Below are 256,896 nucleotides of genomic sequence, written 5' to 3' on the forward strand. Positions count from 1 at the left end.
CAGGGTGAGAGGGAAAGTTACGGTTTTTGGCCTGCGCCCTGTTTCGTAGGAGGAACGGACCTCCAAGCTGGTTGTGAGCAGAGCTGCAGCGGTGGATCAAAGTGAGTTAAGAAATCAATGCAGTGAGGTGTGCTGACCACTGATTTTTTAAATTGAACGGCACATCATGGCTCAGAGAAGAATAGAAAGTAACAGCATGATCACGCCCATATAAGAGTGATTATCATCTTGAGAAGTGTTTATTTTAGCACGTGGGTATGCGTGTGTGTCGGCGTGGAGGCTCATGATGTAGAGGACAGATCTTACGGCAAGTCATTAATTATTAAAACACACCTAAAAAGCTTACCTAAAACCCATATTCCCAGACCCTAGATTAGAGACGATTCGTGTCCGCCTTGGGAACTTGGACCCTGTATTTTTAATAGATGCCCTGGCGGCTGTGACGATCAGCCAGGTATGAGAACCACGCAGGTGGGCGTTCCTCACCTGCCCTCTCCCTCCTCTGCCCCTCCTCCTCCCTCTCTCCCCCTCCCCCCCTCCCTCCTCTCTCCTGGACAGCTTCATGTTCCAGTTGAGCCCTAACAAAAGAGAAATCACAGAGACCTGCTTCAAGCAGCACCCAACCCCCCCCCCCCCCCCCCCCCCCCCCCCCCCCCCCCCCCCCCCGGGCAGCCCTGAGCTCTTGAGAACTGGGAAATGAGGGTTGGGTTTCCAGCACCAGTAGTCAAAACAACAAAAGCGAAAACCCCTTCCTCCACCCTCCTACTCCACCCCTGACACACACACACCAGAAAAACAAAACCACTTTAGCGACAGCCAGGCCCGGGTTCAAACCCTGATTCTTCAACTTACTGCCTATGTGACCACGGTTACAGGGCAGGTTATGGGATTTCTCTAAGCCTCAGTTTCCTCGCCATTTAGGTGAGAATAAATGCCCTTCCCAAGGGTGTGGTAGGATTTAATGTAAGAATGTATCCTTATGCGATAATGTCAGCCCCCCAACAGGTGCTCCACGATAGCAGCTCCCTTTCTGCCCCCCCCCCACCCCTCCCTGCAAGCTTTGGGACTCTCTGTCCTCTTTGGGAACCTTAGGTGAAGTTAAGTAACCATCTCAGGGGCGGGGTTGGGCCAAGGCTGTTAGTAACTTACTAAGGGAGATTACCTCCTCCAGCCCAGCCGGAGCACTAGGTACTCACAGGCGCCCTGCCACCACCTCCCCTCCCTCCCCCTCCCTGTTCCTCAGCCGCTCCCCCGTGCCTCCTGCCTGGGGCACCAAGTGAACTCCTCTGTAGAGTGACTGTTGGGCCAGCCTGGGGGAGAGCCACTAGCTATGAAGGGCCAGTTGGTGGGTCTTTGGACAGGGAGGACCCCTTCCCTGCGGCAGGTGCGGGGTGCCCTGCAAAGTTCGGCGGCGGATGGAGGCGGGTCTGCGCCCAGCCTGGGGCCGGAAAGCTCCAACCCCTGGAGAGGGAGGAGCTGCTGCCCTGGTGGGGCAGGTGGGGGGAGCCTGGGCCCAGGTGTGTCCGGGGCTCTGGGAAGTGATTGCTCCCTGGCGGACGCAGGCAAATTAAAGCAGTCTTGGCCCCAGGATACCGCTCTGGGAAGCCGCGTTCGTCTCCCAAAGGATCCGTCGGTTCTTCGGAGGAAGGCCATGGAAGGGGTAAGGCTTGCCGGCTTTCTCTGTGTTCTTTCTAGTGCCCGCCAACAGACAGCGGTGGGAAAGGGCTGTTTCTGCCTCCCGGGGAGAAGTAAACGTGTGGTGCTAGTGCGGTTCCAGAAGACTCACAGGGGCCCTGCCTCCGGGGCAGGGGGGACAAAAGGAGGGCGTGTACTGGGTGCTCTGCGTCGCCTCCCCGACTCTCCGAGGGTGAGGGGACCAGAGGCTCTCCGGATGGTGGCACAAGGGGTCCTAGCTCACACCCTGCCAGCTGGGTTTCTCACCTCTTCCCCCAGCCTGGGTGTACCTGCCTGTTGGCCTTTCTCTGTTTGTTTGCCCTTGTGGACCCGGCCGGTCCCCTGATGATTAGTGGGCTTCCTGGTCAGAGGGCAGGACTGCCCGGTGCGCTGCTGTGGCTTGTGGCTTCATTGTGGGCTCTGCTCCTTATTAGCTCTGTGGTCTGGGGCAAGTGAGTTCATCCTCCTGAGCCCCCCGGGTTCCTCGCTCATAAAATAGGATTACTAGGAGAATCACTGGATTGTGAGATGGTTGGAGGTATTTATTAAACTAGAGACGACCTGTGGGCGAGAGCCGAGCCCACAGCCCAGGTGGACTTCCTCTCCTCGCAGGTGCTGTTTGCAGGCTTGCAGAATCGCTCAGCTCACTGACCTCTCTTTCCTTCTCCCGTTCTCGACTCCCTTCTTTCCCCCTCTTCAAAGTCAGCTTCTTTCCAAGGGGGACAGGGAGCTGTTTTGCTATAGATGTTCCTTAATATACATTTGGAGTCAAGTCGTTTTCTCCTGTGAATCCTGTGGCTTCCCTCCCACGGGTTTGGTTTTAAATGGGGAGAGAGGACCCTTTTCAAAGCTGTCACCTGTCAGAAAAAGCTCCCTTTTGTCCCGCCCCGGCATGAGACTGTGTCTCTGGCTGAGCAGTCCAGCTAGCTGAGTTTGGAACGGAGTGAGCAAGGGCACGCTAGTACTCCATTTCCCTTCTGAATTCTCTCTCCCTCTAACTTGTGGCCCAGCAACTTTCCAGAAGCTCTTCCTCGATGGAAGAAAGTCAGGCTGAATACATGTACCGTGGTCGTAAGAAAAAGAAACGCTCGGCTCTTTTGCCCTCCCTCATCTACGAAGACGTTGCATGGCACCCACTGTTTGAATTTATCTACATGGACAACACCGTGAGGTCGATGCCTTTTACCCCTTTGTTTATACATATACATGTTTATATCCATACATGTATATATATGGAGAGAGAGAGAGGGGGGATGAAACTGATGGTCAGAATGTCATTTGCTCAGTATCCTACATCTGGTCAGTAGCAGAGCTGGAGCACGGATACAAATACTAAGTGCCAGCTGTAAGCCAGGTATCGCTAGCAAGGATAACAAGAAAACAAGCAGAACGTTAGGCAATTTAGGAAAAAAAAAAAAAAAGCAAACACAAGGGGCACTTTAGCTAATGTGGTTATGCAACTTTTTCTGTTCACGTAAGGGGGAAAAATCAGAGAAATATGGGTCCCTTCTCCTCTTAGAAAGAGGATTTTGGGGGCGCCTGGGTGGCTCAGTCGGTTAGGCCTCCGACTTCAGCTCAGGTCATCGGCTCAAGTCATGATCTCGTGGTCCGTGAGTTCGGGCCCTGCGTCGGGCTCTGTGCTGCCAGCTGAGAGCCTGGAGCCTGTTTCAGATTCTGTGTCTCCCTCTCTATCTGACCCTCCCTTGTTCTTACTCTGTCTCTCTCTGTCTCAAAAATAAATAAACATTTAAAAAAAAAGAAAGGATTTTGTTTTATTTTTAACAAGTCAACACAATATTCGTCACTTCAGTCTGTTTGTCCTGGGCACCTGTGCTGTGTTTCCAGGGCCCATTTAAGCTGTTGCAGGTGCAGCAATGAGCCAGCCAAAAATGCTGCCTTTATAAAACCTACTCTAGTGGAGAAAACATATACTGTACATTTATGACATTATACAATATATATTATATATAATACTATACCTTATATAGAATGTATAATAAATACCATGTAATAACAATTATAATATACATAGATATGTTATACGCATATATTAGGTTGGATCACAGTGGTTCCAATGTAGAAACACAAAGCGGGGAAGAGTGTAGGGATGTCGAGGCAGCAGGTGAGCCTATTTTAAATGGGATAGTTTCAAGAGCAGCTTGCACAGGTGATACTTGAACAGAAACTTGAAGGAAGTGAGGAAGTTGGCCATGTGGATATCTTAGGGGAAAATATTCCAGAGAGAGAGAATAGTGAATGCAAAGGCCCTGCGGCAGAAGCTTTTCTGGTGTGTTCAGGAGTAGCAAACTGTCCAGAATGGCTGGTGTCGAGAAAGCCGAGCGTGGTCAGATCATTGCAGGGCCCTGGGACTTCAGATTTTCCTCTCAGAGGGAGGGAGATCTGAGTGGCATAATAGAATGATCCAGCTTAAGTTTTGTTTTGTTTTTTTTTAAATGTTTGTTTATGTTGAGAGAGAGAGAGAGAGAGAGAGAGAGAGAGAGAGGGAGGGAGAGAGAGAGAATCCCAAGCAGGCTCCAACATGGGGTTCAGTCCTATGGCCCTGGGATTATAACTGAGCCTTGAACAAGAGTAGGAGGCTCAACCGACTGAGCCACCCAGGTGCCCCCAGCCTACATTTTAAAAGGATCACCTGGCTACTGTTTTGAAAATAGATGATGGATCGAGAGTGCAAGCATAGACTCTGGCTCACCAAGCAAGAGGGCATGGTGGCTCAGGCCAGGGTGTTAGTAATGGTGGCTAGAAATGGTCAGATTCTGGATACATCATAAGAGTCGAGTCAGAAGGATTTGCTGATGGATTGGATTAAAATGTGTGTGGGGGGTGGAGGGTGGGAATGAATCATCTGTGACTCCAAGGTGTGAAGCCTGAGCACCTGGGAGAATGTGAATGAGGTGATTTAGGATTAATCAGGTTTTCAAGGAGATCAGGCATCAGTTTTAATCTTTCAGAAGATTGTAGGATACAGAGAAATAATTTATTGTTTTAGGGCACTCAGTTTTGGAGTGGTTTCTTCTGCATCAATAGATACCTGAACAAGTAGAGGTGCCTGAGTGGCTCACTTGGTTAAGCGTCTGACTCTGGATCTCAGGTTATCCCACAGTTTGTGGGGTTGAGCCCGCAATGGACATCATGCTGACAGCAGGGAACCTGCTTGGGATTCTCTCTCTCCCCCTCTCTCTGCCCCTCCCCTGCTCCTGCACTCTCTCTCAAAATAAGTAAATAAACATTTTTAAAAAATAGATACCTGAACAATTAGATATCCTTCACTGTTTTGGCTGTACTAAATGTACCCCCCCCCAAAAGAAGGCTCAAGGGAATTCTATAAGAATATATTTTGTTACATAGTTTAGGCACCCAGACAGAAAGGTTGAGGAGTCTTTTTCCAAACCTATAGTGAGGTTATACCTCAGTGTACTCCTTCAACCAGGTAAGTTTGCATTTAGTCACACAGTTTTGGCAAAAGAGAATCCTAGCATTTTTGAGCTGGGAATGCTTTTCAGTCGGGATGCTTACAAAATAGTATTTGAGTTTTGATGAATGAGCATTGGAGTTGTAATTGACAGACCAGTATTGATGTTTACTTCTGCTTCTTAATAGTCAAGTGATTTGAGCAAGTTCTTGAAACAAAATGTAGGAGTTGGGAGATTGCTCAAAGACCAAGAGGTCAAACAACTCCCATTTTATTTTTTTTTTAATTTTTTTTCAAGGTTTTTTATTTATTTTTGGGACAGAGAGAGACAGAGCATGAACGGGGGAGGGGCAGAGAGAGAGGGAGACACAGAATCAGAAACGTGCTCCAGGCTCTGAGCCATCAGCCCAGAGCCTGACGCGGGGCTCGAACTCACGGACCGCGAGATCATGACCTGGCTGAAGTCGGACGCTTAACCGACTGCGCCACCCAGGCGCCCCATACAACTCCCATTTTAAAGATGGGGAAACTTGGGGCCCACTGGGGAAAGGTGGCAAGACATTTTTAATTCTCAAGTTAGCTAACATACAGTGTAGTCTTGGCTTCAGGACTAGATTCCTGTGATTCACCACTAACCGATAACATCCAGTGCTCATCCCAACAAGTGCCTTCTTCAGTGCCGGTCACCCATTCTCTGTGTTTAAGAGTTTCTTATGGTTTGCCTCCCTCTCTGTTTTTATCTTATTTTTCCTTCCCTTCCCCTATGATCATCCGTTAAGTTTCTCAAACTATACATATGAGTGAAGTCATATGGTATTTGTCTTTCTCTGACTGACGTATCTTGTTTAACATAATCCCTTCCAGTTCTATCCACGTTGTTGCAAATGGCAAGATTTCATTCTTTTTCATCGCGGGGTAGTATTTGTGTGTGTGTGTGTGTGTGTGTGTGTGTGTGTGTGTGTGTATACACACACATCTTCTTTATCCATTCATCGGTTGACATTTGGGCTCTTTCCGTAATTTGGCTAACAATTTGAAAGGGTTTTTACTTATAGTGCTATAAGCATTGGGGTGCATGTGCCCCTTGGAATCAGCATTTTTGTATCCTTTGAATAAATTGCTAGTGGTGTTATTGCTGGATCATAGGGCAGTTCTATTTTTAATTTTTTTGAGGAACCTCCATACTGTTTTCCAGAGTGGCTGCACCAGTTTGCATTCTTACCAACAGTGCAAAAGGGTTCCCCTTTCTCCGCATCCTCGCCGACATCTGTTGTTTGCTGAGTTGTTAATTTTAGCCACTCTGATAGGTGTGATGTGGTATCTCATCGTGGTTTTGATTTGTGTTTCCCTGATGATGAGTGGTGTTGAGCATCCTTTCATGGGTCTGTTTGGCAACGCGTTTTGTAGCGACTTCCTTACGGTGCCACACATACAGTGGATGCTCCGTGACTGTTCTTGTTAATTTTGATAGTAAACCTGGAGACAGCAGATCACTAGGCCCTACTCTTTGATTATCTGATAGGTAGTTACCAAACATCTTCTGTGAGCCAGGTCCTCTCATAGAATTTCTCGCCTGTCTCTTCTTGATGCCATCTGGTTACTCGGTCTTGCAGGGGAGAATGTCAAGAAAACAATTTGGGTATTAAATGAAAAACAGAGGGATGAAGAAAGCTCTAAGTTTTGATGGGAAGCACTGAGAATGGGTCCCTAACCCAGGTTGGGGTTCATCCCTGGCTCCTTAGAAGAACTAGTGGGAGAGGGGTGGGGTGGAGAAGGGGAGGGAGGAAGAGACAGGGAGGCAGAGAAAGAACATGGCCAGAATCAAATTCCAAGAGGGTCAGATACTGAAGGACTGACTAGCATATGCACTTGATCCTGTTAAGCCAAGAGCACTGCATAGGACTTCACCTCCAAAATGGGGAAAGTGAACTAAATGTCCCCCAAAGTCTTGTCATGCTTTGATACTCTTAGACTGCAGGACTTTCCCAAAGTCACAGGTGGCTTATTTTTTTTTTAATTTTTTTAATGTTTATTGATTTTTGAGAGCCATAGAGAGAGAAACTGCGTGCACGAGTGGGAGAGGGTGAGAGAGAGAGGGACACACAGAATCCAAAGCAGGCTCCGGGCTCTGAGCTGCCAGTGCAGAGCCTGATGTGGGGCTCTAACTCGTGAATCCTGAGATCATGATCTGAGCTGAAGTTGGATGCTTCAGCAACTGAGCCACCCAGGTGCCCCTACCAGTGGCTTATTTTTTTTTTTTTAATTTTTAATTTTTTTTTAAATTTTTTTTTCAACGTTTATTTATTTTTGGGACAGAGAGAGACAGAGCATGAGCGGGCGAGGGGCAGAGAGAGAGGGAGACACAGAATCGGAAACAGGCTCCAGGCTCTGAGCCATCAGCCCAGAGCCCGACGCGGGGCTCGAACTCACGGACCGCGAGATCGTGACCTGGCTGAAGTCGGACGCTTAACCGACTGCGCCACCCAGGCGCCCCACCAGTGGCTTATTTTTGACCGAACTGAGTCTGGAACCCAGGTTCTGAATGCCTTTACAACCACTTAGCAAGCCCTCAAGGACAATTCCAAAGGGTTTTTATTTTTTTGATTTTTTTTCCTGAACGATACGATTTTTTAATGAGTAGTAACTCAACAAGACAGGGTACACGTTTAAAAAAAAAAAAAAAAAAAGTGGACCAGCCAGTGGAGGAGGATGGTGTTGGAAAGGACCGGCTGTTGAGAGCTTGTTCCTGGGAGAGCAGTGTGAGCTGAGGATTAAGATCTGACTGGTGGGGTGAGGTTTCTTACGAGTCCCAGAAGAATTTCTGAGGAGGGGAAAAGGGAAGATGACTCAGGTATTGACAGTTCTGAAAGACTGGCCACATCTCTCCTGTTCTTGCAAAGAACTAGTTGCCTTGAACTGTGTTGTCGAGTCCTCGATGGTAAGGAGCTGAGTGACCGGCTCACCTGCAGGGCTGACCTTGTACCGGCCGGTGTGATCCCATGTCCCAGACCCCAGGAGTTCGTGACCTTCACATCGAGTCCAGTCCTCCCTGCTCCACAGTGTGTACCCTCAGTTCTCCGCTGGAGATGGTTCTAACAGGCGAATCCGATCACATCCCTCCCCTGCTGAGTCCTCCTCCGGGCTTCCCCACTCTCTGTGAAGTAGAGCCCGAGACCTTGAGCCTGGCTGACAAAGCTGGGGTGTTCCGGTACCTGCCCTGTGAGCTCCATTCCAGCCTCCTGGTGCTCTAGTCTGGTGTTTTCCACGTGCACACTCTTCCTTCCAGAATGCTCATGGCCACTTCCTCTAAGACTCAGCTCAGGGGTGCCTGGGTGGCGTGGTCTGTTGAGCGCCCGACTCTTGATTTTGGTTCAGGTCATGATTTCTTTCACGTTGGGCTCTGTGCTGACAGCATGGCGTCTGCTCGTGCTTTTCTCTCTCTCCCTTTCTCTCTGCCCCTCCCCCTCCCTCAAAAGAAATAAAATTAAAAACAAAACAAACCAAAAGACTCAGCTCAGCTGCCACCTCCCCGAGAAGCCTTCCTAGCCCCTTAGTCACAAATGGTCTCTCCTCACCTTGCAAGACCTCAGCCCTTTGAACAGACCCAGGCCCGGACTGGGAGATCCCGGAGAGCGGGGACTAGGTGCTGCTCACAGGGGTGACACAGCCTGGTGCCTGAAAGCAGGGACTCTGAGGCAGCCTGACTGGTTGCACTCCGCTCTCTATCATTTCCTAACTGTTCAGCCTTGAACCAGTGACTTAATCTCTTTGTGCCCCAGTTACCTCATTTGTAAAGGGACATCATGGTCCCACTGACTTCTCGGCCTCCAGGCGGGGTTTAAATAAGTGAATACACATAAAGAGCTTGAACAGCTCAAAGGCAGGTAATTCTACACACTAAAGTAGCAACAAGCTGTAATAATACACGAACTGCTCTGCCTTGAATTGTGTGCGATCCTCTCAAAGCCGTATGTGGAAGGCCTAACGCCTACTACCTCAGAAGGTGACCTTATTTTGGAGGTAGGGTCTTTACAGAGGTCAGGTTGTTAGGGCGAGGCCTCATCCAATACAGCCGGTGTCCTGATACATAGGAGGAGTGGAGACAGAGACCCGGAGTGGAGGCAGAGTGAAGGGAAGCCATGGAGAGAGGCCTGGGATGGGCCCTTCCCTCAGCCCTTACAAGGAACCCTTACAAGGACCCCTGGATCTCAGCCTTCAGTCTCCCAACACTGTGAAGCAATCAGTTTCTGTTGTTCCAGCCGCGTGGTCTGGTGTGCCTTGTATGGCAGCCCCACCAAGCTCCTACATGGACCTTACCAATAAATTAAGAGAATTAATGTGGGTACTGGGTGACCCGCCCCCATCGCTCTGGGCGGTGTCTTTCACCGTGTTGTTATTCTGACCCCTCTAAACACAGCTGTGCCTAGCTCTTCTGAGAAGCATTCTGAGAAGCCCTTTTTACCACCGGGCATGGGAAATGGACGGAAGTGACCCGGGGACCACGGTCCCTGTTCCTCCCTGACCCCTGACTTTGTGGATTTGGTTTTTCTCACCTGTAGAAATCTCAAAGAGCAGTCTCTTGGGGTGATTTATAAAGACGGATCCTAACATTCTTTTGGCACACACCAAATACAAAGAAGTGACAAAGTAAGGTGCTTCAGAAACGATAATTAAGCAATTTTGGACCCTGATACTGGAAAAAGTCAGTTTTATTGCCTGTGCTTCACTATCACTATTTTCATCTTCTCTGTGTCACAGAAAAGGCAGAATCAGAAATCAAACTCCTATTTGACCATTCTTAACCTGGTTCTCCAGTTTGTCGTGATCACAGTGAGTGGCGTATCAGAGGTTTTTTAAAGATTTTTTGACGAGAAGACTTGAATTGAAGTCTGGTCCTTCCGTCCCCTTGTTAGGTGGCCTTGAACAAGTCCCTGATCTTCTCTAGGGTTCAGCGTTCCTGTTTCTAAATGTGTCCAGTAATATTTATTTGATATTTTGTCCATGAGAATGACATAGAATAAAATATTTGCTAGTACCATTGAAAATAAAATCCTGTACAGATATTCATAGCTGTTGATTCCAGCAAAATTTCCCAACCCAAAATTCGAGCAGAGAGGACCTGAGAATTCAGACCACCTTTGGAGTCCTGCCTCCCCCACCTTTTGTGAACCAGCCATTAGCTTGTCTCAAAGATCAGCATGTGATCTTAAGAAAATCCTAGTTGAGGGGCACCTGGGTGGCGCAGTCGGTTAAGCGTCCGACTTCAGCCAGGTCACGATCTCGCGGTCCGGGAGTTCGAGCCCCGCGTCGGGCTCTGGGCTGATGGCTCGGAGCCTGGAGCCTGTTTCCGATTCTGTGTCTCCCTCTCTCTCTGCCCCTCCCCCGTTCATGCTCTGTCTCTCTCTGTCCCAAAAATAAATAAACGTTCAAAAAAAGAAAATTAAAAAAAAAAAATAAAATAAAAATAAAAAAAAGAAAATCCTAGTTGAGAGGTTTTTTTTTTTTTTTTAACAATTCGAAGTCCATATGTAAAAACAGAGCAGCATTACTTAAACGTTTAAAGGATCAACACAGAAGTGCCGTCTTCCACGCCCCAAAAAAGGTGCCCATGGGTCTCCTGTCTTTCTCACCGTGCTGTTTCCGAACACACGCACAGGAGCCTTGTCTCCAGGTTATGGTATGCAGGAGAGAGCACTGCATCGGGAGTCTGCAGACCTCCGCCTACATTTAGTCCCTGCCACTCATGCCTGTGTGCCCTTCGGCAAATATTCCATCTCTGAGACTGGGCCTCTATCTCACTTGGCAATTAGGAAGTAATGAATGAGGTGACCTATTGGGAAAAACACCTAGCATCAAACGTGTCCATGCAACCTTGCTCTCGTGTGCCAGGTAGTCGCTTGTGAGCTCAGCAGTGGAGACCTTGAAAGCATTTGGGATGTTTCTGCCTCATTCTGACTCTGTGTCATGAGCAAAGGACTTTAATCCCTGGCTCTGTAATTCTCCAAAACAAAGAGAACACACAGGGTTGCTGGAGGGGTGTTGGGTTGGGTGGGGGTGGGGAGAGGGTAGATGGGCTAAATGGGTAATAGGCATGAAGGAGGGCACTTGGTGGGATGAGCACTGGGGGTTATATGGAAATGATGAATCACTGGGTTCTCCTGAAACCATTATTACGCTCTATGTTAACTAACTTGGATTTCATTAAAATGAAAAAAACAAAAATAAATAAATAAATAAATTGCTCGTAGACATGTTCACCAACTCTGTGCTCTTAATTCCCCTTGATGCCCACCGCAGTGTCATGCTGAGTGACTGCTTTGTTGAACTAAGGTCCCTAAAGGGAAGAAAGTATCCGTGAAGGACCCACTCTGCCAGTCCCTGCACCTAGATGTGTTGTTTCATTTAAACCTCACAAGTGACCTGCAAGAGAAATTATCCCCGTTTTAGACAAAGAAAGAAGTTCTTTAAGGTTGCATGCTTTCCTCATTGTTATTAACAGCAAACACTGAGCACCTATGTATGTTAGGCATGATTCTAAGTTTTTTATATGTATCAACTTCACAGCTGCTCTAGAGAAAGCACTGCCTTTGAGAGAGACAGAGAGGTTGTGTAACTTGCTGAAGGACACACAGCCGGTTGGTGGTGATGTTAGGAGTCAAACCCAGAGCTGGAGTGTTCAAGGGCACTCTCTGCAAGAGTTTGTCTTCCCCTAGAAACTCCTGGATAGTGGTATCCTCCTACAGAAAGTACAGAGTTAGCATAAAAAGGAGATGCCTTCTTACACACCAAAGCCATGAAATGCAAGGACACCATTTCCCTGAGTTTCTACTTGGGAAAACTATGAAAGCACACACAGGTGGAGTGACATAGAACGTTCGTACTGTCCCTCAAGCCTCTCCTTCAGAAAAGACCTCCCTTCAAGGCGTGCATTCACGATGAAAACCAGTGATAACTCTCCCAGCAGAAAAGCAGAGCCTGGTAACATCCTTCATCTAAAAGGTTGTTCCAGAGTATAGCTACAACTGTTAGAATACTTCCCAGTTAACTCCTTAAACTACCTACAGGTCAAGGTGTTTCTCCTTACCTCAGGGGGGGGTATAAACCTCCCATAGCTTTAGTAGTGCTGAAGACCTTTCTGTTGACTTCTAACTTTGCAAGACTGGCGTGGGAAAGCATATTCAAATTCTAGACTCCCTGTTGGGAAGGTTTACCGGTAAAACCCTGTGATCCACTGCAACCCAGGAATGCAGTGTGGACCTGGGGGCTGTGAGGGCTGAGAAGGAATCTCAGTTACTGCCTTTCTTGGCCACCAGCATGGGGTGAGAGAGAGCCATATCCACACAGGAAGCTGCGTAGTATAGGTTAGGTGCGTGGATGAGGCTTCCAGAAATTCAAGTTCAAACTCCACCCCCTTCAGGGCATTAACTCTAAACATCAAGTCTCTGGTCTGAAATCGTAGAGTAATAGCATGTGGGGATAACTTATCAAGGTCGTCCAAAGATTTGCATGAAATGCCTTTTTCTCATTCACTTCTTCCTCTGAGGCAGGTGGAAGAAGTTCTGTTTCGAGAACCAGTCTTGGCCTTGGCAGTATGTCTGTGTGACTTGGGGCAAGTCTTCAGAATCTTCACCTATAAGACGGTGTGTTGAGTCAAAGGTTATCCGTTAATTACCACTCTGAGTGCGTGCACTGAAAAACTTTATCCCTGACAGCAAAGGAGATGTCTGGCTCACAAGGAAGTCAATAAGATGAGTGATGTTTGTTTTATTTATTGGTAAACCCACGGCTTTACTCCAAGTGGAATTTGAAACCACTCATGGCTTGTCTCCATGTTTCTTGATGCTTCTCTGGCTCAAACTGTGGTAGGATAGTACTGCATGACTAACACCCTCAAGTCAAACGTTTGGTTCACATTCTGACTCCATGACTTGCGGGTTACGTGTTGAGTCACTGGGTGCAGAGCTCCTCCCACTCCTGTCGGGCATGTAGCGTGTGTATGCGCGTGAGAGACCGTTACGTGAAATCACTGAGATTCTGGTATATCTAGCCACTATGTATCCCAGAGTGTTTTTTTGCAGAGCACGTATGTTCATTTCCTATTGTTGCTGTAGGAAATTACCACAAAGTTGGCAGCCCAAAGCACCGCAATGTCATTCTCCCACGGGTCTGGAGGTCAGGAGTCTCACGTCAGTCTGCAGGGTTGCATTCTTCTAGAGGCTGTAGGGAAGAATGGGTTTCCTCAACTTTGTCAGTTCAGAAGCCATCCACAGTCATCGGGCTATGGCTCCTTCCTCCAGCTTCAAAGCCAACAGCATAGCACCTTCCTTTCTCTCTGACTTCTGCTTCTGTCCTTATTTCTTCTAAGACTCTGACTTTCCTCCCTTCCTCCTATAAGGACCCTTAGAGTTATATTGCGCCCACCTACACGCTCCAGGAGAATCTCTTCATGTCAAGAGCTTTAACTCCATCATATTCCTAGATCCCCTTTGACCACGTAAGGTAACCTGTCCCCAAGTTCTGAGGATTGGGGCAGGGACAACTTTGGAAGGGGGCATTGTTTAGCCTCCCACAGTCCTAGACTATCATGACCATTATTCGCCCCAGTGCTGTCTTGTTTTTCAGAGCATGTGTCCTAGTTGTTTAAAAAAGAAAAGGAAAAGTGTGTAAGTAGCTATTTAATTTCTCCCACTCTGGATCATAAATTCCACAGAAGAGAAAGTGCCTATTTCTTACTCACTGTTCTCTCTCCTGATGGCTTAAATGGTTAAACACAATGATGACAATAGATGATGTTTTTGGGGCTAGGCAATATGCTTAGCCCTTCCTGTGAATAATATACTTTAATCTGTACAACAGCCTGGCAAGAATATGTAACATTACTGTTCCTGTTTTCAGGCAGAGAGACTAAACCTAGTTGGGTGGGTGGGGCCACCCAACTAAGTGATGGGTCCAGTAGCTCTACCCAAGCCTATCTGACCCCAGAGATCTCTTAGTTAACAGACGTTGTACCAAGAGCCTATGAAATAAAACCTAATTTAGACCTCCCTCAAACTGCTCAGAGTTTAATAGGAAAGATGTACAAAAGTACTATAATAAATGCCATGTGACAATTATTATGTAATATGGACAGTACCGTATGTTCAACTGACCGAGGGAGCAGACAGGAAGAATGTTTTAAGAATGTCTTCACCTGGGACACCCGGGTGGCTCAGTCGGTTGAGCGTCCGACTTCGGCTCAGGTCATGATCTCGCAGTTTGTGAGTTTGAGCCCCCGCGTCGGACTCTGTGCTGACAGCTCGGAGCCTGGAGTCTGCTTCAGATTCTGTGTGTGTGTGTGTGTGTGTGTGTGTCTCGCTCTCTCTCTCTCTCTCTGCCTCTCCCCCACTCACTCTCTCTCTCTCCTTCAAAAATAAATATTAAATTTTTTTAAGAATGTCTTCACTCAAGTTGGGTGAATCAGAGAAGGCTTTCCCAAGGGAGATAATTTTTTATTCTAGTTTTAAAAGATGAAAAGTGTTCACCAGACAACAAGGGGTAGAGTGGGAAAGGCATTCCAGGCATACAGAACAGTGTATGCAAAGGAACCGAGGCAGGAAACAGCATGGCATGTCTGCGGATAAAGGGACAGTGGCAGAAGAGGAACGTGGAGACCCTCGTGTCCCTGCTGAGGACTGTGTCCTCCACACAGCACTGGAGAAGTACAAGGGTGAAGAGTGCATGGTGGCTGGTAGGAAAGATTCCCTGGGGGCTGAGTTAACTAAGCCCTTCTCCTCATGTTGCTTATGAGCCAGAGGGTATGTAGTTAGAGAATTGCTTCATTTCAACGTTTGAGATAGAGGGTCATAGAATCATTACAAAGTCTTGCTTTAAGCCATCCCCCTCCATCCCCCACACACTCCCCATGAGGTTTATTCATCCACTCATTAATTTAGTGTATGTTTTTTGAGTACTCTCCATGTGGTAGGTGCTGTGTGAGACACTGAAATCCCAACTCCTTCTCTTTGGTAAGCCAGTTCCAAGGGTTAACTGAGCTTTTCCATCTGGAAAATTCTTCCCTGTCAGCTCCACAGCATTTATACATACTCAAAGATAATATCTTGAGTCTTTGTTGGATTCCGGTGGGGTTTTTTTTTTCATTTTTTCTAAAAATTAGACTTAATGTTGAATATTCCAACTGCCTCAAACAGTGTCTTATCCCAAGACACTATTCTTTTTAAAATTTATTTATTTAAATTCAAGTTAGTTACCATACGGTGTAGACTGGGTCTCAGGAGTAGAATCCAGTAATTCATCACTTCCATATAACAGCCAGTGCTCATCCCAAGAAGTGTCCTCCTTAATGCCCATCACCCATTTAGCCCATCCCCCCACCAAACACCCTCCAGCAGCCCTCAGTTTGTTCTCTGTATTTAAGAGCCTCTATTTTTTTTATTTGTATTCAGAGTATTGTCATATTTCATTTTATTTGATACTCATAAGGAGAACCTCATGAAGTAGACAGGACAAATACAATTATTAGTATTTCAAGTATTACCAAAAATGGGATTTTATATCTTCAGTTGGTCAAGAATTTTAGTTTTCTCGGGTCATGACAAGTTCTCCAAGAAATAATTTCTATATGGTTGTATAAGATTGTGGTTAACAAATTTCATGTATGCATGTTAATTTGGTCAACGTGATTTTGTTGACTGTTTGCTCTGACCAGTACCAAGCCAGACTCGGGGATTTCTAATCCTTACCACAAACTTGCAAAACCATAAGGGATCCTATTTTATAGATGAGCAAATTGAGGCTCTACGAAGCTGAGTGACTTCTTCAAGATCAGGGTGACATAACAAGTACTCCAACCCTGGATTGGTTCCAGTATTATTTCTATTTTCATTTTAGCCTCAATGAGTCAGAAGCTTATTCTTCTTGAGTACCCAAGGTTATACATCGTAAAAATCAGAAAGCAAGAGTACCTCCTCCTTTTCATCTTTCTGCTCTCAAAGCTAAGTAATTGCCTATGATTGTTTTCTTTCTCCCAGCATCATCTGATATTAAAGCCTTATTATTTCTTCTTGTCAGTTCGCACACACAAAAAAATCTCATTTAATGTTCCATGCAGCCATGCATTCTAGTCAGCAGAGCCTGACTGAATCTGCCCTTCAACTATTTTGGCTGTTTACCACAAGCTGGTATCTTTGAGCTGAGTAAAAAAAGTCTGACCCGGCACCCATAAGATCAATTCAAGACCATATCCATGTAGTTGCTGTCTCAGGTTTTTTTTTTTTTCCTTGCTAGGTACCCCAATGTGTTTTCCGTATTTAGCTGACCGCAAGCTAAGAGAAACCTCAGCCTCCAGGAGTGAGTAAAAATGGGCTCATGGATGGAGTTCAAGGAAACCAGCGCTAAATGCTTGAAGGGAAGGGCCTGTGTTGCTGTCCATTGTTCTGAACTAGTATTGTTGGCTTGGCTGGGTACAAGGTGGGAGAATGGAGAGAGCAATGAGAGAGAGAGGGCAATTTCATAGGGTCATTTCACAAAGTGAGTAGGACCAAGCAGTAGACTAGAATGAAAGCTCCAAGAAAACCCATGGATACTGCACCTCAGAAGAAGAGGGAGGCCAACATGGAAGCATTTCTATTATTGGCAACTCAAATGGCCACCTGTCAGAACAGGTGGAATTTTTTCTATCTGAGACCATCAGGCCAATTCTGTGCATGTTTCCTAAGTGTGTACTCATTGTCACGGATAATCATTTCATCATATTCAAAATCACTGTGATCCTCATCAACATCATTATCCCTCTCCTCCTCCTCATCTGTCTCATTATCAATATGCCAACTGTCCTTATCAAAATATCATTGCTGGGGGCCTCCTTTGTGCTAGGCACCGGCCGGCGTTGATGTCTATGGCAGTTCTATGATAGGAATAGTTGTATGCCCATTTTATTTATCAGGAAATAGGGGACAGTGAACTGAAATAGCTTTGTAGAGACAGAGCCTGAATTCATAGAGCTAGGATTCTAATCTAAAATCTTTCAACCCCAAAGCCCACATTCTTTATTGCTGCCGGTGAAGTAGCTCTTAGCATAGGGAAGAAGCGGAAAAATGTGAAAGACAGTAACATTGTTACAAACACTCCAGTTGAGAGAGCACCCGGGCTCCTGGAACACATGGAAATCACCACCTCTTGCTGCATACCTGATGGAAGGCTTCCACAGGGACTTGCAACGGAGCTGAGTGAAGCAAGACAAATATTTTTTAGTCCATAAAAAGGAATAAGAGCATTTGAGGCAGAGAGTGAAATGTGTGCAAAGGCATGGAGGCATGCAGTCCTCCAACAAATACGTAGTGTCTTCCCTGATCCAGGCACTATGTTAGGAAACCCAAAGGTGAATAGGAGACATTCATAGGTGAAGAGTGCATTCGGTGCAGTAGATGAACCTAGGGGAGATAAGAAGGAAAGCTTCTAGAACCATTAGTATTTAGAGGGGAAGGTGAGAGGAAAATAAACTGTTAGTAATATACCTGTATTGTACTTTACAATGTATCTTCACATGCCTGGATCGTGACCTAGTACCTAATAGGCGCTCGATTAATGAATGACTGACTGAACAATCTGTTGACCTTTAAAACAACCCATTTGCTGGTAAGCTCCATGAGGGCAGAGAATACTTGGTCACCACTCTCCCTGCCTGTATCTGCAGTGGGGCCCCTGAGTCACACAAATCCTGGGGGAGCAGTTCACGTGGCAATCTGTGAGAGTGATCTGTGTGATCACACACTGTGTGACTCGTGTCCCTCCAGATGTGCAACATGGTGGGGTGGGTTCGTGTCTGATTTAGGGGATTAACATTTGTTGACCGAATAAGGTAATGAATGAAGAAGAAAGGGAGGAAGGCTAGACAGAGATGATGGTTACTCCTGCAGGAAGCATCTGTTAAGTCTGGGATCCGTTATCCCTTCCACAGGGAAGATATCTATAGTGCCTGCCTGCCTCAACACCCATCTATTGAGTGGAAGAGCCGAAAGTGGATCCCGGTACCCTCCTGGTCAATGCTTTTCTACCACAGCACACAGTTTCTCTGTAATTTCCATCAGTTCAAGGTTCCCCCCCCCCCCCCCCGCCGAGAGGCCAAGGGTGCTTCTTTCCTAGGAGACAGTCGGGCTGCCGAATGCGGCACTAGCCCCGCACGGCTGCTGCCCTCCCAAGGTAAGGAAACTGGGAGCTGGTGCGATGCCTTTCCCAGGGATGGCTTGCAAGTAATTGCTGCTGTAAGTGTCCCTCATGAGTGGCTCTGGCTTCTCTAGCTCTTTGAGTGAAGAAGATTCCGAGCTTTGGTGAGGGGATTAGCAGAATGCACATATAGAAAGCGCAGACTGTCAGGCATCAATTTTGGCTGAAGAAATTTCGCCTCAGATAAAAGGACTTGGGAAGGCTCTTCCTTTGCATTCTTGGACTGTTTGCAGGCACCAGTTGAGGCTGTGGTGGTGTGTTGGAGCTGGGGGAGGGAGGGCAGAAGGCCTCGTTGGAAGTTTATCGGCTCTCCAGTTGTGGACCAGTGACTTGGCCCCTGCAGCTCTAGTGTCTTCATCCGTAAGACAAAGCCCATCACTTCTCCGTTGCCCATAGTGAAAGAGGAAGCAAGACGATGTATGAAAAGGGACTAACCCAACGTGGGAGAATGGGAAGAGCTTGAGTTTTGCAGTCAGACCTCATTTTTTATTTTTTTTTAAAGTTTATTTTTATTTATTAGAGAGAGTGTGCCAGCCGGGGAGGGACAGAGAGAGAGAGAGAGAGAGAGAGAGAGAGAGAATCCCAAGCAGATTCTGCACTATCCATGCAGAGCCCCGTGTGGAGCCCAAACTTACGAACTGTGAGATCATGACCTGAGCTGAAACCGAGAGTTGGATGATGAACCGACTGAGACACCCCGGCGCCCCAGGCTTCATTTTTAAATCCAGATTTACCACTTCATAATGAGGCAACTTCGACTAGCAACTAATGATAATAGTTATCTAGCATTTGTATAAAATCTGTGTAGCAAACGCTGTGGTTTGCCCAAATTAACAGGCAACAACAGTGTAACATGTTAGTGTTTGTTAGTGTTGCCATGTTATTGACAAGAGCCAGGGAATGGAAGTAAGGTTCAGCCCCCCTGGCTGACAGTGAAAAGGCCAGGGTCCGAACGCTGACCCTGAAGTCTACGGCATGGTTTTTAATCTCTAAACTATACTGCTTGCTCTCCAAGCCTGTTTTCTTAGCTATACAATGAGGATAATAACACCTGCCCTGCCGGGTTGTCAGGAGAATCTGTGCTTCGATGTGCAAAGCACCCGTTGCAGTGGTACAAGCTCAGTGAATGGGGTGGCAGATGGGGGGGTGGGGGAGGATGGCACCACGTGACAAGAGTGACAGTGGCACGCCAGGTCTTAGAGATGATGCCCATTTCCGTGACTGGAGAAGGAAGGTACTGACCAGACAGAAGACCAGACGGAAGCTCCTTTCTCTTATTTAAAAAACAAAGTGAAACAAAAACATCTATCGCCTGTAAAATCTGTCCCAGTTGCCTTTGGAGTGGTGTCTTTGAGTTCTTTGATGGTTTCTTCCTGCAACTGGGACTCAAACGTGAAGAGTGAACCTAAGAAATGAACATGGCCGTGCTGGCTCAGGAGTTTACATCATAAGCTGGAGGGTGAAGGCAGTGAGGTGCTGAAAGGAGTTATTCAGCCCTTTGCTTTTCAAATGTCAGTAAATCACACTTGAAATAAAACTGTCATGAACCCAAAGGACACTGAGTGACTGCTCTGTTTAGGGCTCAAGAGGGCAGCAGGGAGGGCAGGAAGCCTCTTCAAATAAGGACGCCCTGATGTTTCCAACTTGCTGGTAACAAGTTTCTAGGGAAGCCTCCCTGTTCCTGCCCCAAATTGCAGTGCTGAACGAGCAGGGGGAGTGTAATGGGGAGGCTGGATTGGGGGGTAGTTTGGAGACTTTCCTGTGCATACAGATCGTCGGTGCTGACTCTGGGACCTTCTCAGGCTGCTATGTCCACCTGGCGCCCCTTTGAACTTGGCATCTGAGAATGTGTAACCTAATTTGCCCTCTGACACCCTCACCTGCACCACATTTCAGTATCTTGGAGCAATATCTGGAATCCAAGTGTTCTTTTGTTTTTGAGGGAGGTTTTGTTTTGTGATTTCCTAAAAGGCATTATGAACCTTGTTGGTTTCAAACGAGTAATTATCCACCACCCCCCACCCTCCCGTGCCTGAGGGTTTCATGTCTTGATTGAGGGGATTTCGAGACTGCAAAATACCAATTTCTAATTCACCCTGTGCCTGTACGGTCTGCAAAAGTATTTTGAACCATAAAAGGCAAATGTGTGTTAAGTTTGTTTTTAATGGCTTGCAGGGCCTTTCAGCAGACTCAGGCTGGTTTTTCTCCTTCCCCATCTCAGGTTTCAACCAACTGTGCACCCCACACTTGGCAGGCTCTCTCAGGCCTCCGGTCCCACAAATGTCTCCTCTGTCCCAAGTGCCCCCCAGCCTGTTCTCCACCTGTGACTTTCTCCAGGAAGGTCTTTGTGCTCCCCAAACCCAGTTAGGTGTCCCTCTTCCCACACCTGGTGCTGCCTTGTCACAGCTGTGGCTGTGGGGACCCGTTGTCTGCTTCCTTGTCCGTCTTTTCCGTGAGACTGTGGGCTCCATGACGGCAAGACCTGTGTCTGTCTTCTTCACTTATGTGACCCATCGTAGGCATGCAACAGAGAATTGTTGGGTAAATTTGGGAGCAGACCAGTGAAAACCTGTCACTGCAGAAAAGGTGTGCTAGAGCAGAGTTTATTTTAACATCACTGACCCCCGTCCTCGGAGCCACACCGAGCAGCTTGTGCATCATGCTAGCTACCAGGATGAGGCCGTGCACGCTCCTCTCTGCCACTTTTCTATAAATGTAAATTCACTCCAAAGTAAAAAGTCTATTCTCTCTCTCTGTCTCTGTCTCTCTCTCTCTCTCTCTCTCTCTCTCTCACACACACACACACACACACACACACACACACACCCCACAGCCTTGGCATCAGGGCTGAGTTCCTTATGCTTGCTCACACACTCATTAGCCACAGGAAACGTGGATGCAAAATGAACAGATCTTTTTCAAGATGTTAACAAGAGGGGCACCTGGGTGGCTCAGTCGCTTAAGCGTCCAACTTTGGCTCAGGTCACGATCTCGTGGTTTGTGGGTACGATCCCCGTGTCGGGCTCTGTGCTGACAGCTCAGAGCCTGGAGCCTGCTTCCGATTCTGTGTCTCCCTCTCGCTCTGACCCTCCCCTGCTTGTGCTTGCGCCCTCTCAAAAATAAACATCTAAAATTTTTTTTTTAAAAATGTTAAAGGTAAAAAAGTTTGAGCCCAAATTAAGATAGCCTGGGATACACAATCCTCACACACAAGAGAGTGCTCAGAAAAAGGAACATTTGGTGCAGGGTTATATATATGTGTTTCTTTTTACATAAAGAGTTACAAATCATCCTGAACAAAGACATTCCAGAAAGTTATGGACTTTATCTTATGCTTTTAGCTTGTGCAAGCCTGTATGACTTTAATCTTCTGGGTTTTTTCTTATGTTTATGTTTGGAATGCTCCTTTTTGGTTATCTTTTTTTTAACAGAGTAGATGTACAATGTGTGTTCAGGGCAGAAATAGAGTCCATGCTTTGAGGTTTTGCTGGGTCATTTTGACCTAGGTAAACGTATAGCTTCCCTAGGAGCCCTTGGAGCAGGGCCCATAAACATGAAAAGTTAAAAATTTCCTCTACTTTATCAGACCTAACCAAGGTTCAGAAACTCTGATCCTTGGTTTTTCCTCCTCTGGGGCACAGCTTGGAAGCCCGTTGTAAGGATTACAGTAATTGAGACAAAATGCACATATTGCTATGCTCAGTGCTTAGAACCATACTAACATAATAAGATGTAACATACACAGAATTCAATGCACTTTTCATATTCTCTTATCCAGAATTCCTCCTAATTTTTCCACAGTCCCTCTGTCCATAAATGCTTCCTAATCAGTTCAGTTAAAAAATATTGTCATCTGGGGCACCTGGGTGGCTCAGTCGGTTAAGCGTCCAACTTCAGCTCAGGTCATGATCTCACGGACTGAGTTCGAGCCCCGCGTTGGGCTCTGGGCTGATGGCTCAGAGCCTGGAGCCTGTTTCAGATTCTGTGTCTCCCTCTCTCTGACCCTCCCCCTTTCATGCTCTGTCTCTCTCTGTCTCAAAAATAAATAAACGTTAAAAAAAAATTTTTTTTTAAATATTGTCATCTACACTCTGTGGACCTAGGTGTAGTGACAGAAATGAGTGGAAGAGAGTACAGTCTGGTCCATGCCCCGAGGACATCAGTATGAGTGGGGTTCAGGTAAATCAGACACATAGATGGATGCTTTTTAATAAAATTAAATAAATGGAAAGACAGAGGTAAACAGAGAGTGCTATAAAGCAGGGAGCAGGTATTAGCCCAGCCTAAGCGCTGGAAAAGGCTTCTGGGATGGGTTGATTGCTCATCTGAATCTCAGAAGATGAATAGTTTACCTGGGCGCTTAAGTGTGGAAATGCCATTCCAGGCCGAGGGAACAGCATGAGCAAATGCACGGGAGGCAAGTCCAGTTTTACTGACGGGGTGAGTTAGAGGCAGGAAGTAGTGGAAAATGAAGCTGGGGTTGGAGACAGGAGAAGATCAGGGGGCCTGTGTGTATGGATGGAATGTGTAATTTATCATCAGGAAAATGCGGGCCATTGAAAGATTTTAACAGAGGAGGATGTGATTCAAGCTGCAGTGAAGATGCATCGTTAGCATGGATTTAATTTGTAGGTCTCTAAGAGAGCCCTTTTAAATAACATTTCCTCTAGGTCATTACCCCAGAAATCCATTCATTTTTTTTTTAAATTCAATACTAGTTTGGCAAATCCTGTGGACTTATTAAGAGTAAAGCATCATACTCAAGCCTGTCAGCTCTACCAAGATAAGTTTGTTTTTCTGTCTTCTTTCAGAGAGTTCACAGACTCTTTGGGAAGGTGGGGCATCTACTTGGGTAATTGCAGTAGGACATGGAAAGTAGTGAGAGGCATGAGACTGTAAGAGATATGCAGATGAGATGCTACAAGACATGTTTCCCAATCTACTCCTTGGCCCAGTTGCTGAGCTGACTATACAGTAAACACTCCAAGTGATTCATAAAATATGGGCACCCCTCCCCCCCCCATAGAGTCTGTGTCAGTGGGGCAGGTTCAGAAGTCCTCAGGACATCCCCATGCATGGCCAGATCTAAAAACATTGCCAACCAAGGTCTGAGGAAGGAGACATTTTGGGCTACAGGGGAGAGTAGACAGGGAAGAAGTACTGGGGCCCAGGGACTCATATGGTGGAACCAGCAATCTGCTAGAGCTGGGGTACCAGAACAGACAAATGGGTGAGAGAAGAGATGGTGATCTAAGAGGAAGATCCTTGAAACTAATGTGCTGGAGATAGTCCAGCTATTGGTAAAGACGAAGTCTAGAGTGTATCCATCCATGGAGAGTGGTGGCTGAGATAGGGTGGAAGAGATCATTGGGAATGATGTTGGAAGGGCTATCGATAGGGATTCTAAATTTTTTTTTATTAAGAAATTTATTGTCAAATTGGTTTCCATACAACACCCAGTGCTCATCCCAACAGGTGCCCTCCTCAATGCTCATCACCCACCCTCCCCTCCCTCCAATCCCCCATCAACCCTCAGTTTATTCTCAGTTTTAAGAGTCTCTTATGGTTTGGCTCCCTCCCTCTCTTTCTTTTTTTTCCCTTTCCCTCCCCCATGGTCTTCTGTTAAGATTCTCAGGCTCCACACAAGAGTGAAAACATATGGTATCTATCTTTCTCTGTATGACTTATTTCACTTAGCATAACAGTCTCCAGTTCCACCCACGTTGCTACAAAAGGCCATATTTCATTCTTTCTCATAGCCAAGTAATATTCCATTGTATATGTAAACCACAACTTATTTATCCATTCATCAGTTGATGGACATTTAGGCTCTTTCCATAATTTGGCTATTGTTGAAAGTGCTGCTATAAACATTCGGGTACAAGTGCCCCTATGCCTCAGCACTCCTGTATCCCTTGGGTCAATTCCTAGCAGTGCTATTGCTGGGTCATAGGGTAGGTCTATTTTTAATTTTTTGAGGAAACTTCACACTGTTTTCCAGAGTGGCTGCACCAGTTTGCATTCCCACCAACAGTGCAAGAGGGTTCCCGTTTCTCCACATCCTCTCCAGCATCTGTAGTCTCCTGATTTGTTCATTTTAAGCACTCTGGCGTGAGGTGATATCTCAGTGTGGTTTTGATTTGTATTTCCATGATGAGGAGTGACATTGAGCATCGTTTCATGTGCCTGTTGGCCATCTGGATGTCTTCTTTAGAGAAGTGTCTATTCATGTCTTCTGCCCATTTCTTCACTGGATTTTGTTTTTCAGGTATGGAGTTTGGTGAGTTCTTTATAGATTTTGGATACTAGCCCTTTGTCTGATACGTCGTTTGCAAATATCTTTTCCCATTTCGTTGGTTGCCTTTTAGTTTTTGTTGATTGTTTCCTTTGCAGTGCAGAAGCTTTTTATCTTCATGAGATCCCAATAGTTCATTTTTGCTTTTAATTCCCTTGCCTTTGGAGATGTGTCAAGTAAGAAATTGTTGCGGCTGAGGTCAGAGAGGTTTTTTCCTGCTTTCTCCTCTAGGGTTTTGGTTTCCTGTCTCACATTCAGGTCCTTTATCCATTTTGAGTTTATTTTTGTGAGTGCTGTAAGAAAGTGGTCTAGTTTCATTCTTCTGCATGTTGCTGTCCAGTTCTCCCAGCACCATTTGTTAAAGAGACTGTCTTTTTTCCATTGGAATTAATCACTGGTACCAGAACATAGGGCACTTTGCCATCGTTACAGTTCTTGTAGTAGTGAAGGTTGGATCGAAGCTCTTTTATTCGTGAAGGATGACTCAGATGCTATTTTTAATTGACTTTTCTTTCTTTCCATCTTTGGAAGGGTTTGACAGCTATTACTGCCTCTTTTTCTGGGCTCATAATTTCTTAGCTTCTGCTGCCTTCCTCTGTGCATTGGATTTTGAGTTTGCATTTTCCTTAAGGCTCTCACATTTGCTTATCGGGGAAGAATGTGAAATGTGTGATAAACCGTTGCCGTTGATGTTGCCATTGTCCCTCCCTCCCGGAAGGCAGTAGTCAGCAATTTGTAGAGATTCAGAAATGCGTTACCTTTTTTCCCTTAAATCAAGAAAATAGGCATCAACACAGTGTCTTCTCCTTGTGGAATTTATTTTATGTCTATTTTTATGATGGCTTTCACTTCTGAGTCACTACTAATTTATGATCCCTGGCAGGGATCCTCGTTCACTGCAGCTTACAGTGTGGTGTGAACCTTGCCGTCATAGATGGGAGCCCAGGCAGCTGTGACCTGGGAGAGGGTTCCCGAGCAGACCGGGAGACAGGGAGAACTCCGGCAAGGGTGCAGCAGCTCTCTATATCATATTTTATAAACCAGGAATCCGCGCATGTGATTTGACGCAGGACTGATTCTCACTTGCAGAAGGGATACACTGAATTGTATTTTGTGGTCTGGTTCTGCATTTTCATATCACCTTTAAATTACATCAAGTCAGAGATCAGAACTACCTTGAAAATCCAAGAGGCACAGTCCCAAAAGCCATGTAATTTATTAAGGCATTTTTAAAAACCCAATTACATTAGATCCAATAGTTTGCTCATCTGTTTAAATAACAGAAAGTCTGAGAGAGTGTTTTAAAGGCAAATGCAAATTGGTTCCTGGAATTATTATTTGTTAAGAAATATGATTAGAGATTGATTTGTCACATAATTTCTAAAGTAAGTGTGACATATGCAAAACTGATGATGAAATGTCTAAGAGATAACAGAAGAATTGTAAATTAGAGCTAAATTTATAAGGAAGGCATTTTAGCAGAATAGGTAAAATCAATCCTAAAGTTATAAACAGACTTGGATTCAAATTCCTAATTTCTAACTGTGGAAACTGGGGAAAGTTACTCAGTATCTGTGTGTTCACCTACCTATAAAATGTTACACCTACCTGTAACAATACAAAAACATAGTTATCAATTCTCTGAAACTAGCAAAGTATACAAAGACTCCCCAGGAAGCTAATAGTACAGTATTCATGTTGTTTTGGTCAAGTATTAGCTTGTTTCTTTTTTTTTTTTTAATGTCTGTTTTTTTTAGAGACAGAGCACGAGCAGGGGAGGGGCAGAGAGAGAGGGAGACACAGGCTCCAAAGCAGGCTCGAGGCTCTGAGCTGTCAGCACAGAGCCTGACATGGGGCTCGTACCCACAAACCATGGTATCATAACCTGAGTTGAAGTCCGACACTTTATCGACTAAGCCACCCAGGTGCCCCAAATGTTAACTCGTTCCTAAAAAAATTTTAGCAAAACTAAAAAATTCTAAACCCACCAGTAAATTCTTGGGTTTAAGGAGGGCAGGATAGAGCGCTCCAGATTGTGTGAGTTTGAATCCTGGTTTTGACCATTCCTTGCTGTGACCTTGAATTAGGCTTAGACTCTCAATGCCTCAGTATTCTGGTCTATATCTTGGGAAAACACCGGGTTAGGCACAAGGCTTAAATGAGTTAAGTGCTTAGAATAGAGCCTGGCACATAGTCATGTCATGTAAAGGTGTGTGTGTGTGTGTGTGTGTGTGTGCGTGCGCGCGCACACGCGCAAATCAGCATGTAATGCCTACTTTTGTTGTCATTATCATTTTTAGATTCCTGTAAAATTTTGAATGAGAGATGTGTATCTGATGGAGTCTTGTTCCCTAGTTGGGCTGAATATATTCATGTAAATATAATAATACTGCATTTATAGAACTGACGTTGGGGCTTATAACTGAGTCACTCACGCTGGTCTCCCTGAGCTCTAAAACAGCAAAGTCTTTGTTTCTCTTCGCTGGTTGCTGCCCCCTTGGTCAATTTCCATATCAAAGAGATACACCGTTAGTGTTTAGAGGACACCACTTTCTTTTATCTTAGGTTGTTCCCACAACATCTCTGAAATTGTTTTGGCCTTTGCTTCCCAGCTGAAGCATCTGAAGCACCCAGTCCACATCAGAAGTGCCAAGGCCCTCTCCCAGGGCTATTTTCAGGGTTATCTTCTGACACGACAGAAATTAGATAATTTGTTTCTATGTGCATTCTAAGATGCCCTTAGGAAAAAACAAAAAACAAAATTCTGTACAGTTACAGTTCATGAATTATGTGAACCTGCTAATTTTTCTAACTGTTCCTTCACCAAGTCATCCTCCAAACACTTTGGAAGCCCCAGCTGTTAATGAGGGTACCAAGATAAATAAGACACTGTCCCTATCTTTTTCTTTTTAAAAATTTTTTTAAGTTCATTTATTGTGAGAGAGACCGAGATGGCATGAGTGGGGCAGGGGCAGAGAGAGAGAGAGAGAGAGAGAGAAAGAAAGAGAGAATCCCAAGTAGCCTCCAGCATGCTCCAGCACAGGGCTCAAACACACAAAGCTGTGAGATCATGACCTGAGCTGAAACCAACAGTCAGACGCTTATCCGACTGAGCCCCCGAGGAGTCCCTGTGCTGTCCCTATCTTGAAGGGATGCTGAAAGACTTCTAAGTCAAGGGTTCATTCACCCTCCAAATTTTTATTGAGCATCTACTCTGGGCCGAATATGCTTCCAGGTGCTGAGGTTAAGGCAGTGACCAATCCTGACAGAGCACCTGTCCTCAGGGAGTTTATATCCTGATGGAGGGAGAGAGGTACCGGGGGGGGGGGGTGCTCATGGGTGAGAGGAAGAAAAGGAAACCAGAATATATTGTGTCTTTGTCTGTGGTTGTGGACCACCAGATCTCTTGTTGCCAGTTCGAGCAGGAAGGGACTTACAACATTATTTGAGGAATTTCCAGAGGGGCTGGAGTTGAGCTTGTATGCTACAGATTAGGGAGAAATCCTGCATCCACACGGGATTGTTGCAGTGGGAAGGCATTCATGCTGCTGGCCTCTGCACAGCGCGGGAGCATCTACTACAGCTGCTCCCCAGAGCTCTGTTCCCCACTGAGCAGTGACACCCTCCTGTGCTCATTCCCCATGCCTCCCTGGTTGCCTCTGCTTGGCAGATTTCGAGCTGAAAGAGTTCCTGGGAAGTGTAGTTCTGAGCTTTCCAGGATCTGGGGTAAGGGAAGATTCACTAGACAGAAAAAATAATTAAAGTCTTCTGTTGCCCCTAAATCCCATTCTAATGGCCCTTCCTCCTTCCTTTGTCATGGCCAGCTTCCTCAAACAAACAAAACAAACAGAAACAAAAAGCGAGTCCTTTCTTTCTCTCTCCCCTAGCATTCACTCTGGGGCCCACCACAGTTTTGCTTCTCTGATGACATTTTTTGCCCTCTGCTCTTGTCCCATGGGCTCTGATGCCAACACACCCTCTCCTAAGTGATCCCATCCAGCCCTATGGTCTCGACAACCAACCAGTAATCGCGAGAGCTCCAATTTAGTGGGCATCTCTCATTGCCTTCTAAATGCTTTACATGTACTTATTGATTGAATCCTCATAACAACTGTTCATTTTCGTGTTCTGTTGCACCAGATGACCACAATTTGAGGAGCTTAAAACAGCACACAGTTATTATCTTACAGTCAAGGAGGTTAGATGTCTAAAACCAAGCTGTTGATAGGACAGCATTCCTTCTGGAGGCTCTAGGGAAGAATCCATTTCCCTGCCTCTTCCAGCTTCTGGAGGCTACCTTCCTTCCTTGGCTCTGGACCCTTTTTCCATCTTCAAAACCAGCATGTAGCATCTTGAGCCCCCATATCCGTCATCTTTGTTACATGATTGCATCCCCTTTTCTCTTGCATCCCATTTATAAGGACCCTTGTGATTACATTGGGCCCACCAAGCTAATCCAGGATGATCTCCCCATCTGAAGATCCTTAACTTGATTACACCACAGAGTCCCTTTTGGCATGCAAGCTGCTATGAACAGATTTCAGGGATGAAGATGTAGACATTTTGAGGAGCCATTATTGTACCCACCACAACAACCCTATGAGGTACAGTACAATTATTACCCAGACCAGGCGACAAATACAGAGAAGTTAAGTGATTTGCTCAGGGTCATAAAGCCAAGAATGGAGGGGCTGGAATGTGAATGTAGGCAGCTACACTCCAGGGTTCGTATTCTTAAGCTCTGTGCTCACCAAGAAACTAATAACTCCCTAATTAAATGTATAACCCCCCAAAGGTTCCCATACCTAACGGCCTATTTGATGGCTCCCCTAAGAAGGTAAAGCATCACATCCAAAACCAGGCCCATGATCTTTCCTCAGTACTTTTATTTCCTGTCCTCAGTCATAGTTGCAAGGACCAATGTCCATCCTCTCGCCCAATTTAGAAACCCAGATATCATCCTGGAGCCCTTCTCCCCTCTCTAGATCTGGTCCATACCACCCCCTGCACTTTTCTCTCTTCCGTTCCCGTAACACTGCCCGATCCTGCCTTTCGTCCTTTTTACTTGGCCAATTCTAGTAGCCTCCTAATTGGTTCCTGGTAGAAATCTCAGCCTGTTCTAGCCGTGTGTAAAACTCATCAGTAACTCCCCATTTACTCTGAAGATTAAGCCCACTTACTTTAAGGAGACTTGCCCTCCACTCTCTTCTGCAGACTCCATACTGACACACTGGGGCTTCAGTAACATGGAATTGCTTATTCCTGTCTACACCATGCAGCTCCCCCCTGCCATGCCTTCTTTGTTCCTGCTCTTGTCGGAGCCACCTGTCCTGCCACCTTCATGTGCCTGCCTCTCCCAGCTGAGTCATCTTTAGGGAGCCCTCTTTGCACCCCGGCTGTCATCACGACCCTTTCTCTATGTTCTGATAGACATCATGCCATGTATCTAGAAATTGTCTCTCTTATACTAAAATGATCAGTTTGTGTCTGTTCCCTCATTCCACCACCTCTGAAAGGTCAGGAATTTTTTTTTTTTTAACTAACATCCAAGTTAGTTAGCATATGGTGCAATAATGATTTCAGGAGTAGACTCCTTAATGCCCATTACCCATTTAAGCCATCCCCCCACCCAAAACCCTTCCAGCAACTCTCAGTTAGTTCTCTGTATTTAAGAGTCTCTTAGATTTTGTCCCCCTCTCTGTTTTTATATTATTTGAAAGGTCAGGAATTTTTTTTAACTTACATCCAAGTTAGTTAGCATATGGTGCAATAATGATTTCAGGATAGACTCCTTAATACCCATTACCCATTTAAGCCATCCCCCCACCCAAAACACTTCCAGCAACCCTCAGTTAGTTCTCTGTATTTAAGAGTCTCTTAGATTTTGTCCCTCTCTCTGTTTTTATATTATTTTTACTTTCCTTCCCTTACGTTCACCTGTTTTGTTTCTTAAATTCCACCTGTGAGGGAAGTCATACGATACTTGTCTTTCTCTGACTAATTTTGCTTCGCATAATACACTCTCACTCCATTCATGTTGTTACAAATGGCAGGATTTTATTCTTTTTGATTGCCAAGCAATACTCCATTGTGTATATACATATGAAAGGTCAGGAATTCTCATTCATCATTGCAACCCTCATGCCTAGCACATGGCAAGAAACCAATGACTATTTTGAGGTGACGTGAGTTGAATTGTGAGCAAACAGGAATTTGCTAGTTCAGGAAATTGGGAGAAACGTGGGTGTTGCAGAGGAAAAAGCACACTCAAAGGCGCAGAAGCATGAAAAAGCAAAACAGGTTTGGGAAGACGTCAGTAATTTAGCGAGGCCAGAGGGAAGAAGGCATGTTGGGGGAAGGGCCCGCTATCAGGTCGAAAGATGAACAGAGTTGGAATTGGGGAGGGCCTTTTGTGCTAACAAAAGAGTTCGAGCTTATTTGCAAGCTTTGGGGAAGCCACGTTGAAGAATTCCAAACAGGGGACATACGTGATCACATGTGTGTTTGTCATCAGATTGGTCAAACAGCCGGGTAAGTGGTGGATTAGAGGGGCCTGGAGTAGAAGCAGACAGAGGAAGTCATGGCCACGCGTGAGGAAGACTCAGAGGCAGTGGCCGTGGCTCGAAGAAGGGACAGGCTTGTGGGCTTCTTAAGACTTGACATTGACAGGATGTGGACACTGACCTGCTGTGGGCCCAGGAAAATGAGGCATGGCATGGCCCCTTGGGCACCTCCCCTCCCATCTTCATGCACCTTGCCTCATGCCCTCTGCCCTGACGCCCCCTCTATGGGTGATGAATAATCAGCAACGGAATGTGTCACATCTCTTTCCCATAACAAGGAAAGTGAAGTCCAAATGTTAGTGCTGGAAGGGACCTTGGAGATCACTAGGGTCAACTGCTACATGTGATAGATGACTGAGCCCAGAGAAGGGAATGACTTCCCTATGGTGGCTCGGGAAGTCGCTGGTGGGAACCGAGCCACTCTTCACTAAACCAGCTATTTAATTCTCCACATGGCATTGGTCTCTAATATTTTCACGTGTATCTACTTATTTTCTGCCCCTCCCTGACATTAGAATGTAATATTTAAGAGCTGAGCCGTGTCTAACACAGTGTTTTGCCCACATCGTAGACCTTGAATGAGCATTTGTTTACAAAGGAGTGAACCAGGTTTAAGAAGGCTTGCTTCCTCCTGAACCAACGATCTTTACACAGGACTCTGGTCTGGAGGTTATCGGTCCATAATTTTATTTCCTGCTAGGGTTTATCCTAATCGTTCCTGAGGAAACTAAAATCTACCAAGCAGTGTACTGTAGTTCATGTGGCTTCAGATAGTAAAGAGCCAAAAATAGTCATCATGACATTCGGTTGAAAATATCAACCACTGACTGCCTCACCCCTATTGTGATAGCTACTATAAAAATAATATGCATTACAAGAATGTGGAGAAACTGGAACCCTACATACTGTTAGGAGGAATATAAAATGCTATCGCTGTGATGGAAAACAGCATGGTGGTTGCTCAAAAAATCAAAACCCGAGGGCACCCGGGTGGCTCAGTCTGTTAAATGTCCGACTTCGGCTCAGGTCATAATCTCACAGTCGTGAGTTCGAGCCCCACATCAGGCTCTGGGCTGACAGCACAGAGCCTGCTTGGGATTCTCTCCCTCCCTCTCTGTCTCTGCTCCTTCCCCACTTACACACACACACTCTCTCTCTCTCTCTCTCAAAATAAAGAAATAAACTTAAAATTTTTTTTAATATAAAAAAATGAAAAATAGAATTACTCTCTGATTCAGCAATTCCACTTGGGGTCAAACACCCAAAAGAATTGGAAGCACAGTTTCAGATATTTGCATATCCATCTTCTTAGGAGAGTTATTTAAAATATCTAAAAGGTGGAAGGAACCCAGGTGTCCACCCGATAGATGAATGGATAGACAATAAGTGGTACATAAATACAATGATATACTATTCAGCCTTAAAAAGGAGAACGTTTTGTCACATGCTACAGCACGAATGAACTTGGAGGACAGTGTGCTAAGTGCAATGAGCTGGTCACAAAAAGATAAATACTATGGTTCCACTTACGTGAGGTACGTGGAGTTGTCAGAACCAGAGACCAAGTAGCGTGGTGGTTGCCGGGGGCCCGGGGTAGGGAGAGTGGAGAATTATTGTGTAATGGCTACGGATTTCCACTTCTGCACGATTCAAGGGGTTCTGGACATTCACAGCAATGCGAGTGCCCTTAATACCACTGAATTGTACACTTGAAAATGTTTAAGATGGTAAATTTTAAGTTATGTGTATTTTACCATAATTTAAAAAAATCTTAACCACTGAGGGGCGCCTGGGTGGCTCAGTCGGTTAAGCCTCTGACTTCGGCTCAGGTCACGATCTTGTGGTTGGTGGGTTCGAGCCCTGCATCGGGCTCTGTGCTGACAGCTCAGAGCCTGGAGCCTGCTTCCGATTCTGTGTCTCCCTGTCTCTGCCCCTCGCCTGCTCACACTCTGTCTCTCTCTCAAAAATAAACATAAAAAATTTTTTTAAATTTCTTTAAACATTAACCACTGAGGTATGTGAAGCTATCTCCTTTGAGCCTTACAATAACCTTGAACTGTTAGTAGAACCGTCCCATTTTATAGTGAGGAAAATAGGGCTCAAGGAAGTGGAGTGGATTGCCCAAGGCACATAACTAGAAAATGATGAAGCGGAGCCTCATACTCAGATCTCCTGGTTCCATGCCCAGTGCTGACTGCTCCTACATCAGGGAGAGGAAGTGTAGTCGAATTAATTTCAGTGCTGGTTGAAATAGAGATAGGAAATCAACAGTTAGCAGTTTGTGGAGAAAGCTTTGTGTGTGTGTGTGTGTGTGTGTGTGTGTGTGTGTGTGTGTGTGCGCGCGCGCGCGCGCGCGCGCGCACACACACAAGGGGGGGGAAGGGGGGAGAGGGAGGGACGGACAGGTGGGGGAGGGGAGAGAATAGGAGGGAGGGAAGGCTCAAGGGGAGAGCATGCAAGCAAGCTCCCAGACACCTGCTTTACACTTCCTCAACTTCCTTCCCTCCCTGAATCTTTGGAAAGCAGGTGTGAGTCAACTGTAAACATAGAGAAAAAGGTCAGCCGGCATTCCCTCAGATGGCAAAATCAAAAGTGGCTGGCGATGGGATTGTCTGTGTCTGTGCGGCTCCGCCCTTTAAAATGATCAGGAGAAGACAGTGGCTCTTTTTGAAATGGCTCCATTAGCTGTCCTGGAACTCCATCTCCACCCCTTACTACCTCCTGGGAAGACGAAGGATAACAATACGCCCTTACAAAAGTAAATTAGATCCAGTGAGAGGAAGGGGGGACCGCTGGGAACAGCACTGAGCGGGAGTCCAGCCCAATCCTACCTGCCTAGACCAGCTCCCTGTGTAATGCTGGGCACAGCCTTCCTCAGCCCCAAGGGTCGGGCTGCTATTAATACCATCATTTTCATATACTGAATTTAAACTGAATTCAGAAGGTAGAGCACACTGTCCCAGGGGGAGTCAAAAATACAAAAGGATCAGCTAGCCTCTTCGAAGTAGCTTTTATTTGTCACGGACTTACGAGAATTGTGGGGGACGCTTTACATACAGCAGCCCTAACCTGTCTCGCACTTGACAACTTGTTTTTCTGATGAGACTACACCGATAGGTAATATCCCACTTCCCAGAGTATTTGCCTATATGATAAAGAACAGAGAATTTGTGTGTTTTTTGTCTGATATCGTTTCCAATATGATTTTTATTTTATTTTTTTATTATTTTTTTAATATATGAAATTTATTGTCAAATGGGTTTCCATACAACACCCAGTGCTCATCTCAAAAGGTGCCCTCCATCAACCCTCAGTTTGTTCTCAGGTTTTAAGAGTCTCTTATGCTTTGGCTCTCTCCCGCTCTAACCTCTTTTTTTTTTCTTCCCCTCCCCCATGGGTTTCTGTTAAGTTTCTCAGGATCCACATAAGAGTGAAAACATATGGTATCTGTCTTTCTCAAGAGCAGAGAATTTGAACATAACCTGTGTAGTTCCAAAGTTAAGTTCAACAGCCAAGTTGTACAGAGTCTGCAAGCACTAGGAGACAGGGAAGAAGTTAGCTCTTGCTGTCAGCCCCAGGGAGAATTGTAATGGAGAAAGGTAGGCATTGGAGTTGCAAAAAAAAAAAAAAAAACAAAAAATTGGACAGATAGAGGGTGCATTTTGTGGAGCAAGAACACACAAGCATAGTCGGGGGTGATGGACATTACAGATTCTAGAAAATTATAAATATCCCTGTTTGGTTTAAGGGCAGTTGTGTTGGGTTGTGGCTGGAGACCATAATTCCACCACATCATGAAGAACTTTGAATGCTATACTAAAGAGTTTAGAACTTAACATGTATAGGCAGCAAGGAGCCCCCCCAAAATTTGTATCAAGGGACTTATCAGCAACTGTTAGTATTCTCCTTTATAAGTATGCTTTACGTGTTGTGAAGAAATTAAACATATCTGAAGTGTTTCAAAGAGGAGACATTTGTTTTCATCGCGTCTTACATAGACAATCACATTACCAGCCGACACGGCCCCCTAGGTAAGGAGTGGTGTTGTATCAGCACTTAGAACGCTTTGCATGCACAGTGAAATCAGCTAATCACACTGTTTTTTTCCTGGAATGATAAGACATCGTTTTCTTTTGTGCTTTAGGAAGGGTTAAGAAACTTCAAGGAACTTCGAGCCAAATTTCAAAAGTTTGATGTGCCCTCTCTTCCAAGACCTATATTCCCAGCAAGAATTTGTCAAAAGAGCGATATTGGAAACACACAGTCAACAGGTGTTTTGGCCAATGAGAAACCCCTCTCCTCCAACCACAGTCAGCTCCCACTGTATTGTTCTAGCAGTGAACCCCAGCCTCTTCAACCCCAGGAAACGAAGTCCTCCCAGAGGAGCAAGATTCAGAGATGTTCTGATTCCTCAGAACCTCCAGAAGGGTCTACTGATTCTGCAGTAAAGTCACAGAAGACGTCTCTGCTGTTAGACGTGAATCAGTCAAATGCTGACATAACCCATGAGAGGAATGTCATGGTGACTGACAGCTTCAAAGACAAGCTCTGGAATTGGGAGAAGGTTTCATCTCAGAAAAGTGGGATGTCTTCAGCCTTTGTCCTTGCCAGTCGTGGAAGAAGGGCCTTCCATCTGGAGGAGGAGAAAAGCATAGGGCTTGCTCCTGAGGAGCCCAGGGGGAAGCTAGAAACAGGAGGAGCCCAGACCCTTCCTTCCCAGAAGCACTTGATGACCCCCCAAAATTCACTTGCCTCCTTTCAAGATCCTACTTCTCTACTTGTTCAATGTGGCAGGAAGAGCCTAGAAAGCCCCTATCCTGAGAGGAGCCCCGTGGGGAACACCTGCCAGCCTGTCTATGAGAGTGAACTTGCCATCCAGGTCCCCGGTGAGAAAGTAATGCCTGAGGGAGGGGCCACTGTGTCTTTCTAATTTAGAGCCTCCTAGTGGTCATATGTGACCTGGGTGAGGTTTGCTCCGAACTCTAGAGCAGGTATGCGAGGCCCATCTGCTAACTTGTAATTTCAGGTTTGGGTAAAGTGCCTAATCTCCGGGAATCCTGTTTAGCGATGATTTGGTCAAGTTTGGATTTGCCCTCCTAGCTCTACTTCTTACAAGATGCATGAACTTGGACAGTCGACTCAACCTCTTAGAGCCCGGTCTGCTCTCCTGTAAATCAGATCCATCACCAATCTGCCCCAGCTTGGTAAACAGCACAACCATCCTCGTAGTTGCTCAGGCCAAAAACCTAGGAACTGTGCTCTAGTCCTCTCTCTCTCATTCTCTGCATCCACTCCATCAGCAAACTCTTGGTTCCACCATGAAAATATGTTCTGAATCCCTCCACTTCTATCCATTTCTGCCTTCTTTTCTTATTCACACCATCATCATCTCTCACCTGGACCACCACAGTTTTCCAGCTGGGTTCCCTGCTTCCGTACTCTTGCCTCCTTTTATCCTATTCTCCTAGCGGGCACAGTGAACTTCTAACACATCAATTAGATCACATCACTCCCCTGCTCAAATTCAGTTCCAGCAGTCTTAAAGTGGCTGATGTGATTTGGCCCTTCCTACCTCTCTTACCCTCTCCTTTTACCACATTGGCCTTCTTGCTTTTCCTTAGATATACTAAGCTAGCTCCACCCCAGGGCCTTTGCACTTGCTGAGCACTCTGCCTGGAACATGCTTCCCCCAGGTCTTTGATGTCTCACTCCCTCCCCTCCACCATGGTCTCTGCTCAGGGTCACCTGTTGTGAGTAGAATTTGTGAATCACCATCTAAAATAACTACCCTACCCCCATAAGTCTCTGTCTTCTTACCTTGATTTGGTTTTCCTCCTATCCCATCCTTACATGGTATATTGTTGTATACCTGTTTGCTTACCTCAATAAAATGTGAGTTACATGAGGGTAAAAACTGTCTTCTTTACCACCATATCCCCAGCACCTAAAAGAGCAAGGCCAGGTTTGGTAGGTCCTTAAAAAGTATTTATTGGATGCTTGGATGGGTGGATGGGTAGACGGGTGGGTGGAGGGATCTCCTGCATACGACTCTATATGGTGGATACACACTGTCCAAGTTCATGCATCTTGTACGAAGTAGAGCTACGAGGGCAAATCCAAGCTTGCCCAAATCATCTCTCAATCGTGGTCTCTGATTTCATGGCTCTGCACCTTCTGGGTCCTGCTGATGAATCTGACGTACTCCTGTTTCTCTCCCCCTGGCTCATAATAGACACTGGATTTCTTGCTGTTCCTTGAAGAGACTTTATTATGCTCAGGACATTGACATTAGCTCTTCCTCTTCCTTCTTGTTAGATAGAGCCTTCCATAGCTGCATTTAGGTCTGAGTTCACATGACACTTTCACAGCTAATCCTTCTCTTTATCTGAAGAAGTTAGTTCAGTTTCCACTCTTGCCTATCAGCCTGGTGGATCTCTTTCATAGAACCCGCAGGTCTCTGTGATTACCTTTATTTGTTTGCGTGTTTATCATCCGTCTCCTCCTGTTAGAATGAAAATTCCTGAGGGCAAGGCTTGATCTGTTCTTGTTCTTAACTCCATACCCAGCTGTTAGAACAGTGCCTGGAATATAGTAGATAATTAATTATTGGTGAAGGGATGGGGCAGGAGGATGGTTCGTCTACCTGACTGAGCTGTTGAGGGGATTAAATGAGAGAACCCATGCCCTTGGCTTAGCACAGCGCCTGGTAAAACTTAGGAACCCAGTTGGTAAGTGATCATTCATTTTCACCACATCTCCTTAATTTGATAAAGACTGAAATTTCTGATGTTGCAACTTATCATTACAATTTAATTATAATTATAATCCATAGGTGCCTACGAAGGGGTATCTGGGTGGCTCAGTCCGTTGAGTGTCCGACTTCACCTCAGGTCATGATCTCGCGGTTCATGAGTTCAGGCCCCATATCGGGCTCGTTACTGTCAGCCTGTCAGTGCAGAGCCCGCTTTGGATCCTCTGTCCCCCCCCTGTCTCTGCCCCTCCCCCACTCGCACTCTCCCAAAATAAATTTTTTTTTTTTTTTTAAAAGCCTAGGAAGAGAGGAGCTTGGTCCTAACTGATATAACGCCTCCTGGTGGGGCACGAGGGGGCTGTCCTCCCCTCCCCTCCCAGCTCCCAGAGTGGGCAGCAGGGCTCTGAGGCAGTTGCAATGAGGGATTTGTACACTGGCCCCCATATTTAGTTTTAGCATGGCTAGTCCATGTACTCAACCACTGTATTATGTGAAGCAAAAACAAGGCTCTTGGATCATACAAGATGTTGTGCTGTGAAGCGTTAGAGGCAGATATGGTTTTCACATATAATATTGGGATTTCTGTTGGAGTTTGGCCTCTGAGTACAGAAGGACAAAATGTAGGCATTCGACACTGTCTCAGAAAATTCCAGGACGCAAAACCATAAAATCCACAGGTGCCCACATACCATAAACTTAGCCTTGAAGCTTGTCCCAGACTGTGAGCCCTGGAAATCAGAGATCAATTCTTACTCCTCTTTATAGCCCCCGTGTTATTTGCATGTCATAAGTGCTTGATGGAACCTTTCAGGGAGTAGTCACCATGCATTTTCTTGGAAGTAGGTTCTCTGCCTGATGCTGGCAGGAGAGCAATATGGCCTTGTCCCTGTGCATGAGGAGCCGACCCTCGATAGTAAGATAGACTGGCGGCCCCTCTAATATGCCACCACACTGGCGGAGAGGTGTTAATGATACGTTGTGGAGATACAAAACAGAGTGGTTAATTCTCACCTCGATTTTGAAATCGATGAAACCTTCCCAGAGGAGGTGTCATTGGAGCAGGGCCTTAAACGAGTCAGAGCTTGCCAAGAAGGAAGTGAGGGAACAGCATTCCAGAACCAGGAATGGCATGAACAAAGTCTTGGATACAGGATGACTTTGTAAATCAAATTCAGACAACTGAGAAGCCATTGATTGGTATGAGTGAAAGATAATTGGGCTGAGGTCAGAAAAGGATGCTAAAGTGTAATAAAAGAATCTGGAAATGTGGATGGGGGGCCATGTCGTAGGAACATGCCCGAGGATGGAGTACATAAATGAATGTCATGCTGATGAAGCCAGGCTTCGTCCTGTGGGCAGCAGGCTAGTGACATGATCAGGTTTGCATTTTGATCAGGGCACCCTGGCCAGTAGGACAGATCTAGACAAGAAGGGAGAGAGACGGGCCAGTTTCACCCAAGAAGCCATGAAATGGAAAATAGTAATAAAATAACTTTTTTTTTTTAATCGCTGCTCAGAGAAACAGCCAGATGACAAGCATCACCAACTTCTCAAAACAAAGCCACTGCCTTCCATCAAGTCCCTGGGTCCTCCTCCCCCAAAGCCTCCGAAGCCCCCAGTCGTGAACCTCCAGGCCTTCCAGAGGCAGGCAGCTGTAATTGCTAAGACCCACACGGAAGGTAAGAAAATGCACAGGTCCCCTGCAGGCAGCCAGCCAGGGGCCAGCGGGAGTCATGGCTCCAAGGCCCGCATCCCTCCCCACCCCCAGCCCCCCACCAGCCTCCATTGCCTCCCTCTTCCTGTCAGCTCCCAGGTGATAATGCCGAACTGCTTTTCCATGGGGCCGGACGTCCATCACTGCTTGTTTTCACGTGGAGGCTGTGGCAGCTTGCCCGTGAAATACGTGAAATACGACAGATCTGCAGGAATTGGCCCCTTATCGCTCCTGGGCCAGCCCGCTTCCCCTGAGAGCGTTGCATTTGATCACCGGGAAGCTGTCCAAGAGGAAGAAAACGAAAAGTGGTCAAGCAGGGAGCAGGGAGCTTTTGTGATTCCCACAAAGCCTGTGTTGTCAACACAATCAGGGCGGTAGGAGGGAGGAGGGAATGAAAAGGGAAGAAAATCAGCGTGAACTTGACGGGTGATCCTAATGTGGGTCCCTCAGGCCTGTGTGATCGGCCTCCTGTAACTAGTCCAAGGGCCCCACCCCTGCCCCCCACCGCTGGCCCTTTGCAGGAACTGAGGAGTCTTCGGAAGCCATTTTTCTGTACTGTTCTGAGTCTTCCTCCTCTGCTTAGAGGAATACCTTCTCATCCCCTCGCGGCCGCCCCATGGTCTGACCCTGTTGACACTTTAAAGGCCTTTGTTTATGTTTGCTCTAATGAAACACGAGATGTACGCCCTCTTTGGGGTGACACCTAGTGCTGTGCTAACTTTGGTTTTACCGTGGCCGCGAGTGCCAGCAGACCTTGCGCCTTGTTCACATGACGGCTCGGAACATCCTTGGTTAAATTTCTTGAACGCATTGGTTCTCAAACTTCAGCCTCTGCCGGAATCAGCTAGGGGACTTGTCAAAACACCGATCACAGGGCCCCACTCCCAGAGTGTCTGATTTATTTGGTGTGCATTGGGTACCCGAGAATTGGCCTTTGTGACGAGGTCCCCAGGAGATGCTGATGCTTCGGGTCCAGTGACCACATTTTGAGAATCCCTGCTGCAATCCTCTTCCGTCTGATCCTGAGAGGAAACTCTCTATGAGGATGTAGAGCCCTGGTGCGCGGACCTGATCTCAGCTGGTCGGCCCGAGACACCCCCACCCACCCCACCCCCTGCCCCACCAAGCGTGGACCCCAGCCCCCCAGCCCCCGGTCCCATTTCTGCTCCACCAAGATGAAAGAAAGCATCACAAACCAGGAGGAACGCGCACTGGCAAGCACAGGTGCACATTGGTGGGAAAGGAACTGCGCCCCGAAAGAAGATGGTTCATAGAACAGCTACAGGAGATGATAAAAAAATGTCAGTTCTCCTTAAAGAAGTGAGGGGTAAACAGTAGCTCTGGTGAGTCGAAGAAGTGAATGTGTTCGCAAACCGAGGAAGGGTGATCCGCTTTGGCGACCCTAGAGTTCGGGCGTCCGGGGCAGCAAGCACTTTCACCATCAAGGGCCAAGTGGAGGTAAAGCAGCTGACAGAAAGCCTACCCAGCGGCTTAAACCAGCTTGGTGCAGCAGCTCCTGCCCACGGTCTACCACCCACTACTGGAGAGGAGGAGGAGGAGGAAGAGGAGGAGGAGGAGGAGGAGGAAGTTGCAGGTCGCGTGGAGCGTTTCAATGAAACTTCCAAGAAGGAAGCAAACTGAATGGAGTCAACTTCTGAAGGAGATAGGACTTGAAGAAGTTACCAGGAGTTGCTCTTTTTTAGGTTACGAGTGCTTTTTAAAATTTTGTTCATGGGGGCGCCTGGGTGGCTCAGTCGGTTAAGCGTCCGACTTGGGCTCAGGTCACGATCTCACGGGTCCGTGAGTTCGAGCCCCATGTCGGGCTCTGTGCCGACAGCTCAGAGCCTGGAGCCTGCTTCGGACTCTGTGTCTCCCTCTCTCTCTGCCCCTCCCCCACTTTCTCTTTCTGTCTCTCAAAAAAAATGAATAAACATTAAAAAAATTAACATTCTGTTCATGGATCTGATAAAATCTGGATCTCTAATGTTTTTAAGCCCCAGCCCCTTGGACAGTGCAACTCTGTTCAGTATTTGCTTAGACACAATATATTCTTGGCAACTAATGAAGCTGAAGAAGCCCGGGAATGAAGTTTGAAACAAAGTTAATAAAGACCTTTGCCTAGTGAAAAAAAAAAAAAAAAAAAAAAAAGAAGAAGAACAAAGAAACAGAGCTTTTATAAGTAGACGTTAATAACAGTTTGGCCACCTCCATAACAGAGAAAGCTAAGTATGATTTTTTAAAGCACAGAATCATTCAGACCTCAAACACTCCCAAAGCGAAGAAGTCTGTCAGAGAACACAGAACAAAGCACCAAGTGTTTTGTAATAAAATGGGCTTTGTGAACCCCAGCTCCTCCAGTCGCTAGCTATTTAGGCCTGGGCATGTTATTCACTGAGCCTCATTGTCCTTATCTATAAAATGGGGATGACAGTAACACTCCTCGCCTGATGTCTGTGAGGATAAGTGAGATGAGTCATGGGAAGAGTGGAAACAATGTTTGGCACACCAGTATGTGCTCAATAAATGCAATGTTATCATTGTTTCAAGTTTGTGTTGAGCAGCTGCACTCTCCTTGCCCTGGGCCCTGTGATAGACCAAGAGATAGAGAACCCCACACACAAGTTCTGGTACTCCAGAAGGTCAAAGTCTAATACAGAAGACCAAGAGTAGACTCCTAAAGAAGCACCATAGGTGTGCCCGGGGGGCTCAGTTAAGCATCCAACTTCAGCTCAGGTCATGATCTCGCGGTTCCTGAGTTCCAGCCCCTTGTCAGGCTCTGTGCTGACAGCTTGGAGCCTGGAGCCTGCTTTGGATTCTGTGTCTCCCTTCCTTTCTGCCCCTCCCCTGCTCATATCTCTGTCTCTCTGTCTCTCTCTCTCTCTCTCTCTCTCACACACACACACACACACACACACACACAGTACCATGAAGTGTATGTGGATGCTGGACTGCAGGACCCAGGGTGCTGGGGATGGGGGAGGCGGTTTGGGGCACCCGTGAGTTGCGGCTCCTCACTTTGTCTCTGGGGTGAGGGCCTTGCACAAAGTTCGCTTTAATCAGGCTGCCACCTATGCGCCTTCTCACTCTACGTCTTGCTCTTACAGCAGCTGTGGAAGAGGGCTGCCTGCCTCCAGAGAGGTGAGTACCTGCTTCTTAATTGGGCAGGAGCACAGCGCATGTCGCCATTGACAAGGCTGCTTAACCTGCCTGAGAGCAGGCAGTAGGTCCACGCCAGGTGTCTCTATTTCTCCGAAGGGTTGCAGGAAGAACAGATTTATAAGCAACAAGCTGCAGCTTTTGTTTTAGAGGAGAGATTAAATAAACTGCATTTAACTGCTGTGCTGACAAGAAGTTGCAAAGATGGTCCTCTGAGGGACTTTTATTTATGATACAGTTGGGTTCAGTAAATTGAAACATCAGCTTCCATAGTAATAAATTGAATTAGAGGCTACAGAATGCTGTGGGCAGCTGGCGTGATGTTAGGAATCGGTAATGGGACAAAGGACCTTCTGTTTTTGTTGTACTTGTTCTGAGAACTTTGCCATGGAAGTGTCAGTTCATTAATTCGCTCGACCAAATGCTATCTGTGCAGCCCTTTGAGGTGTCGTGCGTTGAGCTGGCTACTTTATGCAGATTTTCTCACTTCCTTTTCTCAAGGCTGCAAAATGGCTGCTGCTATCCTCATTGTCTAGCTGAAGACACTTGGGCTCAGAAAGTTTGGCCATTTGCAGAACCATGATTCCAACCCATAGATGCCCAAACTATTTTCTCTATCGAATATAATGGAAATAGAAGAGGGTGTAAGTCTGAGGTGTGCAAGATGTTAGTATGACACATTTGTAAATTGCAGTATGACTGCTTCAGTAGTTAGCTGGTGCCTTTTTCACCTCGCGTAATTCTCGTTTCTCTTTTGTGTTGAAAACAGTTACGATCTCATCTCTTGGCAACTTTAAAATTTACAATAAAACACTCTTTGCTGTAGTCACTATTTGCACATTAGATCTCTGGAACTTCCTTATCTACTAGTTATAAGTTTGTACCTTAAATAGCATCTCCCCACCTCACCCACCCCTCAGCCTCTGGTAACCACTCTTTACTCTCTGTTTTTACAAGTTTCGTTTTGTTTTTCTTAGATTTCCCATCTAAGTAATACCATACGATAATTGTTTTTTCTCTGATTTATCTCACTTTTCCTACTGCCATCAAGGTCCGTCCATGTTGTCACTGATGGCAGGATTGTCTCCTTTCTTGTGGCTGAATAACATCCTGCCGTACATAGAGGGCACATCTTTATCCATTCATCTTTTGATGGACGCTTAGGTTGTTTCCACATCTTGCCTATTGCGATATTAACAGGAGTGTAGAGGCATCTCTTCAAGATGCTAATGTCATTTCCTTCAGATACATACCCAGGAGTGGGAGTGCTGGATCATATGACAGGTCAATTCTTTTTTAAATTTTTTTTTCAACGTTTTTATTTATTTTTGGGACAGAGAGAGACAGAGCATGAACGGGGGAGGGGCAGAGAGAGAGGGAGACACAGAATCAGAAACAGGCTCCAGGCTCCGAGCCATCAGCCCAGAGCCCGACGCGGGGCTCGAACTCACGGACCGCGAGATCGTGGACAGGTGAATTCTTAATTGAACCCCTATATTCTTTTCCATAATGGCTGTACGAACAGGTGTGCCCAAACTCTTTTGATTGTATCAACCTCACCTCCCTCACAAATAGGTTCCTTTTCTCAAGAAGGTCAGCCTTGGAAGAAGCAGCGAACATAAAAACCAATCCCCACATTATTTACCAAACGTTTATAAGACTAGAATGTGTTAATTTTCCTAATAGAGGAATGTACAAGATTTAGAGGTTGCACAAATACGGGAGTGCTCACTTGTCCTTGGGAGGGGTCAGTGAAGCCTTTATAGAAAATGTATCAGTGATATGGGGCGCCTGGGTGGCGCAGTCGGTTAAGCGTCCGACTTCAGCCAGGTCACGATCTCGCAGTCTGGGAGTTCGAGCCCCGCGTCAGGCTCTGGGCTGATGGCTCAGAGCCTGGAGCCTGTTTCCGATTCTGTGTCTCCCTCTCTCTCTGCTCCTCCCCCGTTCATGCTCTGTCTCTCTCTGTCCCAAAAATAAATAAACGTTGAAAAAAAAATTAAAAAAAAAAAAGAAAATGTATCAGTGATCTATTGCTACAGTCATACTCCATAATACACAACAAAGTAGCAACAGCATACAGCAAAAGTGTGGGTGGTGCTGATCTGGGCTGGGCTCAGCTGGTGGTGTTAGTATGTTGCAGATTCCCTAGGCAGTTTCCCTGATATTGACTGGGGTTGCTACCCTTGTCTGGGGGTCAGCCTGCAGCTGGCGGATGTAGGATGTAGGATGCCAGCCTTGGCTGGCATGAGTGGGGCAACCTGACTTCACACCGTCTGCCTCACCCTCCAGCAAACTGGCTGAGGAACAACCTACAGTCACAGCAGACAAGCAAGACCATCCCAGTTGCACACACACTTTTCAGACTCTGCTGTATCACATTTGCTCACATCCTATTGGTCAAAGCAAGTCATGTGGCCCAGCTTCAGCGTGGGAGGACACCACAACTTTACCTAAAAAAAAAGGGGGGGGGGCAGGGATCCAAGAAGGAGTGAAGAATAGGGGTGTACATCCAATCAGCCTGTCACTGAAGAGGAAACATTCACCGGGAGTACTGAGGATACACATTGGCTGGATGATGTGGGGAAGGGCACTATAGGCAGAGGCAGGAGGTGTGAGGAAACGGGTATTATCTGTGAAAACTAGAAATAGGTTAGTAGAATTGGTGTGGGAAGGGTAGTTTGGAATGAAAAGAAATGGTATTGTGGAGGTAAACAGGAGCCAAATCTTGGTAAGATGAGACCGTCTTGTTCCCCAAGGAATTGACCATCTGGTGTTTGGCATATGGTCCACCTGCTCCAGGAACTCCTGGTTTAGCTGCCCAGTTAAAAGAGTTAAATGACGGCACAGGGAAGGTGAGTGGAGCCACATTCTATGTACGTTTTTGTGAACGAGAAAAAGCAATTTAGACAGCTGAGGCAATGAGTTGTACTGTTTACTCAATGAACATGAGCCCCAGGGTGACCGTGTGAGGGGACAATATAACTTTGCTGTGCACTGAGTCAATCTTGGTTCCCTCGTGATCACCTTCTCTGAGCATCTCAATGTGATGGTACGTGTGCTGTGATTGAGGTATGTAACCAGATACGCATTCTTCCTACGGTCTGCCTCCGACCTCAGCTGAGTTCTTCTCTGGCACTTTCATCAAAGGCAGCGGTCTGTTTCAATATGGAGGCTAAACTTGCTAGCTGGCCACATGTTGGGAAGCAGTGGGGAGTCTCTAATGTGACACCTCCTTCCTGAGGGACTCGGAAGGGCAGTTGGACCATTGGGTCCTTTCACACTGACTTTAGAACCCGACCATCATCAGAAACGAGGTTCACTGTACTGCAGTTACAGTAGGGGCCATGGTGATGTACGAGTACCAAGCAAAAGGGGCAACGAGGAACCAGCATACTTAGGGGCGGCTTCATGGAGGATGAGAGCTCTTGAGGTGGCTACTGCATGGTGGGTCAGGATTAAACAGGTACGCTTATTCCCTCTTGTGAGACTGTACAGTGAGTGAGGGCAGGGTACTGTTCCCAGAAATCACCACATTCCTGACTGGATGGATGGATGGACCCAGGGATGCTCAGGAAAGAGACAGAATGTGACTGAAAACAAGGCAGTAGTACAAAAGTAGGGGATAAACAGACAGAGTATTCTGATGTGGAAGAGTTAGAGCTGAGATTGGATCCTAAAGTTAATTAGGTGCCGTGCTGAGAAGTTGGGACTTTAGCTGGTCAGTGATGTGTTAGTTTATTTAAAAAAAATTTTTAATGTTTATTTTTGAGAGAGAGACAGAGTGCAAGCAGGGGAGGGGCAGAGAGAGAGAGGGAGACACAGAATCGGAAGCGGGCTCCAGGCTCTGAGCTGTCAGCGCAGTGCCCGACACGGGGCATGAACAGTGAACCGTGAGATCATGACCTGAGCCAAATTCAGACGCTTAGCCGACTGAGCCACGCAGGCGCCCCAGTGATGTGTTAGCTCAAACACGTAAATGCAATGATGCTGAACAGCGTTAGATACAACTTCCATGGAAACTGGCACTTGTTTGGAAAGAACGTCTTCCACGTTCATGGTATTGATCTTCAGTACAAATAATAGATTCGAAGCAATACATGGGGTCTCATTACTGGGAGTGGACCTGGCAATTGTTGGATGTAGCAGGCCACATAGCGTAATATTAACAAGTCTGGGGGTTTTAGTCCGGGGCCTACCACTTAACATCTGCATAACCTTGGACAAATGCCTTGACCTCTGCAGACCTTAGTTTCTACTCACGTAAAGTGGGAGGCTGATAGGATCTAACTCATACAGATATGGCAAATGTTAAATAATGATTGTAGGGTGTTGAGTGCAATGCCAAGCATCTAGAGAGTGTTCAATAAAGCTTGCTTGGCTATTGTTGACCCCCCTCCAAAGGCAAGAATCCATGCTCAGAAACTTAGTCTCTTAAAAAATCCTTTGATGGTGAGCTCATTACCAGAAGAGTCCCATATTTTTCTTGCTGAGGCACATTTTATTCATTCATCCTATGTTTATTGATTTATATGCCAAACCCTCTTACATACATTGAGAATATGGAATTGTATAGACAAAGGTTTCCTACATGCAGGTACATATACATACACACATGTGACACATTTGTCTTCTGTATTCAAAAGTCCGAGTTGGGCTGGGGCCAAAAATGACCTCCCTACCCCTAGCCATCTGTCCAAGATCTACTCATTGGTACTGTAAACAGGGTCTTGACCCCTTCCTTACGTGACTGCTCTTGAGACCTCCAAGGGATACATTGTGTTAAATAAAACTTTCATCGTTTTCAACCATTACTCACAAAACAGGAGTCCGTAGCTGTACTTTTATGGATATATGTTTTAATCATCTTGTTAGAAACTCGGCGCATTTACAGTAGCCACTGACTTTTGAACCTCTTTATGTTGTGTGTTAAAGATGAGAAGCAGCATTGTGTAATGCAACGTGGTCAAGTCTGGAGTCACATTCCCATAGAGTCAAATGCTTCCTCTCCACCTGTGAGAGCTCAGAGCTTTGCTATATGCGTCTGTAAGGTGGACACAATAATACTTCTTCACTGACTATCACGGAGACTAAATGCAATAACATGTATGAAGCATGGAGTGCACAGAGGATGCTTAGTGAGTCTTGCTTTTTCAACCCTTGGCCTCTGCATTCCTTGTTATCTCTGGAATAACTATCTCGTTAGTTCCCAACAGCGGAATGACTCGTTGGAGGTTGTTCTTTGTCATCACTCTTTCAGAAGAGACAAGACAAGCTGGCTGGCATCCCTCTTGACTAAGCAGCCCCTATTTGTGTGAGCAAAGCAGGTTAGTCCCAGGGCAGCAATTAGCACTGGGTCTCTGTCAGTACTTAGCAGAGTTGGCTAATATTTTATTCATTAGCTATAAATATGGCTTTGCTCCCATTAAGAAGTGTCAGGGGGTAGTCCTGACTCAGGAAATCTCTGACTCAAACACTAAAAAAGAGAGAGCCTGCTTATTTCAGGAGAGAAGATTCATACAGTATGGTGTTTCGCAGGTGAGGGTCTGTGGGTGGGTCCCAGGAGTCCACCATTTTCTCTCCTGAACTTTTTGATTTTGTGTCTTCATTTTAAGGATAGTCTTTAAAAGATAACATAAGCTTGTTTTGAATATTCCTGATGATCTCTTTCATCCTAATATTTTGGAACATGCTTTTGTATTTGCGTTCTGGTATTTCTACCCCATGTAGAGTGAGAAACACAGATGTCTTGTAGGGCTGAGCGGATTATGTCGCTACATCTAGGACATGCATTACATGATGGGGAGGGATAGATCCTGTGGAAATGGGAATAAATGCCTTACCTAAGGCGTTCACGTAAAATACTGATAATACCAGAACAAGCCCACGGTGGTCAAGCAAAATGCGTCTGTAGTCTTTATTTGAATAGTGGTAAGTGCCATAAAGCAAATTAACGAGAGCATTCGAATAGTAACTAGGATATAGGAAGTGTAGGATGATCAGGAGAGGTCAGACGTGGTGACATTCAGGATGAGACCTGCATGATGAGGGACGCAGTCATGAAAGGTCTAGGAGATGGATGTGCCAGGAGAGGGAATGGGGTCTCAAGGGAGAACTCCATCTGCACATTGAGAGAACCAGCAAGGAGGGAGCACAGTGGGCTGGTGCAGTGATGGTCTTGAGAGCCATGGAGTGAATTTGGATTTTGCTCTAAATATGCTGGGAAGCCACGGGAGTTTTATGCCAGGGAGTGACATGGGCTGACATTTATTTTGTAAAGATCCCTTGGGATGCTGTATAAATAATAAACTTAGTATGGAGACCGGTAGAAACAGAACGACAGCTTCAGAAGCCATTGCAACAACAAAAAAGTGACGATAACAACAAATGCAAGCAATCAGCATTCATATTTTACGTGTTCTAAGTTCTTCACACGTATGGTTCCATTTATGACCGTCTGAAGAGGTAGATGATATCCAGTTTTATAGATGAGGAAACTGAGAAGGAGATTAAATCGCTTGATATGGACAAGGTGGTAGAAATGGAGATTTAACAAAATGAAGGGACTCCAGATGTGTTGTGGAGGAAATGCAGTGACTGCAGAATCAGCTGTAGGGAAGGAGATAGGAGGGCAAAAGAGGGATGTGAGAGAGTTTCTAGGTGCTTTGCTGTTTCCATCATTGTTGGCATTAACACGTGTGGAGTGCTTGGCACATCCTCAGTGTTCAGTACAAGACTGACCCTTCCTGAAAGCTATTTGGGATTGTTTTTTTACTTAAAACAACATGTCCTTGTGCCTTTGTGCATGTAAGACCAGAACTTCTTAGGACTAGTTTTTATGTTGTTTGCAACTACAGTGCTCTTTCTCGAATGGCTGCGTTTCAGGTAGTCCAGACTGGTATAGACCTGCTCTGATTGACCAACAGCAAAACGGGCTCCTCCTGATGGTATCTGGGAGGTGAAGGTGGGCCCTGACATCCCAGCGTGCTTAATTCAATCACCATGGGGCAAGAATGAGGAGAGGGAATTTGTTGAAGCCTGTGCCTTATGAAGTCATAGACCTATAATGTTCAGGTGGCTTCAGCTCAAGCCACTTCAGGAACTTCTTCTTATCCCTTTTTAATTGGATTTCAGGGACACAGCAAGGCCACTGTTTTGGCCTGTCTTTCCAAGGGCATTGGTGGCAAGAACACGTGTTTGGGGGTTTTCTCTATCATAGTTTGAAGTGTTCCTCCTTTAAAGAGAAGTTCACCTGTAGGTTCTGTTTATTGAGCACTTGTCACGGACGGAGGTTTGTGCCCTGTACTTAATGTCCACTCTCTCATTTTAAAGCTTCCAACCATAACTACCCCGTGAAATTGGTGGTTAGTGGGCTCCCTGACCATAGAATCAGGTTAAGGATTTCGCGATGACACAGCTGGGTCATCAGTACCAGGATTTGACCTTGTCTGCATGTTTCAGAGTACCACCTATGAACCAGCCCTCCAGGCTGCCTTACAGAGGATTCACATAGACCTTCACCTATGACCAAAGAGGGAAACTTTTAAGACTCGTGGTCTGCTCTACACATTAAGCCTTGACATTGTCCACACAGGTATTCTCGAATACCTTTCCTGCCTTAAGATTTCTTTTTCTGTCTGTAGAAAGATCCATGTGAGGGAGGCTGGCCAGGGTAGAGCTAAAGTATCGAAGTGTTAACAAGTCTCATCTCTCTTGAGTGGCATTCAAATGATAAGCTGGAAAAATTCATGATTTAGGAAGAAATTAGACACTAAAGTTGCAGACTTAGAGCCTATTTTTGTACATAGGTTTATTCGAAAAGGTTGAATGGAAACTATGGCCACGTGCTGGGCATTCCTTAGCCCTTTGTATCTTTTAGACTCAGTCCCATGATCATCTTAGGAGGGCAAAATTCATATTCTCATTTTGTAGATGAGAAACCAAGGGCTCAGAGACATTTCATGACTTGCTCTAAAGTGTAAGATAATACAGGGGCACCTGGGTGGCTTAGTCGGTTAAGCAGCCGACTTCAGCTCCGGTCATGATCTTGCACCTTGTGAGTTCGAGCCCCGCATCGGGCTCTGTGCTGACAGCTTGGAGCCTGGAGCCTGCTTTGGATTCTGTGACTCCGTCTCTGTCTTCCCCTACCCCGCTTGTGCTGGCTCTGTCTCTCTCTCTCCCTCTCTCTCAAAAATAAATGAACATTAAAAAAAAAAACTTTAAGTATAAGATAATACAGAGCTTATCTGGGATGCAAACTGAAGACTAGATATTTATAAGGATTTTCAACTACACCACCCTGTCTCAGAATTTTTGTAACATGAGAGATTTTTGGAGATATCTGTTAGATTCTAAATTCCACGATTGTCTGTCTTTCTCGCTTTTGTTTCCCCAGGAAGTAGACATGCAAGTAATAATTACTTAATAACTGAGTAAGTGATGGGCTAATTGAATGACAGGTTGATAAGGAGAAGGATAGACAGATGAACTTTCACCGTCCATGAACTTTTATATAAACAAAGCATTCTCAGGTTCTGTCATCTGTATATTTTGCATTGATCTGCATGTCCAATATCATGTGCTGCTAATATTAAAGCTAAATAATTTAAGACAATCTGGGCTCTTTGTTTGCCCTTGTATTTCATGGGCGGGCTCCTGCCATGTGAAGATATGGACTCACATGTAATAATCTCTGTCCTCTGCTCCTTCTCACTCTAGCCATCAGCTTCAAGTGACACTACCAAGAAGCTTGTCGTTATTTTTAGCCCTTCCGGAAGGCAGTCCTTTCTTCTTTACCTTCTGTGGGCCTGTTACACTTTGCATTCCATAGTTATTTAACCAAACTAATCACTGAGCACTTTCCCTCCAGTTGACATTTTGGATGAAATTCAAACTCCTTACCAAGGCCAAGAAAGTCGTACGTGTTCTAGCTGCTCTGTACTCTGGAGACTCCCCTCCTAACTCCCTCTCTCCCTTGTTCACTGTCTTCAGCCCACTGACTGGCCTTCTGGCCTCTCCCCAAACACAGCAAGCATGTTCTCACTGAGCACTCATGTTTGCTTCTTCCTGCGTTAAGGAGTGATCTCCAAGATCTTTAGATGGCTCCTTTTCATCGTCTAGGATTCCTTCCGTCCATCAGTCAGTCAGTGAACGTTTTTTGAGCCCCAAGTATGTGCCAGACATGGTTCTAGATGCTGATAATGTCACAGAAAACAAAACAAAGTCTCTGCTCTCAGACGTATACGTTTTACTTGGGAAGAAAGTCAGATAAGCGAATGATGATGAAATGTAAGACAAAATGATAAATACACGCCCACTTCCCGGACCAGACCTTGTGTCTCCTCTCCCAATGTGCCATCTGTTCCATACAGAGGCCTGCTAAATTCTTCTGTTATTATTTATTAATGCCTCAAATAATAATTATTCTGGTTTATTTTCTTTGTTATTCTAGACGATGAGAGTCTTGAGTTCAAGGACCTTGTCTATCGTTGGCTTTTGTATTATAGAACAGTGCTTGGCACGGAGGGGGAGCTAAGTGAACATATTCATGATGTGACATCATCTGTCTGTCTTTGTAGGAGTTTTCAGTATTTCTGTGAGCATCGGAGGAGGATCCAGATCATTGGGAGCCTATAACGTGCCAGGCATTGTGGGGCACCCGGGCGGCTCAGTTGGTTACGTTGGCCAACTCTTGATGTAGGCTCAGGTCATGAAGTTATGGTCGTGAGATCGTGCACCATATTCGGCTCCGTTTCACAGTCCTGGGATTGAGACCCGAGTCATGGTGAGCATGGAGCCTGCTTGGGATTCTCTGTGTCCCTCTCTCTCTTCCCCGCCCCTGCTCATACTCTCTCTTTCTATAAACAAACAAACATTTTTCCAAAAAAATGTGCCAGGCATTGTCTTTGTAACTAGGGACCCAGCAGTGAGTGATACATACAATCACAGAGCAAAAGAGAAAAAAATTAAACTTACAAAAGTAATGAAATGACTTAAAGATTAGGACAACTACTGAGAATTGTATACAGCCGAAGGTTGTGTAGACAGAAATGGGGGGAAGAGGGTTATTTGGAAAAGGAAGGAGAAGGACTTTGTTGAAGGCAATGTGTAAGGGGAGACCTGACACTTGAGAAAGAGCTGGCCGTACAGAGGCATTCCAGGTGGCAGGAACGGCATTTGCAAAGCCCTTGAGTTGGGGGAGAGCGTGACGTCCTTGGACAACAAAAAGGAGGCCAGCGTGCTTAAGAGTGTCATGGGAGAGCAGGAGAGTGGTTGAACAGGAGGTTGGAGAAGTTGCTGGAAGTGAGATCATAAAGGGGAGGCGGCTGATGGTTTGTCGTTGTCGCTGTTTTTCATTAAGAGTCACAGGAAGCCTCAGAAGTCTTAAGCAGGTCTGTGATAAGGTTCCAATCCTCTTTTTAGAAGATCATACCAACCACTTTGTGGAGAATAGGTGGCAGAAGGAACAGAGACATGACAATTCATATTTTAATCATTTTTTTAACATTTATTTATTTTTGAGACAGAGAGAGACAGAGCATGAACGGGGGAGGGTCAGAGAGAGGGAGACACAGAATCCGCAACAGGCTCCAGGCTCTGAGCGGTCAGCACAGAGCCTGATGCGGGGCTTGAACTCACAGACCGTGAGATCGTGACCTGAGCCGAAGTCGGACGCTCAACCAACTGAGCCACCCAGGCACCCCGACAATTCATATTTTAAAGAATAAGTCAGAGTTTGTGAAGCGGCCATTGGGGGTAAGGATATGGCAAGCAGAAGGACCACATATGCAGAAACACTGAGGCAGGAAGTGTCCTTGTGTGTGCAGGAACCACAGGTAATCCGACATTTTAGAACGTATGGTGGCTGGGTGTGTGTGGCACAGTGCGGCACGCAATAGTTGGGCAGATGTTGGCTCAATCGTAGAATGGACTTAGAGGGTGTTCGTTTTGAGACTCATCATATACAGTCTACTTTTGTTGTTTTCCAGACTCCTGGGCGTTTTTCACCTTCCTGTCTAAATTATAAATTATTTGAAAGCAGGAAGAAGATCTGCTACTTCTCATCAGCCGCGTAATTGAAGTCTGTTTAAATTGAGTGCTTTTGCAGTACTTGAAAATCAGAAGATCCAGGGAGTATGCTGTGAAGGGTTACGAGCACAGACTTTGGGTCGGATAACCTCAGATTCCTATTTTGAGCCCCACGCACAAGCTGTGTGATCTTGGAAAAGTAATTTAATATCTCTGGGCCTCCCATTTCCTCACATGGGAGATGGTGAAATCAATAAATCCTCCCTCTTAGGGTGGCTGCGAAGATTGAGATGAATATCTGTAATTCTGCAGAGTGCCCGGCAATGTTGTAAACACTTGATAAATCGCAGCTATTTGTTGTTTGTTGGTAGGAGGGGGCTCTGTAACAGGGTCTAGTGCCGCCGACGGGCTGGAGTCGGGAAACTGGGTTGCTACCGAAAGCCTGCCTCTAGCTCTGGGGATGGCCCACTCTCGCTTTTTGTAAAACAGCTGGGGTTGGAAGTTCCGGCCACCTGAAAGGGACACCCTGAAATTTGAAATGCAGATACCTTAAAAGTTGCCCTTGCTGATGAAAATGAGGGCTTCAGGTCATTTTGTTTCACGCTACAGAAGTTGCTGCTGGTTACGGAAGAACCTGCTTTAGCGGTGGCATTGGAAGGCAACGTGCTTTCAGAAAGCCATGCCCAAGTTCGCAATGGTTTCATCGATTGCACCGTCACCTCAAAGCATAGGTTAAGTAATAGAATACTGTTCTTATTTTATGGGTGATAATGTCAGGCATGGAAAAGTACAGTGATACTCCAACACATTTTCCCCCATAGAAATGACGCGGAGAAGAATTAATCTGTGAAACTGTTGGATCGGCCTACAAAGTTTTGAAAAATATTCTCCAAACCCACTCATAAGCTCCTTGACCTTCACCATCGTGCTATGCTTCATTATTCTCATTTTTCAATTTCTCCTTGATTCTAGAGTGACCTGTAGTCCAGAGGAAAAGAGCAGTGAACTAGGGACTATGCCTGGCTCCCATGGCATATTGTATGAGGTTATACAGCACTTCAATAGCATTTACTTGGTCATTGTATCAGGGTTCTCCGAAGAAACAGGACCAGCGGGAGTTACAGAATATTTGTGTATTCTATATTAGAATTATGCACATTGGGGCACCTGGGTGGCTCAGTCAGTTAAGTGTCTGACTCTTGATTTTGGCTTAGATCATGATCTCACGGTTCATGTGTTCAAGCCCCACATCAGGCTCTGCGCTGACAGCACGGAACCTGCTTGGGGGCCTCTCTCTCCCTCTCTCTGCCCCTCTCCCTCTCGTGCTGTCTCTGCCTCTCTCAAATAAACTTAAAAGAATGAGGCACATAATATCTGGCACATAGGTACATTATGTGCATAAATATCAATGTGTACATAATATTTAGTGATTGGTAATGAGCAACTTGTTCGCACACTGGTAATGGAAGCTGAGAAGTCCCGTGATGTGCCATCTGTGGGCTAGAGACCCAGGACTCCTGGCCAGTGTTGTGGTTGCGACTACAGTGTTGTGGTTGAGAGCCAGGAGAGCTGGTAGTAAAAATCCCAGTCCAAGGGCAGGAAAAGATGAAATGAGATGTCCCAGCTCAATCAACACAGCAGGAGAAAAAAAGGTGGTGAATTCCTCCTTGCTCCACCTTTTGTCCTATTCAGACCCTCAGTGCATTAAATGATGTCTCCTCACAGGAGGGAGGGTAATCTGTGGTACCGACTCCATGGATTCAAATGGTGATCTCATCCAGAAATAGCCTCACGGACGCTCCCAGAAAGAACGCTTCATTTGCCCAACTGGTGGCCAATCCAGTTAACGCAGAGAATTAACCATCAGTCATCATAGTTTGGTGGCCCTTTATAGGAAGAATTGGGTTATACACCCGTTGGTGGAAAACACAGAAATATCTAGTGCCCAGCGCTGAGTGATGTTAGGGACGTTGTATTTGCTAGAGTTGTTGTTGAGATCAAAGGCGAATTAGTAAGGTTATGAAATGTGCTGGTAAGGTTGGGCTTACACACCTCCCCATGCACGTGTGTGTGTGTGTGTATGAACATATGTATATAGACACACATACCTATGCAGACATTTAAACCATATGTATCGCATCTAGAGATATATATGCACAAACCTGTGTGTTAAAATGGAAGAAGTGAGGGGCACCTGGGTGGCGCAGTCGGTTAAGCGTCCGACTTCAGCCAGGTCACGATCTCGCGGTCCGTGAGTTCGAGCCCCGCGTCAGGCTCTGGGCTGATGGCTCGGAGCCTGGAGCCTGTTTCCGATTCTGTGTCTCCCTCTCTCTCTGCCCCTCCCCCGTTCATGCTCTGTCTCTTTCTGTCCCAAAAATAAATAAACGTTGAAAGAAAAAATAAATAAAACGGAAGAAGTGGAAGAACTAGTGGCCGAGGTGGTAGAAGTTGAAGTGCGGGTGGCGAGAACGTGGGCTCGTGGAAGAAGTAGAAGGGGCAGGAAAAGTGGAGGTGGCAGTAGCAGGGGTAGCAAACCCTCTGTGCCGAGCGCCACCCCAGACAGAGGAATTGACATCCTCTCGTTCTCCTGAAAAACAGGACTACAGGAAGAAGACACTCAGGCCCAAATACCCGCTCAGGGTCACAGCCAGGGAAAGCTCGCGTTTCACCCCATATCTGTGTTTCCAAAGCCTGTGTCGTCTTCAAACCATGATGCTCAGCGGCTTGGTTGGTGGTTCCTCTTCAGCAGTAATAGGTAGAAGACAGAAATTTAATAGCTTGTGGAAGAAATCATCCTTGAAAATGTATCGTGTATTTTTGTGAACCTGGCATAAATGCTTTTTGAGATCCATGGTAAATAGCATTTAAGTCCTAGTCTTTTTTTAATGTCTCCTCACCAATCCCTTCACTCAAGAGGATTGATCGATTGATTTCTATTTTAGAGAGAGAGAGAAAGAGCAGGAGAGGAACAGAGAGAGAATCTTAAGCAGGCTCCACACTCAGCGTGGAGCCCGATGCAGAGCTCAGTCTCACAACCATGAGATCGTGACCTGAGCTGAAATCAAGAGTCAGATGCTTAACCGACTGCGCCACCCGGGTGCCCCTCGAGAGGGGGATTTCTTAAGGTGAAGCCCTATGGGGAGAGTAGTCTTACAAAAAGTATTTGTTGGAAATGGAATTTGCCCAGTTTGGGACTTTGGATAATTGAGAGATCAGATGGCCTGGGCTCCCTTGTCACCAGGAACCTGTGCAATGTCACACAGAGTGACTCCTGGCTAAGCTACTCCTGTTCTCTCCAAAACGGGTGTCCCACTGAGATAAGAAGTGAAAGGTTGGCTTTCAACTTAGACCTACCTCCCTAATTAAATACCGAAGTAGAGCTAACAGGTTTTGCTGTTCAAGTCTCAGTCTTTCTACCTAATGGAAGCTCCGCTTTAGATTTTCCAAAGCCACCTTACTGTAAAAATTTTCAACTTCCCCTCGTGTAGCCTTCCTCAGTGAGCCTCTGAAGGAATTAAAGCTCTGAGGTCGTAAGTGACTGCTCGCATCCACACAGCCAGCGAGAGATGAATATGACGAACCTAAGCACAGTGCCTACCACATGGCAAACCTCAACAAACTGTAGCTAATACCATGGACAGTGTCACTGTTGGACCAAGTGAGCAGGTCGAATGAGCTCTGTGAGCCAATTCTCTAGAATGTACAGCCTCATACAGAGGTTGACTACATTATTGTCCAAAAGAGAGGTGTCATCGAGGGGTAGACACGGCAAGTAGAAACAACCATTACAGGAGGTCCCAAGTCCGTGACTCAAACTATTCAAACTTGATTTTGAAGACAGAATTCCAAAGGTCCAAGGACAGTTAGAAAATTTCTTTTTGGCTCAGTTGGTTGAGCATCTGACTTCAGCTCAGGTCATGATCTTGCGGTTTGTGAGTTTGAGCTCCACTATGGGCTCACTGCTGTCAGCACAGAGCCCGCTTCAGATCCTCTGTCCCCCTCTCTCTATGCCCCTCCCCTGCTCACACTCTCTTTCTCTCAAATATAAAAAGAAAACACTAAAAGAAAAAAAAAGAAAAGAAAGAACATTTCCTTTGTAAATCATCTGTAACACTAGCCCTGCATTTACAGGACTTGCTTCTTCTTGAACTTACATAATGTTGAAGATCTCATTTAGAAACAATGTTTTATTATATATTTAAATTACTAGAGGTTTTCTGTAAAAAAGAAAAGATAGAAAGTTGATGCTATGCCAGCAATAAAAAGAACTTTCAATAAAAAGAAAATGCCAACCTCAAGAAAACTTTTTTAGTTGGGTATAATCGACATATAACATTCTATCAGTTTCAGGTGTACATCTTAAGGATTTGATATTTGTATATGTTATAAAGTGATCACAGTAAGTCTCATTAACATCTGTCACCACAGATAGTTAACATAATGAGGACTTCTGTGGAACCTCCGTTTTTCAACCCTTCAATCTGTGTTTCCTTAAATCTGAAGATGAGTCTCTTGTAGGTAGCATATAGGTGGGTCTTGTTTTGTTTTTTTATTTTCATTCATTTACTCTGTGTCTTTTAATTGGAAAAATTAGCTGATTTACATTTAAGTAATTTTTTATAAGTATGTATTTATTGCCATTTTGTTAATTGTTTTCTGAGTGTTTTATAGTCTCTCTGTGTCCCTTTATTCTCCTCTTTGTCTCTCCCTTTGTGGTTTGATGACTTTCTTTAGTAGCACGCTTAGATTTCTTCCTCATTATCTTTTGTGTATATACTATAGGTTTTTGCTTTGTGGTTACCATGAAGCTTACAAATAACAATTTATACTTATAGCAGTCTATCTGAAGTTGATAACTTAAATTTTTTTTTTCAACGTTTATTTATTTTTGGGACAGAGAGAGACAGAGCATGAACGGGCGAGGGGCAGAGAGAGAGGGAGACACAGAATCAGAAACAGGCTCCAGGCTCTGAGCCATCAGCCCAGAGCCCGACGCGGGGCTCAAACCCACGGACCGCGAGATCGTGACCTGGCTGAAGTCGGACGCTTAACCAACTGCACCACCCAGGCGCCCCTGAAGTTGATAACTTAAATTCAAACACGAATCTATCCCCGTGTTTTATTATCTTTGATGTCACATTTTGCATCTTTTTTTTTTAATTTTTTTAACATTTTATTTATTTTTGAGACAGGGAGAGACAGAGCATGAACGGGGGAGGGTCAGAGAGAGAGGGAGACACAGACTGAAACAGGCTCCAGGCTCTGAGCTGTCAGCACAGAGCCTGACGCGGGGCTTGAACTCACGGACCGTGAGATCATGACCTGAGCCGAAGTCGGACGCTTAACCGACTGAGCCACCCAGGCGCCCTGCATTTTACATCTTTTTATGTTGTGTATTTCTTAACTGATTATTGTAGTTATAGTTATTACTACTACTGTTGTTTTTAACATTCATACTAGTTTTATAAATGATAGAAATATAGATATAAATCCACTACCTCATTATATATTTACCTTTACCATATACTTAACCTTTGCCGATATTTTCATACATTTTCTTGTTACTAATTAGTGCCCTTTGTTTTCAGCATAATGAAATTCCTTTAACATTTTTTGTAAGGTTGGTTAGGTAGTGATGAACTCCTTAACTTTTGCTTGTTTGGAAAACTCTGTCTTTCAGTTCTAAACATTAGTTTGGCCAGGTGGAATATTCTTGTTAAAGTTGTTTTTCTTCCAGCACTTTGAATAAATCATGCCATTCCCTTCTGGCCTGCAAAGTTTCTACTGATAAAATCTGTTAGTTTTATCTGTGTTCTCTTGTATGTAACAAGTTTTTTTTTTTTCTTGCTGCTTTCAACATTATCTTTAATTTTGATATATTGATTATAATGTGTCTTGGTGTGAGTCTTTTTGGGTTTATTTCATTTGGAACTCTTTGGTCTTCTTAGGTCTACATGTGTTATTGTGTTTTTTTTGTGTTTTTTTTGTTTTTTGGTTTTTTTCTTCCAGGTTAGGGAAATTTTCAGTAATTATTTCTTATCCTTTCTCTCTCTTCTCCTTCTGGGAACCCTATAATGTGAATGTTACTCTGCTTGATGTTGTCCTAGAAGTCCTTTGAACTATCTTCATTTTTTTTTTCATTCTGTTTTCTTTTTTTTTTTTTTTTTTAATTTTTTTTTTCAACGTTTTTATTTATTTTTGGGACAGAGAGAGACAGAGCATGAACGGGGGAGGGGCAGAGAGAGAGGGAGACACAGAATCGGAAACAGGCTCCAGGCTCCGAGCCATCAGCCCAGAGCCCGACGCGGGGCTCGAACTCACGGACCGCGAGATCGTGACCTGGCTGAAGTCGGACGCTTAACCGACTGCGCCACCCAGGCGCCCCCATTCTGTTTTCTTCTTACTGCTCTGATTGATGAGTTCCACTGCCCATTCTTGGAATTCGCGGATCCTTTCCCCTGCTTCATCTATTCTGCTGTTGAATGACTTTACTGTATTTTTCAGCTCAGTTATTGTATTCTTCAGCTTTGTAACTTTGATTTGGTACTTCTTATATTTTCTCTTCATTGAAATTCTTACTGCGTTCATGCATTCTTCTACCATGTTCGGTAAGCATCTTTATGACCATTACTTTGAATTCTTTATCAGGTAAATTGCTTATCTCCATTTCGTTAATGTGTGTGTGTGTGTGTTTATCTTGTGGGGTTTTTTGTTTGTTTGTTTGTAACATATTCCTCTGTTTCTTCATTTTGTTTGTCTCTCTTTTTTGGTTTCTTTACAATAGATGAAATAGCCACCCGTCCACTCTTGAAGGAGTGGTCTCATGTAGGAGGTAAAGCTTATCATTCAGTCTTTCCCTAGCTCTTGGTGTTATCTCAAACCTTTTTGATCATCTAAGCAGCCTATTATATTTTTTTTTTTAATTTTTTTTTTTTAATTTTTTTTTTTTATTTCTTTTTGGGACAGAGAGACAGAGCATGAACGGGGGAGGGGCAGAGAGAGAGGGAGACACAGAATCGGAAACAGGCTCCAGGCTCCGAGCCATCAGCCCAGAGCCTGACGCGGGGCTCGAACTCACGGACCGCGAGATCGTGACCTGGCTGAAGTCGGACGCTTAACCGACTGCGCCACCCAGGCGCCCCAGCCTATTATATTTGTAATAGCTCCCAGGAGTTGAGGGTATGCTAAGACCTGCCAGTGTGCCAAAGAGAGGACTTCAGTCAGCACCCAGCTTCACACTGATTAGGAGCCAGACCCTCTGACAGCAGCTTTTAGAGTCCTCAAATATACACTGTCTTGTGTGTCTACAAACATAAGCCTCACTGGCTACCAGAGCTGGGCAATCTGAAGGCGTCCCTTGGGTAACAGAACAATCAGGCTTGCAGACAAATGTATAAGCTCCTTTCCAGGAGTTGCCTGGGAGTTGTAGTGAGGCAGAAGTAGACTTGTATAAAGATCGTGGCCACTGGTTTATATTCCCTGAGAGCCCCTCCATAGGCCTCTAGATGTGTACTACACCTGAAGCCTGGCCCTCAGGCCAAAACCCCAGGATAAGCAAATGGGCCTCTTTCACAGAATGACTGCTCTTGTGTTTCAGCCTGATATTTATGCATTGACCTAGGGGTGGCAGCCTGCCAAGGACTGTCTCTTTATTATTACAGACTTATGGAACACAGGAACACAGGCCCCCTGGCCATCAGAATCAGGTGGTCGAGGGGCATCTTCTGCATAGCAGCCACAAAAACCATGGCAGTAGACTAAAAACCAGGGCACCAGATAAGTGTAAGAGCTCCCCTCTGAGAGCTGGAGCACAGCAGAGGGAGAGTGTGAAGATAGCACCTACTCCCCCAAGGTCTCTGGAAGGGATCACAGTCGCCCCTTAGATGTATGTCAAACTTTTTTTTTTTAATATTATAACTTCTGTCCTCCAATACAGTAATATTACTAGCACACTTGAGTGGAATGCTTATGTACAGAGAGCAAATATTTCATTCAATATCCACAATACACCTTTAAATTAGATTTTGTTATTACTATTTTAAGGAGTAGGAAACTGAGACTAAGGTATTTATTCAGTACTTTATAATTAGAAAGTAGAAGAGTTAGGATTCGAGTTTATATCTGTCTGACCCCAAGCTCCAAGTTTGTCTATAAATCTGTGTTTGTCTCCCAATGATGTCTACAGTCCTGGAGACAGACTATAGACAGTTATTTTAATAAATGTGGAAACAAAAAACTTGACGCGTAGATTTTTTTAAATCATACACTTATTTCTTCCCTGCTATCCTTTATATTGACCCACACTATATTAAATCAAGGCAGATTTCAGATCTCGTTTTAATGGACCAGGAAAAGGATAAAAAGATATTCTCAGGTAGCAAAAAAAAGAGGTTTAAATACATCTACAATATCTTTTTTCATTTTTAACATTAATACTGAGACTGCCTCTCTGTAAAGACAATTTATCTGAAAGACACTTTTTAAAAAATATTCAGTTGAAATTCTTTTTGATCATCTAAAGTCAGATATTTATTCATTTCTGACAAAAGTAGTCCAAGAAATTGATTAGAACTCTTCTTTCAATTTTTCCACAAATTGTTTCTTATTAATAAAGTTAATTTACCATAGACCTGATGAGATTGTTAGGTCATTGGAGCATGAGATACATGGCATAGTCTATAATTTAAGAAAGTTTCTCTCAATTACTTTATGATAGGGGAGGGGAACAAAATAGGGGAGAAATTACTGATGCATTAGAGTTCATAATTTTTCCTTTTCAGCAAAGTGAACTGTTCATACATCTTTAGAGAATATGACTTAAAAAAAAACCCTGAAAATACTCAAGCTGGTCAAATGAGGGAAAACAATTGGGTGGAATGTGCTTGCAATACAAATAATAGGGAAGGCTGGGGCGCCTGGGTGGCGCAGTCGGTTAAACGTCCGACTTCAGCCAGGTCACGATCTCGCGGTCCGTGAGTTCGAGCCCCGCGTCGGGCTCTGGGCTGATGGCTCAGAGCCTGGAGCCTGTTTCCGACTCTGTGTCTCCCTCTCTCTCTGCCCCTCCCCCGTTCATGCTCTGTCTCTCTCTGTCCCAAAAATAAATAAACGTTGAAAAAAAAATTCAAATAATAGGGAAGGAGGAACAAGAAAAGAGAGAATTCCAACCTCTTCATTGTCTGTAGCAACAGGTATACTAATACACCTATAAATGGAAAAAATTAGGAAGAATACCAAAATACTAAGACCTCACTTGTGTTAAGGTGGGAATATCATGGGTGATTCTTTCTCCTCCCTCTCCTGTCCACATTTAGTGAAATAGTGGTTTTCCATTTGTTACAGATACAGCACAAGTCCCCTTCATTTCACTCCTCGGTCTCCTTTTTCTCCCTCCCAGAGGCAGGGATACTGTGGATACAGGAGTGTATCCATTTAGTGTATGTCTTTTTTTTCTTTTTTAACTTTGACTCAGGGTAAGGAATATTGCACTTTTTAAATTGTTTTTGAGAGAGACAGAGCATGAGTGGGGGAGGGACAGAGAGATTGGGTGACACAGAATCTGAAACAGGCTCCAGGCTCTGAGCTGTCAGCACAGAGCCCAGTGTAGGTCTCAAACTCACTAACCTCAAGATCGTGACCTGAGCCGAAGTCAGGGCTTAACCAACTGAGCCACCCAGACGCCCCATTTAGTGTATGTCTTACACTTGAACAAATTCGTATTTGTTGAAGATACAGTATTTTACATTTTTGTACGGATGGCATCTTACCATTCTGCAACATGATTTTTTTTTTGAAGCTGTATTTTCCTATTCTACCTATGTTGATGCATATGAGTCTAGTTTATTCAGTATCATTTGCACATTATAGCTACTCCATCATATGAACATATCACAGTTTGTTCATGTGTTCCCTTATGGAGGGACATTCCAATTGTTTCGAATGTTCACCCTTTCAAATGATGCTGCAGTAATCATGTCATATATTTCCAGGTGAATATAACCAGGTTTCCCTAAGTTACTTAGAAATAAAATTTCTAAACAAAAGTAAACAACTTCAGTTTTATATTCCAAAATGGTCGTGCCACTTTATACTCTCACACTAATATAAAATTCCAGTTTCTCCATATTCTTGCCAAATGAGATATTATTCTCAAACTTTGGGATTCTTGCTTAAAATGGTGGGTGTTAACTAATCTTCATTGCCTTCCTTCCATTTCCCTGTTTACTATGTGGCTGTGCATTTATTGTTATAAGCTGTTCAGTATTTCTCTTCTGTGATGTCTGCAATGTCCTTTTGTCTAGTTTTCTATGAGTTTCTCTTTTTTTCTATTGCAGGAGTTTCCAGTAGAATTGATCTCAACTGTTACACTTCACCATTTAGTATATTTGTTGGAGATTAATCTAGTTAAGAGAGTTTGTGTGGAATTTTTTTTCTTGCACCTATTAAAATACTCTGGTTTCTTTTATTTCTTCAAGGTAATTAATTGCAGTGGTAGATTTTCTGATGTTGATCCATCTTTGACATCTTGGAATAAATTTTAGTTGTTCTTGAGTTAATTTTAATACTGATTAACTCATTTTTCCTGGTATTTTATTTAGTGAGTTTGGGCTAAAATCTCTTAAGTGAGATGGGGGCTATATTTGTTATTTTGATCATAGTCTGGTTTTCATATCAAAATCATGGTGCCCTCTTCAAATGAGTAGGGTAACTTTTCTCTTTCTCTTAAAAAATTTTTTTTAACATTTATTTATTATTGAGAGACAGACACAGAGTGCGAGCAGGGGACGGGTAGAGTGAGGGGGAGACGCAGAATCGGGAGCAGGCTCCAGGCTCTGAACTGTCAGCACAGAGCCCGACGCAGGAACCAAACCCACAAACTGCCAGATCATGACCTGAGCCGAAGTCAGTCGCCTAATCAACTGAGCCACCCGGGCGCCCCCCACTTTTCTCTTTTTCTATGCCCTGAAACTATTCATTCAAACTTGCCCATGAAACTATTTGGTGGAGGAAAAAGAGAGGAGTGGATTGAGTGTGAAGATAAATAAGAGAGAGTGAGTGTGTATACTTTTGGTTCAAGCTCATTGATGTTTTATTGGCCTGTCAGCCTTTGTACTTCTTCAGTCGCTGTGGTAATTTTATATTTAAAAGTCTGCCAATTTTCTGTGAATTTCCAAGTTTATTAGTGAGCTTATGATAACATTTTCTTAGATTTCTGAAAACCTAAAATCTCTAGATTTGTTGTCTGTCTTATCCAGGGTGTGTGTGTGTGTGTGTGTGTGTGTGTGTGTGTGTGTGCGCGCGCGCGCACATGTGTGTACCTTCTCTTGTTTTCTTGATCAGTCGTGCTAAAGTATGGTCTAATATTAATAAACCTACCTAAGCTTTCTTTTGGTTGGTATTTGGTTTGCATCTCTTTATTCCATTTGTTTCTATAGGAACTTTGGCTTGCCTGGTGCTTTTGGCAACATTAGCTAGATTTTAACATCTAGATACTTTTTTACTTAAGTAAATTAATTTATCTCTATTGTGATTCTTGATCTATTTGGACTTTTCCTCATGTTTTACATTTTAAATATAGTATGACATTTTTTACATGTATGTTTTTTTCCTTTTCTGCCTTCTTTAATATTTAAGTTTTCTCTTTGCATAGTCTCCTTCTAGCAGAGAAGAAGTCGTTAAATCTTGATATCTGATTAAGTCTAACATTAATCAAAACCTCTCTTTTGCTCCTAAAGGGTACAAAGATGTGAGGAGGATTCTCATAGCCCTCACCCACTCTCTTTCATATTATTATTTAATATTTTTTAATTCCATATTACCTTAAGTTTCTACAAACTAGTTGCTTTTACATTCCATTTGTATTTAGATTTACCAATAGCTTTATTAATTTATTTGATCACCATTTCTTTTTAAAATTGAAATATAATTAACATACAGTGTCTTACTAGTTTCAGATACACAACATAGTGATTCAACAATTCTATACATTACTCAGTACTCATCACAGTAAGTGTAGTCACCATCTGTTACCATACAGTGTTGTTACAAATTACTATTTTCCCAGTGCTGTACTTGTCATCTCTGTGACTTATTTATTTATAACTGGAAGTTTGTATCTCTTAATCCCCTTTACCTATTTACCCATTCCCCCCCCCCACCAACCTCCCCTCTGGAGAACAAGTTTGTTCTTTATATTTAAGAGTCTATTTTCTGTTTGTACATTTATTTGTAGATTTGTTTTTTAGATTCCACATGTAAGTGATATTATATGGATTTTATCTTTGTCTTTGACTTACTTCGTTCAGCATTATACTTTCTGGGTCCATCCATGTTGTCACAAATGGCAAGATTGCATTCCTTTTTATGGATAAGTAATATTCCATTGTGTATATATATCACATCTTCCTTATCCATTCATCTATTGATGGACACTTGGGTTACTTCCATACCTTGGTTATTGTTAATCATGCTGCAATAAATATAAGGGTGCATATACCTTTTCAAATTAGTGTTTTCATTTTCCTTGAGTAAGTACCTAGTAGAAGAATTATTTGATTGAATGGTAATTCTTTTTTTAATTTTTTGAGGGACTTCTATACTGTTTTCCACAGTTGTACCCATTTACATTTCCACCAATAGTGCATAAGGGCTCCTTTTACTCTACATCCTTGCAAACACTCATTTCTTCTTGGATTTTTGGCTCTAGCCATTCTGACATGTGTAAAGTAATATCTCTTTGTGGTTTTAACTTGCATTTCCCTGAAGGTTAGTGATGTTGAGCATCTTTTCATGTGTCTGTTGGCCATATGTATGTCTTCTTTGGAAAAATACCTTTTCAGGTCCTCTGCTCATTTTTAATTAGATTATTTGCTTTTTCAGTGTTGAGGCGTGTAAGCTTTCTACATACTTTGGGTATTAGCCCTTTATCAGATACATCATTTGCAAATATCTTTTCCCAGTCAGTAGATTGCCTTTTGTTTTGTTGATGGTTTCCTTTGTTGTGTGAAAGCATTTTATTCTGATGCAGTACCAATGGTTTATTTTTGCTTTTGTTTCTCTTGCCCAAGGATACATACCCATAAATATGTTGCTAAGGCCAATGTCAAAGGTATTACTGCCCATGTTTTCTTCTAAGAGTTTTATGGTTTCAGGTCTCATATTTAGGTCTTTAATCCATTTGAGTTTATTTTTGTGTATGTCTTGAGACCGTTGTCCAGTTTCATTATTTTGTACGTAACTGTCCAGTTTTCCTAGCACCATTTGCTAAATAGATTGTCTCTTCCCCATTTTATAGTCTTGCCTCCTTTGTCATAAATTAACTTACCATATAAGCATGGGTTTGTTTATGGGCTTTCTATCCTGTTCTATTGATCTATGTGTCTATTTTTGTGCCAGTACCATATTGTTTTGCTTAAAAGTTGGTAGTATATCTTGAAATTGGGGATTGTGATCCCTCCAACTTGGATCTTTTTTTTTCTCAAGATTTCTTTAGCTATTTGAGGTCTTTTGTTATTCCATGCAAATTTTATAATTTGTATATTTTACATACAATAAATATTTGACATGCATACACTATGCATACATACTATTATTTGTTCTAGTTCCATGAAAAATGCTGTTGGTATTTTGTTAGGGATTGCATTGAATCTGTAGATTGCCTTGGGTATTACAGACATTTTAACAATATTAATTCTGCCAGTTCGTGAACATGGTATATCTATTTATGTAGCTTTCAGTCTCTTTCACCAGTGTTTTAATAGTTTTCAGAGTACAAGTTCACCTCCTTGGTTGAGTTTATTCCTAGGTATTTTATTCTTTTGGGTGCAGTTGTAAATGGAATTGTTAATTCTTTTTCTGCTACTTCACTTGTTAGTGTATAGAAATGCAACAGATATCTGTATACTAATTTTGTATCTTGCAACTCTCTTGAATCATTTGTCAGTTTGAATAGTTTTTTGGTGGAGTATTTAGGGTTTTCTGTCTGTGGTATCTTGTCATCTGAAAATAGTCACATTTTTACTTCTTACTTACCAATTTGGATTGCCTTTTATTTCTTTTACCTGTCTGCTTTTACAGCTTTTCACCTTTGAGTATAATGTTAACTGTGAATTTGTCTTATGTGACTTTTATATGTTCAGGTGTATTTCCTCTAAACCCACTTTGTTGAACTTTTGTATCATAAATAGATTGATAGATTTTTTTCAAGTGTCTTTTTTTTTTTTTGCATCTATTGAAATGATCATAAGGTTTTTATCCTTTCTCTTATTAAGGTGATCTATCACACTGATTGATTTGCAAATCTTGAACCACACTTTCATCCCTGGAACAAATCCTATATGATTTTTATTTTTTTTAATGTTTGTTTATTTTTTGAGAGAGAGGGAGACAGAGCGTGAGCTTGGGGGAGGGGCAGAGAGAGAGGGAGGCATAGAATCTGAAGCAGGCTCCAGGCTCCAAGTTGTCAGCACAGACCCCAAAGCAGGGCTCAAACTCAGACTGTGAGATCATGACCTCAGCCAAAGTTGGACGCCCCACCGACCAAACCACCCAGGAGCCCCTGATCTTGACTTTTTAAATGTATTGTTGAATTTGGTTTGCTAGTATTTTGTTGGAGATTTTGGCATCTGTGTTTATCAAGAATATTGGCCTGTAGTTTCCTTTTTTTTATATAGTGTCTTTGTTTTGTTTTGGTATCAGGGTCATGCTGACCTCATAGAAATAACTTGGAAGTTTCACTTCCTCTTCTATTTTTTGGAACAACTTGAGAAGAAAAGATATTAATTCTTAATTTTTATTTATTTTTGAGAGACAGCGTGTGAGCAGGGGAGGAGCAGAGAGAGAGGGAGACACAGAATCGGAAGCAGGCTCCAGGCTCTGAGCTGTCAGCACAGAGCCCATCGTGGGGCTCGAACTCACAAACTGTGAGATCGTGACCCGAGCTGAAGTCGGACACTCAGCCCCTGAGCCACCCAGGCACCCCCAAAGAAGAATAGATATTAATTCTAAGTGTTTGGTAGAATTCACCCTGAAACTATTTGATCTTGGAGTTTTGCTTGTTGGGAGTTGTTTTTTTTTTTTTTTTATTACTGATTTAATTTAGATTACTGATTACTAGCAATCAATCTATACAAATTTTGTGTTTCTTCCTGATTTAGTATTGGAAGATGGTGTATCTATAGGAATTTGTCCATTTCTTCTGGGTTGTCCAATTTTTTTGGCATATAATTGTTCATAATATTATAATCCTTTGTATTTCATTACTGTCAGTTCTTTCTCTTCCACTTCCGCTTGTATTTATTTAAGTCCTCTCTCTTGTTTTTTTGATGAATTTGGCTTATGGTTTATCACTTTTGTTCATCATTTTGAAGAACTGACTCCTGGTTTCATTGATCTTTTCTAATTTTTTCGTCTCAATTTTGTTCATTTCTGCTCTCATCTTTATTATTTCCTTCCTTCTACTAGCTTTGTGCTTTGTTTTTTTTCCTAGCTCTTTCGGGTATAAAGTTAGGTTGTTTATTTGAGATTGTTCTTGTTTCTTGAGGTAGGTCTGTACTGCTGCGTCCCAAAGATTTTGTACTATGGTGTCTTATTTTTATTTGTCTCCGTGTATTTACTTTGTCTTTGATGTGTTGTTTGACTCATTCGTTGTTTAGTAGCATGTTGTATAGCCTCCAGGTAGTTGTGTTCCTCCCACATTTTTTCTTGTAACTGATTTCTAGTTTCATATTGTGGTTGGAAAAGATCCTTGGTATAATTTCAGCTTTTTTAAATTTACTGAGACTTCTTTTGTGGCCTTAACTGATCTATCCTGGGGAATTTTGCACTTGCACTTGAAGAAAATGTGTATTCTGCTGTTTCAGAAGGAATGGTCTGTATGCATCTTTTAGGTCCATCTGGTCGAAGGTATGCTTCAAACCTACTGTTTCCTCGTTCGTCTTCTGTCTGGATGATCTATCCATTGATGTGAGTGGGTAATAAAGTCCCCTATATTACTGTATTACTGTCAATTCCTACCTTTAAGTCTGTTAATATTTGCTTTATTTATTTAGTTGCTCCAATGTTGGGTGCATAGATACTTAGAATTTTTATATCTTCTTGTTGGGTTGATTGATCCCTTTACCATTATGCGGTGCCCTTCTTTGTCTTTTGCTACAGTCTTGGTTTTAAGGTCTGTTTTGTCTGGTAAAAGTGATAGCTGCCCTGAATTTTGTTTTGTTTACTTTCATTTAAATAGTATATGTTTTTCCCAACTTTCACTTTCAGTCTGTGTGTATCTTTAGGTCTGAAGTGGGTCTCTTATAGGCAGCACGTATATGAATTGTTGTGGATTTGTATGTGGATGTGGGTGTATGTGGATTTGTTTCTATATCCATTCAGTCAGCCTGTGTCTTTTGATTGGAGCGTTTAGTCTATTTAAGGTCGATAGGTATTTACTTACTGTCATTTTGTTAATTACTTTTTGTATGATTTTGTGTAATTCTTTGTTCCTTTTTTCTTCTCTTGCTCTTTTCCCTTGTGGTTTGATGTCTCCTTTAGTATTACACTTGTCTTCCTTTCTTTTTATTTTTTTGTCTTTATTAGAGGTTTTTTATTTGTGGTTCCCATTAGGTTCATATGTAACATCTTATGTGTATAGCAGTCTTTTTAATTTGATGGTCACTTAAGTTTGAACACATTCTAAAAGCAGTAAATTTTTACTTCCCTCTACGTGTTTTTTGATATCTTACTTTACAGCTTTTTATTTAGTGTATTTCTCAACTGATATTTGTAGATATAAGTGATTTTACTACTTTTGTGTTTTAACCTCCATATTAGCTTCATCAGTGATTAATCTATCTTTACTAAATGTTGGCTTTTACCTGTGAAATTTTTTCTTTAATGATTTTCTTCTAGTTTTGGCCTTTTCTTTGCACTCAAAATAATCCCTTTAGTATTTCATATAAATCTGGTTTAGTGGTGATGGACTCCCTTTAACTTCTGTTTGAGAAATATTTTCTTTTTTCTATTCTGAATAGTAGTCTTTCTAAGTAGACTGTTCTTGGTTGCAGGTTGTTTTCTCCTCAATACTTTGATATATCATGCCATTCCCTTTGACCTGCAAAATTTCTGCTAGAAAATCAGCAGATAGCCATTTGGGGTTTTTCTTGTATGTAACTCTTTTCTCTTGCTGCCCTTAAAATTCTTTCTTTTTATCAGTATGTTTTGCCACTTTAATTATGTATCTTGGTGTGAACCTCCTTGGGTTAATTTCACTAGAGGTTCTCTTTGCCTTCTGGATCTGGATTTCTGTTTCCTTCTCCAGATTCAGGAAGTTTTCAGCTATAAGTTCTTCAAATAAGTTTTCTGCCTCCTTTTCTCTCTCTTCTCCTAGGATCCCTATAATGTGAATGTTACTGTGTTAGATTATGTCCCTGAATTCCCTTAACCTTTATTTAACTATTTGTTTACTTTTTGCTGTTCAGCTTGGGTAGTTTCTATCGCTCTGCCTTCCAGATGGCTGGTCTGTTCTTCTGCATCTTCTAATCTGTTGATTCCCTCTTTTGTATTTTTTTTTTAGCTATTGAATTCTTCATCTCTGACTGATTCTTTTTTAATATTTATTCTATCTTTGTTGAACTTCTCATTGAGATTATCCTCTCTTAAGTCTAGTGAGTGTCTTTATGACCATTACTTTGAATTCTTTATCAGACATATTGTTTATTTCAGTTTCATTTAGCTCTTGCTGTAATTTTGTTCTATTCTTTTATTTGGGACATAGTCCTCTGTCTCTTCATTGTGTCTAACTCTCTGTGTTTGTTTCTCTGCATTAGGGAGTTCAGCTACCTTTCCTGGTCTTAAAAGTAACGGCCTTGTATAGAAGAGGTCCTATTGTGTGCTATAGCACAATTCCTCCTAATTACCAGAATCAGGCACTCCAGGGATGTCTCCTTTGTGGGCTTACTATGTGCACCTTACTGCTGTGTCTGCGTTGTGATTGCCTTCAGACCAGCTGGCTTCAATGACCTGTTTTCTCTGTTGTGAGCACACTGGGCAGTGTTGGTCCTGAGCTATTGTGAGACCTGAGGCTGGGGTGGGGGGGGGGCTCCTAGGTGGGCAGGGTCAGCCTTCAGACTATATGTCTGCAATTAGCCTCTCTGCCACAGTTGTAGGCTCACCCAAAAGCAGGGCCCACTTCCTCAACAGCCAGTGCTTGAACTATGGGTGTGCTAGTGTTGAAGATTATCTCCCCTTTTCCCTAGGGCAGGAGTCACTTTGGAGTGATACTAGGTTCTGCTGGGGCCACATGCAGGGTATGGCCAGGCAGGAGCTGTTTTGAAGGGACACCTGCTGAAGTGGGTGGGCTGGGTGGGGGGGGTGTCTGCAGGTGAACACGGAGGTGGGGCATGTGTTGCTAGTAAGTTGGAGAGTTTTAGAGCTGGTTCCCGCAAGTATCTGGCCATCTGGAGTGTTTGGGGGAAGAGAAGTGGTGCCCACCACTGCTTTTGTTCCTGGAGAAATCTCCTGAAGATTCCTGCCCTGACAGCACATGTTCTGAGATTAGTAAATAAAACTTAATGTACACCCCAGACACCTTTCATACTGCTGCCTTTGTGTTGTGTCTCAGCCAAGTTGTTTAGTATGCTGGCTCTTTGAGAGGACTCAGTTTCCTTTTACTGCCTTGTTTTCCCACAGTTAAGTCTGCTGGTTTTAAAAGCTCCTGTGGGTTATTAAGCCCCGTTGGTTTTCAAAGCCAGATGTTTAAGAGAACTTTTCTTCCAATGCAGACCCCTAGTGCCTGGGGTGCCTGGGGTCAGGTCTGATCCTACTTCTCTGTGCTTGTGGTGTCTCTCTCATTTTTGGTTAGTTTTGCTTGGCATTTTCTTCCCAACTATGTCTCTACCCCCTTATCGTTTTCCATGTGGTTTCTGTACAATTAACCACGGAAGGTGTGTTCTTCCAGTCTTGAGATCATTTTCAGAGTTAGTCCCATAGATGTAGTTGTTATATCACTGTGTCTGTGGGACAAGGTGAGCTAAGGATAATCCTACTGTGCCATCTTTTCTAAATACTCCCCCACCATTGTTTCCTATATCCTACTTCATTACTAGTTCAGTTTCTTTGAATGTGTTGATGTATTTCAGCAAGGATCTACGAGCAGTAAACGTGTGTACTGGTATTCTGAAAAGATCTTTGTTACTCCCTCACTTTTAATGACAATTTAGCTAGAAGATAATTTGATACTGATAGCTTTCCTCAGTATACTTATTATCCACAGTCTCCACCACTTAATGTTGCTAGAAAGAAGTCCATCGTAAGTCTGCTGCTCCTTGGTAATCTATATTTTCTCTCCCCCAGATTTTACATTTTTCTTTTTTTCTTTGACTTACGCTAACTTATTACAAACTGTGTAAGTGTGGATTTATCATTATTTCTTATTGTTGAAGCTGTTTCAATAGAAGGATTTGTGTCCATTATTAATTTTAGAAGTCTTAGCTATTATCATGGGAATACTGATTCCTTTTCTTCATCCTTTTTCTTTTTCCTTTTTAGAATTCCTAGTCTTTATATTTTGAACCTTCTCATTCTGTCTTCCCCACTGTTAACTTCTCTTAATATTTTCCATCTCTTCATTCTCTCAGTGCTATATTCTGAATGACTTCCTGAGTCTCATTCTCCAGTTCTCTCTTCTGCTGTGTCTGGTCTACTTTTCAACATCTACATTATTTATTTCAACAACTGTATTTATGATTTCTATAACTCCTGTCTCCTGTCCCTAAATCTACGTGGTTTTTTCCCCCACACTCTTGTTTTTTGTTTTTATCTTTGTTTTTTTGTTCTCTTTTGTTTTGTTTTTGCCTAATGGCTTTTATTTCTTTATTTCTTTGAGCATTTAAAACACTTATTTTTAAATCACTTGCATGTCATTCTGTTATTTCTGTCGTTCTGTTATATCTGACTATCTGTGGTACCTCATCTCTTTGTGTGGTTTGCATTTTTTTTTTAAACTATAAGCTTGTTTTATGTGGGAATTATTTCCTTTGGAGACCATAGGTGCCTTGGGTTGTGGAAACATCTTTACAAAACGATTTCAGATTGGCCTTACAAGAGAGGGTTGGATTTCTAGCACTATTGTGTCTCTGTGTCTCTCTGAAATACACACCATGCATTCAGAACCCCACTTGTACTTAGTGCTAGGTTTTCAAGTTTTCGGTTTCTCATGGGGGACTCTTTTGGCTCCTGTGATCAGAGCCAGATACCAAGCTTCCCTGCTGTTCCCTGGAAACCAGCACGCATATTTTTTACAATTTGTTTTACCGATGAAATGGCATCTTGTGACTCTGAACTTTATGCTGATAGCTTGGATCTAACATCCCGTTCAGTGGAAGCCTGTGTCTGAGACTTAACTTCTGACTCAGAAAGTAAATCCTCGGCCACCCAGTCATTAAGATCTTTCCTTATCTGTCTCAGTTTCCCTTTGCATATAATTCTCTTTGCATATAATACATCTTTAGTTGTGACTTTCTTTCTCTATATCTGGCCCCTGGAAGACTTTATTGATGTCTAGATGAGTTATGTGTTCTTCATATAATTCTCTGTATTGTTACGTTTTTTCAGAATTCCTGTAGGTTGAGAGTAGGGGTGGTGTGCCTTCCGTATCTGTTTAAATCACCGTATTTGTCAGGCATATTACTTCTCTAATGAAGAAAAAAAAAATAGAAAAAGTTTTAAAATGTTTAAAGCAATGTTTTATTTTAAGTAACCTTTTTGTTTCCTCCATGCTTCTCAGTGCTGAATTTGAAGAACCACATAATTATGAGGCGACAATTTCATATCTGAAACACTCTGGCAACTCCATTAACCTGTGCACCGCAAAAGAAATTGCTGATCGTAAGTCTGCTAAGCCAATTAATACTGTAACCCTGTGTGGAATGAAAATGCAGCAAAAGTGGTATTTTCCCTCTAGCTAACTATGAGTTTAAAAATTCACAGCCATGCTGGTCCACCATCTCATTTCTCCCCCCCCACCCCTTGTCTGGTCTCTTAAAAATAAAAATAAATCCATTTGGGCATCACTGCTATCTCACAACTCCTAGTGCTGCCTCCTCTCTACCCTTTCTATTCTCTCCTTCACCAATCTACTTAGATGCCTTGCCTTCTATAGATATGTGGGAGGGAAAATCAAGATAGGGCAATTCATTTTTCTTCCTTCCCCCTCCTATAGAAACTTCCTCTCTCTTCTTCTGGTGTCTTTCTTGAACTCCCCTGGTAACTCTGTGTGTGGAGAGGGAGATAACAGACTATGAGAATTAGGTCCCTGTGTTTAGTCTGAATAGCAGCAGAGAATTCATTTAATGGATCTGACCACTGGTTCAGAGCTAAGTCTTCCAGCCTCTGGTGTTGCCGACAAAGCTCAGACGTCTCTAGGAAGAAAGAGACCCTGTCAGGTAAGAAAATGAACAAGCAGGAACTCGTAACATTTCTACCAAGTTTCTGTGTCTTTGTTCTGCCTATAGGATCAGCCGATTCTCTATAAAAGGCACAAATATTTGTGTCAGAATGAACACTAATATTAGCGAACCTATACTGTGGGCCACAGTTCTGTGGTCCTGTGTGTTCTCTGGGCTCTCTGTGTACATCCTTGCTGATACAGCAGTTTTATTCGCCCACTTTTTGAGACCGGAAACTGAGTACTAGAGAGATTGAGTTGTACAGGGTCACACAAGGAATATATGGTAAGCTCTACTGTGAAACAGGCTCAGGCTGCCTCTCAGATGCCTGCTCTTTGCAGTGTTTTTCTGCTTCTCACTCAAGAATGTTTTTGCTTCCCTGGAGAGAGGGTTAAAGAGAGATCATGTGATTCAGCTTCTTTATTGTATGGAGAAAAGACCCAAGGCTCTGGGAGAAGTCATTTGCCTGAGGATACAGACAGAAGAGGTTTGTGGAGTAGGAGTTGGGATCCCATTGAAATTTCGCTTCCCTCCCCCAGGAAATAAAGGGTTGAAGAACCTCTTTCTGACTCTTCGACTGGGCAACGTTTCGACTCTTCCCTATGGCTTGTAAAATACTAGCCTCAAGAAAAGCAACTCCTTTCCCCTCTCACCTCCATAAGGCAGGATTGTTCCATTCTTGCGGTGTCTGGGCACCAACATCAGAATATGGCTTCTCAAATTCTAACACTTAAAATGTGAATCACCTGAGGATCTTGCTTAACATATTCTGGTTTGGTACCTCTGGGGTTGGACCTGAAAGTCTTCATTTCTAACAAGTTCCCTGGTGGTGCTGATGCTGCTGGTCTACAAACCATGCTTTGAATAGAAAGGTTGTGGGCTCCATTTGGACTAAATTCCAACTGCACGCCTTTCTACAAGGGCTCACAGGGCCATTTAGATGCGGCAGTCAGAGCCTATACGTTCTGTCTCTGGATACATAAGACCTTCAGAATGTCCCCCTCCCAAGTGGTTGTCTGAGGTCCTGCTTGGGTCTCGTCCCTAAGTCCCAGGACAGACTGGGCTGCAGAGAGAGCAGCTCATGGGGGGTGGTATAGGTGTGGTTTGGACACCTTGTCATGAAGGGTGAAGGTGCATATTGAAAATGAGAAGCTGGGGCGCCTGGGTGGCACAGTCGGTTAAGCGTCCGACTTCAGCCAGGTCACGATCTCACGGTCCGTGAGTTCGAGCCCCGCATCAGGCTCTGGGCTGATGGCTCAGAGCCTGGAGCCTGTTTCCGATTCTGTGTCTCCCTCTCTCTCTGCCCCTCCTCTGTTCATGCTCTGTCTCTCTCTGTCCCAAAAAAAATAAATGTTGAAAAAAAAATTAAAAAAAAAAAGAAAATGAGAAGCTGGAGGCCTGCATTTGATCTCCTCAGGCGACACATGTTCAAGGTGAACCTGCCAGGGGACATCACCTGAGGTACCCACAGAAGGAACCACTAACTCAAGCCTCTATACAGTCTTCCCCTGAGGGTTCTTTGTGTACTTCCCAAAGAGGCAGGTGTTTATGACTGAAAGATAAAGGGCTCAGAAAATAAGTCACTGATTCAATGGAGAGTAACAGAGCATAGGATAGCCCAAAAGGAGGAAGGTGGGAGACAGGTGAGGGTGGTGAGGGTGTCCCTTGCCAGAGAGAATATCCTTCTGGGAGGTAGGGTTGACATACCAGGGCTGAAGAAGCTGAGGAACTATAGCCCGGGGTCAAAAGGATCTTGTTACATGTCCCCACCCCTTTCCTTGTTCCTCTTTAAAGAGCCAACCAAGGTGAAGTTACCCTATGGGGGGGGGCAGGGAAGGAGGAGGGGAGGGGAGGAGATGAGCTCTTTTACTTCCACTTGTACTTACTCATTTGACTCTTCCCCCATTTATTTTCCGTTATCTTTATACCACTTAGTGAATGATATTTGAACCTCAGTGTCTTCACCTGTAAAATGGGCATAATATTTCCTTTGTGGAGTTGTTCTGAGACTTGGGTAAAGCAAGACATTTGAGGTCAAGTGGAATTGTGCTTCTGGAAAGATGGAGCATATATACTTTTCCTTATTCCCCCTGCTAAGTACAGCTAGAACAGTCAGACAGTATATGTAAAACAACCATAAGAAAACTGGAAGACTCTGAAGGTAGAAACAAGAAGGTGGACCCGCTAGAGACCTGAAGACCCAAGGACGAGTAGGTGGTGAGTTCCTTGTGTTTTCTTCTTGCCTCATTTATCTCAGAGTTGGAGGTGAAGAAGTTGGCAGTCTGGAAACACCAGTGAGCACAAACAGAAAGAGGTCCAGCAAAAGCCTGTTCTGTCTAGCCAAAGGACCAGAAAAGGGCCAGCCTAGAAAAAACAGAACGCCTGGAGACAATAACTTTCCTCTCCCGCCAAACGTCACAGAAAAAACTGTGGCTCCGTCCTACCAGCCAGTGCTGAATGTGGAGCCTAAGACCCCCTCATGAGGCTGCAGTACACATCCCAACAGCTCTGCTGAGGTGGTATCAGAGAAAGTCAGGTCAGAAGCTGGGACTTCCATCCCTGCCAGGAGTAAAAAACACTTCACCTACAGTGGACGTCCGTGAAGACCGCGTGGGGAGCTTGTATTCCAGTCTCCCGCCCATCAAGCAATAACAAGGTGCCCTTTCTTTTCCCTCTTGGGATGGTGTTAGAGAAAACCTAGCGGAGAGTCAGGACTTGGACAACTACCCAGCAGTAAGGATGCCAAATGGGGAATAATAGCAAGCACTCCTACCACTCCCAGCCTTATCAGCAGAAGCTGAGTGCGGAACTGGAGTGCCCAGTCCTGCCCAGCAGTGGTGAAGAACGTTTCCCTCATCTGCGTTATCAGGAGGCCAGGAAGTGGGGAACCTGGATGTGTTCCCTCACCCGATAGAAAAGAGTCACCCCCATTTCTGCCACCAGGAAAAAACCAACTAAAATAGAAGCTTCCAATAATATCCAGAGTCTCCTAACATAATACTTAAAATGCCCATGGTGTCAATAGAAAAGTACTCATCATACCAAGAGCCAGGAGAGTGTAAACTTGAATGAAAAGAGGTGATCAGTAGATGCCAACATTGAGATGACTGAAGTAGTAGAATATTCTGACAGAGACTTTAAACCAGTTGTTAACAAAAATAGTTCAGTGTTGGGGGCGCCTGGCTGGCTCAGTCTGTTGAGTGACTCAGTCCTGATTTTGGCTTGGGTCATGATCTCATGGTTTGTGGGATCAAGCCCCACTCCAGGCTCTGTGCTGACAGTGTGGAGCCTGCTTGGGATTCTCTGTCTCTCCCTCTTCCTCTGCACCCCCCCTTCTCTCTCTCTCTCTCTCAAGATAAAAAACATTTAAAAAATGCTTGAGTAATTATGAACATGACTGAAACACACACAAAAAATAGTTTTATTTTATTTTTGGAAGAAATGGAACGTCTCTGCAAAGAAATGGAAGATGTACAAAAAAAAAAAAAAGAAACAGAAACGTTAGAAGAATACAATAAAAAATAAAAAGCTGACTGGATGGGCTTAGCAGCAGAATGAGGAGAATAGAAGAATCCATGAACTTGAAAGAAATGATAGAAAGTACCCAATCTGAACAGCATGGAGAAAAGCGATTGGGGGAGGGGTGATGAACAGAGATTCAAGGACCTGTGGGACTATGACTTAAATTGTAGTACTGGAAAGATTGGGGAAAGGATGCTACTGAAGAAGTACTTGAAGAAATGATAACTGAAAACTTCCCAAATTTGGTAAAAGGCTTAAAAGATTGAAGAAGCCAAGAAAACCCCAAAGAAGATAAACCTAATCTACACAAAAACATAATCAAACTTCTAAAAATAAAAAGTAAACCTCTTGAAAGTAGCAAAGAAATGATATATTACCCATAGGTGGAAAACAATTTGAATGACTGAATTTCTCCTCAGAAACCTTGAAAGCTAGAAGGAAGTGGCACAACATTTTTCAAGTGCAAGAAGAAAAGAACTATCAATCCAGAATCCTATTACCAGTGAAAATATCCTTGAAGATTGAAGGGGAAATCAAGACATTCTCAAATGAAGGAAAACTAAGAAAATTTGTTAGAGCAGACCTATCCTGAAAGAATAGCTAAAGGAAGCTTTCTAAACAGAAAAGAAATGATAAAAGGAAGGATCTTGGACCATCAGTTCAGGAGAAAAAACAATGGAAAAGAATACAAATGTGAGTAAATGTGACACACTTTTCTTCTTTTGAATTTTCTAAATTATGTTTGCTGGTTGAAGCAAAAACTGTTAACATTGTCTGATGTAGTTCTAAATGTATATAAAAGAAATATGTAAGACCATTATAAGGAAAGGGTTAAGGGATGTAAAAGAAAGTAAGGTTTCTATACTTCACATTAACTGATAAAATGTCCACACCAGTAGACTGTGATAAGTTATGTGTACATATAGTGTAATCCATAGAACAACCACTACAACAGGTATACAGTAAGATATAATTTAAAAAACACTACAGATAAAAAATAATTCAAAAAAAAATGCTCAAGTAACCCATAAGAAAACAGGAAATCTCAGAAGAGCAAATAACAGAATAAACAAAAAATAAAAAATAAAAGGCTGACTTAAGCCCTAACATATCAATGATTGCCTTAATTACATTAAATGTAAATTGTCTAAATATGCCAATGAAAAGAAAGGGATTGGCAGATGTAAATTTAATCCAAAGAATGTAGGTATGGCTATATTAATAACAGATAAAGTAAACTTCAGAGCACAGAAAATTATGAGAGATTCAGAAGGACATTATGTAATAAGAAAAGGGTCAATCCATCAAGAAGACAGAACAATCCTAAATGTGTGTTCACCGAGCTCCAGAGCTGTAATATATGTGAAGCAGAAACCGAAAGAAGAAATAGACAAATAGGCTCATAGTTTGAGACTTTAACACCCCTCTCTCCACATTGACAGAACACCTACTCAGAAAATCATTAAGGATACAGAAGAATTCAGCCACACCATCAAGCAACAAGATCTAACTGATATCTATAGAATGCACAACAGGAGCAGAATACATATACTTTCAAGCACCCATAAACATATACAAAGATAGACTATATTCTGGCCATAAAACAAATCTCAACACATTTTGAAAACTTGAAATCATAGTGTATTTTCACAATGTAATCAAACTGGAAATCAGTAGCCAAAAGATAACAGAAAACTCTCTAAACACTTAGAACCAAAATCACACCTTTCTAAGTAATCCATGGGTCAGAAAGTCTCAAGGGTAACCAAAATATATATTGAACTTAATGAAAATGAAAATATATAAAAATCTGTGGGACATAGCCTAAGGAATGCAGAGGAGAAATTACAAGCACTAAATGTTTACACTAAAAAATAGGAAAATCTTTAAATCTAAGACCTTACCTCAACACAGAAAAAGAGAAAAATAAATCTAAAACAAGGGGAATGAACAAAAGAAAGATCAAGAACAGAAATAAATGAAATTGAAAACAGAAAAGCAATAGAGAAAATCAATGAAAGCAAAAGCTTGTTCCTTGAAAAGATCAATAAAATTGACAAATGTCTAGCAAGAGTAACAAAGAAAGAGAAAGAAGACACAAATGAACGTTATCAAGAATGAAACAGAGATACCATTACAAACCCTGCAGACATCAAAAGGGCAGTAAGGATATTATGAACAATTCTACACGTCTAAAGTTGACAACTTGAAGAAGGAACAGTTCTACAAAAAGCTCACAGTACCTCAAGTTACCTAGTATAAATCATTTGAATATCCCTGTGACTGCTAAGGACATTGAATCCATGATTTTAAAACTCCCCCCAAAAAGCTATAACACTGTGTCAACAATACTTGAATTAAAATTTTTAAGTAAAAAAAAAACTAAATTCCCAAAAAAGGCTATCTCAAATTCTAGGGACTTTTCACTGGAAAATTCTGTCAAATGTTTAAAAATGAATTAACACCAATTCTACACAGTGTTTCCAAGAAAAATGGAAGAGGAGGAAACACTTGCTGATTCATTTTAAGAAGCTGATGTTACCGATACCAGACCTAGACAGAGACCACAAGAATAATACTACAGATTAACATCTTTTGTGAGTATAGTCAGAAAAATCCTTAGCAAAATATTAGAAAATAGAATTCAGCAAGATATAAAATAGAATTATACCATAATCAAATGTTGTTTATTTCAGGGATAAAGCTGGTTCAATATTCAAAAATTAATCAATGAAATCCTTAATGACAGCCTAAAGAAGAAAAATCACAATCATCTCAATCTGTGCAAAAAAAGCATTTGACTGATTCAACACCCATTATGATAACTTTTTCCTCAGAAAAACAGGAATAGAGAGGAACTTCCTCAACTTGAAAAAAAGCATTTGCAAAAAAGCCTACAGCTAACATGATGCTTAATGGAGAGGTACTGAATACTTTCCCCCTGAGATTGGCAACAAGGCAAGGATGTCCACTCTTAACCGCACCTATTCAACATTTGCTAGAAGTTCTAGCCAATGCAATAAGTCAAGAAAAGGAAATGAATGGTATACAAATCAAAGAATTAAACTGTCCTTATTTGCAGATCACAGGATTGTCTAGGTAGAAAATCCCAAGGAATTTCCCCCCCCCCAAAAAAAAAATTCTTAGAACTGGTAAATGAATTCAATAAGGTTACGGGATACAAAATGGACATTTAAAAAATCCTATTTCTATATCCTAGCAATGGACACAATAAAATCAGAAAATTTCATAACATTTACAATTTCTCAAGGAAGATAAATACTTAGACTTAAATCTAACAAGATGTTACAAGACCATCCCCTCTGGGGTGCATAGCTCAACATAAAGCTCCAAGCCTTTCTGAGGCTTTGCACTTTTGTATACAACTGGGGTAAGCAGGGTTTAAGATTTTCTAGAAGCTCTGCAGAATTGTCCTCAGAGGTCATTTAGACCAGCCATTCAGACTGTGCTTCCTGAGGAGTACTAGAAACCCTTGAGGATAACATTAATAAGAGTTCTACCCATCATTGTGGGTGCTATTCGATTTAAATGAATGAATCATGGCTGGAAGGAAGTTTGAAGGCCATTTGCTAACTGAATGACCTTGGGAAAGTAATGTCACTCTCTGGGCATCTGCTTCCTCATTAGTGAAATGTATCACTGGTGATCACTGTACGAATTAAGTGAAATCACGCATTTACACATTTAGCTTAGTGCCTGCTCTCTGTAAGTGTAAAAAAATATTAGCCACTGCTGCTTCTTGTTTCTGTATATTACTAGTAATAGTGCTCTCACCTCCTGGTTTTCCAAGGCCACACAGAGAGTTAGCACGTGGAGAAAAAGCCAAAGGCTGTGGTCATTTTATGGTACGGGCCGTTGGAGGGTGCCAAAGACCATCTTCTGATAGGTTCCTTTTTCCCCAGCTGGGATAAGGATCTTCAGTGGAGAGAGAGGGTTCCAGTGCTGTGGGCTGCATCTTCCTGTTATGTCCTAGTCCCTTCCTAACCCCTCGGGGTACAGTCCTTTGTCCTTTATATTCCTACCTTAGGAGCAAGTTGTGATGGCAAAACTTATCATTGGGGCACCTCCACTTTGTTAAAGAGCATCGTCAGATTATGAATCCATCATTTACTCCGTGTGTACTTTTGTGTCCTAGCCTTGGCAAGTAAGATTCCTCTGAGCCTTGGTTTCCCCATCTCTAAGACAGAATAATAATATCTCCCCTCTCCCCAGGTGGCAACGAGAAGCAAGAAGATCATGATTTATTAATTCTTTGAAAAGCAAAAAATAGTAAATAAGTTAGGGGAGGGAAATTAATCATTTTTAAAGTTGGAAAAGCCATACTTGGAATGGGCATGGAGTAAATTGCATCATAAGCAAATATGATTGTAATGTATTAATGGCTAAACAAAGGTTTTAAAGCAAGCAATAGCAAGGTGTAATACCTTTTGATTCACAAATCAGTAAAAAGTAAAAGTGTACAGTTACTCATGTTGAAGCACATAGTATTAATCATACGTAGAGAATCTTAGGTCTTTGTTCAGTAGTCACTTGTAGGCAATCCCTAAAGAAAGCCTAGGATTTCATTTCTTTTATCAATGGACTACCTGTGTAGAATGATGATGGCTGAGAAATGCAACATATTGTTTGGTCAGTTTTTTAAACAAAACCTTCAGGACCCTAGCAGCAAGAAAGAAAAAAAAAAAAAAACAGGGAAAGCCCTACCTATTATGCCCGTATATTCATTAGCAGTAGGGAAAACACTTTTATAGATGACATTTCAAGAAAGAACATTCAAATAAGCAAATTTATCAAAAAAACCCATCACTTTTTATACAATGTCTGGTGCTCTGCTAAGTATGTTCCATTTCTTACATCATCTCCTTTAACCTCCCCATTAACTGTGTAAGGAGGTTTCCCATTGACTACCTTTCTCAAATGAGCACACTGAGACTCAAGAAAATGAAGGAATTTGTCTGCAATCCCATAGATGGGAAGTGGCAGGACTGGGCTCTGAACCCACATTCTTGCCACTCCTTGGCGTTTGCTAATCATTAAGGTTGGGATCACATCACTCAATACGTTCCACAGAACTCTCAGAAACAATCGAAAGGAATTCCAACCTTAGCTGGTGGCCAGTCTCCTCTTTTCAAGAGGTGCTAAGGAAGGTTGCCTGGGTGGCGCAATCAGTTAAGTGTCCTACTTCAGCTCAGGTCATGATCTCATCGTTAGTGAGATGGAGCCCTGCATGGGGCTCTGCTCTGACTGGAGCCTGCTTCAGATTCTGTGTCTCCCTCTCTCTCTGCCCCTACCCTGCCTGTGTCCGTCCATCCTCCCTCCCCTCCCCCTTTCTCTCTCAAAAGTAAACAATAAAAAAAAAGATACTAAGGAAACAAAACAGTCATAGAGTAAAACACTTATAACTGTGCTATGGAGTTCATTTTGTTGAAGTTAGATTTAGGCTTTTTTTTTTTTTTTTTTTTGGAGGGGGGTCCTTTTTTCCCTTCCCTTCCAAGTTCCCCTTCTTATGGCTACCACGAAATTTCAGTGCTCTCTCCTAAGCTTTGGGTGCACATCTGTTTACCAAAACAGGACACTGAAAGTTGTTTCAAGTGTTTTCACTGACTCTATATTCCATCCTGGAAATCCACACATGGATTAAAGCCCTGATCAGTGACCCGAGAGTTTCCCAAACCGTGTAGACAAAGCCTACGTTCTGAAGGCTGAGAAAACTGAGCTCTGCAGTCTTGCGTAATCGCTTGAATCCTGGGTGCTGTACGGAATGGGTGAATACACTGCCTTTGATATAATTTTTTTCGTATTTATTTTAGCAACTTACGAAGTCGAAATTGAAGAACTGCGAAAGGTATTGTTTGCTCTTTTTACCAACTTTATAACTACAACAGGTATACAGAATTGATTGTAAAGTAATTTGTTTTTATGAGCAAGGAGAAAAGCCTTTGCTTTTGGTTTTCCCCTGATTCCTGAGGGTTTTCCAAGACTCCAGCTGTTAAGATTCTGTAGCCTAAGGCCTGTAATAACAGAGATAGAAAATGTGGAAGGGGGAGAGAATCTGGTCCCAATCCATTCTAAGCCCCTTATCTATGGCGGCCAGCATCAACCGGCCTTTAATAACTGTCCCTTCAGAGAGAGGACTGCTGTGGCACAAGCCAAATGCGCATATCTGTGTTTTCACGAGAATGACCAGCCCTTTGAAGGCACATTTTCTGGCTCCTTGTGGGCACAGTGTAGGTGCCACCTTGGAACAGCTTGATTAGGGTTCAGGCAGAATCACTGCTGGCCTCAATCCCAGCCCCTGGCTGTGTGATCTTGAACCTCCATTTCCTCACCTGTAAAATAGAGATAATAGAAGTACCCATGGGTGCCTGGGTGGCTCAGTGGGTGAAGCATCCGACTTTGGCTCAGGTCATGATCTCACAGTTTGTGAGTTCGAGCCCCACATAGGGCTCTGTGCTGACAGTTCAGAGCCTGGAGCCGGCTGCGGATTGGGTGTCTCCCTCTCTCTCTCTGCCCCTCCCCTGCTCATACTCTGTCTCTCTCTCTCTCTCAAAAATAAATAATCATTTTATGGGGCGCCTGGGTGGCTCGGTTGGTTAAGCATCCGACTTCGGCTCAGGTCATGATCTCACAGTCTTTGAGTTCGAGTCCTGCATCGGGCTCTGTGCTGACAGGTCAGAGCCTGGAGCCTCTTCAGATTCTGTGTCTTTCTCTCTCTCTCTCTCTGCCCCTCCCCCGCTCACACTCTGTTTCTGTCTCTCAAAAATAAATAAACATTAAAAAAATTTTAAAAAAATCATTTTAAAAAATTTTTTAAAAATAAAAAGAAGTACCAGCATCTGGGGTCATTGTAGGAATGAGAATAAGGTAAATTCAGGTGAACAGTTTAATAGTAAGTGCTGGCTTCTGTTGCAGTCATGAGCCCCAGTTATGTCTGTGTAAAATGTGTAGTCTCTGTAAGGACAGGAAGCATATGCCTTGTGGTTACCATATCTTCTGTAGTAGATGCTCAGTAAATAAGGGGGTTCATCATCGCTGGGAGAACTCAGAGTAGGTAAGTGCCTGGCACACAGTAGGTGCTAACTTCATGTTGTGGGTCAGTTAAAGTTTACTCTTTTTTCATTGGTTTCATTTAGTCAAATCTTACATCTTTCTGCTTGCTTTCTTACACTTGCTGCAAAGGACTGTTCATTAGTGGGTACGCTTTATAGCTAGAAAACTATAAATGATTGTTGTTCTTATTAACAAGGGTAGAACCATTCTGATTTTAAAAAGCTTCCAGAAACAAACCAAAAAAAAAACTGGCTTCAGTTATCTGGCAGCATCACCAAATGATAAACTTTTCTGCACAGGTGAAATCCATAAATAGCTAAATCGATTCAAAATTTAAAAAGCTTGAAAGTATTTTTAACTTTTAAGTCTTAACTTAGAGACATGAATTGTGTTCACTCAGTATCCGTTTTTATTTATTTTGAGGGGGAGAGGGAGAGAAAGCACAAGCAGGAGAGGCCCAGAGAGAAGGAGAGACAGAATCTCAGGCAGGCTCCACACCATCAGTGCAGAGCCCGATGTGGGGCTCGAACTCATGAACCGTGAGATCGTGCCGTGAGCCAAGATCAAGAGTCGGATGCTTAACCCACTGCGCCACCCAGGCGCCCCTGTTGATCTCGGTATTCTTAACTGGGTGGGTAGAATCTGACTTCACCTTTTCTTGATGACGTGGAATCCTCTGGAACATAATGGACTGAGTGGGCATAGTTCACGCTCTTCTTGGTGAAATGCTTTTGGGCCCTTGTTAGGTGTTCGGAGCTAGATCCCTTCACATCCGACCACCACAAGGGCGTTTGCTGTCTCCTGTCGGACAGTTAGGATTTCTTTGTCAATACCTTTGTGTCTGGAAGGGAGTCTTTCACGTGGAAAAGCACGTGCCAAGTCCTTATTGTGTGTCAGGCACTGGTGCAAACGTGGGAGCACTTAATCCTCAGTGTTCCCCGCCGAGGTAGTATCTCTGCTTCATTTCCCAGGTGAGAACTCAAGGCTCAGAGAGAAAACAACCTGTGAGTAACGCAGCAGAGGTCCGTCTGACGTGTTATTTTACCTGTGCTGCCATCCAGTTTGTTAGAATTCTATGGAAAATTGGGGCGCCTGGGTGGCACAGTTGGTTAAGCGTCCGACTTCAGCCAGGTCACGATCTCGCGGTCCGTGGGTTTGAGCCCCGCGTCGGGCTCTGGGCTGATGGCTCAGAGCCTGGAGCCTGCTTCCGATTCTGTGTCTCCCTCTCTCTCTGCCCCTCCCCCGTTCATGCTCTGTCTCTCTCTGTCCCAAAAATAAATAAAAAACGTTGAAAAAAAATTAAAAAAAAAAAAAAGAAAAGAAAAACCAGTAGTCCCCGAATGAAGGCTTGTGGGGTTACCCTCAAAGGAGGGTAAATGAGCTATGAGGCTGGTCTTGGTGGCAGCATTTTCGAGGCTTAGATATTTTCTGTTTGCTTCAGTATTCTTGTCTAGATTCAGAATAATGAATGAATCAGATCTGTGCGACGACTGAATAAACGAGGAGCTCTGTTGTGGTCACTGGGACGTAATTTTAACAGAGCCAAATCTAGATCATATGAGAGCTGACTTTGGATCAAGGTGGGGCACGACCAGCAAGGGAGAGTCCCCAGCATGGCTTACATACTCATTTACCACTTCTGCCCACTGAAACATTGCCCCAATATCCCAAGCACATATTTCCTCAAGTGACCAGAAAGTCGTTCCTCTACAGAGGCCTTCCTAGAAAAGCATGCAGAGGACAATGAGTTCTCCTAAGCAAATTACACATTTCTTCTGGCGTGTGCCGTAGCTTTGGGGGTGCTTGTTTTCCTCTCATGGTTCCTGGAAATTTCTGTTGTCCATGTCTGCCTTTGCTCTGTCCTCGGGCCTCACCTCATCTTTTGTTCAAGTCTCTAATGGGCTGTAGCCAAACAACAAAGGCATGGTTTGGATTGATTTATGAAAATGACCAGTTTCCTCTTTACTTTCAGCCTTGGAAGAGTGGTCTCCGTGGAGAATTTAGGTGAGTTTTACCTTCAAATGGAAAAACATTTATCCAACCACTGACCCTCTGATGACTGAACTAGTTTTCCTCAGTGGGCCAGCTGTGCTTTCCTCAGTGGGCCAGCTGGGCAAACTGGCCTGGTTCAGCCTCCCTCATGCCCGGCAAGGTGCCTGGTACAGAGAAGGTGCTCAGGGCTCCTGCCCGGCCTTTGCTTCCTGCCTTGTTCTAGCCCATGCCAAACTCACCAGCAAACACTTAACTGAGACCCCCACGTCACTAGCCAGTCACTTTCTAACTGCGGGGACTGCAGCAGTGGTGCGATATGACCACTACCCTCAGGGGCTCCTGGGTTGTGGGAGTCACACGAATAGGCATAAAACCATCACATGACTCCCCAAGACCTTAGTTTCCCAAATCCAGCGTGCTGTTTCGAGTCTCTGTGCCTTTACTCCCCAACTTGATGATCTGGCAAACATCGACCATCAGACACCCCCTCCTGTAAGAAGCCTTCCCAATTCCCCTCCTTCAGAGAGAAGTACCCAGCCCCTTCCCTGTAAGGTCACAAGTTGGCGCTGACATCGCTGTATGTCGTTTATTTGCTAACATGCCGGTTCATCCTCACTCTCCTCTACCTCCTTCCCGTCGGAGCTCCTTGTGAGGAGGGCCCATGTTGTCTTGTTCTTGGTATTGCTAAAACCTCTTTTACCGGTGGGTTCAGAGCACGGTCTTGGCAAAGGCATTACCGGCCTCTTACCCGCCTCTTGAGTCTGTCACTCTTCCTCTGGAGTTATTTTTAATACATTAGGGTAAACACGGTCAGTGAACTCTGGAGAAGTATCAAAATTTTCTGACCGAGGATACGAACGCAAGCAATGGATCATAGGGGAAGCCCGTTTCATGTTTCTCCTTGAGTTCTGGCCTGCCTGCCTCAATTCATGGTCCCCATAATTACCCTCTAGCAGGGTGCTGGGCACTTGGTAAGCACATGTCGAGTGATTCGTTCACTGTTTATTGAGCTTTACCTCTGTTCAGATGCCGCTAGATTCTGAAGTCCAAAAATGAATAGAATATATTCTCTGCCTTTGGTTCAAGAGGGGAGTGGAGGGGCGCCTGGGTGGCGCAGTCGGTTAAGCGTCCGACTTCAGCCAGGTCACGATCTCGCGGTCCGTGAGTTCGAGCCCCGCGTCGGGCTCTGGGCTGATGGCTCAGAGCCTGGAGCCTGTTTCCGATTCTGTGTCTCCCTCTCTCTCTGCCCCTCCCCCGTTCATGCTCTGTCTCTCTCTGTCCCAAAAATAAATAAACGTTGAAAAAAAAAATTAAAAAAAAAAAAAAAAAAGAGGGGAGTGGAGGCCAGAATGGCTGGGGGTCAGGAGCTATTTGGAGGCAGATGACCACATAAGTAGGACTTTGCAATATAATATAATCACTGCTAAGAGGTTATAGAAGCCCAGAGATGAGGCTCTGGGCCCCCTTTCTTGAAGAGTTGACAGTTGAGTTTATTCTTGAAAGACCTGTAGGAATCGGCCAGGTGAAAATGTCGGAATGTATGTTCCAGGCCCAAGGAAAAGTAGGAGCAAAGACATACTGTTCAACAGTGAGGCTGGTCCAGGAATCCACAAACAAAGATCAGGCCCGAGCATAAGGTGCAGTGTGGGAGCAGCAGGAACGAAGCCAGGGGCGCGTACAGAGCGGGATCCAGGAGGGCCCACGCTGTCTATTTGCCATTTAGACCAGCCCCATCCGATGGAACTATAAGGCAAACCACAGATGTCATTTAAGAGTTTTCTAGTAGCTGTATGTTAAAAAGTAAAAAGAAACAGGTGAAATTACTGTATTTCATTGATCCCAGTATACCAAAATATTCTTTCAACATGTAATCAATACTGAGGTATTTTATAGTATTGTATTCATGCCAAGTCTTCAAGATCCAGATATGTTTTATACTTCCAGCTCATTTTGAACCTGATACATTTCAAGTGCTCAAGAGCCACACCTGGATAGTAGTCACTATTGGATGGCACAGATTTAGACTTTATACTATAGATCGGGGGGAATTACAAGTTTCAAAGCAGGGATAATGTACCCCATTTCCTTATAGTCTCCCTAGAAGTCACAATATCGAATTGGATTTGATAACCATTTACGGAGGTCCAGTTGTGTAGAAAGTACCAGACAAGGGCCTGAGGGACAGGAAGATAGGTTACAAAGGACATAATGTCAACAAGGCAGGTAATGCTTCAGGAGAAATACCAGCAGCGTGCGGTGAGAACATGAGAATCGGGTACTTCTGACATAGCAAATGCTTCCATGAAGAAAAGTACACCGACAATTATTGAGGGCCCATTATGTGCTCTGAACAGTGCTAGGCTTTCAACATTTTTATCACATTTCATTCTCATGGTAACCGTGGAGATTGGCACCGTGACCATTCATTTATAAATGATACAATTTGATTTTTTAGACAGGTAAGTCTTAGACTTTCAGAAAGGGGGATGGTGGGGATTAGAACCCAGCCCTCCTTCACAGCCCCTGATCATCACAGAACTAGCATATGGCCTTAAAGGTGGGCGTGTGTGCTCAGTTATGAGATGCATGAAGGAAACTCCTTAAAACTCTTGCCGTTGTCGTTCAGAACAGCGCTCTCTCTGGTGCTTTTCCTCCCTTGGTGGCCCCTCTCTGATTTTCTTTGAGGGCTCCTCTCCTTCTGCCTTCCATATAATTGTGGCTGTAAATCTAGTTCACTATGCCAGAAGCAGAAGTTCTCATATGGGTGTTGATGTTCTCCAGCATTCTGTCCCTTGGTCCTCTGTCCCGGTTCTTCATGACACCGTCCACCCTACCTCTCTTACACTCCCTCCGGTGCAGCTGCCATCTGTATTCTCGTGCACGGCGGTCATTCGTTTCCTTCGGGAGTACTAAGTACCACTCTGTGCCAGGACTGTGCTATTGCCGCCATGGATTACACGGCACTAGTGCTGGGATACAGAAATCACAGAGCTCTGCCTCCTTGTAACTTGTTAGTTTACCAGGCAAAGTGAACGAACTGGAGGCAGATCCATAGACAATGGGTTAAGGTACAAGATGGAAGGATACGTTATTGGGGCAGCAGATAAGAAGGTAGGACTGGGAGAATCAGGAAAGGATTCTTGGAGGTAAGATTCGGAGAAATTCAGACACATTGAGAACAAATTGCCGTCATGTTTTCCAGCAATAGAAGATGTGGAAGGCATGTCTGATCAGGGAAATAGTAAATAAAAAGGGAGATTTGCAGGGCACCTGGGTGACTGTCGGTTAAGCATCGGACTCTAGACTTCAGTTCGGGTCATGATCTCATGGTTGTGAGATCGAGCCCCGCGTCAGGGTCTGCGTTGACTTCACGGAGCCTGCTTGGGGTCCCTGCCCCCCGCCCCCCGCCAAAAAAAAAGAAAAAAACTTAAAAAGATAAAAGGAAGAACTGCTTCAACTAGGCTGGTAGGTTTGGGGAATGTGAGAGTCTAGAGCAAAAGTGGAGGGAAGGAGCAGAGGGAGACGAGGTTGGAAAGAAAGGTTGCGGTAAGATCACAATGGGCTTATATTTTATCCTATAGTCAATGGCGAGTTCCTAGGGAGATTTTAAGCAGGGATTCGTTCTGGCATTGACTGGAGCAGATAGAAACTCAACGAGATGATCTAATGGGTGACCTGATCCTCATCTTAGAAGAAGGTGGGGAGAGAAGAGGGATTATTGATGTCTGTTTAAATTCATTTTTCCATTCATTTCCTTGAAGTGGGGGGGGGGAGCACACTGTGATCTAAACACTCTAAACCTGACTTTTTCCCTGCTATTTCTTCACCTCTAAGCCCTACACATGAAGATGAAGGTAAAAAAGAGAAGGAAAAGGAGCTGTGTGAATTGGGACCTCGAAAACCAGAAAGGGATCTACATTCAAGCCATCTTTTCGAGGTATCCGTGTTCTAGGGTTCCGGGCCAACAGAACAGTCCAGCCATAGGAGCAGTTCATGGAGGGACCTTTCCGAGGCTGTGACAGTAGCTGTCCAGAGTCAGAAGACGCAGCAGGTGGTGGGTGTTTTACCAAAGAAATGAACGTGACCGTAACACAGAGCTCTAGCCTTGGATTTTCCACTTAGTAGTCCTGAAGCAGGCCTTAGGAGACGGGCTGGGACTAGTGTGGATTCAGCCAAGTGCCCTGGGGGCAAGACATAAAGGGACAGCCATTTGGGTGCTCTGCCCTGCAAAAGAAGGAGCCTGGAGGAGGGGCCTCCTTCAGGCCCGTACTCCGGCTTAAAACAACTTCCTTTCTCAACTAGGCCATCTCATGTGGAAAAGAAAAAGAAATAATCTGTACCCAGTTATCTTCAGCCCCATCCTGATTCTGTCTCGTTAGTGATGATAAAAAGAAGTAATGTACGTAAAAATGCTTGGTAAACCCTAAGCTACCATAAAAATGAAAGGTGTTGTTAGTTATTACCTGTCCGCAAATATCACCTATATGCATATCTCTGTATCCATTTGACACTGTCCCCTTCAGAACAGCTGGAGTGGTCAGAGGCCTCGACAATTGCTACCACCTCGGCAGTTGTACCGCTCAGAACATTCTAAGGACCTATTTGAGATGTGCCTACCTTATGACCTCAGATCGTTTCAGTTCCATCTGCAGGGCTTGGGTGAATCCAACAGGTTGTCGGTGTCGTGGGCCTGGAGACCCAGGCTGGCCGGGTTGTGTGTTTATAGGGTGTCACAAAGCAGCGTAATTCAAGGAAGAAATAAGTCACGAATTATGAAAGGCAGGGACCAGAGTTAGGGGGGCGGCGTTGCACGTGAGGCCGGAGAGAGGGCAAGCCCGTAAGTGGGCGAGGAGGCCGAGGTCAGGAAGGGGTTAATCAGGAGCATGCAAAAGGCAATAGGGGAGCAAGGTTAGGGATACCGACTGCGAAAGAGCAAAAGCAGGGATTTGTTCTTCATCCGTGCTGGCTGTTTGACGAGAGCCAGGTATGGGGTCAGGCCATCACTAAAGGGACATATTCCTGCTTTCCGAGAGTGGATTTGAGTTTGGGAATAAAAAGTATTTGGATTCTGTTACATAAACGTGGTGGGTGGAGTAGCAGTGGTGTTCGGGGTCAGATGTAAATGGTAAATCAGTAAAAACATAATCTGTGGTTCAGACTGAACCTCCTCGGAAGCATTCCCAAGGACAGCCCGAGGGGAGCCCTGCCCCACTTTATTAGGGGCCACAGCGAAGGAAGGCAGTTCCACGAAGTTCCACGAAGGAAGACACGTGTGTGAAACTGACTTTCTTCCCTGTCATTTTCCCCCATTAAAAACTTCATTCTTGGCTGTGTGACTTAAAAGAATGCCCCTCCTTGTACTGGCCTTTGAGTTTGCCCACATCCCACCAAGACCTGGGGAGACCCCATCCTTTATATCTGTTAAATACGTCAGCTTTTTCCCAGTTACTCTCAGAGGTTATTGTCCTGGTCAAGCCTCCCGCCCACTTGGAGCCTGAAGGACCGTAATCTCCTCTCCCGGTGTCATCTGACAGATGGCCAGAAATGCTGTAATTCCCCTTGGTCCTTCCAGGGCCTCTTCCTGGTAATCCATCCAGATCTTTCTGAAATGCACATCCGCTCGGGTTGCTGCCCAAGGCTCAGTGGAGCCCACAGGCGGCCTCGCCCACAAGACCCTGCATCACTCAGCCTCATTCTGTCCCCATCTTTCACATCTCTTTTTTCCCCTCTTCCTTCCACTCCGCCCTCAGCGTCAGCCTCCATACTCTGATCTTGACCAGACCCCCGTGGCTTTGCTCATGCTGATTTGCGCATCGGGTCTTCTTTTATCCCCTCAGTCGATCTCTTACTTACATTTTAAAATACCCTTTAGTAAGACCTGCTTTGGAAGTCTTCCCCCACCCTGTCTCCCAGCCTAGAGAACTGACCTCCCCTCCTCTGCTTCCGTCTCAGTGAACAATACAACTGTAAATAGCGCTGGCCCCATGGTACCTTAATTGTTCCTGTGCATCGTCTCCGTGATCGCTGTAGAGGCCACCCTGCCCGTTGTATCAATCACCAGAACTCAGCGTTGGTGTCTGACAAACCCTGGAGGGAGGAGGGGTGAAAGGAAGTGAGGAGGAACAGAAAAATGGCAGGTGGGAAGATGAAATGTCAGGCCGAAGGAACACAGCATCCCTCGGTGGTCAAGAGAACGGGGCTGTGAGCTCAAGCCCTGCCCTGGTTGACTATTAGCTGTGAGACCAGAGGCCAGTTATTTAACCTTTCTAAACTCTTTATCGCATGGACTAATATTTTCCTAATGGGGTGTCATGGGGATGAGGTGAGATTAAATATAGGAAGAGCCTGCTTTGTCAGTGCTGTGTTTCATGCTGGTTGCCTCCAGGCGGGGGTGGGGGCTGCCTCCGTGCCGGGCCTTTGGTGACCATTCAGAGGCGAGCCAAAGACATCGTATGCATCCTTGTGAAACTTAGTCTAGGGAGACTGCGTTCAGTACCATAAGAGATCATTGCCGTCCGTGAGAAGTGAATGAATGAACAGCACAAGTCAGTGAAACACAGAGCAGGTAAATCCGAATTCATCAGCACTCTCCCTGTTGCGTGCATTTAGGGGGCTGCCTCTGGAGGGATGCTGGGAAGAAACAAGGTGATGAAGGTCCACGGAGGCAGCAGGAGCCCGCTGCCCGGGAAACAGGACACTGGGAGCATCATCGCTGTCCAGACAAAGCCCCGCCCCCATGACCCAAAGCTGGCCAGACACTCCTTAAGCCACGGTAAGTTGTGTTCTTCCTGGTTCTCTTCACCGTCACCACAGGATTCTAAAGTTGTGCGTGTCCACGATTGTAGATTAGTTTATAAATACTGAACATCTGTTATGTACCGGGTAACTCGCCCTAGTGACACGGGTATGCAGATCATGGAAAGAGCACTGGATGTAGAAGGAGACCAGAGTTCAAATCTTACTGGCTATGTAAGAAATAACTTCATATTCCTGCAGTGTTGCTTCATGCATAAAAAGGGCTCATACTGTGGACCTCACAGGGGTTTTGTCAGGGCCAGATCTGACCGTATGTCACATGATAGGTGCTCGGCAAATACTTTCTTTGTGTGTCTGCCAGCTCCTGTTGTTTTTTGTGGGCCAAAATAATTGACACAGTATGATATCATTAGCTGACTTTATTTAGGTTGTGTTTTACTTCATGTTAGTCAAGACTCTTGACTATAGGTAACAATGATCACATCATATTGTGTTAAGCAAAAAAAAAAAAAAAAAAGAGGAGGCTCACTTTGAGGAAAGTCTGGCCATGGCGGGATCCGCGTCCGCAGATAGAATACAAAGACTCAATATTACTTCTTCTCCTCTTGGCTTTTCCCCCTCTGGCATGGCTCCATTTTCAGACAAATCCTACCCTTCCGGAGGCGAGATGGCTTCTAGCATTAACGGGCTTATACCCTATCCTCTTGGGAACCCCAGGGGAACACTAGAAATTGTAACCTTCTCAGCCATTAGGAGAAAAGGCCCAGATCTGGGTTTACTGGCTCCGATTGGGTCACATGTCATCACTGATCCAGCCATCATGAATGGGAGCTATGATGCTGTGGTTGGCCCAGCCTGTGCCATAAACTCACCCCTGGAGCTGGGGGCAGAGTCACTTCTACCAAAACTGAGTAACTCAGATTGAAGGATTTCCCAAACAAAAGGAAAGGGCTATTATCGGGGAGAAAAAGAAGATAGCAGGTAGACAAAACAGATGTCCGCTCCAGCCCAATAAACCATGGCAAACCACTGATATTTCACATGTTACAAATCAGTTATGAGAAGAATAAAAACACAGTGATCACGAGATGGACTCAGGGCCCTTAAAATCTGCCTTTGGACTAGTTGGCCACATCCCTGCATACTCTGCTATATTCTGTATTTCCCAAGTCACGTGTTTAAATGCCCCTGTAATTTTGCCCAATCTCTGTCTGGAATTCTCTACCTAATTCTCTACCTCCTGATGTCCTAGGCATCCTTCAAGATCTGTCTTAAAAGTCACTTCTTGGGACGCCTGGGTGGCTCAGTCGGTTAGGCGGCTGACTTCAGCTCAGGTCGTGATCTCGCGGTCTGTGGGTTCGAGCCCCGTGTCGGGCTCTGTGCTGACAGCTCAGAGCCTGGAGCCTGCTTCGGATTCTGTGTCTCCCTCTCTCTCTGCCCCTCCCCTGCATGCTCTCTTTCTCAAATAATAAACATTAAAGTAAAAAAATTTTTTTAAAAAGTCACTTCTTCTGAGGTCTCCCTTCAGTCCATCCTCCTCTTCCCTGCTCTCCAGGGACATAATTCCTCACTCCTTTCTGATTCCATCACATGAAAACAGCAACCGAATGACCACATTTCCACATTAGGCTTTAGAGTGAAGCAGTTCTAGGACCCAGGACCACTGTATGCTAATCCCATAACCTTGGGAAGTTTATGGACTTTCATATGCAAATGGGAATAATACGCCTTATTTTCCAAGGCCCATTTGTCAATGCACATAAAGTATCTAGTTAGCGTGCTCAATTAGTGTTAGTTCTCTTCGTTTATTTCCTCATCTAAAAAAAGCAGAGCATCCCTTACGTTACAATTCATGGGCTATGTGTCTGTCTCCCATGGTACACGGTGGGCACCACGGGATCAGAGACCATGTGGTATTTTTCTCTGTATTTCTGCAACCTGGTACACTGTCTTGCACAGTGGAGAACCCCCGACAAAATGTTGTGAAAGGAAGGAATAAAAGAAGAAATCCAACTTCAGTGCGACTGCAGTAGATTGGACAACCTGAATAATTCTCTCGACTAAGACAAGTAAAGGTTACATTTTTGGAAGATGTATTAAAGTATCACAGAACTGATATAAAAAGAAAGCATCCGCATATTTGCAGGAACCGGGAGCCCTGGAAGGTGAATGCCAGAGCTACACTTGGCCTGAGGGTTTTTATTGAGCTCTGAATCCCTTGAGCCCCTGTTTTGACTGAGTGTTATGCAGAGGACAGGAGCTATATCCCGGGGCCTGCCCCGAGTGAGCTTATAATAGGAGACTCCTGTATAACGTCAGGACCTCAAAGGATTATGTCCACATAGAATGAATGAGACTCTGCCCATAGTTTAAAATGCTGTGTTGTGTTCTTATAAATGTGTTATAAAAGGCTAGATCTCAAATGTTACGAACATCATAATTTTTTTTTTCAAAAATAAATGTGACAACGGGGGGAAAAAGACATTTCTGGTGATATTAATGACACATGAGAAAGCACAGAGTTGGCATAAAATCAAAACCATGCCTTGAGAAGTGGGTAGACTGAATTTGGAGTATAGCAAAAAAAAAAAAAAAAAAAAAAAAAAAAAAAAGAAAGAAAGAAAGAAAAAGAAAAAAAAGGAGAGGAAGACAAGTTGAAGTTAATAAAAGAGTTAAAGGAGAGCCCTGAATAGGGGGCTGAAAGCTGTTTTCACGCAATTATGGACTGCCCACGAGGAGTCACTATAGATTTGAGGATTATGCCATGAAGAAAACAGTGCAAAGAAGATTATTCTGAGTAATCTGTACATAACGTGCAGGCCGCGAAAGCACAAAGGGAGTCGCTGGGTCCATTAATGGCTCTTTGCAGCACTTGTTTCAATAGCATAAAATGCTTAGTCAAGGAGAGTGGGCAGGAAAACAGAAAATTTTGAGAAGAAAAAAGACAATGGTGTGTCTTTCTATACTCCTATGCAAATAGGCCTCTTGTAAAAACGAACAAACTAAAAAAAAGTATTGCTTCTTGGGGATGAAAACAAAATTAACAAAGCCTAAACCCCAGGGAGACGAAATGTGTCCGTTTTGACCCTGGTGCTGGCTGAAGGGGAAAAAAAAAAAAAAAAAAAAGAAGATTCCCATGAGCTGATCGTCTTGCCCACCTGCAGTTCAAATCCCCACTACTATGTGTGTGGTCCAGAGGAAACCCAATTTAGTCTAATGTGTATCAACTTGTGAGCCCTCCCAGATCACTGCTAGAAGCACACAAAATCCTCTTTGATGCAGCCTCCTTCCATGCTAGGTTGCAAGTAATTCCCCAATGTATCCTTTTAAAAATTAACAGTTCATAGGCCACAATTACTAAACACACAAGCAAACAAGTCTCGGTGATTGGAGACCGGCAGAACAGCAGACAACAGGAACCAACCTGAAAGATAGTTACAGATATGAGAGTTGTTAAATACAAAACATCATAGTAGATTTTAAAAAGTAAAAAGAATAGGAACAGGGAACAAACAGAATTGATAGAGATAAACAGTAATTTGATAAAGTGATATAGAAAGGGAGTGATATCAGATTAGACACCGGTGAAAAGGAAATTAAGGAACTAGGAGATACATTCAGAGAAATTATCCCAACATAGTCCGTAGGGAATGATAGGAAAGAATGAGACAGAGGATAAGAATCCTCAAGGATAAAAGAAAAAATCTTAAAAGTAACATCAAGTCAGAGTTCTACAAAGGGGCCCTAGAAAGAGTTGGAAGAGGAAAAAGTAAAAATAATGTCTCATCATTTTCTAGAATTGTGGAAAGATAATCAGTTTGTAGATGAAGAAGCCCCAAAGTTCTCAAGCAGGATAAATAAAAGAACACACCTAGTTAGATCTTAAAGAAACTGAAGAATAAGAAAATATCTTCAAATATCTTCAAAGCAAACAAAGAAAAAGGTCAGTCACCCAGAAAGAAACAAGCAGGCTGACTGCTGAGTTCTCAACAAGAGTGTGTAACTTGAATACAGTGCAGCCGAAGGATCCTGAGTGTGTGTCTAGAATTGTGCAGCCCGTGCAAATGCAGGTCAACAGTGAAAGAAAAATTAAGGTATTTTCAGACAAAAAGAGACTTTTATCACCAAATGAAATCTCTAAAGGAGATTCTAAAGCATATACTTCAGGCAGAAGGAAGATAATCCTGGATAGAGAATTCTGGATGCAAGAAAAAAGCTGACCAAAAATATCAACTGAAAAAAAAAACAAAAAACACCAAGAATATAAAACTGGGGAGAGGGGAAAAAATACTGAATATTAATAGCACATACTTCGAGAAGGTAACTCACAATTAAAGCAGTCTAAGGTTTTTAATTGTAGTATTAATTTACGTTAGCCTTAGAAGAGCATAGTTAGGATATATTCATCAAAAGATACCAGAGTGAAAAGGCAAGACGCAGAGTGGAAGAGGTTATTTGATATACAGGTATCTAGAGAGAGAGAGAGATCTGTACATATAGATATATGACAAAGGACTCAGATGGAATATATAAAGCTTCTGTGAACATCACTATACCCAGAAAATATAAAAAAGAAATCAGGGGCACCTGGGTGACTCAGTCGGTTAAGCATCCAACTCTTGATTTGGCTCAGGTCGTGATTTCACAGTTCGTGAGTTTCAGCCCCATGCTGACAGCGCACAGCCCACTTGGGATTCTTTCTTTCCCTCTTTCTCTGCCCCTTCCCCCATTTGCACATGCGTTCATGGCCCCCTCTCTCTCAAAATAAATAAATAAACTTAAGAAGAATAGAAATCAGAAAAATGAAATTAGGAAAATGCTTGAACAGGTACTTCACTCGAAGATATTCAAAAAGTAAATACATAATAAAGAGCTCTTCATTAAGTCGTGGGGAAATGGAAATGAAACCTACAATGCGGTATCACTACCTGCCCACCCAAAATGGTTAAAGTAAAAAAGACTAAAAATACCAAGTGTTAGTGAAGCTGTGGAGCTGCTAGAACTCTCCTACACTTGCTGGGACTGTGAACTGGGGTACTCACCTTGGAAAACCGTCTGGCAGTATCTATTAAAGTCCGGCGTATGCCTATGACTGGCAATGCCGTGCCTGTTCTTGTACCAATAGAAATGCATCCTTCAGTCTTCCAAGACAGATACAAGACGTTCATAGCAGAACTTTTTATAACAGCCTCACACTGGAAACTGTCCACGTGTCCATCTAAAGTACAATGAATAAATGTAGTGTATTCACACAATGGAATAGTTCCGGGAAGGAACAAATTACAACTATATGCAACAACACAGATGAATGTCACGGAGTATTGAAGTAGGTGACACCAAAGAAAACATTCTGAATGATTCCATTAATAAAAGTTCAGAAACAAGCAGAATTTACTTCATGTGTTAGGTGTTAACGATGGTGGCTACCCTTGTGAGAAGGAATGACGACCAGAACAGAGCATGGGAGGGGCTTGGAGGGGCACTGGCAGTGTTAGGTTTTTGAAATACGTGCTCCATGCATGACTATGTTCATCTTGGGAAAAACCATTGAGCTGTACTCTTAGGATGTGTGCTTTTTCCTGGGTGTTAGAAGTAAAATTGAAAACATACTCGGGTAACTTCTAAGCAAATGGAAACTTCCAAACAAATAGAAAAGAAAAAAGAATAAAGAGAAGAAATCTCAGTCAAGAAAGAGGAGGATGAAGGGGAAGAAAAAAGAACAAATAACAAGTATGTAATGAGATACTGGATAGAAAATTTAAAATATCAGTACACTATAACTAAAAATTCAGTACAGAAAACACTTCTGTTAGAAGACCTATCTATTCAAATCATTTAATATTAAAAAATATTGGAGTGCCTTTTATGTGCCCGGCACTGGTCCAGGGGCTGGGGGTATAGTAGTAGGCAAAACTGATAAAAATTCCTATCCTCACAGAGGTTGCATTCTAATCAGAGGAGACAGATCATAAATATATAAACAATAAAATATCCACTATATGGAATGGCAGTAAATGTTACAGGGAAAAAGATAAGGCAAGGAAAGAGAATCAGGAAAGCCAAGGAGAGGTAGAAGTGGGATTTTTCAAGTAGTCATAGGTGACTTCAAAGCTGTAACGTAGATGAGGAGAGCCATGTGTATCTAGGATAAGAATGTTCCGGGGGAGAGGGGAGAAGGAGTGCCAGTATCCTGGGGCAGGAGCCTACCGGGTGTGGGGGCAGAGCAGCCAGGAGGTGTGTGGCTGGAGCAGAGTGTAGTAGGAGATGAGGTCAGAGACATGACAAGGGGCCGGATAGCGTGGGGGCTTCTATAGACCATTGCAAGAACTTTGACATTTACGTTGACAGGTTTTTAAGAATAAATGACAGGCTGTGAGCACAAGAACAGAGTGATCTGATTGCATTTAAAGAATTATCCTGGCTGCTGTCGTGAAAGAAGAAATGCGAAGGGATCAATCAGGGGCCTGTTAGGAGCATGTGGTACTAATGTGAGAGAGAAAGGACGGGAGCTTGGAGGAGCGTGCGGGGTAGACTTGTTGAGCTGTGCTTGGATTCAGGATAGAATTTGCAAGTAGAGAAGAGAATCAAGGACGTCTTCCTGTTTGGGACCCGAACGACAGAAAGGACGAGCTGCCACTGTTTACTTAGCTGGGACCGACCTCAGGAAATGCAGATTTGCAGAGAAGAAACCTTGAGTTTGGTTTGGAACATAATGTATTTAGACAACCAAATGGGAGTGACGTGAAGGGTGAGGGAGAATCTAGAATTTGTGAAAGATGTCTAAGTGAGAGATGTAAATTTGGGAGCTGTCTGTGTTTTTAAGAGGAAGCCATAAACTTTAACATTTGCTGCAGCCAAAAGGAAGGATTAAAAAAGAAAAAAAGCGGTCTTGAACTAGGAGTTAGGCACCTGTGTGTGCAGCATCTTTGTTTTGTGCTGGGAGAAACTTGCTGATAACCTCTTATGGAAAAGCAGCACATGACGGCTCAAGGAGCTGACGTGCCTGAGACAGTTTGGGGTTCGAACGTGCTGACTTCTTACCAGGGGTTAAAATTTTGTTACTTGGTTCGTTTAATTGACACAAGTCCGTTTGCTTCTTGCTTATTTCTCAGATGTATCACTTCTTCTTTCTGATTAACAGTTCATGTATGAAAATGGTTCTGAATCACCCGTACTCGAAATATCAAACTATGCCAACTGATAAAAATACGACAGTTTTATGATTATGACAAGTGTATAGCTCTGTGAAATAAACCAGCACCTGCAGTTAACAGGGCTCGCTACTTGCGCCCACAATCCCTGTACATTTTTCAACCTGGCACCCCATCTTCTGGCTAATTCCATCACTAAGGAGTAAGGAAATGCTAATGTGCTCGCTCAGTCAACTGGTCTAAGAAATTTGAAGAGAAAAGTGCCACACAACTGGATAAGATCGTCTAAATTTCAAGAGAGAGTGGGGCACCTGGGTGGCTCAGTCGGTTAAACATCCCACTTCAGCTCAGGTCATGATCTCATAGTTGGTGAGTTTGAGACCCACGTCAGGCTCAGTGCTGACAGCTCAGAGCTTGGAGCCTGCTTCGGATTCTATGTCTGTCTCTCTGTCTATTTCTCTCTCTTTCTCTCTCTTTCTCTCTCTTTCTCTCTCTTTCTCGCTCTTTCTCGCTCTTTCTCTCTCTCTCTCTCTCTCCCTCCCTCCCTCCCTCCCTCCCTCTTTCTCCCTCTCTCCCTCCCTCCCTCCCTCTTTCTCCCTCTCTCTCTCTCTCTCTCCCTCTCTCTCTCTCTCTCCCTCTCTCTCTGCCCTTCCCCCACTCGCTCTCATGCTCTCCCTCTCAAAAATAAACATTAAAGGGGTGCCTGGGTGGCTCAGTTGGTTAAGCGTCCGACTTCGGCTCAGGTCATGATCTCGCGGTTTGTGAGTTCGAGCCCCGCGTCGGGCTTGTGCCGACAGTTCAGAGCCTGGAGCCTGCTTCGGATTCTGTGTCTCCCTCTCCCTCTGCCCCTCCCCTGCTCACGCTCTGACTCTCTCTGTCTTTCAATAATAAATAAACGTTTAAAAAAAATTAAAAAAAAATAAAATTAAAAAAAAATAAACATTAAAAAAAAAATTTATAAAGAGAGAGAAGCCCCAGGGCTGTATCCTGGAGGATATCACCATCTGAGGTCTGAGATTAGAGAAGAGCCATCAGAGAAGAGGGAGGAGTTACTGGTCACTAGGTAACGAGCACTTTTCATGAATACGTATTCATCCTTGCCACACTCACTTAAGAGTCCGTGTTTTTATTATCCCAACTTCAGAGAACCATAACTGAGTCTCTGCAAGGCAAAATGGTTTGCCAAAGAAACGCACACATCAAAATTATAATCCGGTTTTAGTTGATGAAATCTGCCTTTCCTGTTCTTGCCTCCACTGCCACGACATGTGCGAATGCATTTATGCTAGTAGCACTTGATGAGCTATTCTTCCAGGACTTTCTCTGTTTTCTTTATAGGTGGGTATGTGGAGGCCTTGGAGGTCACTGAAGAAATGCCAGGCCAGGGGGCCTGGAAGCCTCGCTCCATCTCAGAGGAGACATACGACGATGTTGAGTGCCCCAGCAGAGGGAGGTAAGTGCATCTCAGCCCTTCAGCAGTGTGGTAAGACTTTAAAGGTACAACACAACAGGTTAATGGTCTCTGCGTTACTTCTCCCCACAGGCCAAGGTCAGATTTCTCTAGCTCATTTGCTTTAGATGATGGTAAGTATAAGAAGACGTTTGCTAATGTGGGTAGGGGGGGCGCCTGGGTGGCTCAGTCGGTTGAGAGCCTGACTTCGGCTCAGGTCATGATCTCACGGTGTGTGGGTTCAAGCCCCACATGGGGCTCTGTGCTGACAGCTCAGAGCCTGGAGCCTGCCTTGGATTCTCTGTCTCCCTCTTCCTCTGCCCCTCCCCCATTCACGCACTGTCTCTCTGTCTCTCTCAAAAATAAACATTAAAAAAAATTAAACTTGAAAATTCTCCTATACAGGGTAGCCTTAAATTGTATCTGTGTATCTTAAGCTGATGTATTAGGCTAGGCTAAAGCCATGCTAAGAAGGGGAAGATTATTCAGGATGCTTTGGTTCCCCTTTATTGCCCCAACATCCAACACAGCATGTGATGTTTATAGACTCTGAATGTTATATACAAAATATGCAAAGGAAGAGGGTAGAAGGATGGAATCTGTTGATAAACCTGCTTTCTTTGACTATACCAGATCAGACTTAGGATCGGGGAGAAGCAAATATGAATTTTCATTTTGTACCTACTTTTATAGGGGTTTAATTATTTTTACCATGTGCCTGAGGGACCTGGGTGGCTCAGTTGATTAAGCGTCTGACACATGGTTTTGGCTCAGGTCATGATCTCATGGTTCATGAGATCAAGCCCTATGTTGGGCTCTGTGCTAACAGCACGGAGTCTGCTTGGGGTTCTCTGTCCCTTTCTCTCCAAATAAATAAACTTTAAAAGAAAGTGTGGCTCAGTCTGTTGAGCATCCAACATAAGCTCAGGTCATGATCTCCCTTCAAGCCCCCCATCAGGCTCTGTGCTGACAGCTCAGAGCCTAGAGCCTGCTTAGATTTCTGTCTCCCTCTCTGCCCCTCTCCTGCTTGCTCTCTCTCTCTCTCTCTCTCTCTCTCTCAAAAATAAATAAACATTAAAAAATATTTTTAAAAACGTGCCTGACATGAAAGTGTACCTAGCACATGATAGGTATCCAATAATTTTTGGTGAAATATGAATTTGAGCTATTGTCATTGTAATACATGAAAACAGTTCTTTTAATTCCAGAAGAAAATAGTGAAGAAGTGTATGAAGAGGTCTACAAAACAAAAGGCAACTACCCAAAAATAGAGTGAGTTCCTCTCTTTCTTAGCATTGTAGCTAATAGTATTGATGCTGTAGGAAAATCAGACTTTAAGAAGTAGTCGTCTTCCTTTGACTGTGTCATCCTTAGGATTTGCGTCATGAGTAGAGAGAAGCTACTTTAATCTACAATTGTGATGAATAAGAGACTTGGGATTGTGTACAGTCATATGCTAGAATCTTTAATCATATTGCTTTTCTCTCTCAAGAAAATGCCCATCTCTCCAAGTAGGGAACTTTAATATCATGTTAGGAATTAAGTCAAAAGGGAGAAGTAAATAGTAATAAAACTCGCTTCCGCCCTATCATAGCATTTCTGGAAAGAAATCACTGGTCATGACTTAATTTGTGTCTTTGCAAGTTAAGAAGACTGTCTCTGGGATTTAGACTTAATTTAATATCTAAGAATTCAGTGTTATCGGGAATATTTGTTCAAATGGGCCTTATTCGTCAACTTTAGTTACTGAGGGCACATTGTGGAAATGAAAACAGCAACGGTCAAAAGCAAGAAGTTCAAGGGTTGGAGGGAGGAGTAGTGTTCCATGCTGGGTGGGATGGTGTGGATGTATCATTCCCTCTCCAGCTCCCCTAAAAAAACCCAAGAGCATATTTGGAAGAATTTTAATCATTAACTGGGCAATAAATGTACCACCGTTGTTGTAATATCAGTCAGTCAATTAAAAGTTGGTGACATGGATTTCAGGAGCCAGAATTGCTGTATTTCCAGTATAGTTTGTAAACTATTCTTTCCCTAAGTCATCTTCTCTGAAAGGAAGCTCTTGCTTCACATGTACGAAATAGAGACCATTCGCGGTGGATGAAGCTTGTACTGAAGTATAATTCCCTTCGTAGCTGACTGGTGTGTGTTACTTCATATTGGCATCTAAACAAATAAGACTAGCACAGAGGTTGATGAGGCATTTGCTCTCGCTTCCTGGAGTGGGACGTGTTCTGGAATGAGCCTCTTCCTTCTCTAGTACTCTCTCAAATGCCGTGTTGTTTATATCCTCTGATTCCTCTTAGCTTAGATGGAAAAGAAGCCCTTAAAAGACTGCAGAAATTCTTGAAGAAAGAAAAGAACAGATTTAAAATGAAGAAAAACAAGTTGAAAGAAAATGTAAGGTAAAAAGTCTTTGGCGGTTGTTTTTGGTTCTCACCCCCCTCCCCCATGGGGGAACTCGCAGTGTCAGCCTTGTGGCTCTGTGTCCTAGTCTCAGAAACGGTGCAGGGGGTATCAGAAACCAAAGCCAAAGGCCTGCTTATCACCTGCCTCTTCTTTCCAATTTGTGAATGAACCACACCCACAGCTAGTAATAAGAAGGTGACAACATCCGTTTGGGAAAAAAAAAAATTGATGAAACAGGGTTGTAAACAGTGGTAAAGAGGAAAGCCTAAGCAAAGTCCAGAAAGTAATTTTGTTGCCATATATCCCTGTTATCACCGGCCATTGTGTCATATATCCCTGTTATCACCAGCCATTGTGTTATTAATTACGTCCTTGTATGTTTTCTTGGCCCTGCGAGTTTCAGTGTTTTACCTGTCTACACTTCTGTATTCTAATTTGCATCTCTAGAGAGAAGTAATGTGTAGACAGGGGAGATGAACTTTGCAGCTGACTGGTTCATATATCTCAAGGTGTTAGACCTGGAAAGGGCCCTCCAAGATCTCCGCGCTAATTACCAGTGGTTGAGAAGGTTACACGTTCGCCAGCAGTACGGGAGGCCTGGATTCTGGATTCTAGTTACAGCATTGTCGTTTACTCAGTGTGCAGTTGTGGGCAAATCATGCCCCAGCCCATGTTTCCTCTTGCCTACAAGAGAGGCTGGGCAGTTTCTGCAGGCACTTCTCAAATATGTAGAAATGGATATAGACAGAGATCTGTGTTTTAGAAGAGCAGGGGACAATAAGATAATTTCCCTAAGGTCACCAGATACATTGGCATGGAATTACTACTCTACCTTGACGTTCTCATCCTTCGTAGAAGCTGAAAGTTACATGATTTTTAGTCCAGCTGTCTGCTGGATCTAGATCTACCAAGAGATCCAACAGACTGTCGTGTTCACAGATTGTACTCCTGACCATGGAAGTAGAGCTCCTGTGGTCAGTTAGACCTAGCTTGAAGGCATACTCGGGCCCTGGCAGGTTAGATGCTTCTGACAAAAAACGATTAGCATGATGCCTGTGGTCCCTTAAAAAATTGATCCAGCCGGGGCACCTGGGTGGCTCAGTCGGTTAAGCGTCCGACTTCAGCTCAGGTCATGATCTCACAGTTCGTGGGTTCAAACCCCGCATCAGGCTCTGTGCTGACGGCTCAGAGCCTGGAGCCTGCTTCACATTCTGTGTCTCCATCTCTCTCTGCCCCTTCCCTGCTCATGCTCTGTCTCTCTCTGTCTCAAAAATAAATAAACATTAACAAAAAAATTGATCCAGGTGAAAATGCTGATATTTTTTAATGCAAATCTCATTTCCTTTTTCTTAGAACTATTCAGTGACTCCTTAATGACTTTTAGAATACCCAGGCTTTTTCTATGGCAAGTGAATATTTTATGGAAGCTCCCTTTTTGTCCAGTTCCATCTCTCACTCAGATTTCCTTTACCATCCCACATAAATACCCGACAGATGTAATTCTGCCATGGTATTGGTGCCTCCTTGCTTTAACCATGACATTCCCTTGGTCTGGAATGCACCCGTCCTCCTCCAACCTCCTTTGATTATCAGAGTTCTGGTCTTCCCTTAAATTTGGTCAAACAGTATCCCTTCTGGGACACCTTTCCTGAACCTCTCTACCCAGACCTGGATTACCTGTGTCTCCTCTGTGTCTCCCTAACATCCTGTGCATGTCTTCTAACATCTATTAATACTCCTGAGAAACCTTTTTTTCTTAAAGTTAGAGAATCACAGGGTTATAAGAGAAATCCATATTATCTAGTCTAATGCAGTACAAAAGCTTTTCTGGAAACTTCCTAACAAGCTAAATATCTGTGCTTGCACACCTCTATAAAAGAGAAATTTACTACCTGCAGAGAAAGATGTTTCATCTTTAGGAAGGTCTAATAAGATTTTTCCCTTGGCCACCTGCATGGCTCAGTCAGTTGAGTGACCGGCCCTGGGTTTCAGCTCAGATCATGATCCCAGGGTCATGGGATGGAACCCTGCATCCGGCTTCCCACTGCATGGAGCCTGCTTGGGATTCTCTCTCTCTCGCTCTCCCTCTCTCTCGCTCTATCTCCCCCTCTCCCTCCCTCCCTCTGCCCCTCTTCCCAACTCACTCTCTATCTCTCTCAAATAAAAATAAGATATATTTTTCTCATAAATTTTGGCAAAATCTGCCCCTCAGCCTTAATTTTTCAATTAATAACGTGTAGATATAACAGGACAAGATAGAATTTATTACTGTGTTTATTGAGCTTTTTGATTGAACACCAACTCCTACTTGATTACCTTACCTTCAGAGAGAGGTTTTGCAACACTGGGAATGTGACATGGAAAAAGAGTAAGGCTCTCCACCCTCTCTTTCTCTCGGATACACACACTGTCTATTAGGACGGTCATTAAATGGTCTGATTTAGGTAGAAATAAGCCAAGAATTAAATGCCAACTGGTCTCAGCTCTGCTATGAGTTTTACATGGGAACTAGATGTTAAGCCTGTTCTCACACCCTCTGTTCCAGATGCACCGACTTCCTTGTTTTTCTTTAAAGAGACCTAGCACACCTCTGCCTGTCGGTCTCTGCATTGGCCGTTCCCTTTCCCAGAACGCTTTCATTCAGATAACAGTGTGGCTCACCCCCTCCCTTCCTTCAGATTCTACTCAAGTTGCCTCATCAGCGAACCCTTCCCTGACCATCTTCCGAAAAATGGCAGACCAGCCCTCACCTGCAGCCCTCCTGGCCCCTCATCTTGCTCTCTTTTGTTCAGTTGCACTTCTCTCCTTAGTTGACAGAACATAAAAATCCTTGTTGCATCTGCTTCACCCTGCTAGAATCCATGAGGGCACTCATGGTTTTGTCCCCTGCTGTATCTCCAGTATAAAGAACAGTGCGTGAGACATGATAGGTACTCCGTAAATAGCTGATGAATGAGTTAAATGACCTAGAGGAAGGCAATATTGTTCTAGACTTTTTGTAGCCTCCGTTTCTATGTTTAAATAGGAGCTACCATCACCCTGACCCAAAAAAATAGAGGAACGGAGTTGGCATTAAGAAAGGCTTTGCTGAGCTAGGAACCCTTGAGTGGAGAAGCCAAGGAAGTACGCTAACTAGGCATTGAGGACAGGGAGGTGAAGGACTTCACGTGTGTTCTCTCTCCAGTTCTCACAATACTCACGATGCGATAGAAACTCTTCTCCATTTCACGGATGAAAAATTAGGGCTTTGAAAAGTTATGTGACTTGCACAGGTAAGTGGACAAGTGGCAGAACTCAGAGTCAGATGCAGCTCCCTCTGACCTCAGGGACTGCTGCTCCTCTGTTCTGATGGCAACAGGTCTGGTTGTACAGTCACTGACAGCAGGGACCATTGAATGTCCTCAGCTCTTTCCCAGGCACATCTACTTAGGTACGCCCATGCAGCTCTAATACTCCCCCGTGTGATAGAGCTGGTGTTCGCTCTAGAAATGAAGAACCTAAGGCTTGCATAAAGGTTAGCTGATTTTCCCAGAAGTGTTGTTTCTTTGGACATTCCTTTCTTAGGTTCTTATCACACAGTGTTGTACTTTGGGTCTCCCTCACTAAACGCCCGGCTACTTCAGGGTAGAAACTGTGTCTGATCATTTTATACACCCAGCAGAGGGGTCTGGCCCGTGGTGAGTGTACCCGTCGGACTGCACTGAAACTCATTGCTTAAAATACGTGGATTTTTTTTTCTACCACACCCTGCTTCCTTCCATCTCCTTAACTGTGTAACCGAACAATCTACTCGGGCCAAATGTCCCTCTCCCACTTAGCAATTTGCTATCTCCCATCCTCCCCGGCCTGCAATTCTGCCCTCAAGATATCCTTTTGGCTTAACCATACATGTAGGCGGGGTCCCATGTCTGCAGAGGGTGGTTCTCTTTCACCACAGTGGATGTCCAGGTGCAGCTCAGAGATATTGTGCGTTGGGTTCCAGACCATCGCAACAAAGCAAATGTTAGCAATAAAGTGAGCCCAGTTTTTTGGTTTCCCAGTTCATATAAAAGTTGTGTTTATACTGTGGTCTACTAAGTGTGAAACATGTCTAAAAAAACGTACGTACCTTAATTTAAAAATCTGTTGCTAAAAATGCTAACCATCTTCTGAGCTTTAGTGAGTCCTAATCACTGATCACGGATCACCATAATGAATAATAATGAAAAAACTTGAAATGCTTCGAGAATTACCAAAATATGATCCAGAGACATTAAGAAAATGTTCTTAGAAAAACAGTGTTGGGGCGCCTGGGTGGCGCAGTCGGTTAAGCGTCCAACTTCAGCCAGGTCACGATCTTGCGGTCCGTGAGTTCGAGCCCCGCGTCGGGCTCTGGGCTGATGGCTCGGAGCCTGGAGCCTGTTTCTGATTCTGTGTCTCCCTCTCTCTCTGCCCCTCCCCCGTTCATGCTCGGTCTCTCTCTGTCCCAAAAATAAATAAACGTTGAAAAAAAAAAAAAAAGAAAAACAGTGTTGATAGGCTTGCTGATGGCAAGTTGTCACAAACCTATTTGTCAAAAACTCAGTGTCTGTGAATTGCAATGAAACAAGGTAGGCCTGTATTTGATGGGCATCTTGGAAGGTTTGAAGGTGGAAACAGGATCTTGTGAATGGACAGGGCAGAGCCTGAAGTTGCCTAGTTAGGGGAGGGAACTACGGGTGGTCCCAGGGGTACACCAGCTCATTTTTAAATGGTGGTGTGGAAGCAGGGGGACAGTTGATCAGAACAAAGCTACAGGAGAGGTTTGCTTCACATCTTTGCCTAGATGCACTTGCAGCAAGAAACCTAGTCATCAATATGTTATTTGAGATGGATCAGCTAATCTTTCTGAACCTGGCTTTTTTCCTTAACCCTTTTGTGTCTCCTGTCAATCAACAGTGCATTTTCCATTTCGCTGCCTGATTTAGGTAAGTGACATTCACTTACTACTGGCACAAAACTACTCAGTACTGGCATATTCAGAGGCAGGGAAAGAGAAGTAGTAATCCTTCCTTCATTCCATAGTTAATGAAAGTTTGAGACATAAAGATCAAAGACAACATTTTATCCAACAGTATAACTTACGTTGGGGAAGATGGATAACGTTTCTCAAGTGCCTACTATATACCAGGCCTCTTAAAATCCCAGAAAAATAGTATCTTTTTAGGAAGCTCTAGGACCCATATCCATACCTTAGTGATCTGGGATTTGTACTCAAGTTTCTCTGATTACAAAGCTCGTGCATTTTACATTATACCACACAGCTCTTGTAGGATTTGACAGCCAAATCACCCTAATTAAGACCTAATGAGGGGCGCCTGGGTGGCGCAGTCGGTTAAGCGTCCGACTTCAGCCAGGTCACGATCTCGCGGTCCGTGGGTTCGAGCCCCGCGTCAGGCTCTGGGCTGATGGCTCAGAGCCTGGAGCCTGTTTCCGATTCTGTGTCTCCCTCTCTCTCTGCCCCTCCCCGGTTCATGCTCTGTCTCTCTCTGTCCCAAAAATAAATAAACGTTGAAAAAAAAAATTAAAAAAAAAGACCTAATGAGTTGGACATGATCAAGTTGCACTACACTGACTAGCTGAATCAAGGATGGGTCACTGGAATATTCTTTGCTATAAAAACAATAATGCACAGATTAGTACATTGTCTGATCCATAGTATAATCTCAACACATGTACAGTGAGTTGAATCTGCCAGTAAGAAGGCCATGTGTTGTTTGTTGGTTTTTGTTTGTAAGCCTTAGCCATGGTGGTACTTTGATTTCACTCTGATTAGGCAATTCAAATGTATATTATATTTCAGAAATATGAGTTTGCTGTACTAAATAACAAGTGAAGGTTATATAAATAAGCCTGGTAAAATCATAGGTCCCCCCCAAGTTTCCTTGGTCCACGTAAAAATCCAAAAAGCGAACATAGAATAGACATGCATTGTACTCGCAGCCAAATTTATGAATAATCAAATATGAATTATGAAATTATTATACTAGAAAGTCTCAAACTCATTCAAGTGGTGAATCACTTAAACATGGGATTCTATGTAAAGCACCAAGGAATGTGAATATCCCAAACTGAAAATGTCCAATTATGCACTAAGGTTCAATTTTATGCAAGATTATTATAGAAGAGCAGTTACCAATGGTTTGAAATCAAAATTAAGGAGGAAAAAAACATGAATATTTTACTTAAACTGTCTTTTTCCAGGATTTTGGAAAAGCCCTCTTACTGTTCTAGAAGTAAAACATCTTTGCCTAGTTCCAGGATGATGGGGAGCTATTCTAAAGATGACCCTTTCAGTAACTCATATTTTCTGAAAACATGCATGAAATTAAATAGACATAAATATGTATGTGTGTATTTGAGATACTAGGGCATGCCACTATTTTTTTAATCTCTTAATTGAATTTCTCCCCAAATGGAGATTCTTTTTGCTCTTTGATCCTTCCAGCCTGTGTTCTATGATCAGATTTTGATAAAACAGACATGGGGAGACACCTGGATAATTGGGTATTAAGGATAATGGTGGACATTGTGGATAATTCGGAAAGCCCAGAAATTTGTATGAGCCATACCTAATAATGGACTATTTTGTTCGTGTCTTGACCCTAGAACTTAGGTCTCAGGAAGTTATTATCTATGATAACGTCGATATAAATGAAAAAGAATCCAGGTAAGTCATTTTACCTCATTGGTCATCCCTACTGATACCTAATCCATTTCCTGATGGTTTGTTAAATATGGTCAGAGGGCCACCTCTTCAGAGCCTTAGAAACTGGATAAAAAGTCAGATTCTGATGTCCCTCCCCTCACTAAGAAGGGAAAACAGTGAATAATGTAGGTGATCTAATGGTAGTAGGTGATTCAGAAGTCACTGGAGCTTTGGAATATATTTCTTGCCTTGAATCTAGAGACTTGAAACTCATTTTAATGCAACATACCCTGATTTAATAACCTCCTATGTACAAGGCAACACGGAGGATAGCGAGCAGTGTTTGACGGAGCCTCTATCCTCAAAGACAGAATAACCATCTAACCAGAAAGAAACCATCCTGGAACTCGATGCCCCCTCTCTAGCTACTTGTTTTCTGTCCTCTCCCCCTCAACTAAATGACTGAAAAGAAAGGTCTCCTCTGCTTATCCTTGATTCATTTAGGGTTCTAATTTTTTTTTTGTACTTAAAAACACTATTGCTATAAATAGTCTTATGTCTTCTGTGAATATGTCCTAGAATTTTCCTAGCAGATACTCAGAAGGGAAGAGAAATGCCGAAGGGAATGCAAATTTATAAGAAAATGCCAACTTATTTTCCAAAGTGGTTGTACCAATTTACATTCTTCCCAGCTGTTTGTAAGGGGAATGTTGATCCACATTCTCACCAACACTTAGCACAGAGAGAATTCTTAACTTTGCCAATTTTGTGGGTATAAAATACTAAGTGTTGAACCCCTTTTAATATTCACCATTCATATCTTCTATCGAAGGTCAGTTCATATCTTTTTATTCTGTTTTCTTATTGCATTGATGGTCTTTTTCTTATTTATTTATAGATTTTTTAATGCATTCTAGATATCATCCCTTTGTCAGTTATATATGTTGCAGAGACCTTCTCCCCCATTGTAGCTTGACTTTGCAACATTCTTCCTAGTCTTCTAATGAATAGAAATTTTTAATTTTAATGTACTTGAATTTAGCAATTGAGTGTTGCCTTTGGCATCTTTAGAAGAAATCTTTATCCCAAGATCATATGATATCCTCCTATATTTTCTTCTAAAACTGCTGAATTTTTTGCCTTTTACATTTAAACCTTAGACGTATCTGGAACTGAGTTTTGTGTGTTGGTACTATAATGAAGTATCAATCTAATTAAATTTTCTTACATGTGGATAAATGTCCTCCATGATTAATTGAATAGTTATACCTTTCCCCATGGATATACAATGCCATCTTTGTCATATCAAGTTTCCATGTCTGAAGGTCTGTGCCCATGCTCTCTATTCCAGTGTCCTTTCCATCTTAATAGCCTGGTGCTCTGAAAAAGTAGTTAGTAAGATATTAGTACACAGAGGGGCACCTGTGTGGCTCAGTTAAGCATCCAACTTTGGCTCAGGTCATGATCTCATGGTTCATGAGTTCCAGCCCTGCATCAGGCTCTGTGCTGACAGCTTGGAGCCTGCTTGGGAATCTCTGTCTTTGTCTATCCTTCCCCCACTCGTATTCTCTCTCCTCTCTCTCTCTGTCTCTACCCCCCTCCCCCTCTCCCTCTCTCTCCTTCCCTCCCCCTCCCTCCCCCTCTCAAAACTAAACATTAAAAAAAGATATTAGTACCCTGAGAAAGTAATTGCTGTCAGTGCCTTGACATGTTTTAAGACATGATTCATGCCTAATGTACAGTTAAGTTCTATAAATGTCCCATGTGCACTTTAGAAAAATATGCCTTCTCTAATTGTTTGGTACAACAATCCACTTAGGTTCTTCAAATCATTCTCTTGTTAAAATCTGTAGATTTATGAATTTTTAGATGTTGGAGCCATCAATATTTGAAAGAAAGAGCTTCAAATCTCACACAAACATGGCAGACTTGTCAATCTCTTCCTAAAGTTCTGTCATGTTTTGTTTGATGTGTCCTGAGGCTCTTTTGTTAGTTGCTTACAAAATTAAAAATATAGTGAACCTAATGTTTCTTCCTCATATGGTAGATGTCTCTATCCCTAATACTATTAATAACAAAAATAATACGTAGTTCTTATTGGGGTCAGTAACTGTCATATACATTTAATATGTATTAGTTCATTCAGTCTTCACCACCATCCCATGAGGTAGATACTATTATTATACAAACATTTCAGAAGAGAGACTCAGGCATAGAGGTTGTTACTTGCCCAAGTTTACAGAGGTAGTAAAGTGTAGAAACAGGATTCAAACCCAATCCAGTAGTAAAGAGTTACTACTACACAATGTTGTATCTCCTAGTGATGCTCTGTCTTAATGTCTAATTTGCCTGATATATATCTACTGGAACTTTCTTTTAGTTAGGATTTCCCTACTATATTTTTAATCCTTTAATTTTCTGTTTTCCATATTCTCATTCGTTGGGTCTTGAATAAATAGCCATAGAGCTACATTTGGCTTTTTAAAATGCCAATATAACAATCTGTCTTAACTCCTACCTTGACCTTGACCTTGGCCTAAGGTTCAATCTCCTGAAATACTGTGGTGCTGATGCTAGCATTTTCCACGGGACAAACTGGCCATTTGTGCTTGCATACTGCTTGCTGCTGTCTGGTTTCAGCTTAGTTGGCGGGGGCTACTAAGGTACTGTGCACAGTACTTACTCTAAGGGTAAAGTGTAGCAATTTTTTAAGACACTTGAGTCTAGTAGTTTTGTACTGGGAGCGCCCTTTCAGGATACTCTTCTGCCCTACAGCCAAATGAGGAAGTCCAAACTCTGAGCAAAAGGACAATGTAATCAGAGCTACACTTCAGGAAGAGTAAAGGGATCCTTCTCCAGAATGCTTTGGAGAGAAAGTATGAAGTAATACATATGTTAGAATGTCATTATGATCGCTCAGGTGAAAGATGATCAAATGTTCTCAGGTGGTGAAAGAAATGAAGGAGAGGAGATTTCAGGGGAGAACTTACGTGGATTTTGTTAAACTGTGAAATCCTCTGGTAGAAACCACATCCTCCTCATCTCTATTATCCAGGTCCTAATATAGCACTTAGATGATGGTAGGTACCCAAGGAATATTTTGTGCATGAACGATGTTTACCACATCAGCCCTGTCAAATTCTGAACAAGACCTTCTTCATGTGATAGAGTAAATCTGTAGTTTGGCTTCACATAAACTAATTATTAAAGGCATTTGTAGCAGATAGAACACTGGTGGAAAGAAAGTAGCAGAAGGGAGAGGGAAGATGATACCTCAATTCCTTTTTTCTTTTCTTTTTTAATGTTTATTTTTGAGAGAGAAAGAGAGAGCATGAGCTGGGGAGGAGCATAGAGAGGGAGACACAGAATCTGAAGCAGGCTCCAGGCTCTGAGCGGTCAGCACAGAGCCCGACGTGGGGCTTGAACCACAAACCGGAAGATCATGACCTGAGCCGAGGTCGGACACTTAACTGACTGAGCCACACAGTGCCCCGATACCTGAATTCTTATAAACTTGGCTAGTTTGCTTGTCATACCTTGGTAGGTAGGTATTAGATTGAGGAGAAGCCTAAACAGCTCTAGATTAAGTTGTCACTAGGTATTCCAGACCTCTGCTTTTTATTTCCTTTTGTTCAGTAGAAGGTCTCTTAGGGGATTAGCAAGGGAAAGAAGAAGAGGGGGATTTTGAAAAGGACACTGGTACTGGAACATGGCACCAGTGAGACCTGTGGCACATCCTCTTACTTCCCTGAGCCTTTGTTTCTTACCCATGATATGGTAATAAAAAATCCTCATCCTGCCAGATTCTTTAAGCTCTCTAACTAGATCCCTAGGAAAGCTAAAATAAGTTGACAAAGGGGCAGAGTGGACCATAGTATTCACATGGCTAGCATGGATAGAAATTGGTATGACCTCTCTGAAAGAATATTTGGCCATATGTATCCAAAATGCCCACACCCTTTACTTTACCCAGTAATTTGACTTCAAGCAATAAGCTCTGGTGAAAAAGGAAACATAAAAAAATTTAATGCATAAAAATGTGTATCTCAGAGTATTTATAAAAAGTTGTTTAAAACCACCCACCCAAATACTGAAATATATAGTAATCTGCCAAGTATATGACAGTTACATATATGCTAAATATATACTAAAGAATTTCTAATGACATGGAGAAGTGTTACTCTATAATAACAATTAAAAAATAGAATGCAAAACTGTATGTATAGTATGATCTCAATTCAATTTTTAAAAGTGCTAGGAAGGATGTTTTAAAGGAAACTTAGAGGTCTTTGAGAGGTCAGATTATGCTTATTTTGTCTCTTTTCTACATCTTCCAATTTTTTTTTTAATTTTTTTTTTCAACGTTTATTTATTTTTGGGACAGAGAGAGAGCATGAACGGGGGAGGGGCAGAGAGAGAGGGAGACACAGAATCGGAAACAGGCTCCAGGCTCCGAGCCATCAGCCCAGAGCCTGACGCGGGGCTTGAACTCACGGACCGCGAGATCGTGACCTGGCTGAAGTCGGACGCTTAACCGACTGCGCCACCCAGGCGCCCCCATCTTCCAATTTTTTAAATACTCAGAATTGTCACTGTGAAAACTAAATTGGTTAACAGCATAAAACTTGACACATAGGTGCTCAGAAAGTTTTTTTTAATTTTTTTTAACATTTATTTATTTTTGAGAGACAGAGACAGCATGAGCAGGGGAGGGGCAGAGAGACAGGGAGACATAGAATCTGAAGCGGGCTCCAGGCTCCGAGCTGTCACACAGAGTCCAACGTGGGGCCTGAACCCACAAACCACGAGACCATGACCTGAGCCAAAGTCGGACCCTTAACCGACTGAGCCACCCAGGCACACCAGTGCTCAGAAAGTTTTAGTTCCTTCTATGATACCCTCCCCTCCCTGCATCCTTTTATATTTTCTTTGAATGGTCTTCGTTAAAAAGAATTTCTTACTGAAAATTCCAAATGTAGAAAAATAGAATGTTATAATGAACCCTCATGTACCCATTACCCAGCTTTAAGAATTACCAATTTATGGGCAACCTTGTTTACACTGTCACCTACCTCCCAATCTCCAGTATTTTTTTTAATTAACATACAGTATTATATCATTTTCATGTGTGTAATATAGGGATTCAACCATTCTATACATTACTCAGTGCTTATCATGATAAGTCTACTCTTAACCTCTTTCACCCACCCCACCACCCACCCACCTCTCCTCTGGTAACCATCAGTTCTCTGTAGTTAAGAGTCTGTTTTTTGCTTTGTCCTTTTTTGTTCATTTATTTTGTTTCTTAAATTCCACATCTGAGTAAAATCATAGGGTGTTTGTCTTTCTCTGGCTTATTTCACTTAGCATTATATTCTCTAAATCCATCCATGCTGTTGCAAATGGAAAAATTTTATTCTTTTTTATGGCTGAGAAATATACCTGTGTGTGTGTGTGCGTGCATGCATACATGTTTTTTATACCACTTCTTGTTGTGGTTGTTACATACCACTTCTTGATCCATTCATCTATTGACGGACACTTGGGCTGCTTCTATATCTTGGCTGTTGTAAATAATGCTGCAATAAACATAGGGGTGATCTGTCTTTTTTCAATCAGTGTTTTTAATTTCTTTGGGTAAATACCCAGTAGTGGAATTACTGGATCATGTGGTAATTATATTTTCAATTTTTTGAGGAATCTCTATAACGTTTGCCACAGTGGCTATACCAGTTTGCATTCCCGACAACAGTGCATGAGGGTTCCTTTTTTCCACATCCTCACAAACACTTGTTGTTTCTTGTGTTTTTTATTTTAGCTATTCCAACAGGTGTGAGGTGGTATTTCATTGTGGTTTTGGTTTGCATTTCCCGTATGGTGAGTAAGGTTGAGCATCTTTTCATGTGTCGGTATGTCTTCTTTGGAAAAATGTTCTTCTCATTTTTATTTGGATTGTTTGGGTTCTTTTGTTTGTTTTTTGGTGTTGGGATGTAGGAGTTCTTTATATATTTTGGATACTAACCCATTATCAGATATGTCATTTGCAAATAGCTTCTCCCGTTCAGTAGGTTGCCTTTTAGTTTTGTTGTTTCCTTGGCTGTGCATAAAGAAGCTTTTTATTTTGATGTAGTCCCAATAGTTTATTTTTGCTTTTATTTCCTCTGCCTCAGGAGACAGATGCAGAAAACTGTTGATACAGCTTATGTCTGAGAAATTACTGCCTGTGCTTTCTTCTAGAATTTTTATAGTTTCAGGTCTCACACTTAGGTCTTTAATCCACTTTGAGTTTATTTTTGTGTGCAGTATAAGAAAGTGGTCCAGTTTCATTGTTTTGCATATAGCTGTCTAGTTTTCCCATCGCTATTTGTTGAAGACACTTTTTCCAATTGAATATTCTTCCTTCTGTATCAAAGATTAATTGACCATATAATTGTGATTTTACTTCTGGTTTTTCTGTTCCACTGATGTGTCTGTTTTGTGTCTCCACCGTATTGTTTTGATTCCTATACCTTTGTAGTATATTTTGGAATGTGAGATTGTGATACCTCTAGTTTTATTAATCTTTTCAAGATTGCTCTGGCTATTTGGGGTCCTTTGTGGTTCCATACAAATTTTAGGATTATTCTAGTTCTTTGAAAAATTGCTGTTAGTATTTTGATAGGGATTGCATTAAATTTCTAAACCAACAATATTGGTTATGTCAATCATTGAGCATGGAATAGCTTTCCATTTGTGTCAGAGATTACAGGTCTTTCATCTCCTTGGTTAAGTTTATTCCTGTTTTATTTTTTGTGCAGTTATACATGGGATTGCTCAATCTCTCTGCTGCTTCATTATTAGTGCATAGCAATGTAACAGACTTCTGTATATTGATTTTGTATTCTGTGATCTTAATTCATTTATCAGTTCTAGCCGTTTTTTGGTGGAGTCTTTTGGGTTTTCTATATATAGCATCATGTCATCTACAAATAGTGAAAGTTTTACTTTTTCCTTACCAATCTGAGTACTTTTTATTCCTTTTTCTTCTCTGATTGCTGTGGCTAAGATTTCCAGTACTCTGTTAAATAAAAGTAGTGAGGGTAGATATGTTTGTCTTGGTCCTAATCTTAGGGGTAGAGTTCTCAGTTTTTTACCATTGAGGATGATGTCAGTTGTGGGTTTTTCATTTATGGCCTTAATTACGTTGAGGTATGTTCTTTCTTTTTTTTTTTTAATTTTTTTTTCTACGTTTTTATTTATTTTTGGGACAGAGAGAGACAGAGCATGAACGGGGGAGGGGCAGAGAGGGAGGGAGACACAGAATCGGAAACAGGCTCCAGGCTCTGAGCCATCAGCCCAGAGCCTGACGCGGGGCTCAAACTCACGGACCGCGAGATCGTGACCTGGCTGAAGTCGGACGCTTAACCGACTGCGCCACCCAGGCGCCCCCTTTTTTTTTTTAATTTTTTTTTCTACGTTTTTATTTATTTTTGGGACAGAGAGAGACAGAGCATGAACGGGGGAGGGGCAGAGAGAGAGGGGTATGTTCTTTCTAAACCTACTTTGTTCATGCATCGATGTTGTACTTTGTCAGATTTTTTTTCTGCATCTATTGGAATGATCATGTGGTTTTTATCCTTTCTTTTGTTGATGTGACATATCATGTTGATTGATTTGTGAATACTGAATCACCCTTGCATCCCAGAAGTAAATCTCACTTGATTGTGATGGATTTTAGTGTATTGTTGGATTCAGTTTGCTAATATTTCGTTGAGAATTTTTACATCTATGTTCATCGAAGATACTGACCTATAGTTCTCTTTTTTTGTAGTGTCTTTATTTGATTTTGGAATAAGGGTAATGCTGGCCTCATAGAATGAATTTGGAAGCTTTCCTTACTCTTCTGTTTTTGTTTTTTGGTTTTTTTTTAATAATTTCAGAAGAATGGATATTAACTCTTCTTTGAAAGTTTGGTAGAATTCACCTGTGAAGCTCTCTGGTCCTGGGCTTCTGTTTTTTGATTATGGATTCAGTTTCTTTGCTGGTAATCATTTTGTTCAAATTTTCTATTTCTTCTTGATTCAGTTTTGGTAGGTTATATGTTTCTGGGAATTTTTCCATTTCTTCTAGGTTTTCCAATTTGTTGGCATATAATTTTTCATAATATTCTCTTACAATTCTTGTATTTCTGCAGTGTCTGTTGTTTCTGCTCTTTCATTTCTGATTTTGAGTCTTCTCTCCTTTTTTTAGGAGTCTAAAGATTTTTATCAATTTCATTTATCTTTTCAAAGAAGCAGCTCCTGGTTTCATCGATCCTTTCTATTATTTTTATTTTCTATATTGTTTATTTATGGTCTAATGTTTTTATTGCCTTCCTTCTACTGGTTTGGGGGTTTTGTTCTTTTCCTAACTCCTTTGGGTGTAAAATGAGGTTATTTTTTGATATTTTTCTTGATGCTTGGGTAGGCCTGTGTTGCTATAAGCTTCCCTCTTAGAACAGCTTTTGCTGCATCCCAAAGATTTTGGACCATTATGTTTTTATGTTCATTTCTCTCCATGTATTTTTCATTTCCTCTTTGATTTCTTGTTTGACCCATTCATTGTTTACTAGCATGTTATTTAACCTCCCTGTATTTGAGTTCTTTCCAGATGTTTTCTTGTGGTTGATTTCTAGTTTCATCGTGTCTTGATCAGAAAAGGTGCATTGTATGACTTTGATCTTCTTGAATTTGTTGAGACTTGTTTTGTGGCCTAATATGTGATAGTGCTGGAGAATGTTCCATGTGCACTTGAAAAGAATGTGTATTCTGTTCTAGGATGGAATGTTCTGAATGTATCTGTTAGATATATCTGACCCAATGTGTCATTCAAAGCCACTGTGTCCTTGTTGATCTTCTGTTAAGATGATCTGTCCATTGATATAAATGGGGTGTTAAAATCCCCTACTGTTGTATTACTGTCAATTGTTATTATCTGCTCTATGTATTTGAGTGCTTCCATGCTGGGTGCATAAATATTTACAATTATTATATCTTCTTGTTGGATTGTTCCCTTTATGATTATACAGCATCCTTTGTCTCTTGTTACAGTCTTTATTTTAAAGTCTATTTTGTCTGATATAAGCATTGCTACCCTGGCTTTCTTTTCACTTCCATTTGCATGATAAATGCTTTTCTATCACTTCACTATCAATCTGCAGGTGTCTTTAGGTCTAACATGAGTCTCTTGCTGGCAGCATATAGATGGGTCTTGCTTTTTTTTTTTTTAATCCATTCTGTCACCCTGTGTCTTTTGATTGAAGTGCTTAGTCCATTTACATTCAAAGTGATTTTTGATAAGTATGTATTCATTGCCATGGTATTATTTGTTCTGTGGTTGTTTTACTCTGTTCCTTTCTTCTCTTGCTCTCTTCTCCCACAGTTTGCTGGCTTTATTTAGAGATATAGTTGGATTCCTTTCCTTTATTCTTTGCATATCTACTACTGGTTTTTTACTTGTGGCTACCATTAGGTTTATATATAACATCTTTTGCATATAGCAATCTATACTTCATTTATGGTTGCTTAAGTTTGAACCCATTCTTTACTCCCCTCCTCCCATTTTATGTAGATGTGTCATATTTTACATCCTTTTATTTTGTGAATCTCTTGACTGATTTGTTTTTTAATTTTTTTTTAACGTTTATTTATTTTTGAGACAGAGACAGAGCATGAATGGGGGAGGGGCAGAGAGAGAGGGAGACACAGAATCGGAAGCAGGCTCCAGGCTCTGAGCCATCAGCCCAGAGCCCGACACGGGGCTCGAACTCACGGACCGTAAGATCGTGACCTAAGCTGAAGTCGGATGCTTAACCGACTGAGCCACCCAGGCGCCCCTTGACTGATTTTTATAGATATACTTATTTTTACTACTTTTGTGCTTCCTACTTTACTCCTATTTATGGTCTTTCCTTTCCATTCAAAGAGTCCCCTTTAATATATCTTACAGGGTTGGTTTAGTGATCATGAATTCCTTTACCTTTTATTTGGGAAATCCCTTATTTCTTCTTCTGTTCTGAATGATAGCCTTGCTGGATATAGTAGTATTCTTGGCTGCAGGGGTTTTTTTCTTTCAGCACTTTGAATGTATCATCTCACTCCTTTCTGGCCTGCAGTTTCTGCTAAAAAAAATCAGCTGATAGCTTAATGGAGTTTCCCTTGCATGTAACTGTTTTCTTTTGCTGCTTTTAAAATTCTCTCCTTATCACTCTTTTTTTGCCATTTTAATCACTATGTGTCTTGGTGTGGACCTCCTTGGTTTGATTTGGTTGGGAACTTTCTGTGCTTCCTGGATCTGAATGTGTTTCTTTCCCTACCTTCTGGAAACTTTCAGCTATTATTTCATCAAATAAATTTCTGCCCCCTCTTCTTTGTCTTCTCCTTCTGGGATCCTGATAAAATGAATGTTAATGCACTTGATGCTGTTGCTAAGTTCACTAAGTCTCTTTGTTCTCCCCCCCCCACCCCCCACCATTCATCTTGCTTCACATTACTTTGTCCTCCAGGTCTCTGATCAGTTATTCTGCTTCCTCTAACCTACCCTTTATTCCATCTAATATATTTTTAATTTCAGTTTTTGAGTTCTTCATCTCTGACTGGTTCATTTTTATGTTTTGTCTCTTTGTTGAGGGTCTCACTGGGGTTCTCCACTCTTTTCTCAAGTCAGTATCCTTATGACCATTACTTTAAATTCTCTATCAAGCATATTACTTATTACCATTTTTCTTATATCTGCTACTGGTTTTGTCGTGTTTTTTTCATTTGGGACACATTCTTGTCTCCTCCTTTTGTCTAACTCTTCATGTCTGTTTCTGTGTGTTAAAAAGTCACGTACACCTCCTGCTTTTGAAAGTAGTGGGTTTATTAAGAAAAGGTCCTACAGTGCCCTGCAAGGTATTGTCCCCTGTTCACCAGAACCTGGTGCAGCTGGGGTCTCTCCTTTGTGTGTTGCATGAGCCTTGCTGCTATGGCTGAGGTGCCTTTGGCTCAAGTCCAGTCATCTGCAAAGGCTCTCTACCTGTTGTAGGCAAGATTTGGTCCCTGTGTTTTTAGGCTAGACTCGGGCTTCCTTGGGTTTGAGTTGACTCAGACCAGGCATTTGCTAGAGATGCAATAGCACTGAACTGCAGGACAGCTCCCCTGTGTTGTCCTGAGAAGCTTGTTGGTGGGCAGGGCCTGTAATCATACCAGATGTCTGCCCCCAGCCTGCTGCTGGGGCCACAGTCTGACTGGTATGTATGATTATCTTCCCCTCTCCTGGAGCAGTTTGCAGTGTGCTGGCCCCTGTTGGGTCTGCTTGCACACTGCCAGGCTTGTGGCACTGCTTTGGACAAGCTCCAGTCAAGTGCTCAAGAAGTCAACAGGAGGAGGCAGGGGTGGGTGTGGTGCCAACAAGGTCTACCCTCTGAGAGGGGACCTGCAACTTCGCAGGCTGGGTTGGAAGGGGCAGATCCACAGAAGTGCATGGGGGCGAGGCGATTGGTGTTAGCAAGCTAGGTGGAGAGTGTTCACTGCATTAGTTCCCATAGGTGTCAAGCTTGGGGGTAGGAGAGGAAATGGTGCCCACCTACTCCTTTCTTCCTGGAGAAGATCCCTGTCCTTCCAGCACATGTTCTGAGATTAGTAAACAACTATCCTTCCCTTATGCCCCAGGTGTTTTTTAAACTGTTGCTTCTAGGGGCGCCTGGGTGGCGCAGTTGGTTAAGCGTCCGACTTCAGCCAGGTCACGATCTCGCGGTCCGTGAGTTCAAGCCCCGCGTCAGGCTCTGGGCTGATGGCTCGGAGCCTGGAGCCTGTTTCCGATTCTGTGTCTCCCTCTCTCTCTGCCCCTCCCCCGTTCATGCTCTGTCTCTCTCTGTCCCAAAAATAAATAAACGTTGAAAACAAAAATTAAAAAAAAAATAAACTGTTGCTTCTATGGTGTATCCCTTGGAACTATTTGTTGTGCTGTCTCTTTAAAGAAAAGGACACTGCTTTTTCTAGCCCTCTTTGCTGTCCCAGAGTTGATGGCACTTTTTTTTTTTTTTTTGATCGCACTGATTTTTAAACTTACAGGTGTTAAGCCCAACTGAATGTAAGAACTCATGAAATTTGGCCCCTCTAGTTTTCAAAGCTAAATGTCATTGGGGGGTGGGGTTCATCTTCCCCATGCCTGGGGTGTCTGTTTCTTTCCTTTCTCCTTGCCCACAGCATCCCTCCCTCCTTCCTCTGTACAGTTTTGAGGGTGGGTCTCTTTAGCTTCCTACAGTGACTCTGCCCTTCTGAGCCTCTTCCATATGGCCTCTTCTCTACATTTAGCTGTACAGAATCTGTTCTGCCAGTCTCCAAATTATTTTCTGGATTTTTTACACTGATGTGGGTGTTACCTAGTTGTATCCATGGGACCAGGTAAGCTTAGGGTCTTCTTACTCCACCATCTTCCCCGGCTCTTCCCCGCAACCTTTGCTACTAATGTTAAACACTAGTTAGATTTGTCTCATCTCACGGTAATGATTAATATTATTCATGTTTTAGAGGCAAGGAAACTGAGGCTCAGGAAGGGAAATGTGATTATAAGCAGGTTGATCTCTTGCTTCTGGTTTCAAATTTGGATCACCACACATCAGAGGTCAGCAAACTATGGCCTGTGGGCCAAAATAGTTGGCCACTTGTTTTTGTAAATACAGTTACAACAGCAGAGTTTAGTAGTTACCATAGAGATGATATGGCTTTCAAAGCTTAAGATATTCACAATCTGGCCTTGACACAGATTATCCAAATATACTTCTAGATGATATTTTAATTTTTTTGTAAAACATAATTGTCCAGAAAATGCTGACATTTCCATAAGTGTTTTAGTTCAATCTTTATCTACTTGCTCAAAATATTTTTCTCCTCAGAAATGAAGATAAACTAAAAACTTGGAAGCCCAAGTTTTTGATGGCAAAGGAAAAGAAAGAGAAAAAAGGTGTTGAAGAATCTGAAAGGTAGGTACACAGGTGCATTTACATTATAGCTTATCTGCTGAAATTTACACCTCTTACTAGTTGTGTGACCTTAGGCAAGTCATTAAATTTGATTTTCACATTCCACATCGGTCATGTGAGAATAATAGCACCTACATCATAGTATAGTTGAGAGGATTAAAAGAGACAAAGAATATAAAAACGTAAAGTGCCACACACATTTATCTTCATCATCGTTGTCCATACTTTTGGTGGATAGGGAGTAAGGAAAACTTTCAAGCTAGCCTTTATCAAATGAGGAAAAACCTTCATCTTCTTTTAGGCTGTAAGAACTTTTCCTCTATAGATGGAACTTAAATTAATAATACACCAATTAGAACTTTGAGAAACTGTGATCACATAACCAGATTAATTTCCCTGGAACACAATTCTAGCTATGACTACATTAGTGTTATAATTTAAAAAGTATAATGCAACTCAAGATCTAACCTTCATTCATGTGATTCGAGTTCCCAGAGTTGGCTATGGAGGAGGTGATGTTTTTACTGTCCCAGATGGTTACTATATGATCTGTGCTCTGGTCTTCTCAATTGTTAGGGTAGGGCACTTTCCCCAAGACATCTATTAAACAGTCATTGAGCTGGGAACACTGTGTGATTTGTCTGCTCTAGGAAACCTGTCTAGAAAAGTACTATAAGGGAACCCCAAAAGGAAGCAGACATCTGTCTATATCAAATTTAAACTCAGAGGATGGCATAAAATGGCCATCTTTGGGTTTAGGCTGATGTAACTTTTCCCAAGTTCAAAAGATGTATTCAGAGACTAGAAAAGCATCTCTCCACCTAAACTTCATACTTTTACTTAGCATAGTAAAATAGAATTCCACGAGAGAAAGTATCAGTGAAATTGTTGACATCTCCCGCCCCCTCCCCCCCTCCCGCAAAAGTTTAGTATTTTAATGTACACATAAGTCTTTTCGGAAAACAATTTTCTAGTGCTTATTAAGTTCTTACAACAAGCTGATATTATAGTTTACTTTTATTTTCAACTGAGTAAATTTTACATTGCAGTTATTAGGGCTACCATATTCCTATTGATGTATCAATTTCTATGTCCTTTTTGTTCCTTTTAAAGTGATTTCTGTCGCAACTTACTCTACCAACAAGAAATGTTTTCTATATTAGTTCAACCCTTTTATTATTCTCTATTTCATTATCTCTTTCTGAATCGATGATGACAAGTTTTCAGAGAAGTTGGGGAAGGATATAAAGCCATGCTATAAAGGCATAGAAATAGCCCAAGTTTAAGATGTTCCAAGATGTAGAGTTTGTGTATGGGTGTGTGTGTGTGTGTATGGAAAAGGTAGATTGGGGCCAGATTAGAAGATGCCCTGTGTACCACCCTAAGGAATTTGCCTTTATCTTATGGGCAGTAGAGACAGATGAAAGATTTTAAGCAAAAGATGACATGATCAATTACATTTTAGAAAGATGACTCAAGAGATCAGTATGCAGATGGATTTGAGAAAGGAAAGGCAAAAAGAAGATGGTATCTCAGGCAAGAAATGAAATGTGTCAGTGGCTGTAGTCTTGGGACAGAATGAAACAGATGCAGGAGACACTCCTGAATAAAACTAATATGACCTGCCTTTTTTCCTTCCGTCAATATATTAAACTGCTAAAAAAGCACCAATCCCCACATGAAGAACAGGAAGGAGGAAATGGGAGGAGTTAAGAGGGTATTCAGTCTGCTGTATCTATCCCCTTTTATGTGCTGACAATTTTGCACCTATTTTGTGGCAACTTGCTTTATTAATTCAGTTCTTCTCCAGAACCATTCTGCAAACAGGACAGTTCTCTGATTGAAACACATAGATTTATGATTTTTGTAAACAAGTTAATTATACTTTGAAGTCTGATTTAGAAAAGTTTCTTGTTTAACCAATTTTATTTTATTCCAAATTATCTTGGTATCCAAAAAGAAACCACAACTTTTTAATTACAGGAAAAAGCAACTGGTATTACTTACCCTGCTCAGTTGTTCTGACACCCTGCTCTAAGTGGAAACATATATGTATATATATTTCTATACACACCTAGATATATAGGATTATATGATTTTATATAAAAGTATACATATACACACAAAATTATACCTGAATTTATCCTGAAGTAGAATGAGTTTATAGATTTGGAAACTTAAGTGTTTTATTATGGTACCTTCAACTCTATCTGCGTATTTCTTGCCCCTTAATCTCCTAGAAATTTCTTTAGAACCAAGAAGCAAAACTTAGAAAAGATCAGAATGGAAAAAGAAGAAAAACGTTTTAGAGAACAATTTGAGGTATGTTCTCCTCTGAAGGTAAATATTAATTTAAAGTAGAAATTTCGAGCCTTTAATATTGTTAAAGATTCTACAAGAGAGTTTTGCCCCTTTGCCCCTGGGGTAGATACGATCCACTACTGATACTGCTATTTCCTGATGCATTTCTGTACGATCATGCCTTTGTACATGCTAGCCTTCCGGAAAAACTCCTGAGTTATTCTTTAAGGCTCTGTTCACATGTGACCCCCTCTGCCTAACAGCCTGTGTATGTGTGTGTATTCTGAACTAAACTCGAGTCCTCACTGAAGGAGAGATTTTGTCTCATTCCTTGCTTCCCAGGTCCTCACATACCTGGATACAGCATTCACTGAATGATTAGATAAACAAATGAATAGCTGAATGAGTGAATGAAAGAAGCAATATCTAAGGCTCCTTGCCTTTTTCTGTCATTAAGAATCCATGGAGGATTTCCTGAATTCCAAGGTTCAAATGGTTCTCCCTTCTGATTTCATATACTGTCACCAGGAGATTTTTTTAATTTAAGAAATATGAATAGCATCCCAGATCCTGGATTGAGAATGTGTGCATCCTGCTCATAAAACTTGTCCAAGTCACTACTAATCCCCATTACCAAATGGATAAAGGTGAGGCTTCTTAACATGACATGGAAAGCTCTTCATGTCATACCTTTGCTTGTCTTTCTGGTTTTATTTCCTGCCATTCTTTTTACCTTGTACTTCATGCTTTGGCAACAAACTATGCATAGTTCTGTCCTCAATCACCTGTCCTACTGTTCCCTTCCTCTAGGCATTTGCTTGTTCCATTCCAACTGTCTGGTACATTCTTGTTACTTTTCGCCATCTGACTAGCTCTTACTCATTTATCAACCTCCAGTTAACTCATCTTCTCCAGGAAGACCGACCCACACTTGCTCATTAAGGAAATTACTCTTCTCTATATACCTCTGTATTTGAGCTTATTACATTATTGCAATTATGTGTTCACCAATTAACCGATGAGCTCTTAGAGGACAGAGTTATCTTTATATCCATGTGTGGAACAGAATAAAATTACCTTTATAAATGTCCAAAAATGTTTTTGGACTGGATAAAAAAGGGAATATACATGAGTCCCTCGTAATCATTCATAACTCCTGCTTTTTTAATAGAGTGTGCGCAAGTGGGAAAGAGGGGCAGAGTGGGGAAGAGAGAGTCTTGAGCAGACTTCACCCTCAGTGTGGAGCCTGACCCAGGGCTCAATCCCATGAGGTGAAGCAAAATCAAGAGTTGGGATGCTCAACTGACTGAGCCACCCAGGTGCCCCAGTAACTCCTGCTGTGTACCAAAGCTGATTAGAGTTATTATATCTAGAAACTGCTATGAAATTATTTACTGCAACTGTGATGTTAGTAGTTTAGGTGAAAAACGATTGTTTCTAGCAAGTAACAATTTTTGGAAAGACCCTACATTCCGTCTAGTACTTTTCTAACTATATTTGTGACTGTCTCATATGGGACAGAAATTCCCATTGTCCCGTGTGTATGATTCTATTCCTTATTACCTGTGGTGGGTTTTCTTATATCATTAGAAAAACTATGCCATTTCAGTAATTTGTATTCAGCTAAAATCATGTAAGATTAGTGCCTCATTGGTACTATAGACTGAGGGTACAAAGGATGAATAAAACTGTCTTCCATTTTATAAGACAATATGTTTATTAAATGCTGTAACAGGAGTACATACAAAGTGGTGCAATTAAACAAAATTACACATGGCAGTCGTGAAAGTCTTCATGTTAAGAGAAAAAGATACTGCAGGTATGAAAACCCCATGAGCAACGGCCTGGAAATATAAAAGGTACATGGTATATTCAGGATCATCCTATAGCTTGATGTGGCTTCATTAACAGGGCAGAAATGGAAGCATGAGAAATGACAGTCTGCAAAGGACCCTGAATATCAAGCTGAGAAATGTGGATATGTGTGCAAGTAATGAAGAATCTTTAGCACTTGACAGAAAGGAAAGTGACCTGATCAGATTTTCATGTTAAGAAATCACTGTATTCATAGTGAACAATGGCCTAGAAACCAGGGAGGAAACTATTACTTTGTTGGACAAAAGCAGAATCTATCTTGTGAATCAGATCCCATCATTTATCATCCAAATTTACATTTCTGAGAGTGGGAGGGAAGTATGTGTAGAGATATTAGGTATAAACAGACTGTCCTGAGCAGAGGGAGGTGTCCGGCCACTCTAATTTGGTGAAGCAGAGGCCTGAGTCACCAGATTTCAATACATTACAAGGTGATGCACCTATAAATGCATAGGCTGGCTAGTTTATCACACACCTTAAGGTCAGACATTGAATTCCTCCTCAGTTTGTTTCACAAACGCCTGTCTTTTGACGACAGAAGGAGAGTGGGAATTAGCCCCCATTCCTACTACTTTATACATAAGCCCAGAGAGGAAAGGTAGAAAGAGTGCCACCTAGCAAAGCTAGGTATGTAAGAACATTATAAACTCTAAAGCGCTACACAGATTTTCCCTCTTTCCCTCTTATTTTTTAAACTTCTCCATTCCTGAGTTTGGGGGTAACTTTATTACTGGAATGGTTAACGTATATACCTATTTCTTTACACCCATGTTAGAGACCTCTCATCCACCAAAATTTATTCTAGTACAATTAGATAACAGGGATGAAAATACTTTGAAAATATGATTATACCAAATTAAATGTAAGATTGTGGCATTTTACTATTATTTTATGTCCTCCATCAATTTTGTTAGAATAAAAACTATGCACACATAGTCTGACTAGTAATTTCTTGTTTCAGTATGATAAAGAGATTACTGTCATCAACACAGCAGTGGCATGTTCCAGGAATTCAAGAAATGGAATGTTTGATTTGCCAATAACCCCTGGAGAAGAACTGCAAGTCATTGACACCACTGAAGAAAATCTAGTGATTTGTCGCAATTCTAAAGGCAAATGTAAGTTACTGGCTTATCACCCATAAAATTTCAGTCACTGTTTAAGAAAAATCTGAAAGCATTCTATACCTTTGAGACGAGTAATAGTGATTTTTGTTTCTATAGATGGATATGTACTACTTGAACATCTAGATTTCAAGTAAGTGGTTTGATTTTATACTACAAATCATGAATCCTAAATATAAGACACTGTTGTGTGTGTCAGTCTCAAGGAAAGACTACCCAATTTATTTAAATTCCGGAAAAGTTGTAAGGATTACTTTGGTATTTTTATGTTCTGTATAGAAGTCTGATAACAAGAAATGCAATAATAGTCTCTTGCAAACTGGGTAAGAAATCTACCACTCACTACTCCACGGGCCTCTACCTTTCTGTTTTCTCAGGCATCAAGGTTGGTCGCCTTAGGAAGATGAAGCTCCAGGGGCAGGGGCTCCACTAGGAAGGACTAATCTGAGACCTTAGTTCTGCCTCACCTGTTTCAGTTCACAGGTCAATTGGGATGGTGGGATCTGTGGAACTGGAGAAGAGAAAAACAAATCCTCCATATTTAGATGTTGGTTTTACTCCTAAATGGTTATCTTTCAATGTCTATTTCAGTATCTATTTCACTGCTGGCTCAAGAGAATGTGAAACTGTGTGCGTTAGCATTTGAGCACTTATTTAATGAGCCATAGCCAAAGTTAGAAATCATGCCTTATGGCACCTAGGCAGTTGTGCAGATGGTTAGTTTGCTTCTAATATTAGTATACGAGTGTTTATAATTTCTAGAAGATGTTGTGCATTTAAATTGCATGTAATTTAATTCTGAAAAATAAATAATGTAACCAAGGTCTTTTAAATACTCAGATTTAAGGTATAATCTTGAATGTAATTATGGCTCAGGCTTTAGAAAAAAAAAAAATCAAGGTAAAAGTAAGTGTCCTTCTGCTTTATCAGAAAACCAAAATCAGACAAATGCTATTCAATATTGGCTTCCTTTGGGAACAGAATGCTAAAAAGCAATTTATTCCTAAAGGAAGAGCCTAAATTAACACAATTTTATATATATATATATATATATATATGCTGTCAGTTTAAAACATCCTGTCATCCAAGTAAGAAAAATAATTCTATGCCTAAATACCTATTCAAATAGAATTAATGTTATTTACAGTTCCACTTTGTTTTTACATGATGTGCACTGCCTGTCCATGAGATAAATTGTACATAGGCATACAGCTGTTTTAAGCAGCTTCTTCAGCCCTGAACAACTGAACAATTCTGCTCGATTGTTTAGACAGGCTGAATCTAGTCTTCAAGGGTGTAATGGAATTTGTCTCATGACCTAAGCTTCTAGGTTCTTTTATCTTCTTTCTCATGTTCCAAATGGCACTCACCAATAAAGGCCAAGCATAAAAAGTATCCATTAGAGGAAAGGGGAATGTGGCAGCAGGGTAGGAATACTCTAGGCTTACCTCCTCCCGTGAATGCAACTGGGTAACTATCAAATCATCCTAAATACCCCAGAAATCAATCTGAAGACTGGCAGAACAAACTCCCCAACTAAAGGTGGAGAAAAGGCCACGTCAAAGAAGGTGGGTAGGGCCACCTGCAGGAATTAGCACAGTGCCACACTCACTACCTCACTTGCTGTCGACACCGAGCCCCACCTCCCCATGTTCTAGAAGAACTACTTTCCCAGTCAGCTTGCTTCAGGCCGTGCGGCCGGCTCCCTCCCCCAGGAGACGGGCCCAAACCCCTGGCGACACCATGTCTCCAGCCCATTCCAACCTGGGAGTTTTGTGTGGCCTCGGTTCCAGTGGCAGAAGACTTAGTTAAAACGCACCACATTCTGGCCTGGGACACTGCCCGCAACAGGCAAAGAGCCTCTGCAGACTACTGGCCTGAAGGATAAAGCAGCCTGGGCACACACAGTACACAGCAGTGACCCTCCTGGAAGGGCACGAGAGGCCCCCTTCTTCACAAAGCTATTAGGCTGAAGACCAGGAGACATCGCAAGAATTTTTCCCAAATGAAAGAACCAAGATGAGCCACAGCTGGAAACCTAACCAAAATAGATACAAGTCACATGCCTGATGAAGCAATGATCATAAGCATACTCACGGGACTTGAGAGAGGACTGGAAGGTATCAGTGAGACCCTTAACACAGAGATAAGGAATAACACAGCAGAAATGAAGGGCTCAATCCATAGACTGGGAATACATTGCTGCTCGGACCCCCCTGAATTACAGCTACTCCATGAGAGGCCAGCACAGCCCTCTCACACGCTCCAGGGAAAAGACCTATTGCCGTGGGCACTGTAGAAGATGAGGCTACGTAGGGCCTGTGGACAAGGAGGTGAGTGAGTGAGAGAGAGGCTGAGCAGAGACCTCTCCTCCAACAATCCTGTGCAGAAGAGTCAGAAATCATGTACCCATCTTGCCACCTCATCACACAGTCACTTGTTCTGATTCAGTAGCTCAGCTCTGAGCCTCACTTTCCTCAGTAAAACAGGGCTACTCTGTCTCCCTCTCTGCCCCTCCCTGGCTCACACGCTCTCAGAAATAAATTTTAAAAAGGCTGATAACACTCAACCTGTCTACTTCACAGTGTTATCAGGCTGTCATATTAATACAGTAATATAAATGTGTCCTAAAATCCTTAATGTGCAATACTGTGTACATATTATTTTGATACCTGGTGTTTTCTGTAGGTGGCAGATGTTAGAAACAAAAATATGGTTTTGACATTCAAATCTTAAGACTTGAAAGAATGGCTGGGATGTTCTAGGTAAATTGAGTATTTTCTGTTTTTAAAAAATAAACTACTACCTAATTACTATTTACTGATATGGAATATGTTTTTAGGAAGAATAACTGCTTCTATCCATAATTAATGTTATGTATCTATTTCACTAATTTCAGCCACATTTCTCCCATTCTTTAAATCACAGCATTCAAACCAAGTATCTCATTATTTATCTATGAGGTTTATTAAGGTCAACACTGTAACTAATACTTCAGTGCTATCAAAGCAGATGCCATCTGTCTCCTACAAACCCTAACCTAGCATAAAACTTCAATAGAAAGATGGGCTTTTTAATTTTATATAAACAGATAAAGACAACAGCATCCAAAGGTACTTGATCTTAAAGGAGGCTAACATTGGCACACTCAACTTCACATAGGGGCCAGGCCTCCAGCAACCTGTATGCCTGCCCCAACAAGACCTTCCCTTCCTCCTTTTGAGAACCTCTGAAACGCTTGCCCTTCCAAGAGGACAGAGCTTTCTCTTGACCAGGCCCTCTCCTGTACATCTTCAAAACTTTTGAAAGAATAGGAAGAGAAAGAAATGAATATATAATAACAAATTCCTAAGAAGTGCTGCTTTGGGGACAAAAGAGTAGGGATTATTTTTTTTCACCTTCTTCAAACTTCCTACAATAAGTATCCATACCCATGCAATTGAAGAAACAAAAGAAAAACATTTTAACTAATAAAAGCAAATCTCTTGTAGAAGGCAAATTGAAATCTTACATGTTTTTCAAGCAGATTACCATACAGTATTTTTCAGATAGTTGCATTTAGAGAAGTATGAGTGGCGACCATTTTAAGTACATAGGCTCACATCTACATTGTTCGTTTTCTACCCTACAAAGCCTTTAGTGTAAAATTCTGTTGTTTTTACACTGAGGTCCTTTCCCTTCCTATCCTATGGTTGGGGTAAGCAGATTTTTTTCCTCTGTGATTTGTATGCACTGGTGTTACTCCTGTAAAATTAAGGTCCCTAGCCAGTTGACTTTTCATCACAGGGGCCCTTAAAAATAAGAAGAGGAAGGCAGGAGAGATTCAAGCATGAACCACCACCCCCCACCCCGCCGTGGCGGGCCTTGAAGCTAAAGGGAGCCACAGGCTAGGGAATGATGGGGGCCTCTAGAAGCTGCGAATGATCCCTAGCCAATAGCCACACAAGAAATGGGATTTCAATCCCATAGCAGCATGCACCGAAATTCTGCCAACAATGTGAAGCAGCCTTGAAACAGACGATTCCCCAGAGCCCAACCCTACCAGTGCTTTTGTGACCTTGTGTCACAGCCTGTGTGACCTGAAGAAGCAACACCAAACTTCTGACGTACAGAACTGTAAGATATTAAACTGATGTTAAGTCACTGGTTTATAATAATTTGTTATGGCATCAATAGAAAATACAGTGGCTAAAGTTAGAAACTACAATGTACAACAAAAAGTAGTACGAAATCTTCAAGGAATCACAGGCAATCTTTTCCTTCAACAGCTTTCTAAGTATTAACTGATGTGTAGAATATTAGCTTAATGACTGAGCAGAAACAAAAATAGCTTTCACATTAACCAGAGACTTTAATTTGATCTTGTGAAAAAAGCTTATAAGCAATCGGGCTGCTTTTCTCTTTTGTGTTTGTTACCTGTGAATACGCACAGTGCAAATATGAATCAGGGAGAACCTAGAAGTATGAAGTGCCATGTAGTTCAAGATGACAGCTTCACCGCGTGGTTACTGGAAGACAGAGCCTTCTCACTGATCATTCGACACCCACAAAAAATACCTAACAAACAAAACTGAAATTTGAATCTCTGGTTATTAAAACACAAAAGCACTCAAAGTCAGGGCTTTTTTTCTTTTTCTTCCTGAAATCGTAAAAAATGATCCCAATTTCAACAGTTTTAAAAAGATTTTTTAATAGGTTACCAAGTGCTTCAACAGGTCAATGTGTCAGTCAATGGGATTTTTTTTTTTTTTTGTCTTTTTCAAAGATAGGCTAGGCAAGAATGAACACAGGATATTCTTAAAATTTTTTGGAATAATAGCCAATCTTGTATTTTCTTGATTGTCATGGTCATAACCTAATGGCTATCAACTTTCAGTTTTATTTGTTGCACTTAAAACCCACTGTATGATATTTCAGCATATATGACAAAGTACACAGGAGTTCTTCTTAAAATATTTTTTAGATTACTATGCTTAGAGGTCACAGTTCTCTAACAATTTTACATTAAACACACAAAACATTATACAGCCATACATATTTGTGAACAGTCTTGAAAGAAAGCTGTGTTTTGGTACATTAAGGCAGATTCAGCCAACATTTTAAGAAGTTCTGAATACATGTTGCCACAAAAGACAAATTCGACACTTGAATATTTGATATTTTCAGGAAATTTTAAGTCACTTAAAATACCATAATTTGGTATGTTGGTGTAACTGTGGTCTTAAACATTTTTTCTTACCACATAAGACTTAGCTAAAATCAAGATACTCATCCCATCAGTATCAAAGATACCTATTTAAAAAAAAAAAAAAAAAAAAAAAAAAGGAAGGGATCCTACCTTAAATAGGATGATAAACCCTGTATTTAAGTGAGGGCCTTCAGTTTCTCACACATCTGTGAGGTAGGTTATTGTCCACATTTTGTAGATGAGAAAACACAACCAAACTGAGAATCAGATTCCAAATTAGATTTTTGTTCTTTGCTCTGCACTATTTCTTGCCTTCACAAACATGTTAAAGGGCTGAAATACAAAGATTGCTATTAATTTTAAAAACATGAGAAAGCAGCCAACGTTTTGCCAAAGTGACTTAAAAAGTGAAGCAATGTAAAAGGAATAGAAAAATACATCCAGTGAACAGCTTCTGACAGGGGAAGGCCTGGCCACAGGAGCCTGAAAACAAACAGGCAAAAAAGCAAAGTAACCATCTGTGAAGGGCAGATGGAAGGAAAAAGGAGAGGAATTAGAAAAAAGTTCAAATTTTTGACTCGTTATGACTATTCCTCGAATTTGAGAAGGCACAATTAAGGTGTATTTGTTTACAACAATGGATCTCGTTCTTTTTCCATCCCGGAAAACGTCATCGATCTTGAAGAATGGCCTTTCTTTTTAACAAAACTAACTGAAAAGGCATTTTTTGGCCATGAAAAATAAATGCTTACATTAGCAGCAAAAAATTAACTATGCAGTTCTCCTTGAAGAGAACATTTCTATTCCTTCTTGAAATTTTAAATCAACACACAGTAGTTAACCTTCAAAAAGTCACATGTATGAACCTCCTCAAAATTCTATCTACGTTCAGAAAAATTTCCATGCTAGGATATTCTACAAATACTGAAGTTTTTGTCCTGGAAAAAGCACACTACTGTAGGGTTTCCTTAATTGCACTTTAAATGTAACTGAAATTTACCTACCTTGCTTGTCCGAATCATCATAAGCTACTTCCCTAAGAGCTAAACTGCTTTAGATATAAACGGTAATTACTGAAAGTCACATCACAGTCATGGCCACAAGCTGGCACTGCTGTACAAGGCTGGCGGTAAACACGGACACTGGCTCCCACCGATACTAAAAGCCCACAGTCTGCTTGCTAACTTTGAGACCTGGCCCGATTCTTAACAGGTCGTGGCTGAAAAAGTTCAATTCAAACGCAAGCCAGTCTAGACTGTGAGTGCTATTATTCGTGCTATTTCTGTTCAGTGGCATCAAATGTATCACGATTATATGTGGAAGAGCTAGTAAGGATGCCAGCAACTTGTTTAAGGAACATATCTTTTTGAAAGCTCATCAAACAAATCACATTTTAAAGTTTTGTAAGATCTGGGAGACTATCAAGCCCATAATTAGGTAGTCTGTGAATAGAAATATACTCTATGAAAATAGTGTTAATCATCTAAATACACATACAAAATGAAAAATTATCAATCTGTATATGAAATTTAGGGAAGCCCAATTCAGATATCAGTCAAAAACTATGATGAGTTAAGTTAGGGGCTGGGGCCAGTCTTCCTTTTTATAAAAGATTGTGCTACTTAGAATTATCTAAGTAAAATGATTCATGCCTAAAAGTTTTTCTAGTATTTTGTAAGCACCTCAATAACTCAGAAGTACTTTTAAATATCAATATGCTAATCATAAATACTTCAGATAATTTAGTTAGTACAATCAACCAGTTCAAATAATTAAACTAAGAAATATTCAATTAAGACTATTTTATGTCACTCTAAGACTCGAAAGCAATCTGATTTATCTTTATTACTCAGCTACTCAGATGTTTCAGGGAGTCACCGGGTCTCCCCTGGAGGCAGGTGGCATACACAGAGCCATGATCATCGCTGAATACATGTATGGCATTAAAGCTTTCTGAAGGGCTCTGTGGTCCTGCTTCCTCATCTGGAAAATGGTTACCTCGCAAGGTTACTGTAATGTACTGAATAAGTTAATAGATACGGCCTGGGGATCTAAAAGTCACTATAAAAATGTTTGGAACACTTCCAACACTTCAAATTAGTCATATTTTGCTTATGCTAAGTGCATGTGATGTTTTAGCATGTTTGGTTTTCTGTATGATTTTTGCCATTTGTATTCCAGAGGGCAGTTACGTTAATTTTTTTTTTCAAGTATTTACCTTTAAAATGATTCACGGAACAAATACAGAACATTCACACTATAAAACCCCTAAATATATACAAAGTGAACACTAACACAAATCACATAAAAAAAAAGGCAAGACAGAACTTTAAAGCTCAAAGGTACCTCAGAGGCCTTTTAGTCTTTTCCTCCCACTTTAGAGGTTACAAACTGAGGTCAACATAGGTGTGACTTACTAACATTGCACATATCCCTCATCCAGAGTTTCTAATAGAGCCTCTGAGAATTATTAAAATAAATTACATTCCCCATTTAAAAAGTCACAGAGTGACAGAATGACCAGGTAAAGAAATGCCAGAATGAAAAGGTGGAGTTCTTTAAAAACGAAAACGGACAAAACTGTGAAGATGTTCAGCATTTAGATATTGAGATTTCACAGCCATTACCAGGATTTAAATTCTTAACCAGTGAATAGACAAAGATACAGTGTCCATGGTAGGCACATTCTAAGCTTTTCTACTTTATAAATGGAAGATACAGTGCTTATATTAACTGAGCATACTGCACATTAGAAGCAACAAATTCAAACAGTCAAAAAACCTGTAACTTTTTTTTATGATTATTTTCTCAATTATGTCTCATCTACTATAAAAAACCAGTTTATGTTCCCTGAGTACAAACTGGCTAGAGAATAAGAAAAAGCAAGCCCACAATTATGTGACTATTACGGGAACCCTATTTGCAGAAAATGGAGAATTGTCTGTACTACATACAGCCAATTCCCTGACACAGAAATACCATTACTTCTGATTAATTTAGGCTCCTATATTCTTCTTATATTTGGCTAATATCAAGGAACGCAAACACTTGAGGTTACAAAACTGTCTCAAAAGTCGTTCAAAACAAAAACCCAACTTCAAATAGTTTGCCTACCTCCCTATTCAATCCAAGATGTTATCTGGTTCCTACATTAAAAGATAACAGCAATCAGATCCAAATATGATGTCCTATATAAAAGTATTTACAAAATGTTCACTGACTATACATTTGGAAAATGAGAATCAATGTCTTGAACTCACCGCCCACAGAGCCATAAGCTCTAGTCTCTTAGGCCTTTTCTTTTACAAGTAATCTTGTTTAAGGTTTTTTAGTTATCAGCTCAACACAACACAGAATAAATTCTGCTCCCAAACAGTTACCACAACCTGATTGAAGAAGATCAAGGTGCTATGAAACACATCCCACACACACACACACAATTCTGTGTAGTCTTTTATCCACAGGTTAAAATGAAATTTTTCTGATTTTGAACCATATTCGCTCCAACAACTGATGAGAAAAGAGATCTTAATTCTATTCTTAACTACTCTAATTATAGCAACCTGGGACAAAGTATTTTCCCAAGTTGCCTTTTCCCAAAGGATATTAAGTTTAAAATATAGTTAATTTGGGCAAAGCAGGGTTAAAGTTAAATGGTTTTCTTTTTTTTTTCACTGAAGGACGTTTCAGAGTCTTTAATGTTCGTAATCTCTTGTCATCCTCAAGCAGGAGAGGAACATGTAACATTTTCCAAATTTGCTCAATGGACTCGTTTTTTAGCAGACCACCTCAAGGGAATCAGTTTGGGAGTGCTATTGTAGAACTTATGGAGTCCATTTCCATGATGTGACTAAGTCTTTATGACCTAATAATAGAAGCTCTCCTCCAGAATCTTTTTTTTTTTACTGTTTATTTTTGAGAGCGCGCGCGCGCGCGCGCGCGCGCGCGCGCACACTTGGGGGAGGGGCAGAGAGAGAGGGAGACACAGAATCCAAAGCAGGCTCCAGGCTCTGAGCTGTCAGCATAGAGCCTGATGAGGGCTTGAACCCATGAAATGTGAGATCATGACCTGCGCTGAAGTCAGATGCTTAACTGACTGAGCCACCCAGGCGTCCCTCTCCTCCAGAATCTTAACTGGAAATTCCTCCTATCCCAGATCTAACTACCACATACCACAGCTACAGTTAACCAGCTTACAAGACTGAAATGTGGGAATTTAGCAACTGATTCTTTCCCTCTTCTAATTAGCAACAAAAGCTTCCTAGGACAATGTTCTAGCCCCTTTTATAGAAGCTGGACTGAGCCCCCTGCAATCTTCTCTATACAAAGCAATTTACTACACCTTCTAGATTCACAGAGTAGCTGTACTTTAAAATTTAAGCGTACAACAACCCAAACTGCAACCCTGGTTCTCCTAAAATTCAACAGGTAACCATCAGAGTGTGAAAATAGTAAATATTTTTAATTCTCAATAAACATGATAAACATCCATATAAAATAATTTTGATGTAAGTTTTTAATATCTGACTTACAGAGCTAAAATGCCACTGTAGTCCTTGCTGCTGCTTTTCCACCTTCAAAATTATTAGGGATTTTGTCCCTGGGGATAGGACTCCTCAGATTAACTCCTTATTTCTAAGGTCACCCATTCATAGTCAAGCAAATATTATGAGGCGGTCCTGTTTTTCCCAAAAGAGGTATTTACACATTTAGAGAGGCCAAAATTATGCCCTAAGCAAAATACACAGCCTGCTTTCCCTGTAAAAACAACTACAGAAAGTACCCTTTGATGCCACTAGATGGCAGTCTTTCAAAGGCTTAAACTTAAAACAGTTTAATGTAAACCCACCCCTCTTTCCTAAACTGGTGAACAGATTCCTTTCAATATTAAGTCAGATTTAAAAGTTCTTAACACCATTTTAAAAAAGTCCTATAAACCAATATGATGTGACACACTACAAACTCCTGACTCAAAACTACTTAAAGACAGACATGCTGATCTTCCATAAACACAAGAGGAACTTATCCTAACATTTTCATTTGCTTCTTGGTAGAAAACATCATTTTTGGCAAAGAGAAACTTGGTTTTCAAGAGCTTAATCTGTTCTGGGGTAAGTCAGGTGAATGAGAGTGTTAATTACAACACATTAAACAAATGAATAGATAAATACAAATTAGATAAATTACACATAATTTAAAAATTAAATACTTTCACTAAAACAATATAAGCAATGAGCTATTATCTACTGTGCTGTATATAGATAGGTTTCTTTTTAAACTTTAAAAAATAAAAACTGCACAAGGCAAAACAAACTGTTTGGTTTTCCTTTAAAAGCACTGGTGTGTGAATACATATTTGTATATATGTAAACAACACACATTTATTCGAGAGTTTTTTTTTTTTTTTAAATGTTTAAGGCTTCCCCACCCAAACAGCCTTAACAGTCAAGGTCAGAGACTATTAAGCTTTGGAAGTACACAAAAGCCCTTAGGGCCAGAACAGTGTTTTCAAACTGGATGGCTAGAACCAAGATAGAGAACAAAGAAAGGGAACCAGAAAAAAGCTAAGTCAATCAGCCACTAAGGATCAAACAACGAAGACAATGGTGGTGGGAAGGTTAGGGAGGGGAACAGCTGCTATGACAAATTTGAACTTCAAATGAAGAATGAGCATTGTGGGATACAACAGGACAGACACAAAACTCTCCACCACATACATTAAATCAAAGATAAGAGTTCTCTTTTAAGGGACTGTTGATATTTTGCTTTGTTTCATTTAACTGTTTACTTTATCATGCTTAGTGAAATACAAAAATAAATAGAGCCAAAAATAATTTGAGAAAGGTACTTTTGAAGGCATGTTTTAAAATGATGTTAAGGTTTTTCTAAAAATGATATAACATTTATGAAAAACACAAAAGTTGCTGCCACTCTGGATGTTCCAATACTGAGTAGAACACTGAAGGCTCTTAAGATAATTATTCAAGGAAATCTCCCAGCCAGTAGCTGATTATAGCTGTTTTTAAGGAACCTGGAAAAACCAGTTACCTGTTTCAGGACCACAGCCCTTCTGTTAAACAATAGGCAGTATCTGCAAACACTAAAGCTACTAGAAGAACTTGGCTTCTGAAATTTGGGGGACAAGCCTTTAAGATTTCAACATTTAAATACTAACTTACTAATGGCCGTATTATTTTTTTTAATCTTCTTGTGCAAGAGAACGGGATGCATCAACACAACTTAAAACCTGCTTCACTTTTTAGGAAGTAAACTGGATTTACCTACATTAAATAGTAGAGCAAAGAGGTGTTGCCAAACTATCCTTTGATGAGACGGTTCACCGGTGAAGGTGCATTAATCATCTGTAGTGAACTCACAATTTTAAATTAACAATCTTCACCGACATTCACCTACTAAAGATACTGCCTATGAATTCATCATAGGCAAAACAGAATTACAGATGTCTACAGGTAAATAAAATGTCAGACGTTTTTTGTTTTCAGTAATGTCAATGGCATTGAGTGTCCCCTGGAAATATTCATGACTCTCGATCAGTATTCCAGAGGATGTGATACCCATAAGTAAAATAATGATTTTAAGAATATATCTGATTTTCACAGTGCAATAACAAAGACAAACTAGAGAAACATCATCAACGGGCCAAAGTAGTGATCAGACTAGCACACATTTCAAAAAAATCCATGGTGTGACTGCCTAGGCGAGGTGAAACAGAAGACAGTGTGCTTCCTGTCAAGGAGCCAGTAAGAGAGCCAGAGAGTGAATGACTCTCTGCTGTTACAGAATCAAAACTTGATCTGGGTCTGTGTAAGCCAGCAGCGGAACAGGAACGCTGAGGTGTTGACGAACCAGACCTCTGCTCCACCACCTCATCTGAAATGAACCAAAGAAGAGCAAATTACATGAAAGGTGTACTTGTCTGAGACCTTCCCCTGAAGATGCTACATTCAGAACATTGAGTAAACACATCTGAACAAGCGCAACTTAATGGATGTCATGTTTCAGAGTTCGGGGAGCAGGGGTGGCAATACCCCTTTCCTCCCACCGTCACAAGACATCACTAACCAATCACAACAGTGACACGGTCAAAATGTCACCCCTAAATCCTTCTCACTATAGTATTTGGCATCAGCCTTGAAATCAAATTGATAACCAATAGGAAGGAAGCACATCCTTGGAGGATTATTTTCTTGCAACATACCAACAAAAGATATCACTAAAAAAAAAAAAAAAAAAAAAGTTGCCATTCTGCACATTCAGTGCACACTGCAATTGACTGCCTGGAGGAGGGGCAAGGAAAATCTTGTTAAAAGTGAAGACTTCCAATTTCCCAGGACTCACCTCTAGAGATTCTGATTTGGTAGATACGGGGGTAGTTCCCAAGTATTTGCATTGTAGTAAGAATGCTGGGTAATTCTGATAATGGTGGTCAGGGACCAAATAAATACTGCTATTGTTGGTGGTAGTTCAAGAACGAAATTTAACTATTCTGTTGAAAACAACCTCCCCAACTCTGAACTCAGTTCTACTCTTATCCATTCGGCACCTAACCCATGGCTTACTGTTTTTATCCCACTTGGCCCTCTGAACTCAACAACCCCATTCGGTTAGTGAAGGTTTGACTTCTGTCACAACCTTAGACACAACCCAGACCACCTCCCAATTCCTTCATCTCCTGGACATCTGGGGCAGACCAAATGGGCTGACTCCAAGCAAAGGCCCATTTGGCCAACCAGGATGAGGGAAGTTGATAAATAGGCAAGTTTAGCTATTACAACCCTAATGGTAATAACATATGAATGGAGAAATGTGACAAAGGACCTGACAACATCAGCCAAGTTTAGGTAAAAATTACTTCCCTGTAATTCCTTACTTTGCTCCCACAGCCAGCACTTTAAGTGACTTTTTTACGCTAAGGAGGCACTTCTTTTGAAGAGGTGCTGGATTAGAGATATTCCACATGTCTTCAATCCTTTTCATTTCACTTACATTTTTAGTTAACTCTAGATTACTAAAATACCAGTACAGAAGACCTACCCACCATGTCTTTGAGATGATTTTAACATCTTGTCAACTAGCGCCAAGTTTTATCTTCTCAGAGCTCATGCCTGCATAGCTTCCTTACCATCAATGCTTTTAAAGTCCAAAAGATAGCTTCTGTTGTCAACCAGGTAAAGTTGTAAGCTCATTTTCACATAATTGCCAGTCACTGGATTTTTCCTTCTTACACGAAGATGGTATGCATTCACTACCTAAAATGGGAAATCTTTTTTTAAGGAAAAATGTTAAAAATAACAAACTACAAAATATCTTCCTATTCTTGTTGCAAATAGCCACGACTGATAGAGGTGGGGTAGAAAAGGAATTCCTGAATGACCTTTTTTTTTAAATATATATTACATAACAGCTTCATATTTACTTAATCTCTACTGATAGTACTGTGTGTGCAGAGCAACTGAAACCTAAAGGGAACACAGGGATTATAGTGTCTTAGCCCTCATTCTAGATATGCCTCCACTCTAACACATCAACAGTAATTCTGGTTACCCAGCCTCAATTTGAATACTTCTCCCTATTAATATGGAGTAGAAAGAATAAAAAAGAACCAATATGTTAATGGTTTGCATTCAGCAGTATAAACAGGTACTGTCACAGAATTTAAGTATTGCAATAATCCTGTGAAGAAGTATTATTTGCCTTTGGAAGATAAGACAACTGCAGGTCAGAAAAAAGATGATCCTGGGTTTTCAAAACATCTGTCAAGTTAGTTCAAACTTTTTTTCAGTATGGAATTTTAAAGACATGAATGTCTCTCTTTTCACTGAATTGCTTCAGAAATGTTTTTAAATGATTTTAAGGAAATATTATTTTGTTTATTCATTTCATGTACCAATAAAATGAAAAGGACTGATTTTTCAAACATGTCAAATGAATATATGCATGGTGTATTTGAATGTTTTTCTTCTTCCTTTAAAAATACATTCACAGCTTTCAAGAAAGGAACAAGAGTGAAAAAGGATATCTGAGATGGGGGAAAAAAGGCTTTTCCTTCCACATATACTCAAATAGAATTATAATGAATTTGAGCACTAATTTGAAAAATGGAAAACTGGGGGCTGAGAGTAAGAAAAACATACCATAACTAAGGATTAAAAGCACTATACAAATAAAAGAGATCTTCTCAACCTAGAGAAAAATATTTGTTGACTGAAGAAATTTATCCTGATGGTATCATCTGTATTGACCACTAGCTGCTATAGTTAGTGGGAAAAAGAAGAAATGAGAACAAAAAGTTAAACATAGCATCGTTGAAGACACATGACTTTTTATTGCTATGATGCAGGCGAAAACAGATGGACAATTTTCTCAGGCGATTTCAGGTTGATGACGTTCTCTTTCTTGGCCAAGAATGCTAGTCGCTAATTCAAAAATATCACAGGTCCCCAGCATCGACAACTCTTCATCCTTAAACTTTAGTTTTGAATGTACATGGTATATCAATGAGGAAAATGGGGTTTATCATCCAGAAGCAAGATGACCACAAAATTTGTATCTAAATCAAAATTTCTATTGACCCTAAGAACTCAGTAGTTCAGAACAGCTTACTATACAAAAACACAAACATAAAAAGCAAACAAAACCAAAAAAAACAAACCTTTTACAAATGATCTTAATATACTGCCATCTCCTACCTTCCATTCAAAATCCAGCTGCTTCATAGCTCGGTAGACTTCGGCCATAATGTCATATGGTTTGCTTTGACTTCTGATTCCAAGATGCCACTTGGCTTTTTTCACAGCTAAAGATTTGGGCTTAGTTGTATTCAGCGCATCCAATGGACATCTTGCTTTAGGGCTGTCTGCTATAAGAGGTGGCATCCTTTCTGGATGAGGCTTCAGGCCTGGGGGAATATGCATGGCACTATCATCCATAAAAGAACCAGTTGGGGGACTAGAGGCGAGGTAGAACTCACTGGCTTGGTTCATTATTCTCCGATTGTCAATGATAAGATGATAAGCCACTGCAAGCTGGTCTTGAGGGTCACCACTATATAAACTGTTCATTACTTCTGATTCTGTACACTCAAATTTTTCACACACTTCTTTCACAGCCTCATCATCAATGACGTTAGCATCATAGGAGGGGTCTTCAGGAAATAAGTAACTGGGCAAATCTTGTTTAAACCATTCATGCTCTCTAGGAAAAATACCACAATACACTATTGTAAGAACATGCTTTGGCAAGTCCCAAGTAATTTATACACGGGGCAATACAATATAACAGAATCAGGAAGACCTGTTCTCTGTGTGACCCTGGCTAAGTTAATTAACCCCCACCCTTGAATAGCTATGGCTATTCAGGCTTAGGTATTTGGCTGAAATTTTCTCAGAGCCTGTCACTTCAAAGGAAACTGGCAGTGTTTGTTGCCAATGATAAAGTTCAAGCTTTAAAGCAAAATTTTAGAATTTTATACAATTTGTATCTGCCTCTACTGGTTTGACAGCTTCCTACGAAAGACTTTGCTGGTAACTTTATAGTGGTAACAATGAAAATGATTTCTAATATTGTATAATGAACATGTCACCATTTGGAAAATCTTTCTAACTCAATAACCCAGTATTTTCAAAATGACCAACACATGAGGTTACAAAATCATACAAGGATAAAACATCCACAGAACACAAAAGCAACCTGTTAATTTTAATGTAATATAGGACAAAAGTAGGCTGATACCTTTTCTCATTTGATATTGTAACTAACACGTTAAGCTTTGGCTTAATACCAAGAAGAATATCACAACCGTCTAAAAGACTATTAAAAATGTGCTTCCCCTTCCAACCACTTACTTGATGTCAGATTTTCTTCATAGACTGCAACTAACATACAACACATTGCAACAGACTGAATGAAGACAGAGACAGAAGAACCTAGCCACTGTTTCTGATTAAGCCCAACACTTAAGAGAATCTGAAAATGTAAAATAATGCCACTCTTGTTACCATTTTCTTTTTGGTTATTTTTCAGAAAAGATATTTATTTAGATTAACATGTACTAGCTTTAGTGTTATTTTTAAGTCAATTAAATGTTTTTTTAAGTTTCTCAGATATTGACATAACCTGCATTAAAAACACAACTCTTTAGAATTCTCAATTTTAAGACTGTAAAGGAATACTAAAACCAAAAAATTTGATAATCACTCTCCTAAATTTTATTTTCTCACACTTCTGGGCCTTTGTACATAATGTTACTGTAACCATCCTAGAATATCCCATCCCTTTTCATCCAACTAACATGTACTATTCCTTCGAGACTGCACAAGCATTACTATTGGTAGAACTGGGCACCCCCTAAGCTAAATTCAGATCAATACATATTTTACTTGAATGCCTTCTATTGACTGATTGTTTCATTTATGAATATTAACTAAGGGTATACAATGATGGGGCACCTGGGTGGATCAGCTGGTCAAGCATCTGACTCTTGATTTCGGCTTAGGTCATGGTCTCACAGTTTGTGGGTTTGAGCTCCATGCTAACCGAACAGAGCTTACTGGGGATTCTCTGTCCCCCTCTCTTTCTCTGCCCCTCCCCTGCTAACACACTCTCTCTCTCTCTCTAAATAAGTAAACATTTAAAAAAAATTTTAGGGGTGCTTGGGTGGCTTAGTTGGTTGGTCAGCTTAGACCACAATCTCACGGCTTGTGAGCTTGAGCCCGGCGTCGGGCTCTGGGCTGACAGCTCAGAGCCTGGAGCCTGCTTCAGTTTCTGTGTCTCCCTCTCTGCCCCTCCCCGACTCGTTCTCATTCTAAGATAAACATTAAAAATTTTTTTTAATAAATAAATAAAAATAAAGTTTTAAGGTTATCCTATGGCAAAAGGACTCTCATCCGCACAGAGATTATATTCTAGCTGAATACAGATAAAATATTCACAAAAATAAATATACAGTTACAAATACACAAACAGAAAATCCTGTGATAGAGATTCTAGGTGGAAAGCACAGTGTAAAATAAGAATGTAAAAATCACAACGGGATGCGTGTAATTAGGGAAGCTACTCTGAGTGGTATTTAAGCAGATAACAGAATGATTAGAAATCAGCTAAGCAAAGAGCTACGAACAGGTATTCCCAGGAAAAGAAACAATACATGTAAAGACCGAGACAAGAAACAGCTGTGCCATGTTCAAGGAGCAGGAGGACTGAGGCCACTGCCATGAAAACATGAGTTGCAGGTTAGAGGGTCAAAACATACCAGATATTTCTGACAGCTGTAGGCTGTAAGAAAGATTTTGGGCCGAGAACTTATGCCTGATGAAAATCACTGAAAGAATTTAGAGAGACAGGGATGACAGTGACATGATCTAATTTGCATTCTATAAAGATCATTCTGCTTGTGATATAGAAATTGAATTGAAAAGACAAAAATAATGATGATGTTGATGATGGTGTGCCAGGCCCCGAGGGTGATCCAAAGATGAATCTTCTATAGCCTCTAGTAGATCTTTGTATTTAACACTCACACTTTCTTATAGGTGTTGATTTTTTTTCTGAATCTTACCCACTAAACTCAGAGCTCCTTGAAACAGGGATCATGCCTTATTTAGCTATATTCCATTACCCAATACAGTGTAAACAAATGCTCAGTAAATGCAAAATAAATAAATGATGAATACATTAAGTATGAAAACCGAAATGAATTCATTAATGTGTTTGTTTCCTGTATCAGACTAGGTACCCAAGGCTTAATAATAAAAATGTGAGATGTTAATTTTTTTCAAAAGAAAGAGAACATAAGAAATTATATGTCTAACATTTTTAAAACATCAATGACAAATAGGGAAGATGAGCACTTTTGAATGAACTCCAAAAATTCACTCTTCCATACAGGCATTAAGATTACTAGCAAAAATTATCAAAGTCGACTTTTCCAGTACTCTGGAAATTAACCAAAAGCCTGCAAAAACCTTAGAAGTATTTACTCAGGAAAACAGCTGAGTAAAAACAGTGAGATGTGGGACATTTTAAACTGCCCTATATCCATCTTCCTTTCCCCCATTTTCCATGGTAGCCTTGAAAACCAACAGCGTCACAATCATGGTAGCCCAGAAAACTGGCAGCCTAGCAACCACTAAGGGGAAAAAGGTTTGGAATTAGAGCAGAATAGGTTTAGAATTCTCCAAAGTCCTAGCCCCCCAGAACTGTCACTATTTGACATGTCTTGCAGTTCCCTGAAAATCTCCACTTTGCAAGCCTTGTCTTGATCCGACCTGATTCAGAGCTCCCTCACTGCAAACAGCCTTCTCCCCAGGACACTTGTCAAAAACAACCAATGGCAACTGTCTCACATCCCTGCTGCCTAAAGAGGCAATAAGAGTTGGAGCAAGTAAGAAGCTAACCAAAAACCTTAAAATGAAAACTTCAGGAATAAGGGTTCCACTGGGATCTTTGAAATACTCTAATACATTCCTGGGACTAAAGAAGGCCACGTACATATGCAGGGCTGTACGCATGCCCAAGAAAGACCCTAATTTCTAATTAGTGGCTCACTTGGAGCCTCGATGCTGACAGAGAGTAAAGCCTAAAGCCGGGTTAACAAGCTTCTTGTTGGAGCAATGAAGACATGCACACGGAGTCTCTCAGCAAAGGCTGGGAGACTTATTAGATCAAGACATTCAACAGAAGCTCTAATAATTAGCTGACCATTAAGCTAACCAAGCAGAGATTTCAGGGGCCAACCAGGACAAAGAATAAAAAGTTTATGGAATTAGTTCAATAAAATCACTCAACAAGAAGAGCAGCAACAACATACAAGAATTACAAACTCTAGGCATACACCCACAAGAAATGGAAACATGTGACCATAAAACACTTGTACACAGATGTGCATGGCAACGTTATTCTTAAGAGCCAAAAAGTGGAAACAATTCAAATATCCACTAACTGATGGATGGATAAACAAAATGTAGTATATCTATACAATGGAGTATTGTTCAAGGAAAAAAAGGAATGAAGAACTGATAGATGCTACATCATGAATGAACCTTGAAAACATTATGCTATGTGAATGTAGCAAGACTCAAAAGGCTACACGCTCTATGATTCTATGTATATGAAACTTCCAAAATAGGCAAATAGGTAAAGGCAGAAAGTAGATTACTGGCTTCCAAGGGATAAAAGGAGGGGAAAACATGTAATGACTGTTAAAGGGTATAGAGTTTCTTTTAGGGAATTAGAAAATGGTGATGACTCTACAACATGGCGAAAACACTGAGAACCACTGAATTACAGAATTTAAAGGAGCAAACTTATGCTATATGAATTACACTAATAAAATAAATAAATGCTTAAAAATAATAACTAGAGAAATAATGTACATTTTTAATTTTTTTGACATTTATTTTTGAGAGACAGATCATGGGTCAGGGAGGGGCAGAGGGAGGGAGGGAGACACAGAATCCAAAGCAGGCTCCAGGCTCTGAGTGGTCAGCACAGAGCCTGACATGGGGCTCAAACCCACGGACCACAACATCATGACCTGAGCTAAAGTCAGACGCTTAACTGACTGAGCCACCCAGGTGCCCCCACATTTTTTTTTAATTCATTCATTTAGACAAAGGACCATAATTCTTTACCATAAGAAAACTGCCAATTAAAAAGTCATACTCCCAGTTTTTGATTTTCAGGAGTCAATTCCTGAATTAACTCTATCAATGGAACCAGTAACCAGAATGTTTATGAGGGTTCGCCCGAGACAAAATCAATTCATTTCCCATGGGTTACTACTGCACAGCCATCAGAAATTAAGTCTTTCTATCACTACTATCTGATACCCAATTTTGATACATGACTTAACACTAAATGAGTTATGGAGACACATGAAAATGAAAACACAACCATCTATGGGGCGCCCGGGTGGCGCAGTCGGTTGAGCGTCCGACTTCGGCCGGGTCACGATCTCGCGGTCCGTGAGTTCGAGCCCCGCGTCGGGCTCTGGGCTGATAGCTCGGAGCCTGGAGCCTGTTTCCGATTCTGTGTCTCCCTCTCTCTCTGCCCCTCCCCCGTTCATGCTCTGTCTCTCTCTGTCGCAAAAATAAAATAAACGTTGAAAACACAACCATCTAAAATCTCTGAGATGCAGTGAAAGCAATTCTAAGAGGGAAATATATAGCAACACAGGCCTACCTCAGTAACTAAGAAAATAAATAAATACATACATACACACTCAGATAAACAATCTAACATTCCTCCTAAAGGAACCAGAAAAAGAAGAACAAAGTCTAAGGTGAGTTAGAGCATATAATAAAGATAAGATTAGGGGCGCCTGAGTGGCGCAGTCGGTTAAGCGTCCGACTTCAGCCAGGTCACGATCTCGCGGTCCGGGAGTTCGAGCCCCGCGTCAGGCTCTGGGCTGATGGCTTGGAGCCTGGAGCCTGTTTCCGATTCTGTGTCTCCCTCTCTCTCTGCCCCTCCCCCGTTCATGCTCTGTCTCTCTCTGTCCCAAAAATAAATAAAAACGTTGGAAAAAAAATTAAAAAAAAAAAAAAAAGATAAGATTAGAAATAAATGACATAAAGACTACAAAACAATAGAAAAAAATAAATGAAATCAAGAGCTGGTTCTTTGAAATGATAAATAAAATTGATAAACCCTTAGCCAGACTCATAAGGAAAAAAAAAGAAAAGGCCCAAATAAAATCAGAAACAAAAGAGAAGGACTACCAACTGACACCACAGAAATATAAGGAATTATAAGAGAATATTACACCAACTTATATGCCAACAAATTGGATAACCTAGAAAAAATAGATAAATTCCTAGAAAGATACAATCTTCCAAAACTAAATCAGGATGAAATAGAAAACCTAAACAAACCAAACAAATATATAAGACTGAATTCATAATCAAAAACTACCAAAAAATAAAAGTCCAGTATCAGATGGATTCTATAAAACATTTAAAGAAGAGTTAATACCTATTCTCCTCAAACTATTCCAAAAAATAGAAGAGGAAGGAAAGCTTCCAAATACATTCTACAAGGCCAGCATTACCCTGATACCAAAACCACACAGACATTACAAAAACAGAAAACTACCAGCCAATATCCCTGATGAACACAGACATATAAATCTTAATAAACAGCAAACCACACTTAACAACACATTAAAAGGATCACTCACCACAATCAAGTGGGATTTATTCTGGGGGATGCAAGGATGTTTCATTATTTGTAAATCAATCACCCAAATACATGACATCAACAAAACAAAGAATAAAAATCAAATGATCATCTCATTTGACAAAATTCAGTATCTGTTCATGATTAAAAAAAAAAACCAACAAAGTAGGTTCAAAAGGAATAGATCCCAACATGATAAAAAGCCATATATGAAAAACCCACTGCTAACATCATACTCAATGGTGAAAAACCAAGAGCTTCCCCCCCTAAGATCAGGAACAAGACAAGGATGTCTACTCTTACCACTTTTATTCAACATAGTACTGGACATCCTAACTATAGCAATCAGACAAGAAATGGAAATAAAAGGGATCCATAATGGTAAAGAAGATATCAAACTGTCACTATTTGCAGATCACATGGGAGTAACATTAAAAAATCCTAAAGACTCCAACAAAAAACTACTAGAATAAATCAGTGAAACTGCAGATACCTAGAAATCAGTCACATTTCTACACACTAATAATAAAGTACTAGAAAGAGAAATTAAGAAAACAATTCCATTTACAACTGCACCAGAAATAATAAAATACCTATGAATAAATTTAACCAAGGAAGTGAAATACCATGCTCATAGACTGGAAGAATGAAAAAAAAAATTTTTTTTTTTTAATTTATTTGCTTTGAGAGAGAGAAAACGTGTGCACACACCCATGAGCAGGAAAGGGCAGAAAGAGAGGGAGAGAGAGAGAATCCCAAGCAGGCTCCGCACTGTCAGCAGATCTCATGATCCATGAGATCATGACCTGAATCAAGATCAAGAGTCAGATGCTTAACTGACTGAGTCACCCAGATGCCCCAGAATGAATATTGTTAAAATGTCCATACTACCCAAAGCAATCTACAGATTAAAATACCAACAGCATTTCTCACAGAACTAGAACAATCTTAAAATTTGTGTGCAACTATAAAAGACCTCAAATAGCCAAAGCAACGTTGAGAAAGAAAAATAAAGCTGGAAGTATCACAATCCCAGATTTCAAGATATACTATAAAGCAAGAGTGATCAAAACAGTATGGTACTGGCACAAAAAGAGGCGCACATATCAATGGAACAGAATAGAGAGCCCAGAAACAAACCTATGCTTACATGGTCTATTACTCTATAACAAAGGAGGCAAGAATATATAACGAGGAAAAGACATTCTCTTCAATAAATGGTGCTGGGAAAAATGGACACCTACATGTAAAAGAATGGAACTGGACCACTTTCTAACACCATATACAAAAATAAACTCAAAATGGATTAAAAACCTAAACGTGAGATCTGAAACCATGAAATTCCTAGAGGCGAACACAGGCAATAATGTCTCTGGCACTGGCCGAAACAACATTTTTCTAGATATGTTTCCTAAGGCAAGGGAAACAAAAGCAAAAATAAACTATTGGGACTACATCAAATAAAAAGCTTTTGCACAGTAAAAGAAACCATCAACAAAACACGAAGGCAACCTACCAAATGGGAGAAGATACTTGCAAATTATATATCCAATAAAGGGTTAATATTCAAACTTTATAAAGAACTTATACAACACAACACCAAAAAACAAAAAATGAAAAACAAAACAAAAACAAAAACAAAACAAAAACCAATCAATTAAAAAATAGGCAGAGGACCTGAATAGACATTTTACCAAAGAAGACATAGAGATGGCCAATAGACACATGAAAAGATGCTCAACCTCTGTAATCAGGGAAACCACAATCAAAACCACAACGAGATATCACCTTACAACAGAGTAGCAAAAATCAAAAGATAAGAAACAGTAAATGTTGGCAAGGCTTCAGAGAAAAAAGAACCCTATACACTGCTGCTGGGAATATAAACTGGTATAGCCACTGTGAAAAACAGAACAGAGGTTCTTCAAAAAATTTAAAATACAGGGGCACCTGGGAGGCTCAGTCGGTTAAGTGTCCAACTCTTGGTTTTGGCTCAAGTCATGATCTCATGGTTCATGGGTTTGAGCCCTACAATGGGCTCTGCACTGTCAGTGTGTAGCCTGTTTGGGATTCTTCTGTCCCTCTCTTTCCCCGCATGCATGTGAGGTTATTATCTCAAATGAACTTTAAAAGAAAGTTAAAATAGAAATACCATAAGATCCAATAATTTCAGTACTGGGTATTTACCTAGAGAAAACAAAACCACTAATTCAAAAAATATATAAGCACTCCTATGTTTATTGCAGCATTATTTACAATAGCCAAGATATGGAACCATCTAAGTATCAACAGACAAATGGATAAAGAACATGGGGTATACATGTACAATGGAGTATTACACAGCCTTAAAAAAGGATGATATTGTGCCATTTGCAACAAAATGGACTAAGTGAAGTAAATCTGAGAAAAATAAATACATGATTTCACTCATAAGTGGAATCTAAAAAAGGAAATGAATAAACAAATTTTAAAAAGCAGAATCAGACCAATAAATAGAGAAGAGACAGCTGCCAGGGAAGGGGGGTGTGGTGGTAGGGGGTATGGGCAAAGTGAAAAGACAAGAGGGGAACGCAGGCTTCCAGTTAAGGAATGAACACACAGCAATAAAAGGCACAGCACAGGGAATATAGTCAATGATGCTGTAATAGCATTCTGTGATAACATATGGCAGCTACGCTTGTGGTGAGCATAGCATAACATATAGAGAAGCTGAATCACTATGTTGTTTACCTAAGACTAATGTAACAGTGTGTGTCAACCATACTCAAAAATATTTTTTATTTTTATTTTTTTTTAAATTGTTTTAACGTTTATTTATTTTTGAGACAGAGAGAGACAGAGCATGAGCAGGGGAAGGGCAGAGCGAGAGGGAGACACAGAATCTGAAACAGGCTCCAGGCTCCGAGCTGTCAGCACAGAGCCCGACGCGGGGCTCGAACTCATGGACCGCGAGATCATGACCTGAGCCGAAGGCGGACACCCAACCGACTGAGCCACCCAGGCGCCTCTCAAAAATATTTTTTAAAAGGAGACCAAATGAGTTATAAAGAATATCAAATTTTAGAAATTTCACAATGTGTCCAAATTTCTTCAACTGCAGCTAATCCTACATATTAACACCATGTGCTGGACATTGTTCTAAGAGCTTTAATTATATTAGGTTGAATGTCTGCAGTTTCTGATATTCAGCTGTTTTTAGACCTACGGAAAAAATTCACATGGCTCAACCTAAGACTTTCCTCCCACCAAATCCACTATATATGATGTAACAAAAGCACAGAAAGAATAAGTAGTATGCTGGTAGTTAGTAACCAGAATAATTAGGATTAATACTAAAACAGTTGAACTTCAGACCCTTCACTTTTAATCACGTTGTATTAACTGTTATTATTAATTATTAGTAATAAGAGTAATACTAAGCTTAAGGCACTTGGGAGAATACAAAAATGTTATTTCATGAAGACAATGTCTGTCTTGTCTATCACTATATTCCCAGAACTTAGCCTAGGGCCTTGAACAGAATAAATACTAAATAAATAGTTACTGAATAAATAAAAGCAAAAATGATTAAATGAATGAATAAATACTGAGATACATTTTCTAACCTCCAATCGCTTACCACCTTATAAGAAAAATAAGATCTACATGGAATAACCATAAGAATGTAGTAGCATAACAACTCGGGGTGCAGGGACACAGGCACCCCAACCCCAAGGCCCACACCACCAGGACCACAGCTGGAAGGAAGTTCTGCTCTAAGTGCTCAATAAGCTGGTGGGCTAAGTCATCCACATGTGGGTGTTTCTGGTCCCCCACCACCCATTAGCCTGGGAGACGCATCTGTGTTGCAGGGACCAAGGTGCGCTGTGGAGGGGAGACCCCGTGGGACACCTCCTCTTTGCAGCCAGCCCAACTTCACAATGAATGCCACAGAGGGGCACAACCTGGCTCTTGGAGGTTGGCAGGTAACTCCTGTGTGCAGTCAGATTTGAACCCTGGTGGGTCAATCCACACCCCATACCTTCCACAGTATCAGATAAAGCACCTCTGAGCTTGTGTTAAGTTCAGCTGGGCCACAAAACCACTAGTAAGTGTGAGAATAAAGGGAAACATAGCTAAAAGAGAGCAGGGACACTAGAAGGGGGAGCCCTACCACTCAGTATCATTTACAGAGCCCATCGGGGTACTGATCACGACTGTGATGCAGCCAGTGAGAAACTGTCATCACTCTGATCTCTTGCTGTTCTCCAGTGGATTTTGGTTCAGAAAAATCCCTCCCAGATTTTTTTTTCCATGAAATAAAGTTCCTTTCCTTAGAAAAAAAAAAAAGAATGCAGTAGCATAACAGGGGCGCCTCAGTCAGTTAAGCATACGACTTCGGCTAAGTCATGATCTCATGGTTTGTGAGTTCGAGCCCCGCATCAGGCTCTGTGCTGACAGCTCAGAGCCTGGAGCCTGCTTCAGATTCATTCATTCATTCATTCATTCTCTCTCTCTCTCTCCCCTCCTTTCCCTCTCCCTCCTTCTCTCTGCCTCTACCCCATTCATGCTCTCTGTCAAAAATAAACATTAAAAAAAAACCAAAAGCAAAAAAAAGAATTCCCATACATTAAAAAACTTAATTTGGATAAATAACAAATGATAGAAACTATAAATTCAAGTTATTAGTTTGAGAACAGAAATGAATGCCATTATTTTTTTATAACTGGGAGTTTGTACTTGTACTAAATACTATTTTATGTCAACTACATATGCATAAATTACTTCATCCTAAGACTTTTATTTACATTTTTCGTCTAAAGCTTGTAAATATACAAGTATCGGTTTTAACACAAGTGGAATCAGTACTTTTCCTATTCTAAATGTATGTGCTGACAGAAACAGGTGCAAATATATGTATCAGCGTCTCTAATTTTCTTTCTAAGGAAAAGACAATTAAGTGACCAAGGTGCTTGGCTGGTTCAGTCCATACAGCATGTTGACTCTTGATCTCAGGGTTCTGAGTTTAAGCCCCAAGCTGGGCATAGAGCTTAATGTTAAAAAAAAAAAAAAAAGCCAAAAACAAACAAAACAAAACAAAAACTGTAAACACAAAAGCTTTTTTTCCTGCTAACTTCATTTCCATAACTAAAGTTGGTGCTAATTTACAATCACACGTTTATTTTATGTATGAGGCCTGGAACACTGAAGAAAGGCTAGGGGAGAAAAACAGTATACAAAAGGAAAAGCAATCAGTCCCTGCTTGCAGAAGAGATCAGCAGCTACCACGTAAAAAACTACTCCATTTAAACATTCCAAGAGTCACAGGTCTCTACACAGCCATTCTGGCTTGTAAGAGGAGAGATTCTGGAGAGACAGTAACAGAATGTGTTTGTAAATAAATAACTGATGAAATGTTAGGTAAAAACAAAAAAAAACCCTAGGAAATGTAACACAGTAAGTAAAAAGTAGAAGGTAAAGAATTACCATGGCTTGTGTATGCTAGATAAAGGTCCTATTCACAGTAACACTGCAAGTTCCAAAGTTTCTCACGTAACAAGAAATCCTTCACAGCCCTAGCTTATTTTTTTATTCAAAATCTTAACAAAACTTTTAATGCTTTATTTCATCAACCATATGTAAAATACATAAATCTCACCCTGTATTCCATTTGAAATTCATTCACTTTTTTTTTTTTAAGTTTATTTATTTTCAGAAAGAGAGAGAGAACATATGCATGTGTACACAGGGGAGGGGCAAAGAGAGAGGGAGAGAGAGAGAATCTCAAGCAGGCTCCACAATGTCAGCACAGAGCCTGAAGCAGGGCTCAAATCCCACAACTGTGAGTGAGATCATGACCTGGGCCCAAATCAAGCGCTGGACACTTAACCGACTGAGCCACCCAGGCACTCCTGAAATTTATTCAAATAGTTTCTCAACATATACTACATTCGTGGGCCTTCTAGCATTGTGTGTACTAAGATGAGTAAGACACTCTCTCTACCCTTATGGAGTTATAATTTAGGACTGGAGGAAGATGCACTGAGTTAACAGCTAGATACGAAGTGATAATGAAAAAATAAAACCATGAACAAAATGTGGAAATCACAGAAGTGGAAGCAACTAACACTGCCTGTAGGAATCAGAAGTAATTTCACAAGGGAGATGATAAGTAAGAATTATAAAGGATGGATGGAAATCTACAGGGTCAAAAAAGGCAGAAGACAAATCAGAGACAATAATATAAATTAAAACATGAAGGCATAAAATATGTTTTTTGAAGAACAAGGAGAAGCTGAAGGTAGCTGAGGCACTGGTACCAGTGTGTGGTGGTAAGTGCAGGAGTGAGGCTTCAGGAGAAGGAAATGGAGCCTTATTAGGAAGGGCCTTTGAGGATTTGCTGCTTAAGCTAAAAAGTTTAGAAAACAATCTGAAATATTTAAAAAGATCAGTGACCTGATCAGGTTTGTGTAAAAAGGAAAGCAAAATTCCTATGCTATTAAGTGTTACAGAGACTAACATAAAGCAGGCACTCAATTAGTGTTATTATTATTAATACTACAAAATGCACGTAACAGTCACAAAAAGAATAATCACCTTATATCTTTGATAGTTGCCCGTTTCAGGGGGTCAACCTGCAGCATATGCATCAACAGAGTGGCAACAGAACGATTGAGATATTCTGGGATATAAAAAACACCCCCTCGGATCTTCTTAAATAACGTAGGTACATGCTCATCGTCAAATGGGAGGGTGCCACAAAGGAGAGCATACAAGATAACACCACAGCTCCAGATATCAACTTCAGGACCTGCATACAATCTAAGAAAAAGGATGACAAAAACCTGAAATACAAGTACCACTTTTTCTCATCCGCGTGTATACCCTGTTTCTTCATATACATATTACAGACTCAGTCTATACTGATTTGCAGGCCTTCAATGAGGGCCATGGCCACACTCCCAACAGTCAATACTTGTTCCCGTAGAGAATTGGTCTATGCAATTACTATTCAAGTTTTCCAAAAGAAAGCAGTATTTTTCTTTGTCACAAACTCACTTAACTTACTAATTGACTAATTAAAAAAAAATAAAACAGGGGCGCCTGGGTGGCTCAGTCAGGTGAGCGACCGACTTCGGCTCAGGTCATGATCTCACGGTTTGTGAGTTCGAGCCCCACGTCGGGCTTTGTGCTGACAGCTCAGAGCCTGGAGCCTGCTTCTGATTCTGTGTCTCCCTCTCTCTCTGCCCCTCCTCCACTCATGCTCTGTCTCTCTCTGTCTCAGAAATAAATAAACATTAAAAAAATTTTTTTTTAAAATAAAACATACTATGGTTGAATTTTTATGGAAACATCAAAGTAGATAACCATAAACTTGAAAAGAACAATACTATAATGTATACGTTAAATCCTTTTATCATAAAACTACAATAAAGAAAATGCATATATAACAGAATTTTTATCCCTGACATGCATATTTTACAGAATATTTGAAACATTACAATGCCTAACTAGTCCTACAGCCATCTCTTTGACAGTAATTGTCCTGTATAACATTATCCTGAGTATGACTTTCATTCCAATCACTTGTTAGGTTAGCTCACAGGACTAAGGTTAGCTTTGTTACACATAACCTAGGCCTGGAATATTAGTCCTTCCTTCTCTCACCTACATAAAACAATATTAAAATGCTCCTGATAGCACACTGACAAAATCAAAGCTAGGTCTGAGGTAACAAAGTAAATCTGTGTTATTCCAATTAAAAGAATATAATCCACTTCAAAATGGTGCTGCCCATCATTTATATCATTTGCTGTACTGTCCAAAACTCCTATATCTGTTCCTTGCAATAATAACTTTTCTGTATTTTCTCTCAGAGAATTCTGTTAAGTTTTTAAACAGACACTGGTCACTGTAGAAAGTCTTCAGTTTATCACTGCAATCTGTATGAACATTTTTTCTATATACCAATGGGTAAGCTCCAATCTCTACTTGTACAGTTTAATTTCACGAAGTGACAATACTGTCCCCCCAAAACCTCATTGTTCTAAAAACAAAACATAAAATAATGGTCTATATAGTACCTTATTAAAAATATGTTAATTATTATTTAAGGACTGTCTGATAGGAATGCTTGAATATAGCAAATGCTCTTATCTGTACTTTATCAAAATAAAATCAATATTTCTTTCAGTCATTTTTTTAATGGAAAAACTCCCTTAAAATTTTTTTCAATAATTTAGCATCATCACAGACTCATGGAACTTTGAGAACAGACAGAACAAAAGCTCACCTAAGGGTTTTATGATCATCGATATACTTCTTATCTGTTCCTTCAACACTTTACTCTTTGCTTACATCTTTATTTTATACTCTCTTCTTTTCCTTGCAATGTCTCAGTGACTTACTTTACACCTCTGCACTCTGCACCCGGGAACCTAGGTGTTTTACATATTGCCAGCATATATAGGACCAGGGACACTAATATTGTCCTATCAAGAACTTAATGCTTGAATTCTTTTGTAAATGTTTCCAACAAACACAACACTTATTCTCTGTTATTACTATATCAGTAATACTATCAAAAATAACTAGGAATAAAAATAATTACACCTGGAAAAAAGAAAAAATCATTAAATATACTCATAACAAAATCTAAACTGTTTAAAAAATTGTTTAATAAAACTATTCTTTCTTAAAGAATGGAAAAATTAAAAGGACAATTTGTTCCTACTGTGTTAATCTTATCCTCTAAACAGAATATATCATAATTAAATGTTATTAAGATGAACAAAAGATTATGAAAAGTTTACTCTCCACCCATCTATTATTACCTGCCTGAGATGACTTCAGGTGCTGCATAATTGGGAGATCCACAACTAGTTCGCAGAAACTCACCATCCGACATCATATTAGACAATCCTGAAAATAAGAGTAACGTTTACTTCATGCTAGATATTTTTAAAAGTAGATATAAGTACGAGGGAAAATATCAAGTCTTTAATGTCCTATACATATTTTTTAATTATTAGAAAAAAAGTAGTGGAAAGTATTTGTTAGACTAGAAAAAAACATTCCAGCATGCTTAAGCTCTAAAAGATAAAGCACATCATGTATGATTCGAATTCCTTTTTCTAAATAAAAATCTTGATTCACCTGACAAATATGAGGTTGTTCTAAATTATATGAACTCTTCTAAACATAAAAGCAACAAAATATTATTTGCCCATTTCTACAGTTGAAAGAATGAAATGGAGCCTATTACTTTTTGTCCTATGCTTTCAAAGCCTTTAAAAATAAAATCTCTAAGTAGAAATCAGACAGGTTCTTATTTATAAAGATTATGTTCCAAAAGCTTTTAATTTGGAAAGCTTATATTCAACATAGAAAAAATAATCTACTGAACCAAAAATCTAACTGGACTATAATATTAAAGAGTTTTTTTGATTTACAAAAGAGAAGGGGCACCTTTTAAAGTTTTTTTTTAGGGGGAAGGAGTCAACATAGCGGAGCTGTAAGTAGGGGGACCCAAAGTTCCCTCGTCCTTCAAACACAGCAATACTGAGGCCAGAAGACGGAATTCCAAGAACCCAGGCTACAGAGTGACAGAAATATCTCTAGGGGCCCCCAGGGACAACTTGGTGGTCCATAGGTGTGTGACTGTCAATTGGGAGAGAGAAAATGGGTGGCATAGGCACAGAGGAGAGGGATCCCTTTCTCTGGAGAGACAAAAGGAAGAGAAAGAGAGGCTGTGGAAGTGTAGGGCTGTATTTGGACAAGAGAAAAACCACAGACCGGGGAATAGAAAAAATAGAGAAAGAACCAATATCTAACACGATCCAGGGTTGCAGGTCTTTCTCCAGACTGGAGCCTGCCGCCCTGTATGCACGCCTGGGGAGGAGGGGAGCCAGACCCAGGCTTGGTAGCGAGCTCAGGGGTGCAGTCGGAGAGAGTAGCCCCCTCCCTTGAGTGCTGTGGGAAGAAGGTATATATCCACTCTAAAGACAAAAGACCCTGCGGACACCTGCCACCCATGCCCGGAGCGGCACTACCCCAGAACTGGGGCGCACGGAGCAGGATCCTTTATGACATCAGGGACTGAATTTAGCCAAGTGCCTGGGAGGTGCAGGAGATGGTGGAGTGGGACAAACTGGCCCTCTTGTGTCTGCACGGCACTGTGTGGACAGCCTGAACAGAGCAGTGGGAGACATCTGGTCTGGGGATGAGAGACAGGGGTGTCCCCATTTTTCTCCCCATCGCCAACAAGGTTGGGCTTCAGGGAAGGGACAAGGGACCCACAGTGCAGGCAGGACCTGCCTACACCAAACCACGCCCCTTCGTGCCTGGTAAATGCATATCTACGGAAGCGAGACTGACACTGAAGCAGACAGTGTTCCAGACCAGCACCGCAGTCACAGGTTCCAAGGCACCATCAGGTATCAGTCCAGTGGTTTTGCAGTTTCTGATTTGACTCTTGGTCACAGTTCTTATTTTATATAATTTTTTTTTCTTCATTCCTTTTATTACTTCTAATTCTGATTGGTTTATTTAAGCAGATAATTTTTAATCCATTCTTTTTACATCTCTTCTGTATCTCCTTTTTCTTTTTTTTTTTTTTTTAAATTTTTTTTTTCAACGTTTTTTATTTATTTTGGGGACAGAGAGAGACAGAGCATGAACGGGCGAGGGGCAGAGAGAGAGGGAGACACAGAATCGGAAACAGGCTCCAGGCTCCGAGCCATCAGCCCAGAGCCTGACGCGGGGCTCGAACTCACGGACCGCGAGATCGTGACCTGGCTGAAGTCGGACGCTTAACCGACTGCGCCACCCAGGCGCCCCTTCTTTTTTTTTTTTTTAAATGTTTATTTATTTATTTATTCTGAGAGACAGAAAAAGAGCAGGGGAGGGGCAGAGAGAGAGAGGGAGACAGAGAATCCCAAGTAGGCTCCACAGCTGTCAGCACAGAGTCCAATGTGGGACTCAAACCCATGAACCGTGAGATCATGACCTGAGCCTAAGGCAGACGCTTAACCAATTGAGCCACCCAGGCGCCCCTGTATCGCCTTCTCTATTTTCCCCTCTCTCTCTCCCTCTCTCTCTCTCTCTGGATTAAGCAATATAGTTTCTCTGATTCTCTGCCTGGTCAATTTTTTGGTTGCTTTTCTTTTCTTTTTAACCACCCATCATTTCTCTCTTTGTATGGGATAAGGCTTCTTCCACCACCACACCCATTTTTAAATTTTTTTCAGAGTTACTTCAATGAACAAATCAAAGCACGCCTAGTAGAAGGTCCAAACTACCATTACAGGTAGCGAGATAAAGCAACCAGTCACAACAACAGAGAGCATGCAACACACTCCAAAAACACCGCCTGAAGGGCCAGGTTCTGGACAGTGTACGACCACTTTTTAATATAATCGTGCTTGCAGGTGCAGGTCATATAACAAGCTATTAAAACACATAAAGGACAGAAAACTAGCCAAAATGATGAAACAGAAGAATTCTCCTCAAAAGAAATTCCAGGAAGAAATGACAGCTAGAGAATTGATCAAAACAGATATAAACAATATATCTGATCAAGCACTTTGAATAACAGTCATAAGATTAATAGCTAGACTTGAAAAGAGCATAGAAGACAGAAGGGAATCTACTGCTACAGAGATCAAAGAACTAAGAAATAGTCACGACGAATTGAGAAATGCTGCAAATGAGGTGCAAAATAAACGAGATGCAGTGATAGCAATAGAAGATAAAATTAGGGAAAACGATGAAGCCAAGAAAAAGAGAGATAAGAAAATGCTAGATCATGAGGGGAGAATTAGAGAACTATGTCATTCAATGAAACATAATAATATCTGTATCCTAGGAGTTCCAGCAGAAGAAGAGAGAAAGGGGCAGAAGGTTTACTTGAACAAATTATAGCAGATAACTTCCCTAATCTGGAAAAGGAAGTGGACATCCAAATCCAGGAGAACTCCCTACAGACTCAACAAGAATAGGTCTTCACCATGGCATATCATAATGAAACTGGCAAAAAAGAAAGATAAAGAGGGAATTCTGAAAGCAGCTAGGGACAAATGGACCTTAACCTGTAAGAGCAGACACATAACAGTAGAGGCAGACCTGTTCCTTGAAACTTGGCAGCCCAGAAGAGAATGGCAGGAAATAATCAATGTGCTGAACAGGAAAAATATGCAGCCAAGAATCCTTTATCCAGCAAGGCTGTCATTCAGAACAGAAGGAGAGATAAAGGTTTTCCCAGACAGACAAAAGCTGAAGGAGTTCATAACCACTAAACCAGCCCTGCAAGAGATCTTAAGGAGGACTCTGTGAGTGGAAAGCAGAGAGAGATCACCACAAGCATAAAACCTACAGATAACACAATGACACTAAATTCATATCTTTCAGTAAGAACTCTGAATGTAAATGGACTACATGCCCCAGTCAAAAGACAGAGGATATCAGAATGGATTAAAAACAAGATCCATCTATACACTGTCTAAAAGAGACTCATTTTAGACCTGAGGACACCTTCAGATTGAAAGTGAGGGAATGGAGAACCTCTATCATGCTACTGGAAGTCAAAAGAAAGCTGCAGTAGTCATACTTATATCAAACAAACTAGATTTTAAACTGAAAGCTGTAACGAGATGAAGAAGGAAACTGTATTGTAATTACGGGGTCTATCCATCAAGAAGAGCTAACAATTATAAATGTTTTGCCCCCAACACACAGGTTCCCAAATATATCAATCAATTAATCACAAACGTAAGCAACCTTATTGGTAAGAATATGGTAATTGCAGGAGACTTTAATACTTCATTTATAGCAATGGACAGATCATCTAGGCAGAAAATCAATAAATGAACAATGGCCTTGAATGATACACTGGACCAGATGGACTTGACAGATATATTCAGAATTTTTCATCCAAAAGCAGCAGAATACACATTCTTCTCAAGTGCACATGGAACATTCTCCAAGACAGAACAGTTACCGGGTCACAAAACAGCCCTCAATAAACATAAAAGAACTGAGATCATACCATGCATATTTTCAGATCACAACACTATGAAACTTGAAATCAACAATAAGAAAAAGTTTGGAAAGCCTCCAAAGGCATGGAGGTTAAAGAACATCCTACTGAAAAATAAATGGGTCTGGGAATGCAAGCTGGTGCAGCCACTCTGGAAAACAGTTTGGAGGCCCCTCAAAAAATTAAAAATAGAACTACCCTATGACCTAGCAATTGCACCACTAGGTATTTATCCAAGGGATACAAGTGTGCTGTTTCAAAGGGACACATGCACCCCAATGTTTATAGCAACACTATCAACGATAGCCAAAGTATGGAAAGAGCCCAAATGTCCATCAATGGATGAATGGATAAAGATGCAGTATGTATATATATATATAATGGAGTATTACTCGGTAATCAAAAAGAATGAAATCTTGCCATTTGCAACTACGTGGATGGAACTGGAGGGTATTATGCTAAGTGAAATTAGTCAGAGAAAGACAAATATAATATGACTCACTCATATGAGGACTTTAAGACACAGATGAACATAAGGGAAGGGAAGCAAAAATAATATAAAAACAAGGAGGGGGACAAAACATGAGACTCTTAAATATGGAGAACAAACAAAGGGTTACTGGAGGGGTTGTGGGAGGGGGGATGAGCTAAATGGGTAAGGGGCATTAAGGAATCTACTCCTGAGATCATTGTTGCACTATATGCTAACTAATTTGGATGTAATTTAAAAAAATAAAATTTAAATAAATAGGAAAAAAAAGAATAAATGGGTCAACCAGACAATTAAAGAAGAAATTAAAAAATATACGGAAGCAAATGAAAATGAAAACACAACAGTCCAAACCTTCTGAGATGCAGCAAAGGCAGTCATTAAGAGGAAAATACACTGCAATTTGGCCTATCTCAAGAAACAAGAAAATTCCAAATACAAACACCTAATCGCTCACCTAAAGGAACTAGAAGCAGAAGAGCAAAGAAACCCCAAAGCCAGTAGAAGAAGAGAAATAATAAAGATTAGAGCAGAAATAAACAATACAGAATCCAAAAAAAAAGAGAACAGATAAATGAATCTAAGAGTTGGGTTTTTGAAAAAATAAACCAAATTGATAAACCCCTAGCCAGACTTCTTAAAAAGAAGAGAAGACCCAAACAGATAAAATCACGAATGAAAAAGGACAGATCACAACCAACATCACAGAAATACATACAATTATTAGAGAATACTATTAAAAATTATATGCCAACAAATTGGACAACCTGGAAAAAATGGACAAATTTCTAGACACCCCCACACTACCAAAATTCAAACGTGAAGAAACAGAAAATTTGAACAGACCCAAATCAGCAAAGAAATTGAATCAGTTATCAAAAATCTCCCAACAGGGGTGCCTGGGTGGCTCAGTTGGTTAAGCATTTGACTTCAGCCTAGGTCATGATCTCGTTGTTCCCAAGTTTGAGCCCCACGTTGGGCTCTGTGCTGACAGCTCAGAGCCTAGAGCCTGTTTAGATTCTGTGTGTGTGTGTGTCTCCCTTTCTGCCCCTCTCCCACTTGTGCGCGCTTCTCTCTCTCAAAACCAAATAAAGCATTAAAAAAAAAAAAAAAATCTCCCAACAAATAAGAGTCCTGGACCAGATGGCTTTCCTGGGGAATTCTACCAGACATTTAAAGCAGAGTTAATACCTATCCTTCTCAAGCTGTTCCAAAAAATAGAAATGAAAGGAAAACTTCTGGACTCATTCTATGAAGCCAGCATTACTTTGATTCCCAAACCAGAGAGAGACCCCACAAAAAAGGAGAATTACAGGCCAATATCCCTGATGAACATGGATGTAAAAATTCTCAACAAGATACTAGCAAATCGAATTCAATAGTCTATTAAAAGAATTATTTGCCATGATCAAGTGGAATTCATTTCTGGGCTGCAGGGCTAGTTCAGTATTTGCAAATCAGTGCGATACATCACATTAATAGAAGAAAGGAGGAGAACCACATGATCTCAATAGATGCAGAAAAAACATTTGACAAAATACAGCATCCTTTCATAACAAAAACTCTCAAGAAAGTCAGGATAAAAGTAACATATGTTAACATCATAAAAGCCATATATGAAAAGTCCACAGCTAGTATCATCCTCAAGGGGAAAAAACTGAGAGCTTTTCCCCTGAGATCAGGAACACGACAGGGATGTCCACTCTCACCGCTGTTATTTAACATAGTGTTGGAAGTCCTAGCCTTAGCAATCAGACAACAAAATGAAATAAAAGGCATCTGAATTGGCAAAGAAGTCAAACTTTCGCTTTTCACAGATGACATGATACTCTACATGGAAAATCCAAAAGACTCCATCAAAAAGCTGCTAGAATTGATACATGAATTCAGCAAAGTCACAGGATACAAAATCAATGTACAGAAATCAGTTGCATTTCTATACACCAGTAATGAAGTAACAGAAAGAGAAATCAAGAAGTTGATCCCATTTACAATTGCACCAAGAACCATAAAACACTTGGGAATAAATCTAACCAAAGATGTAAAAGATCTGTATGTTAAAAACTATATAAAACTTATGAAAGAAATTCGAGAAGACACAAAGAAATGGAAAAACATTCCATGCTCACGAATTAGAAGAACAAATACTGTTAAAACGTCAATACTACCCAAAGCAATCTACACATTCAATGCAATCCTAATCAAAATTACACTGGTATTTCTTCTCAGAACTAGAACAAATAATCCTAAAATTTGTATGGAACCACAAAAGACCCTAAATGGCCAAAGTAACGTGGAAAAAGAAAACCAAAGCAGGAAGCATCACAATCCCAGACTTTAGCTTCTAGCACACAAAGCTGTAATCATCAAGACAGTATGGTTTTGGCACAAAAACAGATACATAGACCAATGGAATAGAGAACCTAGAAGTGGACCCACAAATGTATGGCCAACTAATCTTTGACAAAGCAGGAAAGAGTATCCAATGGAAACAAGACCGTCTCCAGCAAACAGTGGTGGAAGAACTAGAGAGCAACATGCAGAAGAATGAAACTGCACCACGTTCTTACACTATGCACAAAAATAAACTCAAAATGAATGAAAGACCTAAATGTGAGACAGGAAACCATCAAACCCTACAGGAGAAAACAGGCAACAACCTCTTTGACCTCAGCCGCAGCAAATTCTTACTCGACATGTCTCTGAAGGCAAGGGAAATAAAAGCAAAAATGAACTATTGGGACCTCATCAAGATAAAAACTTTCTGCACTACAAAGGAAATAATCAACAAAACTAAAAGGCAACTGACGGAATGGGAAAAGTTATTTGCAAATGACTTATCAGATATCAGATAAAGGGTTAGTATCCAAAACCTATAAAGAACTTACAAAACTTAACACCCAAAAAACAAATAATCCAGTGAAGAAACAGGCAGAAGTCATGAATGGGTATTTTCCAAAGAAGACACTCAGATGGACAACAGACACATGAAAAGATGCTCAATGTCACTCATCATCAGGGAAATACATATCAAAACCACACTGAGATACCACCTCACACTGGTCAGAGTGACTAAAATTAACAACTCCATCAACAACAGATGTTGGCAAGGATGTGGAGAAACGGGAACCCTCTTGCACTGTTGGTGGGAATGCAAACTGGTGCAGCCACTCTGGAAAACAGTGTGGAGGTTCCTCAAAAAATTAAAAATAGATCTACCCTATGACCCAGCAATACCACTGCTAGGAATTTAGCCAAGGGATACAGGAGTGCTGATTCATAGGGGCACATGTACCCGAACGTTTATAGCAGCGTTTTGAACAATAGCCAAATTACAGAAAGAACCCACATGTCCATTAACTGATGAATGGATAAAGAAGATGGACTACTACTTGGCAATGAGAAAGAATTAAATCTTTCCATTTGCAACAACATGAATGGAACTCAAGGGTATTATGCTAAGTGAAATAAGTCAGTCAGAGAAAGACAGGTATCATATATTTTCACTCATATGTAGAATTTGAGAAGCTTAACGTTGGACCGTGGGGAAGGGGAAAAAATAAGTTTCAAACAGAGAGGAAGGCAAACTATAAGAGACCCTTAAATACAGAGAACAAACTGGGGGTTGCTGGGGGGGGTGGGGGAGAGGGAAAAATGAGTGAAGAAAACTGAGGAGGGCACCTGTTGGGATGAGCACTGGGTGTTGTATGTAAGCGATGAATCATGGGAATCTACTCCTGAAGCCAAGAGCACACTGTATACACCGTATGTTAGCTAACTTGACAATAAATTATGAAGAAATAAATTTTTTTGATTTTAAAAAGAAAAGAAAGTGAAACAGGGAAACTAGTTTCCTTGTTTAAAAAATTTTTTTAATGTTTATTTATTTCTGCGGGGGAGGGGCAGAGAGAGGGGCGGGGAGACAGAGGATCTGAAATGAGCTCTGGGCCAACAGCACAGAGCCTGACGTGGGGTTCGAACTCATGAACTGTGAGATCATGACCTGAACTGAAGTAGGACACTTAACCTCGGGTGCCCCAAAAGGGGCCTGCCCAAGTTTCCTAGTTTTTAAAGATTATACAAGATTATACAATATTGTTATTATTATATATTAACATATAATTATATATTAATATATAATATAATAATATTATAATTATTATATAACAACTACTACTATTAAATATATACAAAATTATTACAAAAATTATAAATAAGCACTGCTGAACTCTGGTACCTTTCTATCTTTCTATAATCTCTCACCTCCTAATATTTTTGCCAAACTCTCTACTATGGTACTCTTTCCAGGTTTGTTTACCCCAGAAAGTGTTCGGTGCCTTAAATTTACATTTCACCTTTTTGTTTACTCTTGACCAAAACTCCTATTCTTTTAGCAAGTTGTTAGATTTTACCCTTGATCAATTCAGAAAGACTTTAAGTCTCCAAAGCTGCATGTAAATTTTCACTACCCCTCTTGAAGTACATTCATCAAAGGAAGTTCCCATATTTTCATTAGATTTTCAAAGGAGTTTGTGACCCCCACAAAGTAACAGTTAAGAATTCCTTCAGAAGGAAATGCAGATTAAATGGATTTACCTTGAAGCTAGCCCTAACTTCTCTGGAAGTATTTGCATTTTAAAAAACCGTTTAGATGAATACAATAAGGTAGCCTGGAGACTGCGCAACTAATCCCTTTTCACGGTATAGGATTTGCAAAGTTGAACCTGCAAATTCCTACCTTAACACTTGCTACTGACACATTTTTAAAAGGCAACCAGTACATTTCTGAACAACCTTGGAGTTACATACCAAAATCCGCTATCTTGGCATTCATGTGAGCATCCAACAGCACATTCTCTGGTTTCAGGTCTCGATGAACTACCATATGCCTATGACAGTAATCCACAGCTGACAGAATCTGCTGAAAGAGGCGCCTTGCTTCCACCTCTTCAACCTAGCAAGTATAACAGAAGCTGCACTAAGAATATTTAGGACATCTTCATAGCAAGAGTTTCAATTTTATAATCAACCCAAACGTAACTGTGTAAGCTAATTCGAACTGGGTCAGAATTTTCAACAAATCAGATAAACAAACCAAAAACTTGCATTAAAGGTCAACGTGTTAATCAACAAGGTTTTTCTGTGCTGCTAGGAAGATTCGATTTTCAATTAATATCACTAAATGTGCACAATGTTTTAGGCAATCAACAAACATAATGTAAAACAGAACTTCTATGAAAGTGCTCTGAAAAGAAAATAATTGAAGCTTCAACATGTTATACAACAGATTTTTCATTCTGAAAACACAAATATCATGTTGGCAACTAAGTGGAACATGTTCCCTAAAATCAGTATCTCAAAAGGTGTATTTTTTTTAAGATTTTATTTTTAAGTAATCTCTACATCCAATGTGGAGCTTGAACGTACAACCCCAAGATCAAAAGTCACATGCTGCACTCACTGAGCCAGGAAGGAGCCCCTTGAAATGTATATTTTTAAGAAAGAAAATATGTCTACTATTCTGTATCTTTAGCTGGGCTTTATTACAGAAGCAACCCTGACTTCGTAGGTATCTTTGTGGTTTACTATTTCCTACTATCCTCTTTCTCAGCTTAGGGGTTTATCGTACTAGATAATAAGTTACTCACCCGTCCATGTTTACAGATGTAGTCAAATAATTCACCGCCAGACACATATTCCATTACCATAAAAAAATCTGTTGGAGTGCTGATCACCTGGTATCTTTTTTGTAAATAAAAAGAATCATAAAAAATGTTAGTTTAATTTAAAAAATCAAGCTAGTATATTATTGCTGCAATTTTATATTCCAGTGCTTTACAATATTTTAAGATGGCAACAAATTATCAAAACAATCACAGAGCTATAAACATTGCTTTACAAAATTCTCTCCTTTCTGAGACTTGAGGACTTTTCTTCAGATCCTCCCTTTCATGTTTACAAATTCTTTGAAATCCGTCATTCTTGAAAAAGTAAGCATTACTTTCTCCATTTAAACAAATTTTTTTATAGTCTGGAGATCAAGTATCATATTGAAACATAAATTAAAAATACTCTTGTTAAGGTTAAATGATACAAGAGATTTAATCATCAAAATGCAGAAAGTGGACAAATAACCATTTCTTCAACAAATAAAATGTGAGAAAAGAAAAAGGGAGGGGGGAGCTATAGGTTAAAAGTAAATCAAGGGGCGCCTGAGCGGCTCAGTCAGTTAAGCATCTGACTCCTGATTTCGGCTCAGGTCATGATCTATCACGGTTCATGAGATTGAGCCCCACACTGGGCTCCGCACTTAGAGAGCATAGGCTGCTTGGAATTCTCTTTCTCTCTTTCTGCCCACCCTGCCCTGATCTCTCTCCCTCCGTCTCTCTCTCTCTCTCAAAATAAAATAAACTTTAAAAAAAAATTTATGAAACAAAGTCTGAATACTGACTGGGTGGTTGATAATATTGTTAATCACTTTAATTTTTTAGGTGTTATAATGATCTATACTTGTGTTTTTTAAAGAGTCTATATTCCAGAGCAGATAGTGAAAAGTTTAGAGATTAAAAACATAATATTTTGGGATTTACTTCAAAATAATTTGAGGTGGGAGAAGTGGAAAGAAGCAGATAAAACAGTACACTGGCAATCACTGAAGCCAAATGATGGATACATGAGGCTTTATCACTTTACTTTTGTATACATCAAAAACGTTCCATAGTAAAAAATTAAATAGACATATATATGAATGTGTGTTTATATATATATTTCTTAAATTGACTTCTCGGCAAAGCTGAGAATATTAAAAAAATAAGAATCTGGGGCGCCTGGGTGGCGCAGTCGGTTAAGCGTCCAACTTCAGCCAGGTCACGATCTCGCGGTCCGTGAGTTCGAGCCCCGCGTCGGGCTCTGGGCTGATGGCTCAGAGCCTGGAGCCTGTTTCCGATTCTGTGTCTCCCTCTCTCTCTGCCCCTCCCCCGTTCATGCTCTGTCTCTCTCTGTCCCAAAAATAAATAAACGTTGAAAAAAAAAAAATTAAAAAAAAAAAAAAAAAAAAAGAATCTTAGCTCTACTTGAAAAAAATTTCATAAAAGACTTCTCCCCATATACACAATTTTAACAAAGTTTTGAAAACAAGTTAAATACAATTATTAAAGTTTTAACTTTGTTTATAAAGGATTATCTATAATCTGATTGTGAGCAATATGTAATTTCTACTGAGTTACTATTTAGGGCCACTAAGTATAGCTGTGTAGTTTTTGCATGGCTTCCAGGCACCCAATGAAGACACAAGTAGGAGTTGAAAAGTAGCCCAGATGCTACCCTGTTCAATGTGTCAGAAGCAGGAGACCCCTTCGGTAAATTCGTCCACCCAGATAGAGTACTTTTTACTAATGTGCACGAAAGCAAGTATGTGCTACATGGTGGTTCTGGTTATTATTCCCCATTAAAAAGGAAAGGAAAATGGCCCGGTAGTTGGTCATGTAACCACATACTATGTATTTTAAGAAAAGATACATCATGTGTAAATTAAACATTTGAAAAAAGTAAAATATTAAAGCTACAGTATAAAAATGATTATAGATCTTCAAAAAAATATTCCTAATAGCAATCTTTAGTCTTTTGGATGAAAAATGACACAGTAACCACTTTATATAAAATAAACTAACACCACTGAAGAATAAAGTTAAGATTACTTCAAATGAACTATGAAAAGAGAATTTTACCTGAGAACTCCAGAAGAAATGGTTCTGTAAGAGCAATCTTACCAGGCACCAAACTCTAATTGAATAAAATGAATAGTGTGAAGCAGGAGCACCTAGTCAACTCACTGCTGGCTAATCTGGTTTATTAACAGAATTCTCTATCACTTTTCTGCTCTGTTACATCCTTGGGGCATAACAGAAAAAAAAGTGATGAAATTCTAATAAACTTAGCTGCTGATTCTTCCATGTATATCACAGGTCTTCAGTGGATACTGTTGGATTGAACTATTTCATGAAACCTCTAACTCCAAAATAGCCACGGTGCACATTAAAGGCCAATCTAGAGCGATGAAAACCACAGCCAACATTACTAGTAAGCACTTACACCGTGTGCTAGACACTGAGCTATTCAATTGTGACATTTACTATTTGCTGCAAATCTACATGTATTGCACTCGGTGAGATCAACGGCTCCTGTCTCTAGTTGTGGAGCCTACACTCACTGAGGAAGACAGACATCAGACAAGTACTCTTCAAAACATGAACTGTTCTTCAGTAGCCTCCTAATTAAAATCCTCAGGGAGTTCCCAGTGCTCTTAGGTGCTGAGTGAATCAGGCCCCCGCCTGTGTCTACACTGTCTCATCTTTGATTCCCACCACTAGAGGGCACTATTTCTTCCATTCGTTCATTCGTGCTGCACTTGCTCCTGCCTCAGCATCTGTCTAAGCAGTGCCTACTAACGTGAGTCCTGTACCATGACCTGTACCCGGACCTGTAACTGGCCACCAGTCAGCCTTTATATCTCCGCTTAAGCAGAGAAGGTCACTCCGTAAGCCCAGGTCACCCTTTCTGCTCTCACAGAGCACTCCCTTCCCTTCAGGGCTTGTACCTCAGCTGGTGATCTATACAGTGATTGAGTGTGCACCTAGTGAAGTATCTGTAACAAAGCAGTCATTTAAATAAGTAAATAAATAAATTAGCACTTTTATAATAATAATTGTGACCAGCTCGGAGCCAAAACCAGAATAATTAGGGCAACATTACAACAAAAATTCAATGAATAAAATTTCAGTTAACTAGAATGAAGTCAAGACAAGAAGAAACATGATTTTTAAAAGAAAGAAATCCTAAGAAAACAGTTTCTTTTTTTTCCTTAATTTTTTTTTAACGTTTATTTATTTTTGAGACAGAGACAGAGCATGAACAGGGGAGGGGTAGAGAGAGAGGGAGACACAGAATCTGAAACGGGCTCCAGGCTCTGAGCTGTCAGCACAGAGCCTGATGCGGGGTTTGAACTCACGGACCGTGAGATCATGACCTGAGCCGAAGTCGGATGCTTGACTGAGCCACCCAGGTGCCCCTAAGAAAACAGTTTCACAGTGGGACTTAGGGAAAAAGGCAAATTCCAGGATTATGTTCGTAAACCTAGCCAGAGTAAGCTAAATTTTTGTGCCTTCCAAAATAATACCACATTGAAGCATTATAAGAAATTCAATCATAAAACTCATTCATATCATCATTTTAATACAACAGAAAAGTAAACTAACATGCTGTAGAAACATTTTTCAGAAAAAGTATAATTAGGCAAAAAAATTCCAGTATCCCCCAAAACCTCAAGCATTCTCCAGCTGACCAAGTTATATGCATTTTTAAGCACTATCCATTTAAATAGCATACAGAACTCAGGAAAAACCTGTCTAAAGTTAGACAAAAATCAATATTCATGAGTAAACCTCCTTGATGGTTACATCCATAGAGATTTAAAATTATTTATATAGCTGCCTATATAGCATATTTTTCTTTATTTAGAAGTCAGTTATTAAAGAAATTAGTAATCATTATTCTTAGTTCATTTATTGGTCCATGAATGGCCTACTTTTAATTACTATTTTTAATATAAGCACCTACAAACCCATCACCCAAACAAAAACCTAGGACCTGGACAATACCTTCCAGCTAACTATACAATGCAGTCCTCTCTCTTCCCCCTCCTACTGCTTCTCCCCAAACAAGTTAGCCATCATCCTGAATCCCATTCCTGCTTCCCTTGCTTTCTCTTTTATACATTTATGTGTGTGTGTGTGTGTGTGTGTGTGTGTGTGTGTCCCTTTATCTTTATATATATGTAAAATTCATACTTTTACGTATATTTTTAGTTTAATTGCTCTCAGCTTTAAAAAAAGGGTATCAGGCTATATGTAGTATTTTGGGACCTGTTTTATTGATCCATCCACAATGCTGTGTTTGCTATACTTATTTGATGTGACCATTATATAATATTTCATTGTATTTATTGATCTACTCTCCTGTTAATGGAGAAGCTATTTATTCATACAATCTACCACTGGAGAGTAAATTTTTTCCACAATTTTGCTACCATCAATTGCATTGCTGTGAACATTCTTGTATATGGCAAGATTTTCTCTTTCATATACACCTATGAATGAAATTGCTGAGTCATAGTTTATGTGAATGTCCAATTATAGGAAATAATGCCAACTGTTTTCCAAAAACATCTTGGCAATACTAAAATGTTTAGAAAATCTGTGGATTTAGATATTCTCCAACCTTGGAAAACACCATACACATTTCTTATGAAATGCTCACTCCTGTCCTGTGCCCATTTTTATTAGGTTGATCATACTTTATTTATACATGGATATACAGAAAAAAGTCAGTATCTTCTCTAACATTCTAAAAGATTATTAATGTCTTGGTTATTAACTTGATAAAAGTATACACTTTTAATCAATTCCCACTGGATTTGGCTCTCATTTTTCTCTGTAAATAGACCTATATGTATTTCTAAAAACTAACAGCCGTAAAAAATGTACATGTATGTACCCATGCAATACTGTTATCAATGCATAATTTAACAAATCACAAATGTCATTAAATATCCAAATAGGTTTCCTGATTAGCTTATAATATCTTTTTGCTTTTTGTTTTAATATTTTAATTAAGGATCCAAATATAATCAGTACATTGCAAATGATTAATAATGTCTCTCGTTTCTTTTAATTTATATATGCTCCTCTACCTCTGTTTTCTTTTGCATTCTTTTGTTGAAGAAACCAGTGGCTTGTCCTGTAGAGGATTCCATGGTCTTATTTGGCTGATCCATCCTTTATGGCAACATAATGAACAATTTATAGCACCCTGTTAGATCTAGAGATTGCATCAGGTTGCATTTTTTTTTAATTTTTTAATGTTTAACTTTGAGACACAGAGACAGACAGAGTGTGAGCAGGGAGGGGCAGAGACACAGGGAGACACAGAATCCAAAGAAGGCTCCAGCCTCTGAGCTGTCAGCAGAGAGCCAGACACGGGGCTCAAACTCATGAACAGTAAGATCATGACCTGAACCAAAATCGGACGCTTAACCGCTTAACTGACTGAACCACCCAGGCGCCCCTAGATCAGATTTCATTTTGATTTTTATTTTCCTTTGAAGGACTAGATGGTGCTGTGTACCTCCAGGCAAAGGCATACAATGTACGTCTTTCTTTTTTGAGAAATTAGCAGCCATTGCTGATCAGATCCTAGATTAATTCACACGGAAATTTTAAAAGCTAGCCAATTTGCATAATCTAATAATATATTATGATCTAAAGGGAACCCTCACTCAGGGCACCTGGGTGGCTCAGTTGGTTAAGTGTCCAGCTTTGGCTCAGGTCATGATCTTGGGGTTCGTGAGTTCAAGCTCCGCATCAGGCTCTGTGCTGGCTGCTTCAAATAACAGTGTCTCCCTCTCTCTCTCCTCCCCTGCTCACGTTCTCTCTCTCAAAAATAAATAAACCTTAAAAACAATTTTTTTAATAAAAAAAATTAAGGAAACCCTCACTCAAAACCTTCTTACTCAAAAACCCCATTGTCTCTGAAGTATAGGCCATCATCAGATTACATACCCAATACTTTTTCTTGTTATAGTCATCAACCTATCTCCTTGCCCACTCCCTTTCATTCTGCCTTAATGTCTTTTTCCCCACTGCTACTGTTGTCATCATTTAGGGTGTACATGGAAGATCTGTCCAATCAATACATGGCCTCTCATTTCCTGGACCCCCTCATCCTCCACCACACACGGCCATGCTCTCCATGGTCATTTACTATCAAAGACTAACTCTTCCAATTACTCACTGGATTCCTTCCTCCCACCTACTAAAGGGCTTGCTTTCTGCAACTAGCTCTTCTTTCTCCTGTATCACTCTCTCCACCTGGACTGAACCATCCCCTTTGGTATACAAGCATTAATATCTTCCATCTTAAAAGTAGACCCCACATTCCCCTCTAGTTACCACTCCTATTTATCTCCTTACCTTTTAATAAAATTCCTGAATTGTATATTGTTAATAACTCCTCCTTCATCTCAAATGCTCTCCTAAGCCCCTCCTAACAGGATTTATGTTATGCCCTCATTACAATTAATAGGTCCTTTTTGAAGACACCAGCAATCTCCACCTTGCCAAATCTAATGATCAATTCTCAGCACCATCTTACTCAATATTTAGCAGTGAAAGGAATAGTTAATAACCTCTCTCACAAATACGTTCTTCAGTAGGCTTCAAGATACCAGATTCTCCTGGTTTTCCTCCAACCTCATAACTGTTCATTTTCATTCTCTTCTGCTGGTTCCTCCTCATCTTGGACATCTTAACATCATAGTGCCCTAGAGATGAATTCATGAACTTCTTGTTTATCTGTACTCACATCTTTGGTGATCTCATCAAGTCTTAGGGCTTTAAATATCTTAACTACTAGTTATATGGTGAGGACTTCCAAATTTCTATCTTACACGGTTCCTTAACTCCAGAATCACATATTCAGCAGCCTACTTTTATCTCTACTTACATGCTTAATAAGCATCTCAATATCATAAAACGAGGGGTGGCTGGTTGGCTCAGTCAATTAAGGGTCCAACTCTTGGTTTAGACTCAGGTCATGAGCTCATGGTTTGTGGGTTTGAGCCCTGCATCAGGCTCAGCACTGACAGTGCAGAGATTCTCTCTCCTCCTCTCTCTGACCCTTCCCCACTCGTACTCTCAAAATAAAAAACTTAAAAAAAAAAAAAAAAAAAAACGTAAAACCAAAATCAAATTCTTGATTCCACCCTCCACCTCTAACTTGTTCCTCCTACAATCTTCTCCATTTCACTTAATGGCAACTATTTCACTCTTTTATTTGCCAAAGCCAAATAACCTTGGAGTCAATCACTGACTTCTCTCCTCTCACAATCCACAACTAATCTCTCTCAGCAGATGCTCTTTACCCTACCTTGAAAGCATACACAGAAGATGCTTACTTCTCAACACCCTCCAAACTATGCTCTATTCCAAGCCACCAAGAATACCGCAATGGACTCCTAACTAGCTTCCCTGCTTCAACGTAAGTCAGGTCATATCATACCTCTGATGAAAACTTTCTAATGGCTTCCCATCCCACTCAGAGTAAAAGCCAAAGTCCTTACAATGGCCTACACAGTTTGGCTCCCCTTTAGGTCTCTGTCCTCACCTCTTACTCCAATTCCCCCTGAATCACACTGCCTAGAGGACTGAATGACTCTGCTCCCTTGATCTCTGGACTGTATTTCCACCTCAGAGCCTTTGTATTTACTGTTCCCTCCATCAGTTATCTTCCTCCCCAGATAATCTGCATGGTATATTCCCTCACCTCTCCACTATCTTACAATATAGTTTACTAATATAAAGTTTACTATCTTCCCACCAACCCCCACTACACATGTACACACACAAATAGAAGCCCCATATGAGCAGAGATGCTATTATCAACTTTTTGTTTGCTGACACATTCCAAGTGGCCTAAATGGTGCCATTTGCTGAATGAATGGATGAACAAATTAACTTTCCGGCCTTGTTTTCCTCCATTTCCCTACACATACTCTGTGCACCAGACGAGCAAGACTGTTGTTCCCAGTATACCATGTTCTTTACACTTTCATTCTTTGACTCTTGTTGTCCTCCCAGAACCATCAGGACCTTATTCAAAATGTCACCTGCTACTGTGCGAGGTGCTAGGGAGATAAACATGGTATCTAACATCTCCATTTAGATGTCCAATGGGATTCTCAACTTAACATGGCCAAAACAACTATCCTTAATGCCCACCTGTACCCCAACATGATTCTCCTCCATTCTTCCTATCTTGAAAAACAGCATCATCACCACCACTTAGCTGCTCAAACCGAAATCCAAAATCTCAGTTGCTCAGGCACACGTGCGCGTGCGCGCACACACACACACACACACACACACACACAATATTCCTTATTCACTCTCTTGTCCTCAGTAATTAATTCGTTTTATCTCCAAACTACATACTGAATCTATCAATTCTCCCTACCTAGACCAGTATTGTCAAATAGAACTTTCTGCATTGACAGAAATGTTTTATGCAGTCTCTGTCCGATACAATAGCCACTAACCACATGTTGCTATTAAACACCTGAAAAACAGCTTCTGTGACCAGAGAACTAAATATTTTAATTAATTTAAATTTATGCTACATGTGGCTAGTGGCTACTATACCGGACAGCACAAATCTAGACTATCACTTTGGGTAAAGTCACCATAATCACAATGTCTCAGCTGGACTATAGCAACAGCTTCCTACCTGGTCTGCTTCCACTTCTGTCCCCACACCCATTCTACACTATAGTCATATCATGTCACTAGATGGCTAGATCCTAATCTTTTATTTATTTTTTTAATGTTTCCTTATTTTTGAGAGAGAGAGCAAACAGGGGAGAGGCAGAGAGAGAGGATGACAGAGGATCCGAAGCAGGCTCTGTGACGACAGGAGAGAGCCCAATACAGGGCTCGAACTCACGAACCGTGAGATCATGACCTGAGCCAAAGTCAGATGCTCAAACAACTGAGCCACCCAGGTGCCCCAATAAACTTTCAGGTCTTAGTTCAAACTTTACCTCTTCAGGGAGGTCTTCCCCACAACCTAATCTGAATTAACACTTCTGCCTCACTAATCACACCCTGGAACAGAACCATATGGTTTCATTCTCCTCAAAGCACATAGCACTGCCTAAAGTAATCTTGTTCATTTGATTACTCCCTATCTAGAACTGCTAGATACCTCTAGAACATAAACTCCACAAGGGCAGAAACCATGTCTTTCACCACTGTATCCCCAATGATAGAACAGTTCCTATTATATAGCAGGTGCTCAATAAAAATTTGTTAAATTAAAGAAAAAAACATAATTTCTGCTTCTAAAGAACTCGGTCTTGTGGGGGGAAACTAAAAAAAAAAAAAAAAAAAGAGTGAGTACAATGCAATGCCCAGGACTTTAGAAAAGCTGACTGCTATGGTACAGAGAGGATGATACCTAACTCAGTCTTAGGGAGTAAAGCAGGTTTTCTAGAGGTAATCACATGTAAAGCCTCAGATCTAAATGGCAAGTTGGAATTGGAAGCCTAGGGGAAGGGAGGTGTGGGAAAACTTTTCTAAGCAGAAGCAACAGCCAAAAGACAAGTAAAAGACCTAGTGACAATAAAAACAAACAAAAAAAAAATGGACAGACTCAGGAGATACTTAGGAAAAAGTAGCTTCAGAACTCAACAATTAATTATATGTGATGGAAAGGAATTAAAGATTATGTCCAAGTTTTAGGCTCAGAAAATTGCATGAATGGTACTTTTACTAAACAAACAAAAAACAGAGAAGTGTGGAAAAGAAAGAAAAGTTCAACTTAGTTTCAGATGATTCTAGGACTTCAGAATGGAATCATCCAATAAAGAGTACATGTGTTCAGAATTCAGGAGAAATACCTGCCCAGAAATACAGGTCTAGAAGTCTTGAGCACAAAGATGACAAATGACAACCAACATAATAGATGGGGGCACCCAAAGGCGGTTCACTAAGATTACAGTAGCTCACACTGCTGAAATGCATCATTATTTAATGGCCATGCAGAGAAAGAGGCCCATAAAGAAAAGTCTTAAGAAGTGGCAAAAAAGAAAGAAAATCAGAAGACTATGATGTCACAGAAACCTAGGGACTGCAACATTTCAAGGTGAAGAATAATGTTAAAGAGCTGTCTACAGGCTGAATAAGATTTAAAAAATTAAAAAATAGGTGAAACCAGCTCTACCAAATTAGGAAGTATTCCTCTTTTGATTAGTAAAATGAAGTTCCCCAAGAACTATGGTGGGGGGCAGGGGGAGACAAAAATCAAACCAACAAATTCTAGTTCATGGGTAAGTCTGGAGTTTCCTTTGAATCCTGTTTACTCCTTTCAGTTTTCTCCCAGTGATATTTTTTCAATTTGAGTTAATAGAGATATCATCCAATAAATACCCTCCATTCTTGGTTTTTGGTTTTCAAGCTTTCTTGCTAGAGAAACTAGAGGCCCATTCTGTAACAAGGGAACTATTCTTGGCAGCTAGTCCAAGACTACACAAAACAAACAAAACCACTGAAAGGATCAGGTCTCTCTATTTAAATCACTAACACTGTTAGAGGCTATGTCAATAAGCTTGTTCTAAACCAAGGATACATGAGTGCTTTTTCTTTTTTTATTTCAGTCCACAATTAAAGAGGCAATCAAGCTGAATGGATTAAGCCCAAGGCTAGAAAGCAGAGCTTTAAACATTAAATTTACCTCCACTAATTACTTTCCGATCAACCCTAAGAACATTCTATATCTCCTACACAAAACAAATAATTAAATAATTATAATTATAAGCAAATAATTAAATAATCCTAAGCCAGAATGAGATAATTAGCCAAAGTAAATTTAAAATTACAAATAATTATAGAAATGAAGGCAAGAAAACACTGGTACATAGGACAACAAAAATAAACATTTAAGGGAGGCTGGGTGGCTGAGTCAACTGAGCATCCGTCCTCGGCTCAGGTCATGATTTCACGGTTCCTGAATTCGAGTCCCACATCAAGCTCACTGCTATCAGCGTAGGGCCCACTTCGGATCCTCTGTCCCCGTCTTTCTCTGCCCCTCCCTTGCTCACACTGTCTCTCTCAAAAATAAATAAACAGTAAAAAAATAACAATAATAAGCTTTTAAATCCTCATGACAGTTGCAACTGCTTACTGACAAAATCCGATCTGTGTTTGTAGGAATAGAACAGGAACTAGGACTCATACTTTAAATGGGCAAAGTTTCCTTGGGGTCTTTCAGGGTTGGCATTCTAAAAGGGATGAGGTTAAGGAACAAGGCAAATACAGAGGTATCTCCCTTCACTCTCATTCTGGCATGTGATACTTTTAGTCTGACTTCTCAGCTTTTTCCTCTCACAGAAGGTGGCCACTCAGTAAGGAAGAGCAAAGAGATTTAGCTTAGAAGTCACTCAGTAACTAGATTAAAGTCATTATTAACATGGAGTTGAAGTCAGCTATGAACTGTTTCAAAAACAGTTAATCATGAAAGTGGACTGGAATCAGCATGTGGGTTGCCAATTCCTGCTTTAGACCAATGTTTATCAAATACTAGGCATTATACCAGTGCAAACACATCCTCATTTTAAAGTTAAGGAAACAAAGAATAGGAGAGGTGAGTCACCAAGCTAGTAGGTAGTATTTTAATTCTTAAGATAATCTTAAAAAATCAGTATAAATGTACTCTGGATCTTCTAGAATATAGGTCTTAGATGATAACCTTATAATCAATCATGTACTGCTGTGCAAATTCAGTGACCTTATTTGTTGTTTATGTGTATGATCAAGTGAACTTCAAGTCAAGATCAAATGACACTGAAGCTTACTGTTATGAAGGAAGTTTTCATGGTAGTGGTTTGAGAGAGAACTGAGTCATCAACAGTCACCCAATAGCACACCAAGCCCCTCCAAAAAAAGCCTTCTCTAAACAGTTGCATATTCATGTTGTTAGTAAGATGAACGGAACATACCAATTTGCAACAGTTCACCAACAATAAATGTACGCATGTTCCAAATCCTAGCAATAAGTGGATTAGCCACTCATTTAAGGATTTCAAGAATGCTACTGTATTAGTTTCCTATTGCTGCCATACTTCAAATTTGGTGGCTTACAACAACAAAAATGTATTATCTTGTAGTTTTATATAAGTCTAATACACCTCACTGGGCTAAAATCAAGGTTGTCAGCAAGGCTGTATTGCCTTCTGAAGGCTCTAGGGGGAAACTTTTCTATTTTCTAACTTTCAGAGCCTGCCTACATTCCTTGGTTCATGGCCCTCTTCCTCCATCTTCAAAGTCAGCAACAGCCAATTAAGTCCTTCTCACATTTAACACTCTGACCTTGCTTCATCCTCAAACCTCTTTCTCTTAGTCTTCTGATTCCCTCTTTCACTTTTATTTATTTTTAATTTTTTTTAACGTTTATTTATTTTTGAGACAGAGAGAGACAGAGCATGAACGGGGGAGGGTCAGAGAGAGGGAGACACAGAATCTGAAACAGGCTCCAGGCTCTGAGCTGTCAGCACTGAGCCCGACGTGGGCTCAAACTCACGGACCACAAGATCATGACCTGAGTCGAAGTCGGCCGCTTAACCGACTGAGCCACCCAGGCGCCCCCCTCTTTCACTTTTAAAGGCCATTGTGATTACTATGGGCACACCCAGAAAATAAAGGAAAACCTCCCTATAGTCAGCTGATCAGCAACCTTAAATCTATCTCTAACTTTAATTCCCGTTTGCCATGTAATGTAACATAGTCAAAGAATCTAGGAAATAGGATATCTGGGGCAGGGGGATTATTCAGCCTACCACAGCTACTATGCTAGCTTTATCACAGGCAAATAATATATCTCTATAGGTTATTGAGATGTTTCTCATTAACACTGACACCCAAAGATGACTCACTAACAAAGTTTAGGCTAAGTATAATGCCTGATTATAATGAACTAGCAAATAAAATCTCAAAGATATTAAAAATGATTTTTTACGGTATAGTCATATCAACAGGCATTCTCTGCAATATTATTTGAAGGAAAAAATATATATGGCCTTGGACCTCATTCTATTAATCCTACAATTAAACTAACAATGATTTGTTTTTTGAAAACCACCATTATTTGTCACGTTATACTATAGATACTATGAATTTCAATGACTTCATTCATTGCCTTATATTTAAATTGTGAATTGATTTTAGTTTCATAGTTGTGTTGAAGCTATAAGCATATGGAGTTTACCATACTTAATTCTTTGTTTCTATATACTTAAAAAACAATACACTAAAAATAATTAAGTCAAGACCAGGGATCCACAAATTTATTTTTCCCTTAAAAGGGATTTATATCATTTTGTTTTGAGAAAAACTGGAGTAAAGCATTAACAGCATGGCATCAACTACCAGCTCTGCAATTTACTGGCTATTTGACCTTGGACACACTGATGATACTCTTTAGATATGTAATTTCCCTATTTATAAACTGAAGACAAGAATACCTATCCTATAGGCTCATCAAGAGGATACAGTGAAATTATATATGTAAAATTCTCAATATAGTTCCTAGCCATTATCAGGTACTCAACAAGATTAATATTTATTTTATAAAACTCTATCCAAACTTTAAGATAAAAAATAAAGAGGGGTGCCTAGGTGGTCAGTTAAGCACCTGACTCTTGGATTCAGCTCAGGGCATGATTTCACAGTTCATGGGATCAAGCCCCATGTCAGGCTCTGCACTGGCAGTGCTTAGTCTGCTTGAGATTCTGTCTCCCTCTCTCTCTGCCCCTCCCCCACTCCCTCTGCGCCTCTCTCTCTCAAAATAAACTTTAAAACAATTTTTTAAGATAAAAAATAGAGACAATTATCAGTGTTTATATTACATTTTCTCAGTTAATATAAAACTGCAACTTTAAATGATTTAAAAGAATACTGTTCCATACTCAGTATCTACATTTTCTATGAGTATAATCAATTTTAAATTATTTATCTTTCAATATAATTAATCAGGTTTATCAATCTCTTCATATTTACTTATCTTTTAAATTTGTAACTTATCCTATCAAAAAAAAATCCATTTGCCTCCCTAAGAGCTTTGGTATCAGTAATCACAGTAATAACTGCAGTTTTGCAAATAATATACTAGGGTGGATAATCTCTACCAGTTAGTTTCTACCTTTTCCAAAAAGAAAATACTGTTAAGTTAACGAAAATAGACTAGAAAAAAAATTATGAAATGACTCAAGGAATACCAAAGTCCTAAATGCCCTTTAAAGTGAATACTAGGGAAGAGTCAACTTCTAAGGCTGCATTCACCACCCGAAAACCGTAGCAATTTTGAAAAGTGACTCTTAATTATAAACTAAAAGTATACAAAAAAAGATTAATAGAGGTTAAATGAATTAATATTTGCTGAATACAAATAAAAAAAAGAATTATACTTTTATAAAAAGTTAACTAAAGATAAACAATTATTTATAAATTCATAGGAATTACTTCAGGACAGTTTCTTTTGCATTATCAGGTACAAAAATACTTACAGTTTGATAATATGAGGATGGCGAAAGAGTTTTAGATTTTGAATTTCTCGTTTTATTTTTCCAACAACATCTAAACTGCGAATCTTCTGTCTATTTAAGATTTTAACTGCCACTTTATGGCCTGTCAATTGATGTTCTCCAACTAAAGAAAAGAAAAAGGGAAAAACTTGCTGTCATAGCAACATAATCATTTATTCATGTTTCCTTCCACTGTAACCCCAAATTTCTTTACTCATATATACCACTTTTATATCTTTTATTGCATAGATCTTCAGTTTCCTTTCCTTCTATTTCTTCTACTAGAGTATGCACTCCTTGGAGAAAGAAACTGTATCTTAGTCTTCTCTGCATCCTCAGTACCTAACATGGAGATGTCCTTTAAATATTTGTGGAAAGGATTACTGAATTCTACATTCCTACCAAAAAGAAAAAAAAAAAAAAAGCCAAATTTGGAACATCTTTTGGATAAAGCAGAATTATGTTTTGTTAATCTCTTTATTTCTTCATTTCTGGTTAGTTCCAGTCATTGTATTATAGAAGAATAAATAATTGCTGTAATAGAGGAAAAACTTACAACTGATTTCATTACTATTTCATCAGAAAATACACATGTAGCCCTTATTTTATATATTTTGTCTTTTCCATAAAACCTTCCTATTTCCCCATATTTAGTGGGATCTCTTCTTCTTTCAAACTCTCACAGTATGTTTATAAAATTCATGTATCATCATTTTAGGCTATTATAAACATTTGTGGTTCTGACATATCATATGACATGAGCTATTATAGTTCACACCCACCCCCATCTTGAGTAAGGCGGTCAGTATTCATCCAAGTCTCCCAGAAGAAATAACACAGTATTTTGTACAAAATACATGCTAAATAAATATATCTTCCATTGAATTAAACAATAATCCTTCCCCTTTCATATAACACATTCATAGTACCCAAATACTGCTCAGATGAAAAATCCCTTCATTGGAGAACAAATCTGCCTGCCCTCTTTTTCTTTCAATTACTATTCTAAATACTGACCATTCTCCTCCAAACACTTAGTCAACCCTTGACTCCTTCCAACAAATTCCCCTTTCTTTTCTTTGGGGAAAATGAAGTCTTTAGGAGAATTTCCTCTATCTTCAAGGCTTGATTATATCCACATCTCTCTTTGTTCCAGTCTCAGATGTTTTCACCTTCCTCCTGTTTAAACTTGTGGTCTTGAACCCATCTTTTCTCCATTCTCCTTATACTCAACCTTTTTCTTTTCTTTTTTTTTTTAATATTTTTTTAATGCTTACTTATTCATTTTTGAGAGAGAGAGAGATAGTGAGGGGAGGGGCAGAGAGGGAGGGAGACAGAGAATTCCAAGCAGGCTCCCCATTGTCAGCGCAGAACCCGATGTGGGGCTCAAACTCACAAACCATGAGATCATCATGACCTGAGCTGAAATCAAGAGTCGGATCCTTAACCAACTGAGTCACCCAGGCGCCACTCAGCCTTTTTCTTTTCTAACAGCCCTTCTCCTTAGCCCATCAATATTCCATCCTGCCCCCAAATCTTCCATTTACCCTGGATCTTCCTTTAGTTTTTAACATCTGCCTCATCAAAATTTCTCAAAACAGTAGTCTACATTTATTGTCTGTTCTTCCTCCCTTTTAACCCTTCAGAAGTCACTGCTATCTGGCTTCTACCTCTATTCCTCTACTGATACAAGAGGGTCACAAAAGACCTGTTAACTATCAAGCCATGTATACTTTCCAGTTCACAGGTTACTGTACTCTCTGTTGCATTAGACAACATTGATACCTTTCCCTTTTTTGGTGTCACTTCTCTCTCCTGGTTCTCAGACCATCTCTAACTCTCAGATTGTCTCCTTTACGGCCTCACCTATTCTTTAAGGTTTAGGGTCCCCAGGTTTCTCATCTATAACCAAAGTAGATCCTTAAGTTATTTCACCCATCTCTCATAATTTTAATTACCAGCCATACGCCAAGGACTCTGCCCTCTTCTTCAAATTTCCATATCTCAACACTAGTATTCCACAAACATCTCAAATTCAGCATGTTCAGAAGTAAACTCAGCATTCTCCTCCACTTCCTCTACCAAACCTATGTCCTCTATTTCACTTGATGGCACACAGACTATATGCTAGAAATCAAAGAGTCAGGTGACAATATCTCCCAAGAATTTCTTGGAGTCAAGTCAAATCATTAAAACAAATACGTTAATAATGATGGTAAAAGTAACCATGACATTTATTGCTTGTTATGTACTAAGCATTATTCTAAGTGCTAACTAACCTGCTCACTCAACCCTACAACTCTATGAAGTATCAATATCCTCCAGAGTAGAGATGAGAAACCTGAGGCACAGAGAAGTTAAACAACTCGTCCAAAGTGATGCAGTGTGAGGTGGCACATGTCATCTCAGGTCATCATCTCCCTTCAGTTCACAGGAAGCATGTTTAACTACACATAGTGCCCCCAGTCAGAAGAATCCAAACATGAAATGGGCTGACCTAGGAAGAACTGAGTTTCCTGTCACTGGAGATTATTTTTACCTTTATAACTTTCTCAGGTAGTAAATTATCATCTCAAATGCTGTGCCGGCATATAAAACAAACTGGGAGACAGCAAATCAAGTTCAAGCAATCTAACCTAATATAACATTCTAAAATTTGCTTCCAGGACCCCAGAAAAATATTATCAATTTCAGGGACTTTCTTTTATTAATTTTTTAAATTCCAGTATAATTAACATACAATGTTACATTAATTTCAGGTGTACAATACAGTGATTCAACAATTCTATAGATTCCTCAGTGCTCTTAATCCCCTTCACCTATTTCACTCATTCCCCCGGGGTCTCTCCTCTGGTAACCACCTGTTTGTTCTCTGTATTTAAGAGTTTTTTGTCTTTTTTTTCTTTGTTCATTTTTGTCTTGTTTTCTTTGTTTTGTTTCTTAAATTCCACAAACGAGTGAAATCATACGGTATTTGTCTTTCTCTGACTGACTTCACTTAGCATTATGTGCTCTAGAGCCATCCCTATTGTTGCAAAGGGCAAGATTTCATTCTTCTTTATGGTGAAGTCAATTTCAGGGAGCTTCTTCTACTCAATTAAAATAACTTAAATGTTTCTTAATGCCTCGGTAGGGTAGTATTATTCACTTTTGAGAATTTCATGATACCCAAACATCTGCTTGCATGGCCTAAAAAATATGTTTCTCCCCTCACATCCCAGATAGTCTCAGTGAGAGTAACCAATGCTGCATCCCTTGCCAATACAATTGAAAAAAAGAGTTCAATTACTCCTTCCCCATTTGATAATTGAAACTACTGACTACTGAGAACATATGGGCTCTTACCAGATCAAAGAAGTAAGACCAAAGACTCTAACAGCCAAACAGATGGGTGTTTTGTTTTTTAATACCATATGCTTAAACTGAAAAGCAAGGAAACCAGAAAGTGAGTGAAATCACTCAAAAAACAATTTAATGATGAAGTATTACTTCGCCAACAAATTCAATAAAGCTGCAGTATACAAAATCAATATACAAAAATCACTTGTGTTTCTATACTAACAATGAATTATCAGAAAGAGAAAAGAAGAAAACAAGCCCACGTACAACTGCATCAAAAGAATAAAATACCTAGGAATAAATTTGACAAGGAGGTGGAAAGATCTATACACTGAAAATTTTAAGACACTGATTAAAAGAAATGGAAGAAGACACAATAGATATACCACACTCACAGATTAGAAGAACTGATAATGTTAATAAGTCTATACTACTCAAAGCAACCTACAGATTCAATGCAATCCCTATCAAAACTCTAATGGCATTTTTCACAGAAATAGAAAAAACAATCCTAAAGTTTATATGGAACCACAAAAGACCCCAAAAAGCCAAAGCAATCTTGAGAAAGAACAAAGCTTAAAAAATCACACTTCCCAATTCCAACTATATTACAAAGCTGCAGTAATCAAAACAGTCTAATATTGGCATAAAAACAAACACATAGATCAATAGAATAGGATATAGAACCCAGAAATAAACCTTTGCATATATGGTCAATTATTTTACAACACAGGAGTCAAGAATATACAATGGAGAAAGGATAGTGTCTTCAATAAATGGTGCTAGGAAAACTGGATAGCCACATATAAAAGAATGAAACTAGAACCATATCTTACGCATTATGTACAAATCAACTCAAAATAGATTAAAGACTTAAATTTAATACCTGAAACCATAAAACTTCTAGAAGAAAACATAGGTGGTAAGCTCCTCGACATAAGTCTTGATAATGATTTTTTGGATTTGACAAAAAAAGCAAAGACAACAAAAACAAAAATGAACAAGTGGGACTACATCAAACTAAAAAGGTTTTCAACAGAAAAGGAAACAAAATGAAAAGACAACCTACAGAATGGGAGAAAATATCCACAAATCATACATCTGACAAGGGATTGATATTCAAAATATATAAAGAACTCAATTCAATGGCAAAAACAAAAAACGCTTGATTAAAAAGTGGACAGAAGAACTGAATAAACATTTTCCCAAACACGACATACAAATGGCCAATAAATCCATGAAAAAGTGCTCAACATCAATAATCATCAGGGAAATGCAAATCAAAAACACCATGTGTATCACCTCACACCTGCTTGAACTGCTGTCACCACAAACACAAGAATTAAATGTTGCCAAGGATGTGGGAAAAGAGGGAACCCTGTGCACTGCTGGTGGGAATATAAATTGGTGCAGCTATTATAAAAAACAGTATGTAGCTTCCTTAAAAAATTCATAGAACTACCATATGATCCAGCAATCCCATTTCTGAGTATATAGTAAAATATATATATATATATTTATTTATTTATAAACATATATATATTTATTGATGTATATATATATTTATTTATATATATAGTAAAATATATATATATATATATTTATTTATTTATTTATTTATAGACGTATCTGCACTTCCACATTCACTGCAGCATTATTCACAACAGCCAAGACATGGAAACCACCTAGGTATCTGTCAACAAATGAATAAAGATGATACATACACACATACATGTGTCATTCAGTCATGAGAAAGAAGGAAATCCTGTTTGTGACATAGATGGACTTTGAGGCATTATGCTAAGTAAATTAGGCCAGTTAAAGACAAATACTGCACTGTATCACTTATCTGTAGAATCTAAAAAAAAAAAGGTCAAACTTGTAGAAAAGTGGTTGCCAAGGGCTGGGAGATAGAGCTTAGTAAAAGTGTACAAACTTTCACCTACGAGATGAATACAAAGGTGCCTGGGTGGTTCAGTCAGTTGAGTGTCCGACTCTTGATTTTTGGCTCAGGTCGTGATCTCCTGGTTCATGAGTTCGAGCCCCACATCCGGCTCTGCACTGATAATGCCAGTCTGCTTGGGATTCTCTCTCTGCCCCTCCCCCCACTTGTGCCCATGCTCTCTCTCACTCACTCTCAAAATAAATAAACTTTAAAGAAAAAAGAGTCTGAGATTGTGGGGAGGAAGATGGCAGCGAAGGAGGACAATGGGCTCACCGCGTCCTGCTGATCACTTAGATTCCACCCACATCTGCCTAATTTACCCCGATAACCACCAGAAGACTAGCAGAACAGACTCTGGAGCCAAGTGTAGATGAGAGGCCCACAGAACAGGGTAGGATGGGCGGAGAGGTGATGCACGCTACACGGACTGGCAGGAGGGAGCCGGGGTGGTGAAGGGGCAGCCAGTCCACCCGGCAAGGCAGAGTCCCCGAGTCTGGCTTGCAAAAGCGGAGGGGCCAGACAGAGCATGTTCTGACAGCCAGTGGGACTTAACATCTGGAATGTTATAAGTCAACAGCTCTACTCGGAGAGCGGGAGGGAGACTTGTTGAGCCCCAGAGGACAGAGCTCAGCTTGGCGGGGAACAAAGGCGCTGGGAAGCGCCGTCTCCCTCGCCCAGCCCCCAGCCAAAATCCCAAAGGGAGCCAGTTCCCCTCACGGAACTTGTTTGTACCCCACAAACACCCAACGCTGTGCTTCTGTGGATCCATCCCTCCGACGGGTCTGCCTCCCTCCCGGTGCCGCAGGGCCCCTCCCGAAGCAGACCACCAGGCAAAGCCAGCTGAGTCTGCCCCTCCCACCCCTGTGCACCTTGCGGATCCACCCTGGATAATACGCCAGATCCAATCGAAGCAGGACCACAAGCCCGGCAGTGTGCAAGTAGCCCAGGCAGAGGCCACACCACTCCACAATTAGTCCTGCCCCTGGGAGAGGGGAAGATAAGGTACACACCAGTCTGACTGTAGTCCCAGGGCGGGCTGGGGGCAGACATTAGGTCTGACTGCGGCCCCGCCCACCAACGCAAGTTACTCCAGACAGCACAGAGGAAGAGCCCTGCAGTTCCCCGCCACTCCAGGGACTATAAAAAATGACAAAAAGGAGGAATTCTCCTCAAAGGAAACTCCAGGAATTAGCGACAGCTAACGATCTGATCAAAAACAATTTAAACAATATAACAGAAAATGAATTTAGAATAATAGTCATAAAATTAACTGCTGGGCTTGAAAAAAACTATAGAGGACAACAGAGAATCTATTGCTACAGAGATCAAGGGACAAAAAAACAGTCAGGAGGAGCTAAAAAATGTTATAAATGAGCTGCAAAATAAAAGGGAGGTGAACACAACTCAGACTGAAGAGGCAGAGGGGAGAATAGGTGAACTAGAAGATAAAATTATGGAAAAAGAGGAAGCTGAGTAGAAGAGAGAGAAAAAAATCCAGGAGTATGAGGGGAGAATTAGAGAACTAAGTGATGCGATAAAACGCAGTAACATATGCATAATTGGGATTCCAGAGGAGGAAGAGAGAGGGAAAGGTGCTGAGGGTGTACTTGAAGAAATCATAGCTGAGAACTTCCCTGAACTGGGGAAGGAAAAAGGCATTGAAATCCAAGAGGCACAGAGAACTCCCTTCAGACGTAACTTGAATCCATCTTCTGCACGACATATCATAGTGAAACTGGCAAAATACAAGGATAAAGAGAATTCTGAAAGCAGCTAGGGATAAACACGCTCTAACATATAAAGGGAGACCGATAAGACTCGTGACGGATCTCTCTACTGAAACTTGGCAGGCCAGAAAGGAATAGCAGGAAATCTTCAATGTGATGAACAGAAAAAATATGCAGCCGAGAATCCTTTATCCAGCAAATCTGTCATTTAGAATAGGAGGAGAGATAAAGGTCTTCCCAAACATACAAAAACTGAAGGAATTCATCACCACTAAACCAGCCCTACAAGAGATCCTAAGGGAGATCCTGTGAGACAAAGTACCAGAGACATCACTGGAAGCATGAAACCTACAGATATCACAATGACTCTAAACCCATATCTTTCAATAATAACACTGAATGTGAATGGACTAAAAGCCCCAACCAAAAGACACAGGGTATCAGAATGGATAAAAAAACAAGACCCATCTATTTGCTGTCTACAAGAGACTCATTTTAGACCTGAGGACCCCTTCAGATTGAAAGGGAGGGAATGGAGAACTATCTATCATGCTACTGGAAGTCAAAAGAAAGCTGGAGTAGCCATACTTATATCAGGCAAACTAGACTTCAAATTAAAGGCTGTAACAAGACATGAAGAAGGGCATTATATAATTATTACAGGATCTATCCATCAGGAGGAGCTAACAATTATAAATGTCTATGCACCGAATACGGGAGCCCCCAAATATATAAAACAATTAATCACAAACATAAGCAACCTTATTGATAAGAATGTGGTAATTGCAGGGGACTTTAATACTCCACTTACAACATTGGATAGATCATCTAGACACAGGATTAATAAAGAAACAAGGGCCCTGAATGATACACTGGATCAGATGGACTTGATAGATACATTTAGAACTCTGCATCCCAAAGCAACAGAATATACTTTCTTCTCGAGTGCACATGGAACATTCTCCAAGACAGATCACATACTGGGTCACAAAAGAGCCCTTCATAAGTATATAAGAATTGAGATCATACCATGCATACTTTCAGACCACAATGCAATGAAGCTTCAAATCAACCACAAGAAAAAGTCTGGAAAACCTCCAAAAGCATGGAGGTTAAAGAACACCCTACTAAAGAATGAATGGGTCAACCAGGCAATTAGAGAAGAAATTAAAAAATACATGGAAACAAATGAAAATGAAAATACAACAATCCAAATGCTTTGGGATGCAGCGAAGGCAGTCCTGAGAGGAAAATACATTGCAATCCAGGCCTATCTCAAGAAACAAGAAAAATCCCAAATACAAAATCTAACAGCACACCTAAAGGAAATAGAAGCAGAACAGCAAAGATACCCCAAATCCAGCAGAAGAAGAGAAATAATAAAGATCAGAGCAGAAATAAACAATATAGAATCTAAAAAACTGTAGAGCAGATCAATGAAACCAAGAGTTGGTTTTTTGAAAAAATAAACAAAATTGAAAAACCTCTAGCAAGGCTTCTCAAAAAGAAAAGGGAGATGACCCAAATAGATAAAATCATGAATGAAAACGGAATTATTACAACCAGTCCCTCAGAAATACAAGCAATTATCAGGGAATACTATGAAAAATTATATGCCAACAAACTGGACAACCCGGAAGAAATGGACAAATTCCTAAACACCGACACACTTCCAAAACTCAAACAGGAAGAAATAGAAAGCTTGAACAGACCCATAACCAGAGAAGAAATTGAATCAGTTATCAAAAATCTCCCAACAAATAAGAGTCCAGGACCAGATGGCTTCCCAGGGGAATTCTACCAGACATTTAAAGCAGAGATAATACCTATCCTTCTCAAGCTATTCCAAAAAATAGGGAAGGAAATCTTCCAGACTCATTCTATGAAGCCAGCATTACTTTGATTCCTAAACCAGACAGAGACCCAGTAAAAAAAGAGAACTACAGGCCAATATCCCTTATGAATACGGATGCAAAAATTCTCAATGAGATACTAGCAAATCGAATTCAAAAGCATATAAAAAGAATTATTCACCATGCTCAAGTGGGATTCATTCCTGGAATGCAGGGCTGGTTCAACATTCGCAAATCAATCAATGTGATACATCACATTAATAAAAGATAAGAACCATATGATCCTGTCAATCGATGCAGAAAAAGCATTTGACAAAATTCAGCATCCTTTCTTAATAAAAACCCTTGAGAAAGTTGGGATAGAAGCAACATACTTACACATCATAAAAGCCATTTATGAAAAGCCCAAGCTAATATTATCCTCAATGGGGAAAAACTGAGAGCTTTCTCCCTGAGATCAGGAACACGACAGGGATGTCCACTCTCACTGCTGTTGTTTAACGTAGCGTTGGAGGTCCTAGCATCAGCAATCAGACAACAAAAGGAAATCAAAGGCATCAAAATTGGCAAAGACGAAGTTAAGCTTTCACTTTTTGCAGATGACACGATATTATACTTGGAAAACCCGATAGACTCCACCATGAATTCTGCAACATTGCAGGATACAAAATCAATGTACAGAAATCAGTTGCATTCTTATACACTAAAAATGAAGCAACAGAAAGACAACTAAAGAAACTGATCCCATTCACAATTGCACCAAGAAGCATAAAATACCTAGGAACAAACCTGACCAAAGATGTAAAAAATCTGTATGCTGAAAACTATAGAAAGCTTATGAAGGAAATTGAAGAAGATATAAAGAAATGGAAAAACATTCCATGCTCATGGACTGGAAGAATAAATATTGTTAAAATGTAAATACTACCCAAAGCTATCTACACATTCAATGCAATCCCAATCAAAATTGCACCAGCATTCTTCTTGAAGCTATAACAAGCAATCCCAAAATTGTACGGAACCACAAAAGGCCCCGAATAGCCAAAGTAATTTTGAAGAAGACCAAAGCAGGAGGCATCACAATCCCAGACTTTAGCCTCTACTACAAAGCTGTAATCATCAAGACAGCATGGTATTGGCACAAAAACAGACACATAGACCAATGGAATAGAATAGAAACCCCAGAACTAGACCCACAAAAGTATGACCAACTAATCTTTGACAAAGCAGGAAAGAATATCCAATGGAAAAAAGACAGTCTCTTTAACAAATGGTGCTGGGAGAACTGGACAGAAACATGAAGAAGGATGAAACTAGACCACTTTCTTACACCATTCACAAAAACAAACTCAAAGTGGATAAAGGACCTGAATATGAGACAGGAAACCATCAAACCCATAGAGGAGAAAGCAGGGAAAAACCTCTCTGACCTCGGCCACAGCAATTTCTTACTTGACACATCCCCAAAGGCAAAGGAATTAAAAGCAAAAATGAACTATTGGGACCTCATGAAGATAAAAACCTTCTGCACATCAAAGGAAACAATCAACAAAACTAAAAGGCAACCAAAGCAATGGGAAAAGACATCTGCAAATGACATATCGGATAAAGGGCTAGTATCCAAAAATCTATAAAGAGCTCACCAAACTCCACACCCGAGAAACAAATAATCCAGTGAAGAAATGGGCAGAAAACATGAATAGACACTTCTCTAAAGGAGACATCCAGATGGCCAACAGGCACATGAAAAGATGCTTAACATCGCTCATCAGGGAAATACAAATCAAAACCACACTCAGATATCACCTCACACCAGTCAGAGTGGCTAAAATGAACAAAACAGGAGACTATAGATGCTGGAGAGGATTTGGAGAAACAGGAACCCTCTTGCACTGTTGGTGGGAATGCAAACTGGTGTAGCCACTCTGGAAAAGAGTGTGGAGGTTTCTCAAAAAATTAAAAATAGACCTACCCTATGACCCAGCAATAGCACTGCTAGGAAATTACCCAAGGGATACAGGAGTATTGGTGCATAGGGGCACTTGTACCCCAATGTTTATAGCAGCACTCTCAACAATAGCTAAATTATGGAAAGAGCCTAAATGTCCATCAACTGATGAATGGATAAAGAAATTGTGGTTTATATACACAATGGAATACTAGGTGGCAATGAGAAAGAATGAAATACGGCCTTTTGTAGCAACATGGATGGAACTGGAGAGTGTTATGCTAAGTGAAATAAGTCATACAGAGAAGGACAGATTCCATATGTTTTCACCCCTGTGTGGATCCTGAGAAACTTAATAGAAGACCATGAGGGAGGGGAAGAAAAAAAATGGTTAGAGAGGGAGGGAGCCAAACCACAAGAGACTCCTAAAAACTGAGAACTGAGGGTTTATGGGGGGTGAGGGGGGGATGATGGGTATTGAGGGCACCTGTTGGGATGAGCACTGGGTGTTGTATAGAAACCAATTTGACAATAAATTTCATAATAAAAAAAAGAGAGAAAAGAAAAAAGAGTCAAGTTCATCGAGGGTGCCTGGCAGGCTCAGTCAGTGGAGCATGAGACTCTTGATCTTGGGGTTATGAGTTCAAGCCCCACTTTGGGTGTGGAGATAGCTAAAAATAAAATCTAAAAAAAAAAAAAAAAAGGCAAATGCATTGAGATTGCCTCTTCTTTTTCCTGAACTAAATCAGCCCCTATTGCCTAATAACTTAAGTGAATTAGTACTTAGTAATAACTAATTAAATCCAAGTTATCTCATAATCATATTCCATCTGAAAGCCAAATGAATATTCTTAAAAATCTTTTAAGAAAAACAGATTTAAGACCAAGAATTTCTTCTGTGTTAGGGCTATAGAGTAATTGAAAGGAAAGGATTGGGTTCATCAGTTTTATTTCCATGCATTTATTCAATCCAAAAACATGTACTACTTCCCACAAGCGAGGACTATGTTGATCAAAGGAGACATGAAAAGAGAGGAGTAACAGGACTTCCAATTTTAGTAGAGGGGAAAAAACAGCAATAAAGGAGCTAAAATAAATTCTGTATGGTATTAAACCTGTCTGCAGACTGTTAGGGATACCTTCTTTGTAAATGGAGAGCACAGATAAGAAAAAACATCAGGGATGGACGAATTTGCCACAATGTATCATGTATACAAAGTAAATATCAAGATCAATACAAGCAAGGGATGTCTATCCATGCAATGAATCCCTACTATGGTAAGCACTAAACACTTGAGACGTAAGCGGTGAACAAACTAGTTCTGTCATACCGCTCGCTAGCTCTCCCAGTATTTATTCCACCCTTCCATCCCAGACAGAAAGACTCCCAAATTACACTTGAGCACATGGCTACCCAGAGTACAGACCACATCTTAGCCTCTTTTGTTACTAGATGTGGTCATATCACTACATTCTGATCAACAACGCATTAGAAGAAATCTCCTGAACAAGCTTCTTCATCCCTTCCTCCATCATAAAGCCTGGAATTCCAAAGTCACCATCCTGTACCTTGAAGACAGGGTTAGTTAGGTGGGTGGGAGCAACAGAAAAGAGAAGCTCATGCTTTTGATGCTACTGGGCACAACAACAGTCTGAACCACCTGCTCAGACTGTTACAAGAGAGCAAAATACTATCTTAAGTCACTCTTGTTTTGAAGATGTCTGCCATTCACAGGTGAATCTACTTAATTCACTATTATTTCACTATTACTTCAAATTTCCAATTCTGCCAAACTACCACCAATGAACTAATGGAAATAAATTATTATATAGCCCATAAAATTTCTCGGATTAAAGAGTTCAACAAACTTACCACTCGTTAGTGTTCTCTTTTGCTTTTTCTAAATTATCGCCAAACTACACAAAATATTTTGTAAAGCTATGGAATTTTATGAGAAAAAAAACCATACTTACACTATCTACGCTTTCTAGGATTTTATATTTGATAAGGTGAAGAGCTGTTATACAGAAGAATGAAACTGATTTATATCATTTGAGAAGCAGAACTGGGAATAACTGATAGAAATTCTTTCAATGAACAGTCACCTGCTGTAGGAATCCTCTCCACACCTCCCTTTTTCACCACTCCAGTCTATACTGAAAATTTCCCATTTAATGTAACTATACCCTAAGTATACCTTTATCTCCTTTTTAAAGTCATTTTATTGAAGTTTAAAATTTACTCCTCTTAAATATAGATAGTACTATGAATTTTAAATACATTATAGTACTACGAGTTACACATACATGGTCATGTAACTATCACTAAAATCAAATGTAGCTCATTTCTATCATCATGTAAAAATTCCACTACAACCTTTTGCAGTCAGACCCTCTCTCCACCCCAATCTCTCCCAACTATTGATCTGTTTTCTGTTACTACAGTACTTTTCACACTATTCTATAAATAAAACCATACAGTATGTAATCTTTCGACTCTGGCTTCTTATGCTCTAATGCTTTTGAGATTCATCCATTTTTTTTAATTTTTTTCTTTTGCATATACCAGTAGTTTATTCCATTTTATTGTTGAGTGATATTCCATTGTATGTATATTGTACAATTTGTTTATCCATTCACCAGGTGATGGCCATATGGGTAGTTTCCAGTTTTGGGAGATTACAAAATAAGTCAGCTATTTGTGTGTTTGTGGTAAGGATGGGTGGGTGGGGCCAATGTGTCTTCATTTCTTTGGGGTAGATTTCTAGGTACTGGACTGCTGGGCTGTATGGTAAGATTTTATTTAAACTGTTTCCCAGCATTATATACCATTTTGTATTCTCACCAGTAGTATATAAGGTGCCTCACTCAGCTGGATGAGCACTGACTCTTGATTTTGGCTCAGGTCACGATCCCAGGATCGTGGTATTAAGCCCCTCATCAGGTTCTGCACTGAGCGTTGAACCTACTTAAGATCTTCTCTCTCGGGGTGGCTGGGTGGCTCAGTTGGTTAAGCATCCAATTTCAGCTCAGGTCATGATTTCCTGGCTCCTGAGTTCAAGCCCCACAATGGGTTCTGTGGTAACAGCTCAGAACCTAGAGCCTGCGTCTGATTCTCTCTCTCTCTCTCTCTCTCTCTCTCTCTCTCTCTGCCACTCCTGTGCGTGCTCACGTGCTCTGTCAAAAATAACAACCTTAAAAAAAATTTTTTTAAGATTTTTTTCTCTCTCTCTCCATCACCCCCCTGCTCACACTCTCTCTTTCACTAAAAAAGAGTTCTAGTTCATTCTTTACAGCATTTGGTTTGTCAGCATTTTCTTTTTTAATTTCACCCATTTCACTAGATGTGTAGTGACATCTCCTAATTTGCATTTCCCTAATGATTAGTGATGTTGAGCATCTTTTCATGTGTTTATCAGACATCTGTATCTTATTTAATGATTTGCCTGTTGAAATCTTTTGTCAATTTTTTTATTTTTTACATTTTATTTTTGTCAATTTTTCATTCTACAAGGTCAGCATTACCTTCATTCCAAAACCAAAGACCCTACTAAAATGGAAAACTATAGACCAATTTCCCTGATGAACATGGATGCAAAAATTCTCAACAAAATACCAGCAAACCAGATCCAACTACATTAAAAGAATTATTCACCACAATCAAGTGGAATTTATTCTTGGCATACAGGGCTGGTTCAATATCTGCAAATCAATCAATGTTAAATCACATTAATAAAAGAAAGGATAAGAACCATATGGTCCTCTCAATAGATGCAGAGAGAGCATTTGACAAAATACAACATCCTTTTTTATAAAGATCCTCAAGAAAGTGGGGACAAAAGGACCATACCTCAAGATCACAAAAGCCATATATGAAAGACCCACCGCTAAAATCACCCTCAATGGGGAAAACTGAGAGCTTGCCCCCTAAGGTCAGGAACACAACAGGGATGTCCACTCTCACCACTGTTATTCAGCATAGTGTTAGAAGTCCTACCGTCAGCAATCAGGCACAAAGAAACAAAGGCATCCAAATCAGCAAGGAGAAAGTCAAAATTTCACTCTTCGCAGATGACATGACACTCTATGTGTAAAACCCAAAGGACTCCACCAAAAAGCTGCTAGAACGAATACATAAATTCAACAAAGTCACAGGATATAAAATCAATGTACAGAATCTGGTTGCATTTCTGTATACCAATAATGGAGCAGCAGAAAGAGAAATCAAGGAATCAATCCCATTTACGATTACACCAAAAACCTATGAATAAACCTAACCAAAGAGGTGAAAAGTCTATTCAATGAAAACTATAGAAAGCATATTAAAGAAATTAAAGACGACACAAAAAAATGGAAAACGTTCCATGCTCATGGATCAGAAGAACAACTATTATTCAAGGTGAGACCTTGAAATTGGACCTAGGTTTAAGGAGCAAGGGTGGAAAGTTGGGAATACGTTATTAAATACTTCCGTAGCAAGAAAGATTAGTTATGAACACTCTCCAGTTGCAGACAAAGCAAGATGACTTAAATAAAAAGCAAAGGGGGGGCGCCTGGGTGGCGCAGTCGGTTAAGCGTCCGACTTCAGCCAGGTCACGATCTCGCGGTCCGTGAGTTCGAGCCCCGCGTCGGGCTCTGGGCTGATGGCTCAGAACCTGGAGCCTGTTTCCGATTCTGTGTCTCCCTCTCTCTCTGCCCCTCGCCCGTTCATGCTCTGTCTCTCTCTGTCCCAAAAATAAATAAACGTTGAAAAAAAAAAAAATTTAAAAAAAAAAAAAAAAAGCAAAGGGAAGATTCAAGAACTTTTAACAATGGTGTCGGACAGAAGTTCTGGGAGACAGATCAAATTACGGTACCACACAAAATGAACGTTCCACTGATACTAGGAAGCTAGAACCTATCCTAGTATGCTCTGTACTTAGTTGGAAAACTGGAATGAGGAGATAATCTGAATGACTTATATAATGGCAGAGGCTTCACTGAGTTTCATAGATACCCATACAGTATTTATGTAATACATATTTTTGGCATATACCTACCTTTCCAGTATCATTCTTTCACCATTCCCTCACCTCAAATGTTATAAATTAGTCATTTAGAGCTATTTTGAATTCCCCATCAAGCTGTGCTTTCTCTCATTTCCAGGGCTAACATATGTTTAGCTCATGATAAGCATTTAGTAAATTTCAGTGGAATTTTATTGAGTATGATAAATGAATGCAGTGAAACATGTGAACCCTTTGTGTCCCCAGTCACCAATCTCCAATGTTTCACCTGTCCAAGTTTCATTTGTCTTTAAGGTTCACTTCAAGTACTATTCCAGCAAACATTCCCTAAACACCATCCTTATTCCCCCACTCATTCCAGCAACTCAAATGTCTGGATTAAATGACCCTCCAATGTACAACCATAGCTCCTCTCCATGATGGCACTGAACATCGAGTGCTATAATTACCTATTTTGTTGCTGTTATTGATCTTCTTCTTTAAACCAATCAGATCCTTCAAAGCAGGGACTGTGTCTCATTTATCTTTGTATCCTCAGAATCTGGCACAGGGCCTGACATATAACTGGCCTTCAGTAAACTATTTTCTGTATGGACTGAATGCCTGACTGACATTAATATTTGGTTGTCTGAATATATAATTTAGGTTTCATATACTCCTACTATTGCAGCTTTAGAATTTGAGAGGGGAATTCAAATTGGGTGTGCTAATCTCTCACATATGAGAAAAAACAACTATCTGTCAGAGAAAAAAAATTATCTATACATTCTACATCCCAAGGAATCTCTTGTGGTATTACATTCCAGGAGCTCCTAAATATGGAAAAGTATTGATAGAAGAAAGAATAACCATCAACTACAAGACTGCAATTTACTTAAAGTCTAGGCATTCCAGAAGAAATCAAATGTCTTCCAGGAAACTAAATTTGGAAAAGAGAAGGTGTAGATAATAAATACATGAAAAGGTGCTCAATATTTTTACTCACCAGGGAAATGTAAATTAAAACCACGATATAAGGGGCCCCTGGGTAGCTTAGTTGGTCAAGTATCTGACTTTTGATTTTGCTCAGGTGATGATCTCCCAGTTTGAGAGACTGAGCCCCATTCCTCAGGTAGATCTCTACACAGTCAGCAACAAGCTTGTTTGGGGTTTCTCCCCTCCCCTCACCTGCATGTGCAAGTGTGCATACTCTCTCTCAAAAAAAACAAAAAACAAAAAACAAAAAAAAGTTCTCTATTCTGCTGGTCCATGGATTTACATTTTCAGTAGCAAAGATCTAAGAAATAAAAGAAAAAGTACAGAGTGCTGTAGAAAAGGAACCAGAGTGGGTCTCCAAAAGCAGGGTGAAAGGAGCAGACAATTCTGGGGCTCAGGAAGGAAAGCAATTTGGAGATAGGTGGCTATGGTATCAATAGGAAGAAAGGTATTTCTCAAAGGCATGTAATAATAATAATAATAATAAGTGCTTGCAACATACTGGGCACTTTGTACTTATGTGTGTGTCTATGTACATAAAGTACTTTATACACATGTTCCTATTTAAATGCTACAAGGATTTTTGTGCAGAAAACTGAGGCTCACAGAACTTAAGACACTCAAAATTCATGTAAGAAATTAATGCTAGAACTGTGATTCCAGTATCCTGCTATCTCCAAAGATATTCTCGGGGGTAGGGGGAGGGCAGAGTTGGCTCCTTTCTCATATTTTGAGCCCTACAGAGTTCTGTGGCCACCGGCAAAATGACTGGAAACAGCACGTGGACTAAAAACTAAACAACAACAACAACAACAAAATCCTTTGCTCAAAGATATACCATATATTCCAAATATAACCTGATTTTTTTAACCAAAAGTTATACTCCAGAAAAGAGAGTCTTTTCAAATTCAAGGTCTCATAAACCTTTCATATTTACAAAGGTTATTTCTAAATTATCTTGAATGAAGGACTCTGTACAAAAGACACATTTGCCTAAATATGTATCAACCACTAGCTGAGAAAAAACATTTGACCAAATCAGTACACAACAACAAAAAAGATATCTGTCAGGATTTGGTAATATGACATTATTCCTGCACAATGATTTCATACTTACGAATGTAGAATATCATCCTAAATAAAATCAGCCTTCTAAAGATAAAAGATGTTTTAAAAAGCAGTATGCTGTGTGGTTACAACACTGTGAAGTTCCTAAGCATAACTCTACAAGACAAATGAAAAAACCCAAAGCTCTCATGTTTTATTAGTGGCCACTTGTTATACTATTGTTCACAAATTCGAAATAACTTAAACAAAAGTGAATAGTTACTCTAGAAAACTACGGCAGATGATTCACAAAGTAGCCCCAGGAATGTCAAAACTCTGAAATGTAAAGTAGGAAAAAAATGGCATTTCTAAAACATTTATATGATGATTTTAAGTATGTATATGTATATAGTAATATATTATAAATAGAAAAAAAAGACTTAGAAGAATGTTTAAAGCAGCATTATTCATAATAACCAAAATAGAAAAACCAGCCACATACATGCCCATCAGTATCAGAACGGATAAATAATGGTGTAGTCTTAACGTAATAGCATACAGCAATGAGGATTAAGAAATTACAACTACATGCAGCAACATGGAGAATCTCACAGACATAATCTCAAGTGAAAGAAGCCAGGCGCAAATGGAACTGTTTCTACAAAGTTTAAAAATAGGTGAAACTAATCCCTGGATAGTGGTTACCCTTGGTGGGGGTGGACGATGGAAACAGTAACCAAAATGGGACACAAAGTGGGGGCTTGTGGGATACTGGTCATTTTGTGTGTGTTTAAGTAGCCGTGATATGGATACGTTTAGTTTGTGAATATTCACTGAGGATTTAGTTAAAAAACACTTACAATGCATGTACCTCTTTGTACATGCGGTGCAGCCTAATAAAAAGTTAAGAAGGAATGTTTGGATGACACTCTATCCATACTTAGGCTATGACAGGTCTGAGAGACACTGTATGTGTTCGCAAGCGGGGCCCTGACAGGCATCAGCCACCCTTACTCATCTCTATCAAGAGCTTTCACTCCGGGAGTCAGGAAAGTCATCTGAGGCACATGTGTTCTGACCCCTACCATCACCAGACTTTTGCCAAAATAACACAAGGCTCCTTTCTTCCTCACCCCTGGTGAAACAAAACACAGACTCACTCACTGCTTTTCTCTACATTTCCTTTCCCTGAAAGCCCTTTACAGTTCTCTCAAGGATAGTTCTGAACAGAAAGCAAAAAACTTTATTCCTCTTTATCTACCACTGATTAAGCAAGAATTATTAAACACTTTATACACAAGTCTTATTTAATCCCCAGAATTCCATAAAGTAAATATGACTACACCCAGCTTACAGACGAAGCAATTAGGAATGAGACAACAGTGAGCGGCAAGATGGTACATCTGCCCAAGCCCAAAATTCACACTATTTTACCTCCCAGTAACCAGGGTCTCTTGATTGTAACATAACAAGAGCACTTACTACATGTTAATCCTTTTATCTCTAGCCCTTGAGTTGAGAAACTAGGGTGATGAAGGGATGGAGCCTCGTTGTAGGTGATAAGCTAAGAAAGGAGAGACAAAGGACGAGAATAATCAAGTAAGAAAAATTGCTGTTAAAATGCAGGCTGGGGTAGGGCTGTAGCCTTTGCTGTGGATCAAACTAAAGGTATTCATCAAGAGCTCCAAATGTCAAGAAAATACAACACAGTCCCGTAATACAATATGTAACATGCACTCCATTTTATTTCAGAGAACAAACTCCTATATCCTTGAAGACCTTTTCCTCCTACTTGTTTTTACCCTCCGTTGGTCTGAGCATCCATTTATTCATTCATTTGACAAATATTTTCTGAGTGTCTAATGTGTACTAGGCATTGCTCCAAATGCTGAGAATACAGGTACAAATGGAACTTGCATTCAGGTGGAGAACATAAACAATAAACATGCAATGGTACTATAATGAAGTACAATGAAAATAAAGCAGAGTATGAGTGACAGGGTAGAGGTGGGAAAACGTGCTATTTTAAACAGATCAGGAAAGCCTGGAGATGAGAACATTTGGCAGACTTGTTCTTCAGCTAATTTCTTTGAAAGTGATTACGTGATATGCTGTATTCAGCTTCATTTTTAAAACTTATGTTTATACTGGCTTTACACTCTAAATGCCTTAATGTATTTCATTAAAACTTAAGTCAATCAAGCATTCCACACAAGAGTCAAATTACTTTTTACATAATCATGTAAGATGAATCATTTACAGAGTCAGAAAAAAACATTTCTCCAGTATATATTTAAAACTGCTGGAGAGAGTATTAACATTCGGGTCAGAGAAAAGATAAAAACATGCACAGATGTCCTCATGCCATGTGAACAGTAGAATCCTCCAGAAACACTCCCAAAGCTTCTTAAACCATGCCCTCTCTTCTGTCTTTCCAACTCTGGTCTTTTTTCCTTTTTTTTTTTTTTTTTTTTTTTTAATGTTTACTTATTTTTGAGAGAGAAAGAGAGAGAGCGAATGGAAGAGGGGGAGAGACAGAGAGACACAGAATCCGAAGCAGGCTCCAGGCTCTGAGCTGTCAGCACAGAGTCGGATGTGGGGCTGGAACCCATGGACCATGATATCATGACCTGAGCCGAAGCTGGACGCTCAACTGACTGAACTACCCAGGTGCCCCCCCCCAACTCTGGTCTTTAATGTGTCTATTTTCTCTCCGTGTTTCTCTTATTCTACATGCTTTTTCTTCTCCTTATTCATCCTCCTTTCTTTTCCTATCTTCAAACACTTCCCTTTCTATGCCCATCAACTGGCCCTAACTGAATAGCTTTTTGTTTAACATATTTACTGAACATAACTTTCTGTTCCATAAAATTTCTCTTTAAAGTAAAACTGTGGGGGTGGCCTGGCTGGCTCAGTCAGTAAAGCAGGTGACTCTTGATCTCGGGATCTGGAGTTCAAGCCCCATGCTGAGAGTAGAGCTTACTTAAAAAATAAAGTAAAACTGTGGAATGACTTAGCATTCTCTCCAAAACAAAATGAGAACCAAACTACTTTTTACCCCTAAGGCCTTTAGGTTTTCATTTCAATGGCTACCCCAGAGATTATAACATGCATCCCTGACTTACCAGAGTCTAATATAAATTAGTATTAGTATCTTTACCATTTCCTAGACAATCAAGAATTTCAGAACACATTAGCTCTATGCTTCCTCTCCCACTTTTGCTGTTGCTGTATTTAATTCCTGCATATATTTTAAATCTCAAAAGATGTTGTTATTTTGTATCATCAGTATCTGTTTAGTTACCCACATATTTACCCTTTGCAATGCTCTTCATTTCCTCCTGCTTCCATTTGGGAAAGTATCATTTTCTTTCTGCTTCAAAGAATTCCCTTTGGTATGCCCTTTACTATGGGTCTGCAGGTGAATTCCCTCAAATTATGCTCATCTGAAATGTATTTTGCCTTTATTTTTGAAGGATATTTTTGTCAGGTACAAAATTATAGGCTGAACAGATGTCACAAAATTACATCACAAAATTTTACAATTTTGAAAAATATTATAAAATATTACAAAGTATTACAAAATTATAGGTTGAACAGGGGGCGCCTGGGTGGCTCAGTCAGTTAAGTGTCCGACTTCAGCTCAGGTCATGATCTCACAGCTCATGGGTTGGAGCCCCGCGTCAGGCTGTGTGCTGACAGCTCAGAGCCTAGAGCCTGGAGCCTGCTTCATATTCTGTGTCTGCCTCTCTCTCTGTCCCTCCCCTGTTCATGCTGTCTCTCTCAAAAATAAACATTAAAAATTTTTTTTTAATTATAGGTGGAACAGAATATTATTCTACTGTGTCCTTGCTTTGTTCAGAAAATTAGCTTATTGTTCCTTTGAAGACAGTATCTCCTGACTACTTTTAAGACTTTTTCTCAACACTTTCTCCCATTTCTGTACAAACAGATGCAGTCCACTCCATTACAGGAAAGCCTGAAGCAAAGGGAACCAGTTTTAAGCAGTTTTTCAATGATGTACCTAGGAATGATTTTCCTACATTTATTCTGCTTGAGGTTCATAAGCTTTGAATCTGTGGTCTGATGTGTTTATCAGACTTGGAAAACTGTCTGCCATTGTCTCTTCAAATACTGCTACTTCCCCAATTCCCTGTCTCCTTCCTTCTGGACCTGCACAGTGCCCCAGTCTTACGATCATCAGTGGTCTTATGTTCAAAATAACATCCATGCTCACAGGACGCAATTGGTAGTAATCTAATACCAGTTTTAGTTTTTTAGAAAGAATTAGGACTAGAAACAGCCTATCAGTATGGTAGAAACAAACACATCTTCATCAGGAGTTAAAATATCTAATCCCTGCTTCCCAGAGCCCATATCACACAGACAGAAGAGGTTGTGGGGGATGACACTCACATGAATGGATAAAATCTACTCCAGCATTTGTAAGCCTCAAACAGTAACCACATCAAATAACTGTCCCCTCATGCAGCTTCTAAGCCTCCCACAGGGGGTGCACTGAATTAGAAGAGACATCATAAAGGGGAGCTGGAATATCTTTTTCTACACAAGTTTAATGCTGGTGCAACAGTGAGGTAGTAATATAGTTCCTTGGAGTATTACACGTCCCTTCAGAGACCTCCCAGTCCACATGTAATTCAACAATCACAGGTCATTTTCAAAGTAAATACTGGTGTGTGGTAACAGAACTGAGAAATCACATCTTGGTATCTTGGTATATGTTAAAAGAAACTACATTAAAAGAAGGTAGGAGCACTTGGGTGGCTCAACTGGTTCAGTGTCCAACTCTTGATTTCAGCTCAGGTCATGATCACACAGTTTGTGAGTTTGACCCCCACATCGGGTTCTGTGCTGACAGCTGGGAGCCTGGAGACTGTTTTGGTTTCTTTGTCTCCCTCTCTCTCTGCCCCTCCCCCACCTCACATTCTGTCTCTCTCCCCATCAAAAATAAATAAACATTTAAAAAAATAAATTCAAAAAAAGAAGAAGAAAAGTACGTCTGAGGTCACCTTTCTACAAGGGGGAAAAAAACCTTAAGCCTACAATGACTTTTTTCTCTGCAGGTTCCATTAACACATGTTAGACTTTTCACTGTTATTTCTATAAGTCTCTTTCACTTTCTATCACTTTGTCTCCCTATGGTTCAGTCTGGATGTTTCTTCTGACTTTTCTTCCAGTTCACAATTCTCTCTGCAACACAATCTAATTTGCTTTAAAGCATCCATGGAGTCCTAACTCAATTATTATATTTTCCAGTTACAGAATTCCCTATTTTTATAGATTCTAGATCTCTGCTAAAATTCTCCATCTTTAACATATAAGTTATTTTAAAGTCCATGTCTGATAACTTTAATATCTGAATCACCCATGAGTCTGTTCCTGTTATCTTGGCCTTGTCTCCTAGAATGTTGAACACCATACATGAAAAAACTGTACAAGCTCCAGATGATTTTATTTCCGCCAAAGAATAAAGATAGGAAGGAGATCATCTTAATAAGTGTGAAATTAAGCTGATTCTAAAAAGGATTTCGGCCCTCAGAGGGCTGCAACCAGAAACCCAACTGTTTACGAGGGGCTCTCCTTCTTGATAAGTTGTCAACTGCCTTCTCACCAAGACTCAAGTTCTGCTCATCTTTTCTGCCTTTTAGCCACTGCTATCTGTTTGGCTTTTCACATGTACCATAATTACAAATTAGCAAATGACCAAGAGAAAAGCCAAAGTAACAGACTCACTCCAATACATTTTTCTTCTCACTGGGACACTGACCACCCAAGTCTTGGCTGACTTCAAACAGATTTTTTTCATTTCCTCCAAGTTTTCTAATTGTTCTTGACTAGGAGGTTGATTTGATACAAGTTTAAAGTCACAGCAGGTGTGGAAGTTAATCACATTAGAAAAAATGTTCATGCACTAATAGAATATTGAAGTTAAAAAGAACTTTATAAATTATTTATGCCAACCTTCCATTCAAAATAGGAATTTCGTGGCAACAATTTTGATAGCTAACCATACAGGATCTAAGTAAATGTGTCAATGACAGAAATCTAACCGATCTGGGGACGTGTGTGTGGCTCAGTCGGTTGAGTGCCTGACTTCAGCTCAGGTCATGAACTGGCTGGCACTTTGTGGGTTCAAGTCCCACATCAGGCTCTGTGCTGACAACTCAGAGCCTGGAGCCTGCCTCGGATTCTGTGTCTCCCTCTTTCTCTACCTATCCCCCGCTTGTGCTTTCTCTCTCAAAAATAAACATTAAGAAAAAATTAAAAAAAAAAAAAAAAGAAACCTAACTGATTTAGAGTATAAGTTGTACCATTCCTAAACAAGCTCCTTGATAGAAAGATCTTCATTATTCTGGATTATAATTTGCCTCTTAAAATATTCACCCAATAGTACTAGCTATATCCTTCAAAACATCACTGAACATGGTGACTCCTTTTGCTAGATGATGGTACTTCAGCTATTCAAAAACATCTATCACACTGAAAATACATTTTCTATAGTATAAAAAATGTTTCCTTTACTGTATTTCACATGGCATTCTTTTGGGGCTTCCTAATTATAAGGGTCATTCTCTGAAATATGATTGGCTAAGTTTTGCAAATTGTAGTGCCAAAAAATGAATTCAATATTCAAAATTTAGATTAAGCCCAAGTACAGAACTACACTCCCTCTAAAACTACCAGCTAATATGGTCTCTTTACATCTATTTTCCATGTGGTAACAATTTTTACATTTATAGCATTCAAAACATACACTTCCTCAGCTTATAGTCAGCTAAAATTCTAACATTTCAAGAACGAGTGTCAAACTGTTCTAGTCTTTTATGCACCTCTTCTTTGTTTTTAACTTAAGTGCTAGATTTTACACTTGCCCCTATTCAATTTCACCTTCTTGGTTTTTGCACAGCAGTCTAAGTGTTAGTATAAATTTAAATTCTGCTTTTGTAATTTGTCTATTAATCGCCTCATCTAGCTTTGTACCATCCCAAATAGGAAATATTACTAATTAAATAGAGTCAAGGTCCAAGATTTCCCCTTAGGATGACACCTGGTTTCTTTGGGAATAGTTATTCAGCAGCAATAAACCACATACAGCACATTTCTTCATCTTATCCACAAAGTTACTGTAAGACACAAAGTCAAATTCTTGCTGAAATCAAGTTTACAACATATACTATAACTGTTACACTGTCTAACAGTGAATTAGTAGAGCACTAGGTAGAAGCTGATATCAATCTGAGTAAAAGGTGGATTCATCATATATTTGACTTAGAATTCAAATGTGAGACAAGATTCATTTAGGTAAATTCCCAATGAATACTTCCCACTTTGTTTTAAATTAGTAAATCAGCTGTAGCAGCATCATTGCCACATTTTTAATACTGGTAAAAATATTCTGCGTAAAATCCAAAATGACTAAGCACAGTAAATGCTAAATACATATCAGTTTTATTATCTCATTAACTAAGCCTGGGAGAAGTGAAGTATGGAATACCATACAGTGCCAATCTATATTCAAACACCTTTAAAAAGAAAATGAAATTAACTGATATTTATAGTATTTATCAAGTAAAATGAGAATTTGGAAAAAAAATATGGTATATTCAAATTTTTTAATTCCATGATTTTCAATTATGACAGCTAGATAAACTACCTTATAACTAATTCATAATTTAGGAGTTAAGAGACGTTAAATGTGAACATATATTTAATACTACTGATCATGTATTTAATACTATATAAGACTGTATAAATAATATGAAGAAAATTTTCTGAAAAGAAGTATCTTAGTAAGTTAATACATGGGCATTCAGACTGAGACATGTTTATTGCAAGATTTGACCATTTTCCTTAACCACATAAAAAGTTGTTTAAAAAAAAAAAACCTAATGGCAGGTTTAAAAAGATTACCACTTTAAAAACAAAGGCACCACCTAAAAAAATATGGTAAAATTTATCAGAGGCAAACATGGTTAAACGTAAGACAGCACTTAAGCAAGAATACTGTTCCCTTGAAGGGGTGAAAAAGGTTTCTATTATTAGCAGAGATAAGAGCTGCCTGAAATTCTTTCCTTAATACACTATACTAAAAATAAAACGGCTCACTACATTTCAAAATAAACACATTGCTTTGTATATGCATTTCAGCCATTTAACAGATAAAAATCCATTCAACCTGATTCAAGGTGCTCTTATGTTTTTATCAGATACATATACCAGGTAGATTTGCTCTACTTATAACACATTGAATATTTTAGGAATCTTGTGCTACCCACTTACTCATTATCTCTTAAAGGATGTGAGATTAGATCTTCTGCTAGGTCAAATTATCAGCCTGACTCAAAAAAATTACTTTCTCTATAAAATATTTTCCCTATCATCAAGGAAAGTACAAGAATCCCAGAAGAATAAATGGGTGTCACCATTACAAATACTACCAAATGTTTTAAGGAAAACTAACATGGATGACAAGATAAATTAATATTTTGGCATGTTTTTACCAAAACAAACAAACAAAGAAACACTATAAGCAGTGCTGTGTCAGCATGGGAAAGGGATAAAGTCCACAGAACTGAAGTAATTACTTCAGTCTATGATCAAACTTCCAAAATCCTCTCTAAATTTACACACATATACTAAGAGAAAGTTTGGTACAAAGACATTTTGAACACAAAGTGCATTTTCTGTAGTTTAAAAAAATGAACTGTATTAATTTTGGTTCTACTCTAAGTAGAGCCTTAAAAATGACCCTTTATAAATAAAAAATGCCAGCTGCTGCTCACATTCTTTTCCTTCTCCTAACTTCTGCCTCCTTTTCTCAAGAGATCTGTGATTGCAGCCACAGGATCTGGAATATAAGTCAGTTACACGTTCACACCTATGCACGGGGAGTAGTGTATAGGAGAGGGTGATAGTGAGCAGTATCTAGAGACTCAGAGTTTTCTGAACACATCAGAAAAAATATCAGAAGAGAGCTGGGAAACACTAAACAGAAGATCATAAAGTCTTCCTCCCCCTCATTAAATAAACTTCTGGTCTCAGAACCAGATCACAGGTTATTCTCAGAATTCAACTAATTATGGGGTTTATATACATAAGACCTACTTACATAAAATTACATAAGAGTTAAGGACTTATGAGGGTCTCTTCACCTACATTTTTTCATGTTCTTCTCACAACAATATAAGAGAACATGTGGTATTATTCCCTTTTTTTACAGATCAAGTGACTTTAAGGCCACTCAGTGGGCTTACAACATAGCAAACGTTCCACCCCAGGTCTTCCAAATCCAATGGTCTTTGTACTATATACCATGTTGCCTTTGTGCACTTACTTTGAACCTATCCACCATTTTTAACATAGTTTCTTAAGGGAAAAAAAACATCTTCTGCGAGTCCCGGGAACTGATTACACAAAAGGAACAAAATCCATTCAGAAATTAAGGACCAAATTATCAATGCTGAAATCATCTATGCGATGCAGAAGTCAGGGGGAAAAAAAAAGTCTAAACACCACATCCTTTATCCAATTTTTGAGAGATACCACTGAATTGATTTTGATTCAAACACTAACCTTCTAAAAAAATTTTTTTAACATTTATTTATTTTTGAGAGAGAGACAGAGAGAGCAGGGGAGGGGCAGAGAGAGAGGGAGACACAGAATCCCAACCAGGCTCCATGCTGTCAACACAGAGTCAGACGTGGGGCTCGAACTCACAAACCATGAGATCATGACCTGAGCCGAGGTTGGACGTTTTAACTGACTTGAGCTACCTAGGAGCCCCTAAACACTAACCTTCTAGTACTTGAGTAGAAATATATCTTTATTATTTGGAACTACTGTTTAACACTTGCTTAGAATCTGAATAATTTTAAAAGTAAAATCAGTTCAGCTAGTAAGTTATATGAACATCCACTATTACTTGCCTTTTTCTTATTTTAGTCATTTTTCATGTTTGTGGGGAAAAAAATTACATGACTTACCCAAAAACAACTGCATTTCAATAAAAAAAATAGTAATTATCACATAACACAAGCAAGTCATTTAGAACTTCCTTCAATGTAGGCATCCAAAAAACAGGGGCAAATTGTTACAGCTCTGTCTCCATGTCTCTATCAGAACTGAAGGCATATTTGAACACAGCAAACACTTACTAACACTTCACAGAGACTGCAGAATTGATTCACAACACCCATGCACCCAGGCATCTTCACAACACTGCCACTTTATCATTCTTAAAGCCATTTTATGTACCTCATTTAATCCTCATAAAAATTCTAGAAGGCAGTAGGCCGAATGCTGTTATTGCCATTTTACAAAGGAGGAAACAGGCTCAAAGAAGGTTACTAGTTTTCCCAAAGCCACATAACTAGTGGTAAAATGGAATTAAAATCCAGGGCTAAAGCCTTCTTAGACCTATGTTCCTTCTAGGACATCAAATCGTTTTTGTAAGTTCTCTTTACTTTGGTTACTAAAGGTTACTGGTAATCTTTAGTCAGGGTTACTTTCATAATAAGAAAAAACTGAAATACCTGGTATTTACAAGAAATTTGGTTTAAAACTGTCAGAATTCAGCATGTTCCTCCATATAAGGAATGGATTAAGGCATTAAAGTTAGGAATATGAAAAAATAAATTTTAATCATGCATATGATGGATTTTCAAAGAACAATTTTATTCTAAATGCGAACTAAAATGAAACATCAATCTTTTTTAATACTTGATGAATACCTACAGATATGTGAAATTACATTCTTGTAGATTTAAAACTCAAAACAACACACTATGCATCTTGACTTTACACTGCATGGAACACAGACTCTGGAGTCAGAAAATGTGGCTGATGATTGCCAATTCTGCCACTTACCTAGCACTGTGACCTTGAGCAAGTCACTTAAGGTATAGGATTCTCAATTCCGTCATTTGTAAAATGGAGATAATAACAAACTCAAGATTATTCTGGGGAATAAATAAAATCAAATGCATTTTATAGTACTTAAAGTATTAAAAAACTGAGTCTAGTTGTAGCTTTTTTTTTTTAATGTTTATATTTGAGAGAGAGAGAGAGAGAGAGAGAGAGACTGACAGACAAGAGCTTGAGCAGGGGAGGGACAGAGAGAGGGAGACAAAATCTGAAGCAGGCTCCCGGCTTCGAGCTTCAAGCTGTCAGCACAGAGCCCAGGATGGGGCTCAAACTCATGAGCAGTGAGATCATGACCTGAGCTGAAGTCAGAGGCTTAACCAACTGAACCACCCAGGTGCCCCTTGAGTTGTAGCTTTTATCACTAAATTGTTACAGATGTGTTTCCATTTTCTTTTGTTCTCCATTACATCTACATTTCAGCTCTGGTCTTCAGTGACTCAAATTTCCATTAATCGAGAAGGAACAATTAAAAATACCCATTTGGAGGAATTAAATCTTTTTAAAAATCAGTTTAAAGTTGGAAAGGATCCAACAGATTACATGTTCTAGCGCTCTCCTTTAGGAGAAAAAGAAAACAAGGCCCAGGAAGTCAAAAACAATCCCAGCAGGGGCCAGTATGCCACAGGTACAACATTCTGGTCCACCAACTGACCAGGTAGTTGTCCAATATTCAACTTATCATTTAGAACTCATTACATTTCAAAAAATGTAACACTGCTTGTTTTTAAAAATGTAATAAAAAGGAGCACCTGGGGAGCTCACTTAAGCCTCAGACTCTTGATCTCAGCTCAGGTCTCGATCTCAGGGTCGTGAGTTCAAGCCCCACATTCAGCTCCACACTGGGCGTGAAGCCTACTTAAAAAATGTAATAAAAATTCCATCTGCTTATCTTTCCTGTTAAGTGAGGAAACAGTAAATAAATAAGTGGGGAATTAGTACAATTTTTTGAAAGCCAATTCTGTGGGCCATTCACAGAACTATCTGAAAAACAGAGAAGGTAATTCCTTGATGAAACTACTAGCTAGAAAAAGGCTAATGTGATTGCAAAGTATCCAGTGGTGTCTTCTGACAAAGAGTAAATATTTCATAAACCAAATCTATCAGTACTCACCTTGAAAACGCAGGCTGCTTTTCAAATAAATAATTAGCATTGTATTACATGTATTCTTGAACCAGTCTTTGTATAACACAAACAACAAATCTATTCTTGTATTTCTATCATCTTTACTATTGATATAAGAGCTGAACAAGTCCAATTACAAGAGCTCTTCAACAGTTCTCAAGCAGTTCTACCCTACCCTGGAAAGAATATGAACTAAATCAATGTGGAGAAAAAATTTAAGTAGATAAAAAGCATTACTTTTAAATTCTGTCAGCCTACATCACTTGTTTCCATAGCACTTCTCTGGTAATCTAACAAAACAATGGAGAAAATCAGTTTCGAACTTTTTAAATAAACCTTTCATTATTTAACAGCAAAAAGAAAAGTTCTTTATACTTTTAAAAAATGACTTGAAACCAGTGCTATCAAATGAAAATTATGCCACTTTCAATTTTTGCTTATCGTACCTAACGTTGGCCTGTAAGTTGATACACCAAGTTAAATCTTAAAAATCTGTAATTAGCCTAACAGTTAAAGAGAAAAGGCACACACAAAAATAATGCTACTTACTCTTCCATTTCCATGTTTTTAAAACCATATAAAACCAAATCACCGGGGCGCCTGAATGGCTCAGTCAGTTAAGCGTCCAACTCTGAATTTGGGCTCAGGTCATGATTTCACAGTTACTGAGGTGAACCCCACGTCGGGCTCTGTGCTGATGGCATGGAGCCTGCTTGAGATTCTCTACCTCTCTCTCTCAAATAAAAAACTTAAAAAAAAAAAAAACTAAATCATCTATCATTAAGTTATTTAGTAGAAATTAAATTTACAAGGTCTAAATCTATATAACAATTAAAAATATGTTTTCAATACATTTCAGTTGTACTGGAACAACTGGGTATTCATTCAAAAAGTTGATCTTAGAACCTCCTCTTATACTCAAAAATTAACTCAAAATGGGTCATACACTTAAATGTGAGGGCTAAAACAAAATATTTAGAAGACAACATAAGAGAAAATCCTTGAGATCTAAAGCAAAGATTTCTTGGATATAGCATCAAAAGCAAGGTCCATAAAAACAAGAATCAATAAATTGGACCTCATGAAAATTCAAAACTTTTAAACTTCAAAAGACACCGTTAAGAAAATGTAAAGTCAAACAGATTAGGAGAAAATATTTACAAACTGCATCCAATAAGGGACTTGGACCCAAAATTTGTAAAGAATTCTTATAATTCAGTTCATGAGATAAGCAAAAGATATGAAGAGATATCTCACCCAAGACAATAAATATATGGCTAATAAGTATCTGAAGATAGTTAGTATCATTAATCATTAACAAATGCATATTAAGGCACAATGGACACCATTTCCACCCATCAAAATGCCTTTAAAACACACAACAACAAATGTTGGTAAGGATGTAGAGAAAGGAGAACCTTCATACATTGTGGGTAGGATAGTAAAATGGTACAACCACTTTTGAAAAGTTTGCAGTTTTTCAAAAAGCTAAACATACAAACTATGATATGTCGCAACAATTCTTCTCCTAAGTACCTGACCAAGATATATGAAAACATGTGCCCAAAGATTTGCATCCAATTATTTGTGGTAGCATTATTCGTAAATTTTTTTTTTTAACATTTTTATCTTTGAGACAGAGAGCGCAAACAGGGGAGGGGCAGAGAGAGAGGGAGACACAGAATCCAAAGCAGGCTCCAGGCTCTGAGCTGTCAGCACAGAGCCCGACGTGGGGCTCGAACTCACAGACCGTGAGATCATGACCTGAGCTGAAGTCGGACGCCCAACTGACTGAGTCACCGAGGCATCCCTGTGGTAGCATTATTTGTAATAGCCCCAAACTGAAAACAGTGTCCATCAACTGGTCAATGTACAGGCAGAAAGTGGCATGTCCACACAATGGAACATTATTTAGCAATAAAAAGGAATACACTATTGACACGTTACCTCATACATAAGCCTAAACACATCGTTAAAGGAAATATGAAAGACTCCATATTGAATGATCCTATTTATCAGAAGTGTCCAGAGAAATAAAGTTTATTCAGACAGAAAACAGATTAGGGGTTTCCTGAGGCTGCTGGTGGGAACAAAGATGAACTGTAAATGAACATGAGGGATCTTACTGTGGTGATAAAAATGTTTTAAAGCTGATGTTGGTTCCATCTATGATGATGGCTGCATCATCAATAAAGTTACTAAAAATTAATGAATCATATATTTGAAATGGGTGAATTTTATGATACGTAAACATGCCTCAATAAAGGTATATTTTTCTTTTTAAAAAACACATTTTTTAAATGTTTGTTTTTGAGAGAGAGAGTGGGGGAGGGGGAGAGGGAGACAGGATCCCAAGGAGGTTCCACGATGACAGCAGAGAGCCTCATGTGGGCTTTGAAGTCATAAACTATGAGATCATGACCTGAGCTGGACACTGAACCGACTGAGCCACCCAGACGCCCCCAAAAATACAAGTTTTTAAAAATATGTGTACTTTTGGGGCGCCTGGGTGGCGCAGTCGGTTAAACGTCCGACTTCAGCCAGGTCACGATCTCGCGGCCCGTGAGTTCGAGCCCCGCGTCAGGCTCTGGGCTGATGGCTCGGAGCCTGGAGCCTGTTTCCGATTCTGTGTCTCCCTCTCTCTCTGCCCCTCCCCCGTTCATGCTCTGTCTCTCTCTGTCCCAAAAATAAATAAACGTTGAGAAAAAAAAAAAAATTAAAAAAAAAAAACAAAAACGTGTACTTTTGTTTGTTGTCCCCTGAAGAATTAAATAAGACTGACTACAGCAATTTCTACCATTTTTATTGAGCAACTGTACTACTTCTAATCCAGGATGGGAAATCACAGTCTAACTTTAGAGAGGCTCCAACATGGTGTTAAAAACACTCCTCCGATTGTTCATTAGACTGGGCCCTCCAGGAAAAGGATTTCTCATAAATCAGCGTACCTTCCACTGGTTTATATTTAAAGAAGCCAGGGCCTGGAAGCTGCTCAAGAGTATATACAAAAGAGATTTAAGTCGTCCTTTGACAATGGGCCAGTTGATCTGATGGGTGTTTTCGTCTACATTCAAATTATGTAAGAATTCAAAACGACAAACATTTTAACACAGTTTGAAAGGATGCAGGGTAAGTTATATAACTTTGAGGGTATACATGCCCAGATGGCAGAGGCACAGCTTGCCTGAGTAAACGGATCATGTCATGACACGGTAGCCCTCAGTAATGACACTGAATGGCAAGTAACCTTACAGGCATGAATCTAAGGCTTGGATCTTCCTATTTTCACCCTAAATATATCCTCTTGGCTAGCCGCTCTAGGAAGCCTTTTATAATACCCCAGGACTTTATGGCGCACATAGTACTTCAAAGATTTTTACAAACTTTTCAGGTCTTTACACAAATACCACCTTGTCTGTGAGACTTGGCCTGACCACCTTATTGAAAACTGCTAACCTCACAAAACTCACTCTCTCCTCCCTGATTCATTTTTCTCAGCAGCACTAAACAGACTACATATTTTACACATATATTCTGATCTTTTGTCTCCTCCTACTAGAACATAAGCTCCACAAAAGGAGAGATTTTATTTAATTTTTTTTAACGTGTATTTATCATCCAGAGACAGAGAGACACAGAGCGTGAGCAGGGGAGGGGTAGAGAGAGGGGGAGACATAGAATCCAAAGTAGGCTCCAGGGTCTGGGCTGTCAGCACAGAGCCCGACGCGGGGCTCGAACTCACAGACCGCGAGATCATGACCTGAGCCGAAGTCGGTGGCTTAACCAACTGAGCCACCCAGGCGCCCCAAAGGAGAGATTTTAATGTGGCTGTGTTCCTTATTGTATCCCCACCGCCTAGAATGATGTCTAGCACACAGCAGGTGCTCGGCAAGTGCCTTCCAAATAAAACAGCATCAGACACGTGCAAGTAAATAAGATGATCTATGCCACGGGAATGAACGAGTTCCTTCTACCTATTTAACACCTTTGACTTGAGGCTTAAAATATGAAGTTAACAGGGAACTAAAGGCCTGAGAGTAAAATCTCAGACTGCCTACAGCAAAAGAAAAAAAGCTGACGTTTGACTTGTAATTCTGGATTTACAACAATCCAACGGAAAGTATTTCTAATAAGCTGGCTCTAATTCTGAAGACAGGACAGATTAATAAAACCCCATGTGACTCCTATTAACATCAAAAAAAAAAAGATTCAATACTTAACTAGTAACAAGTAAAAATAAATAAATAAATAAAATGACATTCAAAAGCAGCCTGTTTTTCTACACCCAAAATGGGATCCCATCACCAAGAAAACAGACCTCAGCTGGACAGGTCTCAGCAGTTCTGGCCTCCTGAGCCCAGCACGCTCCGAGGGCCAACACCAAGGAACCTTTAATCTGTCCCCATTCCAAAAACCTTCCTAGACTTCTTTCCACACGCCAAGCACCCTTGAGACCCCCAGATCTAACCGAGCCCAGACCCGCTGCAGCGGCCTCCCTGCGTTCACGCCCCCACCTGCAGGCCCTGGGAACCTGCCCGAAAGCGTCCGCCCCACCAACCCGAGTCCCGGAGCACGAGCGTCGGACGGCAGGCACCTCCCGGCCTGGCCAGTACTGGAAGACATTTTGCACCTCATCCTGCTTCTGCCAATTTCGGTGTGACCTTGGGCTCGTTCCCAAACCTCTAGGGGTCCCCGTTTTCCCACCTTCAAGGTGAGGACAACACCTGCGCCGAGTCGCCGCAAGGATGAAATGAGCTCACACGCGAAGCACCCAGCAAGGCACCTGAGGCGCTGGAAACTCGCTCACCGGCACCGGGTCTTACTCCCCGGCGCCGCCCACACCGACTCCGCTGCAAGGCACCCTGCCCCCCAGCCCGACCTCCGGCGTCACCCACCCGGGCACGGACCGCCGGTCACACCCCGGGCCCGCCGTCGTCCCCGCCGCCGCCCCCACGCCCGCCCTCGCGGAGCTCCCGGGCCCGCTCCACCTGCCGCCAGGCCCGCGCCCGCCCGCGGCCCTGGGCGCGCCGGGCTCCCGCCGCCCGGCCCGGCCTCCTGCGAGCGGACAGCCCCGCGCGGCGGCCTCCGGCGCGTACTCAACTCTTCACTTTGCCGAAGGTGCCGACGCCCAGCGTGTCACCCAGCACGTAGTGTCCGATCTTCACCCGCCCGTCGTGCTTCTGCTTCTCAGCCATCTTCGGCGCGCGCAGCCTCGCTCCGCCGCCGGCTCCTCAGTGCGAGTGCGGCCGCCGCCGCGGGCTCCTCAGTGTGGCCGCCGCCTACCCACAGTGCAGCGGGCCCGCGGCGGGGGGGTGGGGGGAGGCCCGAGTCGCCGAGGGGCGCGGGGCGGGCGCGGCGCGCGGGAGGCGGCGGCGGCGGCGGCGGCGGCGGCGGCGGCGTGGGAGCGTCCGGGCGCGAGCGGCGGCGGCTGCGGCAGCGGCTGAGGCTGGGGGCTGGGCGGGGCGCCGGAGGGGGGCGGGGCGGGCCTGGGGGCAGCCAGGTGTGCGGGGGAGGGAGCGGGGGAGGGAGCGGGGCAGGGAGAGGGAGGGGGGAGGGGGGAGGGGGGAGGGGGGAGGGGGGTGGCCCCCTCGACCTGTGGGGGGCGCCTAGCGCGGGAGCCGGCTTCGGAACCCGCCGTGGGAGAAACCGAGGGGAGCTAACATGTGAGCCGAGAGGGGCCGAGCGTCGGCGTGCGGCGACGTGGGAATCGAATTTGAAGAGAGGCAGGCCTGAGGTGTGGGGAGAGAGGGACGTGAAGTCTAAAGTGCGGGTGTAAGGGACGTCAGGGGGAGGCGGCGGTGGGGAAGGGCCTCGATCGAAGGTCAGTCTGCGGAGCGCTAGGGGGAAGTTTTTCGAGTCGTGGGCGGGGTGTTTCTGATGCAGGTCTTGGCACACAGAGGACGCAATACTTGTGCTCTCTTCAGTTGTTCTCCACTGTGCATTTTGTAATTCTCCGTTCTCTTGCCCTGTGGTGCAAGAGCTCTCTCCCCAAGAGCTCTCAGTTCTGATTTGCATTTAGTTCTCCAGTAACGCACAGTCACGATTTTTGCTCGATTGTAATTTAGCATATGCTTATATAAAGTGTAGATTTAGCTGGTCGTAGAGTTGCCCAAAGGGGGCAATAGTGAAATGAAAAGGGAAACAATGTAATGAGCAAAGCAAGTAAAATACATAAAGGACCTAGAGAATTGTGAAGAGCAACGGCGATATAAGGACATAAATTAAAGAAAAATAAGAGATCGAAGTAGGGGAGAAGGGTGAGAGGAAACTGGAAGCGTGACACGCAGGCACAGTATTAAAGACTGACAAGAATTTCGTTATGAATTGATCTCTCCCATCCTCCCTCCCTTTCTTCCTTCCATGTAGTCTGAGTCTTCAGGGTTGCCTTTCAGTGCTTAAAAATGATTTGATGACTGGAACGGAATGTTTACGGAGTAGTTGAACATACTTAACATTGTGCATAACACTAGAGTTTCAAGGTCATGCTCCTCAAACAGGAAGCCTCTTATCACACTGTTTATGTGTAAAGAGAGAAATGTATTGATCAGAAGGAATAAAATGTAATAAAAGTTTATTTTCTGAGAAGTGATAGATACACAAATGGCAAACATACATCCTTTCTTGTTCAGACACCAAGGCAATCTGATGAGAGATGATCACAGCTTATAAATTATAAATATCACAGCTGTTGAACAGAGGCTATTTTCGTTCATTCTTGGGATCATCTTTCTTGCTGACAAGAAGTATCATTTAAGAATCACTCTACCTAGCTGGCAATTGGGAGAAAACAGCCAGTTATTTTTAATGCTGAACCTTCATTTGGGTATTTGTTCAAATAAGTAAGAAAACAGAATACTTAATTTTGCTTTTGAGACAGATGATGTATGTCTCTTCTTCTGATATACCAGTGAAAGACATTGAAAAGTCTGTTAGATTGTTTTCTTGATTCGCCACGAAGGCAGATTATAAATGGAGATTTTAAAGCATTTTACACACCATCTTTACTCCTCGATAATTACAACTTGTTATTATATACTTCATAACTATGATCCTTACCCAGCAACTGTGAACGACCTTGTAGCTTTATTATTATGCCAACAAGTATATACTTCGCTGATTAAAACGTTCATTTGAACACAATGATCTCATTTGACTGCCATAAAAGAAACTTATTATTACCCCCATTTTGTAGATGGTAAAACTTAAATCAGCTAAGTGGCAGACGCATCAGAACCCCTATGCACTTCTGACTTGTCCTTTGGTCTCTCTACCATACCACAGCTGCCAAAGAAAACCAAATGTGCTGTTCTAAGAACATTTAAAATGTTCACGATTGGAGTCCCATTCTCATAGTTATGTCTAGGGCAGGCCAACAATGTATACTTCAAGCTTATACGTTTAGCTGTCTTCCTGACCTCAGTTTGGCAGCAAGATTGAACCCTAAGGGCTGAGAAGGCTGGGAAAGCACCACTCTCTCATTGGCAGGGAGCAGCCTCCTGTTGCCCTGGGGCATTTCGGATGTGGTTCCCAACTGCCTCACCCTCCCCAGGAGAACAAACCTGACTGTTCATCAGAACAAATCTCCTTAAGTGCCATGCCCCTTGGAGGTCTCACCACCACCGACCCCCCACCACCAACAGAGATGTTCTGGTAAATAACAATATTCCCCATTTGATTATTTTCCAGTGATGCTATAGTGTCCCTATGTTCTTTAGTACCTATCTCTAGATTGGTGCCCCAGACAGCCATTCAGTTCTCAACCCTGCTCCAGCTATTAACTGCTTTACCCACTGATACTGGGTCTTTGGGGTTATTTTACTTCAAATACTCAGAGCCTGAATAAGAGAATAATGGACTACCACTAGCCAAATATACTACACTAGATTCCACTGGTATTCTCAACAACCAGTTCCTTCAAGTCTTTGCTCAGTCAACTTCCCCATGAGACTTACCTGCTTTGACCACCTTATTTTAACATGGGAAGTACCAGCCCACCCATACTCTCTGCCCTGCGCGCTCTCCTTCCCCCTACCCTTCTCAACTGTTTCTTTTTCCCCCATGGCACTTACTTTCTGACGTACTATTTCATTTCCTCGTTTGTTATGTTTTCGTTTTGCTTGTCACTCCTAACTAGAATGTAAGCTTCAAAGAGAGAGAGTTTTTTTTTTTTTCTCTATTTTGTTCACTGATGGATCCTTGGCTCCCAGAATAGTGCCTAGCAAATTACAGGCACTCAAGTGGATTCACGTTGTGTGGCACCTGAAGTTTATATAATGTGCAGGACCTCTTTAAGGAAAAAAAAATACAAACTTGTGTATGAAAGTGAGTATTTATTCGAAAGAGAGAACACAACTATGTACACATCCTTTGAAGCTGACAACACAAACATTCCTAAATCCAGAAAAATAACATTTTTATAAATTAATTGTCCCACACACCTCTATAATACTTGTGTACGTTTTTGGAAGCATATTCTTTGATTGTCTCTTCATGTTTTATCATTTTTTATTTTCTTTTAGGGAGAGAAGGGGGGGCATGTGAGCAAGGTAGAGGAGCGAGGAAGAGGGAGAGAGAATCCCAAGCAGACTCCATGCTCAGCACTGAGCCCAGCACAGGGCTCAATCCCACAATCCTGGGATCATGGCCTGAGCCAAAATCAAGAGTCAGACCCTCAACCAACTAAGCCACCCAGGTGCCCCTAATATTCTTTATAGAGCACATAGAAAGATAATTCTGTCCTTCCTGTGACATTGTTCATCAAGTTTTTGATCACACATTTCTCTTTGGGGTCCCCATAGGACTTTCTTCATACAGCTAATAGAGCATCTATCAATTCTATTATATATTAATATTTCATGTATTTTTCATATATACTTATATATAAGTGAATATTTCATAGATAGATACATATAAAAATTACATACCCCATCTGCTGTTCCTAGGGCCTAATAGAAAGTGGTACATCATTCCAGAAATATTTGCTGAATTGAAATAAGCAAAATAGTTACTAAACCATAGAATCAAGGAACAAGAATATAGGGAAGAGCACTTTAAAAAAAGAAGTTGGGTGCCTAGCTGGCTCAGTTCAAAAAGCATGTGACTCCTGGTCTTGGGGTCGTGAGTTCGAACCCCATGTAGAGTGTGGAGATTACTTAACTGAAAACGTTTAATAAAAAAATAATAAAATTAAAAAGTCAAAATTAATAGTTTTATTTTATGCAAATGCGTATTAACTACAAAGCATAATTTTCCATCTTTAGTGCAGTAGTCATTAGTGAGATTGGAAATAGACATAAGGGAGAACATGTAGGACCTTATAGATTCATCCTAAGGCATTTCTGTTATTGCTCTGAAGTTTAAAATAAGAAGAGTTGATGGGCCCCCTGGGTGGCTCACTTGGTTAAGGGTCCAACTCTTGATTTTGGCTTGGGTCATGATCTCATGGTTCTCACGGTTCGTGAGATTGAGCCCCGGATCAGGTTCTGCGCTGGTAGCCTGGAGCCTGCTTGGGATTCTCTCTCTCCATTACTTTCTGCCCCCTTTTCTGCACACACTCGCATGTGCTCTCTCTCTCTAAATAAATAAATAAACTTAAAACATATATAAAATAAGAAGAGTTGGACATTCAGTGATTAATGAACTGCTCGCATGTGCTCTCTCTCTAAATAAATAAATAAATAAACTTAAAACATATATAAAATAAGAGTTGGACATTCAGTGATTAATGAACTGTGTTGATGGTATGTTTTATGTATTACAAGACCAATAATCATCTAATTTTTATTATGAAAAATTCCAAACATACACCAAATTAGGTAGTAGAAATAACCCCTACCCTTGATGATTATCAACAGTGTTAACATTTCCCAGTCTATCTTGGCACTTTTTAATTTGTTTCCTAAGGTATTTGAAAGCAAATAACCAGATAAAATATTTCACTGATAAAAAAAGTACTTTAGGGTCACCTGGCTGGCTCAGTCAGTTGAATGCCCAACTCTTTATTTCAGCTCAGGTCATGATCTCACAGTTGATGGGATCGAGCCCCATGTGAAGCTCTGTGCTGATAGCATGGAGCTTGCTGGGATTAGGTCTCTCTCCCTCTCTCTCTGTCCCTTCCCTGCTCATGAGCTCTCTCACTCAAAATAAATACACTTAAAAAAAAAACAAAAACAGATCATTTCATATCTCATTGGTAAAACTAGTAGAGTTGAAATAGATTATACTGAAAGTTCTTTTCAATTGTTAGGAAATTCAACTCCCAGTCCCCACTCCCCATTTTAAAATGAAACTATCAAAGGAAAAAGATAAGATTACAAGAAAGTACTGTAGGCTATAGCCCAAGGTATCAACAAACTGCTCTTGGTACATTATTTTCCCTATACACATTTACCTCTTGACATTTGTTATTACTGGTTTGTAAGGTTGAGAGAATAATATTACTGGGCCCAACCTTCTCCAAAAGGATAAGTAGATGCAACATGTGTGACAATACTTGAAACCCTTTCAAGGAAATATAATATGTAACTTTGAGATGTAATTTTTAGCAGGTACCCTAGTCACAGATATTAAACTTAATGTAATCCATTTCCATTTTGTGGCTGAGTACATTTCTAAATTGCTTCAATGTGAGTCAACATTGTAATTTTCAGTGTAGCTGAGAAAAATAAAACATTTTGGATCAAATTTCTTCCAAGAGCAGATGCATTAATTGGAATAACAAAGGTTGTTTGCTTTGCTGTATAAACATTATGGATCTGACGGCATTTTTAGAATCTTGCTTTCATGTGTGTGTTGACAGCTTGCCTGAAAAAAGCTCAAACACACTTTTAGATCAGCTAAATCAATTATTTCCCTCCTGGCATGAATTCAGTGCCTATCTATACTAAATACTTTTAAATTGGTGAGGTTGAATGAGATATCAATGTCACCTTGAATTGATTATCAACTTTGTTATGGCCGTGCTTTGGAATTCAAACAACCCTTGACAAAACAATATAGTATATATATTATTTGAAGTCTTTTGTAATCCACTTTTAATGACCTCAAGTGGGTGTTAATGCTTTGGCTTGTTGGCTCAATCCTGTTAGCATTAACTACAAAGCTTTGACATGATTAGTTAGTGCAAACTTAAGATCAATTATGTAATTTCAAAATTTCCAAATGGTCTGTAAATGACAAAATAATTCACCCTCTAAGAATAAAGACCTTTAAAAAATAACCAAAGAATTCAGTTTCTTTTCTTTCTTTTTTTTTTTTTTTAATTAGAATGTGGGGCAGTAGGTGCCCTTGAAGCGTTCTTAACTCTGAAGTTGTGATTCTATGAAATTAAACGTATTAATACTTTTTAAAGTATTTATTAATAAACCTTTCACCCTTTGTTCTTAAAATATTGAAATGTTTTAGAAGTGGTATAAAATTAGCTTTATCTATTAAAGATTCCCAACTTCTCTGAGTATATCATTCCTTGTTCTAAATATATTCATTTATTGAACAAAGATGTTTTGAATGCCTACTGAGAGCCACACACTCTTCTAGGATATAATTTTAAGGAAGGTAAGGTATATTTTATTATTTATATTATTATAATATTATTGATATTATTGATATATTTGCGTGTGTGTCTGTGTCTCCATCCCTATAGGATAAGGGCTATTGCATTGGGGTTTTACAGTAGGAGAGAGATTTGGCTCAATTCCAAATACAATAATGAAAAGTAGGGATTTATAGACAAGGAGCAAGATGGGAGGGTCAGTGGGTAGGAAATTACTAAAAGGCTAGGGCATGTGACTCTTGATCATGGGTTCGTGAATGTGAACCCCATGTTGAGCATACAGATTACTTTTAAAAAATAGTAAAAAAAAAAAAAAGTAATTCTTTGCTAAAGTGACTTAACAGGACAAGGTGATGGTAAAGATGAAGAACTTTGTTGAGTAGTGAGGGTTATTAGTCTGGCTGAACTAACTCAGTAGTATTTTTTTTTATTTTTTTTTATTTTTGAGACAGAGAGAGACAGAGCATGAGCAGGAGAGGGGCAGAGAGAGAGGGAGACACAGAATCTGAAGCAGGCTCCAAGCTCTGAGCTGTCAGCACAGAGCCTGACGCGGGGCTCGAATCCTTGAACCGTGAGATCATGACCTGAGCCGAAGTCGGACGCTTAACAGACTTGGCCACCCAGGCGCCCCTAACTTAGTAGTATTCTTGCCCAAGGGTGGGTGCCCAAGGGGAGAGCCTAAGTGTGCCCAAGGGTGGGGCCTAATTGGGCTCAGAGGAGTCTGACAACAATCCTGTCAAGGAGAGGGTCTTTGTCGAATTCTAGGGGGAAAGCCAGACAATAAACAAGCAATCAAATATATAATCTAATGTAATATTAGTGACAAGTGCAGTAAAGAAAAACGAGCAGAGTAAATGGATGCACAGATGAAAGTGGGGAAGGGGGAAGGGTTGAACAGGCATTTTATACAGGTTGTCAGAGAAAGTCTCTCTGAGAATGTAGCATTTGAGCAGACAGCTGAGAATTATATGAAGGAAGGAACCATTGAAATGTCTGAGATCAGAGCATTGCACACAGAGGCAAGAGCAAAGACCCTGAGATAGTACAAATAGCATACAGAAGATACAGCAAGAAAACCAATGTGCCCAGAGTGGTGAGTACAAGAATGAGAATAGATGGGGTTGCAATTAGAATGCTTAGAGCCGGGGACACCTGGGTGGCTCAGTTGGTTAAGCGTCCATATGTGGCTCACATCATGATCTCATGGTTCAAGGGTTTTGAGCCCCACATAGGGCCCCCTGCTGTCACTGCAGAGCCAGCTTCAGATCCTCTGTCCCCCCTCTCTCTGCCCTTCCCCCACTGGTTCTCTCTCTCAAAATAAATAAACTTAAAAAAAAAGAAAAGAAAAGAATGCTTACAGCCAGATCATATTGGTTAGGCTATAGTAAAAACTCCGGACTTTTTAAACAGTGTGATCACAGTTTTTGGAGGATTTTGGAACAGGAGACTGGCATGATATGAATCATAAACTTAAAGACCTCTCTGGATGGCCGTGTGGAAAAGAGTCGAAAGGGACAAGAGTTGAAGCAGAGAAACTGAGAGGCCATTGTGTAGTAGAAACAGCTGAGGGCCAATAGGCGCTTACACTAGGGTGATAGCAGTGAGGATGGGGACAACCATCCAAATTCGGCATATATTTTGATACAATCTTTATCTAAGAGGATTTGCCAGTGGTCGGATGAGTGATGTGAGAAGAATCACAGAAACGAATGAAACACTTTGATTTCTTTTGGCCCATACAACCAGATGGACGGGGGTGCCACGGACTGACATGCAAAAAACTTCATGAGAAATCAGTTGGGACGAAGGGAAGGACGAGGGACACAATTCTGTCTTGACCATGGTAAGTGTGAGAAGTTTAACCAAATTCAAAAGGATTCGTCCAGTAAGTAGTCAACCAGAAGAATGGGAACCTCAGGGGACAGGTCCAGACAGTAAATTCAAGTTTCAAAACCATCAGTTTATATACCCTGGGACTGGCGATCCCTTGGGAAATCAATAGAAAGAGCAAAAGGAAGAGATTCTCGCACTGAGGTAGGTCAGACTTAGAGAACTATAAAAGGAAGAGGAGTTAGGGAAAAAAAAAAAAGATACTAAGAAGGAATATCCACTAAGGTAGGAGGAAGTTTAAGAAAGTATTAGCAACTGTTTCAAGACCCTATTGGCAGCCTCGCCTAATGCTACCAAGAGGTCAAGTGAGTTGGAGTTGAAGAGTTGACTATTGGATTTGATCACGGACTTGATAGTGGTATGATGATGGTGGTGTGAATGGAGTGAGTTGAAGAGAAAATTGAAGCGAAGACCTAGGAGAAGACGATTCCCTCCAATTCTCGGCTACGAAAGGGAGCAGAGAAATTTATGAAGTTTGCTTTGCAGGGCGTAGTAGCAATTGGGGAATGTGGAGACTAGAGGGAATGGTTTAGGATGAGGAAAAATTCCACATGCTTGCGTGCTGATTGGTATGAACCCGTAGAAGCAGGGGGGGAAATGATGGTGTAAGACAGAATGAATACCCGTGGAACGTTTAGCAGTGAATCCTGATTCGACAGTCCTGCAGGACCTCTCATACCTGGACTTATACTCTAATGGAAATCATATACACTTTAATAGATTGCAAAAATGGTGCAAGAAGGGGTAGGACAAAATCATGGATAGAAGTGCCTGAAGAGTAAGGAACCGTAGGCTAGAAGGCTCTTGTATTTGACCAGGGGAAAAAAGGTTAAGGACTCAAACCACTGGCTGTTCCCGCAGGGAAGGAGAGGAAAGGGTGGATTCGAGTCATATTGAAGAGGAAGAATGAATAGGATTTAGTGACTGCTTATTTATGAATTAGGAGAGAAATGGAACAATTTTGGATGACCTCTAAGTGGATGAATCTTCCTTAAACAATTCTTAGCCTATCGCTTTCTTCCTTAAAAATGTTCCAAGACGGCTCCCTCTCTCTCTGCTCTTTCCTCACACTCTGTCTCTCTCTCTCTCTCTCTCTCTCTCAAAAATAAATAAACATAAAAAAATATTTAAAAAGGGGTGCCTGGGTGGCTCAGTCGGTTAAGCGTCTTACTTCGGCTCAGGTCATGATCTCGCGGTTTGTGAGTTCGAGCCCCACGCCGGGCTCTGTGCTGACAGCTCAGGGCCTGGAGCCTGCTTTGGACTCTGTGTCTCCCTCTCTCTCTGCCCCTCCCCTGCTCTCACTCTGTCTCTCTGTCTCTGTCTCTCTCTCTCAACAATAAATAAACATAAAAAAATATTTTTAAAAAATGTTCAAAGACAGGGCACCTGCGGGGCTCAGTCGACTAAGCATCCAACTCTTGATTTCAGCTCTGGTCATGATCTAATGGCTGTGGGATTGAGACCTGCGTTGGGTTCCATGCTGAGCTATGGAGCCTGCTTAATATTCTCTCTCTCTCTCTCTCTCTCTCTCTCTCTCTCTCTCTCTCTCTTTCTCTTTCCTGCTCGTGCACTCTCTGTCTCAAATTTTTAAAAAAATTAAAATTGAATAAATACATAAAATAAAAACGTGCAAAGACTTTACATTGCCTAATGATTAATGTTTAAAGCTCCATAGTCTGGAATTCATGGACCCCTGAAATCTGCTTTTTTGGCATGCCCAGTACCTTTCTTAGAGATTTCTTTGGAACTCAAGGACTTAGTGAATTCTACTTTGAAAAGTACTCGTCTAAAGAGTAAAATTCAAACTCTTTCGGTCTGCATTCAAGGCCCTCTCTAATCTCCTTACTAATCGCATTTCTTCTCTCATCTTTCTTACCTGTAGGTCTTTTCCATTCTGTGTACACATGAAGCTATAGCAGACAAGTTCCTTGTTCTCATTGTCTAGAACTCCTTTAGCCGTTGGTACTCCTGATCACGGTCTGCCTAACAAATACCTCCACGGGTTTCAAAATTCGCCTCCTCGGTCCCGCCGTTCTGCAACATCCCAGATACAGTTGACCACGCTGTCTTTAATAATGTCGTGTGCTGTATACAATTAAATCCCTCATTGTACTTACCTATTTATAGGTCTGGCTCACCGTTTGACTATTAATCCCTTGAGGGCAAGCTGTATACACAGTACATGGTAATGGTACTTAATACATGTTGATACATGTACTTAATACATGTCAGTGGAGTGAATGAGTAACAGATGAAATCTCACTTCAGGCATAATGTTATCTGGATTCACCTCTCCCCTCCCAGGCAGCCCTAAAGGGTTCTTCCTGTTTACTCCTGTAAGGTCCTGTATCACTTCTGTTCTAGCACCATACTGTGCTCTGTCATATTTGCCTCTATAGCATTGTTTCTTCTGCCTCTTTTGGTGCTTATATCCCTTCCCTGCAGTGTTCAAGTGCAAGGATTTTATCCTGTTAATCTCTGTATCCCAATCACCTAGGTTCTTAATATATGCTTTAAAAATGTATTGTTTAATGGGGCGCCTGGGTGGTGCAGTCGGTTGAGCGTCCGACTTCAGCTCAGGTCATGATCTCATAGTTTGTGAGTTCGAGCCCCGCGTCGGGCTCTGTGCTGACAGCTCGGAGCCTGGAGCCTACTTCGGATTCTGTGTCTCCCTCTCTCTCTACCCCTCCCCTGCTCATACTCTTGTCTCTCTCTCTCAAAAATGAATAAACTTAAAAAAATTTTTAAAAATAAAATAAAAATGTATTGTTTAATAAAGAGCTATCTTGCCTTTTAAAGTCTTATATCACATAATCATGCCCATGTTTTTCCACCTTCACTAAGGATTCTCTAATGACTCTGGGCTAGAACTCCCCCAGAATCTTTTGCTCAGTGTTCTATTGACCTGTACCTATATCTCTTTTGTGTAATTACCACTTTCTAGGACAGTAATTGGTACAGAGTGACTACAAAAGCCTAAGAACAAGAAAAATCTTATTCTTCATTATATTCCCATACAGCTGTAATTCTCTTCTTTTTTTATACTTGAATAGCACACTAGTTCCTAGAGCCCTTGTCATAATTCTACCCTTCCCGTGGGAGAGAGCTGTAAAAACAATGCTTCTGAATCTGATATGATTTATTTTGTTAAAATAAACAATCATAAACTACTGCATTTACACTATTATTGATAACTAGTTATGCCAATCTCTTGTCTCCCTGGAAGGCTTTCTTTGAATGTTTGATGAATGAATAAAAGAAGGAAGGAATACTATTTCCATTACCAACTTCAGAGGGATTTCAGACTTTGCTTTTTGTCCAAAATTAGTCTGCTCATTTTATCTATCACTGCTTAGAGCCAAAAATAATTTATTTGTATGGGCTAGAGGAAGTTAGTATTGTCCTTTATAAGCCAAATTTGAAATAAAATAATAGTTTCACTTAAAAGAAATACGCTTCTTTTTTCCAGGCCATACTAACCTTGGAACCAAATAGAAATGTTTACAGGAACTGAGTTTTCCCTGAGGTGTTAGTATGTTCTGACCTCTCTATTCTCTGTGTAACCCAAGTAACCGCTACTCTTTCCCATTTCCCATGTTCCCCAGCACTTACTTTTCCATCTGGCGCCCACTGCTGCTTTCTTGATCCCCAAAATTGAGGAGGAGGGATTTTTTTTCCTCCCAGTGACTACAACTCTTTAACAATTGAAAAGGTGATCTTGGGGGTGCCTGGGTGGCTCAGTCGGTTAAGCGGTTAAGCGGTTAAGCGTCTGACTCTTGATTTCAGCTCAGGTCATTTAATTTCAGCTCAGGTCATGATCTCACAGTTGGTGAGTTGGAGCCCCACATCGGGCTTTGCACTGACAGTACACGGAGCCTACTTGGGATTCTCTCCTCTCTTTCTGCCCCTTCCCCCTCTACACATGCACGGGCTCTCTCTCAAAATAAATAAATAAATTTTAAAAAGTTAAAAAAAAAATGAAAGGCGATTTTGTTCTTTTGGTTTAGACCCCATTATACAACGCAGAACTTGAAACAAATGTCTCAGGAGGACTGAGCACCGGGAGGAAGTTATCATGCACGCTCAGCCCCAACCCGTTATCCCTGCAAACCATAACGGGGTAGCCCAGCCCTGGAGCACCTGTCTCTCTGCTCCTTCTACCTGCATGGGTAATTCTCCCCTTCTCAGGGAACACCTTCCACTTTTTCCAAGACTGGAGGCAGCTTTTATTTCCCCCCACTTTGTTTTTCCTCTTTGTGTGATCATCCAAGTGCCCCAGAAAGCTGCTCCTGACGCTGGGAGAAAGGGAGAAGGCACGTAGGGAGGACGTCTCTGTGCAAAGTTGACACTTGGGTTCCCTTGCCAGAATTTAGAAAGTGAGCATGTGGTTGGCATCCCCACCGTGATCCTGCTCTCATACGCTTTCCTGATTTGATCCTCTTGATATCTCACATAGATCATGTAACAAAGTGTGTGGAATGTCGGGCTTACTTGGCTGCAGACAGAGATTAGGGATATGCTAAAAATCGTAATGCATAATGAGAAACTTATCACAGCATCTCTCATGAGTTTTTCCAGGAAAAAAAAAAAAAGAATTCAAAGCAATCTTCAACTATATTCCTGGAAATAAATAGGTCTTTAAATTTTTCCTCAGGAGGAAAAAAAAAGAAACCACCTTAAGTATCATCCTCTATTTTTTAAAATGTATATTTCCAGCCTTTTATAATCTTTTTCAAGTCTTGTTTTGGGAACAACAAAGAAAAAAGTAAAAATAAATTTGAAGGCATTCTTTTTGTTTTGCTTTAAATCTGATTCTAATTCTCTTTAATAAAACTTACAACCATTTTTTTTTTAGATTCAAGTTAGTTAACATACAGTGCAGTATTGGGTTTCAGTAGAATTTAGTGATTTATCACTTACACGCAACACCCAATGATCATCCCAACAAGTGCCCTCCTTATCGCCCATCACCTATTTAACCCATCCCCCCACCTGCCTCCCCTCTAGCAACTCTCAGTTTGCTCTCTGTATTTAAGAGTCTCTTGTGGTTTGCCTCCCTCTCTGTTTTTATCTTATTTTATTTTTCCTTCTCTTCCCCTATATTCATCTGTTTTGTTTCTTAAATTCTGTATATGTGTGAAGTCATATGTTATTTGTCTTTTTCTGATTTGTGTCACTTAGCATAATGCACTCTAGTTCCATCCATGTTGTTGCAAATGGCAACATTTCATTCTTTTTGATCGCCTAGTAATACTCCCTTGTGAATGGATGTGTAGACCACATCTTTATCCATTCATCAGTTGATGGACTTTTGGGCTCTTTGCATAATTTGGCTGCTGTACAATCATTTTTAATGTAGCTTTTTTTCAGGTAACTGTTATCAGGTCTATTGTAAAGGTGAATCATTGGAGGAATTCTCTTGGTAAGCTAAATGCTAATCTTTCAGAATGTCATTTAAGCCTCAAGAATTTTCTAGTGCCTACCATGCTACATACAAAAGAAGTATTCCGTGAACAATGCCCTGAAGCTCACCTTCTCAAGAAGACTTGTAGTAATGAAACAATTTGTTTTTTCCATGTTTATTTATTTATTTTGAGAGAGAGAGAGTGGGGGAGGGCAGAGAGAGAGGGAGAAAGATAATCCCAAGCAGGCTTCATGCTGTCAGTGCAGAGCCTGTCTCGGGGCTCAATCCCACAAACTGTGAGATCATGACCTGAGCTGAAATCAAGAGGCAAATGCTTAACCAGCCGAGCTCCTCAGGTGCCCCACCATGAAACAATTTGAAAGTAAGTCATTATTTTTTGACTTATTCCTTTTTAACTCATGAATTAAAATGGCACCTCTTATTTTTTTCCGCCAAACTCTCTTTAGTTGCATAGGAAAGAAATTACTGGACTTTTGTTACTTTTCATCGCCTATGACATAAATACTCTCAGAAACATGGGCTTGTAAAAAAACAGTCTGATTATACACTCTTCCTGCCCTTTTCTTTACTCCCTCACTCGAAAATCTAACGTATCTTTATGATGCCTAGAGAGAAAACGCTGAATCAAGTGGTGATAGCTTAAAATAAACAACCTGGGGGGCACGTGGGTGGCTCAGTCAAAGGTCCAACTCTTGATTTTGGCTCACGTCATGATCTCACGGTTTGTGGGTTTGAGTCTGGTGTGGGTCTCTGTGCTGACAGCACGGAGCCTGCTTGGGATTCTCTGTCTCCCTCTCTCTCTCTCTCTGCCCCTCCCTTTCCTCTCACACAAAAATCAATAAATACACATTAAAAAAAAAATAACCTGAAGGCAAGGAAGATTTTTTTAGAGAGATAATGAATCAAAACTGTCTTTGATAAGTCCCATATTTCTAAGTACCAGCACTGACTATGTTTCTTGAATCCAAAACTTGGCCTCAAAGCCCTGAATTCCTGCTGCAAAGACTTTCCACATTAGTTGTAAAGACACCTGTCTGTGGTTAACTCTCACCAGTTCCATACTTTGCCTCTTTCGCCTCTGTAACCAGTTTGTTGGTTAAGTCTGCTCTGCATTTTTTAATGTTTATTTATTTTTGAGAGAGACAGAGACAGGATCCAGGCTCTGAGCTGTCAGCACAGAGCCCGACGCGGGGCTCGAACTCACGCGCTGTGAGATTATAGACCTGAGCGGAAGTTGGCCGCTCAACTGACTGAGCCACCCAGGCGCCCCAAGTCTGCTCTGCATTTTTATATTTACCTGTTTTTCTATGACTGTTGCATCCAAAGTCTGACAGTCTTAACAACATCCTGCTCCTCCCCCATCAGGGCAAAATTTATTCTACAAAATATGGATGCACCCTAGCAAACTCTAGGCTTTCCCCCTAAAAAGGGTTGCCTTGTTAACGAATAAACTGGGAACATGCCCCTCTGGCAAGTTTCTCATCACACCGAGTCACCCACCAGAGTTTAGCAACATTGAAAAGGAATTGTTTTTTCCTCCTCTTCAGGAAAGAGGGTGCCATAAACACTTATTCTTGAACTTCTTTTAAAGAGTCACAAGCCTCTTGAGAGGTACAGATGAGGAAATGTTTGGATTGGTAGTAGAAGGAATGAACAGCTTTTATAAATTGGAGAAATGAATTCTTAGTTTGGTTAAAAGTACATTCTACACCTTATTTCCTGTTCAATAAATGGAACATTTTCATGGAAATAAGCCAAAGGTTTTATGAATAGCTCCTTACTTTTTCTCATCTGTTAGGAACATTTTTCAAACGTACATTAAAAAATAAATCCCTACAAGAATTTTATGTTCTCACTCCTTTGCTGCTGGGAGCTTTATGTCATAGCTTCGTGTCATTAAGTCTTAGCTGAATTTGTATCTGATAGAATCCTTAGCATAGAGTCAAGCATCAGATAAAAACAGCTTGATCTTATTATATTCCAAATATTTCTCAGCATTAAGCCAAGAATTTTCAGATTTCGGGTGTTAACTATTTTGAATCACTTTACTATTTCTGCCCTGATATGTGTGAGTTTCTAAATGAAAATCTTCTGAATATTCATTACAAATCTGAGATTTCATGAAGTTGTGATTTTTGGATAATTCATTTAGTCTTTTTTTTTTATTTTTTTTAACGTTTATTTATTTTTGAGACAGAGAGAGACAGAGCGTGAACAGGGGAGGAGCAGAGAGAGGGAGACACAGAATCTGAAGCAGGCTCCAGGCTCTGAGCTGTCAGCACAGAGCCCGACGCAGGGCTCGAACTCACGGACCGTGAGATCATGACCTGAGCCAAAGTCTGGTGCTTAACTGACTGAGCCACCCAGGCGCCCCTCATTTAGTCTTTAAATTGTCATCACATGGGGTGTCTGGGTGGCTCAGGTGGTTAAGCGGCCAACTTTGGATCAGGTCATGATCTCACAGTCCGTGAGTTTGGGCCCCGCGTCGGGCTCTGTGCTGACAGCTCAGAGCCTGGAGCCTGTTTCAGATTCTGTGTCTCCCTCTCTCTGCTCCTCCCCCATTCATGCTCTGTCTCTCTCTGTCTCGAAAAATAAATAAATGTAAAATAAAATAAAATAAAATAAAATAAAATAAAATAAAATAAAATAAAATAAATTGTCATCACATTTTTACCTATAAGAAAAAAAGAAGCCAAGGTGACTTGTACTAAGAAATCACACCCATTCGCGTCCTCAAAAGTTTTGTCAGGAACAATTAAGTTTCCTGCAGGAAGAGGATATGCATACGTAAAAAAAAAAAAAACCACGAGCAAATTCTGTTTCCTTTTGTGTAGCAACATAAAAATAATACTGTCTACTCTTGTCACATACTTCATCTCTCTTTTTTTTTTTTTAATATATTTTTTTCAACGTTTATTTATTTTTGGGACAGAGAGAGACAGAGCATGAACGGGGGAGGGTCAGAGAGAGAGGGAGACACAGAATCTGAAACAGGCTCCAGGCTCTGAGCGGTCAGCACAGAGCCTGACGCGGGGCTCGAACTCGCGGACCGTGAGATCGTGACCTGGCTGAAGTCGGACGCTTAACCGACTGCGCCACCCAGGCGCCCCTACTTCATCTCTCTAATATCAGCTACAGAATTGGAAAGTCATGGTTTGGAGAAGCAGGGGGAATTGCAGAGATGGTATCTCTCCATTATTTGTGAATAACTCGCAAAGATGCAATTTCATATGAACTTCATTTAAATATACTTCATGACTTCAGTGTGAGGTTTACATCAGGAAAATATACAACTGAGCCAAGTGAGTCTAACAATAATTTTATAGAAATCGAAAGGTTTATTTTATGTGCTGAATGGTAATAGAAACCAGTTTGCATTCTACTGTTTCCATTTTCATTTTTTTTTTCGAATTATCATCACTTTCTCATTCCTGTATATTGTTGTCTGCTGTTTACTGTGAAGGGACTGCATTATACAACCTATTTGAAATCTTTTTAACTGTGTTGTTATGGTGATAGACCTCCTGACAGGCTCATAACTACATAATGTGACTCTCTGAAGGTTTTCCCAGTAAGCAAATCATAAAAGAAATGTGGAAAGAAGTCGGTTCAAGAACTGATTTTTATCGATAGTATAGTAAATGAATAGTGAATACCCTAAAGATATTTGGTAAATGTATACAATCTGTACAGATTTCTCTCTCTCTCTCTTTCTCTCTCTCTCTCTCTCACACACACACACACACACACGCACAGATGTTCATGTGCACACAGCTTATCTGCAGGAAAATACTTGAGGTATATTAAACGAAGCATGCTTAACTTATTTTATTTAAAATAAAATCACCTCACCGAGAGAAGGAAAAGTGAGAAGTCCCACATAGGAAACAGGGGAGAGAAAAATAACTACATTAATTCTCCCATGATTTTAGAATTGAAAAAGATTAAGAACAACATATTCTGGTTTCTGTGTGCATGGATTCATTTAGTCATTCAAAAGACATTTATTAAGTGCTTTTTTGATGCCAGGGCTTTGACTAGGCCTTGGGTATGCAAAGATAATACATACTGCTTCTGTCTTCAGAAATGAACGATCAGAAGGCATAATAATATGTAAAATGATAGAGATAAGCACAGATGCTACGGAAGCCCCAGAAAGAAATTGATATGTTTTGTTCTGTACTTTCTTAGATTTAATTAATGTATCAGATCGCTTTCTCTAAACTGCTAGTCTGGCTTCCAAACAATCGCGTCCTTTGTAAGTGGTTTTCCAACGAAATACTAAAATGTTACTTAAATCTGAAAGGATATTTTAGAATTTAACTCGTTTTTGTAACTCAGGGGTATGACTTGGCTCTTTAATCTGCAGTCAAGACAGATGATACTACTTTACGTTTAACCCCCAATTTTTCCTCCCCCACCTCCCCGTGTAGGAGAGGCGTATACTTCCCCACCACATTGATGAGGGGTTTGGCCACGTGACTTGCTTTGACCAATGGAATGTGAGCAGATGTGACATACACCCCATCCTTGAACAGGTACTAACATGCTTGCATGGTTTGCTCTGTCCTCTTAAGCTTCTGATCTCTGCCAAAAAAATAGCCTTTCTCGGATAGTCCTGAACCGAAAAAAAAAAAAAAACATATAGAGCCCATCAAAGCTGTAGGCGATGCTCAGAGGCCTGTGAGCATGAAATAAATCTATATTAATGTAAGCCACTGGAGTGTTAGGGTCGCCTGGCACTATAGCAAAAAAGAATTAACTTTTTGATCATAGCGTGCTTGTGAGAAAAACCATAAGCAATATAAACAAAAGGGGGGACTTTGAAGTGACTTTCAAAACAAAGAAGCAAATGTTACACATAGATTGTCAAATATGTGCCGTGTGTCACTCTTAACACAATGTCTGCCTTTTTGTACCAAAGTGCGTGCAAAGGATGCAAATACTTGCCATACGATAGCCTACAGGTATGCCTGCGTGCCTCTATGTTTGCATTAATAATTAATAATAATGTATCTGTCATGATTCCCCTTTTATTATAAAATTGAAAGAAATCATTTTCACAATAAAATCCATTGCCACCAATCTAATTCAGTAAAGAAAATGACACAATGAAGACGAGTTTTGTCCTAATGAAATAGGACTTTAGGCTTATGAAATGCTTCAGACAATTTTCACTCTCCACTAATGGCCACGGGAAGCAAAATAAAGGAAAGAAACTGCGTTGTAGGATTGTAACTGTGTTTTGTGTAACTATACACCCAGATGCATATGGTAATAGAAATAATAATACCAAACATTAATATTTTCTCATTTATTGGAGGGTTCTAGTTTGACCACTGAGAAAGATTTCTTGTTCAATATTGTGCATTAGTAGTAGCTCTCAAAATTTTAAAGTCCTCTGTGACTAACACTCATCTTGTTTATATTTCTGCTCTGCAGTATTTGCATATTATAGTTATTTGACTATCTGAAAGCAACCTCCCTGTTCCAAAATTCATTCTAATGTTGAAGATTTGTATGTGTGAATGGAGAGAATGTACACGTATAAAACATAACGATACTATGCCATTTCCAGCGTGACTTTTTTTTATAAACTCTAAAATCATGCAAAAAAGCATATTTTTATAAATTGAGAAATGTTTTATAAGCACCAGTGGGATATAAACTTTCTTCGCAAAAACACGTATTGGCTCATTCCAGAGCTATCTACTATTATTCATCGAAATGAAAGTTATTTTTACAGTTGATTTTTAGAGCAGGTTTTCATTGTACCCTGCAGATATATTAATGTGTTTTTATCATGTTGACGTGTTATTATAAATAAATCATTTTATCTTAAACTTATGGTGTTTCTCCCATGCTTATATTAAGAGGAAGTGGGGGACTAGTGTGAATCAAAAGAAGTATCTGTAATAGTCCCTCCAGGAGTCCCTGTAGATTTTTGCCAGCTTGAGACTGATATTTTTAGGGGGGGGGGGTAGAAATACAATAATCTAAAATATAAACAAAAATGTTTCCCCAAAGTTCTTTGAATCGAAAGAGAAAATATGTTGGGGATGCACCATATAAATTTACTAGAATCCCTTTGCCTATTCCATGTGAACCCACAGCCAAAAAAATGAAGCTTATGGTTGCACAGCTGGAGACTTATTACTTCTTCATTTAATAAAAATAAAACCACGGGTGATTGTGTACCAGTTGGTCTGAATTTGTGCATGTAGCAAATAGGTAATGAATTACTTCCTCCACTTTCTCTAGGTGCTGAATAGATGCATTTATCATGAACCTGTCATATACTGAATGTAGGAGACTGGATATTAAGGCTGAAAATAATATTTTGAAAGGGCGTTTTGCCTATTCATTCCTTGATTTGTTCCTTTGTCCTTCTCTTCATTTATTTATTCATTCACTTAACAATAAATATTTATTGAGCGCTTCCTGTGAAGTAGGCGCTGTGCGAAGTTCTGGGAATACAGCGGTAAATAAATAAACACAGGAGGAGCTCAAAAGATAATTCCAGATCCTTCTCAGATTCACTCATCCATTTATTCACGTTTATTTCCAACACATAGTACAACGAATAGAGTCAAACAAACATGGATTTAATTTGCACTTAACAGCAGGGTGATCTCGGGCAAGTTGTTTAAATTCTCAGAGCCTCAGCTTTCATACCTGCTGTTTACCTTGAAGAATGACAGAGTGGATTACAAACATAACAGATAAAACTGCTTGACATTTTATTTTCTCCTACCCCACGCCAAAGCTCACCTGTTCCCCACATGTTAGGCCCTAGGGATACAAGATGGATAGGACGTATTTCCTAAGCACTGTGTTTAGTTGGAGCTAATATAGAGAACTATCAAATGTGGTCCTCCTCTCCTGGAAAATTAAATAACAATGAGCAACATTTAATATATACCAACCATTGTCCTAAGTACTATTAGATGGATAAACTCACTCTTCTTCATACCAACCTATGAGATAGGAATTATGCACATCCTGTCTTTTTTTTTTTTTAACTTTATTTCTTCTGGGAGAGAGAGAGAGCAGGACAAGGACAGGGAGAAAGAGAGAGAGAGAGAGAGAGAGAAAGAGAAGAATCCCAAGCAGGCTTTGTGCTGTCAGTGCAAAGCCCCACGAGGGGCTCGAACTCACCAACCGTGAGATCATGACCTGAGCCAAAACCAAGAGTCAGACACTTAACCTTAATCGACTGAGCCCAGGGCCCCTACATCCTGTTTTCTGTGAGGAAGCAAGGGAAGATTAGGCCACTTGGCCATAGTAACACAACTAGTGAGTAGCAAGGTGGAATTCAATCCCAAGCGGCCTGTCTCTGGAATCTGTGTTCTTAGCCACTGCCTCTTTTTTCCTTTTTAATTAATTTTTTTATTCTTTAGTTTACATCCAAGTTAGTTAGCATATAGTGCTATAATGATTTCAGGAGTAGATTCCAGTGATTCATCCCCTACATGTAACACCCAGTGCTATCCCAACAAGTGTCCTCCCTAATGCCCCTTAACCATTTAGCCCATGCCCCAACCCACAACCCCTCCAGCAACCCTCAGGTTGTTCTCTGTAATTAAGAGTCTCTTATGTTTTCTCCCCCTCCCTGTTTTTATATTATTTTTGGTTCCCTTCCCTTAAGTTCAGCTGTTTTGTATCTTAAAGTCCTCTTATGAGTGAAGTCATATGATATTTGTGTTTCTCTGACTAATTTCGCTTAGCATAATACCCTCTAGTTCCAACCACTTAGTTGCAAATGGCAAGATTCCATTCTTTTTGATTGCTGAATAATACTCCATTGTATATATATAACACATTTTCTTTATCTATTCATCCGTCGATGGACATTTGGGCTCTTTCCAAAGGGTTGTAGGGTAGTTCTATTTTTTAATTTTTTGAGGAACCTCCATCCTGTTTTCCAGAGTCTTAGCCACTCCTTCTTGAAGGGAGGTTACTAATACAAAACAATATTTGGTAAACATCTTATGAGTGGTCTAAGCCGTAAGTGAATGAGGGGAGAGAAATCAGGGCAAAGGGTCAAGATCTTTAAAAATTGATAACACTTTAATAGAGAGAACAGTGGATAGTGATAAGAGATATTATTGGGGTTTCAAGAAGATTTTATTTTATCTCTCTAGAAAAATGATTCTTCCATACGTGTAACACAAATCTATTATGCTGGGTATGAGCCATTCTATGTAGTGGAAATGAAAACCATATTTAAAAAATAATTATAACTTTGTATTGCTTCTGATTTATAAAAGTAATATGTGCTAACATAGAAAACTAGCAAAATGGTAAAATATAAAGAAAAACACTTTAAAAATCACTCCTGATTTCACCAACTGAAAAGATAATCGCTTTAATTTTAGGAACATTCCCTTGGATTCTCTTTTCTGTGCTTATTGTATTAAATGTATTTTTACATAAAAATGGGCAATATACTTATATGCAGTTTCAGACCTGTTCTTTTCACTGAATATTTTATCCTGAACAACAAATACTATTTTTTTACGGATGCCCCAACAGTGCCTACCCTCCTTGCCTGTTTTACCATCTCTGTAACACCTACCTCCCTTGACGCGCTGCAATGTCAAATGTTACTTCTTTATTTTGTTCACCTGTTGTTCCTCCCCTCCCCACCCCCTACACACATTCAAGAAAGTGATCTCCATGAGAGCAAAAATATGTTTATTCTGTTCTCTACTGTCTCACCAGTGCCTAAAGAAGGCTTGGCACACAGTGGGAATGCTATTTATTGAATAAATAATGTCAAAGAGGAAGGGATAATAGCGCCATCACAGGAGAGAATTCCTGGATTTAAAACTCAGTCAGATAATGTGACTATGAAAACACATATTCATGCAGTATACATAGTCAATTATTCTTACGTCTTATGTCATTTCTGGTTATTTGGGGTTACACACACAGGTAACACGACGAACAATCCCTCATGAATAATGAATTAGACGGTTCTGGCTTGCATGCAACTTTTTTTTCACATAAGGAGTTCTTCTCAGAATTCTTCTGTTTTTTCCAGAGTTTTCTCTTACATCATCTTTTTTATCCTGTCTTTGCATTGTGCCTCGTGCGTTCCTGATAATCCTGGTTCCCACCTCCTTCTAATTTGGGGTTTGTTTTCAGTGACCATCTGCAATATGTCACGGATACGTATTTTCTCTTTGAATTTGATTTCACTTTGATTGATGGTCTGTCTGTTGGTGCGTTCTGTTAGGCAGGTCTTGTAATGCATGCATAGACCTTCCATTAAAATTAGCCAGTTCCCTGACTTTCCAACGTTTATTTATTTTTTGGGACAGAGAGAGACAGAGCATGAACGGGTGAGGGGCAGAGAGAGAGGGAGACACAGAATCGGAAACAGGCTCCAGGCTCTGAGCCATCAGCCCAGAGCCCGACGCGGGGCTCGAACTCACGGACCGCGAGATCGTGACCTGGCTGAAGTCGGACGCCTAATCGACTGCGCCACCCAGGCGCCCCTGGTTCCCTGACTTTCCTAGGCATCTGATGGTCAGACACAGGCCTGCCTATATGAACTCCCATCTTCCTATCTAATTAAAACCGAATCATCATATATGTTTATATTCAGTAGTCCTTTCTCTGAGTTTTATCAGTAATGTTTGTTTTCTCTCATTTTTATGCATGTACATAACAAGTACATATAACACTACCACCTTAAACTCAACTCAATGCTAGAAAAATTATTTAGATGAGATAATGTATATGAAAGGGCCTGGTAAGCTTTCAAGCTCTTTACAAACACTATCCCGATGCAAACACCATTCACTCACAGCATCTCTGACCTTATAGCATGTCACATATTCACACCATTCTCTGTGCAAAAATCTTTCATATGCTCGAAGGCCACTAGCAAATCCTCATTCCAATTTCTAGGCTGAATCACCCAGTTTATTTATAATTTCTTCCTATAATCTTTCCTCAAACGCCTCATGGTCTTTGTACTTTGTGACTTCTCTATCGTTTCTTCTATCGACTTCTCTATCATTTACTCTTTGTTAGCATGACCATCTGACAAGTGAGCCTCACTGTGAAACACAGCTCTGTGAAAATATTTAATAAATTGTGTCCTATCATACATGCACTAACTTAAATAACTTGCTACTCACTTAAACACCCTCTGCAGAGGGAAGTTAGGAAAGCACTTACGTTTATGGAGTACCAAATCCCCTGCTCATGTCTAGCGTGACCTTGCTATCCAGCTTCTCTAAGCTCTGGTTCCCTCATCTATAAGGTAGGGGCTCACCATCAACCCCTCCAGCACTGGTTTTCAAAGGTTGGGGTGCTGGAGCATATTTGAAAATGTGCAAGTGTTTTCAGTCCTCACAAGGGCTGGAGGGAGGCAGGTGGGGGACGGGGACATAAATACCCCCAAATGCCAGGGAGTAGTCCCCCATAACTAGAAATTGCCCTGCCACAAAACGTCGGTAGGTCTGCCCCTGAGGACCAGATAAAGCAACTCCTTACAAACGTCCCTCTGAGATGGACACTGGATGGCAGGACAGTGAAGCGTTCTGATTAAGGGTGGGGGAGGTCAGCATTCAAAATCCATGAGATTCTTCTGCCCTGTTGAAATAATAATTTTAACATCATTTCCTGTGTAAGTCTGCCCAAAGCAAATCTGAACTTCTCCTGCTATGTACAAAGCATCTTAAAATCTCAGATCAGCCTACCACCCAGGTTAGAGGACTTCTATTAATGACTTTAAAAACAGCTGGTTCAGGGGCGCCTGGGCGGCTCAGTCAGTTGAGTGTCCCACTTCGGCTCAGGTCATGATCTCACAGCTCGTGAGTTCGAGCCCCGCGGCGGGCTCTGTGCTGACAGCTCAGAGCCTGGAGCCTGCTTCAGCTTCTGTGTCTCCCTCTCTCTCTGCCCCTAACCCACTCGCATTCTGTCTCTGTCTCTCTCAAAAATAAATAAGCATTAAAAAAAACAAAAATTAAAACAAAAATCAGCTAGTTCATTTCCATCGTTGTCTGGATTTCTAAAGCGTTACTTGACTTGAGTCAAATCAGTAAGCCATATTGTGAAGTGTAAGTAATATGAGATACTTCTTTGGACGGTTCTACCTCTTAGTCCAGCTCGTTAGGCATAGATGGGCAGGCCAGCTCTGTATGAGCTCTGACAAAGTTCACACAGGCCAAAGATGAAAGCACTTCACCTCCAGCCCTGCCTCCCACCCCGGCACATCCCTACTAGGGGTCCACATGCACCCAGACAGATGCAACCTAGAAGCGCAGGGGGTGAAACTACAATCTCATAGATCACAGCCAATGGATAAAAGCTTCCTCCTTTCTACCCCTTTCCCTGCCAAGTGGGAAGTCCTGACAAACAGCATGTCCGGATTCTTAAGAGCCTAGTCTTTGAATCCAGCAATCAATAGCACTTTGCAGCAACTGGTATATACCATCGGCACTTGGGCTTTCTCACCTTCCCTGCTTGGCTCCCTTAGCCCTTCACGCCCCTTCCCTGGGATTGTACTCCTTAATAAAATAAGAGCACACACACCCTCTGCTTCAGGCTCTGCCTTGGGGAGATCCAGACTAAGACATAAGGGGAGAATTGAAACCATCATCTGGTTAATTCAGACCAAACTCTTGCAGAGATCAATTTGGATTAATTTACAAGTCAGGATGTTAAATACAGGAGGATGGTAATGCCAAATGACAAGTTAAAATGAGCTGTCCACATTGGGCAACCGTCATACCACATTCCTCTTAACAGCTCGCTTTCAAAATCTCGAGTGTCTGCTTCGTAGACCCTCTAGCCTCAAACTTCCTATCCCCATCACTATCGCCTTCATCTGACAACCTCTCTTCGCATTTAATTGGGAAAATAGACACCATCAGATGGGCACTCTTGGGTCATCTTATCACTAGGTCAATAAGCCCATCTGCGCCTGCCCTCCTCTCCTTTCCTCCTATTCCATCTGGTGGAGTGTCTCTTCTCCTATGGCCAGCCAATTCCTCAGTATGGATCTGATTCCCCCTGGCCTTCTCGGGGCCTTGATTCCTCATTCCCCTCCTTCTTGTGGCCATAACCCCTCTTCCTCTATTCCCGTCTGCGTTCACTGTACTTTCCCACCTTTAAAAGACCTCCCTTTACTGCATCCAGACCTCCAGCTATTTCTACACTTCTGTACTTGCTTTCCCAGTCAAACTTCTCTGAAGCAAAACAAAGGCTGTCTCAATTTTCTTACCTTCTTTTTTTTTTTTTTTAACATTTGTTCATTTTTTTGAGAGAGAGAAAGAGAGAGAACAAGTAGGGGAGGGGCAGAGAGAGAGGGAGACAGAGGATGTGAGGCGGGCTCTGTGCTGACAGCAGTGAACCGGAGGCGGGTCTCGAACTCACAAACTTCGAGATCATGACCTGAGCTGAGGGGGATGCTCAACTGACTGAGCCACCCAGGTGCCCTGCCACTCTCTTACCTTCTATTCTCTCCTCGACAAACTGTAGTGAGGCTTCCACTTGCACAGGCAGTGACCTTATAGAAGTTACTAAGGGCTCTGTTGCTCAGTCTAATGATCGTATTTTTTTGTGGCTTCATTAAACCCAATTAACTATTCCTTCCCTGGCTTCCTTTTAACACCCACAACGTGCTGCTGTTTCTTGATTATACATTTGTGTGCTGCTCTTCCTCTTTCTGGCAGTGAATGTCACTGGACCTTAAGACTTTATCTAGTCCTGTCCCCTCCTCATTACAATACTGGGACATTCTCGTATAGACCTGTGATTCCAAATTATGTCATTAGCAGATGACTCAGAAACGTACGTCATCAACCAGTCCTTCCCACTGAATTTTATTTCCCACTTAGTGCTTACTATCTTATCTCAGATGAACCTCTGGCAGCGTAAACAGGGGTCCTGTCCTGTTTACATAAAGTAGGGAATCCTTTTTTTTTTTTAAATAATAAAAAAAGGGGGCGCCTGGGTGGCGCAGTCGATTAAGCGTCCGACTTCAGCCAGGTCACGATCTCGCGGTTCGTGAGTTCGAGCCCCGCGTCGGGCTCTGGGCTGATGGCTCGGAGCCTGGAGCCTGTTTCCGATTCTGTGTCTCCCTCTCTCTCTGCCCCTCCCCCGTTCATGCTCTGTCTCTCTCTGTCCCCAAAAAAAAAGTAAATAAATAAACGTTGAAAAAAAATTAAAAAAAAAATAAATAATAAAAAAAATATTTCTAATCTAGCCTACATACCTTGTATGTTCTGGCTCCTATCTCTCCAGTTTATTTTCTTTTCTTCTTTGTGCTTCTAATTTATTAGCTTTCTTTCAGTTCCTACTCTTAGGAAATGCTTTCCCTACCACAGTACCTTAGGATATGCTTTTGCTCTGCCTAGAAAGCCCTTTCTCTAGTCAATGTCTGTTCAGTCTCCAGGTACATGTGCCTCAACATACCCATGATACGATGTGTAAGAGAGCATGTCCAAGGAGGTCACAAGAGTTTGAATTAAAGCCATGGATTTTGGGATTAGAAGTCAGAACCTGGGGCGCCTGGGTGGCTCAGTCAGTCGAGCATCCCTCTCTTGGTTTTGACTCAGGTCATAAGCTCATAGTTCGTGGGTTCAAGCCCAACATTGGGATCTGTGCTGGCAGCGTGGAGCCTGCTTGGGATTCTTTCTCACTCTCCCTCTCTCTCTCTGTCTCTCTCTGCCCTTCCCCTGCTCGCACTCTGTCTCTCTCTTTCGAAAATAAATAAACGTTAAAAAATTACAAAAATAAAAATATCTAGCAAATACATATTATTTGCTCTTTGACTTAGCAGCCCCACTTCTCAGGCTCCCTCCTAAAGGTGACGTGACAATGAAACACTGAAAACAAGTCAGAAGTCTCAATGGGGGATTCGATGAACAAGCTATAACACCTTCATATAATAGAGTACGAAGCAGATGTACAAAAAGGAATAAAATTGTCTATATATTACAATAGAGTTATCTTTAGAATATATTAAGTGTAAACAGCGAGGAGGAGAAAGCATACGGAGAACGTTATCATTTATCCAGGAAAGGGAGGAGAGGATTCAAATATATAAGCTAGCTTGCTTGTATTTAAAAAAAAGTCAAACCACAGATCCTTTGACTTACCAGATCCTTTGAGTTACCAGTAAGGGGAGGACTGTAATGCAGACCTGCCGAAGTCAGAATCAGCCTGATGAGGAGCTCTGGAGCAAAGACTAAGAGTCCTGGTTGGGTCTTGGTGGCCATACACCGATTCCATCTGCTTGGGCTGCATTAATATACTGTCATAGACGAGGGGGCTTAAACAGACATTTATTTTCTCATAGTTCCAGAGGCTGACGAGTCCAAGATCAAAGTTAGATGGGGTTCATTTCCTCGTAAGAACTCCTTCCTGGCTTGCAAATAGCTGCCTTCTCTCTGTGTCCTCATGTGGGCTTTCCTCCATGTTCATGAGGACAAAGAGAGAGCTCTCTCTTCCTCTTCTATAAGGCCACTAATCACATGACCAGGGCCCCATGGTCATGACCTGATCTAACCCTAATTAACGTCAAAGTCCCCATCTCCAAATACCGCCTGTCTTAGGCTGTTCTGGCTGCTATAACAAAATGCCACAGACTGGATAGCTTATAAACAACAAAAATTTATTTTTTCTCACAGTTCTGGAGACTGGAAGCCTGAGATCAGGAGGCCAGCGTGGTCGGGCAGGGGGTCCTCTTCTGGGTCACAGGCTTCATGCTGTGTCCTCACGTGGCAGAAAGGGCTAGGGAACTGTGTGTGCTCTAAGAACACTAATTCCATTCGTGAGAGCTCCACCCTCATGACCAAAGGACCTCCCCTTTGTGACGTAAGCACTGCCCAAAGGCCCCACCTACTGCCATCACATTGGACATTATTATCTTAACATATGAATTTGGCGGGAACACAGAGATTCATGTCACATCACCATCACCTTAGGGGTTAGGTCTTCAATATATAAATTAGTGAGAGGGGGACACAAACACTCAGTCCATAACATATCTCCATTGTGCTTAGTCATTGGCTTGGGTTGCCTAAGAAGAGTAAGGTTTCAGTTAAACCAAAGTGTATCCTGAAGGCACTGAAATGGAAGCTGTCAAATGACTTCAATCTTTGCAACTGTAGCTGTTCTCTCTTGAAGGGAGAGCTAAGCGGTACATCTCTGTGGCCACTGCTGTCCACTTCCGCCCTGGGAGTATCTCCCGCAGGGTTCTTTGCGGCGGGGGTGGGGGTGGGGTTGAGATACCTGATTATGCAAGGTGCTTGTGCCCTTCAGTTCTGTTTACGTTTGACCCCCGGTGTAACACTTTCATCTTAGGATGGATTGTTACTGAGACTGTCCAACTTTATAACCCGGTGGGTCTATCAGAGCTCCAAGGTCATTATGGGCAGTTCTGAATGCCTGGTCACTTAGTACCCTATGGTCATCGTTCTAATCTACCAGGACCCAGCAGCATACCAGGAGCAGTATTCCAGAAAGCGTATATAATTCTTCACTGTGGATCAGAGTCTTTGCTCTAGAAGCCCAAGGGCCTGCATGGTGACCCTTTCACTAGAGCTTGTCACAGACTCTATGCTACAATGTCCCCACTGCTGATAGTTCCAGCACCATAGCATCTGCCAAATTACATGGCCCAAGTGGAATAGCTGTTTGTACACTGCCTGGATCAGCTGCAGAGTCCGTCCCTATTCTAGACCCCGTGCAAAGCTGACAAATTTTCACGATGGACACCGGTAGAAGGGCAGTATTTCTAGATGCGGCATTTATCGCCTTCAGAACCCAAAGAAGCCTACCAGACCTTGTGCTTTCCTCTTTATGGAAACATGCAAGATGCCTCAATTTGTCTTTTGCTTTGGAGGAGACGTTCTGGGATCCGCCTGACCACTGGGGTTTTAAGAACTTGACTGAAATGGCAGGTCCCTGAATTATCCGAGGATGTATGGTCCACCTGCTGGAGTCCATGCACGTACTTTATCAAGGATTCCAGCGTGCTAGCCGATTCTTGCTCACCCTGTCAAATCAGAGTGATGTCGTCACTGTAATGAATGAATGTGATGTTTTGTGGGACATCCGGAAAGTTCGGATCTCTTTGGACTGTATTAATGTCAGATAGCAGAAGAGTTAACATAGCACAATGACAAAACTGTGGACGTGTATAGTTCTCCACTTCATAGGGACCGATTCTGGTCCTTTTTCTTGATCAGGATAGAAAAGAATCCATCTTTCATATTAATGGCCAGATACCATGTACCTAAGGCCGTAATTGATCTGCTGTAGTTAAGATACCATGGTTACCATATTAGCTGCAATTGGGGATGTTACTTGGTTGGGCCTGCAGTGGCCTACTGTTGTTCTCCAGAATCTAGCATCTGGTTTCTGCAGAGGCAAGACTGGCTGGTCACATGGAGACAAGGTGATGGCCAACATCACTGCATCCTTGAGATACGTAAGGCTGATACTAATCCATTCCACCCTCCCTGGGATACAATGCTGTTTCTACCTTGATTAGGGGTGAGGATGGGGCAGTTTCAGAGGTTTTTACTTGACCTACTATCGTATTTCTTATCCCCACAAGCCAAGCGTTACTTCAAATGCCAAGTAATTCGGTCTCCATGATATAATCAAGAATTGGGGAAATAACCACAGGGTCAGTGCACAGACATAGTATATTGATTTTAAGCTATCTTGTGGCCATGAATCCACTTAATTCCTGGTTCACTTTTGCATCCACTTGGCAGAAGGTTATAATGACACCTAGTTTCTAGGTATCTGTATTAGTCAAGGTTTTTCAGGGAAACAAAATCAAAAGTGTGTGTGTGTGTGTGTGTGTGTGTGTGTGTTGCGTAAAGAAAGAGATTTTAAGGAACTGGCTCATGTGATTATAGGGACTGGCATATCTGCAAGGAAGGCTGGCAGTGTGGAGACCCAGGGAAGAGTTGATATGGTAGCTTAAGTCCAGAGGCAGTCTGGATGCAGAATTCCTTTTCCCTAAAGAGGACCTCGGTCTTCATTCTTTTTTTTTTATTTATTTTTTTAACGTTTATTTATTTTTGAGACAGAGAGAGACAGAGCATGAACGGGGGAGGGTCAGAGAGAGAGGGAGACACAGAATCTGAAACAGGCTCCAGGCTCTGAGGGGTCAGCACAGAGCCTGACGCGGGGCTCGAACTCAAGGACCGTGAGATCATGACCTGAGCCGAAGTCGGACGCTCAACCGACTGAGCCACCCAGGCGCCCCTCGGTCTTCATTCTTAACCCCTTCGACCGATTGGATGAGGCCCACTCAGAATGATGGCGAGTAATCTGCTTTACTCGAAGTCTATTAATTTTAAATGTTAGCCACGCCTGAAAAATACCTACACCACAACATCTAGTCTGGTATTATGACAAACATCTGGGCATCAGAGCCTAGCCAAGTTGACACATAAAATTAACCATCGCGCTATCAATATCAAATAGCAGACCCTGTTCCAATAATTTTCCAAAGGTATTGGTATTTCTCTCTCCCCAGTGTATAGTCACCCAAGCAAACAGCCGTTCATCCTTTGGGAAAGAACAAAGAGAATTTGAGTATTTTGCTGTGGTACTTCAGGGTCCTTCTTCCTGGAGACAAACGACTTCGTTATTCACTGGTATCCTAATTATCAATTGATTACCTCTCAGCTCCAAATTTACACGTCAGTGCGTACTCTATGATAATGGATGAAATGTTTTTAAGGATTTATCCTTTGCAGTGAGCAAAATGCTAAACTTTCTCGGTGGCGGGTGCTAGAAGAATACAGGAAGAAGGAAGGAGCTTTTCCACTCATTCTGGTTGCTGTGCTGTCAGTCAGTGACGCGGTCAGTGGTGCCGATCCAGCCTTGCTCCCAGAATACACAGCCCAGCCTAGCCTGATAATCTTCCCATGGCCCTCTCAATACAGATACCGTGCCCTCCAAGGCTCTTGCCTGCACCAGCACCTCCTTTTGCTGGCCTCTACCTCTCCCCCAGAGGGAGAGGACGCCAGGTTTGGTATCCCTGACAATGGTGTGACCTTCCTGACATAGACACTGTGCTCTCCAGGCATCCCATTTGCGCCGGCCACTGTGGACAACCTTCCCCCACAGTGATTCTCTCCCTGCTTGCCTGGAAACTAACCAGCTCTGGCCTAGGAAAACCAGCAGACTTCCCTGTCATTTAATGGGTTGCAACCATACCTTCGCCATCAAGATCTGAACCCCAGCCTTCAGAGAACTCCCTCCATAGAAGTCTGTCCTTCCTGGGTATTTTTCCCTCAGCCCTAGAGTACCCTTACATCTTATACTTACTCTTTGATCATAGCCTAATTATTCTTACTCTTGAACCTGCACTTTTAAAATCATGGTGTGGTTGCTGTCTCTTGATTGGACCCAGACTGCTACACACTGGGAATGGCTCCAGAGAGTTAGGATTTGGGAATCAGATGGGTCATCCCCTGGTCTTGAGTGCAGCGCTGAACCCATTGCTAAAGGGAAGCGGGATGCTAGTAACTCAGTGCATGTGATGGCATCGCGAGTAATCACACTGTCGTGGATTGTAATGGAGTGCCAGATGAAGCAAGTGCCTTAGAAACTTAAGTGGCTACGGCATTTGGCCATTATGGCAGTCCGTAAGGACTGTGGTAGAGTCCACAGATGGACCCTTTTGAAAGCACTTCAGAACTTACGGGAAAAAAAATTTAAGAAGACGCTCTGAAGCCCAGTAACGTGTAGCTCCCTTATGGAAGTAGCTTTCTCTTGTACCCTGTGCATGTCCACTGGTTGTGGCTTGTCTGTGACCCCAAGGGCTGCTTCCTGCTTGCCCAATGACTGTGGACCATCTCTGATCTGGGATGTTGGAGAATTTTTCACCACCCAGTGGACTGCAACTCTACTGTCTCCAGTGAGGTCTAAAGTCCTGTACACGTTTGTCCTGCCTTGGTTACTCTCCCTCAGCCCCAAGATCTATTTGTAACTTACAGTGACTCTTTTATCATAGCTTGATCATTCTTTGCACTGAACTTCCCTTGTTTAAATCACAGTGTAGCGGCGCCTGGGTGGCTAAATCAGGTAAGCATCTGACTTCAGCTCAGGTCATGATCTCACAGTGGGTGAGTCTGAGCCCTCCGTCGGGCTCTGTGCCGGCAGCTCCGAGCCTGGAGCCCGCTTGGGATTCTGTGTCTCCCTCTCTCTCTGCCCCTCCCCTGCTCGCGCTCTGTCTCTCCCTCTCTCTTGCAAAAATAAATAAACATTTAAAAAAATTTAATTTAAAACATCACAGTGTAGTTTCTGTCTTCTGACTGGACCTGTACTGAAATGGACTCCGGGTTTGGTATCTGGCACAGGTCCAGAAACTGAGCGAGGGATGGTGAACTTTTATTAAGACAGCTTTCTGCAGCCGTCTGTTTATCCCATTCTTGCTTTCTTTTGGCTGGAGACATAAACCAGCACAGAGTTTCCCTTCCCCCCCCCCCCCGCCCCTTCTATTTTGTCCTGAGGGACACTGTGTTCTACTAATAATCTCTACAGCCCTGCAGGTCACATTCTCTTGGATGCCACATCAACTTTGTCCATCATCACAATCATCGTGAACCATTGTGAAGCATTGGCGGTTAAGCACTACCACGTGTCTTCGTCCCCTCCCATCGATGAGCTAAGTTCTCTTACCTCCCCTACTGTCAGACGGGAGCCACCGCTAAACTTCTTCGTGATGCCAATGCTTCTCTCACTGGCATAAACCTGATGGCCTTGGCAAATTGCATGACTTATGGAACCTCGTGGAACAAAACCCTCCGGTGGGTTCTTCAGCCTCCCGTGGTATATCTACTCAAGTGCGCCCATTGCCTGAGCTTTTTATTCTTCCTGTTCACCATACACTACAGAGACTCAAGCATTTCAACTTAGCTCAGCATAAACCATTGCTTTCTTCGGCCTCCCTTGCATTGGGTTTGTACTGTCACCTGAGTTTCTTGGAAGGATGCTAAACCCAGTATCCCAAGAGAGTTACCCCAACTCAAGAAACTCTACCACGTTCAGTCTTACGTGCCAGGCCCTTTGAGAAAATTTCACAAGATCCAGTGCTCAGGTACCCTCGGTTCCGTGTGGAAAATGCCGACTAACTCTCGCGGCTCTTGTGGAGTACCCTGTCCTCCCTCATCAGGCTAAACATGGACCTGGCTGTCACTCCACATACCTATTAACTTTGTAGTTTGGGCCCAGTTGCACTGTCGAAGAGAGGTAGGTCATCTTTGCAGGCTCTGAGGATTTATATAAGTCTGTGGTGCATAAATCTTCAAGAAATACGCAGACGTCCTTATCCTGTGTGTCGAGATTCCTGGTCTTCCCAAGCAGGGCCCTGACATTGGCATAATAGACCTTCTTGGGTTATATATTCAATTGTCTTTGAAGCTAGGAACTCTATTTAATTCTGAGTTTGGTTTTTAGCTTCTTCTGTCTCTCACTACAAGAGAAAAGGGGCCTGTAGGATACCAAAGAGGCTCTCTGGGCTTCATAGTTCATTTTCTATTGTTAATTGCCCTCAGCTTTTCATTATCATCTGTAAGACAGAGGATCTGTAAGATACAATTTCATAGCAAATAGCCAATTCCAGTGTCCTTGTATTTGTGGCCTCCCAATCCCAGGCTTCAGACCAGTTTTGCATACGTTACAGAGGGAAGTAGTTTAGACTCTATCACCCTTCCTCCTGTCTAGATGCCCTCAAGTGATCTAGAGGTCTGATGACAAAGTCTCTGAAGAATTTAGACGGCCTTGCAGGCTTTTTAAGGCAAAGGTTTTTATTGGCTTCCATGAGCGCTCAGTCTTGTGTTTTTGCCTTTCACTCTTTCTCTTTCGGTGTATGTATTTGCCTGATATAGAATAATAAACTTCTTTTCCTCATTTGTCTACAAATTTTAGAAATTTGAGCATTTCAGTTAGTTACCAAACATGAAGCATTAATCTTCCATAACAGAATGTGGTTTATAAGGAGTAATCTTATTCTGTCACTGAATTATAAGAGTTACCATGGATGGAACAGTTTATTTAAATGTATGTTCTTTACTTCATCTGTTCCAGAACACTACAAAGCAGACCTAACTCTCTTATTTTACAGATCAGGAAACTCAAGGACAAGGAGCTGAGGTAACTGTCCATGATCACACACACTAGTAAGCAGTATAGCCTATCTGACTCCACACTCACAATATCAAATTTACTCAACTGAGTCTTTTAGGCAGACATCCCAGATTAAAAATTCAGAGACATGCCCCTTAAGGGTTAAGAAAATTTCCACAGACATTAGCCCTACTATTTTCTCCTGTGTTTCTTTCCCTATTTTAAGAGAGGGTATCTATTCCAAATCCTGGAACCTGAATAACTACTAACTATTCTAGGAGAATGACCTAGAAAGAATGCTCAAGGGCATGCGTAAACTTTTATGTGTGATTACCTTGGGGCGGTTATCTCCACTCCAACCCACAGTTTAGGGTATCAGACAAAATACTTTGCCCAGATTCAACTACAAAATAATGGCTTCTTTATTATTATCATACCAACTGGGTAAAAAAAAAATGGAAAAACTGACTTTAAATAATATCATAAAGAAAGGAAACCTTTTTATTTTGCTAAGGATAAATAGGCTTACCATTCTTGTAAGACCTTGAGGGACAACAAAGTTCCTTTATGTAAACTTTTCTTCTTGTTACTATGGGACTATCAGCTTAAGCCCCAAATTGACTCATGTGTCTTAATTCTTTCCTAATTGAAGCTGATTTTACTCCATGAAATTAGGGATGACCTTCCTTCCTTCCTTCCTTCCTTCCTTCCTTCCTTCCTTTCTCTCTCTTCTTCTCTCTCCCTTCAGTGACCTCATAGGTGTGTATAAAATCAAAAGAACTATCACAATATTACATAAGAGCTCAAAAGAGCAGAAAAAGACCCACAGACATCAGAGGGGAAATTTTATTTTATTGTATATTAGAATTTTAAAAATTTATCATACATGGCCTGTTGGCTTGCTCATTAATTCAGTATACATTTGGGGGATGTCTGTTATTGACAAGGCCCTGAACTGAACACTATGGGAGCTGTAAAAACGAATGGGACACAATTACTGACCTCATGAAATGTATTATCTCTAAGCACACAAATAACTGTAATAACGGGCGAAATGTTACAAATGCCATAGCAGCCATGTGAGTATAGGGTTATGAGAAATTAGCAGAGGCAGCATAATTTTCATTTTGTCTACATTAAATACATATTACTCTTAGAATACCAATTTTAAAAGATTCATTTACTTTTTATTTTTTTTTATTTATTTATTTTTTCAACGTTTTTATTTATTTTGGGGACAGACAGAGACAGAGCATGAGCGGGGGAGGGGCAGAGAGAGAGGGAGACACAGAATCGGAAACAGGCTCCAGGCTCCGAGCCATCAGCCCAGAGCCTGACGCGGGGCTCGAACTCACGGACCGCGAGATCGTGACCTGG

At 41.0% G+C, this 256,896-nt stretch overlaps 2 protein-coding genes and 1 long non-coding RNA gene across 6 annotated transcripts; 1 reads left to right on the forward strand and 2 right to left on the reverse strand.

Annotated features, from left to right (window-relative positions):
• Window positions 1-1,330: 1,330 nt before the first annotated feature.
• On the forward strand, window positions 1,331-130,953 carry FYB2 (FYN binding protein 2). The gene is made up of 20 exons (XM_047083833.1): window positions 1,331-1,660; window positions 35,328-36,069; window positions 39,452-39,613; window positions 42,753-42,786; window positions 74,594-74,694; window positions 84,608-84,642; window positions 87,820-87,851; window positions 91,674-91,776; window positions 94,449-94,611; window positions 103,085-103,199; window positions 103,290-103,330; window positions 104,390-104,468; window positions 105,503-105,601; window positions 110,523-110,551; window positions 112,233-112,293; window positions 125,168-125,254; window positions 127,495-127,576; window positions 130,392-130,548; window positions 130,654-130,687; window positions 130,932-130,953. Exons 1-20 carry the CDS (start codon window positions 1,331-1,333, stop codon window positions 130,951-130,953), a joined length of 2,508 nt encoding a protein of 835 aa, XP_046939789.1.
• LOC124515195 (uncharacterized) lies at window positions 129,254-139,678 on the reverse strand. Its single transcript, XR_006962762.1, has 2 exons — window positions 135,893-139,678; window positions 129,254-135,124 (listed from the first exon to the last, which is right to left on the reverse strand). It is a non-coding gene; the product is annotated as an uncharacterized LOC124515195 (long non-coding RNA).
• Window positions 139,679-141,590: 1,912 nt separating this feature from the next.
• On the reverse strand, window positions 141,591-220,818 carry PRKAA2 (protein kinase AMP-activated catalytic subunit alpha 2). 4 transcript variants are annotated; one of them, XM_047083686.1, is made up of 9 exons: window positions 220,635-220,818; window positions 185,609-185,750; window positions 171,090-171,183; window positions 170,251-170,395; window positions 160,750-160,837; window positions 158,513-158,737; window positions 145,453-145,957; window positions 143,886-144,012; window positions 141,591-142,633 (listed from the first exon to the last, which is right to left on the reverse strand). In XM_047083686.1, exons 1-9 carry the CDS (start codon window positions 220,726-220,728, stop codon window positions 142,395-142,397), a joined length of 1,659 nt encoding a protein of 552 aa, XP_046939642.1. In that variant the 5' UTR covers window positions 220,729-220,818; the 3' UTR covers window positions 141,591-142,394. The 4 variants fall into 4 exon arrangements, 3 of the variants coding, with proteins under 3 accessions (XP_046939642.1, XP_046939643.1, XP_046939644.1); XR_006962757.1 differs by having other exon boundaries at window positions 142,558-142,633; window positions 143,802-144,012; XM_047083687.1 differs by lacking the exons at window positions 185,609-185,750; window positions 220,635-220,818 and having other exon boundaries at window positions 170,251-170,388; window positions 171,090-171,148.
• Window positions 220,819-256,896: the final 36,078 nt, after the last annotated feature.

This window comes from Lynx rufus, unplaced genomic scaffold, assembly GCF_022079265.1.
Source record: "Lynx rufus isolate CCGP_SWC_20201006 ecotype Redwood Valley unplaced genomic scaffold, mLynRuf1.p SCAF_2, whole genome shotgun sequence".
NCBI lineage: Eukaryota > Metazoa > Chordata > Mammalia > Carnivora > Felidae > Lynx > Lynx rufus.

What these genes read in the sequence shown, in the direction of transcription:
- FYB2 (XM_047083833.1), top strand. Translation starts at nt 1,331, where the DNA reads ATGAAGGGCCAGTTGGTGGGTCTTTGGACAGGGAGGACCCCTTCCCTG. An exon ending in CGCAAAAGAAATTGCTGATC is followed by an intron (nt 74,695 to 84,607) that starts GTAAGTCTGCTA and finishes TATTTATTTTAG; the next exon opens with CAACTTACGAAGTCGAAATT. An exon ending in AAATTGAAGAACTGCGAAAG is followed by an intron (nt 84,643 to 87,819) that starts GTATTGTTTGCT and finishes CTTTACTTTCAG; the next exon opens with CCTTGGAAGAGTGGTCTCCG.
- PRKAA2 (XM_047083686.1), bottom strand. Translation starts at nt 220,728, where the DNA reads ATGGCTGAGAAGCAGAAGCACGACGGGCGGGTGAAGATCGGACACTAC. An exon ending in CCTGAAGTCATCTCAGGCAG is followed by an intron (nt 158,738 to 160,749) that starts GTAATAATAGAT and finishes CCTTTTTCTTAG; the next exon opens with ATTGTATGCAGGTCCTGAAG. An exon ending in GGACTTTAAAAGCATTGATG is followed by an intron (nt 142,634 to 143,885) that starts GTAAGGAAGCTA and finishes GGTTCATTTCAG; the next exon opens with ATGAGGTGGTGGAGCAGAGG.